This window comes from Haliotis rufescens, unplaced genomic scaffold, assembly GCF_023055435.1.
Source record: "Haliotis rufescens isolate VD_foot unplaced genomic scaffold, xgHalRufe1.0.p SCAF_6, whole genome shotgun sequence".
NCBI classification, from domain to species: Eukaryota; Metazoa; Mollusca; class Gastropoda; order Lepetellida; family Haliotidae; genus Haliotis; species Haliotis rufescens.
Genome location: NW_025964334.1, coordinates 46,081,901 through 46,340,064, shown reverse-complemented (window position 1 = coordinate 46,340,064; position 258,164 = coordinate 46,081,901). Strand labels below are relative to the sequence as shown.

The 258,164-nt window shown below is 42.0% G+C and overlaps 12 protein-coding genes across 17 annotated transcripts; 5 read left to right on the top strand and 7 right to left on the bottom strand.

The window, feature by feature from the left end:
- Window positions 1-27,748: 27,748 nt before the first annotated feature.
- Window positions 27,749-105,651, top strand: LOC124142912 (synaptojanin-1-like). 2 transcript variants are annotated; one of them, XM_046511628.2, is made up of 36 exons: window positions 27,749-27,891; window positions 31,885-31,971; window positions 32,616-32,883; window positions 33,778-34,003; window positions 38,993-39,076; window positions 39,534-39,692; window positions 45,784-45,950; window positions 46,112-46,193; window positions 46,472-46,627; window positions 47,237-47,393; window positions 48,000-48,179; window positions 48,832-48,937; window positions 49,920-50,060; window positions 51,264-51,456; window positions 55,086-55,097; window positions 59,636-59,794; window positions 60,969-61,122; window positions 62,106-62,184; window positions 63,404-63,607; window positions 64,062-64,312; window positions 66,868-66,954; window positions 67,634-67,854; window positions 68,412-68,523; window positions 70,667-70,770; window positions 92,716-94,302; window positions 97,642-97,749; window positions 98,858-98,974; window positions 99,087-99,304; window positions 100,620-100,715; window positions 101,259-101,458; window positions 101,622-101,729; window positions 102,234-102,311; window positions 102,438-102,533; window positions 103,073-103,226; window positions 103,424-103,670; window positions 104,285-105,651. In XM_046511628.2, exons 1-36 carry the CDS (start codon window positions 27,759-27,761, stop codon window positions 104,507-104,509), a joined length of 6,756 nt encoding a protein of 2,251 aa, XP_046367584.2. In that variant the 5' UTR covers window positions 27,749-27,758; the 3' UTR covers window positions 104,510-105,651. The 2 variants fall into 2 exon arrangements, with proteins under 2 accessions (XP_046367584.2, XP_046367585.2); XM_046511629.2 differs by lacking the exon at window positions 55,086-55,097.
- On the bottom strand, window positions 78,186-95,942 carry LOC124142916 (PIN2/TERF1-interacting telomerase inhibitor 1-like). 2 transcript variants are annotated; one of them, XM_046511633.2, is made up of 6 exons: window positions 95,790-95,942; window positions 92,447-92,569; window positions 91,457-91,628; window positions 90,983-91,106; window positions 89,637-90,208; window positions 78,186-78,796 (listed from the first exon to the last, which is right to left on the bottom strand). In XM_046511633.2, exons 1-6 carry the CDS (start codon window positions 95,860-95,862, stop codon window positions 78,538-78,540), a joined length of 1,323 nt encoding a protein of 440 aa, XP_046367589.1. In that variant the 5' UTR covers window positions 95,863-95,942; the 3' UTR covers window positions 78,186-78,537. The 2 variants fall into 2 exon arrangements, with proteins under 2 accessions (XP_046367589.1, XP_046367590.1); XM_046511634.2 differs by having other exon boundaries at window positions 78,663-78,796; window positions 89,626-90,208.
- Window positions 105,652-106,869: 1,218 nt separating the features above from the next.
- On the bottom strand, window positions 106,870-112,898 carry LOC124142914 (GPI mannosyltransferase 2-like). The gene is made up of 3 exons (XM_046511631.2): window positions 112,773-112,898; window positions 111,162-112,343; window positions 106,870-109,015 (listed from the first exon to the last, which is right to left on the bottom strand). The coding sequence occupies exons 1-3, from the start codon at window positions 112,848-112,850 to the stop codon at window positions 108,713-108,715; spliced, it is 1,563 nt and encodes a 520-aa protein (XP_046367587.2). The 5' UTR covers window positions 112,851-112,898; the 3' UTR covers window positions 106,870-108,712.
- Window positions 112,899-112,919: 21 nt separating this feature from the next.
- On the top strand, window positions 112,920-120,379 carry LOC124142915 (transcriptional adapter 3-B-like). The gene is made up of 10 exons (XM_046511632.2): window positions 112,920-113,131; window positions 114,201-114,329; window positions 115,032-115,207; window positions 115,935-116,075; window positions 116,323-116,575; window positions 116,969-117,071; window positions 117,662-117,777; window positions 117,893-118,003; window positions 118,383-118,576; window positions 119,735-120,379. Exons 2-10 carry the CDS (start codon window positions 114,218-114,220, stop codon window positions 119,861-119,863), a joined length of 1,335 nt encoding a protein of 444 aa, XP_046367588.1. The 5' UTR covers window positions 112,920-113,131; window positions 114,201-114,217; the 3' UTR covers window positions 119,864-120,379.
- Window positions 120,239-133,308, bottom strand: LOC124142917 (leucine-rich repeat-containing protein 72-like). The gene is made up of 8 exons (XM_046511636.2): window positions 133,056-133,308; window positions 132,587-132,660; window positions 126,196-126,265; window positions 125,376-125,571; window positions 124,269-124,358; window positions 122,695-122,844; window positions 122,139-122,175; window positions 120,239-121,846 (listed from the first exon to the last, which is right to left on the bottom strand). The coding sequence occupies exons 1-8, from the start codon at window positions 133,071-133,073 to the stop codon at window positions 121,681-121,683; spliced, it is 801 nt and encodes a 266-aa protein (XP_046367592.1). The 5' UTR covers window positions 133,074-133,308; the 3' UTR covers window positions 120,239-121,680.
- Window positions 133,309-133,343: 35 nt separating this feature from the next.
- Window positions 133,344-161,829, top strand: LOC124142919 (dual specificity protein phosphatase 3-like). The gene is made up of 4 exons (XM_046511638.2): window positions 133,344-133,413; window positions 150,761-150,952; window positions 160,004-160,227; window positions 161,514-161,829. Exons 2-4 carry the CDS (start codon window positions 150,804-150,806, stop codon window positions 161,726-161,728), a joined length of 588 nt encoding a protein of 195 aa, XP_046367594.2. The 5' UTR covers window positions 133,344-133,413; window positions 150,761-150,803; the 3' UTR covers window positions 161,729-161,829.
- LOC124142913 lies at window positions 133,396-147,825 on the top strand. The gene is made up of 4 exons (XM_046511630.2): window positions 133,396-138,049; window positions 138,613-138,766; window positions 140,773-140,891; window positions 144,203-147,825. Exons 1-4 carry the CDS (start codon window positions 134,104-134,106, stop codon window positions 145,513-145,515), a joined length of 5,532 nt encoding a protein of 1,843 aa, XP_046367586.2. The 5' UTR covers window positions 133,396-134,103; the 3' UTR covers window positions 145,516-147,825.
- Window positions 161,830-171,305: 9,476 nt separating the features above from the next.
- On the bottom strand, window positions 171,306-199,740 carry LOC124142918. 4 transcript variants are annotated; one of them, XM_048386216.1, is made up of 4 exons: window positions 199,658-199,740; window positions 199,231-199,323; window positions 179,311-179,491; window positions 171,306-174,274 (listed from the first exon to the last, which is right to left on the bottom strand). In XM_048386216.1, the coding sequence occupies exons 2-4, from the start codon at window positions 199,236-199,238 to the stop codon at window positions 173,801-173,803; spliced, it is 663 nt and encodes a 220-aa protein (XP_048242173.1). In that variant the 5' UTR covers window positions 199,239-199,323; window positions 199,658-199,740; the 3' UTR covers window positions 171,306-173,800. The 4 variants fall into 4 exon arrangements, with proteins under 4 accessions (XP_048242173.1, XP_048242171.1, XP_048242172.1 ...); XM_048386214.1 differs by having other exon boundaries at window positions 199,635-199,702; XM_048386215.1 differs by lacking the exon at window positions 199,658-199,740 and adding an exon at window positions 199,635-199,652 and having other exon boundaries at window positions 199,231-199,320.
- An 11,097-nt stretch (window positions 199,741-210,837) lies between these two features.
- On the top strand, window positions 210,838-226,271 carry LOC124142921 (inositol-3-phosphate synthase 1-B-like). Its single transcript, XM_046511639.2, has 4 exons — window positions 210,838-210,958; window positions 222,143-222,578; window positions 222,964-223,610; window positions 225,291-226,271. Exons 2-4 carry the CDS (start codon window positions 222,167-222,169, stop codon window positions 225,900-225,902), a joined length of 1,671 nt encoding a protein of 556 aa, XP_046367595.1. The 5' UTR covers window positions 210,838-210,958; window positions 222,143-222,166; the 3' UTR covers window positions 225,903-226,271.
- LOC125374852 (fibrinogen alpha-1 chain-like) lies at window positions 215,052-216,066 on the bottom strand. The gene is made up of 2 exons (XM_048386527.1): window positions 215,970-216,066; window positions 215,052-215,281 (listed from the first exon to the last, which is right to left on the bottom strand). Exons 1-2 carry the CDS (start codon window positions 216,064-216,066, stop codon window positions 215,052-215,054), a joined length of 327 nt encoding a protein of 108 aa, XP_048242484.1.
- An 8,695-nt stretch (window positions 226,272-234,966) lies between the features above and the next one.
- Window positions 234,967-235,461, bottom strand: LOC125374851 (early nodulin-75-like). The gene has a single exon (XM_048386526.1). The coding sequence runs from the start codon at window positions 235,459-235,461 to the stop codon at window positions 234,967-234,969; it is 495 nt and encodes a 164-aa protein (XP_048242483.1).
- Window positions 235,461-236,327, bottom strand: LOC125374850 (early nodulin-75-like). The gene has a single exon (XM_048386524.1). It carries the CDS (start codon window positions 236,325-236,327, stop codon window positions 235,461-235,463), a length of 867 nt encoding a protein of 288 aa, XP_048242481.1.
- Between the last annotated feature and the right edge of the window lie 21,837 nt (window positions 236,328-258,164).

Sequence of the window (258,164 nt, the reverse complement as noted above, 5' to 3'; positions counted from 1 at the left end):
AAATAATTGTCTAAGCAGACATTTCACCTTGTTCGGTAATCTGTGTAAGAAGCTTGGTTAAAAATCATATTTCGTCATTCCAGCATTTAAACCTTCATACGTGCAGACAACACTCTTGCGGATTGCGGCACACGATAATGCCTCTTTCGCGCATTCGCTTCCAGTAAAAAGTAAGATCATAAGTTACTTAGTGGGACTGTTTCGTTATTTATTCTTTATAGACCGCTATAAATTGAAAAGTGAATAAACTTACCCTCAGGATTTCTAATCGACGTCGGCGTGTAAACAAATAAATATAGTCCAGCCTACGTGACCTTTGGCACACCACAATTATTGTTTATATAATATTGCTCGGTCTGCTTGGCGTATAACATAAAGGCCTATCACAAGAAACACAAGACCTAGGCCTACTATCTAGTGTAAATGTATTTTCTCGTTGCATTTGACACTAAGGTAGAACTGGACAAAAGGTTGGTGTAACCCTGCTGCCGATACGCCGGGTTATAGCCTAATCTCAACACCGTAATAATTTCCCACTTGACCTGTACATCAGTAGTTTGTTTGCAGAAATGAAGTTTAAAATATTTGATTTTCTTTTCAAGACTATTCACAAGTCGAATACCTTTCCTAAAATATAAAAATGCTAAAGAAATGTACTTTCAAGTCAATATCTGTTTGTTTATAAGCAAATATTTTCCAGGATTTACCTAAAACATGGCTGTCCCTTGGCTGGAGGAGAATGAAAAATAATACCTAAACTATATCTAAATATTACAAAAATGTAACAAACTTTCTTTTTCAGACACTCAAATGAACATTAAATACATGTATTCTATTATTACTATCTGAAACCTAATTGAAAAAAACAACTAAATTAGGAAAAAAAGATGACACTCAAAAAGCTCTCAACTCTGTTAAAACGTACCGATACTCAAAAATTAACTGCGCTATGGGAGATAACTCCCATACGCTTCCTCTTTTGGCAACATGTGTACGAAGATCATCTGCTGGTGATAGATGCCACATTTATGTACAATGTTCAAGCCAATAACATCAAGATGTCTCTGGTAAGTACAGTATGTTTTCTAAGCCTCAACTCTGTTACACTGTCTATAGATCAATATCTCATTCTAATTTACCTCACTTTTCAAAGATAAATTGGTTTGCAAGACCATGTAAGCAATGAGTATTTTAATTTCCATAAAAAGCAAAGCATGGTGGGATATGATCAATACATAGTAAGTTTTCTCAAATCCGTTACAAGAAAGGACCGCCTCCGTGGTCTAGTGGTAGAGCGTCTGCCCGGAGAGCGGAAGGTCCGGGGTTCGATCCCCAACCGCGTCATACCAAAAGACATTAAAAGATGGTACTTGTTGTTACCCTGTCTGGCGCTCGGCATTAAGGGGCTTAAACAAGGACTGGTCGGCTCGGAGTCAGTATACTGTGTCTGAGTGGGGTATTCATGTTAAACTGCGGCACCGTATCTCAGTGAGCTAGCACTATAAATCGGCATCAGTCCGGACTAGTACAAGCAGCCACACAAACACACACACGTACATGCACGTCGCTATATAAGTGCAATAATAGCATTCAATTGTATAGTTTTCCAAAATTAATAAGAAATGTTTTTATCAATTTGTCTTCTGCCATCGTAAATCAATATCCCCAAAACTTGATTAACATGTTTATCCATAACACTATGTACCGGTTCAATGGATCTTGCATTACAGGTTTGCAAAAATATCTAAATTAGGTTTCAGAAATGTCTTTTTTTTATAAGAAATGACAGTCAGATGGTAAGCAATGATAGAACTAAATGTGCATCATCATGTTGGATTTCTGTTTACATGAGGAAGTCATGTGTCACCACCACATGTCTTTACTTAAGTTGTATCTGAGCAAGGTGCTAATATAGTGGTTTTTTTTCATATTTTCTAACAAGTGTCAGTTTTGTTTATCATATTTGGATAAATATTTATCTTTTCTAATTTAAATTAAAATGAGCAAAAGTAAAACGAGATGCAAGATTTAAACGCACACTATAAGGAGGGGTTGGCAATAATTTGTCCTCGGCAATTACTGGTCTCTAGCTGTATGTACTATGTATAGATTATATAGCTTAATGATATTACTACACAACCATGATTTGTTAATCCTGACATGTTATTCATTTGTCATTATCATGATTATCAACTCCTATTTACCAGACATTAATCAGCGATAGAAACTGACAGTTTCAGTCCACTAGCCCTTATAATGATAACACATAGTAAAATGGTGAAAGAGGTCACATTTCTACTAGTTGTTATGATACCTTAACTATCGGGCAGTTTGGATAGGACTATAGGACTAGTTCCAGTTTCTAACACTGCATGTTACATGTGTAACTATTTCACAAGTTATATGTGTACATTGCTAGTCGCTAAGTTTCCGTGTACAGGTCAGCCGGTATTTGTGAACAGGTAAAGTTGTACATGTACTTTAATGAGCTATCATTGAAATGGAATATGGCCTATATCATATATATATATATATATATATATGTTAATAATAATGATAATATGGGTACCTATCGAGCACAATTCCATACACATGGCACATGCTCTAGGCACTATAAATATATCCTTCATAATGAAGGCTCCAATGCTAAAATGCATTAACATGTTAAATGTACTCTGAAATTGAGATGTATTTATCATTAATAGAATTTTCTGAAGAGGATTGTCTTTAGTTGGGTTTTAAGACTGTCACGAGTTTTTGTGATGGAGGAGAGTTCCAGAGAAAAGGACCAGCAAAGTTGAAGGCCCTGTGACCAAAATATTTTAATCTTGGTTTTCGGACATTGTTCAGCTGGTAAAATTGCTTGTTATCCCAAAAGCTCTGCAAATAGTATTGTCGGATACTGCCTGGGTATTAAATTAAATGTTGTATGTTCAATACTTTCATATATTGAATATTTTTCAGTTGATGAGTTGAACTGTCTAAATCTTACAAAATGGCCAGCTCAAGTCTACGTCCACAGGTCATACAGTTGTACAAAAATGTACGTAAAACTTAATCATGATGAGAGTTGAAGAGCTGAAATTGTAAAAATATTCTTGTGTGTATTTACAAGCTTTTTTTTGTGAATACCAGTTTCATGTTAGAACGGTAGTAGCACACAATTCAATAGGCAGTGGATAGATTTTGAGTCACTTTGTCTTTAATTTATGTTCAATCCGTCCAGCTGGTCCATACACTGTTCAGTCAGCACATTGACCATCTATAGCAACAAGCAATTAAGTCTGTTCGCATTTTTATCAATAGCTAACATTTGCTAACCCAGCCTCACTAGTATAAATTGTATTTTGTTAAGATTTTTCCCTTGTTTAGTACTTTGTGTATGATTAAACTGAAGGCAACCTTGCAGTTATATGTCTGGAAGCTCATGTTTGTCCTTTTATATAACAGGATCTGTCTTGGCATGTTGAATTCAAATATATTTGTCACCTGTTTCAGTTGCTGCACCTAGGACGAGATTATCCCAAGGGTTATGATTATTTTCGAGGGAAACTTAAAAATGCTTTCTTTAAACATAAAGATGTTACTGACCCTAAGCAAATAGAGATGTTGTTGGCTCGAGGGAACTATGTAGTGAAAGAGCTTGAGGCTCTGTATATGCTGAGGAAGTACAGGACGCTCAAGAAGAGGTACTACAGCGACTGATGCCTGGAGTCTGTGTGTGTGTTACAATAAGATACTTAGAGGACATGGCTACAACCTACATCCTTGCCCTGGAATTATATGGCATCCATTGAAGGAGTCTCCTGTTGGCATACTCTACATCCCAGAGGTCAGCTTTAACAGCAGCTTCATGATAGAAATGATTGTAGAAATCAACTGATCATTGAAAATGCTGAATAATGTCTTCCAGACTACAACCCCATATATAGCTCTGTATTGGGCTTCTGATGAGGATGGGTCCTTGTACCCATGGTCACCTGTAGTATGTAGTGTATGCTCTTTCATGGCTTTATCCTTGAACGTGAGGTCATGTGAAGGTTTGTGATCAAGAAGCTGTATATTTTGTGTACCGGTAAAAGGTATCTAATTACCAATCATGGCATTAAAGAACAGGATATTTTACTGGTGGAATTCACCATTTGGCATGGTTCCTTTTCAGCTAGTCAACAATCCTTTATATTCTTTGTAAGTCCAGTAATGCTGCATCTTATGTTTCTGAATGGAGAATGCCTTTGTGTTTATCTGCACGTGAGTACATGGCAAGTGAGCAGATAAGTATATTTATCTATTCATTCACCACTGGGTCATTGAAGCCACAATAATGTATTTGTATGTTTGATTTGTTGATTTCCATGATATAACCACAATGAAGTATTTCTTATATAAAACTGAACATATTGACATCAATCATGTCATGTCTCATTTCTACTTCTAGTCAGCAAGGCTAGCCTTGGCTAAGTGCTATTTGAAACAAAGGCACCTGACACAAACCTGTCTTGTACCAACACTATTTGGTTATGCATCCTTTGGTGAGAGGTGATTTTTGCTCAGATCACATTCCCAAGCTTGATTCCAAAGTGTTGACCGAGTGCCTTTGTTGATGTACCAGTAAACAAGAGAAGAAAACGTTTTGTTGTTTGTCATTCTGTTGAAACAATACTTCATTGTGACATGACCATCCGTTTCTGATCTACTGATGTGTCAGTGAAGAGAAACCTTTACCTGCATATGCATTCGTACCTGTAGTATGATGTTTACACACATGGTATCATCTTGACCTTTCCATACCCCTGAGTCTGGCACACAGTGTGTGAATTGGTTTCCAAAGTTCACTGGCCAGGAGGGCTTGATAACAAGAAATGTTGCAAAACCTTATCATATCTCATATCTACGTAATGGAGGCTGCCATTTGCATCAGCTATAAAAATAGTTTTGAGATTATTATGCCAAACAACAACAAAGCTGATGTTTGTGGTGGTTCTTAGACTTTCAGGGCGGTGGGGTAGCCTAGTGGTTAAAGCATTGGCTCATCAGTCTATAGGCCCGGGTTGGATTCCCTGCATGGTGACAGTGTATAAAGCCCATTTCTGGTGTCCACAAGCGTGATATTGCTGGCATATTGCTAAAAGCTGCATGAAGTCCAACTCACTCCCACTTAGACTTTCACACACACGGCAAATAACACATGTACTTGCATATCTGCCACAATCAGTGTACAGCAACAACCCAGTTTTTGATAACGGAGAAAAGAAAAGAAAATAACAACAGACTTTGACATTAAATGACGTCATAACGGACAAGATGATTGATAGAAAATACTAGAACTAATTAAATATTGACTAGAATTTTAACTAGAAGGTCGGGCCAACTTTACAGAAATGTTACCAGGCCAATTTTAAAGTCACTGGCATTTGGCTAGCAGCCAGGCAGATATTTCGACCACTGGTACTTGGAGCTACTTTGATTTCTCATACTTGGTGTGTCTTGTGTGCTCATGTGCAAGACATTGATGCCCTGATGTCGGCAGGTCATTCAAAGAACCATTTTCTCTTCTAAGAAAAACAGTATTTCACGGTTTATTTGTTTATTTTAATTGATTAACCTGACTGCAATGGCATTAATAATATATACTGTCAATGCAAGAGAAATCCAAGACAGATTTCATTTAACGTAAAGGGCAAATAACCGCGAAAATTATATGAATGGACCAATGAGATCAGTGATGACCCCAGGTGTTCTCGAAAAGGGTAATCGTGACATTGTCCTGCACTACCTGTAGCACCTGCCGTCCACACAGTTTGCATAAACAAGTAAGTAGTTATTGCCTCACCCGCACAGCAGTACACCTGCCATGCAGTCTGAAAATAAACAAGACAAGCAAAACCAAGACCTTGCCTTACCACTGCATTGAATGTCTCACTACCAAAACGCCCTTCCTTATATTTGGTTGTCCCCAAGTACAAAGCAGCACACGTTCCTCTCTTGTAGTTGACCAAAGGCACCATATTCATGTGAATCACCAGTCCATAGTAAATTTACAGTAACAACATCAGTGCCAAGACAAGGGCTTTAAGCCTTTGACAAGAAGTGGCTATCGCTACATTGCAACGAATTATGTAACGTGACTAAACAACAGAATTCCATTTCCATAAATATCCATTGAAATTCAATATATTTGTGTACATATAATTCAAAATTAAACTGTTTCTGTTATTTTGTTTATGCAAAATCATGTCTCAAATTATAGCTAAATGTGACCCTTCTGTCAATCTGCATGATCCACATTCAAATTTGAACATTTACCCTTGTTTACTGTGTGAAAAATAATTCCTTTACGGATAAAAACTGAAAATGACCGTTCACTTTAAACTGTGCTCAAAATAATTCTTCTTTTGAACAGCTGGAACGAAAAAATGACCTTTCTATCAAAAAGGGTATGCACAACCTTTCGTCTTTCACAAATAAAAACGAAAATAGGCCCTTCTGTTAAACAATACACAAAACGCTTGCATTTTACTTGTTGAATCAAAATGTCGCGAAAACCTTCTTCTCCCAAACTATGTACGCAAATTTTGTTCTTTTGTGGATAAAAGAGAACATCAGTCTTCTTTCAAACTTTATACACGAAATATATCCAATTCTTTCAAGAATAAAACTGAAAATTTCGAAAAAGAAGGTGACATAATTCTTCTCTCAAAGTGTTTCTTCTTCCACAGGTTAAAACAAAACACGATGCTTCTTTCAAACTGTGTACGCGAAATAATAATGATAAAAATTACCTTCTGTCAAACTGTTTCCATAAATGTTTTTTTTCGCCGTTAAAAACGATATATAACCCTTCTTTTAAACTGTGTACATGAGAAAATATACGTGGATTTAAACAGTTTGTACATAGGATTTTCGACTCATACCCCAATGAATCGAAAAAATAAACAAGTAATCGAAAACGCTTGCATTTCACTTGTTGAATCAAAATGTGGCGAAAACTTTTGTTCTTCTTTTGTAAATAAAATGAAACATCAGTCTTCTTTCAAACTTTATAAACGAAATAAATCCAATTCTTTCAAGAATAAAACTGGAAATTGATCTTCCAAACTGCGTTTGAAGTATTTCTTCTTTCACTTGTAGAAACAACGAATGAGCTTGCACATCGGAGTTTCGATTCATACTCCAAGGAACCGAAAGAAATACACATTCAATCCATAATGCAAAATCAATTTTTTCCTGGTTGAAACGAAATATGACGTTTTTCTTGAGATATATATATACACACAAAATAATTCTTCCATGGGTAAAGCGGAACATATCTTTCAGGCAATCTGTAAATACCTTAAAATTCTTCTCTCTCAAATTAGAACACAACTTGGCACTTCTGTGTAACTTGTTGAAACGGAAAATGTCGCTTCTGTCAAACAGTGCATGCGAAACAATTTTTCTGTCTAACTGTATCGAAACGTATCTTCCTTCATGGTTAAACTGAAACAATTTGTCTTTCAGACTTTAAACACGACATTAGCAAAACATCCTTTCTCAGGTAAACAGGAAAATTGAGCCGACAAAAGGAAGTGAACTATTTCATCGTTCACATGTTAAAACGGCAATATAGAACCTATCTGGTTCTCAAAGTAAAACGAAAATGCCCCTTCAACAGTTCACAACATAATTATTAAAATTACTAATATCAAACAGTATATGCGAAGTAATTCTTCCATCAAACTGTGTACTCAAAATGTTTCATTTTTCACATTAAACCTATTACACAACTTTTACCCTGCCGTTACCAAACGATTGTCCGTATAACTTTTACTGGAACCATAACATAGTAGAGGATTCGTTGAAAATACTAGAACTAATTAAATATTGACTAGAATTTTAACTAGACAGTGGGGTCAGCTTTACGGAAATGTTACAAGGCCAATTTTAAAGTCACTGGCATTTGGCTAGCGGACAGGCAGATGTTTAGAACACTGGTACTTGGAGCTACTTTGATTTCTCATACATGCTGTGTCTTGTGTGCTCATGTGCAAGAAATTGATGCCCTGATGTCAGCAGGTCATTCAAAGAACCATTTTCTCTTCTTCTTTGTAGAAAAAACCCTGTATATCACGGTATAGTTGGCGTAAAGGGCAACATAGCGGCAAAAAAATATATGAACTGACCAACTGAAATCAGTGATGACACCGGGTGTTCACGAAACAAGCATGTACGTACAATATTCTTCCTTAACAATCTGAAACCAAAAATATGCAAAACTTTTCCTCTCCCACGAATAAAAACGAAATAATGCCCTTCTGTTTCACCATGCACAAAACAGTCTTGCATTTCACTTGTCGTACCAAAATGTTGCAAAAAATTCGAAAACATTCTTCTGTCAAACGGTACTCAATAGTTTTCTTCTTTTCTGGATAAAATGAAACATCAGTCTTCTTTCAAACTTTATAAACGAAATAAATCCAGTTCTTTCAAGAATAAAACTGAAAATTGATCTTCCAAACTGCGTTTGAAGTATTTCTTCTTTCACTTGTAGAAACAACAAATGAGCTTTCTGTCAAAGTGTGTACGAAAACGTTTCCTTCTTTCACAAATACAAACGAACTTGTTGAAATGTGAAATTTCGAAAAAGTAGGCGACATAATTCTTCTGTCGTAGTGTTTCTTCTTTCACAGGTTAAAACAAAACCCAAAGCTTCTTTCAAACTGTGTACGCGAAATAATAATAATAAAAAATACCTTCTGTCAAACTGTTTCCACAAATGTTTCCGATATATTACCCTTCTTTCAAACTGTGTACATGAGAAAATATACGAGGATTCAAACAGTTTGTACATCGGATTTTCGACTCATACCCCAATGAATCGAAAAAATAAACAGTTAATCCAAAACGCTTGCATTTCACTTGTTGAATCAAAATGTCGCGAAAACTTTCTTCTGTCAAACTGTGTACGCAAATTTTGTTCTTCTTTTGTGAATAAAAATACGATACTTCTTTAAAACTGTGTACGCGGTTAAAACGATATATAACCCTTATTTTAAACTGTTTACATGAGTTTCTGTCAAACTGTGTATGGAAGATGTTTCTTTCTTCATTTGCCGGTAACAGCGGGTATTCATTCTTCTCAAGGACAAGCCAGTACTTGTAGTTTATAAGGAATTATTCGATGGCGCATGATGCGTGGTATGTGGAGATCCCTATAGTGAGTGAGTGAGTGAGTTGGGTTTAACGCCGCTTTTAACAGTATTCCAGTTATATCACGGCGTGTCAGCTTCATGTGGGAGGAAAGCCCGAAGTGATGCAGGTCTCAGACGTTTACCACTTCGGTGAAACCCACGAGCACGGGTATGGTGCTGACAAACCTAGAAACATAATCGGGGCGAACCGGGATTCGAACCCACAATCATAGGTTTCTGGCGTGCCCAAAGGGACGCAACTCTGCACAGCGAATCGCGGCGCCTTAGACGACTGGGCCAGCCGTGCCCCCCAGATCCCTATAGTGTAGTTCGGCCCTATAACATGAATACTTTATTAATAAACACGATCAATATGAAAAGTCTAATGGCACTAGATAGTACCAATACCAGTAATACATATCAACAATGATACAATTAAAGCGAACAAACATTTCCATAATCATAAATAAAAAACGTCAACTTCTCGATTATCCGACGAAACAGATTCTTTTTGGCGTAAAAGGCAAAATAGCGGTGAAAACTATATGAATGGATCACTGAAAGCAGTGATGACACCGGGTGTTCGAGTAACTCACATAATTTGCATAAAGAAGTAAACGTTTGTTATCTTTCACCATATAATATTTCTTCCATGCGACGCTGAAATGTAAATAAAAGCGACAAATCTCTTTCCATATTCATAGGAAATGATACCAGGTTTTCGAGAACAGCCCCACCAGTGGCACCTGTCACAAACACATGAAAGTCAAGTCAATTTTTCATCTAAAAACATACGGAACAAGTCAAAATAGAGAAATGCATCGGACATCATTTTTGTCACCGATGCGTCAAATATGGAAATGTCTTCCACATCTCTACCATAAAACATTTTCAAACCTTTACTGAGGCCTTAAATGTTTTAACCTTGATGAAAAACAAAAACAAAACAACTTCTAAGTAAGGGTTGTATGACGCTCTTGAAATCTAGTAGAAAGAGCATGCTCGATATTATCTCAAAAGTGGTGAAATCTAGACACCAAGGGCTAGTTGGAGCGACAGACGATCAAGTGATGGACCAGAAATCAAATCACACGATAGCGCATTTACTGAAGAAACCTCGACTAAAATACCAGGTGCTCCTCAAACCTGAGCCACCCGTCAAAAACTCATTCTGTTGGCATACCTATTTGAGCAATCCCTCTAGATAAAACGTAATACAATTTATTTCGAGTTAATCCCGCACTATTAAAAACACATAAATATCCTCTCTTTCCATTTATAATTGCAGTGACTAGCCCTGAACAATATCAACACCTATACTAAAACAGTTACACTGGCATGTATGGAACACTAGCATATTAAAACCATGTTTCATGTTCATAAGATGGGTCTGCTAAAAGCAAAATCGATTGTACGATTCCGATTATTGTCATAAGCATGTGTTTATGAATCACTAAAAAGTGTTGATTATACCAGACCGTCTGGCAAAACCCTACTAACTCCACATATCTGTTTGTATAAAACACACGTTCGCCTTCATAACACACAGTGTTGGCTCAAAATAATCGTCTTCAAAACACACACCATAGGCTCCAAATGGTGGCGAGTAGCGCCAACTGGAAGCTCCAAATGATCGTCTTCATAACACACACTGTTGGCTCCAAATGATCGTCTTCAAAACACACTGTAGGCTCCAAAGAATTGTCTTCATAACACACACTGCAAGCTCCAAATGATCGTCTTCACAACACACGCTGTAAGCTCCAAATGGTAGTGAGTAGCGCCAACTGGAATCTCCAAATCATCGTCTCCACAACACACACTGTAGGCTCCAAAGAATTGTCTTCATAACACACACTGCAAGCTCCAAATGATCGTCTTCACAACACACGCTGTAAGCTCAAAATGGTAGTGAGTAGCGCCAACTGGAATCTCCAAATCATCGTCTTCAAAACACACTGTAGGCTCCAAAGAATTGTCTTCATAACACACACTGCAAGCTCCAAATGATCGTCTTCACAACACACGCTGTAAGCTCCAAATGGTAGTGAGTAGCGCCAACTGGAATCTCCAAATGATCGTCTCCACAACACACACTGTAGGCTCCAAAGAATTGTCTTCATAACACACACTGCAAGCTCCAAATGATCGTCTTCACAACACACGCTGTAAGCTCCAAATGGTAGTGAGTAGCGCCAACTGGAATCTCCAAATGATCGTCTCCACAACACACACTGTAGCCTCCATAAGATCGTCTTCATAACACACACTGCAAGCTCCAAATGATCGTCTTCATAACACACACTGCAAGCTCCAAATGGTAGTGAGTAGCGCCAACTTGAAGCTCCAAATCATCATCTGCATAAGACATACTGCAACTTTCGGATGCTATATTAGCAAAAAATTCTTTCTCAGGTAAACAGGAAAATCGACCCAACAAGCGGAAGTGAAATATTTCATCATTCACATGTAGAAACGAGAATATAGAACCTATCAGGTTCTAAAACTAAAACGAAAATGGCCCTTCAACAGTACACAACATAATTATTCAAATAACTCATATCAAATTGTATATGCGAAGTAATTCTTCTATCAAACTGTGTACTCAAAATGTTTTATCCTGACCGTTAAACCAACAACACAACTCTTCTTTCAAACTCTATATGCAAAGTAAGTGAAATGCTTTCACATGCAGGTAACAATGAAAATTGATCTTCTACAAAATTGTATCTGAAATGTTTCTTCTTTCACTTGCTGAAACGAAAATTGGCCTCTCTGTCAAACAGTAAATACAAAACGATTCTTCTGTCAAACTGTGTATGGAAGATGTTTCTTTCTTCATTTGTAACAGCGGTACTTCTGACAAGCCAGTACTTGTAGTTTATAAGTGATTTATTCGATGGAGCGTGATGAGTGATATGTGGAGATCCCTAAAGGGTAGTTCGGCCCTATAACATAAATACTTTAATAATATTTAAAAACACACTTTTAAGCTCCAAATAAACATCTGTATAACAGACACTGTAAGCTTGAAACGGTAGTCCGTAGCACAAACTGAAAGTTCAAAGTGCTGGAAGCATAATATAGTAGTTGGTAGCGCCAACTGCAACCTCCAAATGCACATCTGTATAACACACACTGCAAGCTCCAAATGATCGTCTTCACAACACACGCTGTAAGCTCCAAATGGTAGTGAGTAGCGCCAACTGGAATCTCCAAATCATCGTCTCCACAACACACACTGTAGGCTCCAAAGAATTGTCTTCATAACACACACTGCAAGCTCCAAATGATCGTCTTCACAACACACGCTGTAAGCTCCAAATGGTAGTGAGTAGCGCCAACTGGAATCTCCAAATGATCGTCTCCACAACACACACTGTAGGCTCCATAAGATCGTCTTCATAACACACACTGCAAGCTCCAAATGATCGTCTTCACAACACACACTGCAAGCTCCAAATGGTAGTGAGTAGCGCCAACTTGAAGCTCCAAATCATCATCTGCATAAGACATACTGCAACTTTCGGATGCTATATTAGCAAAAAATTCTTTCTCAGGTAAACAGGAAAATCGACCCAACAAGCGGAAGTGAAATATTTCATCATTCACATGTAGAAACGAGAATATAGAACTTATCAGGTTCTAAAACTAAAACGAAAATGGCCCTTCAACAGTACACAACATAATTATTCAAATAACTCATATCAAATTGTATATGCGAAGTAATTCTTCTATCAAACTGTGTACTCAAAATGTTTTATCCTGACCGTTAAACCAACAACACAACTCTTCTTTCAAACTCTATATGCAAAGTAAGTGAAATGCTTTCACATGCAGGTAACAATGAAAATTGATCTTCTACAAAATTGTATCTGAAATGTTTCTTCTTTCACTTGCTGAAACGAAAATTGGCCTCTCTGTCAAACAGTAAATACAAAACGATTCTTCTGTCAAACTGTGTATGGAAGATGTTTCTTTCTTCATTTGTAACAGCGGTACTTCTGACAAGCCAGTACTTGTAGTTTATAAGTGATTTATTCGATGGAGCGTGATGAGTGATATGTGGAGATCCCTAAAGGGTAGTTCGGCCCTATAACATAAATACTTTAATAATATTTAAAAACACACTTTTAAGCTCCAAATAAACATCTGTATAACAGACACTGTAAGCTTGAAACGGTAGTCCGTAGCACAAACTGAAAGTTCAAAGTGCTGGAAGCATAATATAGTAGTTGGTAGCGCCAACTGCAACCTCCAAATGCACATCTGTATAACACACACTGCAAGCTCCAAATGATCGTCTTCACAACACACGCTGTAAGCTCCAAATGGTAGTGAGTAGCGCCAACTGGAATCTCCAAATCATCGTCTCCACAACACACACTGTAGGCTCCAAAGAATTGTCTTCATAACACACACTGCAAGCTCCAAATGATCGTCTTCACAACACACGCTGTAAGCTCCAAATGGTAGTGAGTAGCGCCAACTGGAATCTCCAAATGATCGTCTCCACAACACACACTGTAGGCTCCATAAGATCGTCTTCATAACACACACTGCAAGCTCCAAATGATCGTCTTCACAACACACACTGCAAGCTCCAAATGGTAGTGAGTAGCGCCAACTTGAAGCTCCAAATCATCATCTGCATAAGACATACTGCAACTTTCGGATGCTATATTAGCAAAAAATTCTTTCTCAGGTAAACAGGAAAATCGACCCAACAAGCGGAAGTGAAATATTTCATCATTCACATGTAGAAACGAGAATATAGAACCTATCAGGTTCTAAAACTAAAACGAAAATGGCCCTTCAACAGTACACAACATAATTATTCAAATAACTCATATCAAATTGTATATGCGAAGTAATTCTTCTATCAAACTGTGTACTCAAAATGTTTTATCCTGACCGTTAAACCAACAACACAACTCTTCTTTCAAACTCTATATGCAAAGTAAGTGAAATGCTTTCACATGCAGGTAACAATGAAAATTGATCTTCTACAAAATTGTATCTGAAATGTTTCTTCTTTCACTTGCTGAAACGAAAATTGGCCTCTCTGTCAAACAGTAAATACAAAACGATTCTTCTGTCAAACTGTGTATGGAAGATGTTTCTTTCTTCATTTGTAACAGCGGTACTTCTGACAAGCCAGTACTTGTAGTTTATAAGTGATTTATTCGATGGAGCGTGATGAGTGATATGTGGAGATCCCTAAAGGGTAGTTCGGCCCTATAACATAAATACTTTAATAATATTTAAAAACACACTTTTAAGCTCCAAATAAACATCTGTATAACAGACACTGTAAGCTTGAAACGGTAGTCCGTAGCACAAACTGAAAGTTCAAAGTGCTGGAAGCATAATATAGTAGTTGGTAGCGCCAACTGCAACCTCCAAATGCACATCTGTATAACACAGACTGCAAGCTCCAAATGATTCTTCGTAACGCCAACTGGAAGCTCCAGATGATCATCTGCACATCACGCACTGTGAGTTTTGAATGGATATATTGAAAAACAGACACTGTAAGCTATTAATGAGCATCTTTAAAACACACGTTGCAAGCTCCAAATGGACCTGTATAACACACACTGCAAACTCCAAATGGACCTGTATAACACACACTGTAACCTCCAAGTGGACCTTTATAACACACACTGTAACCTCCAAGTGGATCTGTATAACACACATTGCAAGCTCCAAATGGACCTTTATAACACACACTGTAAGCTCCAAGTGGACCTGTATAACACACACTGTAAGCTCCAAATGGACCTGTATAACACACATTGCAAGCTCCAAGTGGTAGTGAGTGGCGCCAACTGGAAGCTCCAAAAGATCGTCTTCATAACACACAATGTAGGCTCCAAAAGATCGTCTTCACAACACACACTGTAAGCTCCAAATGGTAGTGAGTAGCGCCAACTGGAATCTCAAAATGATCGTCTTCACAACACACACTGTAGGCTTCATAAGGTCGTCTTCATAACACACACTGTAAGCTCCAAATGATCGTCTTCACAACACACACTCCAAGTTCCAAATGATCGTCTTCACAACACACACTGTAGGCTCCAAATGATCGTCTTCATAACACACACTGCAAGCTCCAAATGATCGTCTTCATAACACACACTGCAAGCTCCAAATGATCGTCTTCACAACACACACTGCAAGTTCCAAATGATCGTCTTCACAACACACACTGTAGGCTTCATAAGATCGTCTTCATAACACACACTGTAAGCTCCAAATGATCGTCTTCACAACACACACTCCAAGTTCCAAATGATCGTCTTCACAACACACACTGTAGGCTCCAAATGATCGTCTTCATAACACACACTGCAAGCTCCAAATGATCGTCTTCATAACACACACTGCAAGCTCCAAATGATCGTCTTCACAACACACACTCCAAGTTCCAAATGATCGTCTTCACAACACACACTCCAAGTTCCAAATGATTGTCTTCATAACACACACTGCAAGCTCCAAATGATCGTCTTCACAACACACACTGCAAGCTCCAAATGATTGTCTTCATAACACACACTGCAAGCTCCAAATGATCGTCTTCATAACACACACTGCAAGCTCCAAATGATCGTCTTCACAACACACACTCCAAGTTCCAAATGATCGTCTTCACAACACACACTCCAAGTTCCAAATGATTGTCTTCATAACACACACTGCAAGCTCCAAATGATCGTCTTCACAACACACACTGCAAGCTCCAAATGATCGTCTTCACAACACACACTCCAAGTTCCAAATGATCGTCTTCACAACACACACTCCAAGTTCCAAATGATTGTCTTCATAACACACACTGTAAGCTCCAAATGATCGTCTTCACAACACACACTGCAAGCTCCAAATGGTTGTGAGTAGCGTTAACTGGAAGCTCCAAATCATCATCTGTATAAGACATACTGCAACTTTCGGATGCTTCTTTCAAACTGTGCACACGGTTAAAAACGATATATAACCCTTATTGTAAACTATATAAGAAAATATACGCGGATTCATACATCAGGTTTTCGATTCATACCCCAATGAACCAACTAAAATAAATCCATAATGCAAAATCAATCTGTTTCCTAGTTGAAACGAATTTTGACGTTTTTCTTGAGATACATATATACAAACAAAATAATTTTTTCATGGCTAAAACGAAAAATATCTTCAAGGAATCTGTAAATACGATATAATTCTTCTTTCATAAATTTAAACACAACTTGGCCCTTCTGTTTAACCGTACACAAAATATCTCTTAAACTTGTTGAAACGGAAAATGTCGCTTCTGTCAAACTGTACATGCAAAACAGTTCTTCTCTCTAACTGTATCCGAAACGTTTCTTCCTTCATAGTTAAACTGAAACAACTCGTCTTTCAAACTTTATACACGACATTAGCTAAAAACTTCTTTCCAAGGTAAACAGGAAAATCGACCCGACAAACGGGAGTGAAATATTTCATCATTCACATGTAGAAACGAGAATATAGAACTTATCAGGTTCTAAAACTAAAACGAAAATGGCTCTTCAACAGTATACAACATAATTATTCAAATAACTCATATCAAATTGTATATGCGAAGTAATTCTTCTATCAAACTTTGTACTCAAAATGTTTCATCCTGACCGTTAAACCAACAACACAACTCTTCTTTCAAACTCTATATGCAAAGTAAGTGAAATGCTTTCACATGCAGGTAACAATGAAAATTGATCTTCTACAAAATTGTATCTGAAATGTTTCTTCTTTCACTTGCTGAAACGAAAATTGGCCTCTCTGTCAAACAGTAAATACAAAACGATTCTTCTGTCAAACTGTGTATGGAAGATGTTTCTTTCTTCATTTGTAACAGCGGTACTTCTGACAAGCCAGTACTTGTAGTTTATAAGTGATTTATTCGATGGAGCGTGATGAGTGATATGTGGAGATCCCTAAAGGGTAGTTCGGCCCTATAACATAAATACTTTAATAATATTTAAAAACATACTTTTAAGCTCCAAATAAACATCTGTATAACAGACACTGTAAGCTTGAAACGGTAGTCCGTAGCACAAACTGAAAGTTCAAAGTGCTGGAAGCATAATATAGTAGTTAGTAGCGCCAACTGCAACCCCCAAATCCACATCTGTATAACACACACTGCAAGCTCCAAATGATTCTTCGTAACGCCAACTGGAAGCTCCAGATGATCATCTGCACATCACGCACTGTGAGTTTCGAATTGATATATTGAAAAACAGACACTGTAAGCTATTAATGAGCATCTTTAAAACACACGTTGCAAGCTCCAAATGGACCTGTATAACACACACTGCAAACTCCAATTGGACCTGTATAACACACACTGTAACCTCCAAGTGGACCTTTATAACACACACTGTAACCTCCAAGTGGATCTGTATAACACACATTGCAAGCTCCAAATGGACCTTTATAACACACACTGTAAGCTCCAAGTGGACCTGTATAACACACACTGTAAGCTCCAAATGGACCTGTATAACACACACTGTAACCTCCAAATGGACCTTTATAACACACACTGTAAGCTCCAAATGGACCTGTATAACACACACTGTAAGCTCCAAATGGACCTTTATAACACACACTGTAACCTCCAAATGGACCTGTATAACACACACTGTAACCTCCAAATGGACCTTTATAACACACATTGCAAGCTCCAAGTGGTAGTGAGTGGCGCCAACTTGAAGCTCCAAAAGATCGTCTTCATAACACACAGTATAGGCTCCAAAAGATCGTCTTCATAACACACACTGCAAGCTCCAAATGACGGTCTTCACAACACACACTGTAAGCTCCAAATGGTAGTGAGTAGCGCCAACTGGAATCTCCAAATGATCGTCTTCACAACACACACTGTAGGCTTCATAAGATTGTCTTCATAACACACACTGTAAGCTCCAAATGATCGTCTTCATAACACACACTGCAAGCTCCAAATGATCGTCTTCATAACACACACTGTAGGCTTCATAAGATTGTCTTCATAACACACACTGTAGGCTCCAAATGATTGTCTTCATAACACACACTGCAAGCTCCAAATGGTAGTGAGTAGCGTTAACTGGAAGCTCCAAATCACCATCTGTATAAGACATACTGCAACTTTCGGATGCTTCTTTCAAACTGTGCACACGGTTAAAAATGATATATAACCCTTATTGTAAACTATTTAAGAAAATATACGCGGATTCATACATCAGGTTTTCGATTCATACCCCAATGAACCAACTAAAATAAATCCATAATGCAAAATCAATCTGTTTCCTAGTTGAAACGAAATATGACGTTTTTCTTGAGATATATATATATATATATAAACAAAACAATTCTTTCATGGCTAAAACGAAAAATATCTTCAAGGAATCTGTAAATACGATATAATTCTTCTTTCTCAAATTTAAACACAACTTGGCCCTTCTTTTTAACCGTACACAAAATATCTCTTTAACTCGTTGAAACGGAAAATGTCGCTTCTGACAAACTGTACATGCAAAACAGTTCTTCTCTCTAACTGTATCCGAAACGTTTCTTCCTTCATAGTTAAACTGAAACAACTCGTCTTTCAAACTTTATACACGACATTAGCAAAAAAAATTCTTTATCAGGTAAACAGGAAAATCGACCCGACAAACGGGAGTGAAATATTTCATCATTCACATGTAGAAACGAGAATATAGAACCTATCAGGTTCTAAAACTAAAACGAAAATGGCCCTTCAACAGTACACAACATAATTATTCAAATAACTCATATCAAATTGTATATGCGAAGTAATTCTTCTATCAAACTGTGTACTCAAAATGTTTCATCCTGACCATTAAACCAACAACACAACTCTTCTTTCAAACTCTATGCAAAGTAAGTGAAATGCTTTCACATGCAGGTAACAATGAAAATTGATCTTCTGACACACACTGCAAACTCCAAGTGGACCTGTATACCACACACTGTAAGCTCCAAGTGGACCTGTATAACACACACTGCTAGCTCCAAGTGGACCTGTATAACACACACTGTAAGCTCCAAATGGACCTGTATAACACACACTGCAAGCTCCAAATGGACCTGTATAACACACACTGCAAGCTCCAAATGGACATCTGTAGAATCCACACTGCAGGATCCAAATGGGCCTGTATAACGCACACCGCAAGCTCCGGCAAGCTCTAAATGATCTCCCAATATCCTCCCTTCTTCACGACTCTCTACTCTCCCAGATCCTCCCTTCTTCACGACTCTCTAACCTCCCAGATCCTCCCTTCTTCACGACTCTCTACTCTCCCAGATCCTCCCTTCTTCACGACTCTCTACTCTCCCAGATCCTCCCTTCTTCACGACTCTCTACTCTCCCAGATCCTCCCTTCTTCACGACGCTCTACTCTCCCAGATCCTCCCTTCTTCACGAATCTCTACCCTCCCAGATCCTCCCTTCTTCACGACGCTCTACTCTCCCAGATCCTCCCTTCTTCACGACGCTCTACTCTCCCAGATCCTCCCTTCTTCACGACTCTCTACTATCCCAGATCCTCCCTGCTTCACGACGCTCTACTCTCCCAGATCCTCTCTTCTTCACGAATCTCTACCCTCCCAGATCCTCCCTTCTTCACGACTCTCTACTCTCCCAGATCCTCCCTTCTTCACGAGGCTCTACTCTCCCAGATCCTCCCTCCTTCACGACTCTCTACTATCCCAGATCCTCCCTTCTTCACGACTCTCTACTCTCCCAGATACTCCCTTCTTCACGAATCTCTACCCTCCCAGATCCTCCCTTCTTCACGACTCTCTACTCTCCCAGATCCTCCCTTCTTCACGACTCTCTACTATCCCAGATCCTCCCTTCTTCACGACGCTCTACTCTACCAGATACTCCCTTCTTCACGAATCTCTACCCTCCCAGATCCTCCCTTCTTCACGACGCTCTACTCTCCCAGATCCTCCTTTCTTCACGACTCTCTAATCTCCCAGATCCTCCCTTCTTCACGACTCTCTACTATCCCAGATCCTCCCTTCTTCAAGACGCTCTACTCTCCCAGATCCTCCCTTCTTCACGACGCTCTACTCTACCAGATACTCCCTTCTTCACGAATCTCTACCCTCCCAGATCCTCCCTTCTTCACGACGCTCTACTCTCCCAGATCCTCCCTTCTTCACGAATCTCTACTCTCCCAGATCCTCCCTTCTTCACGACTCTCTACTCTCCCAGATCCTCCCTTCTTCAAGACGCTCTACTCTCCCAGATCCTCCCTTCTTCACGACGCTCTACTCTCCCAGATCCTCCCTTCTTCACGACTCTCTACTATCCCAGATCCTCCTTTCTTCACGACGCTCTACTCTCCCAGATCCTCCCTTCTTCACGAATCTCTACCCTGCAAGATGCTCCCTTCTTCACGACGCTATACTCTCCCAGATCCTCCCTTCTTCACGAGGCTCTACTCTCCCAGATCCTCCCTTCTTCACGACTCTCTTCTCTCCCAGATCCTCCCTTCTTCACGACGCTCTACTCTCCCAGATCCTCCCTTCTTCACGACGCTCTACTCTCCCAGATCCTCCCTTCTTCACGACGCTCTACTCTCCCAGATCCTCCCTTCTTCACGACGCTCTACTCTCCCAGATCCTCTCTTCTTCACGAATCTCTACCCTCCCAGATCCTCCCTTCTTCACGACGCTCTACTCTCCCAGATCCTCCCTTCTTCACGACGCTCTACTCTCCCAGATCCTCCTTTCTTCACGACTCTCTCTCTCTCTCCCAGATCCCCCCTTTTTCACGTCTCTCTACTCTCCCAGATCCTCCCTTCTTCACGACGCTCTTCTCTCCCAGATACTCCCTTCTTCACGACTCTCTACTATCCCAGATCCTCCCTTCTTCACGACGCTCTACTCTCCCAGATCCTCCCTTCTTCACGACGCTCTACTCTCCCAGATCCTCCCTTCTTCACGACGCTCTACTCTCCCAGATCCTCCCTTCTTCACGACGCTCTACTCTCCCAGATCCTCCCTTCTTCACGAATCTCTACCCTCCCAGATCCTCCCTTCTTCACGACGCTCTACTCTCCCAGATCCTCCCTTCTTCACGACGCTCTACTCTCCCAGATCCTCCCTTCTTCACGACGCTCTACTCTCCCAGATCCTCCCTTCTTCACGAATCTCTACCCTCCCAGATCCTCCCTTCTTCACGACGCTCTACTCTCCCAGATCCTCCCTTCTTCACGACGCTCTATTCTCCCAGATCCTCCTTTCTTCACGACGCTCTATTCTCCCAGATCCTCCCTTCTTCACGACGCTCTATTCTCCCAGATCCTCCCTTCTTCACGACGCTCTACTCTCCCAGATCCCCCCTTCTTCACGACTCTCTATTCTCCCAGATCCTCCTTTCTTCACGACGCTCTACTCTCCCAGATCCTCCCTTCTTCACGACGCTCTACTCTCCCAGATCCTCCCTTCTTCACGACGCTCTATTCTCCCAGATCCTCCCTTCTTCACGACGCTCTATTCTCCCAGATCCTCCCTTCTTCACGACTCTCTACTCTCCCAGATCCTCCCTTCTTCACGACGCTCTACTCTCCCTGATCCTCCCTTCTTCACGACGCTCTACTCTCCCAGATCCCCCCTTCTTCACGAGGCTCTACTCTCCCAGATCCTCCCTTCTTCACGACGCTCTACTCTCCCAGATCCTCCCTTCTTCACGACGCTCTACTCTCCCAGATCCTCCCTTCTTCACGAGGCTCTACTCTCCCAGATCCTCCCTTCTTCACGACTCTCTACTCTCCCTGATCCTCCCTTCTTCACGACGCTCTATTCTCCCAGATCCTCCCTTCTTCACGACGCTCTACTCTCCCTGATCCTCCCTTCTTCACGACGCTCTATTCTCCCAGATCCTCCCTTCTTCACGAGGCTCTACTCTCCCAGATCCTCCCTTCTTCACGACTCTCTACTCTCCCAGATACTCCCTTCTTCACGAATCTCTACTCTCCCAGATCCTCCCTTCTTCACGACGCTCTACTCTCCCAGATCCTCCCTTCTTCACGACGCTCTACTCTCCCAGATCCTCCCTTCTTCACGAGGCTCTACTATCCCAGATCCTCCCTTCTTCACGACGCTCTTCTCTCCCAGATCCTCCCTTCTTCACGACGCTCTACTCTCCCAGATCCTCCCTTCTTCACGACGCTCTTCTCTCCCAGATCCTCCCTTCTTCACGACTCTCTACTATCCCAGATCCTCCCTTCTTCACGAGGCTCTACTCTCCCAGATCCTCCCTTCTTCAAGTCTCTCTACTCTCCCAGATACTCCCTTCTTCACGAATCTCTACTCTCCCAGATCCTCCCTTCTTCACGACGCTCTACTCTCCCAGATCCTCCCTTCTTCACGACGCTCTACTCTCCCAGATCCTCCCTTCTTCACGAGGCTCTACTCTCCCAGATCCTCCCTTCTTCACGACTCTCTTCTCTCCCAGATCCTCCCTTCTTCACGACTCTCTACTCTCCCAGATCCTCCCTTCTTCACGAATCTCTACCCTCCCAGATCCTCCCTTCTTCACGACGCTCTACTCTCCCAGATCCTCCCTTCTTCACGACGCTCTACTCTCCCAGATCCTCCCTTCTTCACGACTCTCTCTCTCTCTCCCAGATCCCCCCTTCTTCACGTCTCTCTACTCTCCCAGATCCCCCCTTCTTCACGACGCTCTACTCTCCCAGATCCTCCCTTCTTCACGACTCTCTACTCTCCCAGATCCTCCCTTCTTCACGTCTCTCTACTCTCCCAGATCCCCCCTTCTTCACGACGCTCTACTCTCCCAGATCCTCCCTTCTTCACGTCTCTCTACTCTCCCAGATCCTCCCTTCTTCACGACGCTCTACTCTCCCAGATCCTCCCTTCTTCACGACTCTCTACTCTCCCAGATCCTCCCTTCTTCACGTCTCTTTACTCTTCCAGATCCTCCCTTCTTCACGACGCTCTACTCTCCCAGATCCTCCCTTCTTCACGAATCTCTACCCTCCCAGATCCTCCCTTCTTCACGACTCTCTACTATCCCAGATCCTCCCTTCTTCACGACGCTCTACTCTCCCAGATCCTCCCTTCTTCACGACGCTCTACTCTCCCAGATCCTCCCTTCTTCACGACTCTCTCTCTCTCTCCCAGATCCCCCCTTCTTCACGTCTCTCTATTCTCCCAGATCCTCCCTTCTTCACGACGCTCTTCTCTCCCAGATCCTCCCTTCTTCACGACTCTCTACTATCCCAGATTCTCCCTTCTTCAGGTCTCTCTACTCTCCCAGATCCTCCCTTCTTCACGTCTCTCTACTCTCCCAAAGGCTCCACCACTCTCTTTTCTCACAAACTTCCTTTTTCTCGAAACCCCTTTCTCCAGAACTTTTCACCATCAATTACCCTACCTTCTTTCTCCTGTAATCTGCTTTGTAGGAGTATTCCTTCTTCTCAGTGCATTGACGTATCGAAATAATTGTAATATGTCTGTTGATGAATTACATTTTGATAATTAGTACATTGACTATCGGTTGTTATATTCCAAGTGGGATATGTACTTCGTAAAGAGCTCCTGTCATAGTAGCCGTTTTAAGCCGCCTCGATAAAATAACAAGGAATTTGAAGGGTCTTGCCACCGACATTTAGGCTTTCAGTAAATTCTTTACTGTGTAGCTCCCAAAGTTAAGGAGAAATAATACCTATATTTGTTGAATGCGGTCCCTGTGGGTGTGACTGATGAGTTTGCCGCACGTCGTTATGAAATGAATGTTTATGCATGAATAATCATATTTTGTTGTGATATTCAATTCCAAGGTTTAAGCATACTAAAACACACAAATGCTTGCAGAATACCTGTTTAACTTATTCTAAGCTCTATCCCCATATTATCCAAATAGTCAAACTGCCATGTGCCGCTATATCAGTAGCATAAAACAAACATGGCGGACAGGCATCCGATAAAATGCATGTGTATAAATACAGGTACGACCTTAGAGCCCCTATAAAACCCTTGAACGTCCCTTAGACAAATTGTATTTTCAACTTGTTTTGGAACAATATTTCAATTACGAAATTAACCCTCAAAGTGCATTGCAGACAATCTGATATGTCTCTTTGAGTTAAATATTTAACATTTATTATGTGACACAAACATACGATAAAACAGACCTGGGAATAATAGCTATGATTTCAACATGCATTAAAACGAGGATGAACACGAACAAATTTGAAAACGATCATTTTTTGTTTTCTTTTCCTGTAAATGACACAGTCTATGACCATGACTTATGGAGTGCAATGTTTCTCTTATACAGCTAAATTCTTTACCTGAAGTCTCCAATTCTACAAGATCTACCCTTGCGTCGTGTCTCGATACGTGTTGCAGAGCCCATGTTGCCATATCGGAATGAGCTGCATGTATTTTTGTGACGTCATTTCATTGTGACGTAACAGTAAACAATCAGTCGGTCGCTTCCGTCGGTTTCCTCGGTAACAGGGCCCGTTGTACGAAATGATATTGGTGGAAGACTACCTTTAGTATTTTTAACCTAACACGCACGGGAGACGACGCAAACGGTGGAAATTCTATATTCAATCCAACTATGGATAGTATAACTGTATGATACCATATAATATGTTATATTAAATCCAAGCATCATAGGTCATAATATGTACCCAATCAGTAAATGGGTTTTTTTTAACAAAAAACCCACCCCATTGTTATAAATAGACAGCATCCGCGGTAGTTTTGAAGTAGTCCCTGTTTCCAATAATTACACACTTATGTATATCTGTGTAAGGCTCTGCCTAAATTCTTAAGTTAAATTTCATGATCTCACCAGTGGAAGTATCTGGCGGTCGCCAGAAAAGTATCTGGCGGCCGCCAGATAAAATATAGAGGCATACAGTGAAAAATGATCTCACCAGTGGCGGGTATGGGCCACCGTAGGCATACAGAACATGATGTGGGTCCACATATATCCCATGTACTCTTTTATCAAATGTTCTTATTATGAATTATGCGTATACAGGGAGAAGGAAGAGTATGCATGTGGTTTTATTCCGCTTTCCAGACTAACAAGGACATAGGAATGTGTTTCATACATTGTACCCATCTGGGGAATAGAACCCGGGTTTCCGGCGTGGTGAGCCAGCCACCAGATTTGTTTCTTTTAACACATGCAGATATCGGACTTAGATATCATCAAGGACAGAAACATCGACATAATGAGAAGACAGGCGTTATCCGAAAATAGCTAAACTGTGAGCAAGCGCGTGGCCCAATATCAACTTTTTACCAGTTGTTCTTAATGTATTTTACTTTCTTCCCCTTTTAAAATCATGAAAAATAACGAACCTCCTGAAGGCCTTTAAGTTATCGCATATGGTATTCCTCTACACACGTGTTACAGTTGTTGCGAGTTTGAAACATGATCGTATTGAGAAACAAAAAAGCAACAACACAAAGCCTCATTATCATTCAGAGTAGGACCATATCTGAATGTCTGAAATGTGCCCCTATTTCTTAAGTTATGCCGACCCTTTGTATGTAAAATGGGACTGTATCACTCCTCGTCTTATTTCGATTAGGACTCTATCAAATTTGTATTTTTGTAATAATTTAATTTCTCATGTGTTTATTAAACGCTTTGCTATCGTATCTCCGTGCTAAATAAACGGATTCCAAGATGTCAGTTCCCGAGCATATCACTCGTGCATATCTTTCCACATCACCTAACAGAACCGTCAAGATCCAAGTCAGCAACCCAGGCTTGTCTAAGAGGCGACTATGCTTGTCGTAAGAGGCGCATGGTCGCTGACTTGTTTGATGGATGTCATCGTATTTCCACTGCGTGGATCGATGCTCATGATGTCAGTCACTGGATTGACGATTATTTACAGACCGCCTTCATATAGCTGGAATATTGCTGAGTGTGGTGTTAAACAAACAAACACATAAAACAAAACATCATCAAACAGATATATATCGTATAACCTATTACAATTAGGACAAGTGGGTTGACCCCACCACAAGCAGCCAGACTGTATGTTTGTATCAACGTCTGAAATAGATCATTAAATTACTCATGCGTAAATTCAATGGACAGAGCACACAATCGGTTGGTGGGTGTGTACTAAACGTACAACTTAACGAACCGTGACCTAAACGTGTATCATACTGGCCTACAGAATATGTTCCTCACACGTCAATTACACAATGAAGACGTATGTAAAGAAATGCAAATACAACTTAAATACCTGTTACAACATTGAATTTAACATTATGTGTGAACTTTAAATTGTGTTGACCCTGAGAACCCGTGTAGCTCATACCACAACCCAAGGAAAATCTTTCACGACCGTCTCACTGTAGTGAGTGAGTTGGATTTAACGCCGCTTTTAACATTATTTCAGTTAAATCACGGCGTGTCAGCTTAATGTGGGAGGAAAGTCCGAAGTGGTGCAGGTCTCAGACGTTTACCACTTAGGTAAAACCCACGAGCACGGGTATGGTGCTGACAAACTTAGAAACATAATCGGGGCGAACCGGGATTCGAACCAACAATCATAGGTTTCTGGCGTGCCCAAGGGACGCAACTCTGCACAGCGAATCGCGGCGCCTTAGACGACTGGGCCACCCGTGCCCCACTCTCACTGTAAATACGTGTAAAATGTGTGACTATAAACACAAATCCGGGTAGGACTACACCATTGTCCCTAAAGAGACAAGAAACCATATCCATCCCCCCATACAACGTACATAAAACTTTCTGACAAAGATATTAGTATCATTTATTTATTCAACCAAATGTGGGTATTGACACACGGGAAACGCATCTCTCAATAGGTTTCTTTTAACATATATCTCTTTACAGAATAAAATTATTGTTTCATCAAGTAGACTGATAAAAGGCAACACTGAATGAAAGTTCAATTAGTCTGGGTAGATTCTAGGTTCTAGGGATTTCGATATAACTGTTACATATCTTAAAAAGTGTATGGTTTAGACGGGCAATAAAGGGACATAATCATTATCCTAGCTTAAAACCACTATGCTTGTCTCAACATCCAACAACCACGTATCTTGTGTATTAAAAGTACTTTATAATGAACGAAGAGTGCATTTTCATGTTTCATCTACTCTATTTCTCAGAGAAAGCTCCCTTCTCTAAATTTGTCTTATTTTTTTCATTTTGTCACATAATTGTTTTAATAAATATATCCGTTCGGCAGATATATTTTAATTTTAACACAACACATTCAAAACCCACTTTTCTTCTGCTAACTCAATTTGTGTTAAATATCATATCATGGACGTGATTACATTGACATTCTTATGCTAAACATATACCATTATAATCTTAACCATTACCGAATGGATTGCGGTATATATATTCCGAAAGGACCGAATCAAGTCTATTTCCTCACTAATGAACCCCTTTATACCAGTTGCACAAGATTATTTCATGCTGATCAGTATGGATAATCGAGAACGAGGGGCAGATCCAAGGGGAGGTAATCACTGGAGCTGTCATAGACCGGCAAGATGGCGATGGGGAAAGGCTACCGAATATTTCACAAGGTTCCACCGGACCGTGAAACTCCATATAGTGTTATAATGGAGAGCAAATCAAAGGATGAAAGTCTAATGTTCGAGTCCGATGCAGTGGTGGTCTTATGTAAGTTCAGAGATATCTTTTTCGCGATATTTTATGGAGGTAATCAATAAGAAAAATTGACGAATAGGCAATGACAGGTAGCCTTACTAAACATAGAGGTCACCCAGGTGGTTGAACTATGATATTTTTAGTTCCTTTGTCTCACGTGTTTACACCTATGTGTACTTATAGCATCTACGGTTTACAACAGCGTATATTACGGTGCAATGCGTCGAATTATTTCCAGAAATATAGACCTGAGCCGTGATTATAATCAAAAGGAGACCAACGTCCGATTATAAAAACGATGCCTTTATAAGGGTGTTAGATATCCGATACCATATAGTGATATAGCCCCCACATCGTCTAGACATGTGCACCTGTAACGCCATGACATACACACACTCTTCAAACAGGCCAAAATAGAAACAAAATAAACAGTGAGCTCGATTTGTTTCAATGGATTTAAATGGTTGCACACAAGTGGTTTTAGCATATTTAGTGTGCATGTATCATAGAAACAATGTTGATTTATCCCTGTGTTGTCCCAGTGCATATGGAGAGCATATTATGGATGGTAGACGGTACTCTCAGATTATTATATGAATTTCATTGTTATAATAATAAACATTGTCATGATTGATAAAGATGTTAAAAATAGAAAATAAAATAATAACATGTCTTTTAAGACAAGTCACGTTCTTCAGTATAGTAATCAAAGGCAATGGCTGACTGGTGGAATATAACATTGATTAGCAGGGTCAGGCCAGGCCAATTTAATGCCAATAAATGCATGTTTATGGATGAAACAGTCTTATGATACTTATTTGTTTAGAAAATTGCGAAAGAAGAAAAGAAATATCAGCAAATATTGATAGAATCCAAAGATCTTTTTTTTGTCAACAAATGCAATATGGCTTGTTAGATTATTTAGTCATGTTGGTTGGCATAATCATAACAGTTGGCTAATATCGTGAAATAACAACAAATCAGACAGTTTGTACTAAAAGTTGAAGCATGCATTAAACATTTCAAGGATTTCAAGGATGAAAGTATGAGAATCTGTACTTTACCGAGAAAGAGTTTTCCCAAATGTAACATTTGTTAGATAAGCAAGTTGTCATTGTCATTAGTGTCAAGTATGTTGGAACCTAATGCAGGCCTACCAAAGAAAACCAGCAGAGAGCAACCAAACACACTTTAAATAAGTAGCCAATCAAATTACAAACAAGATACAATCCCCATAAAGTTTGCATCGTAATGATTACAACCTGGCACATTTTCAATGGAACTAGTCATCATTGTGATGTAAACTTTATGGGGATTGTGTCTTGTTTGTTAGAAAGTGTACACATTCTTTGGTTTGGTTGTTTTTCTTTGGTAGGCATGTAATGCAGCACTAGAAATCTGCTCAGATCCGACAAGGTGCTGTGATGGGAGCACCTGGGGTGTTGTTGCATGAACAACATCACAATTTGAGACTTATGTAGTTTTGCAAAAGATTCAGCCATCAACTAGTTTAGGATGCAACAGTTTTGAAACTGAAGTACTGAAACAGAAAGCCACGTCACAAGGTTTACAGATCATCACATTTGAAACAATATGCACTACACTGGCAGTGCCACAGACCATTGCCCTCCACATCAGGGTTCTGAACTTGTGACTTTATCATCAGGAGGGAGGCTCAAATGGCCCAGAAGTTGTGTCCCATAAATGCCATCACTCACTATTCCTCAGGTCTTCACCAGCAGTTAATTGGTTAATTGTACTTTCAGGTTTAGCTTTCATCTCTTGCAGTTGATTGTGCGTTGTAACTTTTTCCTCACGGTGCCCTCATAACTGCAGTTCCTACACCCCTGCTTTGTGTCCACCTCGTAATATAGGTGAAATATTGGAAAAGGTGGCATAAAATCATACAACGGCATCAAAGGCAAATCATTTGTTTAGAGATGAATGAGCTGCAATGCTACATTGTCCATGTGTTTCAGTATCAGTACTGAGCTGCAGTGCTACATTGTCCATGTGTTTCAGCCTCAGTACTGAGCTGAATGAGCTGCAATGCTACATTGTCCATGTGTTTCAGCCCAAGTACTGAGCTGAATGAGCTGCAATGCTACATTGTCCATGTGTTTCAGCCCAAGTACTGAGCTGAATCAGCTGAAGTGCTACATTGTCTATGTGTTTCAGCCCCAGTACCGAGCTGAATGAGCTGCAGTACTACATTGTCCATGTGTTTCAGCCTCGGTACTGAGCTGAATGAGCTGCAATGCTACATTGTCCATGTGTTTGAGCCCCAGTACTGAGCTGAATGATCTGCAATGCTACCTTGTCCATGTGTTTCAGCCTCAGTACTGAGCTGAATGAGCTGCAATGTTACATTGTCCATGTGTTTCAGCCTCAGTACTGAGCTGAATGAGCTGCAATGTTACATTGTCCATGTGTTTCAGCCTCAGTACTGAGCTTAATGAGCTGCAATGCTACATTGTCCATGTGTTTCAGCCTCGGTACTGAGCTGAATGAGCTGCACTGCTACATTGTCTATGTGTTGCTACATTGTCCATGTGTTTCAGCCTCAGTTCTGAGCTGAATGAGCTGCAATGCTACATTGTCCATGTGTTTCAGCCTCAGTACTGAGCTGAATGGGCTGTAATGCTACATTGTCCATGTGTTTCAGCCTCAGTTCTGAGCTGAATGAGCTGCAATGCTACATTGTCTATGTGTTTCAGCCTCAGGACTGAGCTGAATGAGCTGCAATGCTACATTGTCCATGTGTTTCAGCCTCAGCACTGAGCTGAATGAGCTGTAGTGCTACATTGTCCATGTGTTTCAGCCACAGTACTGAGCTGAATGAGCTGTAGTGCTACATTGTCCATGTGTTTCAGCCTCAGTACTGAGCTAAATGAGCTGCAATGCTACATTGTCCATGTGTTTCAGCCTTGGTACTGAGCTAAATGAGCTGCAATGCTACTGTCCATGTGTTTCAGCCTCAGTTCTGAGCTGAATGAGCTGTAGTGCTACATTGTCCATGTGTTTCAGCCTCAGTTCTGAGATGAATGAGCTGTAGTGCTACATTGTCCATGTGTTTCAGCCTCAGTTCTGAGCTGAATGAGCTGCAATGCTACATTGTCCATGTGTTTCAGCCTTGGTACTGAGCTGAATGAGCTGCAATGCTACTGTCCATGTGTTTCAGCCTCAGTACTGAGCTGAATGAGCTGCAATGCTACATTGTCCATGTGTTTCAGCCTTGGTACTGAGCTGAATGAGCTGCAGTGCTACTGTCCATGTGTTTCAGCCTTAGTACTGAGCTGAATGAGCTGCAATGCTACCTTGTCCATGTGTTTCAGCCTCAGTACTGAGCTGAATGAGCTGCAGTGCTACTGTCCATGTGTTTCAGCCTCAGTACTGAGCTGAATGAGCTGCAATGCTTCATTGTCCATGTGTTTCAGCCTTGGTACTGAGCTGAATGAGCTGCAGTGCTACTGTCCATGTGTTTCAGCCTTAGTACTGAGCTGAATGAGCTGCAATGCTACCTTGTCCATGTGTTTCAGCCTCAGTACTGAGCTGAATGAGCTGCAGTGCTACTGTCCATGTGTTTCAGCCTCAGTACTGAGCTGAATGAGCTGCAATGCTTCATTGTCCATGTATTTCAGCCTTGGTACTGAGCTGAATGAGCTGCAATGCTACATTGACCATGTATTTCAGCCTTAGTACTGAGCTGAATGAGCTGCAATGCTACCTTGTCCATGTGTTTCAGCCTCAGTACTGAGCTGAATGAGCTGCAGTGCTACTGTCCATGTTTTTCAGCCTCAGTACTGAGCTGAATGAGCTGCAATGCTTCATTGTCCATGTGTTTCAGCCTTGGTACTGAGCTGAATGAGCTGCAATGCTACATTGTCTATGTGTTTAAGCCTTGGTACTGAGCTGAATGAGCTGCAGTGCTAAACTGTCAAAGTCTATTTCAGCCTCTAGTCTCAGCAGAATACGTTGCTATGCTACATTGTCTGTATGTTTCAGCCTCGGCGGAGATGGACACTATCAGGAAGCAGTATACCAAGGTGCTTGATGCCTACGGTTGTCTGGGGGTTCTAGGCGTCAACTTAGGTAAATATGGATATATCAACACCCTATCACCCATTGCTGGGATGTGCAGGGTATTACCATGGCCCATCAAAGTCATTTCAGGAAAAAGATACATGTCTTCTGCATGATCAGTATAAAGTTGCCAAAGTCTACACCATGTACACTGGTTGCTATTTGTGCTAGATTATGCTGTCCACGTTTGTGTCATTAGGTTTACAGTATGGTCACATTTTCATTTGTTGTCAGATCGTTTTCATAAAGAATACAAATACATTGTACATAGTAAATGGTAATAATGATGTTGATGAAGAAGAATTTCTTATTCAAATCTGAAAAAAATGCCTTGAAGTATCCAAAGGAAAAGTCTCTGATCTTCATGATTGAATCATTCAAGTCTCAATAAGAAAGCTGTGATATCCAATTTCTCAATGTTCTCAGGCCCCCATTCCACAAAGTGATCTTAGCACCAAGGTGATCGATCTCCAATCCTTAGCATTGACTTACGACAGTTGTAGTGCTAAGATAGCTTTGTGGAACAGGTCCCAGTTATGAACTTGTAAATATGGCAGACCAGACAAAGTCCCACAATGAGATCCTTTTACTTGTAAGACATGTTGCCATCCTGGTTCAACCTGTACTGACCCTAGTTCCATGGTTATTGGTAGGCCGAGAGAAGATCATGTACCTGGTGATGGTGTCGGGTTGTCTCTCTGTGGGCAAGATTACAGAATCAGAAGTATTCAAGGTGACCAGTGTTCAGTTTGTGTCGTTACGCAATGAGCCTACAGACGAGGATAGGATTGTGGAGCTTCGGAAACTGCTGTCATCTGGAACATTCTACTTCTCCTGGTCTCAGACAGGTGCGCCCTGGGACCTCAGTCTGTGTGCTCAGCGAAAACAGCAGGACACGGAGACTGACAACAGATTCTTCTGGTGAGTGGAGGAGTGGTGCTCAGGGAGACATCTTGGGGTGACTATTGGTCTGGAAATCACTATTGTGATAACTGTTGATGTTGAAAGAAACTATTGCGATAAATATTGATAGTTTTCAGTGTAACATTTTAGATGGATTTTAGAGTTGAATTAAACCTTGGAACTGAAGTTTCCTTTGGATGTGATAACCATAACAACAAATAAAAAGTAAAGTTTGAGATATGACCGATTTGTTTTTTCTTTACCCTAATAATTTAAGAAAATGAAACTTCCACATTACCACGTGTAAATTACTACCACTCATGATCAAAAGAAAAACAAATTTGAACAGCATTGTATGTGTTTTATTGATATGGTAAATACAATCAAAACTATCGATGTTCCTTGATCGGAGACTGAATTAACAATCAATTTATTGACTTTAAGTGCTTACCAATCTGCCAATAGCAACATATCGATATTTTGATTTATCGTGACACCCCTAGAGACATCATCCATTTCAATCTCCAAGGACTCATTTGGGGACTGAAGACAAATTGTTGACAGGTTCCAAGAACAGTTCACTTTGTTGGAATAATCATTCCAAGGCTTAGTTTGCTCATGATCATGTAATGATGATGATGATGATGATGATGATGATACACTTAAAATGATTGGTAGTCGTGGTAGTACAGGACTGTGAAGATCCGGGTTAGCATCAATCTTCACCAACCCATGCTTGTTGTAAAAGTCGACTAACTGGATTAGGTGGTCAGACTCGCTGACTTGGTTGATGCATGTCTTTGTATCCCAATTGCGTAGATTGATGCTCATGATGTCAATCACTGATCCAGACTCAATTAATAGTTCCACATTCATTTTCCCTCCGCTGACTCAGCTGTGGTTGTGTTCCAGGAACCGGATGCTGCACGTGCACCTACAGAGATACAGCATAGACTGTGGTCAGTGGCTGCTGAAGATCATGTGTGGCGGGGTTGAGATCCGCACCATCTACGCCGCTCACCGCCAGGCCAAGGCGTGTCTCATCACTCGTCTCAGCTGCGAGAGGGCAGGCACTCGCTTCAATGTTCGGGGCACCAATGATGACGGACATGTGGCCAACTTCTGTGAAACTGAACAGGTACAGCAATAGGTGTCCGAATGTTTATGTTAGTGTCAGGATGTTCAGCAGATGGTCAGGTGATCCCAGGTGGGGTAATTCTGGGTTAGAATTTGCCCCAAGCAACGTATGCTGGGTGCAAGAGGTGACTTAATTGATAGAGTGCTCAGACTCAGTGACTTGTTTGATTGCATGTCGTTGTACCCCTATGGTGTGGATCGAATTCCATGTGAGAATACTCCCTCAGTATGTCCCACCTTGGGGATTCCATGTGAGAATACTCCCTCAGTATGTCCTGCCTTGGGGATTCCGTAAGAGAATACTCCCTCAGTATGTCCTGCCTTGGGGGATTCCGTGTGAGAATACTTCCTCAGTATGTCCCACCTTGGGGGATTCCATGTGAGAATACTCCCTCAGTATGTCCTGCCTTGGGGGATTCTGTGTGAGAATTCTCCCTCAGTATGTCCCACCTTGGGGGATTCCATGTGAGAATACTCCCTCAGTACGTCCTGCCTTGGGGGATTCCGTGTGATAATACTCCCTCAGTATGTCCCACCTTAGGGGATTCTGTGTGATAATACTCCCTCAGTAATTCCTGCCTTGGGGGATTTCGTGTGAGAATACTCCCTCAGTATGTCCTACCTTGGGGGATTCCGTGTGAGAATACTCCCTCAGTATGTCCCACCTTGGGGGATTCTGTGTGATAATACTCCCTCAGTATGTCCTACCTTGGGGGATTCCGTGTGATAATACTCCCTCAGTATGTCCTACCTTGGGGGATTCCGTGTGATAATACTCCCTCAGTATGTCCTACCTTGGGGGATTCCGTGTGAGAATACTCCCTCAGTATGTCCCACCTTGGGGGATTTCATGTGAGAATACTCCCTCAGTATGTCCTACCTTGGGGGATTCCGTGTGATAATACTCCCTCAGTATGTCCTACCTTGGGGGATTCTGTGTGATAATACTCCCTCAGTATGTCCTACCTTGGGGGATTCCGTGTTATAATACTCCCTCAGTATGTCCCACCTTGGGGGATTCCGTGTGATTATACTCCCTCAGTATGTCCTGCCTTGGGGGATTCTGTGTGATAATACTCCCTCAGTATGTCCCACCTTGGGGATTCCATGTGAGAATACTCCCTCAGTATGTCCTGCCTTGGGGATTCCGTAAGAGAATACTCCCTCAGTATGTCCTGCCTTGGGGGATTCCGTGTGAGAATACTTCCTCAGTATGTCCCACCTTGGGGGATTCCATGTGAGAATACTCCCTCAGTATGTCCTGCCTTGGGGGATTCTGTGTGAGAATTCTCCCTCAGTATGTCCCACCTTGGGGGATTCCATGTGAGAATACTCCCTCAGTACGTCCTGCCTTGGGGGATTCCGTGTGATAATACTCCCTCAGTATGTCCCACCTTAGGGGATTCTGTGTGATAATACTCCCTCAGTAATTCCTGCCTTGGGGGATTTCGTGTGAGAATACTCCCTCAGTATGTCCTACCTTGGGGGATTCCGTGTGAGAATACTCCCTCAGTATGTCCCACCTTGGGGGATTCTGTGTGATAATACTCCCTCAGTATGTCCCACCTTGGGGGATTCCGTGTGATAATACTCCCTCAGTATGTCCTACCTTGGGGGATTCCGTGTGAGAATACTCCCTCAGTATGTCCCACCTTGGGGGATTTCATGTGAGAATACTCCCTCAGTATGTCCTACCTTGGGGGATTCCGTGTGATAATACTCCCTCAGTATGTCCTACCTTGGGGGATTCTGTGTGATAATACTCCCTCAGTATGTCCTACCTTGGGGGATTCCGAGTTATAATACTCCCTCAGTATGTCCCACCTTGGGGGATTCCGTGTGATAATACTCCCTCAGAATGTCCTGCCTTGGGGGATTCTGTGTGATAATACTCCCCTCAGTATGTCCCGCCTTGGGGATTCCGTAAGAGAATACTCCCTCAGTATGTCCCGCCTTGGGGATTCCGTAAGAGAATACTCCCTCAGTATGTCCTACCTTGGGGGATTCCGTGTGATAATACTCCCTCAGTACGTCCTGCCTTGGGGGATACCGTATGATAATACTCCCTCAGTATGTCCTACCTTGGGGGATTCCGTGTGATAATACTCCCTCAGTACGTCCTGCCTTGGGGGATTCTGTGTGAGAATTCTCCCTCAGTATGTCCCACCTTGGGGGATTCCATGTGAGAATACTCCCTCAGTACGTCCTGCCTTGGGGGATTCCGTGTGATAATACTCCCTCAGTATGTCCCACCTTAGGGGATTCTGTGTGATAATACTCCCTCAGTAATTCCTGCCTTGGGGGATTTCGTGTGAGAATACTCCCTCAGTATGTCCTACCTTGGGGGATTCCGTGTGAGAATACTCCCTCAGTATGTCCCACCTTGGGGGATTCTGTGTGATAATACTCCCTCAGTATGTCCCACCTTGGGGGATTCCGTGTGATAATACTCCCTCAGTATGTCCTACCTTGGGGGATTCCGTGTGATAATACTCCCTCAGTATGTCCTACCTTGGGGGATTCCGTGTGAGAATACTCCCTCAGTATGTCCCACCTTGGGGGATTTCATGTGAGAATACTCCCTCAGTATGTCCTACCTTGGGGGATTCCGTGTGATAATACTCCCTCAGTATGTCCTACCTTGGGGGATTCTGTGTGATAATACTCCCTCAGTATGTCCTACCTTGGGGGATTCCGTGTTATAATACTCCCTCAGTATGTCCCACCTTGGGGGATTCCGTGTGATAATACTCCCTCAGTATGTCCTGCCTTGGGGGATTCTGTGTGATAATACTCCCTCAGTATGTCCCACCTTGGGGATTCCATGTGAGAATACTCCCTCAGTATGTCCTGCCTTGGGGATTCCGTAAGAGAATACTCCCTCAGTATGTCCTGCCTTGGGGGATTCCGTGTGAGAATACTTCCTCAGTATGTCCCACCTTGGGGGATTCCATGTGAGAATACTCCCTCAGTATGTCCTGCCTTGGGGGATTCTGTGTGAGAATTCTCCCTCAGTATGTCCCACCTTGGGGGATTCCATGTGAGAATACTCCCTCAGTACGTCCTGCCTTGGGGGATTCCGTGTGATAATACTCCCTCAGTATGTCCCACCTTAGGGGATTCTGTGTGATAATACTCCCTCAGTAATTCCTGCCTTGGGGGATTTCGTGTGAGAATACTCCCTCAGTATGTCCTACCTTGGGGGATTCCGTGTGAGAATACTCCCTCAGTATGTCCTACCTTGGGGGATTCCGTGTGATAATACTCCCTCAGTATGTCCCACCTTGGGGGATTCCGTGTGAGAATACTCCCTCAGTATGTCCTGCCTTCGGGGATTCTGTGTGATAATACTCCCTCAGTATGTCCCACCTTGGGGATTCCATGTGAGAATACTCCCTCAGTATGTCCTGCCTTGGGGATTCCGTAAGAGAATACTCCCTCAGTATGTCCTGCCTTGGGGGATTCCGTGTGAGAATACTTCCTCAGTATGTCCCACCTTGGGGGATTCCATGTGAGAATACTCCCTCAGTATGTCCTGCCTTGGGGGATTCTGTGTGAGAATTCTCCCTCAGTATGTCCCACCTTGGGGGATTCCATGTGAGAATACTCCCTCAGTACGTCCTGCCTTGGGGGATTCCGTGTGATAATACTCCCTCAGTATGTCCCACCTTAGGGGATTCTGTGTGATAATACTCCCTCAGTAATTCCTGCCTTGGGGGATTTCGTGTGAGAATACTCCCTCAGTATGTCCTACCTTGGGGGATTCCGTGTGAGAATACTCCCTCAGTATGTCCCACCTTGGGGGATTCCGTGTGATAATACTCCCTCAGTATGTCCTACCTTGGGGGATTCCGTGTGATAATACTCCCTCAGTATGTCCTACCTTGGGGGATTCCGTGTGAGAATACTCCCTCAGTATGTCCTACCTTGGGGGATTCCGTGTGAGAATACTCCCTCAGTATGTCCCACCTTGGGGGATTTCATGTGAGAATACTCCCTCAGTATGTCCTACCTTGGGGGATTCCGTGTGATAATACTCCCTCAGAATGTCCTACCTTGGGGGATTCTGTGTGATAATACTCCCTCAGTATGTCCTACCTTGGGGGATTCCGTGTTATGATACTCCCTCAGTATGTCCCACCTTGGGGGATTCCGTGTGATAATACTCCCTCAGTATGTCCTGCCTTGGGGGATTCTGTGTGATAATACTCCCCTCAGTATGTCCCGCCTTGGGGATTCCGTAAGAGAATACTCCCTCAGTATGTCCCGCCTTGGGGATTCCGTAAGAGAATACTCCCTCAGTATGTCCTACCTTGGGGGATTCCGTGTGGTAATACTCCCTCAGTACGTCCTGCCTTGGGGGATACCGTATGATAATACTCCCTCAGTATGTCCTACCTTGGGGGATTCCGTGTGATAATACTCCCTCAGTACGTCCTGCCTTGGGGGATACCGTATGATAATACTCCCTCAGTATGTCCCACCTTGGGGGATTCCGTGTGATAATACTCCCTCAGTACGTCCTGCCTTGGGGGATTCCGTGTTATAATACTCCCTCAGTATATCCCACCTTGGGGGATTCCGTGTGAGAATACTCCCTCAGTATGTCCCACCTTGGGGGATTCCGTGTGAGAATACTTCCTCAGTATATCCCACCTTGGGGGATTCCGTGTGAGAATACTCCCTCAGTATGTCCCACCTTGGGGGATTCCGTGTGATAATACTCCCTCAGTATATCCCACCTTGGGGGATTCCGTGTGAGAATACTCCCTCAGTATGTCCTGCTCATTGTAAAAGTCGACTTAGATTATCTTGGTATCAATATGTATCCCATGTGGCGTTGTCTCATGGTGCCCATACAAGAGAGATTGTTGTTTGTCTGCTTTGTTTTGTCCAGATTCTACAATCTACAGGCTTCTGGGGTGTAGACTGCAGAACTGACTGTGGCATGAATATTTACTCTCTCTCTCTCTCTCTGTCTGTCTTTCAGGTGACATTTCTAGACGATCAAGTGAGCTCTTTCATCCAGACGCGAGGCTCAGTTCCGCTGTTCTGGGAACAAACAGGGATACAGGTGAGTCTGTGGGAAGTGTTACAGACCACTCCATCCCTCACAGGACACGCCTGTGGTGAATCTGGGGAAGTAGTACTGGTCCCAAGTAAACCAGCTGACTAATGAGGATTGGGAGACAACAATATGTGGCCTGACTAGTTGTGTGTCGTCATTACACAACTTTGGTTGTTGCTCATGCTATCAACCACTAGTTTGGCCTGTCCAGGATCTATTATGGGCCACCGTTATAAAGCTGGAACATTGCTGACTTTGGATAAAACAACATTCACTCTTTTCTGGACTCATTTCATCTTCAAACAAGATCAAAGTTTATGTAAATTCTGATACTGCTGTGCTTGTTACGGTTATTAATTTTGTTTGACATTTCATTTTAAAGCCATCAACATATCAATCTGAATTTGAGCAAGTCCATTTCTTGTTGTCACTGTACATAGACCTACAGTACCATTCTTTGTAGGTTGGCTCTCACAAAATCCACATGTCGCGTGGGTACGAGGCATCCGCCCCATCCTACGATCGCCACTTGCAGATGATCAAGAAGCAGTATGGAGACCAGGTCCTCGTCAATCTGCTGGGATGCAAGGAAGGAGAGAAGATGCTCAGTCAGGCTTATCAGGTAGAGTTAGCATTAAGCTAAATGGCAACAAATAGACATGAATGTCTGCATGACGTTTGACGTTTTATTATTTGGTGTCATAGATGAATCTGATAATTGGTACTATAAAAATCTCAAGTCTATGACAAATTGATTTGGATGGTTGTCTTTTCATTTACAACGCATGGTGAACAGTTTTTGTAAAATTCTTTAAACATGTTAAAAACAGAAAAGCTTACCTGATTTATTAGCCTCAGGTTTCAGTTTCAGTTAGTAGTAGGTAGGCTTTAGTTAGTGGTAGAAAGGTTTCAGTTAGTGGTAGGTAGGCTTCAGTTAGTGGTAGGTAGGCTTCAGTTAGTGGTAGATATGCTGCAGTTAGTGGTAGGTAGGCTTCAGTTAGTGGTAGATAGGCTTCAGTTAGTGGTAGATAGGCTTCAGTTAGTGGTAGGTAGGCTTCAGTTAGTGGTAGGTAGGCTTCAGTTAGTGGTAGATAGGCTTCAGTTAGTGGTAGGTAGGCTTCAGTTAGTGGTAGATATTCTTCAGTTAGTGGTAGATAGGCTTCGGTTAGTGGTAGATATTCTTCAGTTAGTGGTAGAAAGGTTTCAGTTAGTGGTAGATATTCTTCAGTTAGTGGTAGGTAGGCTTCAGTTAGTGGTAGGTAGGCTTCAGTTAGTGGTAGATAGGCTTCAGTTAGTGGTAGATAGGCTTCAGTTAGTTGTAGGTAGGCTTCAGTTAGTGGTAGGTAGGCTTCAATTAGTGGTAGATAGGCTTCAATTAGTGGTAGGTAGGCTTCGGTTAGTGGTAGATAGGCTTCAGTTAGTTGTAGGTAGGCTTCAGTTAGTGGTAGGTAGGCTTCAATTAGTGGTAGGTAGGCTTCAGTTAGTGGTAGGTAGGCTTCAGTTAGTGGTAGATAGGTTTCAGTTACTGGTACAAGAATGCTTCGGCTGATCCTCCTTGGGGCACTTATTGCATTTTCCTGGCTCAAGAAAATCTACATGACGTAGTTGTAACCATTTTCCTTAAAAAAAAATGTTACCACACAAAAAACTTCGTTTTTGTATGATATACGTCCACCCTTATGGTGCCTCACCCTACACGGCGCGTCACGCCAAGGGAAGCAACTCTCACCCAAATCACTTTCCTTGTATCATCTGACAAAGACAGACGTGCCTGTTTTTTTCAAGACTAACAAAAGTACAAGATAATCGTACGTACAAGAACCATGGCAGACCAAACTGTATGTATAAACTTGTATTGTAAAGTTAGACACCAGGGCCATTAAAAACGGCTTGGGGTTTTAAATGTTATATCATCGGGCTTTGGCCTACAATCTTTTCCTTTAATAAACCCAAGGTGGTGTGTTAATTATATTTAAATTAAACTTACCTTTCTTTTACGTTTTTTTTTACACCTTTGCGCGTAACATGCCCACTTTGGTGTTATAATTATACTACGACATTGGCTATTAGTATCGCGTTACCAATCGCATTCTAAATTAAGCCTTTGCTTCTAGTTTCACAATTTATGCACGTATCTTTCCGATCTTTCAATCGCACTGATACACTTTATTACCCTTCCCGCCCAACTCAGAAATTACAGTCTTTTTTACAGACCTTCAAACTGTGTACGGGGTGTTCGGCATCCATTCCCCCCCAAGACAGGCATGATACTTGCCTCAAGTGTTTGGCGGAAGATGGGCATGACGATTGGTCATGCCCGATCTGTATTGCTTTCACCCCCCGGGCTCAAGAGACAAGTGGATCTCTTGCACTTTAAGGGTCTCTTGAAGGCAAGGGTGGATATTAGATCGGCAAAGACTGTCTCCTCCGCTCCCTCCCCGGGGGCCAGGGGAGAAGGCTCTAGGGTCCCCGTAACAATCACTGCATCCTCTCCTGCACCGTCTTTGGCGGACATCTCTGCCTTGTTGAGGTCGCAGATGGCGTCGATGATGGAGGAGGTAAAGTCTCAGCTCCGAGAGGAGATGCGGACCGAGCTTTCCCCATTGTCGGCGCCGGACGCGGCTTCGAGACCTTGTGTTATGTCCTGCGTCAGCCGAGGCAGGCCACTTGGTCTCAGGGACGATCTCAGACCGGGCTTTGGCGCTGGTTCGAGGTCGCTCCCCAGCGGAGGGGTGGCGTTCACTACCGACGCACAGTTCTCCCTAGCGGAGCCAGACGCCTCTTCCGAGGCCGAGGCTTCCTCTAGCGGATTCCTAGCCAAGAGCCAGGTGGGTTCCTTTGAACCCCCAGCACCTCGGGACCAGGACTCGGCTTCGGGCCGGGTGCAGCCCGGGGATGCGAAGGCCCAGGCCTTCGGGCGTCCCCTTCCGACTTCGTCTGCCTCTTCTCTCGGGGAAGAGTCGATTAATTTTGGCTCGGAATCGAGAGAGGAGGAGTGGATGGAGGAGGGGTGAGACGACTCGGAGACCTCGGGAACATTTTCCTTTGCTTCCTCGTTGAGGCATGTACGGGACAAGATTGTCCAGGTACTGCCTCAGGTGGCTGCGCCCATGCCCCAGTCCGATCCAACTGAGCTCCGCCTTCCCGGGGACGCTTTTGCTCCGAGCTAGGTGCCCCAGGTGCGGCTCCGTATTCTGTCCTCACTGGTGCATGAAGTCATCAACCCTCTGTTGTCGGGTGCCCGCAGGAAGTTATTAAGCGGTACCCGTTAGCAGAGGATGGTGACTTTGAGGTACCGGCGGTGGACGAATGCATCTGGACCTCCGTTACCCTGGGGGGGTCTTCGACCCCCAACTTGGCTAAGGTCAAGCAGGGCCGGCGGTTGCCACCCTTTCCCCGCATGCAGTGCGGAGCTGAAGGCTGCTTACGTTTGCTTCTAAGGAGCAATATCGCAACGCATGTTAGCAGCTCCGTGTGTCCGTACACTCCACATATCTGTCGGCTGTACAGAGGGAGTTAGCGGGAGAGGGGCAGGCTGACTCTTCGGATTTGGCCGCGCAACTTACGGAGGTCCATAGTCATCTTGCGAGGGACGCTATTCGTAGCTGTGCCTCGCAGATGATGTGCGCAGTCATGGGCATGCGCAGGCTGTGGATGTCGGTATCCAAATACTCGGCTTCCACACGCCAGGATCTACTTGCTTTGCCATATAAGATGGGTGCCACCCTCTTCCCTGGGGCTCAGCAGGTGGTCCGAGAGGCCGCACAGTTGTATGCCTCCATCAAGGATTCTAAGGCCTTGTTGGAGGTACCATGCGTTAAACCGCGTAAGCGGACCTCTCCACTTGACTCCTCCTATGCTGACGCGCCGGGTCAGAAGTCGACACCTGCTTGGAAGCAGCCGCTTCCTTCAGGTACGGGCGCCGAGAGGAGCAAGAGAGGCTGGGGCCGGGGCAAGGCAGCTGGTCAATCCCTTTTCTGCAGATCTCGTAGCTGTGCTTGAGTTCCTCCAGTCGCGACTAGATGACGGCCTGGCCGCATCAACAGTCCGGGGGTACTCTAAAGCTATCGCAGCTTTTCACGTCCCTGTCGACGGGGCACTTCTGGGTGCGCACCCATTAGTGCAGGGCTTTTTAGCAGGTGTGGACAGGATCTGACCGCCTGTCCGGCGGATCAGTCCCCCTTTGGACTTGTCAATCGTTCTTGATTGGCTGTCCGGTCCTTCCTTTCGGGATCTGTCGTCTCTCTCTCTTCAGCTGTTGAGCTTGAAGACGGCGTTCCTTGTGGCGGTAATGTCCGGCAGACGGGTAGGTGACATTCACGCAATGTCAGCCAATCCCGAACTAACTGTCTTTCACCGGGACAGGGTCAGTATTCGCCTGCCGGACTCTTACCGTCCTAAGGTCGCACACGCCTTCCACGTGAAGGCTCCTATTGAGCTACCTGCTCTTTCACAGCCTTCCTCGTCGGGGACCACTACAAGACATGCTCATGTCTTGGATATCAGCAGGACCCTCAAGTCCTATATCAGCAGAACTAAGGGTATCCGTAAGGATAATCAACTATTTTGCTGTTATGGCGGTAGGAAGGCTGGCTCACCTGCGAGCAAACAGACTATCTCCAGGTGGATAGTGTCTACTATCTGTACTTCGTACACCCTTCAAGGCAGGGACCCCCCTACCAAGTTGAAGGCTCATTCGGTTAGAGCAGTGGCTACGACACAAGCGTACGCCGCAGCTCTGCCCATTGAGGAGATCTGCTCCGCGGCTATTTGGAGCCAGCCGAGCACGTTCATCAAACATTACCAACTCGACAAACACTCAAGCGAGCGTGCTTGGTTTGGTCAGTCAGTTCTCTGAACTGGGCAAAGTTCTGCATCTCTAGCCGATTGAGCCTTCCAGATTTTAGACCGCCCAGACCGGTTATAAAACTGCTCAGTAACAGTCCGGATTATATCTTATACGGTCGATAACAATACCAGCCATTACTACTCGATAATCATCGTATTTGCACATGCACTCCTTCGATTCACGGGGACCCTCTGGCCTAGCTCTGCGCGGGTTTATAGTCTCTCGTGATCTGTGCCCCCATATCACTTGTTCAAAAAAGTGTGTGTTGGGGGAGGGGGTGTGTGGGTGTCTCGAGTTCTCGATATGATAAGCCACGAAGAATGGCTCTTTTCATTGTGTATGGTCGACCATGCCCTGTCTCCAGCCCCCGCCTTTCGACGGTGGTGCCTCACGCTAAGGTTGGTTCCATTTATTGAAATCTTGTTATCCCCCGCCGCGCGAAAGCGCGAAGCGGGGGATATAGTATTCACGGCCGTCCGTACGTCCCACCTGTTTGTTGCCGCGATATCTCAAGAACTAAACACTGGATTGTCTTCATATTTGGAACTATGGTGTATATACAGACTCCGCAGACACCAGTCGGTTTTGGTGACCTTGATCCCATTTTCAAGGTCACAGCAGACAAATCTGCTTTTAGAGTTGGAAAACGGTGTTGCCGCGATATCTCAAGAACTAAACACTGGATTGTCTTCATATTTGGAACTATGGTGTATATACAGACTCCCCAGACACCAGTCGGTTTTGGTGACCTTGATCCCATTTTCAAGGTCACAGCAGACAAATCTGCTTTTAGAGTTGGAAAACGGTGTTGCCGCGATATCTCAAGAACTAAACACTGGATTGTCTTCATATTTGGAACTATGGTGTATATACAGACTCCGCAGACACCAGTCGGTTTTGGTGACCTTGATCCCATTTTCAAGGTCACAGCAGGCAAATCTGCTTTTAGAGTTGGAAAACGGTGTTGCCGCGATATCTCAAGAACTAAACCTCTCGATTGTCTTCATATTTGGAACTATGGTGTATATACAGACACCGCAGACACCAGTCGGTTTTGGTGACCTTGACCCCATTTTCAAGGTCACAGCAGGCAAATCTGCTTTTGGAGTTAGAAAACGGTGTTGCCGCGATATCTCAAGAACTAATCGCTGGATTGTCTTCATATTTGGAACTATAGTGTATATACAGACACCGCATACACCTGTCAGATTTGGTGACCTTGACCCCATTTTCAAGGTCACAGCAGGCAAATCTGTTTTTGGAGTTGGAAAACGGTGTTGCCACAATATCTCAAGAACTAATCGCTGGATTGTCTTCATATTTGGTACTATGGTGTATATGGCGGGGGATATTTCGTCACTCTGTGACAAATACTTGTTTATTCATTGAAATAATCAAAATACGATGTATTTATGCACGCTTGTTGCTGACGGATGCCACTTCCTAGATTATCTTTAGGAGTCTATCTTGATGCAATAAGTGCCCCAAGGAGGATTTAATCTGAAAGAGAATTTTACAAACCTGTAGAGGTTATGAATTCTCTGATGAAATCCTCCTTGGGGCACGGCCACCCACCTCCCCACATTCCGTCAGCATTAGACATATGGAAAGGCATTTGGGTGAGAGTTGCTTCCCTTGGGGTGACGCACCGTGGAGGGTGAGGCACCATAAGGGTGGACATATATCATACAAAAACGAAGTTTTTTGTGTGGTAACATTTTTTATTAAGGAAAATGGTTACAACTGTGTCATGTAGATTTTCTTGAGCTAGGAAAATGCAATAAGTGCCCTAAGGAGGATTTCATCAGAGAATTCATAACCTCTACAGGTTTGTAAAATTTTGTTTCCTTCCTTTTACCTTCAGAACCACCACAAAGCATCTGTACACAGTCAGGACACGCCCTACTATGAGTTTGACTACCACTCAGAAGTCCGAGGCAATCTTAAAAACTTGGAAAAGCTCAAGAGCAGAATAATCAAACATGTTCACAACTTTGAATTTTTCGACTCCGAGAAATCTGGAATCAAAAGGTATGTCTCCGGTCTGTTGTCAATTTGACCTTGAAAATCTTTCAAACAGAGAAAATTAGTCTTCCTTTCATTTGGGATTGACATATCATATTTTTTCATCATTATTGACAATGTTTCTATATGTCCAAGTGTGACACATGTATGTATTGTGTGTTCTACAGACAGCAGACGGGGACCATCCGGACCAACTGTGTGGACTGCCTGGACCGGACTAACTCTGTACAGAGCATGATAGGGATGGAGGTAAGCTGGCCACGTGGTGGGCAGGGATTGATCAGCTCCAAGATAGTGACATGGGTAGGGTCTCTGTTATAACTACATGTCCCTTGCTGTGTTGTGGGGTAGCCTAGGGCTTGAAGCAATCGCTCAGCAGGCGTGAGTTCAATTCCTCATATGGGTACAAGGCGTGATCCCCATTTCTTGTGTCCCCATCATGATATGGCTGGAATAGTGCTTCATGCAGTGTCAAATCCAACTCAATCACTCTTTTTCTGTGTTGGTAATGTTAAAATGTTCTACAGATCCTGCCGAAGCAGATTGAAAGTCTGGGACTAGCCAACAAGCCACAGATGTTGTCAAGGTTCCAGGAGGTGTACAAGCAGATCTGGGGGCTCAACGGCGACCATGTTAGCAAGATCTATGCTGGAACAGGTGCACTTGGTGGTGGGAGGTCAAAGGTATAGCATCAGCTTACTCTCAGGGGGTTGGGGGTAGTAGTGTTGTGTAGGTGTGACAGCTTTACTTCACAGGCACTAAGGAGACCTGGACTGTGTCATACTACATGTTATGTCTGGAGAACCACTTACACTAAGCACCCTTCAATGTGATAGCATCTCTGAAGATCAATCAAGTCAAATCCCAAATGGGACACTATCATTTCACTAACATAAGAGTAACTAACAGTTCATTTATAGCGATTGTGGAGTTCACTTAAAGTATCATTCTTTCTGGGTCTACCTATCTGCAACACCAGTCAAGTTGTGGCAAATTATTAGCCCCAAAATACATGAACATTGTTGGCTACATATGGTCAACATTATCTTTCATTATCATGATTATATCATCCAAAACATGTGCCCAACAGTAACAAGCATATTCCAGTTAATTTAGCAGGTTGTGTCAGGAATAAGGTTTATAAGGTGCTGTCGGATCAGATGATAAAGGATGTGTTTGCTGTGCACGACATCAAATTGAGATGAAGGGTCATGTTTGTTGTGTGTTTGTATTCACTGTGATGAAGGGGGAAAGGTTCCATGTTGCCACAGTCTGTCTTACTTCTTTCACAGTACTCAGACGCAGCTAGATCGGCAACTCGGACCATACAGAACAACTTCCTCGATAACAGTAAACAGGAAGCCATTGATATCCTGTTGCTAGGCAGCTCTTTATATGGAGAGCTGGCAGACAAGGCCAGGTCATTGCTGAGTCCCCGGTGTCTTCATGGTGTGTACAGAACTATTATCACCGTACAGTAGGATAGAGTTAATCTCATGACACGTGTACATTTGTACGTGTACCAGTTTAGGATTGATAGTGTATTCAACGGGATGCTTCCCTATACGTTTTAGCTCACCTGATTGAAAGTCAAGTGAGCTTACGTCATGACATGTTGTCCGTCCAGTGCCCACCGAATTCAAATCTAATTTTGAACATGGTCGCACTTATTTCTCTTTAAATGTGGTGAGCTTCAGAGTCTTGTTTCCATGGTTACTCTAGTTTTAGGTAGGAGATAGGAAGTAAGTTGAAACATGTTGATTATGACATGATGAATGTCCTCCATAGTTGTAAACAGGAGTGTTGTTAGTGTAAATTAGAGCAGTCTGTTTCATGATGCTGGACCCATTCTTGGTTTTGCATGTATTTATGAATACTGTTCATAAACACCAAGTTTAAGGAGAATATTTTGAGCCTAAACAGTTCAGGCATAACTATTTTGAATTAAAATAACAGCAGTGAGTTGATCGATTTAGATGGATTTGACTACAGAAAGTGCTCTTACTTTGATGTGTGATTACGAGGATGAAGCTGTAGACTGATGGTGTGTTGCAGCTGCCCCCAGCATCCTGTACGGCATGGTGCAGCGATATAAGGAGTACACCAAGCCCACACAACTCAGGGTCGGGGTCGGTACGTGGAACGTCAATGGCGGCAAACACTTTCGTAGTGTGGCGTTCAAACACCAGTCTGTCAGTGACTGGCTGCTGGATGCACACAAGAAGGCAAAACCAGGTAAGTTGTGCTTACGGAACTGTTGGATTCCACAGTTTGAAAATCTAGATTATGTATGATCCTTATTATATATGCAGAAGTTACTTGACATAACATTTGTATTTGATTAGAATAATAGTAGGTCCCAGAGATTGATTAATACCTTCATCATCTTTGTAGTGTCTGTAATTGAAATAGTTATGAACTATTATCATAAAATGGGTAGGTTTCTCGGCAGGATAAAGCCCACGGATAAAAACGATATCCGTTGGGGTCATATGCGGATAGAGATGTAAATATCAAAGGAGTCACCCTTGTCATTCGGCGATCGAGTCAGAATTAACCATTGGGAAACTGGATAAACTACAGGGATAATTGGTATCATTATCGAAAGAACAGTCTAATATACTGAAAATCAGTGTCTTGCATCAGTCTTGAATATACTGACAGTCAAGTGACAGGCTTGTCTCCCTACTCCTGTGTTATGTCGTTCCTCTCTCAGGGAGGGATCCAACAATGTTCATCAAATCTGTTCAGACAAAATCATCATGTCCTGTAAATCCTTATAAACACTGGTAGATTTAGAGTTCATTCCAACTATAGAATCTGAAGACATTTTTTTTTAATCTTCCAAAGTGTTGATTTGGCCACTGAACTGATTTTTTATTTGTAGGCACCTTGGAAGATGAGTCGGTTGACTATGAGAAGCCTGTGGACATTTATGCAATAGGGTTTGAGGAAATAGTGGACTTGAATGCAAGCAACATCATGAGTGCAAGGTAAGGAATTTATTGTTACATCACCTCAGCTATCTCAGATAAAACCCTTGTACTTTTGCCAGTGGCCACGATCCAAAAAAGTTCATTCTCAGTTGTAATTGCAACTTTGTCAACTGATATATTTATTGTAGTCACCATATGGCTCGTAAGATTGATATTTGAAGTGTAAATAATCTGAAAATGTAACTTGGCGCCCTTGGTAAAACATAACATGGAGCCCTGCAAGCGAACAAGATTGGAGGAATCATCACTTCCTGAATGATTCAAGCAATCAGAAATGTTTATCATTCCGTTCACTTTTTGAATATTCAACATGTTTCAACTTTAGATACAGTAAGTTACGTTTATAACAAACACGCTTATCACAAACTGACATATATAAGAAACTGGGTTTTTCCCCAGCCATTTGTTGTATATTTGATCATATAAAATTGATTGATATAACGAACACGTTTATAACAAAATAATAGATATAACAAACTCATTTTGTGGTCCCCTGTGTACTCTATGAATGACAATGTTTATGTTAATACGAACTGTTAATCTCTGAGCTGTTCATGTGTTACAATGCTCATCTCTTCAAAGCAGCAATAAACAATTGAAGGCAAGTGATTAACTGGATCAAGGACTGACACCTTGTCCTCAATTTGCACCCTCAACTAAGAATTGACTCCTATGTCTGTATGTTAATGAAACTATCAATAAGATATCTATAGCATGTATTTACTTATGTAATGCATTTTATGTCATTATGGGATGCCTGCAGTCAAAATACTTACAACTAACTACAGTTATAACAAACTAAAATAAGTGGTCCTTTGAGTTTGTTATAACCGTACTTCACTGTTTATATATGAACATGGTGAAGATATGATCAATTACACCATGCACAGTGAGTACGACTCAAGACAACTGTAAGGCTATTTCCATTTGTACATTTATCCTCTGTTTACAATTATTGGTGGTTAAAATTTGATTGCAGCACAGCAAATGCCCGTGAGTGGCAAAAGGATTTGTTGAAGACGATCTCGCGAGACAACAAATATGTGCAGCTGACTCACATTCAGTTGGTGGGCGTCGTCCTCTACGTCTTCATCAGGCCACACCTTGCGCCATTCATTAGGTCAGTACCAGGCACTACACATGGCTGCTGTTAGTTCAGGCTTGAAGAAATAAGATTAGAACATGTTTTAAGTCATTTATTCAAATCACCAACTAAATATGTTTCAATTTTACCAGGCTTTGTTTCAGTGTGTTGAGTCAACAATCTCCGATATATGCCTTCTCCAACACTTGCTAATAGCTGTAACTAACAAGGGAATTAATTTCAGATTAACCAGTTAAATGTCATATGTTAGATGAGAACAACTGTTCAGGGACAACTCATGATAAGAATATGTAATTTTGTTATTGGTTACATTTTTGTCGACTTTGCAGTAATTAGACAGACATTAAGGAAACAATGGATGTACAGTGATGATTTACATGTAATATATAAAAAGTAACTGTTGTATCATGCTTATTTCTTATTTCTTATTTATGCTCATGCTTGGCAATCTAGATCCAGGCGACACTCATTTAAAGTTAGAAAATATATACCATGGATAAAGAAATCAGATACAACTTGTGTTTTCATACAAAAATCATTCTAGTAATAATTATTTCGGAAGAAATGCCAAGTATTGCTGTCAAGCAACATCAGTTCCGGGCTGGCTTCCAAACACTGGTGACATCTCCAGTGGAACCTGAAACAGCTAGAAAAAAATCTTGAGATCTTCTACTCCCGTGCACAGGTTAACCCTTTCATACCCCGCGCATTATAGGTACGAAAAGCTTGCGTTTTGGCGATATATGTTACATTAAAATTCTTCATCCTTTATCCAAACACACAATTAGTTGACAGAACACATTTGACCAGGATGTCACAGCATTGTCATTGTGATATGTAAGTACAGGGATTTATCTAGACCTGCTTAGAGCCCCAAGTCTGCAGCAGATGTCTCTAAAAAATTCCCAAATTGAATCACAAAGTTCCGAATTTGTGTTATATGGTAATAACTAATACAATGGTTTTGCAGTGGTGACTTGTACTTCACTGACCAATGTGGGCAAAATAATTATTTTTTCCCATATTAAATGCCAAGGTCACCTAGTTTGGAGTCCAGGGCCCCGTTCCACAAAGTGATTGTAGTGCTACGACTGTCGAAATTCTATGTATTGTATAGAAGTTTCGAAAGTCGTAGCGGTACGATTGCTTTGTGGAAAAGGGCCCAGGATAAATCCCTGAAATGTTTGCTATGTAGTGATGACATTCTTGTCCGTGCAGAGATGTGGCTATAGAGAAGGTGAAGACTGGCCTGGGGGGTGCTGCCGGGAACAAGGGTGGCGTGGCAATACGTATGTTGGTTCACAGCACGTCAGTGTGCTTTGTGTGTGCTCATCTGGCAGCAGGCCAATCTCAGGTCAATGAGAGGAACGCTGACTATGTGGAGATTACGCGCAAAATGATGTTCCCAATGGTAAGTGTTTCACCATTGTCCTTCACTGCGGGGTGGGGGGTCTGAAGTGGCGGGGATTGGTTTGATGTGCTACTTGTATGTATGCTACTTATACTTGGTACTGTACATCTGGAATATACTGTGTCATGAAAGCGTAGACCCCCTCCGTGGTCTAGTGGTAGAGTGTCCCCCTGGATAGTGGAAGGTCCGGGGTTCGATCCCCAACCGCGTCATACCAAAAGATGTTAAAAGACTGTACTTGTTGTTACCATGCCTGGCGCTTGCCATTAAGGGGTCAAAATAAAGACTGGTTGGATCGGAGTCTGTATACTGTGCCTGAGTGAGGTATTCATGTTAAACTGCAGCATGGTATCTCAGCACTATGAAATCAGCATTAGTCTGGACTAGTAAAAGCAGACACAGACACAGACACACAGAGAATTTTTTTATGTTTCATTAAAACTTAATTACTGGGATCACCGCCAGTGGAACATTACTTGTTCCCATGACTCCCTAATCCAGAATGTTTTTAATGAGAACAATTTCACTGGGAAGAGTGCATCTAGATTGCCAATGATTATAAGAGGTTTAACTGTACTTATTAGAGCCTCTGTGGTCTAGTTGATAGAGCCTCTGCCAGGAGAGCAGAAGGTCAGTGGTTTGATGCCCGGCCATGTTACCCCGTCTGACTTTCGGCATTAAGGGAATAAGACAGGACTGGTTGGCTCTTAGTATAACTGGTCTGAGTTGGGTATCCATGTTAAGCTGTGGCATGGTATCTCAGCGGACTAGCCCTATTCAACAGGCTTAGTCTGGACGAGCACAAGCAGCCACACACATTTGCACATGACTTAGCTATATATAAGTGCAATAATTTTGAACCCTATGTAAAAACCCATTTTACCCACCTTAACTATACTTACCAGATTTTCAGTACATGCCAGTTAGATGTGTTGGATATTATGTATCAGAATTGGGGCTACACTTTACTTCATGGGATTTCTTCCACAAAACTTATTTTGAATCAAGATGTAGATAAACCATTGTTCATGTCCTATTAACTTCTTCCACTGCCTGCCCAGCAGAGCCTCGGCTAAAGTGGGTTCTTTGTGGCTGCCATGTTAGTAATCGCATCAACACATGAGATTATTAAGAGTTTCGACACATATGATTACTCTGACTGTGTCTTGTACACATGATATACATACCTGATGTGAAGCATGTACAGATTACTGCTGGACTAAACATCAATATCATTATCAACCATCAGTTACAATACTTGTATTTCACTGGCATCAATTAAACAAGTCTTACTCTTAAATCCCCAATATACTTATGGCATACCCTCTCTGGCCAACCTTGCCCCTTTCCGCTACTTTCCGTAATCGCAAGGAAGACCCAGCTGTGAGTGTGGGAAATGGGGCAACTTCTGCCCCAACCGTAAACAGGCTTCTGCCTAAACACGATCTAGATGCACATTTTTGCGTCTTAACATTTGATCTGTGTTTAATTTTCGTTGGTCTTATATATGCTTAGCTACTTATTTAGAAGAACTGATACTAAATATATTCCAAATATATAAAACAACATATGGGTCTGGACTGGGCCTGGCTGGGTATACTGATATGAAATAACTACAAAAAAAAGTACGTCAACTGAAAGATTAGTTAAAACATAAAAATGAGAGGTGACATATAAATATATATGAAATGGTTTTCCTTACCTAAATTTTATAAATACAAAATCTTAATAATAAATAAGGAAATTGTATGAATAGAGAGGCTCAACATAAGAGAACTACAGAAAATATGGTCAGAAAACCCCTGAACACTGTAGTGGCACCTACTTGGCCATAAACCATGCAACCATCAACCTTTGCCCCATCAGTTCCAGGTGTCAGATATCCCAAATCTACTTCCTAATCAACAGGTGAGGCAATCAGACGGCACTGTTTGCAGTTGGTGTTTGACCTCTCTCCGCCCTCAGTTTCAATATTTACTCATTATGTCGGATGTACATTTCTATCATTTTTTGTTGAAAGTAAGGGTATTTTCAGATTTAATGTTTTCTTGCTTAATTGGAATATTTCAAGAACCCTATGTGACACAAGACTTGCCTTGTCAGACATGTATGTTCATGTAAATCCATGTGATACACATCCAACAATTATGTCTAAATATATCTTCAATGAGAGCACAGTGAAAGTTTATCTGACCCCAAATAATTAATAATAATGTAACTGCAGTATCATATGCATATGTTTTTTTGCTCATGTTTTAAGGGGTGTGTAAACTACTTGGACATGGATGGGAAAATGGAACAGTTTTTATCTGAATAGGCAGGTTTTCTTGGAAGCCTTTCCTTGTTTCTGTCTATGTCCTTGAAGATAAAGACTGCCACTATTGACCGGACTTGTGACAGTTATTATAATATGGAATTTATATATTTCCCTGTCAGCACAAAAATATAGGAAATTGTACAAATGTCCCCCATTTCCCGATATTTGCTACATGTCAAATTAGGTTTAGATAATCTTGGAAACTCTACGAGGGGCGTTCAATAAGTTTTGCAACTTCAATATAAGACCAAGTCGCAGAATATCTTTTGCACATTTATTTTTCAATATAATCTTCATTCACCTCAATACACATATTCCATTTGTCCTTCAAGCTTTTAATACCACTTTTATAGAAATCTGCAGATTTGCCCTCTAACCACGCCTCTGTGGCAGCCTTTATGTCCTCGTCATCCTGGAAGCGTCTTCCACGTAGGGCAGATTTCATTTGCCTAAAACAGGAAATAGTCACTGGGGGCTAAGTCTGGGCTGTACAGTTACATCACCCACCCTAAAGCCCAGACTTATATTATATGGAAAAATAAATTTTCAAAAGATATGCTGCTACTTGGTCTTATATTGAAGTTGTAAAACTTATTGAACGCCCCTCGTATTCTGCTGTTCTGCAGTGCAATTGACCACTCAGATATAACATGATATAATGCACATATTCCTTGTCATGGTAGATATACTTCCGCTTGGCTAGATGTGAGATCCTACATACATGTAGTGACACTTTAACATGAGATGAGATATCACAAGGAAATCTTGAACATATGACAAGGAAGAATACAGTTATTTACAAAGTTTCAAGGATGAAATGGAGTTCAGTGATTAAAGATGTGAGGGGGAAGGATAGACAATAAAATAAAAGATTGTCATGTTCAAAACAAGTTGTCAGCTGTTCAGGAAAGTCAAGGAAACATGATCAATTCCATGATAGGGTGGTATGGTTTTATATTTGTGACAAAACAGCAGGTTTTGCACATGCACACCACTGAGGTAATAATCAAGATGGTTAGCTGATAAGAATCTCAAAACTGATCAAACAGCCCTAGCTAAGAGAAATTATATTTCTGGACGATATGAGCCTTGGGGACCATGGACACAGCTCCTAGTCAGAGACAACGTATCGGGACAAGTTGTTGGCTCCCCTGTTGTTAAAGTTCTTCTGCTCTCATGTGAGTGGCGGCCAGATGGATGTAGCTGTCTAGCCCAAGTTGTACCTGTTGAGTGTAGAAAACTACATAATGCCATGCTTCCAGCTGTGCTGCTGTTCCCCCATCTATATGTATATATATATTTCTCTCTACAGGATGTGTGTATGGTATGTATAGCCACAGCATGTGTAGCATGCATGCATGTTATGTACATAGGCCCTCCTAGCAGGCTAGCTCAGTCTTGTCTCTACACATGATGTGTTCAGTAGCCAGGCCTCCTAATGCTTTCACTGTGGAAGGTATGTTTACGTGTGTAGACTCGAGTGTGTGTCGCCTTGTTGAATGTGTAGCCTGCACATCAGATGCTGGCTATTGACTCAGCTGCAAAATGCTGAGTTTACTTGGGTTGGCAGTGGCTGAATCGATGTATGTTTTGGAAGTTTATTACCTATCTCCTTGATTATCCAGTGTATTATATATCTCCATGTTATGTGAATCATCTCCTGCATCCATTTGTTGCCATGGTTTCGTTTGGGAAGCAGTGACACAATCTCCCTTTCTCATCAGTAACTTTTCACAGTTTCTTTTGCACGTGAAAATAATTTGATTGCACAGATACTTTTTAGGTTTAGGAATCAATATAAACCTATGTCAGCCAATGGGTCCGGGGTATTATATGATAATAGAATGGAAATATGATACACTGGATAATAGGAGATGCTTGACTACATCAGAGACCAGATACCGATGGTCTGACTAGATGTACCTGGGGCACATACATATTGGCCTTTGGTATGCTTCCAATACAGTACTAAGCCAACCCTGCTAAACTGCCAGCCAGACAAGGTGTACATCTATTCTAGTGACTTTGTTGTGTCTATACTTGTGACTTTAGTTTGTTTGACCTTGTAATGATTGTAACATAATGTGGCGTTCTCAGGGAAGTGTTTAACATGGTGACATACCGTGTGAGAGTGAAGGTTGTAGGTGCTTGTCTGTATGAGCCTGGAGTGTTTGCCGTCATGTGTTGTTGCTCACACAGTGTCACAACTAACATGCATGCTTCTAATCTCAAAGTCCAAATCAGAATTCAGTTTTTTAATGCTGATCACCAGTGCAAACTAATGCAAATTCTAACCCATTCCATGTACAACTGTTATGTCATTGCATCTGCAAGCCCCCTCCAGCTCCACACCAGGACATGTGTGCCTGGAGCCACTCACATATCCAACTAACTACACCACACAGATGCTCGTCAATGTAATGCAGAGATCATATGTTCTGACTGGCATGAAGCTAAGATATATCGAGGTCCATGCTTGCATAAATATGAAATGATCACTTCATGTTGATTATGATGTCACATAAGGGTGTTGAGAAGTTTTCTTCGAGGAATTGGATTCTTTTATATTAGTTCCAAATGTTCAAGTATTGTTTGTCTGTTTTTGTTTGCATGGTTTCTAGATTTCTAGAGTTCTAGAGTTGTGATATGTATAATTATGTCTCTTCCCCCTCACCCCCAAGGCAGGGGAGACATATTGTTTTCAGTTCGGTTCCTGTTGGTGTTGGCGTCTGTGTTCCCATCCTGTTCCAATTCATAAATTGGAAACTGTTCAGCGGAAAATGCATTGCATCAGTTGAACGGGTGTCTTTTGTTATTTTAAACTTTTTCAAAATTTTACTTTGTGTCAAATGAGGGTAGGGTTTGTTTCCGGGCCATAACTGGAAATTTTGTAGAAATTTTCAACATGAAGATGCCATATGCATTGCTCATAAGCAAATCTGGTGCCTTTGGCTAGTTTGTAGTTTTTCTCAATTTTATTTTGTTACAGGCTTTGTTTCAATTATTGACTTTTCATACTTTTCAATTTTTTAGTTTATTGTGTTGCCATGGAAACAATTTGGACTAAGTCTCAAACAAGGAGCATTTTGTTTTCTGCCAAAACTCATTAGCTAATGAACATTTCTGCATGAAACCAATATCTTTCCTATATTTTGCTATTATTGTTTTTCGTATTTGCCAACACATTTACAGTAACAACTTGAACTAATGTATCCAAAAAAAAGGAATTGGGAGACATGTTTTTGAGTTTATTCCTGTGTAGGTGATAAGTCTCCTATAGCCTGGACACCTTCAGCGCATTCATCAATTATATTTTGACCCTCCATGGCTGGGCAGAGAGTAGAACAGTCATACAATCCTTATGACAAAACTAATGTATTTCTAGCAGCAGTAAGTATTGTTTTGTCAACTATTCATGCCATGTTCTCGTTTACCTTTGTATTTGTTATGAAACACATTGTAACATAGTAACACCATGGTAACACGACGAACATCCTAGTTACACAACTGACATCCTGGTTACACGACGGACATCCTGGTTACACGACGGGCATCCTGGTTACATGACATACATCCTGGTTACACAACGGACATCCTGTCTACATGACATACATCCTGGTTACATGACGGACATCCTGGTTACACAACTGACATCCTGGTTACACGACGGACATCCTGGTTACATGACGGACATCCTGGTTACACAACTGACATCCTGGTTACACGACGGACATCCTGGTTACACGACGGGCATCCTGGTTACACAACGGGCATCCTGGTTACATGACGGACATCCTGGTTACACGACGGACATCCTGGTTACACAACTGACATCCTGGTTACACAACTGACATCCTGGTTACACGACGGACATCCTGGTTACACGACGGACATCCTGGTTACACGACGGGCATCCTGGTTACATGACATACATCCTGGTTACACAACGGACATCCTGGCTACATGACGGACATCCTGGTTACATGACGGACATCCTGGTTACACAACTGACATCCTGTTTACACGACGGGCATCCTGGTTACACGACGGGCATCCTGGTTACATGAGGGACATCCTGGTTACACAACTGACATCCTGGTTACACGACGGACATCCTGGTTACACGAGGGGCATCCTGGTTACATGACGGACATCCTGGTTACACAACTGACATCCTGGTTACACGACGGACATCCTGGTTAAATGACGGACATCCTGGTTACACAACTGACATCCTGGTTACATGACATACATCCTGGTTACACAACTGACATCCTGGTTACTTGACAGACATACTGGTTACATGACGGGCATCCTGGTTACACAACTGACATCCTGGTTACACAACGGGCATCTTGGTTACACGACAGGATATCCTGGTTACATGACATACATCCTGGTTACACAACTGACATCCTGGTTACACGACAGACATCCTGGTTAAATGACGGACATCCTGGTTACACAACTGACATCCTGGTTCTACGACAGACATCCTGGTTAAATGACGGACATCCTGGTTACACGACTGACATCATGGTTACATGACATACATCCTGGTTACACAACTGACATCCTGGTTACTTGACAGACATCCTGGTTACATGATGTGCATCCTGGTTACACAGCTGACATCCTGGTTACACAACTGGCATCCTGGTTACATGACATACATCCTGGTTACACAACTGACATCCTGGTTACACAACGGGCATCCTGGTTACATGACATACATCCTGGTTACATGACGGACATCCTGGTTACACGACGGGCATCCTGGTTAAACAACTGACATCCTGGTTATATGACAGACATCCTGGTTATATGACGGACATCCTGGTTAAATGACGGACATCCTGGTTACACAACTGACATCCTGGTTACATAACATACATCCTGGTTAAATGACGGACATCCTGGTTACACAACTGACATCCTGGTTACTTGACAGACATCCTGGTTACATGACAGGCATCCTGGTTACACAACTGACATCCTGGTTACACAATTGACATCCTGGTTACACAACGGGCATCCTGGTTACATGACATACATCCTGGTTACATGACGGGCATCCTGGTTACACAACTGACATCCTGGTTACATGACAGACATCCTGGTTACACAACGGGCATCCTGGTTACATGACGTACATCCTGGTTACACGACGGGCATCCTGGTTACACAACTGACATCCTGGTTACACAACTGACATCCTGGTTACACAACTGACATCCTGGTTATACGACGGGCATCCTGGTTACATGACGGACATCCTGGTTACACGACGGACAACATGGTTACACAACTGATATCCTGGTTATACAACGGGCATCCTGGTTACATGACTGACATCCTGGTTACACGACGGACATCCTGGCTACATGACATACATCCTTGCTACATGACGAACATCCTGGTTACACAACTGACATCCTGGTTACACAACGGGCATCATGGCTACACGACTGACATCCTGGTTACACAACTGACATCCTGGTTACCCAACGCTCATCATGGTTACACAACTGACATCCTGGTTACATGACAGACATCCTGGTTACATGACGGACATCCTGGTTACACAACTGACATCCTGGTTACATGACAGACATCCTGGTTACATGACGGACATCCTGGTTACACAACTGACATCCTGGTTACACAACTGACATCCTGGTTACACAGCTGACATCCTGGTTACACAACGGGCATCATTGTTACACGACTGACATCCTGGTTACATGACAGACTTCCTGTAAGTCTAGTGTGTATTGAAGGTACGAACCATACAAGTGTGTTATTTGTCTGGTGTAAGATTTGTGTGTGTTGGGTATGGTATAAGAATCGTGTGTATTGCAGGGCCGGACTATCTCTAGTCACGACTACGTGTTCTGGTGCGGAGACTTCAACTACCGCATCGACATGGACATAGACCAGGTGAAGGACCTGGTCCGCAGTGAGAACTGGGCAGCACTGCAGCACTATGACCAGCTCAATGTACAAAGGGCGGAGGGCAAGGTAGGTCCTTTGTCTTCGGGATCACTGGTTATACTTCCTTGAGTCACTCACCCCCAATGCAACATTCTTGGACGTGACATTAAACCCCATTTCATCTCATCACCCAATGTTACAGGAATTGTCATCTGTTTATGGGCTTCCTTGAGATTCACATACTGTTTCACACATGTTGATCTTAATTACAATTTTGAGTACATTTTTCTTCTTCCCATCGTATCCTAGTTGTTTTCAGCTATGAAAAATCTTCAAAGTAGGTCAAGGAAGGGGAGTAACCCTTTGTATTCTTATCCCCCTAATTGTATTTTACTTTATTTCGCTGATGTCACCCAAATGATAATACCAGTACTTGTGATAAGGGACCACTTTGCAAAACAACACGTTTTTTAAAAGCTTTTCGACCACTGAAAATGTGATCTTCAGGCCTCAAAGTTGCAACTAAAATGGGAGCCAATGCGACCTAAAATTCAGTTTGTCTACTGTCTAAAACTCAGAGGTAGCCAAATGACTACCTTGAAAAATATCTAGTAGCGACTAAATTCTATTGCTACACATCTGTAGACACAAAAATAAATAACAGCTGATATTGGAAAACACGTCTGCTGATAATTGTACTCACAAATAATTCCTTCTAAAGTCGACAATGAACCAAAATACATAAATATAAATGTAATTAGTACTTTATTTCAGTTGACAATGCTCATTGGATAAGCAAGGATATACCGATATAATCAAGTAACATAAACTGCATCATTGTTCGAGTCAAAAAAAAAAAAAAATCAAGTACAGTTTCCACTAATATACAAAACTACTGCTATAACTTGTACATATTTTAAAAGTTATTTGATAAAGATCATTTCAAATGCTTTTGGCTACCTACAATATTGGCTTGACTTTTAGATTTAACCACTGGCTACCTGGAAAAAAATACTTGTAGCCATATGGCTACTTGGTAACAATTTAAACTTTGAGGCCTGATCTGGCAAAAGAAATTGATTTGACCAATGATTTAAACAAAAGCTTCTATCTACCTCTCATGAATTAAATCATCACAGTTGCATTGTATGAAGTTTCATGAAAACACTTGTATTTCAATTGCCTTCATTAGAATTGCCAAGAATGATGTGTCTCTAGAATTGCCAAGAATGATGTGTCGGTATGTGTGCTTGTTGTGTAGTCGTTTGCTGGATTCAACGAGGGGAAGACCAACTTTCCACCAACCTACAAGTACGATCTGTTCAGTGATGACTACGACACCAGCGAGAAGTCCCGCACACCAGCGTGGACAGACCGGGTGCTGTGGAGGCGCAAACACCTCCTGCCCAGAGAACGTAAGTGTAGACGTAGAGCTGGTGATGTGTGAGAGTGTAGATGGTAGAACCATAGCTGAGTGTGTAGACGTGTGTGTGTGTAGATTGTAGATGTGTGAGTGTGTAGATTGTAGATGTGTGAGTGTGTAGATTGTAGACGTGTGTGTGTGTAGATTGTAGATGTGTGAGTGTGTAGATTGTAGATGTGTGAGTGTGTAGATTGTAGACGTGTGTGTGTGTAGATTGTCGATGTGTGAGTGTGTAGATTGTAGATGTGTGAGGGTGTAGATTATAGATGTGTGTGTGTAGATTGTAGACGTGTGTGTGTAGATTGTAGATGTGTGAGTGTGTAGATTATAGATGTGTGAGTGTGTAGATGTGTGTGTGTGTAGATTGTCGATGTGTGAGTGTGTAGATTGTAGACGTGTGTGTGTGTAGATTGTCGATGTGTGAGTGTGTAGATTGTCGATGTGTGAGTGTGTAGATTATAGATGTGTGTGTGTAGATTGTAGACGTGTGTGTGTAGATTGTAGACGTGTGTGTGTAGATTGTAGATGTGTGAGTGTGTAGATTATAGATGTGTGAGTGTGTAGATTGTAGACGTGTGTGTGTGTAGATTGTCGATGTGTGAGTGTGTAGATTGTCGATGTGTGAGTGTGTAGATTATAGATGTGTGTGTGTAGATTGTAGACGTGTGTGTGTAGATTGTAGACGTGTGTGTGTAGATTGTAGATGTGTGAGTGTGTAGATTATAGATGTGTGAGTGTGTAGATTGTAGACGTGTGTGTGTGTAGATTGTCGATGTGTGAGTGTGAGTGGGAGCCAGTGTTTGAGGCTTCACAGACTACAATAGAAAAGAACAGTTAGTGTTTTAACATGGAACCCAGCTGCTTACATGACCCATTCAATATTATCAAGAAAGACCTACTGGTGCCAAATAATCTCTTTGTTGTGTATAAGAAGAGACGGAGGAGGAGTGTCATGTGAGGAGTGTTGTGTTACAGAGGAGGAAGATGACCCCAGCTGGAGTGAGGGGAAGCTGATACTGTATGACCGGGCGGACCTGAAGACATCAGATCACAGGTAGCTAGCCAACACCCACACCAATCACTGTCTTCTCCCTTGTGTGCAGGCTCTTGGGTGACAATAGGTCATGCCAGATAACTGGACTGAAACAACACCTACTGATGATCCTACTTTCTAGTGTTATTTTTAGTGTTATTTCTAGATCATGTGTTCCCATTCTACATCTTCATAAATGTCTTAGGTCCTGGAAAATGTTTTATCAATAGTGTCTCATTTCCAGGAGCCCATGTATGTTTTGTTTTTGACTATGACAAGAACCCCTTGACTTTTAACAGGTGCCCCTTGTGCACATTGACCCCCTTATTTCTTTATTGGGACAGTTAGATTAAATAAGAAATATTTTAAAAAGATGTATTTTGGACAAAGTTAATTATCATACCTCCATTGCAGAAAGAGATCTAATTGGTTCACGTGATCCTGACAAAATACTGTGTATCCCACCTTGGAGGGGAATACATTTATCTGCAGAGGAATAAATCTCTTATGTCCCTGCACAAGAAAGAGGCAGAATAAATCCTTAATACCCGCTTCAAAGCTAAAAGCTACACGCTATGTCAATGGAAGTCACTTGACATAGCACAAGCTAACCTCAGCTCAATCGAACAGCTGTTTTCTATCAATTGAATTTTTTTTCAATGTCATATTAAAACATGTCGGTAAGATAAATTCCTTGTGGCGAGTATTACAAAACCTAATGCAGGACGCATAAAACTCAGTGTACCCCTCGTGCTCCTGCTACAACTTAAAATGTATCCCGCCTTGGAGGGAAATACATTTCTCAGCAGGAGAATAAATCCCTTATACCCTGCCACAAACAAGACAGATTATACATGGATTTCTAAGGGGGAGAAAATTCATAATATCCTGCTTGGTGCAAAAAGCAACACGCTTTTTCCAAGTCAATGAGAGTCAGATGACAGAGCACAAGTTAACCTCAGCTCAATCGAACAGCTATTTTCAATCAGTTTGGTATTGTTTTAGTTCTTTGACATTGTCAAAACTGTCTGTAAGATAAATTTGTTTTACCAGTATCACTCGGTGTACATGTGGTGTTATGCATCCCTCAACCACATGTACCCTGAGTGATACTGAGCTACAACTTTTAATACTCTTATTACAGCAGAAATCCTTATTCAGACTCAGGGTACTGCCTGAGTCCTCTGTTGGACACACAAGTATCACCCTGTGCCAGTGCTATGTCTGCTTTCTGATTCAGGCCTGTGCTGGCCCTGCTGGACATTGATGTGCTGGCTGTTGACGAGGCTTGCAAGGAGAGAGCGATGCACGAGGTTGTAGCTCACCAGGGACCACCAGATGGCACTGTCATCGTGTCACTGGCCTCAGGGGCGGAGTTTGACGATGATACTATCGACCAGGTGGTCAGCACTTTCACTGAGGTGGGGGACGTCACAGTGGTCAGGTGGGTCGCACAACAGCATCAACACACGACACACCCACCCTCATTGTGGCCATTCCTTGGGGAATTCTGTGGTTGAATTAGTCCACAGTATTTGTTTGTTTGTTGTTTAACGCTGCACCCAGCAATATTCCAGTTTTATGACGGTCCATGGTCCAGACTTGATTATCTCCAGGCTGCCATGATTATCTCCAGGCTGCCATGATATTACTGGATTGCTGACTGTAGTGTTTGACAACATTCACATATTGTTTAGGTCCAATATTCTTTCTTAAAAATGAATCCTAGCTACCAGCAGTGTTGAACTAAGATGAACTAACATCATGTTCTTTATGTTTGGTTATTGTGGTATTTTCTTTCGTACAACTGAAGGTTATAACTAACAAGATGTCAGCATGAATCGAGGCAGTTTCTGTACCAGTTGTTTAAACAGAATATATGATCTCCATTCACACAGATTTGTGGGCAGTGACATGTGGGTCATCTACAAGAGTGGTGACAGTGCTCTCGACGCCCAGGCTCTCGACCAGCAGCAGGTCAACGGGGAGACTATCCGGGTGAGACTATGCACTCCAGACTGGCGTAATGTCATCGAGAAAGAGCTGAAAATGTGTGCCCTCAACACAACAGCTTTGTACAATCAGTTCTCCAACAGTCTACTGGGAGACGACTTCAGCATGCCCGCCATGGACTATGTCATGGATGATGGTGAGTACCAAGTGGCCCCTGAAGACTGTTCTTGTCGTCTTTCTTGCTTTTAAAGGGACTCCATGAAGCCAGATTAGACTGGATCTGAAGATGATTATAAACAAGGCTGTGGTCTTCTGGCAGCAACCATGGCTTTGCACCAGAGGTTTCTCCTCCAACGAGGATAGTTTCCTTGTATGTTATCATTGACAGGCCTCCTGTTAGCTGTCACACAGGCCTTCTGTCAGTGTGTCTGTTAGCTGTGACACAGGCATTCTGTCAGTATGTCTGTTAGCTGTGACCAAAGCCTTCTGTCAGTATGTCTGTTAGCTGTGACACAGGCCTTCTGTCAGTATGACTGTTAGCTGTGACAAAGGCCTTCTGTCAGTATGTCTGTTAGCTGTGACACATGCATTCTGTCAGTATGTCTGTTAGCTGTGACACAGGCCTTCTGTCAGTGTGTCTGTTAGCTGCGACACAGGCCTTCTGTCAGTATGTCTGTTAGCTGTGACACATGCATTCAGTCAGTATGTCTGTTAGCTGTCAAACAGGCCTTCTGTCAGTGTGTCTGTTAGCTGTGACAAAGGCCTTCTGTCAGTATGTCTGTTAGCTGTGACACATGCATTATGTCAGTATGTCTGTTAGCTGTGACACATGCATTCTGTCAGTATGTCTGTTAGCTGTGACAAAGGCCTTCTGTCAGAATGTCTTTTAGCTGTGACACATGCCTCCTGTCAGTATGTCTGTTAGCTGTCACACATGCATTCTGTCAGTGTGTCTGTTAGCTGTGACAAAGGCCTTCTGTCAGTATGTCTGTTAGCTGTCACACAGGCCTTCTGTCAGTATGTCTGTTAGCTGTCACACATGCCTCCTGTCAGTATGTCTGTTAGCTGTGACACATGCATTCAGTCAGTATGTCTGTTAGCTGTCAAACAGGCCTTCTGTCAGTGTGTCTGTTAGCTGTGACAAAGGCCTTCTGTCAGTATGTCTGTTAGCTGTGACACATGCATTATGTCAGTGTGTCTGTTAGCTGTCACACATGCCTCCTGTAAGTATGTCTGTTAGCTGCGACACAGGCCTTCTGTCAGTGTGTCTGTTAGCTGTGACACATGCATTCTGTCAGTGTGTCTGTTAGCTGTGACACATGCATTCTGTCAGTGTGTCTGTTAGCTGTGACACATGCATTCTGTCAGTGTGTCTGTTAGCTGTGACACAGGCCTTCTGTCGGTATGTCTGTTAGCTGCGACAAATGCCTCCTGTCAGTATGTCTGTTAGCTGTGACAAAGGCCTTCTGTCAGTATGTCTGTTAGCTGTGACACATGCATTCTGTCAGTATGTCTGTTAGCTGTGACACATGCATTCTGTCAGTATGTCTGTTAGCTATCACACATGCCTCCTGTCAGTGTGTCTGTTACCTGTGACACATGCATTCTGCCAGTATGTCTGTTAGCTGTGACAAAGGCCTTCTGTCAGAATGTCTGTTAGCTGTGACACAGGCCTTCTGTCAGTATGTCTATTAGCTGTCACACAGGCCTTCTGTCAGTATGTCTGTTAGCTGTGACAAAGGCCTTCTGTCAGAATGTCTGTTAACTGTAACACAGGACTTCTGTCAGTATGCCTGTTAGCTGTGACACAGGCCTTTTGTCAGTGTGACTGTTAGCTGTGACACATGCATTCTGTCAGTATGTCTGTTAGCTGTGACACATGCCTCCTGTCAGTGTGACTGTTAGCTGTGACACATGCATTCTGTCAGTATGTCTGTTAGCTGTGACAAAGGCCTTCTGTCAGTATGTCTGTTAGCTGTGACACATGCCTCCTGTCTGTGTGACTGTTAGCTGTGACACATGCATTCTGTCAGTGTGACTGTTAGCTGTGACACATGCATTCTGTCAGTATGTCTGTTAGCTGTGACAAAGGCCTTCTGTCAGTATGTCTGTTAGCTGTGACACATGCATTCTGTCAGTGTGACTGTTAGCTGTGACACATGCATTCTGTCAGTATGTCTGTTAGCTGTGACAAAGGCCTTCTGTCAGTATGTCTGTTAGCTGTGACACATGCCTCCTGTCAGTGTGACTGTTAGCTGTGACACATGCATTCTGTCAGTATGTCTGTTAGCTGTGACAAAGGCCTTCTGTCAGTATGTCTGTTAGCTGTGACACATGCCTCCTGTCAGTGTGACTGTTAGCTGTGACACATGCATTCTGTCAGTATGTCTGTTAGCTGCGACACAGGCCTTCTGTCAGTATGTCTTTTAGCTGTGACAAAGGCCTTCTGTCAGATTGACAACATATGATGAAGAAACAGTTAATGTTTTTAGTCATTCAGACTTTTTCATCACTACATGTTTAAATGAGCTATTTCTCATGACCCACGGCATGGTCCATATATAAACGTAATTTGAAAAGTGATGGTAGACATGATGAAATGAAAATGTTCAAGGGATGTTAAACTGAGTATCAAGGGCCAGTATACTGAAGTGTCATTATTTCTGATATGGAACATGAAGTATGAAGTGATATGATTCCGTCTGAGTCTAGTTCACCGTGAGTCCTATTCACCATGTTGTCATGCTCCAGACGAGGGGGACCTTCTCGCTGGGGACGACGCCATGCTGCCCGCTCCCCTGGCTCCACTGTCCAGGAACAGCAGTCCATCATCCTCAGGTCAGTCCCCATTTTCCCCCTCAACCGGGTAACAGTGTGCTCCAGCATGCATCTTCATGCATTGTTCACCAGGATCTGATATGGCACATAACCTAGGCTATATATTCATATCCTTTTTATTACAATATGATAAAATAAATGTGAAGCTGAATAAGATGTATACAGCGGTAGTAATGAGCCTCTACCAGTAAGGAAGCTCCCCCACCCACAGATTCTTCTTGTGGGATCAGTGGGGGATCAGCCCTTGTCATTACTTCTATATTCAAAGTTAAAGATGCAGGGGATCCCTAGATTCAGGTACCATGGAAAATAGCTCATGGACCCCAGGACCCACCCTCTCCTTTTTAGTTACTTAATGCTGGGATACTTCACAGGGTTTCACTTACATCGTCAGTCTTCCATACTCTGCATACACTGCATTTCTCCATAACAGTTTTAATGAAAATATATTAAATGGTGTCGTCATGTGCCCTTTACTGTTGATCATCATGATGTCCATCTGTGTCATGCATGTATTGTTGTAATTAAGCTGTATTTCATTACAAACCATATGCAATGTGATGTTAAACCAAATTCAAACACCACCCAACCATCCACCAACTCCCTCACTCACCCGACCACACCCCCACCCACCCACAGAATCACTCAGGTGTATGTGACATATTGTTGTTCCCCACAGGCCGCAACAGTCCAGCTGTACAGGAGGAAACACTGACTGACATCCCTGGGGGACCCCCAGGAGGACCCCCGAGTCGACCCCCAGCAGCCCCCTCCCGCCCTGACAAACCTCCGCCACGCCCTGCAGCTGGCCCTGGTGCTGGTGTTGTGCCTCCGGGTGGGGCTGAGGGCCTCATTGTTCCAGAGCCTGGGGCCAGACTTCGGAGCGCACCTTCGCCTGAGGTAGTTTGAATGTGAACATCTCACTATCTGTCTTTATTTTTCAAATCTCAGGATAACCTAATACTAACTCTACTGTTTAGATGCCAGATGCATTTACACAGGAGTCTCCAGGGATGTTCTGTAGAGATCCCTGTACACTTCACTTTTAGCACCAAGCATGTGGAGGCATGTTCTATCCTTCACTTCCAACATTGGTCCAACTTGGGGCTGTTGGTTTCAAATTTGCATACCACATTTTGTGACACTTCTGTACATGCTACTCTCTCAACCACTGGGGCCATATAAATACTGTGGAGAGTCATGTTTTGGAAATCTTAAAATTGGGAAATATTTAAAAAAATTAAAATTATCTGTTGCCGTGCCCTATTGAATCTATATCATTTCAAAGTATGCAAATTGACTTAGATGTTGTTGACACTATTAGCTGTTGGCCCGAAACTTGATAATCCTCCATTCCAGCACATGCAAAGCATGATGACACAGCTTTTACTGAGGCATGTGTGATTTGACTCCTTTCATTTATCGTAAACAAACATATATTTTTGTATTTGTCACAGATGCCCCGCAAACAGCCTCCACAGAGGCCCGGTGCCCCTCCTGCTAAGCCTCCACCCCCACAGCGTCCCCCCGGGGGGCCACCTAAAGCATCATCTAGTCAAGGCCCCCCAGGTGAGATGTAACAATGTGAAGACTTTATTCCAGTTGTGTCATCAGACATCTTGGACACACACACCCTTGGATGGTTGTCATACATTCTACCGTAACACAACACTGAAGAATGCTTGCTTCTCATTGGTCAAAATCAGGTGTCTATGTCCATTTGATACCTCAAAGTCACCATGTTTTATCACCCCAAAACATTGCGTATGAAAACATTGATCTATCGACAGTGCGTATAACAATGGCTGCTGTAAGCTGTTTTCAAAGCCTTCTTGACGTCATGGTGTAACCAGAGTGGCTTGTTGAAGGAATCGGGGGACGCAGAGTGATCTTGCTAACACAAATTTGTCTTACCGACATGTTTTAATGGGACATTGAAAAAGAATTAAAACAAATTCAAATTTATAGAAACAAGCTGTTCGATTGAGCAGAGGTTAGCTTGTGCTATGTCACTGACTTTCATTGCCTTTTGAAAAAAGTTTTTCAGATTGTAACATGACATAATTATGGTAACATTCTTATGTATATACAACAACTCTAAACTACCTAAATTCACACATAAACCTCCCTGTGATAAACGGACATCTATCCAGCGATGGTAACACTGACTTGCACTCTCTAAGAGAGGTGACGAGTCACATGAAGCACCCTATCACTGAATATCGGCAGCTGGGGCAAAACAATGGAGACCCAGAGAAACAACACAGCCAGCGAGCGCAATGGTGACTACTATTGTGATATTGCAGCAGGTTAGATTGAGTGCTTGAACTAGAACTAAGACTCAGGAATTGAAATAGAAGCTGAAATTAAAATACACTTGATAAACATAAGTACATACTACTAAAATGGTAGAATGGAGAGAAACATACTGTGATTTTAAATTTCAGGCCATCGCACTGTAGATTTGATACCTTTAAACATATGCATTTGAAATTTACATAGAAAAATAAGAGGTATCAGATCTACAGTCAAATTTCAAATCACAGTTTGTTTATCTCCTAACTTTCTTTTTGGTAGCTCATCTGAACTCTTTTGCCACCTCATATGATGTCAAAAGCCATAACAATCCCATAATTTTGACATCTTTGAATACACAAGGCCTATGTAGAAACTGTATATGGATGGTCTTAGCAACAGTGCACGCAGGATTCTGATCCGACTTTAGACATGATAACCATTTTGTCATTCTCATGTTTTGTCATTTATGTAAGAAATATGTAGTATGCACAATAACATGATTATTGGTGTGAAATGGCCTTTGACCTATAATACAAACTGTGTACAGAAATACCACTTTATTTTGACCCTTCATGACCTTTCATTAAGCCGTTGTTTGTTGTTCTTTGTTATGATGAATGAAAGCTTGCTGAAATCATCATTTTGAAATATGTTAAGTTTGACCTTAAAAATTGTAAATAACATATTGATAATATTCAGATTAGCTACAGAGCCACATAGCTGTAATTATTTGAGTGTAAGCTTGGGCAGTATTCCAATCTGTTTGGTGTTGGTAAGCTTGAATCAGGTTGTAAGAAATGTGTCTGCTGCCTTGTGACCTGGATGAGTCAAGCACTGGGAATGGCACTCTCTTGCAACCTGTGGGGACGGAAGAAGCCATGGAGCCAGACACCTCAGCAACAGAATTTGCACATTGTCATGATATAATATAATGTCAGAGATAATCAGATGATTAGGTTTGATATTATTTTTGATCCCTATGCCAATAAAAAAGTTGTTTAAAGTAGAATGTCTTGGCAAGTAGATTGTTGTGTGCACAGACAAAAGATCAACTAGTGACCCACACAGTCATAATAAGTATTAATTTTTAGTTTGCCACATTTAAATTTTGTTTTTGTTTGTTTGTTTGTCTTTCGTTGCCCAACTCAGCAATATTCCAGCTCTATGACAGCAGTCTGTAAATAATCAAGTCTGGACCAGACAATTCTTTGATTGACATCATGAGCATCGATCTACACAATTGGGATACAATGACATGCATCAATCAAGCCACCAAATCCTGTTAGTCGCCTCTTGCGACAAGCATTGGTTGCTGAAGACCAATTCTAACCTGGATCTTCATCGTTCTATATTTAGTAACTACAGTTACTTTAAAGTATAGTATGACCGTAGTATTGGTGTCTCTTCCCGCCAGGTTCTCCCGGGAGGAATGTGGGGAGAGAGGCCCCCAAGATCCGCCAGCCCCTCCGCCCCCCACCCTCAGCCAACGTGAAGGCCAGGAAGGGAGGTCCCCGCGTGGTGAGTTAAACAGGATCTCCTCCTTCTGTTGTGGCTTAGATCTGACCTGACCACAGTGTGGGGTGCACTTCTGAATTTAGTGTGGCTAGAATCAAAGAATGCTGTGTGATTTATGTCTTTGTTCATCCGTGTTGTCACCATCTTAACTATCATTTCAAACAGTTTCATGCAGAATGTGAGATGTTGATATCCAATGTTAACCAAACCATGAAACAGTTTCTGATCTGAGTGTCACTGTGTGACTTCTACCTTTAGCAGCCCCTACATGTGTTCACAGTTGCAGCAACTTAACTTTGGGGCATGGAAATAAAGTATTTGATTTCTGATCTTCATCTGATGATCAATAACCCAGTGTGTGTTTCTATTAACCTCGCATGACCTCCCTCCTTTTGTAGATCTCTTCTATTGGTCTCCCCACCAACGTAACACATCACACACATGCTAGCAGTATTGAAGAGGCACAGAAATTGATAGGTAACCTGATGGGTGGTAACCAAGGAAACGCGGATGTTAATTTACCACCTCCCATGATGCCAAGCAACACTCCTGCACCTGTTGGAGGTATGTATGATACACCTTTCAAACAGCCAGTTTCTGTAGGTCAACATCAGAATTATGTCATTGGTACATCATTATGTTATTCAGATATTTAATTTTGCTAAGGAATGATACTGGAAATCAAATTATTTTTTGTACAGTGCAAATGAATCATTATTTTCTGAGAACAGAAGCAAATACTGAAGGACATAGTTTTCTAAAGTGGAAAGAAGATAACACTGATTGCACAGTTTCACTAGTTCAGTGACTGCTATTATTTTCGTTCTCTTCCAGCCATGTCTTCCTCCACTTCATCTTTGGCTGCACCCACACCAATCCCCCGAAGTCGGACTGCCCAGGACATGGCAGGTCCTGACGCCTCCTCCATCAACCAGGTCCCTCCCAAGCCGATGCCGAGGTTCCGCAGTATGGAGAACTTGGCGTCGGTCAAGTCCGATGGGGAGGTTGCTGGAGCCCCTGCCCCTGTAGCCCGACCCCGGCCAGCTCCCAGAAAGGATGTGCAGAGTGCTGTGATATCTCCAGTCTCAGACCCGGATGATCCCTTCGTAGTGAAACCACCACATCGACCACTGTCTGCAGTGGGCAGACCACCTCCCCCTGTACCCAGTGGTCCACCTCTTGGATCTCGATCAGAAGAAACATCTAGTCAAAGTTCTCATAATATTTTAGATGCTCCTTTGTTTGGGGACACCAGCAGTGAGCCCGACCCATTTGATACAAGTGCAATACCCAAGTTTCTCAGTCATGACCCACCCCCTGTCCCCATACGACCGCCAGATGGGACATCGAGATCGCCCATGTCCGATCCTCCATGTCCGGACGTCAGTCCTCCACCAACACCTCCAGCGCTGGAGACATGTCCGTCGGAGCCTGTTGGAGGCCCTGAGCGAAGTGAACCCTTCCAATCCCCCTCCCCAACACACTTTGGAGACTGCCCCCAGGAGTCCCCTCCTGCTCCACCCAGCTGCCCCACTGAACCACCCCCACCTCCACCCAGGCTAGATTCATTTCCACCAGAAGTTGAAGCCCAGGATTCAGATAGGTCCCAAAGCTCAAATATGCCCCCTTCTATACCCCCACCCAATCTACCCCCTCCCCCTATCCCTGTCCGCCCTGGCCCACCGGATGTTGCCCCTCCCCCAATGACGGGTCCTCCCCCTGTACCCAGTCGCCCAGCTGCAGTACCCCCTGTCCCACCAAGACAGTAGGAGGCATCATGGCAGGGTGGGTGAACAGCGCTGGCTACACACTGTACATGGAGGAGCCACTTCAAGTAGATCTAGACAAACTAGGCATGTCAGGTGCTCTAGCTGTAGATATCACAGATCGCTGTGTATAGTGTAAGGAGATAGGGTATTTATTTCATCAAAAAGTCCTGTACTTGTTAATCTAGAAAGTCACCTGTGTGAGAATTTAGAATGTTGTGAAGACATTCATTGTAAATAACACATGGTATTTATTTTACACACCAAATGGTAGGCAACAATTTTCTGGTTAGTGTAAATGGATCTTTGAGTAGATGCGTCCCTAGTCTTGCCAGAGTGAGAATTCCCCCGTCCCCCAGCATAATACCACCTGTGTAATAGAAGCTGTTTGTTACACTTTTTTTTGCAAGATTTGTTATAGAGACTTTGTAGATATCTTTTTGTACATTGTCTTTTTATACAGCCATTATTGGTTTACATTGTTAATGTGGACTTTTTAAGATGTGTATGGTATACTTGTTTTACATATATGCAACTCTGAGTTATCCCCCTTTACGTGTAAGGAAATTAACATTATACCAAGGACGAAGTAGGATAAAGGGCCTATTAGGTCCACTGGAAAACTTTTAAATAATAGCATAAAAATGGCTGAAATGGATTGTTTTTCTTCTTTAAACTTTCAAGTTTTGGACTCCTGGCTAGCTAATTTCATAAAGTTCATAAGTATGGTTAATATGGCCCCAAAAATGTTTGAACCTCATGAGAATAAGACAAAGTCTGTGTAGTCTCTGTGAGATCTTTTTGCAACATGTTTGTATTGCCTTCATCTAGATCTAAGTCAAACAACTTGGGTCCAAGAATTCAAACTTACACATTAGCATTAATTAAGCACCACCCACTTTCTTGGATATGTAGTACATTAAAAAATTGACTGGTGTGATTCATTGTTGGAAACATGACAAAAGAGTTGTAAATTGACAAACAGAACGCCTGGTACTCTGCCATTCCCGCTGCAGTGCCAGGGACAGTTCATTCGGGGTCTCTAGCTCTCACTTGGTGGCCAAGATAATGCCAAAGGTGTTCAATTGAGTTCACATCAGGGTTTGTCATTACTTTTTGGAATTGGATTTTGAAATAGGTGGTGCTTATATAATGTACATGTGTATATTCGAATAAAATTCTTGACACCTTGAGATCAGACTTTTAAATACATTATAGCCCAACTGTTACATTTACTGTTGTCACAAGTCCAAAGGAAACAGGACAAGGTCTGATGCTCATCCACATAAACACACATGCTTACTTTCAAATTCTTTCTTAGAGTTTTGCTCATTTCTCAACTAATGCAAATTCTGTGGTCCTAAAAAGGTGTTGTTATTCCCCGTCCAAAGGTAGATAATTTTAAACAATCACATTTTTGCAGTAACGCTCGGTAATTAATGGCTCCTACATATTGCTACTGCACAATCTCCTCTCATGCCAGTGTACCAAGACTATCAGTGTCCTCTCCCGGATACATGTATATACAGCGCAGTAACTTAACCTGGTCACATAAGGCTAAACGAATCCTATTACCTTGACCAGAACCCCCTTTAACACAACTGGTACAGCCTAGTGAACATCATTGTCCAGATGTTTTTGGTTTGGTTTGTTGTTTTACGCCACACTCAGCAATGTTCCAGCTATATGACGGCGGTCTGTAAATAATTGAGTCTGGACCAGACAATCCAGTGATTGATGTCATGAGCATCGATCCACACAACTGGGATCGATGACATGCATCAACAAAGTCAGTGAGCTGACCACCCGATCCCATTAGTCACCTCTTACGACAAGCATAGTCGCCTTTTATGTCAAGAATGGGTTGCTGAAGACCTATTTTACCCCGGATCTTCTCGGGTCTTGTCTAGATGTGACCAATGATTTACAGTATTCTATTCAGTGCTATGCTGTATACAGCTTCTCACAGCAGACAGCCTGTGATATTCTTGTTTGTTTGCAGCAGTTGTTTGATCCATGTGAATCTCATCTGTGTAGTCAGCACCCCATCCGCACAATGCTGAAGGCTGTATTCTGTCTATACGTAGACACAAAGAACTTCCATGTCCAGCTCACATTCCACAGGGTCATGGAATATTGGCCAACTTGCTCATTACTATGTGGATATATTAAGCAAATGAAGTGTTGAAGCAAAAGAAAAAGTAATAATTTAGATCATGTTCTATTAAATCAATTCAATTCTTCTGAACTTACAAAAGACTACTTAAACATTTCCCTGTCTGATTTGGCTGGTCTGACCTGCTCAGTGGTCCAGTCATTGTAGGTGCAGCAAGTCTCTGTAGAGTTGTGTCCCTTTTGAATGCCAGAACCCTACGATCATGATGCGTGGTAAACATCCATGACCTACTTTAATTTGGGTTTCCCACTATGTTAAACTGAAACTATGATAAAACTAAAGAACTATTCAAATTGGTGTTCAAACCCAATTCAATCACTCAATTCTGCATTGTCCATCTTGCTCCTTCATTGAAATGTGTTGTGACCAACTGGGGCTAACTCAGTCGACTTTGGTGCTTTTCAAGTTTGGATCTCCATACACAGGGAGTTGTAGTGCCCCCTCCCCATCACGTCTGTGCCCACCCTCATCAAACTGCATCTCTATACAGAGCTATGGTTCAGTGTCTGGGGTACACCCACTTCTCACAGATCACACGGATCTCTATACACAGGGAGTTGTAGTGCCCCCTCCCCATCACGTCTGTGCATCTCTATACAGAGCTATGGTTCAGTGTCTGGGGTACACCCACTTCTCACAGATCACACGGATCTCCATACACAGGGAGTTGTAGTGCCCCCTCCCCATCACGTCTGTGCCCACCCTCATCAAACTGCATCTCTATACAGAGCTATGGTTCAGTGTCTGGGGTACAACCACTTCTCACAGATCACATGGATCTCTATACACAGGGAGTTGTAGTGCCCCCTCCCCATCACGTCTGTGCATCTCTATACAGAGCTATGGTTCAGTGTCTGGGGTACACCCACTTCTCACAGATCACATGGATCTCTATACACAGGGAGTTGTAGTGCCCCCTCCCCATCACGTCCGTGCCCACCCTCATCAAACTGCATCTCTATACAGAGCTATGGTTCAGTGTCTGGGGTACACCCACTTCTCACAGATCACATGGATCTCCATACACAGGGAGTTGTAGTGCCCCCTCCCCATCACGTCTGTGCCCACCCTCATCAAACTGCATCTCTATACAGAGCTATGGTTCAGTGTCTAGGGTACAACCACTTCTCACAGATCACATGGATCTCCATACACAGGGAGTTGTAGTGCCCCCTCCCCATCACGTCTGTGCCCACCCTCATCAAACTGCATCTCTATACAGAGCTATGGTTCAGTGTCTGGGGTACAACCACTTCTCACAGATCACACGGATCTCTATACACAGGGAGTTGTAGTGCCCCCTCCCAATCACGTCTGTGCATCGCTATACAGAGCTATGGTTCAGTGTCTGGGGTACACCCACTTCTCACAGATCACATGGATCTCTACACAGTCGTAGTGTGCCCCACTCATCATTGTTCATCTACAGCTACTGCTTCCCTCGAGGTGTCAGTGACTGCAAGCATAATCAGTAGGGACCACAACAGTGGCATACTTTCCCTTCGGATAATTTTTATGAATGTAATTGGCTTATTTTCTTGATTTATGGCCAAAGAAATCACATACTGACATGGTTATGTTGGTTTTCATTTATCCTTATTCAGAGATGTACATTTTCTTCAAAACACACAACACACTTAATCAATGCCAAAAGTTGAATGTTTCATCTGCTGATGTGTAGGTAGAGAAACATGTCGTCCTTTCAGTGTGGCAGCCATCTTGGTTGGCATGTAATGGTGGCAGTGGCCTGTTGACGTTATAACTGTAGTAATAGAAGTGAGCATCTTGGTGCAGGCGTACCTGTAAACTACATCACATACAAGTAGTACATGCCATAGTTCTACCACATAGGCTGATAAAACGGGCAAAATAATGACTTACAGAAAACTGATGAGCCCTTTTATTTTCATGTGGAAAAATGGCAGGAAATGATTGCTTCTGGATATATGAATTTTGACTTAGTGAAAAACATTGTCCCGCATGTTTGTTGGTGAGGACAGATTCAGAGAAGCAACCATCAATGTTTTTGTTGGCATTATCTAGTCTTTCACGTTGTATGGAGAAACATTCCATGACTCATGACAGTATTGTTGTTTGTTGACTGTGTTGATGTACATAGCCTTCTAGGAACCACACTGTAGACACATAATAAAACATATCAAACATTCACCTGGCTTCACTCGTCTGTCACTGAAGGGTTCACATAAACGGATGATGATGATGATGCGATCGGTCATCACAGACTGACTTGTTAATCTCCCTATCTTGGTGCATATGTCCTTCCCATATTATTGAAACCTATGACATTTATGTAAGCCCATGACAAAGGTGTTAGTCAAAATCATGCCTTCCTATCATGTTTCATTTCTAAAACTAAGCTGACCAGGACAGTTTGGTCAATTTGGAATAATAACCAAAACGCAATTTTCCCATAATTTCACTTTACATAAAATATCTTGACTGGACATATTGATAATCTGATCATAGCTGAAACCAGACCCCGAGTCAGATCAGAGCACGGCTTAGCACCAACCCATTGAATTAAAATAGGTCTTTGACCTCAAAACTATCCACCCACAAGGCATGGACGACAAGATCTTGTCCTGAAGTTCCCAACCCCTCACACTATCCATGGACATATTCATGTATAAACAGTAGGTATTTATTTAAAATCTCGTCTTTCTCAAACCCAACCAGCTTCAAATATTAACCTAGCACTGTGAAATGGTGCAATATGACAATTAATTTTGGACAGACTCTGACACTGTGTCTACTGCATCGTAATGCTCAGATCTCCAGCTGTAAATTGTAACTAGACAGGTGTTTGCATGACATGTGAAAACAGAAGCAGACATCCCCACCATTTCCTGAATGCCCTAAAAATGTCCCTATCAGAAACATGTATCATGAACCATTTGACTTCCCCGCATCAGACAATGGACCTCACACATGCCCAATCAATGCAGTACAACAGGGAGCTACTTAATGATGTGAGAAAAAATAGTTGATACTTTTGAAATAAACTAAGCCAATTGAACTTCATGTTCCTCAATGTCGATCAAATAACGTGCTTGTATGCGATCTTCCGCTCTATTCCACTAGACCATGAAGGCAGTCCCTAAAACAAGATATTGTGGTTGGTAGGTAGGTAGGTAGTTTGTGTTTTATCAGACCTCAAAAATAAGTCGTGAAACTATAAACTCCTAAATCCTATACATCATCTTGTGGTAAGCACTGACTGAACCAGACATAATGCGTCAATGATGTGGAGTTTAAAATAGTTCACATGACGCTACTTTTTGAGAACCACATTAATAAAAGTATTATTCTAGGGATTGATGTCTGCAATTGATTGAAGATACTCACATGTGTTTCAAGTTTCAGGAGCACAATAATATGTGATTTCGCTTGCATTCATGTGTGACCAATCCATTTACTGGATGTATTCCATGGATGATAGAGAAATAGGACACTGGTGTAAATACATTTTTAATCAACAATCCATCAACAGCATAATATCACATCTTTCTGACACCTGTTTTGTCATAATAGTTATATTTCTATGTCACATACAGCACGTACAGTAAGAAAGGGGAAGAGTTTCGCTACTTGATGTCTTCTTGTGGAGATGCTGTCATCCTCAGAATTGTGGCCTCATTGTAGTTTCCTTGAAAGCCCTTCAGTCAGCTCTGCCTAGCAACACAGTGATGGTACATCAATATTACCTTCACAACACTGTTGTCATGACAATACAGAAAGTGTCCTTAATGCCCATTCTTCATTGTCAGTGTTCAAACTGGTCATGGCCATGTTCATCATTTGTTGCATTCAGAGTTGTTTATCTTGTTTCTTTGCCTTCATTTGCCACAATACCAAGTTATGTTTACTTTCAATTCTCTTCAGCAACTCTGAAACTGAGTGTGATGATTTATTATATCCGTCAATAGATGCCACATTGGCACCTCTGAAGGAGGCACAAGCACTCTGCACTAGATGAGGGAGTTTCTGTGGCCGCAGCCCGGGTCTCCTGTTTGACAACTTGCTTCCATTCTTCCTCCTGTGTCCTCCAAGCTCACTGCTCTCTACACTGCAGATAAATAATATTTCACTCAGTTCCATTTTGAAATGAACAATATTGCCCGCAACAACACTTGTTCAAATGCATTATGAAATCATGTGATATTGTCAAAATTAAAGACTGTAGGGTAATCGCTGCTTTTTCTAGCTATTTGTGGGGTTAATCTGATGCGGGATTTAAAACAAATAATAAAATTTTACACTGCATTGAGTAATATGGCGCCTATATTAAAGCTATATCACAGCTATCTCTACATAATGAAGTCGGTACCAGGGTCCACTTGCACAAAGCGATCTTAGTGCTACAATTATTGTATATCCTTAAGATCGCGATCTTAGGCTTTGGCTACAATCGCCATCCACTTGCACAAAGCGATTGTAGGCTAAGATCATTGTAAGCTACAATCGAAACTTACAATTGGTCCGGACCAATCTTAAGTAGCTAAGATCATTGTAGTCCCTGAATAAACATGACAAAATGGCATGCAAGGCTTGGTCTGTTTCACATAAATAATCTGCTTTACGTTCAAACATTGCCTCTTTATTTTGTTAGTGAGTGAGTGAGTATTGTTTTACGCCGCTTTTAGCGATATCACGAAGAAATGGGCTTCACACAATGTACCCATGTCGGGAATCGAACCCGGGTCTTCGGCGTGACGAGCGAATGCTTTAACCACCAGGCTACCCGACCGCCCCCTTTATTTTGTTAAACTTTATAATTTGAATCGACACTTAAACAACATGAAGAACGCACCACAGATTTAACGTCAGAAATATCGTTAATTACCATAGTTAAACACATAACTATCGAGTCGATAGCTGAAAGGAATATTCCCATCCGACTCAATACTGAATGAAATGCGAAACAACATACCTTTTCGCTAAACAAGGGAAGGATAAAAACCTAAGTCGCCCCGCAAGGGATTTGTAACATCCGTGACCTTTTCAATAAATCAAGGGCAGCTAATCTTAGTTTATACTTTAGATGGGAGTGGTTTCCCTTTGTGTAAGCCCGTAGAGTACAATCTACCTTACCCAGTGTATCAATGGTGTTGAATCGCTGAGTTCTCCCTATATTTCTTTTGGGTCACATTCGTGTCAGTTATTTTGTCTTTAGTTTATCATTAAATTAATCTACAAATAAATACAAGCTGAAGAGAAAATCATACATGTTTAAATCTAAAATCAAATGGGACAGGTACGAGAGGTTAAATATCAGAGTTTAAAAGAAAAACAATACATGTATTCATCAAACAAGCAAATATACATGATGAAAAATTTGATTTTTTTGCAAAATATCCCATTAATAGCAAAAATAAAATTCACACTTTTAAAAAAAAAAATATAAAATAATACCCAGTGAATATATATAAACAATTGCTTTCTCGAAACATTATTCATTATTCTTATTTCCCGTCTATGCGTTTTTGAAAGTTCCCGTCTTTCTGTTTTGAAGTGGTAGTCATAACATCCTTTGTTGTAGCAACGAAACGAAAACATGGTGGATATATTTAGGATTTTACGAAAAGCTCCCCCAAATAGATGACGATCATGCATTTACGTGTTATGGTTTTAGGAAATATTATTATTATTATTTATTTTAATTTTCATAATAATTGTGTTACTAAATAATGCCTATTTCCTTCAAATAATTGGGACCTTTCTTGAAACTGTGCAAAGTGCGATGGAGGGAGGTACGTGTTGCGTGTCGTTACCGGTTCCACTTATTGTAGGCGGGGGACTGACCACAAGCTAGGTGGGGGACAACACTAGATAGGCGGGGGACTGACCACAAGCTAGGTGGGGGACAACACTAGATGGGCGGGGGACTGACAACAAGCTAGGTGGGGGACAACACTAGATGGGTGGGGGACGACTGTGGCCACTAGATGGGTGGGGGACAACACTAGCTGGGTGGGGGACTGACAACAAGCTAGGTGGGGGACAACACTAGATGGGTGGGGGACAACACTAGATGGGTGGGGGACTGACCACAAGCTAGGTGGGGGACAACACTAGATGGGCGGGGGACTGACCACAAGCTAGGTGGGGGACAACACTAGATGGGTTGGGGACCACTAGATGGGTGGGGGACTGACCACAAGCTAGGTGGGGGACAACACTAGATAGGTTGGGGACCACTAGATGGGCGGGGGACTGACAACAAGCTAGGTGGGGGACAACACTAGATGGGTGGGGGACTGACAACAAGCTAGGTGGGGGACAACACTAGATAGGCTGGGGACTGACCACAAGCTAGGTGGGGACAACACTAGATGGGTGGGGGACGACTAAGGCCACTAGATAGGCTGGGGACTGACCACAAGCTAGGTGGGGGACAACACTAGATAGGCTGGGGACTGACCACAAGCTAGGTGAGGGACAACACTAGATGGGTGGGGGACAACACTAGATAGGCGGGGGACAACACTAGATGGGTGGGGGACAACACTAGATGGGTGGGGGACAACACTAGATAGGTGGGGGACAACACTAGATAGGCGGGGGACAACACTAGATAGGTGGGGGACAACACTAGATGGGTGGGGGACAACACTAGATAGGTGGGGGACAACACTAGATAGGTGGGGGACAACACTAGATAGGTGGGGGACAACACTAGATAGGTGGGGGACAACACTAGATAGGCGGGGGACAACACTAGATAGGTGGGGGACAACACTAGATGGGTGGGGGACAACACTAGATAGGTGGGGGACAACACTAGATAGGTGGGGGACAACACTAGATAGGTGGGGGACAACACTAGATAGGTGGGGGACAACACTAGATGGGTGGGGGACAACACTAGATAGGCGGGGGACAACACTAGATGGGTGGGGGACTGACCACAAGCTAGGTGGGGGACAACACTAGATGGGTGGGGGACTGACCACAAGCTAGGTGGGGGACAACACTAGATAGGCGGGGGACTGACCACAAGCTAGGTGGGGGACAACACTAGATGGGTGGGGGACAACACTAGATAGGCGGGGGACAACACTAGATAGGTGGGGGACAACACTAGATAGGCGGGGGACAACACTAGATGGGTGGGGGACAACACTAGATAGGTGGGGGACAACACTAGATAGGTGGGGGACAACACTAGATAGGTGGGGGACAACACTAGATGGGTGGGGGACAACACTAGATGGGTGGGGGACAACACTAGATAGGCGGGGGACAACACTAGATGGGTGGGGGACTGACCACAAGCTAGGTGGGGGACAACACTAGATGGGTGGGGGACTGACCACAAGCTAGGTGGGGGACAACACTAGATGGGTGGGGGACAACACTAGATAGGCGGGGGACAACACTAGATGGGTGGGGGACAACACTAGATGGGTGGGGGACTGACAACAAGCTAGGTGGGGGACAACACTAGATGGGTGGGGGACAACACTAGATAGGCGGGGGACTGACAACAAGCTAGGTGGGGGACAACACTAGATGGGTGGGGGACAACACTAGATAGGCGGGGGACAACACTAGATGGGTGGGGGACTGACCACAAGCTAGGTGGGGGACAACACTAGATGGGTGGGGGACTGACCACAAGCTAGGTGGGGGACAACACTAGATGGGTGGGGGACTGACCACAAGCTAGGTGGGGGACAACACTAGATAGGCGGGGGACTGACCACAAGCTAGGTGGGGGACAACACTAGATGGGTGGGGGACAACACTAGATAGGCGGGGGACTGACCACAAGCTAGGTGAGGGACAACACTAGATGGGCGGGGGACTGACAACAAGCTAGGTGGGGGACAACACTAGATAGGCGGGGGACAACACTAGATAGGCGGGGGACAACACTAGATGGGTGGGGGACAACACTAGATGGGTGGGGGACTGACAACAAGCTAGGTGGGGGACAACACTAGATGGGTGGGGGACAACACTAGATAGGCGGGGGACTGACCACAAGCTAGGTGAGGGACAACACTAGATGGGCGGGGGACTGACAACAAGCTAGGTGGGGGACAACACTAGACGGGCGGGGGACGACTAAGGCCACTAGATGGGTGGGGGACAACACTAGATGGGCGGGGGACTGACAACAAGCTAGGTGGGGGACAACACTAGATGGGTGGGGGACTGACCACAAGCTAGGTGGGGGACAACACTAGATGGGTGGGGGACTGACAACAAGCTAGGTGGGGGACAACACTAGATGGGTGGGGGACTGACCACAAGCTAGGTGGGGGACAACACTAGATGGGTGGGGGACTGACCACAAGCTAGGTGGGGGACAACACTAGATGGGTGGGGGACTGACAACAAGCTAGGTGGGGGACAACACTAGATGGGTGGGGGACTGACCACAAGCTAGGTGGGGGACAACACTAGATAGGCGGGGGACTGACCACAAGCTAGGTGGGGGACAACACTAGCTGGGTGGGGGACTGACAACAAGCTAGGTGGGGGACAACACTAGATGGGTGGGGGACAACACTAGATAGGCGGGGGACTGACCACAAGCTAGGTGGGGACAACACTAGACGGGCGGGGGACGACTAAGGCCACTAGATGGGTGGGGGACAACACTAGATGGGCGGGGGACTGACAACAAGCTAGGTGGGGGACAACACTAGATGGGTGGGGGACTGACCACAAGCTAGGTGGGGGACAACACTAGATGGGTGGGGGACTGACAACAAGCTAGGTGGGGGACAACACTAGATGGGTGGGGGACTGACCACAAGCTAGGTGGGGGACAACACTAGATGGGTGGGGGACTGACCACAAGCTAGGTGGGGGACAACACTAGATGGGTGGGGGACTGACAACAAGCTAGGTGGGGGACAACACTAGATGGGTGGGGGACTGACCACAAGCTAGGTGGGGGACAACACTAGATGGGTGGGGGACTGACCACAAGCTAGGTGGGGGACAACACTAGATGGGTGGGGGACTGACAACAAGCTAGGTGGGGGACAACACTAGATGGGTGGGGGACTGACCACAAGCTAGGTGGGGGACAACACTAGATAGGCGGGGGACGACTAAGGCCACTAGATGGGTGGGGGACAACACTAGATGGGCGGGGGACTGACAACAAGCTAGGTGGGGGACAACACTAGATGGGTGGGGGACTGACCACAAGCTAGGTGGGGGACAACACTAGATGGGTGGGGGACTGACAACAAGCTAGGTGGGGGACAACACTAGACGGGCGGGGGACGACTAAGGCCACTAGATGGGTGGGGGACAACACTAGATGGGCGGGGGACTGACAACAAGCTAGGTGGGGGACAACACTAGATGGGTGGGGGACTGACCACAAGCTAGGTGGGGGACAACACTAGATGGGTGGGGGACTGACAACAAGCTAGGTGGGGGACAACACTAGATGGGTGGGGGACTGACCACAAGCTAGGTGGGGGACAACACTAGATAGGCGGGGGACTGACCACAAGCTAGGTGGGGGACAACACTAGATAGGCGGGGGACGACTAAGGCCACTAGATGGGTGGGGGACAACACTAGATGGGCGGGGGACTGACAACAAGCTAGGTGGGGGACAACACTAGATGGGTGGGGGACTGACCACAAGCTAGGTGGGGGACAACACTAGATAGGCGGGGGACGACTAAGGCCACTAGATGGGTGGGGGACAACACTAGATGGGCGGGGGACAACACTAGATGGGTGGGGGACAACACTAGATAGGCGGGGGACGACTAAGGCCACTAGATGGGTGGGGGACAACACTAGATGGGCGGGGGACTGACAACAAGCTAGGTGGGGGACAACACTAGATAGGCGGGGGACGACTAAGGCCACTAGATGGGTGGGGGACAACACTAGATGGGTGGGGGACTGACCACAAGCTAGGTGGGGGACAACACTAGATAGGCGGGGGACAACACTAGATGGGCGGGGGACTGACAACAAGCTAGGTGGGGGACAACACTAGATGGGTGGGGGACTGACCACAAGCTAGGTGGGGGACAACACTAGATGGGTGGGGGACTGACAACAAGCTAGGTGGGGGACAACACTAGATGGCTGGGGGACTGACCACAAGCTAGGTGGGGGACAACACTAGATGGGTGGGGGACTGACCACAAGCTAGGTGGGGGACAACACTAGATGGGTGGGGGACTGACAACAAGCTAGGTGGGGGACAACACTAGATGGGTGGGGGACTGACCACAAGCTAGGTGGGGGACAACACTAGATGGGTGGGGGACTGACCACAAGCTAGGTGGGGGACAACACTAGATGGGTGGGGGACTGACAACAAGCTAGGTGGGGGACAACACTAGATGGGTGGGGGACTGACCACAAGCTAGGTGGGGGACAACACTAGATAGGCGGGGGACGACTAAGGCCACTAGATGGGTGGGGGACAACACTAGATGGGCGGGGGACTGACAACAAGCTAGGTGGGGGACAACACTAGATGGGTGGGGGACTGACCACAAGCTAGGTGGGGGACAACACTAGATGGGTGGGGGACTGACAACAAGCTAGGTGGGGGACAACACTAGACGGGCGGGGGACGACTAAGGCCACTAGATGGGTGGGGGACAACACTAGATGGGCGGGGGACTGACAACAAGCTAGGTGGGGGACAACACTAGATGGGTGGGGGACTGACCACAAGCTAGGTGGGGGACAACACTAGATGGGTGGGGGACTGACAACAAGCTAGGTGGGGGACAACACTAGATGGGTGGGGGACTGACCACAAGCTAGGTGGGGGACAACACTAGATGGGTGGGGGACTGACCACAAGCTAGGTGGGGGACAACACTAGATGGGTGGGGGACTGACAACAAGCTAGGTGGGGGACAACACTAGATGGGTGGGGGACTGACCACAAGCTAGGTGGGGGACAACACTAGATAGGCGGGGGACTGACCACAAGCTAGGTGGGGGACAACACTAGATAGGCGGGGGACTGACCACAAGCTAGGTGGGGGACAACACTAGATGGGTGGGGGACAACACTAGATGGGTGGGGGACAACACTAGATGGGCGGGGGACGACTAAGGCCACTAGATGGGTGGGGGACAACACTAGATAGGCGGGGGACTGACCACAAGCTAGGTGGGGGACAACACTAGATGGGTGGGGGACTGACAACAAGCTAGGTGGGGGACAACACTAGATGGGCGGGGGACGACTGTGGCCACTAGATGGGTGGGGGACAACACTAGATGGGCGGGGGCCTGACCACAAGCTAGGTGGGGGACAACACTAGATGGGTGGGGGACTGACAACAAGCTAGGTGGGGGACAACACTAGATGGGCGGGGGACGACTGTGGCCACTAGATGGGTGGGGGACAACACTAGATGGGCGGGGGACTGACCACAAGCTAGGTGGGGGACAACACTAGATGGGTGGGGGACTGACAACAAGCTAGGTGGGGGACAACACTAGATGGGCGGGGGACGACTGTGGCCACTAGATGGGTGGGGGACAACACTAGATGGGCGGGGGACAACACTAGATAGGCCGGGGACAACACTAGATGGGTGGGGGACTGACCACAAGCTAGGTGGGGGACAACACTAGATGGGTGGGGGACTGACCACAAGCTAGGCGGGGGACAACACTAGATGGGTGGGGGACTGACCACAAGCTAGGTGGGGGACAACACTAGATGGGCGGGGGACGACTGTGGCCACTAGATGGGTGGGGGACAACACTAGATGGGTGGGGGACTGACCACAAGCTAGGTGGGGGACAACACTAGATGGGCGGGGGACTGACCACAAGCTAGGTGGGGGACAACACTAGATGGGCGGGGGACGTCTGTGGCCACTAGATGGGTAGGGGACAACACTAGATAGGTTGGGGACCACTAGATGGGTGGGGGACTGACCACAAGATAGGTTGGGGACAACACTAGATGGGTGGGGGACTGACAACAAGCTAGGTGGGGGACAACACTAGATGGGCGGGGGACTGACCACAAGCTAGGTGGGGGACAACACTAGATAGGCGGGGGACTGACCACAAGATAGGTTGGGGACAACACTAGATGGGTGGGGGACTGACAACAAGCTAGGTGGGGGACAACACTAGATAGGCGGGGGAGTGACCACAAGCTAGGTGAGGGACAACACTAGATGGGCGGGGGACTGACAACAAGCTAGGTGGGGGACACAAGATGGGCGGGGGACTGACAACAAGCTAGGTGGGGGACAACACTAGATGGGCGGGGGACGACTGTGGCCACTAGATGGGTGGGGGACAACACTAGATGGGCGGGGGCCTGACCACAAGCTAGGTGGGGGACAACACTAGATGGGTGGGGGACTGACAACAAGCTAGGTGGGGGACAACACTAGATGGGCGGGGGACGACTGTGGCCACTAGATGGGTGGGGGACAACACTAGATGGGCGGGGGACTGACCACAAGCTAGGTGGGGGACAACACTAGATGGGTGGGGGACTGACAACAAGCTAGGTGGGGGACAACACTAGATGGGTGGGGGACAACACTAGATGGGCGGGGGACGACTGTGGCCACTAGATGGGTGGGGGACAACACTAGATGGGCGGGGGACTGACCACAAGCTAGGTGGGGGACAACACTAGATGGGTGGGGGACTGACAACAAGCTAGGTGGGGGACAACACTAGATGGGTGGGGGACAACACTAGATGGGCGGGGGACGACTGTGGCCACTAGATGGGTGGGGGACAACACTAGATGGGTGGGGGACTGACAACAAGCTAGGTGGGGGACAACACTAGATGGGCGGGGGACGACTGTGGCCACTAGATGGGTGGGGGACAACACTAGATGGGTGGGGGACTGACAACAAGCTAGGTGGGGGACAACACTAGATGGGTGGGGGACTGACCACAAGCTAGGTGGGGGACAACACTAGATAGGCGGGGGACTGACCACAAGCTAGGTGGGGGACAACACTAGCTGGGTGGGGGACGACACTAGATGGGTGGGGGACTGACCACAAGCTAGGTGGGGGACAACACTAGATGGGTGGGGGACTGACAACAAGCTAGGCGGGGGACAACACTAGATGGGCGGGGGACTGACAACAAGCTAGGCGGGGGACAACACTAGATGGGTGGGGGACTGACAACAAGCTAGGTGGGGGACAACACTAGATGGGTGGGGGACAACACTAGATGGGTGGGGGACTGACAACAAGCTAGGTGGGGGACAACACTAGATGGGTGGGGGACAACACTAGATGGGCGGGGGACTGACAACAAGCTAGGTGGGGGACAACAAGGTGGGGGACAACACTAGATGGGTGGGGGACTGACAACAAGCTAGGTGGGGGACAACACTAGATAGGCGGGGGACTGACCACAAGCTAGGTGGGGGACAACACTAGATGGGTGGGGGACTGACAACAAGCTAGGTGGGGGACAACACTAGATGGGCGGGGGACTGACAACAAGCTAGGTGGGGGACAACACTAGATGGGCGGGGGACTGACAACAAGCTAGGTGGGGGACAACACTAGATGGGTGGGGGACTGACAACAAGCTAGGTGGGGGACAACACTAGATGGGTGGGGGACTGACAACAAGCTAGGTGGGGGACAACACTAGATGGGTGGGGGACTGACCACAAGCTAGGTGGGGGACAACACTAGATGGGTGGGGGACTGACCACAAGCTAGGTGGGGGACAACACTAGATGGGCGGGGGACTGACCACAAGCTAGGTGGGGGACAACACTAGATGGGTGGGGGACTGACCACAAGCTAGGTGGGGGACAACACTAGATGGGTGGGGGACTGACAACAAGCTAGGTGGGGGACAACACTAGATGGGTGGGGGACTGACAACAAGCTAGGTGGGGGACAACACTAGATGGGTGGGGGACAACACTAGATGGGTGGGGGACTGACAACAAGCTAGGTGGGGGACAACACTAGATGGGTGGGGGACAACACTAGATAGGCGGGGGACTGACAACAAGCTAGGTGGGGGACAACACTAGATGGGTGGGGGACAACACTAGATGGGTGGGGGACAACACTAGATGGGTGGGGGACAACACTAGATGGGTGGGGGACAACACTAGATAGGCGGGGGACTGACAACAAGCTAGGTGGGGGACAACACTAGATGGGTGGGGGACAACACTAGATGGGTGGCGGACAACACTAGATAGGTGGGGGACAACACTAGATGGGTGGGGGACAACACTAGATGGGCGGGGGACAACACTAGATAGGCGGGGGACTGACAACAAGCTAGGTGGGGGACAACACTAGATAGGCGGGGGACTGACAACAAGCTAGGTGGGGGACAACACTAGATGGGCGGGGGACTGACAACAAGCTAGGTGGGGGACAACACTAGATGGGTGGCGGACAACACTAGATGGGTGGGGGACAACACTAGATGGGTGGGGGACTGACAACAAGCTAGGTGGGGGACAACACTAGATGGGTGGGGGACAACACTAGATGGGCGGGGGACTGACAACAAGCTAGGTGGGGGACAACACTAGATGGGTGGGGGACAACACTAGATGGGCGGGGGACTGACAACAAGCTAGGTGGGGGACAACACTAGATGGGTGGGGGACAACACTAGATAGGCGGGGGACTGACAACAAGCTAGGTGGGGGACAACACTAGATGGGTGGGGGACAACACTAGATGGGTGGCGGACAACACTAGATAGGTGGGGGACAACACTAGATGGGTGGGGGACAACACTAGATGGGCGGGGGACTGACAACAAGCTAGGTGGGGGACAACACTAGATAGGCGGGGGACAACACTAGATGGGTGGCGGACTGGCCACAAGATTGGTGAGGAAGTGAATGTTTCATTCACACACTTGGCAACACAATACCACCTCCATAACTACAAATTTCACCTTCAACTTGCCTAGCTGCTGACTTCTTCTTTTTCTTCTTCTTCTTCTTGCTTTTCTGAGTCACCTGTTCCTTTACTTCTTTCTCATTCTCTTCGTCCTCCCTTTTCCTCTTCTTGGCCTTCTTCTTCTGTGTTTGCTCCTCCTCACCACCATCTGTGTTGTCCACAACTTGCTCCTCATCACCAGCCAAGTCTGCAGTCTCTGAGTGTTTCCTTTTACACTTTTTACTTTTCTTCTTCTGAGGCTCAACGTCACAACTGCCTATATTATCTGGTTCTATATGCATGTCTGTATTATTTTTCTCAGTTTCTTCTATGTCCTTATTTTTTCGTTTTGACTTTTTCTTATTTTTCTTCCTACTGTGAGTGTCAGCTGCTGACTCTGATGGCTGTTCTATATTATCTGATGGCTGTTCTATATTATCTGATACTAGTACAGAGTTATTTTCCCTTGATGGTGATGACCTCTGACCCTTCAGGGCAGCCATCTTTTTAGCAAAGTATTCTTGCATGGTAGAGGTGCTATTTATGGTATTGAAGCCATGTGACGTGTCAGCCTTGGAGTCTTCGGACCCTGAGGATTCCTACAAAAGATCGATAGTATTCACTTACTGTAAGACCACTAAGTCTAAAAGTTTTTTTAATCATAATCATTAGTACATGAATTTCCATTGAAAAACATGACTGATAAGAAATCATGATTTCCTCCACCACACCTACTGTGAGTGTTGATGAATTTACTAAATATAGTCATCTCATCTTCAGACAGCATACACATGAAGTATTTTATGCACTAATCTCAAAGTTAATAAGGCATTACCATCATCGGATCATAGGTTTTCGGATGGCCATGTTTATCGCGATTATTCGCGCAATAACCATAATGTTCAGATGATGGCCTGTTTTTTAAGATAAAGTTGTCTGTGATAAGTGAGTGAGATGTTTTACAGCTGTACTTGTGATTAGCAAGAAACATATGAATGTTTCTTAAGCGTCCGAAAACACATAACATTGGGATACTTAGCATTAAATATTTTTTAGTTCTGCTAAAAATCATAACACATTATCCCCTCTCAATTTCAAGTCAAAGTTGTTTTCATGTAAATCAAGTTTATGACGTCTTTGGTTCAACTTGTTCTCCTAATAATGTGAATGAAAATGTGAAACATACCAAATTGCAAATGGCGTGACTTCACCACTTGGCAAATGCTTGGAGTTCACAAAGATTCCTGAAGAAATATTAAATGCTTTCTCATACTCAGAACATAAAGCCTGTCAGACAGGCCAACAGAGCGTGTTTCCATATTCTATGTAACTTGTTTGTGTAACAAGTGTTTTATGCATTGGTAGTAACTCACTGCTGATTCCAGTGCTGGAGAGTCCTTTCCAGAGGTAGGTTTGACTGCCCGTTTACCAAATATACATTTGAGATCTTCATGTGATCTTGAAGATAAGTCTTTGCCTTTAGTGAACTTGCCATAACTGCAAAGTATATTCATGACAACCCTGTACCAACATCCTAACATCAAAAACATGAGTAGCAGACATTGCTTACAGATCCGTTACCCTTAAAATAATAAAATATAAGGATTGGAGGAGGGGGAGAGGGAGAAAAAAGAGAGATAGAGATGGGGAGAAAGAAATAAGCTGAGCAGCTTTTTAATTTTTGTCTCAAAAACAAGGTTGTATTAACTGTTACATATTAAATTCAAACCATGAGACATTCATCCACTTGTGTCAGGAGTCAGTCTGAAGTACAACAATATCGCTGCATCTGAGTGATCCCTAACAGAAGCACCCAGAAGGGTGCTGGAGATACCCTGATTACATACTGCACTCTGCTTCGTGACGACTGGGACTTCTTCTCCAGGTTGGCCACCTGGTGAGTGGTGGGGGAGTCGACCTCCCCTCCTCCGTGACCCTCATTCAGTGTTTCTAGCAAGCTGTTGAAGTCATCCTGGTGAGCTATCCAGTTATCTGCCTGGTTCTTGGTAGCCCCAACTCCTGCAACACAAACAAAGACCCAAGCACTGTAGCCCCAATGTCTATTACCATTCCTCAATGTCAGAATGTCAAGATCTGATTGGTTCATGTGATCTTGATAAATTATGATGTATCCCACCTGTAAGGGGAATAAATGTCTGAGCGTGAGAGTGAGTGAGTTGGGTTTAACGACGCTTTTAACATTATTCCAGTTATATCGCAGCGTGTCAGCTTAATGAGGGAGGAAAGCCCGAAGTGATGCATGTCTCTGATGTTTACCACTTCGGTGAAACCCACGAGTACGGGTATGGTGCGGACAAACCTAGAAACATAATCGGGGTGAACCAGGATTCGAATCCACAATCGTAGGTTTCTGGCGTGCCCAAGGGACGCAACTCCCTTAAACCCCACTAGCAAAAAACTGCATGCTTTTTCCGGGATAACGAAAGTCACGTGATGTAGCCTCGACACCGCAATCAAGCTGTTTTCTATCAATATGGAATTGCATCCCTCCGGCTCGTGGTATAAAACCTAACGTTGGATGCATAAAACCTAATTTACTCCTCGTGATCCTACTACAACTTATATTGCATTATCACTAGAAAAAAGCTAAACAATTGCTGATGCAATGTCGAAAAACCTCAACTGAACTCGCAAAGCAAACAAAGCTCATTTTATAAGTGAGTGAGTTAGGTTGTTATGTTGCTCTTAGAAATATTCCAGCAATATCACGGTTGGGGGGGGGGGGGGGCTTCACAACCCATTTTATGATTTTTTTTTACCATGATTACTTTTACCATGCTAATATTCAGATGTTTACATCAATCATTTTCACATACCCTTCTGGTCATTTTTAAAGCTGACTTTCACATTTTCAACTCTGCCATCTTCATTAGCTCCCAGGCCCTTTCCCTTTGACCAACCCATTCTCTCCAACATTTTCTGGCCAAACTTGCTGCCATCTGCAAAATAAAATAAAAACTAAAATACACAGCTTCATGCTGCCATGTCGACCTTTATGTTTCTCCTAGTGTGACCATTAACCTCACAGATACCCACAAGTTTCTTTATCAGAGGTACTCTGTAACTCTATTGTTTGTGTTGACAGGTTGAGTCCCTGTGGCGGTCACTGAGCAGTGTGTCCATGAAGGCTGTGGGCAGCGCGGTGTCCTCCTGGTGGCACACTATCACACCTCTCATCACCTTCTCCCAGCCCCTAGCCAGTGCTGAAGAAACTCCAATCACCTTCACGCTTCCTGTGTCTACAGAGGACCGAGCCTGCAGCCAGACCTTCATCACAGAGGACACACTGTGCAGCTACACACGGCCACCGTGTGGAGGTGTGACAACCTATACACAGCCCCTAGAGTGGCAGGGAAAGTCGGCCTCATACACAAAGCCATCTACTGATGATGCAGTCGAGACCTACAGTGATCCCCTAGAATATCCCATCAATAACATCACTCACATCTCGCCACTCCCTCAAGTTGAAACACACAGCTCGTCTGCCAGAGAAGGCTTCACGAGTTCTGTTCAGCCTTTGCTCAGTACCGAGATTCAGATATCCACTGCACATTCCCTCAAGAGCAGGGATGATGATGATGATGATGATGATGATGATGATGACTTTCAAGCAACATTCAATAGTTCAAGTGATGACACTCAAATGTCATGCATGGCCAAGCAATACACAAGCAACAAAACTGACCAAGCTTCTCAAATAGTACCAATAAATGGCATCAGATCTCCCTTGGAAACAGAGGTCCAACAGAAAGTACCCTCTACAGAATGTACCAATATTTCCCCAAGTCCTGAGGTCCAACCAATATGTAATACTGGGATCAAACGCTGTTGTTGCTCTACAGAGAGTACCAAAGAAAGCCAACAACAGCATATAGTCTGCCTTGATGGTCAGTTCCAGCACACTACATGTATTGCCAAACAAGGAAGACAAGTCTTGGTTCTGTCTCAACACCTTCCTGAGGTGACCACCATTATGCAACTATCACACAGCACACAGGCCATGCTCAGAGCAGAGCAACAACTCCTCCCCAAGCCAGCAACAGCTTCTCCCTACACGCTGGTCTCCCTCACTGCACCATTGGCTCACCCACATCAACCCCTGACTGCCTGCTCTGGAGCCTGGCAACTGGAGGCCATACTGCCTAGCATATCTCATCCAGATGCTCCATTATCACTTACAGGATTCACCGAATGCATTCAATTCAAATCTTCTCTTACTCAACTTTCAAAAGACATACCACATCCTCCTCTGCTACAGGGGAAAGTAGGTCTGTTCATGACACACATTCAAGCAATGCTTGAAGCTCAAACAATTGGTCATCTTGATGAGGGTACAATCACACTTATCAAGAGCCTTGTTCAATTTACACCATGGATTGAACAACTGGTAAAACCAGGAAGACAGGAAACAAAAGCTGTGTTACCTTTTATACAACTTCAACCATATGCTGAAAAGAAACTTAAATCATTTGGCTACACCAAGTCAGAACAAGGAAAATCACCTTGTAGAGCTGTATGGTCAGTAGATAGCATGAAAATAATGGACTGTGAAAAGAAAAGCTTCAATCTGGCAACACTGATCCAAGCAGCTTCCAACAATAGTGACACAACAGCTACACAGGGGCCTGAGGAGGCATCAGAGAAGAAAGAGGGACGGTTTGTGTTGGGCAAGGTAAGATCAAGTGTGTGAGAGAATGTTATTACCGGTATATGTCACATTCATCTATATTCCAGCTACATAATGAGAGTCTGCAAATAATCAAATCCAAACAGGCAATTCCATGGTTGATACCATGACTACAGTATTTGGGCACAACAAAACACAATCAAGCAGGTTACACATTGTGCAACCACTGAATTGGCGAAAAAAGCACTTTGACTGATGTAAAAACGGCTACTATTGCCAGGCTAAAATGGCACCTATTTTCTTTTTAACCTTAAGACTTGGTTTTCAGTACTAATAAATAAATAAAACAAAACACACATGTTCACATGCAGTTGCAAATAATTCTGAAATGTTAGTCGCCTTACAACATTAGAAATTAGTCTCTACTCCAATTTACTTGCAGACTCTACAAGGGATTCGCAACTTACTTTATTTTGAAAACAGCACATGCTTTGAAGTTTTAAGTACCTTTACTCAAGTTAACTCAATGTCAAGCTGAAACTGAGTTTAAGATTCATGACAGAGTGCTATGCTACATGGAACACTGCCATCACTAAATACCCTAAGTAAACCACCCTCAAGCCAGCACCAAATAAGCAGCATCGAAGAAGACTTCCCCCTCCTTTGTGTAAGATGTTATAGAAGAGGTGATTGATTTCATGAACTCTGACATTGGGTTACAATAGAATATAAAAAAACCCAGACTGATGAACTAACTTAGTATAAACAAGTGACATATTTATTATGTGTATTTATATACTACTAAATAAATCACCCTTATCGTTATTCAAAATATTAGGTGCCGTTTTCCCTCAACAATTAGTAAATTTGATCAGATGACGTTTTGCTGAGGTAACGTCTTAGCCTGCACCCAACAACTCAAAATATGACCAAAACAGCCTATCGTTTTTTAGCCTGAATTTTCATAAAACTATTATTTTTTAGTAATATTCATTTCTGATGAGAGGAAATTGTCTCTAATAATATGTAAGTGATATTTTTATATTTTTATGTTACACTCAAATGACATGTTGAACAGGTTGTGAACGAATCGTAAACGAAGTAATAAATGAAGTAAATACCGAAAATTAGTTGTATTTATATTTATGATACGATTCGAGTATTATAGATACATAACCCGATCTTCGGTTATCCCCACCCTCTGTTGTTGATTGCACTTGCTGGGACACAGCTGATAATAAACAATGAGAAGCTGTATCAATCAGACATTGTATTAATCAGACATACATTCGTAGACGTCACGTTATTTCAGCATTTTCAATTTATTACCCTAATGATGTCATATATCACAAAAACACACACTTCTCGAAGCACCTTTACTTTGCACAACATAGGCCTAACGATATCCTTATGATTTGGGCCACGTGGTCAAATGCCTTTGGCAGTTTTCTCGATCTGTGTTTTGTGGTAGTGGCATCAGACATGATACAAGTAACAGTTCTCAAAAACAGTATTTGATCGTAGTTACACACCATTACTCCAATTTGTCCCTTGAGGATTTATCGATATTTTTTGTTTACGTCGAGGTTCAGCCAACATCGCCATTTTGAACGGAAGTAGTTTCCCGTGCTTCAAAAGTAACGATTAAATGGATTGGTCCGCCGCTTGTGTGTTTTCCAATCAAATCGAATGTTACAATTACAAAGTTCAAAGTTGAGGTCAAAGTTCGAAACGTGCTTGCTCTTGTCCTTTCTAATGGCGGTTATCACAGCCAATCAAAACCATTTTGTCAAGAATCAACCAATCAGCTACGACGCACTCACAACAACCGAGAACAGGCAAATTTGAAATGACGATGACCAGAGAGTGACAAGGGGAAGATTGAGGCGATTATTTCTTATTTTTGAGAGGTAGAAAATTATTTGAAGAGCAAAAAGTTTGGTGCCATAAGTCCAGAATGAGTAGTGCAGCAAGAAAAGACGATGGGCGCCCCAAAGACGTAATACCAGAAATTTTAGTAGACCCAAGTGGAAAGCGGTACATGAAAGGAAGGTTTCTAGGCAAGGTATGGATCTGTTCAGACACGTCTCTGAGCTAATGTTATTGCTCGAACGGCTGACAATGTATTCAATAATAAACGTTGAAAGTATGATCACTTTGAATGTGTGTTGACATATCGGACACCCTATTTCATTTTTGTAGTCCAATGATGTCAAAAGTGATAATTATTTGAATTCAACAATCGTTAGCCATAGTCACAAACATGAATTTTATTTTAAATGCCTTTACAAAAAAGTCTGTATTTCTAGTTGCCTTTGTAAACTTACTTTGTGAGTTATTATAGATTTTAAGGTCACTGATTTCGATAATGTTAAACGATGTAAATATGAAGGATCATGGGTCACTGAACATCGTCCCATGATTCAAATTTTTATCAATGAATATTTGATAGGCCCTGGACAAATCTAAATGTCTATGGTATCTTGGTTATATGAGTAACATATGTAAAGATTTTATTATGCTAACTGCAGTTCCTTTGGTTTTTCTTCCAAATTTGGATTTTATAAATCATTAATCGGCATCAGTTAATATGCATCCTAGTATTAAACCATGGTAACTTTTGAGACTAATTCATAAGCCCAAGACAGTCAGTAAGACTTTTGCCCATATCTCACCCCACCAAAACAAAATTATATATGATTAAAAGGACCAAGTGGCAATGCATGTATAACTTTTGGAAAAGGGATACATACAGAAATCATTTGAGACTGTCTTCATAATGTTTTAACAATAAAAAAAACCCACCCAAGTATATCTATATGTTATACAGGTATAGGACGTGTTCGGCTTCCATGAACTTGCAGAATGCAGGGCAGTGGTGACCTTTCACATACAACAAGTTTTTGTAAACTTTTACTAGCTAAAGCTGCAGCAAAGCCAAGGTCTTCTATTCTAATGCTGTCCATATCCAGTATAAAACAATACCAGGAGACAAAGTGATCATAGAGAAAGTAGTTACCTTTCCTTAATTTCAAATATACTTATATACAAATAACAGGGTCCCCCGTAAATTAAGCTTGTTGAAAGATCTGACTAGTCATGAGAATTGGGTGTTAGCAGCTAAATGTTGTAACCTGGTTGATGGTGTGTGATTGCGTCTCCCCTCACCCCCACCCTCTCCCTATTGATGTGGATTGTTGCTTATGTGATCGACAACTGGTTTGTCTGTTTACTGGCTGCCATTTTGTAGTTGCAATATTGTTGTCTGTAGCATAAGCAACATTCATAAAACTTTCCCTCATACCTCCAATTCTATAAAGTGTTATTTTTGTTATTTTTAATATGGTTTGAAACAAAATTCATCATGTTATTTTTTTCTTTTAGGGTGGATTTGCAAAATGTTACGAATTAACAGACTTGGACTCAAAGGAGGTGTTTGCTGGGAAGATTGTGTCCAAATCTCTACTTGTGAAACAACATCAAAAAGACAAGGTTTGTTGACTTTTATCCTTGTATATGAAACAATGGCAACTGACATGAGTGAACTTTGAAGAGTCTGACTGCAACAACTAATCTAAAACTGAAATCTAGTTGCAATTCTTTTTACTAGACACATACCTTATATACTATTCAATATGGAGAAAATCACAATCTGTTACAGGGATTTATCTAGACCAGATTAGAGGCCAATATTCAATATGTTGTTGTGTTCATGACTACCGGGTAATCATCTAATCTTATGGTTTTGTATGGCTGACTTGTAGTTTATCTGATTACAGGACCAATATGGGGAAAGGGTTTTCAATGCTCAGTTTAACATTATTGCATTGAACCCAATATTAAAATACCTCTAGATTTAGGAAAATTAGAACTTGAAAAACAATCCCAATTTTGAACAAATTAACGCTATTTCCTAATATGCATGCCAATGCCACTTAACTTGGAATCCCAGATAAATCCCTGTGTTGGGGAAAAGCTGCTGAAAGTACATTATAGGCTAGCAGTCTTTGCTAGTGCAGGGCTTTGTGTAAGGAACTTGATTTAACTTTCACCAGGTGCATGTTGACATGAAAATCAAGTTGCAACAAACAAAACCAGGGTGCATCCTGGTCCCATAAATATACAAATTTGAAACATAGACCTGTCTGCTGTCGTCGCGTAAGTTAACAGCATATTGCTGTAAAATGTAATAGGGACATATACACAATATTAAATAAACAAATACCCACAGTTTGATGTCAAGACTAAAGTGGTATGACAAATTGCAGGTAACACAGAGATTAGTGTTGTAGTGTTTAAAGTTAACTTTAGAGGTACTGAGTGAGTTCAAAGAAAAGGTTGTGTGGACAAGCCTTGTTAGCCAGGCACAAATTTGAAGTGTTTTGATATTTTGTAATTTGTTTTGTAGACATAAATATTCGGTTGCATTTTTCAATGATAGGTTGTACTTATGCATGTTTCATATAGTTAAGTCGAGCTGTGTAATGTGATCAGTGGCTGACTTGATTGTCATTTTCATGTAGTGTCATGTAGATAGGTTTGTTATATTTGTGGTTAATGTGGCCTTTTTAAAACTTTGTTTTCAACTGTTATTTTCCAGATGGCACAGGAGATAGCAATTCACAGAGAACTGAACCATCGTCATGTTGTACAGTTTCGATCATTCTTTGAAGATTCTGATAATGTCTACATAGTACTGGAACTTTGTCGAAGAAGGGTAAGTCATTTACTTCCATAGAATTGTAAAGGAGATATATGTGCCTGTTAGTTACTGAATAAAACTACCACACAATACAAATCTATGTATTGATTGTATTGTCTGTTTGCAGTCACTGATGGAATTGCACAAGAGGAGGAAAGCCATCACAGAGCCAGAGGCTCGGTACTTTGTGAAGCAGGTGGTCACTGCTTGTCAGTACCTCCATCACAATAAGGTTATACACAGGGATCTCAAGTTAGGCAACCTCTTCATCAATGACGAGATGGAGATCAAGATCGGTGATTTTGGTCTGGCCACTAAAGTAGGCTATGATGGAGAGAGGAAAAGGTGAGTTTGTGCAGCTGGGACCTCAGAGAATAATCTTTCAGATGCAAGGACATATCTTTCCAGCGTTTCAATATTTTCTAAGTTCAAAGCCTTGATCACAAATGGAGACATCATACCTTTCAGTCTATGGTTGGAACACAAACTTGTTGGCAACGTCATGAACAATGGATGACATTTTCAATTCAGTGTGACAGTGCATTCATATGACATAACGCTCTAATGCAAACAAACAAAATTAGAAAAGATCTTGTGAGAATTACCTGGGATAATTTCCCTTGTATCTGTGCTTTAATGGGTAATATAAGGACCTTCACATCACAGTCAAGAAATATATTGTCAGCAGTGTTCAAAATTCAGCATGAAGGTTTAGGGGTCCTTGTCATAAGCCTAATGTTAAGTTATTGAGTTAAACATTTTGGGTCCCTGTATTCAAATACTATACTGGCAAGGAACCCATGGCCCTCTCTTTATTTCAAACACGACTCAGCATTTTCATCAGTATCATTCACAGGCTGGCAACCAGTGATTTCATTAGGACATGTCCGTGATTTCATGTACATTTGAAAGGACAGTTCAGGGATTTATCTAGGATTCCTAAGTGCCTGTGGAATTACGTCATCTTAAAATAATGAAGCAATTAGTGCATTCTGGTCAATCAGCATGAAATTTACTGAAAATAATTTCACATAAATTTCAATATCTATTTCAAAAGTCAAGGGTTCTTGTATGAGTCATTGTTTACGATTACACCTAAGCTTGTTCTTCTGTGAAGTGAGAGGTAATCACTTCACACTGAGACGGATCAGTTGTTTTTGAGTAATTTCAGATTGGTTTTCATCTGATATAAAAAGACAGTGAACAATAACTTGTATGCAAATCTGTGCTCATATTTGTAATGTATGTGCTGATTTGGAGTGTCCTTATATTTATCAGAGATAAACACCCGAAGATGCCTGGTGCTACCCATAATATCTAGCACAACACCAGTAGTTGTTTCATTTCCTGTTGATGGGTGTAATTTTTCTTCTTCTGTCTCTTCAAACACATTTTTTACAAGATCTTCATGTCCCATGAAGATTCACAGTTAGAATTGGTCTTCAAGAGATGACTAACGGGATCGGGTGGTCAGACTCGCTGACTTAGTTGGTGAATGTCGTTTCCAAATCGTGTAGATCAATGCTTGTGGTGTCAATTACTGGATTGTCTGGTCCAGCCTCGATAATTTACAGACCACCGTTATATATTGTGACTATTGCTGACTGGCATTAAACAACAAACAAACATGATGTTCACAAATGTGACTTGTGTATTTCAGAACACTGTGTGGAACACCTAACTACATTGCACCAGAGGTTCTGTGTAAGAAAGGCCACAGTTTTGAGGTGGACATCTGGTCACTGGGCTGTATTCTGTGAGTATTTCTACTGCCACAAGGTTACATGACCTATGGATAATTTTGATTCAAGTTGATGTTTTGGACCTTTCAGGTAACAGAGCTGTCACCAGATAAATTGTTCTTGTCATGCAATCAAATTTGCTGTCCCTCAGTAGCTTAACAGGTGCCCATCCATTTTCATGACGATGTGGCTGTATATTTTCTGTGAATCATGTTTCATTCAAGAAATAGCAATAGTGATATCTTTTAGAGGGGGGTCAGAAATCCATGTCAACGTAGTCACATTTATGTCATTTTAAAGAAATGGCAATGATTTTAGACAATTGTTTAATGCCATTACCAATTCCCTTTTGCACAGACTCAATACATCAAATTTTGATTTGGAGGCTGCTCTATTGCTCAAATTACGTTGTGGTTGCTTATACCCAGCACAAAAAGTGTACTTGACAGCTGATAGTTGGGAAAATGTTTTACTGACAACAATTGTATTCACACCTACCACTATGAATTCTTTTTGGAACATTTTTCGGATTATAACTTGGCTCACATTATTCCTAGATACACATTGCTGGTAGGCAAGCCCCCATTTGAGACCTCGTGTCTCAGAGATACATACATGAAAATCAAGAAGAATGAGTACAACATCCCGTCCCGTGTGAGTCTCCCGGCGCGGAACCTGATCGGCAAGATGCTGAAGGCCGACCCCACAGACAGACCCACGATTGACCAGATCATGGAGGAAGAGTTCTTCTCCTCGGGTATGTCTTGCAGCATGCACAAGTTGGGATCTTTTTGCAAATTCGCTGTTATATCATACAATTATTTCAGAGAGTGGTCATTTTTGGCTAAGAACAAAGAAGGTATGCAATAGACATGCTTTGTGTAATCTGTACAAGTTATCCATGCTGCTCTGTTTTCCAGGCTACCTCCCCAACAATCTGCCCACCAGTTGCCTCACTATGGCTCCTCGGTTTGATACGCTCTACAAGTCAGAAGGTCTTCATCGTAAACCTCTCCTGGAGATTAATGGTGAGACTTTTTTCCTTACTAATTTGTCCATAGAATGAACTTACTGCCATGTGTCCGTCTCCTTATGGTGTGTTAATTCTCCATACATGACCATGATGAGTGTCATATCGCACTGCTGATCATTAAACAGTAGATAGGGGATACTGTGAATGGTGCAGGTGTAGAAAGATGGCTGTGTGACAATATTGAAAGGAAATTGGTCCATTGTTAATATTACATGTAAGTGGTCACCGGATGCAGGGTCCTGTTGCACAAAGCTATCTTATGACTATTGTATGCCTAGGTTAAAGTATGGATGTTACAATCACCTTAGAGGTAAAATCGCTCTGTGCAGTGGGGCCCTGATCATGGATGTCTTCATTACTTGAGTGTTGATGGATATTCACAATCCTGTTGCTGTGAATCCTGTTGTAGCCCAGTGTTCTACATTAGAAGTTTAATCTCATCACCTCCACAACACTTACAAAACCCAATTGTTATGCTGACCCATTGTGTTGTTTCCAGATATGCGTGCTCAGTCAGCAGACCCTACAAAGAGGGAAATGGAGAAGAAAGAGAGTGACAAGGCACAAGCAAGATGTGGTAAGGACATCTAGTCTTGATGTCAGTAAGATAAGGGGACCTCAGTCCCTACAATACTGCTATACGAGTGATTCTCACTCAGCTTTGGTCTATTCATGTTGACATATGAGTATTATTGTGTTGCAGGCAGTGAGTCTCAGGACAACTGGTTGACTGACTTGTGTGGACAGTTGTCAGCTGTCGTGGCAGCTAAACCAGGGGAGAAGATCTGTATACAGGACGGTAAGCCAACATACCTTCTGTTTATATTTGAGTAAATCGTGACGATTAACATGATTAATGAACCCTTCATGTACATAAGGCTAAAAAAAATAATAAGTCTTGGTTCTCAGGCACCGCCCGCATCATCTTAAAGTTTGCTGCACGTTTCGTTTATATTTCCATTTTTAAAAAACCCAAAAAACAAATCCTTAAATATTACAAGTCCAGTGGTAGTCAACTGTATTCCAGTATTTTACTCATCAAGGAATACATTTATGCAGGGAGGCCCTTTCCCAGGTTGATTGTACACAACTGTTTATTTGGTTGCATACTAGTTAGAACAGCCAAAAAAAATCACACTGCCCGCCCGCACTATATTTTCAAAAGCCATTGCCTGAGAACCAATTCTTTTATTTTTTTAAGCCTAATGTATTTAACAATTGTAGTTTATCATTAATCGCTATAACTGTAGATCAAGTAAAACATGTATACTGTGTACTGTTAATGCAGCTGAAACTCCTGTAAGAATATATTTGAAACAATGTTTGATTCCTCCTTAGATGATGCTATTGATCCTGCATGCATCCCTATCTACTGGGTGAGCAAGTGGGTGGACTACTCAGACAAGTATGGCCTCGGCTACCAGCTTTGTGATAACAGTGTAGGAGTACTCTTCAATGACTCAACTCGACTTATACTACTGGCTAATGGAGAGTGAGTACCTTCTGCTAACATCAATCAATTGGAATATTTCACAATTAAATAGAGTACATTTCCAGAAAAAATCATAAATTTACAATGTGTCTGTGCAAGACAACCAATTTTATATATATCAAAGATTGAGAACGGATCCTTATTCAAAGAAGAGCATTTTGGTAATGAAGTACATGTATCTGTATTTGCATTTGAAGGAACACACAGTACATTGAGAGAGATGGCACAGAACACTACCACACTCTGAGGGCATTCCCCGAGAATCTCACCAAGAAAGTGACACTGCTGAAGTACTTCAGGAACTACATGAATGAACACCTCCTCAAGGCTGGAGCCAACATGACTCCCCGAGAGTCGGACCAGATTGCTCGCCTGCCATTCTTGCGAACATGGTTCAGGACAAGGAGTGCCATGGTTTTGCAGCTGAGCAATGGAACTGTACAGGTATGGCAATTTCTCTTTCTTTGGATTCACTGGCACAATAACACCAATAACTGTTTCATGTCCTGAAAGTCCTAAAATGAGGACTGGGTGGTTACAATACAAGAACAGGCTGATCACCATGCCCCGATGGTATGGACCCTTGTGTATCATTGTGCCCCGATGGTATGGATCCTTGTGCCCCCTTGGTATGGATCCATGTGTATCATTGACGATTGTGCCTCGATGGTATGGATCCTTGTGTATCCTTATGCCTCATTGGTACGGATCCATGTTTATCATCGTGCTCCGATGGTATGGATCCATGTGTATCATTGTGCCCCTATGGTATGGATCCTTGTGTATCATTGTGCCCCTATGGTATGGATCCTTGTGTATCATCGTGCTCCGATGGTATGGGTCCTTGTGTATCATCGTGCTCCGATGGTATGGGTCCTTGTGTATCATTGTGCCCCCCGATGGTATGGATCCTTGTGTATCATCGTGCTCCGATGGTATGGGTCCTTGTGTATCATTGTGTCCCCCCGATGGTATGGATCCTTGTGTACATTTATGTACTTCATCAAGACCTGAGGAAAAGCTTCATGGAATAAATGCTTTTCTTCTTTCTTTTGCAGATCAATTTTTTCTCTGACCACACCAAGATCATTCTGTGCCCTCTGATGGCAGCTGTGACATACATTGATGAAAAGAGAGACACTACCACATTCAGACTAAATCTAATTGAGAAGTTTGGATGCTCAAAAGAACTAAGTGGGCGCTTGCGTTATGCTCGCTCTATGGTGGAAAGGCTACTCACAACCAAATCAGGCTCAGTTCGAGGCAGATCAGCAGCATCTTAGACATGAGACAGTGTTCAGTCCTTGACTGAGTGACTCGATATCGTCGTGACCAAGCTCCAGTCCCACCATGCAATGCAGCATTCCTGCAGCAGTGAAGCACATTGATATTGTTGCTCTGCACAGGGTACGAGTTGACATCGCATGTACTACACCAGGAGATCAACTTTGCTTGCTTATCAAATAGGAGTCTCAATGTGGATCTGGGTTACTGTTATTGCAGAGTAATGTCATATGTCAGTTTAAGTGCTTTAGTCACATGTGCATTACAGAAAGTGCTGGAATATTTGGTCGATTCGTAGACATCTCCTTATGGATTCTTATCAACATGTGAGAAAAGAGAAAAAATATTTTTGATGGTTTTTGTTTTGGGTATTTTTTCTTTTACATAGGTTTTGTGTAATACTTTGTGCTTTCTTATAGAAACCTATTTCTGTCGCTGAAGGTCGTATGTGAAAAAGTAACTGGTCAATACATCTGTACATTGTCTTCCATGAAGAAGGGGCATTATTTCTGTCTGTCCCAGTCAACATTTGTGTCCAAATATTACATATTCTATGACATGCATCCACTACATTGCATACAAACATGACATAAATAGGCCCCTTGCAGTCAAGGTGTACAGAGCACCTGTAGGTAGCCCTTTTAGCTATGTAAGCACATAGATATCTCTAACATCTTGTTTTTTTGCATGGGACTGTGATAAGCCAATAGGATTTGTGATGCCCTAACCAATCAATCACTTCATAACATGCCGTTTTTGGTAATCTTTTGTAAATAGTATTCCCGACACCTGGGCAAGTGATATCTAGCTGCCTTGTGTCACCAGTCTGTACAAACCATTTATCATCATGATAACTTATCAAGTAAATTGCCGCAGTGGTGAAATGTTTTGTGTTCTTTGCCCGTGATGTGGTCTCAGGGTCAGCCATGCTTGTGGTAGCCGTGAAGATGGTGTGTAAGAACTGGTGACCATGTTTATTGTAAAATGAATTTTCAGGACAAATGCCAGGAAAACTTGTATTGGATTGTAACATAGTTCAGATTTTCATCACTGTGGTGTTACGACGTGTGGTTGTGCTATTCCTGAAGAAAATAAATCATTGCACATGACCTCATGTTCAGAATAAATCTGTTACAATGTTCAGCTTTGTTTTGTTGTTTCAAACATGTTATATTTTATTATCAACTATGAATTCAAAATATTTGGAGTGTTGGTGGCTGATTTTCAGTGGTGAAATAATACTTTCTAATTATTACCAACCTCATTTTCAGTAATTGACAATACAATACTTTTGAGGTGTGACATTCCCCTTCCAAATGAGAGCTCTATCCAGAGTTCCAAGATCTTATGGTACAAGATTGTTTCTGTGACCATGTGTCCAAGCTCAACCCAGACATGGTACACTGAATTTAATTCTACAAATTGTTTGATAGGCATTACTTAGAAGTTGACAGATTACAAGGTAGACACAGTTTTATGGATAACAACTTCTTTAATACTGTAAAAAGCGACTTTTTGGTATAGATCCTTATACCGTTGTCAAGCAGGACTGAATGAGGGACTTAGTACAGAATATATATAGTAGGTACAGGATTAACAGTAACAACAATTGCATATATGAGTGGGATAACATAGGTAAGGTGTTGACAACAAGGGGATAATACTGTCACAACACGATGGACAGAAAACATAGGTGGAAGCCAATTAAACAGGATAAGTGATTATTGCTTGATGAGTTCAGAGTAGGCGGATGGGATGAAATAGCCTTGATCTCTGTTGATTGATGACTTGTTGCGGTGGATTGCTTCTGTTAGTTTTTCTTATAATGAAATAAAAAAAACGTCGCTTTTTACAGTATTCAAGAAGTTATCCATAAAATTGTGCCTACCTCGTTAAGTCTACACGCAGATCACTCTCTCTTGTGTGCCTTCTTGCAGGATAAAGGTGTTTACCATGTTTCCATGGTGTGGACGAGTGAAATTAACAGATCAGGTGCCTCTATAGTGACGTGTGAACCACCAAATCAATTTTGCACCAATACCATAGTCTGTCAACCCGCTTTTACACAATTATTTTCCATTACACACGATCATGCAATGAAAATGGGTTATTATTGAATTATAATCATTGATCTAACTAGAAATACCAGCTTTGTAATTTCATGTCTAAAAACATAATTTCTTCATTAGAATTTTGTGATCATTGACATGATCCTCTAGTAAGGGTAAGAACAGACGGTATAATTTCTCACATTTGAATTTTCTCCCATATTCAACTAATACCCTTGATATAACTACTATTCAAAAGCTGTCAAATTATAAAATCTCTGCTTTTGTGACAAAAAACAAATATCTTGGAGAACTGTTCATGGAACTCTTTATTTGTATTCTATAAAATATATTGATGGCACCTTAAAAGTAGGCCAATTATTCATGGCATTTTAAAAGGATTGTATACTTGCCCTTTTTGATACTGATCACTAATAGCATGATCATATAACTAAATATGGCGGCATGACAATCGTGATTATCATCACACAACTGCCCATCTAAAAACTCACTACATGAGTGGCCAGCAGATACACAACAGCACACATAAACATAAAAAAGCTACAGGTAATTAAAAAAACATGGTAATGTTAGAATGATGACAATCTCAAAATTAAAATGTTTGAAACACTCCAGTATTCCACTTGACAGCGTGAGACACACAGTGAGGTAGTGTGTGGCCGCTGCCCTGCCTTGAGTACAGGGCTGCTTTTCATACATCACACAGCTTGTCATGCATGTAGATTGATGAGTGAGTAAATCTGAGCAGGTCATGTTGTCTGCTGTGTGAATAAACACTTGTATATGTTCTTGTTGGAAATACATATCTTTATGCATAAAATTATGTAAATCTAGACCTAATAATGGACCACCTAATAGAGTGTGTGTGTGTGGTGTGGGGGTGGGGGGGATTTCTTATTTTCCCTGGGTCATTTTTTGGACATAACCACCTAAAAGTGTTATAATGGTTAAATAAAACACATCTGTTTGCCAATATTAGACATGAAACAATATTAATTTTTTCAAAATCTAAACTTGTGAAAAATTCCAACATTTTTCCTGATATCACCAACAAAGTTTCCCTGATCAAACCAGCAAGAAATAATGCAGATGGACACACAATGAGGAATATGGTACTATTCATATCTAAAAGTGAAACAATCATGATAATAGCTGCCTTTCGAACAATGACCATTGACTCATAAAATGTCATAGTACCAATACACTGAATATCAGAAGACTTCTTTTGTCTCCAGGTATTACTAGTACCAGGGATAGAAACTATCTGTTTTAGTCCACTAGTCCTTATAATGATAACATATAGAATAAACCCTTAATAATGGCTAATTTCTACTAGTCCTTATGATACCTTAACTGTTTGGCAGTTTGGCAAGGACTATAGGACCAGTGCTAATTTCTAATGTTGCTAGTACATCGTGGATAAAAGCCCATATCTGCAATGAACACCTTATTGCTGTGCATAATTCTAGCAAGTTGTGCCTCACAGATTGGCACTGTCACTATCAGTACCTCAAAACACTAGGGATGAAACAGATTCATTGTTGGAATACTTGTCTGGAAGTACTAATAAGAGTAGTCTGAATTACACAAAGATGTCTTGCCATCATCGGTGTGGTTGACACACATTTTGTCACACTATCTCAATCATATAATTTCAGAGTATAAAAAATATTAAGAACCTTACGCTTGATAAACACCATTTACAAATACTTTCATGTGAGATCATACTTATAACCCTCAGATCAATGCTTAACACTTCTTTGGTAATTGACTTTCATTTACAACTGGATAAATTGATAATCTGTCTTAAGTCTACAGCTGACCATTTCATACTTACAATCAGGAAGTAGTCCTATGGCTGAATGATATTATTATATGACGATACAGTATCAATATTGCGTAAACTACCGGTATTTCATTTTGGAAGGTTTTCCTGTACAGATATTATAATTAGTTCCTACTACTGCATACTTGTGCTAAGATCACATGTAGGTCAAGACCTCGGGACAAACCATCCCACCCAAAGCATGTTCATACTAAGACAAGACATAGCACCCTCTCTAGCAGTACAGATGAGTGTTTGTGATGCAGCCATAACATGGCAGATAACATGGCAGCGCAGTAATTGGGTAATTATGTCCAGGGGAGGAAGTTGGCAAAAGCTGCTGTCCCAACTACAAAGTAAAACATGAAGTAGAACAGCACAAGTTTAGTGTTGGTGCTCTGCTTCCAGAAGTCGGAGATCTGGTCAATGAGCAGGTTCCCCTTCTGAGCCTGCTGCAGGTTGGCCCCTTTCTCAATGCGCTGGACTCTCTGTGGGGAGAAGATGTTGTACTGGTTGGAGGAGAAGTTGTCATGGTAGGTCCTCTCCGTGATGAGTCGAGCAGCAAACCAGTAGATCACAGGGGAGGTGGACGCAAGGAGACGGGTCATTATCTAAGAGACAAATATACATAAAATTAATGTCCAAAGAATAGCTGAGAAAAATAATAATCAATAAATGTAAGTTGGTTATGATCGATAATAATATTTGCTGACATCAATAACCCAACAGCAAAGTGCAATGTCAGGGATTTACCTAGGCACTCTCAGAGTCAGAGGTCAATATTCGGCCTTAAGTCTGCAATGAAGATATTCCAATAAAAGTTATAATAAATTTTAATGAAATAAGTGTGATATAAATTTTCATATGTGACTAAGTTTGATACGAGGGGTGGCTGAAAAGTTCTGAGCCTAACTATGATGGACTGCATTGATGGAGTTAGCGGCTAATTATTTTTCAACATTATCCCCATCTTCAAGGCTCTTTCTTCGCCTCTTGAACTCTGCTGCCCACCTCACAAGTATCAAAGGAAGGAGCATTATTCCCAAATGGGGACACTATGTCTGTATGGATTGATGTTTGGAGTTAGCACTTTCAGTGGGAGATGCTTAATGACAGTACAGAAGCCAATTTTGTACATTTTCATCAACAATAGTCACTTTGATACCTGCAGATAAATGCAGCCTGTAAGCATGGAAAGTATTTTACTTAATACATGCAAAATATTAAGTGTGTACTATACATAATTGTAGTTAGACTCAGCACTTTTCAGACACCCCTTGTGTAATTGCATTTTATTACCTACGAGGGCAAACATATCGAGGTTCATCAAAATCATATGTGCCCTAGGGTCATATCACGTCACGAGACAACAGTGTATTATTTCATTCATCTGGACAGCATTGTTGACATCATTTGAATCTTATTGTGAAGTTGGAATGACGTCACACTAGAAACAACGTGATAGATGGAGATTGTTGACGTCATTTGACAAATTGTGTTTCCACTGCTGTTGCGACTTGCTGTCCTTATAGGTAAACACTATAATTTGTCTCTGTATGTAGACATCTTCTTTGGTAATAAATAGAAAATTATATTCGAGTTCATGTCATACTATGTTTACGACACTCGTGCTTAATTTCCGGTATTCAGACACTTGTGTCTTAAACATAGTATGATATGAACACTCATATAATATCCTCTATTTATTACTTGCCCGTGAAGAGATCACCCGTTTAATAAACATACAGATGTATTACACATTGTGTAATACCAAAACGTGTGCTTATGTACTCTCGGAACACGTTTCACGAACAAATATTAAAAGCTCTCAACATCCCTTCGCTTATTCAACGACATTGCGTGTGGAGATGATAGATCACTGAGAGGAGCTTATGCACACTGAATGACCCCAGCAACCTTGTTGCTAGGTTGACGTCACATGGCATTGTTTCACCGAAGGATCTTGCAACAAAATTCCACAAATTACGTCATCGGGTATTGTGACGTGATTGTAAACTTTGAGGTGCAAGGCCCCGTTCCACAAAGCGATCGTACGGTAGCGCGACGACAGTCGTTGGTCTAAGTTAAAGTATATGATTTGCGATAACCTTAACGCTACGATAATTTTGTGGAACGGACGCCTGAATTCTAAAGGTGGACCGTTGGATGGTATTAAATTCATACGTTTCAACTTTTGACGTATTTGAAGTATACCTGTGTTAAACTCAGTTGGATTATGCCGTGGATCGTGTAGGTGTTAGCCTATTCACACTCAACAGTATAATTCTAAATACGTTATAAATGGCCAGTAATAAATAAAATACTAAACTCGCTCCCGTGTAAATCCAATTTTATGAAACTCGTGAATAGTTATGGTATCTGACTCGCTTTCGCTCGTCAGATACCAGAACTATTCACTCGTTTCATGAAATTGGTATTACACGGGGGCTCATTTAGTATTCTAGATTTATGTAATGTCAGAATACCCCATTATAAGAATATAAGAACTGACAAAAATTCTTTTACACATTTCCTTTCCATAGGCAGTTAGCTTGAAATCTTAATAAAATCTTTTGGTGGTAATATTTTAATTTGCTTCATGCTTGTACATGTTGTAGATACAACAAACAGGTATGAACAACGCCACAGAGATAATAATCCATGGACACCGATTTTGATGGGAATGATCATATTTCTTGGTGCAAAGATGTATGTATACTATGCAAGGAGCATTAATAGATTCCTAAAAAACCTCACCTGAATGTGTACAAAGAAAATTCCAAAGACAGTCATGAACACTAGATGACCAACATAGATGAAAAGTCTGGTGTTCTTGAAGCCAAAGTTTCCTTTCTGTAAGTCTGTCTTCTTGTCGGTCTGTCCCTCCTGTACCATGCCGAGTCTGTGGCAGCAGTCTGTGTTGAGCCTGTAGTAGTACACGCATGCACACACACTCAGCACCAGCATGGGGGTGGCAAGCAAGAAGTTGGGGACCTGCTTCAGCTCATAGTACTGGAGAAAGCCCACACCCCAGTGGTGCTTCTGGATGTAGCTGTAGGACAAGGGAAGTAACTGTGAACACCATGGGGATGGAGCATCACTCACAAGCTTGTAGTTCTGGGAGCGGCCATAGCGAACAAGGTGATTTGGTAAATCTGCATCATTTGACAAACAGAATATTCTGTAAATGTAATATTGATACAAACAGAACGGGCCAGCACATAACACAACCGCAACAATGGCTGGTGTCAGATACAGATGTGTCATTGACGCCATCATCATCCCCTTTTCGATCATGGTTTCAAATCTCGCTTTTGTCGCTTGTTGCATACTGGACATAAACCCCTTAGCTCTCCTGAACAAGATGAACCCGATTGCTACAAGGCCATTTGACCGTGTAGTTCCACTTAGTCCAAACCAAAATGCTGCCTTCATTGTGTCACCACTGGCAAAAGCCAGGAGTCCGGAGAAGAAGAGGTAGGTAAAAAGACATTCGGAGTAGGGAGCTGTCATGAAGATGCTGGCTGGGGTGATGCAGAACAACAAAGCTGCCTTGTATGCTAATCTCTCATCTTTGAGAACCTGGACTCCCAAGTGAAACAGCGTTGATGCTGCCTTTGTGAAGAAGTAGACATTCAGCGCCACGCCAATGATTAAGCAGAGGTTTAACTTGGACATGATCTGACCTGCAAATGAGAAGCAGTAGAAAACATCGGCGATTTTTCCCACCATGACTGGGTATAGGGGGAAGAATGCTACAGCATTCTCATAGATGTAACCATGCTCCGCAACATGGATGAAGTACACTGCATCCCATCTTCGGAGTCCACCCACTCCGATGTCCAAGATACTGTCCACTGCTGTCTGGTTGTGGGTTGGGGATGTTGGAGGGTTGAACACTTCAGCATCATGGTCAGGAATAACAGCATTGAAGATCACCTGAAAGATAGAATACATTTCTTGTCTGCGAGTTTGTTGGCATAGAATATTAGTTACATGGTCCAGTGACTGAACCAACCAAAGATGTACATCTTTGAACCATCCTAAAAAAGGTTACAAAAATAATCATTATTCTAGAATGAATACACTTATTGTTTCAAAAGACACATACATATTTATTGATATCAAAGTACTGTTTTGATATTTAGTTTCTGTGAAGGTCCAACAGTTCATGGTCAACTATATCGAAATGTTACACATAGTGCATGGTCAGTCCCGGCAGGACAACTTCTACAGGTAGTTCATGTTCAGGATTGTACTGGGGCTTCATTCACCGGTCAAAGTGAGCACCTGCTATCCAACAAAACACAACTAAATATGGGTAATATCCTTTAGGAAAGTGCATGCGGATGAAAGAAATCTACTCACCTGAAAAAATAAGATGATCAGTCGTGTTTGCAATGCAAAACTTTCGACTTTTTGCTCCAACCTTACAAGATAAACCATTGTCGGTGTTTTCTTTGCATCCACAACGCTGATTGGTGGAATAACTAAAGAAGCTTCACTGTCATTGGTTATATGCAGGAAATGGCCGACAGTTCACCTGCGGCTTTGTTCGTGATATGAACCCGTACATGAGAATGTCTCCTGTTATTATTTCTCGTGAAAGTGGAAATCGACGCTGTAGATATATTTCCATTCATAAACAAATTGTTAATTTTGCCTGATACATATACAATTTAACGCAATGGAGTAGATCTAACTGTAAAGTGAACAGTGAAACTCCGGTAAGTGATGTAGGCAAGCCCAATGGAGTTGATAACAAATAAACATTTGTATATCGTGTTGCAAATGGAATTACACCATTGTTTTTCCTAAATACTTTCCCTAGACAGTAGACACATGCGGTACGATAAAGTGTTAGTTATTAAAACAGTTTTTTATGCATTAGCTTGGACGCACAATTAAATAGTATAGCAGAGACTATATACCGATATGTTCTCTGAGTATGGTGACTGTCATCATTAGGAGAAGACATGAGTTAGGCCTATATGATATAAGCATACCATATATGCAGTGTATGTGGTGAATGGTTATGGCCAGCATATGCTTATGAAACAAAGGAACAGGTCGTTTGTAATGCACAATTAAGTGGACGATCATGAAATATTAAAGTGTAATCTCTGTACTATTAATAGAGGGGCTATGCTATGTGGTCTAGAGCCTAGGACTAGATTTTGTAATTTGTACTATTTGTGCTAGTACTCCTTTGTCTCTATGAAAATAGTTTACTCATTCACAGATGGATATTCTCATCATAAACATTGTGTTAGAAGACAAAGAGTCGAACACATTAGACACAAATTGGCAGGATTGTCTATTTGCCCGAGTCTAATGCCCCTTTAATTAAGTCACATTAGAAACTTCACCCACATCTTTAATGTTAACATTATCCAGTGTATCTTTAACATGTGAAGCGAGGGATGTGAAGTTGTTTGTTTGTTTGTTGTTTAACGCCACACTCAGCAATATTCCAGCTATATCATGGCAGTCTGTAAATATTAATAGAGTCTGGACAAGACAATCCAGTGATTGACATCATGAACATCAATCTATGCAATTGGGGTACAATGAAATGCATCAACTAAGTCAGTGAGCCTGACCACCAATCCTGTTAGTCGCCCCTTCTGACAAACATGGGTTGTAGAAGACAAATTCTAACCTGTAATGTTGATGTAGTTTCATTGTTACCTGTACCAGGTGTGCCATAGGGATCATTTAAGGTTAAATGGTGCTTCAGAAAATATTTTAGTATGTAAAGTTATTATGTACACCAATAATATTTTCATATTTCAGTGTTTCAATAGAATATAATGAAAGGTAAAGGCAAAGGCATGCAGGAATCAAAGGGAGATTGCTGTCCTCTACAATTCCCAGACCTTCAGCCTGTTGACCATACTAAAGACTGTCCAAAGCTTACTAATGGTACAGTATTGATAGTGAGAAGCTGCATTATTAGAGCAGTGTTAAGAGATGATAGATCACCCAAAGACTCCTAAAGTATTGGCTGTAGTCTTTTAATCAAAGGACCCCACAACATCTTCAAGTCCAGAGTTTGTGTTTTGCATAGCATAAAAATAAAGATCTGTTTTCAAATTCATTATTCATTCCAAACTCATGCCTCAAATGTGAACACTCACCTCTAATAACATTAACACATGTCAATCCATTCTGAAAATAACCTTTCAAGACACTCTCTCAATACAGGAATTGTTATTACCATATTTGACATAATAAGCACCTAGGGTGCTCTCAAAATTAGAAATAGGGAGCTCTTAAAAGAATATTATTTTGGTGAAAAACAACAGAGTTGAAAGATCGTAAATTTCGTGGTTTATGGTGACAGCCTGAAATGTTTATATATTCGACAGATATATTTTTCCAGAATTTAATTTCCCATAATTAAGGATGCATATAACACGTATTATGCACGAATAAATAAGTCTTGTGTACATTGATCAATCAGAAGGTTTGCTAATTGGGATTGTTCACTAACCAATATATTAGCAAATATTGCTGTGCACGCTTATTAGAGAGGGCGCTTATTACGTCAAATACGGTAATCCCCTTCAGTTTTTCCAGAGGCATGACAACACCTCACCATGCCCTATTTGTATCCATGTACAGTTCTAGAGAGGAGTGAGGAGGATGGGGTGAATATTGATGAGATGAGCAGTATCCAGACTGACCTGGAAACACTGCTGGCGGCTGCAGGCAAGAGGCTGAAGCTATTGGAGAGTGAGATACAGACCCTGGTTAACTGGCAGGATAAGAAGGATAAGAAGCCCACACCAGGCAAACAGGTAATGGCCATTGTTTCTGTCAGAGGCTAAGTCTGTGGATTTGTTTCATTACACTAGCAACACTGCAATAAGTACCCTCTTTGAAATTCAGACATTGATTCTGCATAATTAAGGTTAGTGTTTCCTATATTGAACAAGATAAAAAAATCTAGACGTGTGAATCACTGTTTCAGTAACATGAATCAGGCTTCCAGAGATTTTAGATGAGTTGTGACCCAGCAACTCTCAAGACTTTGATGCTTACAAGAATGTGAAGATTATGACAAATATGTGATACCTGTTAGTATTTTCTTTTATGGTTGTTACCCTTGGATGAGATGTGTTGTTTTGTGGACACATTATTCTCCCCATGTATCTTTTAAAGTAGCTCATTCCAAGCACTTCTTTATCCCAAAACAGGCCTACATGGTTGTGCTAATCATGAACTGGCTGACTATGATGTGTTTGTGTGTAGTCTGTAAGGAATAGCAAGAATGTTTATTTGAACATGTGGGTTTCAATGCAAGTTTAAGTCAAAGTGCTGTACATATTGTTTTAAAAAGGGTGTTGTGAGCTGTAAGGGAGTTTCATTGACGTAACTTTGGGGCTTCCAATCTTAATATATCAAAATGTCTTTCTTTAAGTTTTGAATCATACTTGCAATTGTAATAGCACATGTTTATGAAATGATAACAATGACAGACGATGGTGGCTGGTTTCAAATGTAGATGTTTGTCCTCTCCACCAGCAACCAGAGACTCCCACATCTGGCAAGCGGGGAAAGGGCGGTGGCGAGGACAAGCCCAGCAAAAAGTTCAAAGACAGTAATGGCAAAGGTTCAAGTGTTACCCCACCCCCACCGAGCAGACCCAAGAGCAAGGTCGCACAGGTATGAGGATGCAAGACTAGGCGGAATTGTTTAATCATGGTATTGTGTATGTTTGTTTTAAGCAACAACAGTTGTACTTCCAAAAACTCAAAGTTCAAGAAATCTGTTGATGAAAAGATTCTGATGTAACAATATCTACTCATTTTGGGATGCGTATAAGCAACAAGTCCTATTAAATGAACTGTCATAGTATTATTGCCAGAACATACTGTCAGTGTGATGCAATGTACATTTGATACTGCTTCAGTCCAAGAATCAGGAATTTGATTTTGTGGACTCTCCAGCCGATTTGCCCAAACTGCCAAAGAATGATGCTGTGAACCGCTTCTGGGTGTCGGTTGAGCCTTACTGTGCAGAGATCTCAAATGAGGATTTGAAATTACTGGAGGAAATACTGAAGTCACATGAGGACGAGTGTGAATACTACAAGATCCCCGCCCTGGGCAAACACTACGCCGAGAAGTGGGCGGAGGAGGACCTCAAGGAGGAGCAGCGAGATGGTGAGCAGAATGGGGGGAATTCCCAGGGTGTAGCTATATCACAGCAGCTTGGGGATGGGTGGGGGATGGGTCCCAGGAGGATGTTTAGCCTGCTCTGATATGCTTAGGGAGTTATTCTATCCTGTCCGGGAATCACTTCAGTGTTATAGAAAGTAAGCTGGACAAGACTCATCCTATGACACTAGGACTCCCATCTTGAACATCATTCTTGCAGTTTGGAAGGTGTATAATGCTCGCATAATTGGCTAATTGTTAGGTTACAGGAAGGTTACCATAGTTAGAGATGTACGTTATCTGACCACATAAAGAAGATGAAGTCACTCTGTGGTGTCTCTGTTCTTGTGTGTGTTGTTGAATATTTCCCCTGTTACTGTCAGTGGGTTTGTGTTGCAGGTGCTAAGATCAATGACAAGAAGCGAAACTCCAACTCCAATCACAACAACTCTGTCATGAGTCCCACTGAAACAGCCACATTGCTCAAGAAGGCAGAAGCAAAGTAAGCAGCTTTGAAATATGCGCGTGCCGGTAGGCAGGTAGATCTTGTGTGGGGCCCGCAGTTCAGATTTGTATGGGTCCTTATGTCCTGTGGTAAATTTACCTGGCGATTTATGTCACACAATAAGCTGCAGTTTATTTAAAGGAATGATTGTAAATGTATCCAAATGAATTTGATACGTTGTAACATGTGCTTGTGGTTGTTGAGATTTTGATACGTTGTAACATGTGCTTGTGGTTGTTGAGATTTTGATACGTTGTAACATGTGCTTGTGGTTGTTGAGATTTTGATACGTTGTAACATGTGCTTGTGGTTGTTGAGATTTTGATACGTTGTAACATGAGCTTGTGATTGTTGAGATTTTGATACGTTGTAACATGTGCTTGTGGTTGTTGAGATTTTGATACGTTGTAACATGTGCTTGTGGTTGTTGAGATTTTGATACATTGTAACATGAGCTTGTGATTGTTGAGATTTTGATACGTTGTAACATGTGCTTGTGATTGTTGAGATTTTGATACGTTGTAACATGTGCTTGTGATTGTTGAGATTTTAAGGCATTGTAACATGTGCTTGTGGTTGTTGACCAGTAACCTGGATGAGTCCCCGTTCGGACACCTGACCCAGCGCCTGGTGGCTGCGCTGATTGAGGAGAACATCATGACCCCTATAGATGACTCCCTGGCGGACATTGCAGGGGGCAAAGGTCAGTGCTGCTCTGTTGCTGTTGTTGTCAGGTGAATTCGGTCACTTCTTTGATGTGAATCAACTGCTGTGACTCTAGAAATTAAACAGTGATCGTTTGCAACTCCTCTGTTTAGAGTCGGCTGAGGAGGCGCCCGCCATCTCCCCACGCATGCTGGCCAAACAGCTGAACATTGTCAACCCAGCCCACTTAGAGAGGAGGATTAAACGAGAACTAGAGGAACAAGGTGGGTGGACTTCTCATCATATTTAATATTTCCAACTGCTTATAAAGACGGCAATGATAACGCAGGAACATTGTTGAATGCTGGGCAAGAACACATTCACTCAAGTGAGTGAGATAGCGTGAGCAATGATTCACACCTATTCAGTATGACGACAATGAATTAGATCATACAGTCATGTTATCTACTTTGAATATTTATCTACAACAAAACCTCAGATATTGACAGGTTTGGTGTGAAATTATGTTATTCTTGAGTCCAGTTAAAGCCTTCTGTCTTAAGTGTCTGGGTGCGCTGATGGTGTGTTGTGTCATCATCATAGTCATGTGTTTGTTTGTAATGATGTACAAAGGGCTTGCCAGTACGGATGTCTCGTTTCCAGGTTTAATAGAGATAGATGACAAAGTGGAAGACAACCCAGATGATGAGATACTTGCGGAGCTGCGTCGCAAGCAACAGGAACTGAAGGCATTGAGCCAGCGAAATGTAACTATCACCAAAACACTGTACAAGCTTGCCAAGGAAGAGATGGCAAGACAGGAGATGAGAAAGAAGCTGTCAGCAGCTGATGCAGAGGTCAGTACAAGTCTTTCCCCTCCTTGGTCCCTTAGTGTTGTGTGCCGAGATAACTTACATTGGGAGCCGACATAACTTGCATTGAGAGCCGACATAACTTACATTGAGAGCTGAGATAACGTGTTGAGATCAGCTGGCCACTACAGATTCAGAGTTTGGATCGTCTTTGGACAAGTGACCATCACTGAAAACATCATTCATCTGTGATCTTTCTTACAACATGAAATGATACATATATATTAGTGGAACGACGTTTCTTCAGAAACAATATATTATTTTCTATACACAAAAGATTATTGGAGATTATTGAGAATGGAGGCAAATATTATTCAGCGTGAGTCCCTTGGGATGCAGCTGTTTGAATCCTTAAAACAAATATAACTGTGTCATCCATGTTACTTTCAACTGACATTCCTATTGTGAAAAGAAAAGTTCAGAGTGAATGAAAAAAGCATTCATGGACAATAATCAAACTTCATTCAAAGGAATCCAATATCAATCAATGATTAGTAAAACATGATAAGGCTTCAGAACCTGGTCTGATGTCATTAAATTATTGCGAGTCAAGTGAAGTGTGCCACATATCGCGAGAAATGTTAAGGTCATGCCCATGAATCATGTTTTAATGTTGGGACCCCCCAAACCTATAAGTCCCCAGAACTCAAAAACATGCCCAGGTGTATCCCTGGCCATGTTGTGTTGCCTAGGTATCAATCTTCTGCACTCACTCACCCTGTATGACCTGACGGATTGTGAGTCTTCGGCTCCTGGTTTGCTATTTTTTATAGGCCACTTTCAGTCTGTGCCAAAACATCGGAGTGTACTAGCCCAAACTTTTAGTGTTATCATATTAGTAAAATCTAAATATTTTATATATTTGTATACTTATCCTACATTATGATGTCTAAGGAGCAATGCAGGATAATTTAAAAAAAATTGTATTTTATGAGCTTCGGACAAGTGGCTAAAGTCACAGACTGCACTTTTATGTAGCTGGAATATTGCTGACTTGAGAATAACTACATTCACTCTCACTGAATGTGTTTGTGTGTACTTGACACTAAGTTATCAGAGTTGATCTCGTAGTATTTTCTGGGAGGGTTTTGGTTGGATATTACGTAGAGACTTGACTAAAAATCTCAGATGGCATTTGTCTAGGTGATGGAAGCCTACCGAAAGATTCAGGCAGCTAAACAGAAGAAGAAAACACCAACAAAAAAGGAAAAAGATGGAGCACAGAAAGCTTTGAAGGAGAGGGATGCAATATTGAAAGCCCTTGAAGTGTGAACATGGACATTGTGTTACTCAACTTTACAGCAAGGATGAGGAATGATTCCTCTGCTTTCCGATTGCATCGCAATGGATCAACTTGACTGCCATAAATGAATATTACATGAGGGATGATTCAGCTGCGTCAGGACTTACCCATGGTGTTGGCGAGTTGTTTCAACATAGTGTCTGTGACATCAAGGAAGTACTCTGGCTGTATATGCCTCTCAGAGAAAGTGATGCATTAGCATAACCATGAAACCTGATGATGGGAATCAGTCCTATTACAGTGAAAATGTGTACATACATTTTACCGCAGTACTTGCAGGTGCAGCTCAGTTTGGTTGGTAGATTATTTGTTTTCATTACCTACCAGTCAGGTGTTTTTTTTTAGCTCATAAGGGTGTTTGTGTGTGTACAATGTCTTGTATTAATCATGCTATGTTCTACTGTAAGGAGTGGATGGCTTGTATGAGGACTAATTGTGTTTGTATGACTGGAATTGTGTAAATAAATGGACTATCATACACATGACACTACATATGTTCTTGTGTCTATACTGAGACAAACAGTAAAAAGGGTGAGAGGCTTGGGTAATTGTGATCGACAATCTCTTTCTTTTCTTTTTTCTTAACATGTTGAAATATGTAACTGGAAACCTTTTCAAAAGATTCAGAAGACGTGTTGCAATGCATATTTTATTACAGAAATGCCATGTGTAAAATAATTGGACAAGAGCCATGTAGAAATGGTAGAAACAAAATGCATTTGTAGAAGCAGTCATTCTAAACATGCTAAATATATAAATGTTTATGTGTTAATTATATTGCAAATTCTGTATTTCTGTATACATGTATATACAATTTATAAGAAATGTTTGTATAAAAGGATAAATAACATATAATTGGTCAGTAGATTATAGATGTTACGTAACTGAATTATCAATAAGTACTACAAAATACTGTAAGTAGGGAACAGATTTGTTACAGCATCAAATCACATCAATGTTAATACTGGATATGTAGACTTTTGTACATATTAGAATAATCATACAAATATCAAATATACATATGTTAAAAATATATCACATGAAATGGCTAGAGTATTCCAATACTGACATTCTTTGATTCTTTGAATAATACTGAGAAACAGACTGGAAAACTGTGTGTAATACTGGCTAGTACTGTATTTAAATTTGGTGAAGTAGCTCATGTTATGTAATGTTCAATGAAGACATAAATGTGAAAGTTCACTTGTAACAAACTCAAAATACCAACACTTCAAAACAAACATATAACCTAGTGTTGATTTGTTCAGTAACAGAGACAATAACCGTGGTGGATACTAAAACAATGAATCAGAAAAGGAAATAACCAATTAATCACTGTATCAAATGCACAAAATCAGGTAGGATCATACTGGAATCAGACATTCATGATTATGTTCAGTGACGGTAAAAAATAACTTTGTTGATTTCTAAGACATTATTGATTTTGTAAAGAGAAATCACCCTACTGGCCATTGTATACAAATGAACAATATCATAGTAAGATCTACCAATAAGAACCAAACTGAAGAGAAGTAAGACCATGATTATCAAATCTGAGATGGAGTTGTCTCCCTTTGATCATTGTAATTGAATGTGCAAATCTAAAAAGTTACATTCAATTGGAACTGTTTGAAGAGACAACATCTGAATACTGAGGTCTGTGGCAGGCTTGAGTGCACTGTTTGAATACAGCTGGTTATCTTGCAGGTGAGTGAATGCATAAACCACAGCAGTGTCGCAATATTTACTAGTAGCCTGTATCTCCAGACATAATCACCATCTTATTTCATCTATACACATGTGTGATGATTTCTGGAGAGTCAAACATCTCTTCAGCTGTTCTTCGAGCTTTTATTCGGGGAACCTTTGACCAGTCAAAGCTAGTGTAAACTGTGATTGATTTGTTCAGGCGACGTGCATTTACTGCTTCTTCTGGGTCTTCATTAGGCGGGCTGCCAATAGAAAATAGGATATTTATATTTTGACAAGTCTAGCAAAGATTCTGTTTACATTCTTATTATTTCTTTAATGAGGATTAAAGCTGTATCACTTCAATAACATCCTGTCTGAAAGCCCTTTAATTCTGCTGTCTCGCAAAATACAGAAATGTCTGATTCATTGCTGTTACCATACTTTTCAGGCAAGGACACGTTTTTCAAAAGTAATTACCATTTGCCACATTTATATTATAACATAGGGTTATGAGAACCATATTAACATGTCCTATTTTCCAAATACACCTACCAGTCTCTCAAGTAGCTGTTGCCAATATCTCCAGGATCTGCAAGGTAGACAATTCATCATGATATGAAATCCTGTACGCTCCGCTAGTGTTACATTACTTCACAAACAGAGAGTCCATACTCATTTTCTGTTACATTTGTGTGTGACAATTAGATCTATCTTGTCAGCAGACTCTCAGTGTGTAAGTCAAAGTGTGAATAGGGTCAAGCAAGTGATTTCCCAACCACCAAGCTGGCCTGATGGCTTCTATGTCTAATCAGATAGCTAGATTCTGTAACAAGTAATACTGAAAACTAGACACATCAACACAACTAGTCATTCTGGTGCTTTTCGTTCATACTTTTTTTTATATCATGATTGCATATCATCCTCCAACACACTGACATGAGCAAACTATACAAAACAGCTGTTACTGTCAATATGAGAATATATTGTATGAACATGACAAATGCCACATACTTTTCAGAGTATCCTGTTCTGTGGTGAACTACTTGTCCAGCTATAAGTTCTGAGTATGGGTCAGACTATCTCTGTTTGTGATAGTGCTGGGACTCACCTGCTCTGACTGGGATGTGAATGTGAAGGGGATTATAGCTCGGCAATGGGGGACCACCTGATCTACGACCAAAGGCAACAGTGTCGCTGATCTTCTCTTGTTCTTGATTATATATCTTCCTCGCCTTATCACGCTCAGACTTTAAGACCTCTGTGAAAATTAGTTTGTAAGACAATTACTTAGCTGGGTTAGTATCAACAACATAAAAACCCCAACCTAACTACATTCATATGGTATTGTACACATCTCGGTACACAAAGATAAACTTGAATTCACAAATTTATGTCTGCGTACTAGAAATTACAAGTCATAAAAATTAGTCATAAGACGTGATTTTTTACCTATAAAGTCCCTTATCTCATGGTTGGTCTCATAAATTATTTACTTGCTCTGAATATATTATGTCACCTCTCATTAAATTAATTTTGGCTAAAGGCTTCAAACAACACAATCAAAGAATACAAATAAAGATTTTTATCATATAATGGGTAGGTTTCTCGGCAGGATAAAGCCAACGGATAAAAACGATATCCGTTGGGATCATATGCGGATAGAGATGCAAATATCAAAGGTCAAGTAGGACTACTTTCACTGTTTATAAACAAACATGGCGTCGCCCTCGTCATTCGGCGATCGAGTCAGAATTAACCATCGGGAATCTGGATAAACTACAGGGATAATTGCTATCATTATCAAAAGAACAGTCTAATATACTGAAAATCAGTGTCTAACTGTGACGTAGCTAAGGCAATTTATAAGTTTTGGCAACTTTGGAGATATAAATTTCGAAACAATTTTGCGAGGGCACGAGGCCTAGCCAAGCGGGATCAGTAGCCATATCTGTGCTTGTAGACCTCTGCGGCTCGAAACCTTCTCCACAAATTAAAATAGTTGGATTTGGCCGAAATAAGTCTGAATTGTTACCTTGTTTCGATTTGACGCTGTGTGTACATCTGACTACACTTCTTAACGTTATAACAGGACAGACCGACTGTCAACAACGTCTGGCCGTGACGTCTCATAGACTAGGGTAAGAGTAGCTTCCCTTTGACAAAGGGCAGTTACTATAGCGGACAGAACGATGGAATGCCGCGAAAGGCAATTAAAAACAACTGTTGTTTTGCGTATATGTTGCTTCGCCACTGTATAAAAAACAGATTTCAGTTGGAACTATATCGGCTACTGTCACTGTCCGACTGACACATCACCTACCCTGTGACGTAATAAATATTAATGCACGCATTCCAGGAAAAGTCACAATGTTTCGGTAATGTTTGTGAGAGAGGGAAAGCGATTTTAAAGCACAGAATTAAAGAATGACATTATATGATAAAGAGGTTATCAGGCTTGTGTGTTTGGGGATGGGAAATATCCTGTATTAGGAATAAACACTATGTATTTAGCTCGCCAAGGCTCGCTAAATACAATGTTTATTCCTAATGCAGGATATTTACCATCCCCAAACACACTCGCGTGATAACCTCTATGAACCTGGTGGTAGTCTCATGGTAGTCTCATTGTGTGGCCAGTTTATGTTAATGGCAACAAATGCAGCATGTTGTCACACTCATTACCTTTTCTATCCAAGAGATCCACAGATGGAACAGACTGCACCACAAAGAGCCTGTAACCACTTTCTTGAGCCACTGGATTGTTGAATAAGTCTGAAGAACAAATGAAAAGAAAGTGAAAGAGTGTTGTGATATAAAAAGACATTACAAACATAAAGTGTTATATACATAGTAAAGATAACACTGTATAAAACAATAGTGTTTGATAAAACAACTTTACTATATATGAGGATGAGTGTCAGGACTTTATCAGGATATAAAGGGACAGTTGTGAGAATAAATGCTGAGGTGAAGCCCATCTTCCTGAGGCAAGGGAGTTAACTGACAGTACAAGTCCAGTTTCCACACTGCCAAACTAGGCTGGAATTTTGAGGTCTGATGGAAGCGCCACCTGTGGCTATTATAAGTTATGTCCCTTCCATGTCCCTGCTATTGACCGATCAGATTCCACCTCTCCTATCACTTACATGTTCTTATAACAAAATGGCAGCATCCAGTCAAGACAAAGTGATTGATAATCAAGGTAACCAGGTTTACCTCGCGAAGTGCATCAAACCACTTGAGGACCTTGATTAAAAACATGAAAAGATTTGGAAAATATCAGGTGACGCCCAGTTGACGGTACACATGCTCTTAATACCCTGCAATCGACTGAAATCTGCACAGCAGTCGTCATGTTTTTCATAAACTGGATGTCGATTTCGATGTGTGATTTTGACTGAACTACGCATAGACTTGTTAGTCCAGCCAAAACATAACTCCATAATTCCATCCTAGTTCAGCAAGAGTGGAAACTGGACTTGCCTCGGGAAAATGGGGGAAGAAGCCAAGACCTGTTGTTCTCGCAACCGTTCCTTTTAATCCTCATGAAGTAATGTCACAAGTCCTTTATCTGAGAGCCAAATACTCACTGAATAGAATATCTATGTGCGTATATATAGGGAACAGTGCTTTTCACTTTCCACTAAAAGCCCACAAACCCACGTCTTGAGGTACATGAGGGTCAAGCGGCACTATTGCATGAAGCGAGTGTTGGAGTATAATATCGGGATACTATTGTACTGTGACATAAATGATTAATGCCCAGGTTAAGTCAGCTTTAGCACTCACTAAGTGTCTTCAAGCTCTGCATCTTCTTAATCTCGGTGAGGATCCGGTCAAGCTTTGTGAGCTGGTTGTTGTGCAGCATAAGGACTTGCAGACACGTCAAGTGATGGAGAGCCCCGGTGATATCAACCAGCTCATTGTTGTGAAGGTACAGCTCTGACAGCTGGTAGTTCTCACTCAAACAATTTAGCTGCCGTAGCTGTAAAAGGAATCTTCAGAAATCATAATTGATGACATAACGTACATACATAAATAAATATTTTAGAAAATAATTTAATCTAACTATTCAAATGAAATACAAGAAATTGGGTCAGGGTGCTTTCTGCTCGTTTAGAATGCACACAAATCAACAGTTCACTATGGTGGACTAGAGGTACATAAGGAAATCCCACACCGTGTCCACATTTGTGCAAACAAGTATCATTAACAGTATCTAATTTCAATGTGTTTTTCACATAGGTATAAAGTCTTACTCTTTAAGAAACATAATTTCCATATAAAGTGCTATTAATTTAACAAAAAGACACACACTTTCTCATTTAGACATTTCCTTCAATTTTTAACATGCAGCAATAATGATGTCACAATAGTACTTTAAAGACCCAGACCAGACAATCCAACACGAGCATCGATCACGAGCATCGATCTACACAAATGGGATACAATGAAATGCATCAACCAAGTTAACCAAGTCAGTTAAAATTACAAAGGGCTTGCTGAAATGTAAAGTAGATGGCCCGCCTGTCGAGTCAAAATTTCACCCCTTCTCTGTGTATGTTTGAGTTTTATAACTGGATCTCAACAACCAGCCGCCATGGCTTACCTTATTACCATTCAGCCATAAGCATCTTAAATAACGGAAACGCTGCAGATCACATACTTCTGTGAGACTTCTGAAACAAACATCATCACAATTGCAATCTGAGATACACATACAGTATCTTTATGAAACAGAAACAGTCCATAACCTGATCAAAGGGAACTCATTCTCAAATCTCTACAGGGTTTTACCAGATACAAAACATCAGGTCATATAAATGAAAATGTTTTTATTCTGTTCAGAAATAATCAAAGTTAAGTCAGTCCATCGCTGATTTTCCACCTAAATCAGAAAGTATGGTTTCAAACCAGAAAAGCTATGATTAGATTATGGCTTCATGTCATGTGCAGTGCTATACGTATTACGTAGATCGCCCTATGTAAATTAAAGGTGTAATGATATGATGGGGTAGCGACATGATACATATCCGGATACTATGGGTGTGATATGATTCATATCCCAATACAGTACTTATATTTCCCAAGTTGATATTCTTCCAACCCTGAATCAATTGTTATAACATTTCAGTGATCAAAGATGGGATATTGCAGGGCAGAAACATATTGGCTAGAGCTCACAGTGAATGTTATGCTATTTCTGTGGAAACCATGAAATACTGGCGAATCTGCATGAGCTGGTGGTTGAACAGTTTCTGTTATTACTAACATGTTTTTAAACCAGTATATAACTTGTAATGACATGTATTGTATGTATCACGACAAAGGGGTAGAAAATTAATGTATTTTGCCCCATATCGCGATGTAATACTGTATCGCCATATCATTATACGACAAATGTAAATCCCTGCATTACCTTGCCATATGATGTATATGGCTGCTTATCAGTCAGTACTAATGCATGCCAATGATACCATTGAATATCATGAAAGGTCCACTCAATTTTATGGAATCATATAAGTTCGTCATAAAGATGACATTTGTAACAAAGATGTTACCATTAGCACAATTAAAGGAGAAAACACCTGAGGTTTGAGTATATTCATTTCTTGTTCAGTATTGGAAGATAAATTCCTTGCAAAAACATTAATGTATGTTTTTTATTAGATAATGACGTTCCTATCTTTATGTACTATATAGTAAGTTATATATACCTTGCAACTGATCAATTATTTGTGTTACAGCTGCGTCAGCAAAGTCTGCAAGGACCCTATATCTGCTCATGTTTACATGTCATAATTTCTGCAGATGTGAAGATCCGGGATAGAATAGGTCTTCAGAAACCCTTGCTTACCATAAAAGGCGGCTATACTTGTCGTAAGAGGCGACTAATGGGATTGGTTGGTCAGGCTCGCGGACTTGGTTGATGCATATCATTGTATCCCAATTGCATGGATCGATGCTCATGTCAGTCACTGGATTGTCGGGTCCAGGCTTGATTATTTACAGACTGCAGTCATATTGCTGGAATATTGCTGAGTGCGGCGTTTAACAAACAAACAAAATCTGCAGACAAGCGCTAACTGATGTTTGCAAATAAAACAAAACAACTACATTGTCATTGATAATAAGTTCAAAATTTTATCCTTCATTATCATAGAGGTATGTAACTAAAACTTGAGAAAACTTTCAAATATTTAGTTATTTGTAGTAAGCACCAAGTCAATATCCGCAGAAGGCAGAAGGATACATACAGTAGTATTGAAGCAAAAACTTGTTTCTAATTTCTGAGAGTTTTGGACATTCTAATAAAAAGTGCATTTCATCACATATCAAATTTTTACACAATGTACATTTTCTTTCCTCTCTTACAATATTATACCATCTTCCTGTTTCAATGGGTAATCTATGATTTGCTGTTCTAAAACGAGCAAGAGATGCGTAAGGTGATTGGTAGTTCTAGTAAATAAGGTTCTAGGGATGGTAACTCCTTAAACATGTTTTAATAGTAACCTTTAGATTAATTTTCCTTTGATTCTCGCCATCTTTGCAGAAAATTATCACATTTCACATTTTGTTTCAACCATGCGGCACTAATAAAGGTTTGAGACAACCAAATGTAATTAAAGCCTATATTTTGAAGAATGCATTTTACTTCTTTTAATAGTGGGAAATGGTAATCTGGATTTGCAATGGACATTTGAAACATAAGTTTATATACTATACTAGAAAGGCTAGTTTGTGATGATGTTAGCTTGCACCAATATTAAATCATTCTTATCTTGATGAAAATGCTGAGAGGATACCTCCCTAGTTCACCATATACCATGTAATCGGGTGTTGACTGTTTTAACTTGAGAATATATTTACAAAATTTAAGATGTACACGTTCAATGACAACAGCATTTTCAAAACCCCACACCTCGGATCCATATAACAATACTGGCTGAACAAGTTGATCAAATAATTTCAATTGAGAGTCAATAGGAATTTCTAATATTCTAATTTTATGAAATACAGCGTACATTGCTCTAGATGCTTGATCTGTCAGTCTTTTTAGGGCCTTACAAAATCTACCAGTGTTTGTAAATAAAATACCAAGGTAAACATATTCTTTAACAACATGAAGAATCGAGGCATTTAACATAAAATTGAAGACTCTATTTGTGGAGCGCTTGGCAAAAATAACAACTTTCGTTTTGTCAAGATTGACTTTAAGTTTCCAGATAGTGCAATATTCTTCAAATATAGTGAGACACTTTCTTAAATCTTCTGGGCTTTCGGCCATTAAAACAGTATCATCGGCATACAAAAGGAGAAAAAGTTTTATGTACAGTTCAAGTGAATCTATTAAAAGGTTATTACATTATGCAGTCCTTCAAAATCATTGTTCAAGGTCATTAAGGTACAAAGCAAACAGGAAAGGTGACAAATTTTCACCTTGTCTTACACCAATTTGACATGGGAAGAAACCTGACACCTTGTTATTATGTGAAACACAAGATTTGATATTTTGATACATATTATATATGACATTAAAACATTTTGCTTTGATATTAGACTTTATCATTTTTGTCCACAGACCACACCTCCATACTGTATCGAAAGCTTACTCCTGCTTGCGCTTCGCTTATTAGATTAGTCTGAACTGAGTAAGCTTGTAAACGATTATTCAATAGTGTAGTGAACAATTTACCTAAACAGCTTAGGATAGAATGCCTCTGTAATTGTCTGGGTCAGCTTGGTTTCCTTTGTTTTTGTAGATTGGTTTTATTTTGCCAACAAGCCAAGCTTCAGGTTAAACTCCTTTGTCAAAACGAGGTTAAAAAGCCTTACGTAAACCGGCATGACATGAATTGAGCTTTTAATGCTCATCGTAAATACCATCCAACCCACAAGCCTTATTGTTCTTCAATGCACGGACCGCTGACATAATTTCTTCTTCTGTAATCCTACAATCTAAAATATCATCATGATTATCATAATTGTCCCCCGCCGCGCGAAAGCGCGAAGCGGGGATATAGTATTCACGACCATCCGTACGTACGTCCATACGTCCGTACGTCCCACCTGTTTGTTGCCGCGATATCTCAAGAACTAAACACTGGATTGTCTTCATATTTGGAACTATGGTGTATATACAAATTCCGCAGACACCAGTCGGTTTTGGTGACCTTGACCCCATTTTCAAGGTCACAGCAGGCAAATCTGCTTTTGGAGTTGTAAAACGATGTTGCCGCGATATCTCAAGAACTAAACACTGGATTGTCTTCATATTTGGAACTATGGTGTATATACAGACTCCGCAGACACCAGTCGGTTTTGGTGACCTTGACCCCATTTTCAAGGTCACAGCAGGCAAATCTGCTTTTGGAGTTGGAAAACGTTGTTGCCGCGATATCTCAAGAACTAAACACTGGATTGTCTTCATATTTGGAACTATGGTGTATATACAGACATCGCATACACCAGTCGGTTTTGGTGACCTTGACCCCATTTTCAAGGTCACAGCAGGCAAATCTGTTTTTGGAGTTGGAAAACGGTGTTGCCGCAATATCTCAAGAACTAATCGCTGGATTGTCTTCATATTTGGTACTATGGTGTATATACAGGCGGGGGACATTTCGTCACTTTGTGACAAATACTTGTTTATGTTATTGGCAAAAACATTGTCATTATCATCAGAACTTTGATTAAGATCTTTAAAAAATTCTAAAAATTTGTCCATACTGATTTTTTCTGCTGTTTTCTTTGGTTCAAATGATTTTAAAATTTCCCAAATATTCTTACTTGCTGAAATGTACATAGCTTTGATATTACTGTCTTTAGTCCTTCCTTATATACGTTTACGCTTGTGGTAAAATCTACGTGATGATTTACATTTTTCATCAAACCAGGGTTTATGCTTGTGCTTATGTACAGAGTGTCTAGAATTTTTTACAGTACCTAGAGTTTTTTCAGCCGCAGTAACCAGCGTCTGAGAGAGTTTATTTACAATTTGGTTAATGTCATCTGGCTCTATTTGGTCTTTACATGCATCTAATTCTGTAAACTGATGGGTAATGGCAACCTTATCGATATTACATAAAAATGTTTCACTTTTATCAGGAACCCATCTTTTTACAACTTTATGTACAAGTACATCTTTGTCATCATCTACAACTGGAGACAGTTGTTATGCTGTACAATCTAACGTTAACGATAAGCCACAGTGTACATCGGACGAGATCGGGTCAAACTCCTGCACCTCAAAATCTATTAATAATGGGAATGTTTCTGCTGATACAATACAATAATCGACAACACTGGCATTTCTGCATGTCAGTTTACCAATACCCTTGTCTTTGCCTAATTTCCCATTTACAATATACAATCCGTTATTTTTACATAAATCCAGGAGTTTATACCCGTTACAGTTTGTTTCAGTATACATTGATATTCTATATAACTTTACACTAGAAGTTGTACATTTGAAAACAATAATTCCTCGTCAATAATATCATTGTCACATAAATATTCGTCCAAAATGATAAAATCCGGTAGATTTTTAGTATGACAATTCATATCACCAACAATACACATGTACTGTTAGCAGTTTGACATACGAATGATATAATTTTCTAGTGTTGTAAAAATTTCCGGTGAATGAAATCTACTTTGCTCTGGTGGTATATACACAGTTCCTTGGATAAGATCATCGTTAACATGCAGGAAATCACTTGGTATCTTACACCATAAAACAATATCATGTATGGACTAAAGGACGCTCTACACTAGACCACAGAGACAGTCCAATGTCATCTGAGTCCCTTCTTACAAGTTTGTTTTGCCAATTGCACAAATGGAAGATCAGTTTAATCATGTTTAAGGATGTCCTCACAGATTAAGTTGCCACTATGCAGGTCCATCAGGCCAGAGAGGCAGAGATTTGCAACACAATATATAAATATTTCAGATTGAAATTACTTTCATATTCATAAATAAAGATATAGTTTTGTAAAGACTTAAGCCTGTATCCCCCTCCAAAAGTAATATATGTATGCATTGCCACTAATTCCTTTTAATCATATATATTTTTTAGGGGGGGGATACGCGTGGAAGTCTTACCAGGTAACTTTGTTTAATTTAATTACATTATTATTCATATTTTGACACTGTTATTTATCAGCCATGCACAAACATGCTAGGTTGCAGACAGTATAATACAGTGATGCATAAGCCGAGTTGTATATTGGGTCATTCCCCCCTTTCACTATGACCACGAATATCCCGAATAACCCTGAATCGGAAACTTTTGAAATTCGTGATGAATTGGCTAATAATGCAAACTTTCTGGCTAATCGGGTTGAAAAATATGAAGAATGCCAGGAATGGGTTAAGAAACATGTATGAATTACAAGATTCATGTACGGATCATGCACGAATTGTAAGAATCACCTACGACTAAGTTACAAATATGCCGAATGTTGTTCTTACTTAATTCTTGCATGATTTGTAGTTGACTCGGGACATTCATGGCTGTTTCGGGATGTTTTCGGTTTGAGGACAAGACATTTTGGGAGCCATGAATAGCTAAGAATAGCCAAGAATGCAAAAGAATCAATTACAAAGCTGTTACGGAACATAAGAATTAATTACGAATGGATTACGATACAGCCACGAAATTGCAATTTGGGGACCCGATTCGACAAACTCCCGCAAACTGTACAAATGTTTGGGAAAAAAATAAGATTCATTTAAGAACTTCAAGAAATGATTGAGGTTTATCTACGAACATAAAACTTTTCCTGTTCAGGTTGTTTTGGGATATTCGTGGTCGAAGTGAAATGGAGGCATAAGGGTATTTAAGACTCTTTTAATTCTTATGTTGGATAATAGATACTAAGGGTAATTATAAAGGGCAGGGGCAGACAAAGTAAAGAAAAAAACAGGGTCATATACAAAATACATTCTCAGTGCAAATCCCATTCTGCATCTTTGAAAATAATTAATCTCACTTGTCAGAAAGGTAGAGCTCTTCTACATCTTTATCTTTTCTGATCCTTCTATTGCTTAAGAGCTGTTTCAAAACCTGTTGAAAAAAGTGGATCATCTAGTCAGCAACATATATTCTACATGCACAATCAACAATCAATAAACAAGATGTAATGAATGCTAGAGCCATTAGGTTCGGATGATCAAGACTAATAGCCAACAGGTCTACAGAATGACAGAACGGTAAATACACATTTGTTTGATAAACTATGCTATCACCAAGCTTACCTTTTCATTCATTTCAATATTTTGTTTATGGATATTAGGCCTAATGATGTACTGCCATCTAAACTGTCCCAATGATATTACTATGATAAAGAGGAATTTCTTATAAAATGTTGGGTCCAAAAGTTGCTGACATAAATGAAAATGTCAAAATATCGTGTGTCTCCAGCAAAATATCTGCATTTCACACATATGCTCCGCTCTTACCTTTTCACTGGCGGCCATGTTTTTGGTTGCTAAAATAACAGACGTAAAGCGATTTTGCGAAACTTTCGCATTTATACAAAATGATCAAACCCTGCTGATTTTTACCAGTTTATGAAACAAAAACCCAGGCTGGTATTGGTATCAATACTATGAAAACCCCTATCTATACATTGATAGCTTCACAAATTGTAATCATGATTGAATCATTCAGAATATTCGAAACCAAAGCCCTTGTTAACATATTTTTTCTAAACTGGTTCCCTTGTTGGTACGCGACGCAAGTTTAGCGCGATTTATACTGGTTTACGTAGACAGGAACCCAGTCCAAATATTTTTCATAAGGGAGGTAACCATTTCTGTAAGTATTTTAAAACTATTTTGGAAACAAACATCGTGTGATAAATTGACGCAGATCATCCTTACGCAGATATAGTCATATCATAGCACAAATTTTCATCAGCAGTGTTTCATTGTTCAAGAGCCGAGTTTCGGTCCAGTTCGACCTTTGTTGATTGCACTGAGGACAGCAATGAAAATAGTGATAGGTATTATGCAATGAATTATCTGTATATGCCGTGCATGTTTCTCAATCCTTATGACGAAGTTACGTAAAAAAACTGACGAGGCAAGACCCGAGGAAGGTTTGGCCTGTGCCTCTCTTCTGATGCGGCCACGTGATCAGTTTGTGATTTACCGCGATATGACGTCATGCTAGGGGAATCCCCTATTCAAGTTTCACATCGTTTTGTCCGTGTTGCCAGGAATAGGCCTTGTACACATGTCACGCATTGACTATCATCACCTGACAAAAATACCCCCTTTGAATATTGTCTCACACGAACGTCGAAAGAAAGTAAGTTGGTATTCCCGGTGATGCTAAAATTAGAAATGTGATTTCCTGGAAATCGTGGCGTGATTAACGACGCAACGAACAACTGTGTGCAACATATTGCTTTTGGACTATACACCCAAAGGATAATCACTTTCAACAGGAATTGTACTAAACTGAATATCTTTTCTAGATGATTTAGCTATCTGTTGAGCAGAGATGAGCAGCCAACAAGTTGTTCCACTTTACTGTGTTATTTGTTCAAAGCAATTTAGTGGTGCTTTACCAGCTCAGCAGCATTTCATCAGTGAAGCGCACAGGAAAAAAGAAGACCAGATTAAAAATTCCGTGTTTCAGGGAAACACAAGACCATACTGGTGTGAGCCATGCAATGTCCAATGTAACACAGCTGAACAGTTTCAACAACACATTGTCAGCCCTAGACACACAGAGACTGTAAGAAGAAGTTTAGGTTTCGCATACCAAGCTGCAACACCAGTTCAAAACCTTCTCCTTTCTGGGAGGGTACAGCATGTTGGTAGCAGTCCCACACAGGGGCTTAACCAGACAGTACCTTTCAAGATGTCCAGTGAAACCGCGAGAAAGGAATATGACTTTAATGGTTCTAGAGGTTATTGCCATCTCTGTGACATTGACTTGACCTCTCCACAACATGCCCGGCAACATCTCAGTGGATCCAAACATCAGAAGAAACAAAAACAGATGGAGGCTGGAGAGGACAACACCAATGTGTTGAAGTGTCAGATTTGCAATGTACCATTTACCAGTCTTGGCAATGCTCAGGAACATCTTGCAAGTGCAAAGCACTTGAAGAAGAAGAGAGAGATGGAGGGACAGGACAATGTTTTCAACAGTAGCTCTCCCCTGTATGGTGTTTCAAACATCTCACAGCCAAGTAACGCCCCTACAAGGTTGGGAATACCCCCCTCAGAGACAGGTACTGGACTGTTTGCTGATGTCCCAGTTTACAGCAACAGTAGTTCTATGCCTGAAACTAGACCAAGTCAAACAATGGCACCATTACTGACAACTAGTTCTACTCTAGTTGGAAACATGTTAGTATCTGATACTGTGAAAACTAGTTCTGGTGATGGTAATGAATACAATGTTCCTTATACTTTCAGTGGAAAGGAGGGTTACTGCAATGTCTGTCATGTGGATTTTACATCTCCTCAAAATGCCCAGCAACATCTTGATGGATCCCGACATAAGAAAGCAGAGAAGCAATGGAAATTTGGACAATCTGCCAGTGAGGTGCTCAAATGTGACTTGTGTAATGTTGTATTCTCCGGCCCTGAGAGTGCCCAACAACACTTTGACAGTGATAGACACAAGAAGAGGTCACAGCTGCCCACAACAAATTTCACACTTCAGGAGCAGGAGAAACCGCAGCTTTCCCAGAAAATGACCTTGGTAAATAACCCACTTGCAGCTCCAGGTGCTACCGTTCAGACCTGCCTGCCAATGAACATCCAGCTGGAGTCTAATTCTTTGACAGAACCCAAAGTGAGTCAGTTTCCAAAAGCTCCAAGTTTAGCTCAAATTATGCTTCCCACCGAAAACAAACTGACATATTCAGCTGGGCCAACAGGCTATTTGCCACAGACTGTAAGTAATCAGAATGAAGGTAGTCTGTGTTTATCTGTTCATGGAGGAACTTTGACAGATGTTCCAATTCTGGGTAGCTATTCATGTCTACAAAATCTAAACATGGTCAATCAACATGTCCCCGACATTACTGATCGTAATAATTCTAACAATTCATCAGAGAATACACAAATGCAAAGAACTCCTTTGTCTCAAGAAAACGTAACAGAAGAACAGGAATATATTTTTTATGAGAGCACTGGACGATGTAACATCTGCAAAATTGAACTGACGTCTCGTGAACATGCGAACCAACACCTCAGTGGTAAGAAGCATGCAAAAGCTAAAGGCTTGCATTCAGCAGGTACTGGTGATGTTTTGGTCAACAATGGTCCTGATGTCAGTGAGAGAACAGCTGGTGTCAAACCATCTACCAGTCCTCATCCACCATATCGGTTTGATGGCAACAGAGGATGGTGTAACGTCTGCAGCATCGAACTAACGTCTTCTCAACATGCACAACAGCATCTCAACGGTAAGAATCACACAAATGCTTTAGCACGATGGCAAGCAACAAACAGACATGAGGAATCAAAGGAGTCTGCAGAACGAAGGCTTTACGAGTTCAATGGAATGAGAGGCTTCTGCAATGTGTGTAACATTGAACTTACCTCTAAGGCACATGCTAGTCAACACTTAGCCGGGAAACCACATGAAAAGGCTGTACAGAGATTGAATTTGGTTGATGCAGTTGATGCACATAGAGACCCTTCTTCTGGAGTGTCCCAGCCTGGTGATGCGATGGAGGAGCCAGCGTATGTGTTTACTGGTGGAAGAGGGCGATGCTTTGTTTGTAACATAGAGCTCACATCTCCACAGCACGCCACCCAGCACCTTCAGGGTCGGAGTCACGCCAGGGCTGAGGAAAAGAGGAAGATGATCAACCAGAATGGAATACTGTCACTCCAGTGTAAGGTGTGTCTCAAGTCATTCAGTGGACAAGAAAGTGCTGCGCAGCATTATGCCTCTGCCAAACATATAAGCAAGGCAGGGCTGACCAAGGGTTCCTTGGATCAGGTCGGGATAGAAGCTGGGGGCCTGTACTCACCAGGCAGACAGAACTCGGTAGGCCATTCCCCACAAAACATCTATGTGTGTGAGGTATGCCAGTGCCAAGTGAACTCATTTGAACAGTTGTCAATCCATAAGAAAAGTCCCAAGCATCTACAGACTGTGGAAAAGAAGCAGCGATATGTCGCTGTGGCTCTATCGGCTTATGGTGATGAAAATAGCAGAGAGTCTAGTGTTGAAGATAGTCAGGAAAAGACAGAATCCAAGCAGGGGAGCTACAAGGATGTCTGGGAAGCTCTTCGTACAGGAGAAGTCACTGCAGTCCAAGGCGTAACTCCAAATACTGAAGTGAAGGAAATAATCTCTTCAGTTTCCAGGAGAGTTCCTATCACTACAGCATCAAATGTCAGTTCCGATCTAGTCGGACCCTGGGAACATCTTAATACTGATGGGAGACAGTCTACAAGAGTGAGTGAAGCTGGTTTGGGTGTGAGAAAGTTATCAAGTACAAATAGTGCCAGCAAAACACTTAGCACGGAGCGAGAACGAAGCCCAGGAATGTCGGCTGCAGCCGAGGAAACGTATTCCAAGGACAACAGAATTAACACAGAAATAACTCCTTTAAGAAATGTTATCCCCAAAAGCACTACATTAGCTAAACTAGGCATGGGCAGGGGATCCACCATTGTCAACCCAACCATTACCACAACAGATGCGATGCCTCTGAGGATGAGAACAGCAGCGATCACTCAACCGACATGTACCGACGTTGGAGACACTGATGACTTCCAAGATAATGTCAAGGGATCAGGTGGAAGTAGGCGACCCAACACTCACAACCCGCTAAAAAACCAGACCACTGTCCGAAACAGAGGAAATAAAGTTCCTCTTGATGTGTTTGAAAACCTGGATTCAGATGAAGAAGAATCTACTCGAAGTAAGACATTGCCATTGGATGATGACCTGCCTGGTGGTGAGGCTGACAGTTTAATCAGTTACAACACAAATGCTAGCAGTATTCTCAATGATGGACCACATGTTTCTATGGGCTCCAGTACCACTGATCACAACCATTCCATAGCTCCAAGACAAGATAGAAACATGTCTCTCCTGACAGATGCTGAGTCAAGTATCTGTCCATCCTCTAATTTTGAGCTGCTCAGTGGCCATGTTGGTATAGGTGCAATACCAAAGGTGCCACCAAAGAACCCTTTTAGTGGATATTACAAATTTTACTGTGACATCTGTAATCGGCCGATGAACACAGATAAAGACTACCAGGCTCACCTGGAGAGTCGAGCTCATCGACAGCGGGCAGCGGAAGTGGAGGCTCCCCGGGTGAACCTGGGACAGATACAGAGGGTGCTCAGTATCGATGATGCGGAGGAAGCAGCCTATCATGTGACCAACACCATGCCTCGCAGCTACCAGGTGGATCTGTTCTGCAAAACCATGGAAGGCGACAAGGTCATCTTCTTGCCAACAGGTGAGTCAGTGGTTTTCTCGTTCAACGCTTCAGCATTAGAAATTGGTACTATTAGTCCTGTACTCCTTGCCATACTGCCCATACTGCCCAATAATTAAGGCATCATAAGGATAAATAGAAATTTGCCATTTTAAAGGGTTTTGCTATATGTTATCATTATAAGGACTAGTGGACTAAAAATGTAAGTTTCTAACACTGCTGTTTTCTTTAAATCTCATACTGCAAAACTGTTTAATTCCCATTTTCCAGTATCTGTATCAAATGCATTGGAAACAAATATTTGACTATGCTAATTTAAACATGTTAAAGATAGACCTGCACTACCATGCTGGCCTAATCAGCTGTCCAGTGTGTTATATCTCCCGGCCGTTGTGTGCCGCCAAGCCTTCTTGAAAGATGTTTGCCTGATCATTAACAGACATGGGGAGGGAATTTATTGGTGATATCGACGATTGTTTCAATCAGGAGAAGACTGTCATTCTTTAGTTTTAGTATTAATCGTGCTATAAGATATTGGATACTCTCGGATGTCACGATGCAACATGACATGTTTGCTGCTGCAGGGACTGGGAAGACGCTGGTGTCGGTGATGACGCTGAGCTGTATGCTGCAACGGAACCCACGGCGCCCAGTTTTGTTCCTGGTGGACAAGGTGTTGTTGGTGCTGCAGCAGTCAAAGTATATCACCAATGAACTTGGGAATCGGAAGTACAAGCGGTAAGTAGTCTCTGTATATTTCTGTGTACAAAAGTCACAGTATGCACTGACACTTATATCTTCTTATATGATATTTTGCCAGAATGTTGATGCCGTAAGATACCCTCAATAGTTGTGTCCCCTAGCCATACAAGGACCAGCTATTTGTTGGCTGTTGTCAATAATTTGTCCTAATTAATGTCTTTGGTGTGTAACCAAAGCTTGAGGGTAAACGTCTACTACCTGCTTCATATGGAGCTTTCTTCCCACTTGAAATAATGCACTTTGAAATATAGAAATGCAGAATTACGCCCAACAGAGTTAATGTATACATTGTAAAGGTACTTCAGACATTGATGTATTATCGGTTATCATCCATATTCCGGTCAGTGAAATCTCCCGCTATTGTACCTGTTGCTATCATGTGACACAGGATATGCTATCCTTACAAAATGGCCTCCATTCTGTAGTAGAAGGAAGATGCGCTGGAGATAGTGCAGTTTGTCTGCACCCTGCTTGAGTCCCATTGTGTCAGTAACCTGCTGGCCCACGGAGGACGTTGACTTCGCATACTTATCAAGAAGTCAACATGATATACTTGACAATGATGCTTTACAGTAGCTTTTTTGTTCTTTTGCATGCCCATTGTCACATGATCAGTGAACTGAGGAGAAAATCCAGTATTGCCACACAAGAATTCTGTTACCGATTTTGTTTACATCTCCAGAAACAGAATACAGACCTGCTTGAAGTGCTGAAGTCATGTTAAGGGTTAGAAAGTACACATGTACCAGCATGTCAATGCAATAGAATTTGTTAGCATAAATCCGCCTGTGCGTTAGCCACTCGTCAAATGCCTGAGTTCAGTAAAACATCTTTAGCTTAGCTATTTTAACATTACAATGTACTGAAAATGATGTTGACAGAAAAGTTTGGGACAGTAGACTCTAAAACACAGACAGTTAACTAAACTGAAATGCTTTTCCTACTGAGAGTTGTTAGTTTGCTGGTTGCTATGGCTACATAAAAGGTATAGACTTGTTTCTCTTTACCACAAAACTTTTAATAACAAATGCCAACTTTTCAACTTGATGTAAAAAAATGTAACTACAGAAAAGAAAATATTTGATGTTTGAGGTAACAGATACCAGCTTTACAGGGTTAGAACCGAACTCCAAAGCATTACTAGCCCAGGTAAGGATAATATGCCCTTGTAAGGGTAAAACGAGGTGGAAATTTGGAAATTTGTTCTGGCCCACAGCACTTTGTACTAGCCCCAGGCTAGCAGGCTAGTGTTAAGTTCTAACCCTGCTTTAAACAAATATTAGTACTTAATGTTCTTCAACATTATTATTTTACCAAAAAGGATTTGCATATACGAAAGGCATCAAAAGGGTGTAGCACAGTTATTACATAAGTTAGCATGAAGTGGGCACCTTTAAAGAAGAGTACTCAAGTCTTGCAAGGTTTTGTTCTACAGTCCATGTCGCTATTACGACGTCACACTCATTGTGATGCAGAAAATATGTCACAGTCAGCTATAGAAAAGCTCAAATTTCAAGCTGAACGATACTCTCTCAATTTCTATCGAGTTTTCTGCACAAAATGTATTGCTACACATACTTTGAATGTTGTGGTTACCACAAATCTGCATTTTATAAGTGAGTGAGTGAGTATGGTTTTACGCTGCTTTTAGCAATATTCGAGCAATATCACGGCAAGGCACACCAGAAATGTGCTTCACACATTGTACCCATGTCGGTTATCGAACCCGGGTCTTCGGCGTGACGAGCGAATGCTTTAACCACAAGGCTACCCGACGGCCCCTGCATTTTATAAGCTATAGTTGTACAAATAATTATTTTAAATCCCTGCTGACATTGACTGAGAAAGAAGTACTTAACTATTTGTGGTCGATAAAATCAGCCGTTTCAATCAGAGGTGGTAATTGTCATTTGATACCTCTGATTGACCAATCAGAATTGAGTATTTCCCAAATTCATGGTAGAATACCATGTTACTTCCAGCATGACAAGTGATGGGGAGGAGCAGGAGCGTGAGCTGAAGATAGCCACACTGTGTGGGAACATACTGCCTCCAGACACCACGCCCCTCTACAAGCATGACGTCATCGTCAGCACGGCAGGTACATGCTGCACACTTGTTAAGTGGAAACACTTTACTATAACTCTTTGATGTATGGAGTGTTAGAAATTATTTTGTAGTTTGACTAGTCTCCTTCTACTTACTAGTCGACTATTGTTAATTTTGAACTTTTAAAAACCCCTATTTCTTCACACTTATCAACCTATGCTAACTGTGATATATCTGTGCTGTAGGCTATCTGTGATATATCTGTGTTGTAGCCTAACTGTGATATATCTGTGTTGTAGGCTAACTGTGATATATCTGTGTTGTAGCCTAACTGTGATATATCTGTGTTGTAGCCTAACTATGATATATCTGTGTTGTAGCCTAACTGTGATATATCTGTGTTGTAGCCTAACTGTGATATATCTGTGTTGTAGCCTAACTGTGATATATCTGTGTTGTAGCCTAACTGTAATATATCTGTGTTGTAGCCTAACTATGATATATCTGTGTTGTAGCCTAACTGTGATATATCTGTGTTGTAGCCTAACTGTGATATATCTGTGTTGTAGCCTAACTGTGATATATCTGTGTTGTAGCCTAACTGTAATATATCTGTGTTGTAGCCTAACTGTGATATATCTGTGTTGTAGGGTAACTGTGACATATCTGTGTTTTGGGGTAACTGATATATCTGTGTTGTGGGCTAACTGTGATATATATCTGTGTTGTAGGCTAACTGTGATATATCTGTGTTGTAGACTGTGATATATACGTGTTGTAGACTAACTGTGTTATATCTGTGTTGTAACCTAACAGTGTTATATATCCTTGTTGTAGCCTAACTGTGATATATCTGTGTTGTGGGCTAACTGTGATATATCTGTGTTGTGGGCTAACTGTGATATATCTGTGTTGTAGGGTAACTGTGACATATCTGTGTTGTGGGGTAACTGATATATCTGTGTTGTGGGCTAACTGTGATATATCTGTGCTGTAGGCTATCTGTGATATATATATCTGTGTTGTAACCTAACAGTGTTATATATCCTTGTTGTAGCCTAACTATGATATATCTGTGTTGTAGCCTAACTGTGATATATCTGTGTTGTAGCCTAACTGTGATATATCTGTGTTGTAGCCTAACTGTGATATATCTGTGTTGTAGCCTAACTGTAATATATCTGTGTTGTAGCCTAACTATGATATATCTGTGTTGTAGCCTAACTGTGATATATCTGTGTTGTAGCCTAACTGTGATATATCTGTGTTGTAGCCTAACTATGATATATCTGTGTTGTAGCCTAACTGTGATATATCTGTGTTGTAGCCTAACTGTGATATATCTGTGTTGTAGCCTAACTATGATATATCTGTGTTGTAGCCTAACAGTGTTATATATCCTTGTTGTAGCCTAACTGTGATATATCTGTGTTGTAGCCTAACTGTGATATATCTGTGTTGTAGCCTAACTGTAATATATCTGTGTTGTAGCCTAACTGTGATATATCTGTGTTGTAGCCTAACTGTGATATATCTGTGTTGTAGCCTAACTGTGATATATCTGTGTTGTAGCCTAACTGTGATATATCTGTGTTGTAGCCTAACTGTGATATATCTGTGTTGTAGCCTAACTATGATATATCTGTGTTGTAGCCTAACAGTGTTATATATCCTTGTTGTAGCCTAACTGTGATATATCTGTGTTGTAGCCTAACTGTGATATATCTGTGTTGTAGCCTAACTATGATATATCTGTGTTGTAGCCTAACTGTGATATATCTGTGTTGTAGCCTAACTGTGATATATCTGTGTTGTAGCCTAACTGTGATATACATGTATCTGTGTTGTGGGCTAACTGTGATATATCTGTGTTGTAGGGTAACTGTGATATATCTGTGTTGTAGGGTAACTGTGATATATCTGTGTTGTGGGCTAACTGTGATATATCTGTGTTGTAGGGTAACTGTGACATATCTGTGTTGTAGCCTAACTGTGATATATCTGTGTTGTAGCCTAACTGTGATATATCTGTGTTGTAGCCTAACTGTGATATACATGTATCTGTGTTGTGGGCTAACTGTGATATATCTGTGTTGTAGGGTAACTGTGATATATCTGTGTTGTAGGGTAACTGTGATATATCTGTGTTGTGGGCTAACTGTGATATACATGTATCTGTGTTGTGGGCTAACTGTGATATATCTGTGTTGTAGGGTAACTGTGATATATCTGTGTTGTAGGGTAACTGTGATATATCTGTGTTGTGGGCTAACTGTGATATATCTGTGTTGTAGGGTAACTGTGACATATCTGTGTTGTAGCCTAACTGTGATATATCTGTGTTGTAGCCTAACTGTGATATATCTGTGTTGTAGCCTAACTGTGATATACATGTATCTGTGTTGTGGGCTAACTGTGATATATCTGTGTTGTAGGGTAACTGTGATATATCTGTGTTGTAGGGTAACTGTGATATATCTGTGTTGTGGGCTAACTGTGATATACATGTATCTGTGTTGTGGGGTAACTGATATATCTGTGCTGTAGGCTAACTGTGATATATCTGTGTTGTAGCCTAACTGTGATATATCTGTGTTGTAGCCTAACTGTGATATATCTGTGTTGTGGGCTAACTGTGATATACATGTATCTGTGTTGTGGGCTAACTGTGATATATCTGTGTTGTAGGGTAACTGTGATATATCTGTGTTGTAGGGTAACTGTGATATATCTGTGTTGTGGGCTAACTGTGATATATCTGTGTTGTAGGGTAACTGTGACATATCTGTGTTGTGGGGTAACTGATATATCTGTGTTGTGGGCTAACTGTGATATATCTGTGCTGTAGGCTATCTGTGATATATATATCTGTGTTGTAGCCTAACTGTGATATATCTGTGTTGTAGCCTAACTGTGATATATCTGTGTTGTGGGCTAACTGTGATATATATCTGTGTTGTAGGCTAACTGTGATATATCTGTGTTGTAGACTGTGATATATACGTGTTGTAGACTAACTGTGTTATATCTGTGTTGTAACCTAACAGTGTTATATATACTTGTTGTAGCCTAACTGTGATATATCTGTGTTCTGGGCTAACTGTGATATATCTGTGTTGTGGGCTAACTGTGATATATCTGTGTTGTAGGGTAACTGTGACATATCTGTGTTGTGGGGTAACTGATATATCTGTGTTGTGGGCTAACTGTGATATATATCTGTGTTGCAGGCTAACTGTGATATATCTGTGTTGTAGACTGTGATATATACGTGTTGTAGACTAACTGTGTTATATCTGTGTTGTAACCTAACAGTGTTATATATCCTTGTTGTAGTCTATCTGTTGTATATCTGTGTTGTAGCCTATGCTGACAATCTACTACTGAAGCAGCAGCTGCGCTGGGAAGACTTCTCACTGGTTGTGTTTGATGAAGCTCATCACTGTGCCAAGAATCACCCCTTCAATCGCCTCCTGGAGGCGTACCACCGCCCATGCCAGCCAGAACACAGACCCAAAGTGCTAGGTCTGACCGCCTCCCCTGCGGGGCGCGACAGTGTAGAGAGCACGGTCAGCATGCTGCACGAGTTATTCCATAACCTTGGGGGAGCCAGCATTGCCATCGTCCAGGGAGATTGTGTGGGAGAACTGAAGCGCTATCAGTCAAGTGCTAAGCTGAAGATCAACTATGAGCCGTTTTCGGATGAAGAAAGAGCTTTCCGGAAGACACTGTTGGTGTACATTTACCAGTGTTACTTGAAGCTGTCGGAGTTGTGCACTATTGACACTGACTGTCAGTGGGGAGTGGAGAGGATGCAGGGAGAAGACTTGGAAGACTTGGTAGAGCGATTGGACAATGCTGCTACTGAAAGGTTTGTCCGAGCTCTTGGGAACTGCCAGGCCAAATCCCAGCAACCACAAGTCAAAATGAATATGGACTTCCTTGTCAATCATTGCAAGATACTTTTAATTGCGCTGTCTGATTTGGATGTTGTTGGGATACCCACAGCTGTAGCTGACCTGAAGACGTTCGACCAGACTCCAGCACAGAGTGGCTTCCAGCACGCTCAGGGGATGGGGATACAGTGTGAAGAGCTGCAAGATGCCATGAGAAGAGCTGCTCACTCAGCTCATGTCCAGCAGGAGTTTGATGACAACCCTCTTCATATCACTCTGTACACACAGTTACTCACTACTCTCACCAATGATAAATACATCAACTGGAAAGCTGGCAGAAATGCAATGGCCTTGATTCTCGTCCGGGAGCGAGCACATGCACACAGACTGAGCAATTTCCTGAAGCAGACACAATTTGCATCAGCCAACAGTCTGAAGATCACATCGGTGGTTGGCCATGGATCTGGTCAGGCTGATGGTGGCATGAAGGTGAAGCAGCAGAAGAAGGTGCTTGATGGAGTGAAGAGCAAGAAGTATAACATCATCGTAGCCACATCTGTAGCAGAGGAAGGCGTGGATATCCCCGAGTGTGAGCTGGTGGTCTGCATGAACCCGCCCAACACAGTCACCACGCTTGTACAGATGCGGGGACGGGCCAGGAAGAAGGACAGCCACTTTGTCATCCTGTGTAAGAGCAGTGATGAGAAAGACAAGATCCAGAATATTCTTCGGCGGGAACAGTTCATGATGAAAGCTGCTGAGCATTGTGTGCAGGAGTGATGTCCATGTACAACAGTCTAGCCTGGAGGCAGGGATTGTCCATGTACGACAGTCTAGCCCGGAGGCAGGGATTGTCCATGTACGACAGTCTAGCCCGGAGGCAGGGATTGTCCATGTACGACAGTCTAGCCCGGAGGCAGGGATTGTCCATGTACGACAGTCTAGCCCGGAGGCAGGGATTGTCCATGTACGACAGTCTAGCCCGGAGGCAGGGATTGTCCATGTACGACAGTCTAGCCTGGAGGCAGGGATTGTCCATGTACGACAGTCTAGCCTGGAGGCAGGGATTGTCCATGTACGACAGTCTAGCCTGGAGGCAGGGATTGTCCATGACAAGAACATTTTGTTATTTTGTTGTGTTATATATATATGCCTCAATTAGAGAATATAAAACTTTCCTACTTATTTGAGAATGAATTTTTGAGCAGATTTTGCTATTTAACATGTGGAACAGGGGTAGACACCATTGTTCATATCCAACTGGTCCACACATCATTTTGCACAAATGAGTAACGTGGAGTAACTAGATTTTAGGATAAAACCACTGGTCCCTCTAGAGTTTCATTTGTCTTGGACTAATGGCCTAGTGTCCGTGTCTCTCCCTGTGGGATAGAATTGCTGGTCCTTCAAAGACAGACATTATGCTGGGCTCAGTTTGGGGCCAGTATTTCAGGCACAAACTAGAGGGATTTTTTCCAGTTGTCATTCTTATGCCAGAATGCTGTTTCTCATGTCAGCATTGCTTGTAACCATATTTGTTTTATCAAGTTCACTTGGAACGCATACTTTGCTTGTTTTGTTATTGTTCACAGAGTGAAAACCCTGGCATGGCATTGTCATGGACACAGTTTCATGTTAAGACTAATTATTTGTTTCATATTAAATGGTGTAAAAAAATATTTTTGTCTGATTTTATTTCCTCCTAACTTGACAACACTTGTTCATACCACACACTTTCTGTGAAACGTGACTAGTATTAGTTTAGCCTGAATTTGACCTCCACCCCCCGGTTGTTGTATCTCGTGTCAACTGTCATGTCGAATGTTATTGACTTTAGGGAATATGTTCCAATGTTAGGGACTTGTGGCTCATGGCATGTCAAGGTCTCTAGATTAAGACATGAATGGGTTCCTGTGTTGAAAATGTTTTGGTGAAGATAAGTCTATCAGGGCTCCAGATAACTTTTTGAGCAGTGTTGAGTTTTTACTTGAAGGTTTCTATTTTAATTGGGTTACATGTATTACATTTCTCATTATTTCTTCACTCATCTATTCATCACTCTATTGGGTTTTAAAATAAATAAAATAATGTTTTAGATATATATAAGGGTTCTAACTAAAGGCTTGACTTGGAAAGTAACTTAGCTCATAATTGTGCTTCAGAAATTAGCTCCATTGTACACATGCTGAAAAAGCTTCATTGAGTATTTACGCATGCTGTTTTTATACATCATGTTTTTCATTTAATGCATCGGTTTCTGTACACAAGTTAATGAAAGTAATTGGGTTTTTAATATTTTATTTGGGGGGGGGGGGGGTATTTTATGCAAATATGCTGCTTATCTGAAGCTCTGGTCGATGGTCATGGTGAGCTTTAAAGGTTTGTAAAACCTGTTTATGTCATTGTCAGGTTTTGAGACATGGTTACTTCTACAGGCATGAGACTTTATGTTTGCTTTTCTACAGCCTCAAATGTTAATGGCATATCTATCAAAATCTTTTTACGGTTGATGTGATTTGTTGTTTAATGCCACACTCAGCAATATTCCAGCTATATGCCTGCGGTCGTGAAATAATCTAATCTGGACCAGACAATCCAGTGATTTACCTAATGAGCATCGATTTACACAATTGGGACCACCCGATCCTGTTAGACGCCTCTTACGAAAAGCATTGGTTGCTGAAGACCAATTCTAACCCAGATCTTCACGGGACACAGTTGATGTGGACAGTGCCTTTAATATTCATTGCCAGCTACTCCTGCAATTTTACAACACAATCTTTAGACTTTTGATAGTTTGTGCATCTTAAAAAGTGGTCCAGAAGAAGTGGTGAAGATTTGCTTCAGATGTATGACCGTGACTACCGGTATATCTGTGTTTATGCCATGTGTGTGGTACATTATTGTGTTGGAATGATTACTGCAGTGGGCTGACGTTGTTCCACACCAGTGGGTTCATTGCTTGATTACTTATGTTTGTTTGTCTGCCTGTCAGGTTATGTCACAGGATGGAGAATATTTATTTTTTTGCTTTTGATCTGGAAAAGATACATCCAACCTATGATCAATAAAATAACATTTTGTTTGAAATGACTTCTGTTGGTATTTTATATGAAATTATTTGGAAAATATGTGTGTTATGATTTACAGAAAGTTATGTTTTTCGCATTAAAGACAATAATGGTACATTTATATAACACAACTATCCTTCGTTGTCACCAGATCAGAGTCTAGCCACATTGCAGTCTCTACTGGAGTATTCACAGTAAGCTGTGCATATTTGTGTTCTTGTTCATGCAATTTATCTACTGTTCGCCCCTTGGCTACCTATCAATAAACTTGTAGCACGGGTTGCGAGCGGTACCTTTGATCTTACTGTGCTGTATCATGGTAGTAAGAGCACGGTTTGTTAAAGATTATTACCATTGGCTGGTGCCAAGATCAGCAAGCCCCGCCTACTATCTTGAGAAATTTCAAACTTACAACAATGTTTCTTTAGTGTTGTACACAGTGTTCAAGAGTAATAACATAAATAAACAACAAAAAACAATAGAAATGTTTATAACTTTATTAAAAGATTACTATGTAATTGTCAAACATAAAAACAACTGGACACAGAACGCATAAATTTCTAATGTGCCTTTGAAAATTCCAAAGTTTACACTTGATTTCACAATTAGATTAAAAGTTAAAAAGGGTTCGAAGGCAGAAAGCATATGACGTCTTATTTAACGTCATATTATAAGTCACTATATTTTACACAAACTCGCACAATTTTGGAATGACCGTCGCAACCCGTGCTACAAGTCACTTACAATACCCACCTACTCGTTGTTTGGGCAGTAAGAGCACGGTTTGGCTCCGCCCCTCGGTCCTTTTGTCTGTCAATCAAATGCCAAGCCAAACCGTGCTCTTACTGCCCAAACAACTCGTCTTGGTGTGTTGTAACTATAACATAAATTGCGACAATATTTGTTTAAGATCTAAACAGATAGTAATTGAAAATCTAGTTTACCAAGTTGTGTTTGGCCAATGCTGAATAAATAATTAAAAACAATGTTTCATTGATATCTGGGGTATTTTGTAACCCTGTTGTATTTGCATGAACAAAAGTGATATTGTACCAAAGGGAAATATTTACATTATTATTTAAAGTATCTGTCTATTACGATTGAATACCCATCTTCACACCGTGAAGCCCCTCCATGACACGTGTCCTGTCTCCAATGAAACCTCTGGAAATATGTGTCCTATCTCAGATTCTCAGCCTTGCTCCTTGGAAAAAAAGGTTGGCTCCTAAAAACTTAGTCTTGGCTCCTACATTATCAATGTCAGGAGCTGCTTATCTCTCTAACAAAAAAAACAACTTTGATCGCTTGTTCATGTCAGCATGCTCGTCATGAAGTGATCCCACTCTCTGTGGACAGTGTTCACATGGTATGGAGGCTCCATTTACAGAAGTTTAGTCTGGTTTGGTGAACTTCTTCTTCACAGATGCCATTTTGCTCTTCTTGGTGAAAATTCAAACCGAAAAAGATGTTGACTTGTCCGGTATTGGGTGAGAAATAGAATTAAACAATGAAAAGGAGAAATATTTTGTTTGGAATATTGTCTACAATGAGTGCCGATCATGAACAAATTTTGAAAAAACTTCAATAATCCTCATTTACAAGAACATTTTGGTAGCAGTAAATATTTCACATTTTGGATGCTAGAACCACTGAATGGATTGAGATGGAACATGTTGTCAACAAGGCCATTAGTTCAAGACGATGAGTGACAGTGATGGGGTTGCCTTGAACAGAGTCAGCACAATGTGTGAGGACAGGCTGGACTGACATGTAGATATTTGCCACTTCCATGAAACCCTCAAGCATGGGTCAGGTGCTGACAAACCCATCTTCCCGAGGCAAGGGAGTTAACCGACTATAAAAGTCTGGTTTCCACCCTTGCTGAAGTAGGCTGGAATTTTGTTGTTTGATCGTAGGGCAAACTGAGATATATTTTGGCTGGACTAACAAGTCTATGCATTGTCCAATCAAAATCGCTTAACGAAATCAACATCTGGTTTGTAAATTACAGTGCAGATTTTGTTGAATTGCAGATTTGCAAAGCATGTGTACCGTCAGCTCAGTGTCAACAGATATTTCCCAAATGTTTTCATGTTTTTATTGTCTTGACTGGGCATGACCATTTTGTTGGAAGCAAATGCAAGTGATATGAGAGGTGAAATCTGATTGGTCAGTAGGATGGACATAGTAGGGACATACGGTAACTCGTAATAGTCACTCGGGCGCTACAATCGAGCCTAGAAATTCCAAGAGTGGAAACTGGACATTCATAGTCAGTTAACTCCCTTGCCTCAGGAAGCAAGACAAATAATGTTGTTGAATTCAAACCCATGAACAGAGGATCCTGGTGTTTTGTTTTCATTTTACTGCCTCTGTGTCCTAGACGCCACTCAACGCTAATGAGAATACAACAAGGACTGATCGGCTTTGAGTCAGTACATACTGTGTCTGAGTGGGGTACTTATGTTAAATGAAGCATAATATCTCAGTGGGTTAATTAGCACTATGAAACTGACACAACTCCAGACTAGTACAAGCAGCCACGGTAGGCAGAGCCATATAATAATTATATATAATCATATAATCAATAATTACATTTTCGTTGTGTTCATTGAATTTCCTGCATTCTGATTAGCTGAATTGGTCACGTGTTATTGCATTCATTTCCCAATGAATGTCAAAAATTTAATTCCTGGGGGCATGGGTCCAATATATGGCGTGACTGACTGACTTATTATTATGTGTTTCTCATTAAAAAATTAAGAACTTGACATCCATCAATTCTCTCTCTCTCTCTCTCTCTCTCTTTCTCTTCTCTCTCTCTCTCTCTCTCTCTCTCTCTCTCTCTCTCTCTCTCTCTCTCTCAGACATGATATTGCTAAAAGCTGTGTAAAACATGTTCACTAACACAATCATGAGGAACAACGTCAGACCCGTTTCCTTCTCTTACCTAGAGGAAGTGGAGGTGTGTACTCTGTGGTACACCTGCAGCCACCCATGGAGTCTGCTGCTGCTGCCGCTCCAGCTGCTGCTGCATGCACTGTGGAAGAGCTTGATGACATCATCACCCAGCCTGCTGGCGGACTGACCATGCTGCCCAACACAGCATATGACGAGGTGTATGACAATCTCCTTGTTGGGGAAGAGTAAGTGCACTCTTCAATACAGTCTAGTCACAAACAAACAGAAATATTCATTTGGCCCAGCTGAAGGTTTCAGCCATCCTGTGCCAAGGCCTGTTCATTGTTCTCTATGTTCCTCGACCCTGTCTGTACTTTAGTCATTCTTAGATTGTAATGAAGTATTCAGAAGCTGGACTTCATGAAAAAATAGTAATATACATAGGTAGCCTCCAATAATCTTTATGTGGCCCTGTTGCTGACATCAATATGGTCGAGGGTTGAAATCTACTTCTTCGTTACTTCTTTCTGTTTGAGTATTTCATTGTAACTTATAAAATCATTACTATGTTTCGTTATTAATATTAGGAGGTATGGGTATCAAAGTCCAACTAGATGCTTTTAACGTGGGACAAATGCCAAAAGAGACTCAGGTGTGACACATTTACCTCAAACCTGGAAACATAATATATATTGTTAGTTAAACTAGTCCATAAGCTATGAGGTGAGGTGAAATTGGGTTTAACGTCGTGTCCAAGATTATTGCACTTATATAGTGACGTGCATGCACGTGTATGTGTGTGTGTGGCTGCTTGTACTAGTCCGGACTGATGCTGATTTATAGTGCTAGCTCACTGAGATACCATGCCGCAGTTTAACATGAATACCCCACTCAGACACAGTATACTGACTCCGAGCCGACCAGTCCTTGTTTTAGCCCCTTAATGCCGAGCGCCAGACAGGGTAACAACAAGTACAATCTTTTAACGTCTTTTTGTATGACGCGGCCCGGGATCGAACCCTGGACCTTCCGCTCTCCGGGCGGACGCTCTACCACAAGACCACGGAGGCGGTCCCATAAGCTATGAATAAAATACAGTGAAATCTGAATGACAAGTTGGGTTTGACGGTTGTTTTTGTATGTTTTCTTCAGAAATATTATGACTTACACTTGCTCACATTATTGTTATTCACCCTCTAATTGCTCCCACTGCGGCCATTTTGTGTTCAAGTATTGTGAAGGCTTAATGTGAGCATTGTATATGGGAAATAGAGTATGTACCGGTAATGTTTTTCTGAGTATCTATATATTTTTATCTTAACATCTATACTTTAATCAGGTAAAGATGTACAACTGGATTTGTGAAACTAAGATGTGATTATCATTCCAGCAAAAGTGATTCTGAAAAAGGTGCTGACTGAATTCTGATGGACTCAGTTGGGTGTGTGGTTTGTTTTTTTAACAGAACTCAACAAAATCTGTTTGTTCTTGAACAGGATTCAACAAAATCTGTTCACTACTCCTTCATGACACTTTGCATGCATATCAGACAGGTAGTGAACATGTGCCAGTTACTATATTATGATTTTGTTATTCAGCATTTCAGAAGTTCAATTTGGCCCTCTATGTTGTATTTGTGTCCCGCATACCACAGTGCATACCACAGTGCTGTGTGCAAAAGGCAGCCTCCAATATAGCCAGTTATGTATGGATGTGAAATATATTGAACATGAGGCAATGATGTCTGTGTGCAAAAGGCAGCCTCCAATATAGCCAGTTATGTATGGATGTGAAATATATTGAACATGAGGCAATGATGTCTGTGTGCAAAAGGCAGCCTCCAATATAGCCAGTTATGTATGGATGTGAAATATATTGAACATGAGGCAATGATGTCAGTGTGCAAAAGGCAGCCTCCAATATAGCCAGTTATGTATGGATGTGAAATATATTGAACATGAGGCAATGATGTCTGTGTGCAAAAGGCAGCCTCCAATATAGCCAGTTATGTATGGATGTGAAATATATTGAACATGAGGCAATGATGTCTGTGTGCAAAAGGCAGCCTCCAATATAGCCAGTTATGTATGGATGTGAAATATATTGAACATGAGGCAATGATGTCTGTTGTATGGAGACCTCTGTTATTTCATTTGTTTGTTCTTCTTGCCTAGCTTGTATGTCCACAGCTCTAAAGATTCAAATTTCCGAAACATTCAGGTGAGCTACACTATGTTTGGCTCTATGTTTATTCATGTTCTTTCTCAGTAGGCAGAAAACAAATTCAAACTTGTTTGCAATAATGGCATACTTCTTTGCACAAGGAACGATGCCACTTTTATGATGTGATGATGTGTACAACCATGAAAGTTCATACTCCGTGATGATGTGTACAACCATGAAAGTTCATACTCCAATGAAGTTATACAGTTGTCTTTATGTCCCTGTTTTAAATATTGATGTGTAGATTTGGACAATGTAGGATATTGATAAGGACCCTTTTGGCCCACAAGATATCTATATATTTAAAAAAATGAGCAAAACATTTAGGAGTCATTATCAAAGTTCATTCAAATACAAATAAGACTTTTCCCATTTTCCCTGTTTAGGGCTGACAACACTAAGTGTAAAGACAAGGCTAATATATGTCATGAAGGATGAGTAAGAAGTTTTAAGGAAACCTTTTTCTAAAGTTTGGACCCAAGCTGATTTGCTTAGGTGAAGAAACAGATCTTGGGCCATGGGCATGCTCAAACATCATATGTGACCCAGCAGGAGAAGAGGGACCTTATGGGTGCTAGGATCATATGTGACCCAGCAGGAGAAGAGGGACCTTATGAGTGCTAGGATCATATGTGACCCAGCAGGAGAAGAGGGACCCTATGGGTGCTAGGATCATATGTGACCCAGCAGGAGAAGAGGGACCTTATGAGTGCTAGGATCATATGTGACCCAGCAGGAGAAGAGGGACCTTACGGGTGCTAGGATCATATGTGACCCAGCAGGAGAAGAGGGACCTTATGGGTGCTAGGATCATATGTGACCCAGCAGTAGTAGAGGGACCTTATGGGTGCTAGGATCATATGTGACCCAGCAGGAGAAGAGGGACCTTATGGGTGCTAGGATCATATGTGACCCAGCAGGAGAAGAGGGACCTTATGGGTGCTAGGATCATATGTGACCCAGCAGGAGAAGAGGGACCTTATGGGTGCTAGGATCATATGTGACCCAGCAGTAGAAGAGGGACCTTATGGGTTCTAGGATCATATGTGACCCAGCAGGAGAAGAGAGACCTTATGGGTGCTAGGATCATATGTGACCCAGCAGGAGAAGAGGGACCTTATGGGTGCTAGGATCATATGTGACCCAGCAGGAGAAGAGGGACCTTATAGGTGCTAGGATCATATGTGACCCAGCAGGAGAAGAGGGACCTTATGGGTGCTATGATCATATGTGACCCAGCAGGAGAAGAGGGACCTTATGGGTGCTAGGATCATATGTGACCCAGCAGGAGAAGAGGGACCTTGTGGGTGCTAGGATCATATGTGACCCAGCAGGAGAAGAGGGACCTTGTGGGTGCTAGGATCATATGTGACCCAGCAGGAGAAGAGGGACCTTGTGGGTGCTAGGATCATATGTGACCCAGCAGGAGAAGAGGGACCTTGTGGGTGCTAGGATCATATGTGACCCAGCAGGAGAAGAGGGACCTTGTGGGTGCTAGGATCATATGTGACCCAGCAGGAGAAGAGGGACATTATGGGTGTTAGGATCATATGTGACCCAGCAGGAGAAGAGGGACATTATGGATGCTAGGATCATATGTGACCCAGCAGGAGAAGAGGGACCTTATGGGTGCTAGGATCATATGTGACCCAGCAGGAGAAGAGGGACCTTATGGGTGCTAGGATCATATGTGACCCAGCAGTAGAAGAGGGACCTTATGGGTGCTAGGATCATATGTGACCCAGCAGGAGAAGAGGGACCTTATGGGTGCTAGGATCATATGTGACCCAGCAGGAGAAGAGGGACCTTATGGGTGCTAGGATCATATGTGACCCAGCAGTAGAAGAGGGACCTTATTGGTGCTAGGATCATATGTGACCCAGCAGGAGAAGAGGGACCCTATGGGTGCTAGGATCATATGTGACCCAGCAGGAGAAGAGGGACCTTGTGGGTGCTAGGATCATATGTGACCCAGCAGAAGAAGAGGGACCTTATGGGTGCTAGGATCATATGTGACCCAGCAGGAGAAGAGGGACATTATGGGTGCTAGGATCATATGTGACCCAGCAGGAGAAGAGGGACCTTATGGGTGCTAGGATCATATGTGACCCAGCAGGAGAAGGGGGACCTTATTGGTGCTAGGATCATATGTGACCCAGCAGTAGAAGAGGGACCTTATGGGTGCTAGGATCATATGTGACCCAGCAGGAGAAGAGGGACCTTATGGGTGCTAGGATCATATGTGACCCAGCAGGAGAAGAGGGACCTTATGGGTGCTAGGATCATATGTGACCCAGCAGGAGAAGAGGGACCCTATGGGTGCTAGGATCATATGTGACCCAGCAGGAGAAGAGGGACCTTATGGGTGCTAGGATCATATGTGACCCAGCAGTAGAAGAGGGACCCTATGGGTGCTAGGATCATATGTGACCCAGCAGGAGAAGAGGGACCTTATGGTGCTAGGATCATATGTGACCCAGCAGGAGAAGAGGGACCTTATGGGTGCTAGGATCATATGTGACCCAGCAGGAGAAGAGGGACCTTATGGGTGCTAGGATCATATGTGACCCAGCAGGAGAAGAGGGACCTTATGGGTGCTAGGATCATATGTGACCCAGCAGGAGAAGAGGGACCCTATGGGTGCTAGGATCATATGTGACCCAGCAGGAGAAGAGGGACCTTATGGGTGCTATGATCATATGTGACCCAGCAGGAGAAGAGGGACCTTATGGGTGCTAGGATCATATGTGACCCAGCAGGAGAAGAGGGACCCTATGGGTGCTAGGATCATATGTGACCCAGCAGGAGAAGAGGGACCTTATGGGTGCTAGGATCATATGTGACCCAGCAGGAGAAGAGGGACCTTATGGGTGCTAGGATCATATGTGACCCAGCAGGAGAAGAGGGACCCTATGGGTTCTAGGATCATATGTGACCCAGCAGGAGAAGAGGGACCCTATGGGTGCTAGGATCATATGTGACCCAGCAGGAGAAGAGGGACCTTATGGGTGCTAGGATCATATGTGACCCAGCAGTAGAAGAGGGACCCTATGGGTGCTAGGATCATATGTGACCCAGCAGGAGAAGAGGGACCTTATGGGTGCTAGGATCATATGTGACCCAGCAGTAGAAGAGGGACCTTATTGGTGCTGGGATACATTTGTGCTGGGACATCATAAGGAAAGACGTTTGACGCCAACTTCTGTATAAATCGCAATGTGTGTGGACTGTACAAAAATATCTTATTTTCTCTCTCTTTAGTTTGTTATGTAATAAAAACATTGTTTCCAAACATTTCAGCATACATGTCTAATTTCAATTAATCAGACATTATATCTGAAAACTGCAGTCATCACATAAACAGTTATAATTCTGAAAAAAGGACTTTGCAGAAAATAAGTCCATATGTTTGATGTCATGTATCTTTTTAATAAATATGAATTTAAGGTTATGAATTGTATTTTTGTGGTCCTAAGATACTGTAGTTTTAAAAAATAATGAGGAGTCAAAACATGATTTTTCCCCACAAGGTCTTTTATCTTGTGGTTGGTGACATATGTTCAATCTGCTTCACTAAACAGTATGGGGTCATGTGGACAGATGAAGGCCATGATGTGTATTACATCCCAGCGAGATTGTCGGATAAAGTACATCAAATAATCAAGTTATCAAAGAACTTTCATATATATACAGTTATCCCCAGTCACGAAGGTGTGCCTGTACATTGTGGATATCTTGGTGTTGAAGGGTTGAAAATAAGGAGGGCGTCATGTGGCACTATGTCAACATTCCTCCTCAAATTTATCATCATATATCTGGGGAACGCCTCAATTTGTTAAAGATGTTTTTGAGTATTTAAAATATTTAGCAATTACGCTGACATCTTTTTTATATAAATAAATGCAATATGATATGTGTAATTTGTAGTGGTGTTTTACAAACCAATATACCTTTATATACAGAGGGTCCATATATGGTCATGTTGGAGGAAATTACCTCCAAAATTACACGCTTGATTGCACTCCAGCAGCCCAGCCTCCATTCACGGTCATGGTCTGCTGCACACGTTCTCAGCAGAACTACCCTGTTCTTCACCCTTTTTAACCCTTAGACATTCTCCTTTCCACAATTAGCAATGACCACTTGTACACTGTACTTTCCTTCGTATGAGTGGGATTTAAGGATTAAAATATACTACTCTTTCTTTCAACAACCGAAATGTGACAAGGGCATTTATATACTGAGGTCAATATTCGGTGAAAAACAATGGATTGAACATTCACACCTAAAATTGAAAAGGAAAATATTTTACAATGTTAGAATTATATAATCCATGTTAAATCAAGGTTACTTGACACATCCCCACTAGCCATACTCTTGACAAACATAGAATCCATACCAGTATTAAATACTGAGCAAAAAAAATTCCTGTGACATTGAATAAGATTTAATGCAAAGTTAAGTTTTTTACCAAATCTGAAACAATTTCGGTTTGCAACAGATAAAAGACTCCTGTAAGTGTTCATATGGTTTAATTTGCCATACTGACTTCAAAAAATGCGTGATTTAATAAAAAACAAGAACATGCCAAAATGTCAATTTACAAATCAATAGCGTGTGGCCACCTCTGGTTGCGATGCAAGTAACACATCTTCGTCTCATGGAATGGACCAGGCGTCGAACAAAGTCCTGTGGGATATCTGTCCATATCTGCTGGAGCATGTTTCTAAGTTCCTGGAGTGTCTGTCCATCTCATCCCACAGGTGCTCGATTGGTGAGAGATCAGGGGAGCATGCTGGCCAGGGGATAACATTCACGTTGTTTTGTTGAAGAGAATCCTGAACAAGTTGAGCAATATGAGGCCGGGCATTGTCATGTTGAAAGGTAATGCCTGGGCCATGACGACGCAAAAACGGTAGAACAACAGGGCTGATGATCTTGTTGCGGTAGCGCTGTCCATTGAGATTTCCCTCTACCACTATCAAACGGGTTCTCTGTCTTGCTGTAATCCCACCCCATACCATAACTCTGCCACCCCCGAACCGATCTTCTTCCATGACACAATGATTGACGTAACGTTCACCTCGACGTCGGTACACTCGAATCCGTGGCTGAGGTGAGAACGAGACTCGTCAGTGAATAGAACTTGTCCCCACTGCATGGCCGTCCAGCGTAGACGCTGTCTGCACCACTTGACGGTGGTTTCCTGTCAAAATGGGACGTCTGGCGACAATCCCTGCACATCTGAGGCGACGAAGTACGGTTTGGTAAGATATACGTCGAAGGCCAGGGATGCTTCTTGCAGTCACTTTTGCTGGCTGGAATCGATTACATAGGTGTGTTGTTCAAATCCAGTTGTCTTGTTGATTATTGGTTACGTGTGGCCTGCCACTCCGAGGATGGTCTGTGACTGCATTCGTATGTTGCCAACGTTGCCATAAACACCAAATGGTGTTTCTGTGGACGTTAAATTGTCTTGCAACATCACGTTGACTCGATCCTGCTTCAAGCATACCAATGGCTCGCAGACGCTCATTTTCAGACAGGCGTGGCATTTCGTAATGTTGAATAATTGCGTAATTTTATTGTTTTTCTGAGTGGTTGTTGTCAGCACGATGCTAAACAATGCATATTGAATTCCGTTAACGCACATGTTTTTATACCCATTCTTGGGTAGTGAAATGCATGAGGCTTGCATAAAAGTCAACTTTTGCATGGAATGCATGCTTTTCTGTTGCAGTTGCGTTTTTGTGACTTGATTCCATACATGTACTACAATATTGAAAGCCAAACTTTACTTTTACTTTGAAAAATACTCTAAAATATTGGTGTCACAGGAACTTTTGTTGTTGAGTATATATACATGTCTCCCCACAACTAATGAAACGATCGCATGTATTCTGTACCCGGCTGGTGGTAATACCCAATCAGCTTGCAGATCCAGGGTAGAATACCGGAAGGTCTTCAGCAACCAACGCTTAGACAACTATGCTTATTGTAAGAGGAGACTAAAGAGATCGGGTAGTCGGGCTCACTGACTTGGTGGAAGCATGTCATCGATCACAATTGCGTGGATCGATGCTCATGATATCAATCACTGGATTGTCTGGACCAGACTCGATTATTTACAGACCGCCGTCATGTAGCTGGAATATTGCTTAGTGAGGCGTTAAACAACAAACAAACAAACAAACAAATAAAAAAGCCTAGCCAGTCGTGCTAATTAAGCCCCACCTCCTTCTTTGCACTTTTAAGATTTGTTTGGATTGTTACAAATAAAGACCTCAAAATACATACTTTTAATGGAGTTTACGTTTTCATGCCTTTTTTTTCTTGGCCATCGTATTGTAAATTATATAAGAAAATCTATTACTATTTTCATGACACTTTCACTTTAATTCCAAATATATTAAAAAATTCTTTTCTGAAAGCTATCAAACAAAATGCTTTGCCAGGTAATTTAATTAGGAATCTCCAATGTGCCAAAGGTCAAAGTCACTGGATAATGTATCAATCTTAAAAAGTGGGATTATATTTTAGCAAAAGAAATATTGGAATATTGTTTTCATCGCTATTTTACTTAAACCCGATACCTTAGTAGTTCTTGGACCATTTGAAGTTCTCTTGAGTAAGGTGAATGTCCATGAAGATAGAATAGGTCTTCAGCAACCATTGCTTGCCGTAAAAGGCGACTATGCTTGTCGTAAGAGGCGACTAACGGGATCGGGTGGTCAGGCTCACTGACTTGGTTGAAGCATGTCATCGATCACAATTGCGTGGATCGATGCTCATGATATCAATCACTGGATTGTCTGGTCCAGACTCGATTATTTACAGACCGCCGTCATATAGCTGGACTATTGCTGAGTGCGGCGTTAAGCAACAAACCCAACCAACCAGGGTGTAGGTCTCAACAAAGAGTCAAGGTCAAGAGTCAATCAAATGTTTATGTAGGATAGAGTAATACTATTATTACTAATAGGTCACCTTATGAGTAGCTTCAACCAACATGATTTGGTTAGGCAGTCTCATTGACCTCCATGTGAATCATCAAGTACCCTTTCTTATTGAAGGTCGATCGCCCGTGATCTGGTGCAGCTCCGAAGGCTCGGAGTCACTCACATCCTGAATGCTGCCCATGGCGTTGATATCTACCATGTAAACACCAATGAGGACATGTATATGAAGATCAAGGTTACTTTCAAGGGCATTGAAGCCATCGATCATATGAGTTTTAACCTTTACCCTTTCTTCCAAGAGTCAGCTGACTTCATAGAGAAGGCATTGGACAACGGGGGTAAGTTTCCACCCACACGGCGGAGTGCATGAAGTTAGTGAACATAGTACCATTCTGCTCTCATACAGTATCCAAGTTTGGTGTCAAGAAAAGAATAGGTACCCGGTACCCCAGGATTTTGAGAGCTGACTACTGAAGATTGGAAGGTTGTGTTGTGTTACTGCTGATTGCTTGCATTGCTCATGCTATCAACCATTGCTTTTTGATAGCCAAGGATCCATTGTTAACAGTTAGCAGTGAGAATACTAAATATCTGAAGGTTTTGTTTGTTTCTCATCTCCCAATGGTCCTAAATTATTGTCCCACTCAAAAAGAGAGAGGCTTTTTAATGTATCTGCCCATTTGCCTGACTGAATACAGTCAAACCTTGTTGTGTCGAGCTTGGATGTGTCAAATTCCCGGTGGTCTCGAACTCATTTGGCAGTCCAAAGTATTCATATTAGGCATAAATTTCCCCTGACGTCTTGATCCCCAGAGAACTCGAACTTTTTTCCAGGTCCCAACGAGTTTGTCACAATGAGGTTCAACTGTTTATATATTATCCTGTTTGGAAACTGTTTTTAACAAATTTCTCCATTTCATTATTTAAAAACCTTCTTAATTTCAACCTCTGCAGCTTGCAATATGAGACGTTTATAATAGACTAATGATGCAATCTTTTCCGTTATCATTATTTTGTCCCCCTTGAATCGTGAAATTAATGTAAATCATTGAGTTAATTGAGCCTGGGATTTGTATCAAGAATAGATATTTTTGAAGCTACAGTTTTTATTTTTTTATCTTAAACTATGAGCCTAATTTTTTTTAAAGAAACCTTGCAACAATGTAATTTTTGTGGCATTCAATTATTTTTTTCAACAGTCTGAAGTATAATTAGTATTTTCAAGAATTTTCAGGGACAATTTCAAGAGACTTTTATCAAATGGTGGGTCCCTACTATGTAATTTAGCAGTAGACTTAGTGTCTCTCCCCGCGTTTGTTTACACAAGTTAATGAAGCACCTATGACATTCGCCAAGGCCTGTTATAGCATATCTGTTATCTTCTTGGAAATGTCATTTTACAAATGTGCACTAAACAAAACTGAGTATTTGAAAAGCAGTTTTAATACATATCCTTATCCAAATTTCAGGTTTTGGGATTAAGAATGTGTTGTGCACTTAGAAACCTAATATAATCAGGGGTGATTATAGTGATGATTTGAATCTTCAGATTGACCAATCAGAATGGAATAGTTTCAAAAGATCATCGTAGTATTTTGTTTAAATGCATACAATTGACTTGCAGGTAAAATCTTGGTCCACTGTATACAAGGAGTAAGTCGATCTGCCACACTGGCTGTGGCATTCCTGATGCTCAAACGTCACATGACAGTCAAAGATGCTCTCCGATTGGTCAGGAGCCATCGAGAGGTGTGCCCAAATACAGGTTTCCTACAACAGCTAATTAAACTGGACTCACAGCTAGGGCAGCAAAGATGTAACAAAATACAAACAGAGTGATGCAGTGCCAAGTTCTGGAGCCATCCAGCTGATCTTGGATAGGTTTGTTCTTGGCTACAGCTCAGATTCAAATGTAAATAAACATAACATTCAGGACATCATTAATCTTTAGCCTGCTGAATCGTTGTCACACTTCTTTGCCCTGCCTGCTGGATTAGTTTTACTCCTATGTCAATGTTACCTGGCAACTTCAGGGGCCCGTTCCACAAAGCGATCGTCGCGCTAAGATGATCGTAACTCCCATACTTTTACACAGACTTACGTCAGTCGTAGTGCTAAGATGGCTTTGTGGAACTGGCCCCAGGTCATCAGGGCTGTAGACAGGTCAATGTTACCTGGCAACTTCATGTCATCAGGGCTGTAGACAGGTCAATGTTACCTGGCAACTCCATGTCATCAGGGCTGTAGACAGGTCAATGTTACCTGGCAACTCCATGTCATCAGGGCTGTAGACAGGTCAATGTTACCTGGCAACTCCATCTCATCAGGGCTGTAGACAGGTCAATGTTACCTGGCAACTCCATGTCATCAGGGCTGTAGACAGGTCAATGTTACCTGGCAACTCCATGTCATCAGGGCTGTAGACAGGTCAATGTTACCTGGCAACTCCATCTCATCAGGGCTGTAGACAGGTCAATGTTACCTGGCAACTCCATCTCATCAGGGCTGTAGACAGGTCAATGTTACCTTGCTGTAGACAGGTAAATGTTACCTGGCTGTAGACAGGTGACTTTTGCAGTTCAGTTTCTCAACAATGTACACATAAAAATATTTCCCATGTGGGGAACTCCTTGTGGTCAAGCTTGGCGACAGTTAGTTGCATGTTTGGCTACAGTTAGTTGCATGTCATCCTAGCTTGGTGATTTCAGATGGTGGTCATAATATCAACCACTGCATTGTTCGGTTTAATCCCTACTATTGCCTATTTAGCCTTTTTGCAATGTAATCTGAGTGGTCCTTGGTCTGAGCACTGGCATGATGTTGTCCTCTCGCTGTAACCAGACAGAGGTTAAAATACCTATTCGACTGCAAAGCCATTTGTATTAATGGGTGATAAGATATAAATACAAAGTTTTACAAAGCTATGAACTATTGACAATGGTTTATCGGGTCCAGACTTGAATATTTACTGGTTACCTAGACTGACCTTTAGTCCAAGAAATAAAGTTATCTTCCGCAAAATTATATAGGTATCTACAAAATTAAAATAAATAAAAACCCAAATGGAGCCCAGGGCACTCTATAATTTCAGGTAGAGCTGATGAAATCTAGACTTGCCAAATCATTCTAAACTTTCTTAATCTATCAGGTCACCGTGATATTGTACGAATACTACTGACGGTAGTGTAAACAACATTCAGTGTCTGAGCCAAAACCTTTTTTCATTACTAGCCCAAATTTATTTTGAGAAGAATTATGTCTTAACGTTACCACTATTGTTATTAAAATTGGCATTTTGAACAAGTGACTAAATTGCATACTCACTCATTCCCGAAACTGTTTCCAGTATGAAGCCATCCAAGGGAATCTAGCACATAACTTTCCTTAGTACCCCATACGACCCCAAGGACAGCCTGGGTCCCTTGTACCCAATGCCTTTTCAAGGAACAAACTACTGGTATTCGCCATAATAAGTGCCCTGGGCACTTTGAGAATTAACAAAGTGGGGGGCTATTAAAACCATACACAAGTTGAATTTGTCGCCAGAGATTGAGCAGAAAAAAGTAAACTTGATTCAAAAGACATGAAACATAACTCTTCTATATCATGTGTTTTCTGTAAGTCTGTGTTTGAAATAATCGGGACCCAAAAACTTTAGAAGCTGCAGGCCATATCAGACCGAGGCCTGGGCCATATCAGACTGAGGCTGTTAGGCCATATCAGACCGAGGCTGAGACCACGGTCCACACACAGACTGGTGATGTAGTGTACCCATGGTCCATACACGGACAAGTGAGGTAGTGTACGCACCGGTCCACACACAGACTGGTAAGGTAGTGTCATTTCATTAATATAATAGTAACATTTGTTCTTGTTTGTTGTTTAATGCCACGTTCAGCAATTATCCAGCTATATGAAGGCGGTCTGTAAATAATCGAGTCTTGACCAGACAATCCTGTGATTTACATTATGAGCTTTGATGCATGTGATTGGGATACGATGAAATGCATCAGCCAAATCAGCTTGCCTGACCACCTGATCCGTTAGTCACCTCTTATGACAAGCATGGGTTTGCTGAAGACCTATTCTAACCCGGATCTCCATGTGTACATATAATAGTGACAACTGATATGGGTACATTATCATAACAACATCATAATGACCCACGGAAGAAGTTCATTTATAGAACTGCATAACATTCAGGGTTTCATGTCATGAGCTCATCAAGTCTGAGTGTTACCATGGTTACCATAGTGCACATCTCACTGCTAGGTCACAGACTGGAATCTGTGAAGCATAAAATTCGATAATGATAAAAATATATATGTATGTGTATTGTAGTGACATTTTGCTTGATTACATGCCATATCAGACCGAGGCTGTTAGGCCATATCAGACCAAGGTTGTTAGGCCATATCAGACCTAGGCTGTTAGGCCATATCAGACCGAGGCCAGGGCCATATCAGACCAAGGTTGTTAGGCCATATCAGACCTAGGCTGTTAGGCCATATCAGACCTAGGCTGTTAGGCCATATCAGACCGAGGCCAGGGCCATATCAGACTGAGGCTGTTAGGCCATATCAGACCAAGGTTGTTAGGCCATATCAGACCTAGGCTGTTAGGCCATATCAGACCTAGGCTGTTAGGCCATATCAGACCGAGGCCAGGGCCATATCAGACTGAGGCTGTTAGGCCATATCAGACCAAGGTTGTTAGGCCATATCAGACCTAGGCTGTTAGGCCATATCAGACCTAGGCTGTTAGGCCATATCAGACCGAGGCCAGGGCCATATCAGACTGAGGCTGTTAGGCCATATCAGACCGAGGCTGTTAGGCCATATCAGACCGAGGCTGTTAGGCCATATCAGACCGAGGCCAGGGCCATATCAGACTGAGGCTGTTAGGCCATATCAGACCGAGTCTGTTAGACCATATCAGACTGAGGTTGTTAGGCCATATCAGACTGAGGCTGTTAGGCCATATCAGACCGAGGCCAGGGCCATATCAGACTGAGGCTGTTAGGCCATATCAGACCAAGGTTGTTAGGCCATATCAGACCTAGGCTGTTAGGCCATATCAGACCTAGGCTGTTAGGCCATATCAGACCGAGGCCAGGGCCATATCAGACTGAGGCTGTTAGGCCATATCAGACCAAGGTTGTTAGGCCATATCAGACCTAGGCTGTTAGGCCATATCAGACCTAGGCTGTTAGGCCATATCAGACCGAGGCCAGGGCCATATCAGACTAAGGCTGTTAGGCCATATCAGACCGAGGCTGTTAGGCCATATCAGACCGAGGCCAGGGCCATATCAGACTGAGGCTGTTAGGCCATATCAGACCGAGGCTGTTAGACCATATCAGACTGAGGTTGTTAGGCCATATCAGACCGAGGCTGTTAGGCCATATCAGACCAAGGCCATTAGGCCATATCAGACCGCGGCTGTTAGGCAATATCAGACCGAGGACACCAGGCCATATCAGACCAAGGCTGTTAGGCCATATCAGACCGAGGCCATTATATCAGAACAAGGCTGTTAGGCCATATCAGACTGAGGCCAGGGCCATATCATAGCAATAATTCGCCTTCTCTTGAGAGTAAGACCTATACATGATCACACACTGGAAGTTATATGGTCATCAAATGCTGTAAAACAAACAACTGTAAGATAACAAGGGAAAAAGGGTTTATTTCTTAAAATAATAAAATGATCAATCCTTCAAAAGACAAAATGAGAAAGTAAGCATTTGAAGGGTTCAGAAAATCATGGTGAGGTAGTGTACCCAAGGTCCACACACAGACTGGTGAGGTAGTGTACCCACCGGTCCACACACAGACTGGTGATGTAGTGTACCCACGGTCCACACACAGACTGGTGAGGTAGTGTACCCACCGGTCCACACACAGACTGGTGATGTAGAGTACACACTGTCCACACACAGACTGGTGATGTAGTGTACCCACCGGTCCACACACAGACTGGTGATGTAGAGTACACACTGTCCACACACAGACTGGTGAGGTAGTGTACACACCGTCCACACACAGACTGGTGAGGTAGTGTACACACTGTCCACACACAGACTGGTGATGTAGAGTACACACTGTCCACACACAGACTGGTGAGGTAGTGTACCCACCGGTCCACACACAGACTGGTGATGTAGTGTACACACTGTCCACACACAGACTGGTGATGTAGAGTACACACTGTCCACACACAGACTGGTGAGGTAGTGTACCCACCGGTCCACACACAGACTGGTGATGTAGTGTACACACTGTCCACACACAGACTGGTGATGTAGTGTACCCATCGGTCCACACACAGACTGGTGATGTAGTGTACACACCGTCCACACACAGACTGGTGATGTAGAGTACACACTGTCCACACACAGACTGGTGATGTAGTGTACCCATCGGTCCACACACAGACTGGTGAGGTAGTGTACACACTGTCCACACACAGACTGGTGATGTAGAGTACACACCGTCCACACACAGACTGGTGATGTAGAGTACACACCGTCCACACACAGACTGGTGATGTAGTGTACCCATGGTCCACACACAGACTGGTGATGTAGTGTACCCATGGTCCACACACAGACTGGTGATGTAGTGTACCCACCGGTCCACACACAGACTGGTGATGTAGAGTACACACCGTCCACACACAGACTGGTGATGTAGTGTACCCATGGTCCACACACAGACTGGTGATGTAGTGTACCCATGGTCCACACACAGACTGGTGATGTAGTGTACCCACCGGTCCACACACAGACTGGTGATGTAGTGTACACATGGTCCACACACAGACTGGTGATGTAGTGTACACACTGTCCACACACAGACTGGTGATGTAGTGTACCCACGGTCCACACACAGACTGGTGATGTAGAGTACACACTGTCCACACACAGACTGGTGATGTAGTGTACCCACCGGTCCACACACAGACTGGTGAGGTAGTGTACCCACCGGTCCACACACAGACTGGTGATGTAGAGTACACACTGTCCACACACAGACTGGTGATGTAAAGTACCCATCGGTCCACACACAGACTGGTGAGGTAGTGTACACACTGTCCACACACAGACTGGTGATGTAGAGTACCCACCGTCCACACACAGACTGGTGATGTAGTGTACACACTGTCCACACACAGACTGGTGATGTAGAGTACCCACCAGTCCACACACAGACTGGTGATGTAGTGTACCCATGGTCCACACACAGACTGGTGATGTAGAGTACACACGGTCCACACACAGACTGGTGAGGTAGAGTACCCACCGTCCACACACAGACTGGTGAGGTAGTGTACCCACCGGTCCACACACAGACTGGTGATGTAGTGTACACATGGTCCACACACAGACTGGTGATGTAGTGTACCCACCGTCCACACACAGACTGGTGATGTAGTGTACACACTGTCCACACACAGACTGGTGATGTAGTGTACACACGGTCCACACACAGACTGGTGAGGTAGAGTACCCACCGTCCACACACAGACTGGTGAGGTAGAGTACACACTGTCCACACACAGACTGGTGATGTAGAGTACCCACCGTCCACACACAGACTGGTGATGTAGTGTACACACTGTCCACACACAGACTGGTGATGTAGTGTACCCATGGTCCACACACAGACTGGTGATGTAGAGTACCCATGGTCCACACACAGACTGGTGAGGTAGTGTACCCACTGTCCACACACAGACTGGTGAGGTAGTGTACCCACTGTCCACACACAGACTGGTGAGGTAGTGTACACACTGTCCACACACAGACTGGTGAGGTAGTGTACCCACTGTCCACACACAGACTGGTGATGTAGTGTACACACCGTCCACACACAGACTGGTGATGTAGTGTACCCATGGTCCACACACAGACTGGTGATGTAGAGTACCCACCGTCCACACACAGACTGGTGATGTAGTGTACACACTGTCCACACACAGACTGGTGATGTAGAGTACACACCGTCCACACACAGACTGGTGATGTAGAGTACCCATGGTCCACACACAGACTGGTGATGTAGTGTACCCATGGTCCACACACAGACTGGTGATGTAGTGTACCCATGGTCCACACACAGACTGGTGATGTAGTGTACCCATGGTCCACACACAGACTGGTGATGTAGTGTACACACGGTCCACACACAGACTGGTGAGGTAGTGTACCCATGGTCCACACACAGACTGGTGATGTAGTGTACCCATGGTCCACACACAGACTGGTGATGTAGTGTACACACTGTCCACACACAGACTGGTGATGTAGTGTACCCACGGTCCACACACAGACTGGTGAGGTAGTGTACCCATGGTCCACACACAGACTGGTGATGTAGAGTACACACTGTCCACACACAGACTGGTGATGTAGTGTACCCATGGTCCACACACAGACTGGTGATGTAGTGTACACACGGTCCACACACAGACTGGTGAGGTAGTGTACCCATGGTCCACACACAGACTGGTGATGTAGTGTACCCATGGTCCACACACAGACTGGTGAGGTAGTGTACACACTGTCCACACACAGACTGGTGATGTAGTGTACCCATGGTCCACACACAGACTGGTGATGTAGTGTACACACCGTCCACACACAGACTGGTGAGGTAGTGTACCCACTGTCCACACACAGACTGGTGAGGTAGTGTACACACTGTCCACACACAGACTGGTGATGTAGAGTACACACTGTCCACACACAGACTGGTGATGTAGTGTACCCATCGGTCCACACACAGACTGGTGAGGTAGTGTACCCATGGTCCACACACAGACTGGTGATGTAGAGTACACACCGTCCACACACAGACTGGTGAGGTAGTGTACCCATGGTCCACACACAGACTGGTGATGTAGAGTACACACTGTCCACACACAGACTGGTGATGTAGTGTACCCATGGTCCACACACAGACTGGTGATGTAGAGTACACACCGTCCACACACAGACTGGTGAGGTAGTGTACCCATGGTCCACACACAGACTGGTGATGTAGAGTACACACTGTCCACACACAGACTGGTGATGTAGTGTACCCATGGTCCACACACAGACTGGTGATGTAGTGTACACACGGTCCACACACAGACTGGTGATGTAGAGTACCCATGGTCCACACACAGACTGGTGAGGTAGTGTACACACTGTCCACACACAGACTGGTGATGTAGAGTACACACTGTCCACACACAGACTGGTGATGTAGAGTACACACTGTCCACACACAGACTGGTGATGTAGTGTACCCACTGTCCACACACAGACTGGTGATGTAGAGTACACACTGTCCACACACAGACTGGTGATGTAGAGTACACACTGTCCACACACAGACTGGTGATGTAGTGTACACACTGTCCACACACAGACTGGTGATGTAGAGTACACACTGTCCACACACAGACTGGTGATGTAGTGTACCCATGGTCCACACACAGACTGGTGATGTAGAGTACACACTGTCCACACACAGACTGGTGATGTAGAGTACACACTGTCCACACACAGACTGGTGATGTAGTGTACCCACCGGTCCACACACAGACTGGTGAGGTAGTGTACACACTGTCCACACACAGACTGGTGATGTAGAGTACACACTGTCCACACACAGACTGGTGATGTAGTGTACCCATGGTCCACACACAGACTGGTGATGTAGAGTACACACTGTCCACACACAGACTGGTGATGTAGTGTACCCATGGTCCACACACAGACTGGTGATGTAGTGTACACACTGTCCACACACAGACTGGTGATGTAGAGTACCCATGGTCCACACACAGACTGGTGAGGTAGTGTACCCATCGGTCCACACACAGGCTGGTGATGTAGTGTACCCATCGGTCCACACACAGGCTGGTGAGGTAGTGTACCCACCGGTCCACACACAGACTGGTGATGTAGAGTACACACTGTCCACACACAGACTGGTGATGTAGTGTACCCATGGTCCACACACAGACTGGTGATGTAGTGTACCCATGGTCCACACACAGACTGGTGATGTAGTGTACCCATCGGTCCACACACAGACTGGTGAGGTAGTGTACCCATGGTCCACACACAGACTGGTGAGGTAGAGTACACACCGTCCACACACAGACTGGTGAGGTAGTGTACCCACCGGTCCACACACAGACTGGTGATGTAGAGTACACACCGTCCACACACAGACTGGTGAGGTAGTGTACACACTGTCCACACACAGACTGGTGATGTAGTGTACCCATGGTCCACACACAGACTGGTGATGTAGTGTACACACTGTCCACACACAGACTGGTGATGTAGTGTACCCATGGTCCACACACAGGCTGGTGATGTAGTGTACCCATCGGTCCACACACAGACTGGTGATGTAGTGTACCCATGGTCCACACACAGACTGGTGAGGTAGTGTACACACTGTCCACACACAGACTGGTGATGTAGTGTACCCATCGGTCCACACACAGACTGGTGATGTAGAGTACCCATGGTCCACACACAGACTGGTGAGGTAGTGTACACACTGTCCACACACAGACTGGTGATGTAGTGTACCCATGGTCCACACACAGACTGGTGATGTAGTGTACACACTGTCCACACACAGACTGGTGATGTAGTGTACCCATGGTCCACACACAGGCTGGTGATGTAGTGTACCCATCGGTCCACACACAGACTGGTGATGTAGTGTACCCATGGTCCACACACAGACTGGTGATGTAGAGTACACACTGTCCACACACAGACTGGTGAGGTAGTGTACACACTGTCCACACACAGACTGGTGATGTAGAGTACACACGGTCCACACACAGACTGGTGAGGTAGAGTACCCACTGTCCACACACAGACTGGTGAGGTAGTGTACACACTGTCCACACACAGACTGGTGAGGTAGTGTCATTTCATTAATATAATAGTTACATTTGTTTGTTTGTTTGTTGTTTAACGCCACGTTCAGCAATAATCCAGCTATATGAAGGCAGTCTGTAAATAATCGATTCTTGACCAGACAATCCAGTGATTTACATTATGAGTGAGTGAGTATGGTTTTACGCCGCTTTTAGCAATATTCCAGCAATATCACGGCGGGGGACACCAGAAATGGGCTTCACACATTGTACCCATGGGGGGAATCGAACCCGGGTCTTCGGCGTGACGAGCGAACGATTTACATTATGAGCTTTGATGCATGTGATTGGGATACGATGACATGCATCAGCCAAATCAGCTAGCCTGACCACCTGATCCGTTAGTCACCTCTTATGACAAGCATGGGTTTGCTGAAGACCTATTCTAACCCGGATCTCCATGTGTACATATAATAGTGACAACTGATATGGGTACATTATCATAACAACATCATAATGACCCACGGAAGAAGTTCATTTATAGAACTGCATAACATTCAGGGTTTCATGTCATGAGCTCATCAAGTCTGAGTGTTACCATGGTTACCATAGTGCACATCTCACTGCTAGGTCACAGACTGGAATCTGTGAAGCATAAAATTCGATAATGATAAAAATATATATGTATGTGTATTGTAGTGACATTTTGCTTGATTACATGTGAGAAAGTAAGAGAGTGATGAAATAAATGCCAAATTGGTTCAAAATCGGAGAACGGTGTGGGATTATTACATATTGAATGACAAATTATTGTCCTCCCCCCCCCCCTTTCTTTATTAACTCATGATTCTAATATAAAGAAATATGGCACTGCCACATGTTGTCTATGAAATCTTATTATACAATAGGCCCTACATTTCTCTCCTCTAAAAAAACTATTTTCCTGATGCTGATGGTTAAACTTGCTTTTGTATAATCTAGATAGGATCTGGATTTAACCTACAATACATATATACCAACACAACTACTGTATCATACTGCAGTTTTAGCCGTATTCCCCTCAGGTGCAGATGATTGCATGATATTAAATTCGCTGTCCAATCAGTGACCCTTCGACTGACTGTAAAATTACAGTACTTCTATAATAAACTGTTATATTTTACATTAACACTGTTCAACAATATCACTAAAATTGGTCTGTGACACCATTTTGAAAAAAACTGTGGCCTGTGCTGTCAGAAGTTGACAGATTGTTTGGTATGTCTCCAACATCAGTGCTCCAGGATTCTGAACTCAGGCCGAATATTGAAGGACTTGTTTCGATATAAAGATCGAGTTTCAATACCCATGAAGGTAACAGTGTCTGAACAAGACCAATTAAATGAAAAAATTAAAAACATTCATTCAAAATTTCAAACAAGCAAATTCACTAAGAGTATGAAAAATATAAATACTAACAGGAAGCCTGAATGCGACGAGAATGCAAAAAAACTGACAAACTGGCTTCTTGAAATTGAAAATACTTCAGAAGGGACTACAAGTGATACTCATTGATATAGTGGCCAACTGAAATACATTGACATAAAGAAGATAAACATGAAAATGTCAAAGGCTCAGTCAGTATTAAGTGATAAACACTTTATATCATTATTCATTTACATATCACGCTGGCATCAACCCTCGACCAATATCAGAAACCTGTGTAACAGCCTCGGTCTGATATGGCCTGACCATATCAGGGCCATATCAGACCATAGCCAGGGCCATATTAGACTGAGGCTGTTAGTCCATATCAGACCGAGGACATTAGGCCATATCAGACCGAGGCCATTAGGCCATATCAGACTGAGGACAGTAGGCCATATCAGACCGAGGCCAGGGCAATATCAGACTGAGGCTGTTAGGCCATATCAGACCGAGGCCATTAGGCCATATTAGACCGAGGCTGTTAGGCCATATCAGACTGGGGCTGTTACACCATATCAGACTGGGGCTGTTACGCCATATCAGACTGGGGCTGTTAGGCCATATCAGACCGAGGCCAGGGCCATACCAGACTGGGGCTGTTAGGCCATATCAGAATGAGGACAGTAGGCCATATCAGACCGAGGCCAGGGCCATATCAGACTAGGGCTGTTAGGCCATATCAGACTGGGGCCATTAGGCCATAACAGACCGAGGCTGTTAGGCCATGTCAGACTGGGGCTGTTAGGCCATATCAGACCGAGGCCAGGGCCATATCAGACTGGGGCCGTTAGGCCATATCAGACCGAGGAAAGGGCCATATCAGACTGGGCCTGTTAGGCCATATCAGACCGAGGCTGTTACGTCATATCAGACTGAGGCCAGGGCCATATCATGGCCTCGGTCTGATATGGGCTGATGGCCTCTTTGGATGATACCGGCATGATATAGAAAACCATAGGGTGATAAATCTCTACGTATCGTTGTTCAATGATAACCTGAATGGTGACATTGACCAAAGCCTTTTCATAGCAGGTTGAATTTAGGGGCAATAGATACTGAGATAAAAGAAGAAATAGTAACACTGCCACATTGACAACGGCGCCAAAACTTAATGTCGTTGATGATGTCTTGAACAAACTTCCAATCCAGTTATGGTCATTATCATTAACAGACTGTTGCAGCTTTCTACACCTTCTGGTTCTTGAGAATATGATGGTTAAACTGTCCATTATGTCAGTCAACAAGTACAGTGGCCGAATAGCTTTCTGGACTGATACATTCAATTGGTTTGGAATTTTGTTCCATAGATATATATATAAATCTGAATATAGTGAATAATGATTTTCCTATTATGTCTGTGTGACAAACAAGCAGGTCAAGGTCATCATGGCACATGAACACATCACTCACAACAGATACATACATTTATACAGTGGTCAAGATTTGAGCAGAAGTTACATGCAAAAACAACCATACATTCACCAAAACATTAACAGCAGTACTGGGAAATTGCACTTGTGTGAAATACTTTAATAACATGTTACATCATTCATAATGCTCAGTCTTAATTCTATTTTCAAAAACCCGAGAAAATAAAGCAAATCCAGTAACAGCAGTGAGACTGTCCAGCAACATCCGGGCCTGGTTCCAGAAGTGGACACCACGACGTGTCCAGTAGTCAAAGTCAAGGTCCATCACTATGGTAACGGTGATCAACATGAGCGCTGCACAGACGCTCATATCACGGACAAAGTAACTGGACAGGAAGCACAACGCACATGCAACTATTGCCAGGGTGATGAAGTATCTCAACCAATCGCTGTCCAGGAAGTGATGCAGGAAGCCACGCTTGTACTCGCTGCTGCTGTTAAGTATATAGGCGTACGCGAACAGATAGATCCCCATAATGATCTCACCGACCCGCCGAAGTTGCTCTGATCGATTCTCTTTCTTGGTGTGGATGAAGGCCGTTAGGACATACACACCCACACAGCCCCCTTGCCGCACTGCCATCTGAAGCTGTAATACAGACACAATCTTGTGATTCACAATCAAACAGTACAAATAATCAAAAACAAATATGACTTTTAACGAGTCAAAGTATGTCATTTATGATATATGTATCCATTCTCTGTCAAGTAAAGTTCGTTTCAAGGCATCAATAGCGATATTCTGACCGTGGTTGCTGTTAATAACGGTGAGTTGTGCGATCTTCCGATCGCTTCACACACGATTTCGCCGAAATTAATAAAAATAATATTAAAAGGAATTTTGAATAAAATTAATGAAATAAGTTACAAACATAAGTCCAGATATACAAAGAACACTTTTTATAGCCAGACAGTGTAATTACATGATTATTTTGCGTACTTCAGTATGGATTTGTTGACACGGTATTTCCGGTGTTTTTGTGCTCACGGTAATGTCTTTCCATGGGGGAAAAAAACATCCAAACTCATAATTCGTGTATAATGCGCACCCCCTTCTACACAGCTGTGTTTTTTCGAAAAAAAGTGCGCACTATACTCAAGAAAATACGGTATTTGTAGGACGACTAATGAGTAAGGGGCTGACCATTTGATACTCTTGGGGGTTGTGATTTTATTGAAAAAAACAAGTGGTCTCCAAAAATTCTTGAAAAAAATAATTATGCTTCTTATTTGTTGAAAAACAAGAAATTATCTGCCACAAAAAATACATTGATGTAGAAAAATATTTAGGCTCATAGTTAAATTAAAATGATATCTGGTTTTGTAACTGTAGCTTAAAACATATCTGGTCTCAATACAAAATTCAAGCTGAAATTCTTCTGAAATGTTCCTGGCCTTATAACAAAAATGATTCATGACTTTTGTCACTCAGTTTGATTTCCTTGGCCGCACAGAAGCCTAGATTACAGGTCATACTGACCTTTATGAACACTGTTTTAGAGATTACCAGAGATATATATACACTGTTTTAGAGATTACCAGAGATATATACACTGTTTTAGAGATTACCAGAGATATATACACTGTTTTAGAGATTACCAGACATATATACACTGTTTTAGAGATTACCAGACATATATACACTGTTTTAGAGATTACCAGACATATATACACTGTTTTTTGTAGAGATTACCAGACATATATACACTGTTTTAGAGATTACCAGACATATATACACTGTTTTAGAGATTACCAGAGATCTATACACTGTTTTAGAGATTACCAGAGATATATACGCTGTTTTAGAGATTACCAGAGACATATACACTGTTTTAGAGATTACCAGACATATATACACTGTCACTGTCCTGACCCCCGTGTGATTGTGATGCATGTGAGACAAGTGACAGTTACCATGGTTACTGCTACGTGTGGAACCAAGACAGAGCAGCTTGCTTTATTTAGAGACTTGTTACTGTAGTATAAACTTGATATTATGTCACATGAGGTACATCAAAGGTAAACAGGTGTTGGTGAGATATATATAAGAGTGAATGTTTATACAAATCGTTTGCTCACAGAGAAGAAAAGATGTACAGAATCAATGATATTAAGAAGTATTTCTTTGTCTAGATGACGTTGCCAAACAACACGGTTCGAAGGTCATATCCATTAACATAATGACAGCTTTCAGATCTAATCTCAGTTTAATTTGGACAAGTAAATAGGTAGTGTAAAGCACTTCCATTGAAAAAACATATCTTTCAATTTGTGACCATTTAATCACTGGATCCTAGTCTTAAAGGGGCACTGATCTAACGGACTGGTTGTTGCCTTTGTTATTGTTTTTCCCCCGTGAGTACCCGGATGATACGCAACGCAACTGAGCGTGACCAGAGACTGGGGTACCGTCTGCAAGGACAGCTTAATAAACTTGGAGGCTGGAGGCAATACTTGTTTTACGCATTTTTGAACACTGATTGGTTAACTGTGATCTATAAAGATTTCGACAAAGGGCGCATGTTAATTCATTTCTTCAGCCTAAACAAACAGACAAAAAGAACAAGAGAGCTCATCGGATGTCGTCATTTGGAAATACCCCAGATGGTTATAGTTTAATACTAAAAACAGTATCCATGCAGTGAAAGCATTTTCGGATTTCGGCTTGCGTCGATAATACGATTACTACTCCCTTGTTGTCATCCACGTTTTCTCGTATAACCCTACACTTGTGTATTTGTCGTCATTCACTTGATGCTCAGTTAATGAATTTATTACAGGTACAATTAGTGGTAGCACCACTTAGATTACCTGACAAAGGTTCCCATTTGGCATTTATTGTGTCTGGGGTAATTATTCAATCAAAATCCAGGTTTGAAGTGAGGTGAAATGTGTGTTATGTAATATGCACGTGGCAGCCCAGCAAGAGATGAATGATCAGTTGATTTATTTTTTTGTAAATCAACGGAACGTTCCTAGTCATCAAAGGATTAACAGAAAATACGTTGATTGATTAATCACTGTTATCTTGCACAGTGGATATGTCAAAAGTGAGTGTTTACATGTCTAGGTTTACTTAAACAAAGGGAATACACTCATATCATGGCGCAAAGTGCCGATGTAAAAACAACATACTTTGTTCAAAGGGTTAACTGATAATACGTTGATTGATTGATCATTGTTATCTATCACTCAATGGAATTATTAGGAACCGTGGACGCTATGAAAATAGTTGTCACGTGGGCTTTCTCAGCCGACCATTGAGACTTGACACCTATGTAAAACACCTGAAACAATCCAAGTGATCAGTTGAGAAACGAACACGGGTTATAATATCCCGAAACGATATATATCTTTTAAAATATTTGATTGTTACTGAGACACGTGACATCGAATAAGTTTCTTTGTACAGCTGCAGACGAGTGGGATATTGTTCCTTTGTATGGATATTCACGGATACATTCCTCGAACAAGGAAGCTGCCTAAAACGTATACACATAAATTTGGTAGGTTGTAATTATGATATCTGCATTTTGTTTTCCTTCATTTGAACCGATTCGTTCTTGTTTCTCTACGTCTTGGTTGGGAAATTCGTCAATGCGCGATAGACGTTGTTGTCACAGGTCTTTCCCTTTGTAAGCGTGTATATATAACGGTCAATTTGTAAAATGTGATTCTCTCAGGCAATTTATAAAATGTGTAAATATTTCAGTCATTTTGACTAAAAAATCTGTCCAGATTGATCAAGACGATCAAAAGGGCCTACAAACATCACAACAGATTATTATGTAGGATTAAAAGCCAAACAACTTAGAAATGTACTTTTCAACGTTACATTTTCAGTCTCTTGGTGATGACATTAAACATCAAAATGTTTGGAATTCGTTGTCATAATAATACAGATGGAAATGTTTTTCAGTCACTTTGTAAAAAAACTGAATATTTAGACGTTTAATAAATTTGTTACACATTTGACAGTAAAAAAATATACACACTATAAAAAAAGCATATGCTCAGGTGAAATATATACTTTGTGTTGCAAGTCAAAATAGTGTAAACGAAAATCGCAATATTACCAAGCAAGTGACTTATCAAAACTTCGTCACCATTACCGATGCTACTCACAAAGATACCTACATTTCCTTATTATCTCGAAAACTGTATTTCATTTTGTTGATCAATGTGACCATACGCCCTTATTACTATCCATAAAAGTGACTAACGCGCTTACGAATGGCGCAGCAGAGGTCGCGAACTAGTCTAGATTTCTGCTATACATCCGGGTATTTACTGGGAAAAAACAATAACAAAGGCAAAAACCAGTCCCGGGGAATTGCGTTAGATCAGTGCCCCTTTAACTCGCAGTGGATTATCTGATTTACAAGTGAACCAATATTTTAAAATATGTCAGGCACTTCCGAATTACCATAATTATAAAGTTTTTTTAAACTGAGATACTGAAGTGGCTTCTCTCAAAGTGGAATCTAGTACATTCCTGGTGGAATGTGTATTAGACATGTTAGAAGTTAAGTTGATGTTTTCAGTAGTTGTATTATTTTTGCATCGTGTGTATCATCGACAGAAGCTGGGGTCGAGGTAGCACATGTGGAACCGATCTTGGCACAATTTGTTTACAATATGGCATCGACTCAAGTTTAGATGTCATAAACACTTTTGAAATCCTCTTTTGTGACAAAATGTGAAATGGCTAGGGTTATTCATTCGCACGGTCAGTTAGTTTGATCAATCACACCGGACTCTCAGTCATTTCATATAGAACAAGAGTCATCAGAAGATGATATGTGGCGGACAAACACACCACTATGAACACTCAACTTGTTGCCACTTCAGCCTTTGATTAATACATCTATCAAGTTTGGATGAAAAATGTTGAATACCCGGTAGTTATTTCTGCTCCGGAAAGACACCTTTCTCCATTTCAGCTAAGTCTAGCTTGTTTCCATGGAAACGGGGATAAATTCCTCAATAGCAAAAGGCACTTCAACCCATGGTTATTACATGTACCAGGTTTGGATTAAAAGTCTTTCACAGTTTTCAAGTTGTGCTCCGGAAATGACACCTACCCCTCCCTTTTGAGACTAAGTCCAAATTGTTTCCATGGAAATCGAGAAAATAAGATATGCCCTAAACGGCAAATAGCAATAGGCACCACTTCAGACCTGTTTAATATTTCTGACAATTTTTGTTCAGTTACACTCCGGAAACAAATGATAATGGACGGATGGACAGACAGCGGATGGACAAACAGACAGAGGAAGCATTGACTATATCCCCCGTATAATATGCCGGGGGCATGAAAAGCAACAGTTATTGTCGTAACAGGTGAGCATGTAGGACAACTGGTAGACAAGAAACTGCGGCACAGCTATAATGGGAACGTGCAATTGTGATAACTTCAGGCTTGGTCATTCAATGTCAACGTGTTGAGTTGATCTTCCTGCCTCTGAAAGTAACTTGCACCACCTTAATATCAACATTCACAGCAGTCTTTCCATAGCTTAGATTGGAATATTTTCTGTCAATAAGCATCATTTATTTATAATTCTCTGAGAAATCTCGACAAAACGGCTTGCAAAAAGAAAGCATTAAGCCCAACTGTCTTACCCTCTGCCACTGGCCGTAGTTGAGCTTCTTGTTGTGGTAGAAGTTATAGGAGAAGAAGATCAGCTGACCTGCGTATACCAGTGACGCCTCCTTCTTGGCCATGCGGGCAGACATGAGGAAACCACAGATGAGGAACCCTCCCATATGAGCATAGATCAGCTGAGGGGGTAAGGGTGGCATGCTGCAACAGTAAGAGAGATTTCAAAACTTCCATGCTGGTATAGAATACATCCTCTATTATTCCTTGTGGAAGATCTCCATTCTACTATTAATACCCTGAGCTTCACTATCATTGCTTTGTTTGGGAAATGATGTCACCATCCCCATCTCTTCCATCAATAACTTTCCACAGGATTTGTCTTGTGGTACATAAGCATAATTTCCTTGGTTGGTTGGTTTCGTTGGTTTGGTTTGTTGTTTTATGCCGCACTCAGCAATATTCCAGCTACATGACGGCGGTCTGTAAATAATCGAGTCTGGACCAGACAATCCAGTGATTGATATCATGAGCATTGATCCACGCAATTGGGATCAATGACATGCATCAACCAAGTCAGCGAGCCTGACCACCCAATACTGTTAGTCGCCTCTTACGACAAGCATAGCCGCCTCTTACGGCAAGCATGGGTTGCTGAAGGCCTATTCTACCCCGGATCTTCACGGGTCGTAATTTCCTTGGACAGCATTTTAGTGTTTTAATGGGTTCACAGCATATACTAATAGCAAGGAGATATAATACACAGGGTACACAAGGATGCTTCAAACATACATGAGAGAAAATGCAACTGACAATAATACTGACTGTTTGAAATGGTTGAATAAGGAATTACTTTTATACACATAGAGATGGTTCTGATGGGTTTGTGTATGTTATCCAAGATGGCCGCGATGGAGATTGATGGGGTGTTGTTTTGATTGGTGAAATATCATATTCAAATGAGTTATAACATGATTCTTGCAAAACAGAAAATCATATTTAATTTTCATAACCATTGCTTAGAACAAGCTAACTACAGCCCTTCAGTAATATCATATTATCATTATATCATTTGCTTTTAACAAAAACATGTCCCTAACTTATTTCTCTTAAACAATTTCAACAGGTGCCCTAGATTGGATCATGTACATAAAATCATTAATTTATTGTTGCATTATCCAAAATGAACTGAAGAAAGTAAGCCTGATAAATAAGAATGACTTATGTGAAGATCTGTATCAAACATTGGTCATTTTCATTTCCTCTGACAGATCTCTAAAATAGGTAACCCTTGCAAATGAGGGTGTCTTTAAAATTAGTTTGCATAATATTAAATAATTCATAAATCATATTGTGGAAAAGAGTCCACAAACACAATATTAATTCTGCCTCATATCTTCATATCTAAAGAAATATTTACATACATGTTCATTAGGTAAATATTTTATGAAAATTATATGACGTACTTTAAAGCTTAGGAAATTAGGGAACAACTGAAAAACAGGATCAGCGGAAATACAGGCTGGTATAGGAGGATCAGGTCACTCCCCAGGATCAAATCTCTCCCCAGAAGATCATAACACTCCCTCTTTGCAGGATGAAAACTCCCTGGGGTGAAACCTCCACTTCTACTTTCTGCCTTCTGTATTGGCCATAAGCAGCGCCTTGTCCTAAATAATAGACTAACATTTAGTCTCTGAAATCTTATATTACACAATATCCTTGTTGACTCTAAAAATAAATAAAAATTCCCTATGCTGATTTCAGATAGAGCTAGCTTGAGCTGGCTAGACTTGCTTTTGTATGCATTTCTAAATTATTATTTTTTTCATAAAATAAATATATTCCATGGTCATGATGCAGGACTACCTAAATAATTACGTCTCCAAACCCTTAAATTGGCTGTATATACAGTTCAGTTACTTCATTTATACACCCCCACCCCACCCACCTACACACACACGATACAATGGTAACGCCCCTGTTGATAATTGCTGTGGTATGTTGTGTCCCCTTTCAGTTGCATTATTTCCAAATATATATTATGTATTTTGCATTCTTTCCGGGGAAAGTGATTTCATCCTAACGTGGATTGGTCATTATGTCATGAAGGGAGTGTTCTGATCCCGAGACGACAGTGATTTGATCCTGAGATAATTTCACTTGAGAGTGTGTCAGGTCTTGGAGCAGATCACACTAAGTGGAGTGATGCCACACCAGTATGTCTGTGGACAGGTGGAGGGTTGTGACGTAGAACTCGTACGGGACATTTAGTCATTGACGCTTCATTTATGCGACTCAATCGCTAACATTCTAAATACCTTTCACTTTTTGATCTTTCAGCAAGAAGCATCAGAAATGAAAGAGCATTAATGAAGGGAAACTTCCCCAACAAAAAATCTGCCACCCTCGCGACCCAAGTGTTGACAGTGGCCATGTTGGATGTTCCAGCAATGAGAGTTATCTACCCCTGAACTTTTGAACCTGGTCGTAACAAAAGTTGTAGAGCTGTTTAACCAATCTAATAAATGAGTGTTTGTCATTTTTTCATGACCCCACCCTCTTAATGATCCTTAATCTGTTTGCAAATCATTATGAAAGTTAATAGATATGTTAATTGAATGGGAAATAGACTATCATAACAATTTAATACTTGCACAGCTGGGAGTTAAAACGACACTATGTGGATAAGTCTGATCTTAGGGGTTGTTGGTTGCTTCCATATTTGAACATACACATCTTTGACCCAAGCCGATTTGCTTACCAGATATTAATTAAAAAAACCTATAGAAACATACTATGATTTCCAATATTGGCCTTAATATAAACCCAAACAATATTTTTTTTTATCAAAACGTTTTTTCATATGGGGACTTTTTTTAGGATTGTTCGTTTGTACTTCTTTGGTAATTTGACCTCTGCAAATAACATTGAATTCTTTATTCGTAATATTTGATTATTATTGTGTTCAGCCGGTGCATGGTGACCCATTTTCAAACACTGGTGTATTTTTTTTACCAAATGGCTGTCCATGCAAATGCTTTGGTCAAGCAGCTCACGAGAAACATTGTAATATATATTTAATATATAAGTTATTACGAAAATATACTGGGTCGGGCATAGGTAAGCCTTCACACAAGCTAATCAAGTGAATAGAAATATGATCTGGATACTCGCGGATGCCCAGCTGTCTCCTATCGGGAAACGAACAGATTCTTCATAGGTAGTTCTCTTAATGTCATTTCCGTCATTAACTAAGGACTTATATGCCTTTCGTCCACAAGAGATAGGTATCTCCTCACTCTGAAGTTACAGTTACTTATCGAACCAAAGTGATAATAAACATCTGCTCGTAAAAGATTCCTTGGCTTAAAACACTGTACATCGAGTGTCATGGTATATGGTGAATGTGGACGTGTACAGACGAGTGCCACTTTACATATTTCAATATGTTAGAATTCTTAAAATGCCTATTGACAGATTACCAAGAAAATGCAATAATATGATGTTATCGTATGAAAAACATGGAATTCGCAATTGGGTATATGATGTAAAGTCGTTATTAAATGAATGCAGCTATGGGCATGTTTGGCACAATCAATGTGTACTATCAATCAAGATTCGTTTTAGTATCTGTACGCCAAAGACTTAAATGATATATTCTTACGAAAATGGTCATCGCATGTTTTAAGTTCAGATAAATGCAATTATTACATGCTTTTTAAGACAAATATCTCCCCAGAATACTATTTGTTTGATATCAATTTTAAAAGATCACTTTAGCACAATTTAGATGCAGCTCTCATATTCTTAGGATCGAAGTAGGCAGACACAGAAATATAGCTACAGAATTGACAATATGTAAGCAATGTGATTTACATGTGATTGAAGACGAGTTTCTTTTCCTTTTTAGTCCGTCCAAAATACAACTATTTAAGAAGTAAATATATAGAACAGCCTTTTCATGTACATCCCATTCAACAACAAAAAGTATCGATCATGTCAACAACTGATAAAAGATACTCTAAAAACTATCAATGGTAATTTATCATGCTATGTTAATTAGTATATGACCTGTTAAACATATCTGCAACCACTCCCGAAAACAGAATTGTACTATATAGACCTGTGGCCTTTCAGTACGGAATAAAACTTATCCTATCTGCATCTATATTACGGCGAGGGTTACCAGAAATTGTCTTCACACTTTATGTAATAATGATTTCACTTGCCTAAAGAAAGTAGTTCAAAAGTTGATGTCGGATTAAAAACAAAACCCATTTTGGGGTTTGAGACATACCCTATCACGGCAATACTTATCGTAAGTGTGCATGGGCGGTCATTGTTGTTGACAAACTATTCTGCGGTCATCATGTCTCATTATTGATATAATAGAGGTCAGTCTGTCCTGATTTCAAATTCCACCTGATAGTGATAACCCACTCTGCAGTAGTAGTCAAATAACACCAATATTAGGTTACATGTACATTAAGCCAGCTTGGTTCATGGCAAAAAATCTTTCTTAACGTCAGATAGTGTTTATCTCAGCTCAGGTCGCTACAGGCGTCGACCTTTAAGTGCATCTAGAAAACATATCCCCAGTTACAAGCTTGCGGGCTCCCGGCCTTCACCAGGCACACTCTGCTGGTTTCCTGCTGCATCACTCGAGGTCGAGACTGTGCATATTTATGTAATAATTTGAACTCCCCTACTGGAATGAACACAAATGAACACACATCTAAATAGATGTAAGAAATTAACCAAACTCATATCATGTTGATTTAATTTATCTTAGTGCTACATATTAAGAATGTAACATCATTAACAAATTTTAAAAAAGCATTAAATTGTAATGCACTCAAATACGTTCTTCAAACAAAAAGAAACGCACAAGTAGTATGTAGTTCTTGGAACCTGACTGTATATACATTGGATATATGTTGTTGGAAAATGTTGGTGGCCTGATATTCGACAAACGGTGCGTCAAAACGCAGCCATTGTCGATTTGCAATGTCTTTAAACGGCATTGTTTTCACACTTGTTCAAAAATGTCATGGAGGAAAACAGTAAAGCAAAATGCACCTGCAAGTTATGGCATTCGTAACTCTTGGTAGTGGCTATAAAATGGCAAGCATAAGCCAATAATTTGTCATTCAATTGTCAACATTTTTCAAGTTCGAAAATGCACTACAAGATCTGACTTGGTTATGGTTCAGGGAACTGTGACAGCAAATCGCTACATGAGTCAAATTCTTCAACCTCACGTTCTTCCAATCATTGACCGCCAGAGGGAGCTGTTTCAACGGGTCAACGCTCCATCGGACACAGCTTGTGTCACGATAGACTGCCTGCATAATGCCAACATCAACGACTTGCCCTGGCCGTCGAGATCTCCAAATCTCAACCCAATCAAACACCTCTGGGATGAACTCGATCGACGTGTACGTCAGCGTCAGAACACGCCACAGACACTGCTACAACTGACCAACGCGTTACAAGCAGAATGGCGCAGAATTCCGCAGGACAGAATTCGTACACTTATCCAGCCAGTACCGAGGAGATGCAGAGCCGTGATTGCTGCCCGGGGCGGTCACGCGAGATACTGAATTCAGCGCAACGTTGTGGGCTTAAGTGACATGTCAATGAACAGTTTTCAATGCCTTTTTACTACGACAACATGTGACAATCGAGCTCCAAAATGTCAATTCTTATCTATGATCTTAACTTAAATATATAGACTTTATTAGGTACAATAAATTTACCAAGAATCTACCTGCGCGTTTCTTTTTTTTTTGTATATGAAAAACTATACATGAGATTCTTGATCTAGGTGATTCTTTTCTATCATTATTTCATTATAGTGTTATGTGTTGACAACAATACAAAAAGCCAAACTCCATACAACATGGTTTAATAACACGGTGCACTGCACTGCTAAATCTAATCGTATCTCGCACATCATTGCGTATGTTGACACGTACAGTATATTCATCACTGCAGTTTATTATATATTCTTCAAAAAAAGAAACTTGATGTAAAACCACTTTTTGCCAAATATCTAAAATAATTACATTAAATGAGAACCAAATAAGTCAAACAGAAAGATGATGTGTCTATAATTCGCGAAAACACATGCAAAGCACATCAACGTAACGTTTGGGGATCAATTTTACAGCTTCGTCCAAATGCAACCGCCTGTAAAAAAACGTGCAGCACAGGATCCTGCATTTAGGCATGCAGGCCCCCCTGCTGAATGGGTATAAAAATCCACATCAACGGCTGTTCATACAGTCCATATAACGGCAGTAGAGGCGGTGACAGAATACCAAGACTGAATGCAGCTCAACGGAACAACGCCATTGGGAGATTACAAGCTGGAGCAACTCAGCAAGAAGTGGCCAGGCACTTTGGCGTATCCAGACAGACAATCTCCGCTATGTGGACCCGATACAACAACACCAACAGAGTTGACGACAGACCAAGGTCAGCAAGACCAAGGGTGACAACCCAAGCACAAGATCGATACATCCGGCTGCGACACCTCCGAGACCGCACTACCACAGCCACGTCTACAACCACACAGATCCCTGGGGTACGCAGAATAGCAGATCAAACGGTACGCAACAGACTGAGGGAGGCTGGACTTTTTGCACGAAGACCTGTTCGACGTCATGAATTGACCCCACGTCATCTGGCGGACCGTCTGCTTTGGTGCCAACAGAGGATTAGATGGGCAAGTGCAAGGTGGAGAAATGTACTGTTTACTGACGAGTCCCGTTTCCTACTCACACGTGCTGGTGGGCGCGCACGTGTCTACAGACGTCGGGGTGAACGATACGCACAACAACATCCAGACATTACCTTGGCCAGCCCGGTCACCAGATTTGTCCCCGATTGAGCATCTGTGGGACGAGTTGGATCGACGCGTTCGCAGAAGAAATCCACCGCCCCAAACACTTCCGGCGCTTCTTGATGCACTTCGGCATGAATGGCAGCACATCCATCAGCGTGTTATTGACAACTTAATTGCATCTATGGGACGTCGGTGTCAAGCGGTGATTGATGCACGTGGTGGGCACAACCGATACCGACATTTTCTGTACCCCTGTGACATTAACTGTATTGTGTACGTATGTCTGTCTAGGTGACACGATTAATGTTTTGAACATTGTGTACATTGATCTTTAAAAAGTGTTTCAATTATGGTTTCTGTGTCCTATTTTGAAAGTATCGCATTATATTACATTTTGAAAGTCAGTGTCAAGTTTCTTTTTTTGAAGAGTATAGTTGCGCCAAGGTTCCGTCCGTCCGAAAACTTTGTCCGCGCGATTTCTCTTAAACTATTCAGTGGATTCATCTCAAACTTAGTACATATAATCTGTGTCATATAGAGGGGTGCAGTCAAAAGAAAGAAAAAATCTTTTTATTAATTTTACATTTTTTTTATGAATTTTTCAAACCCCAACGTCCGTCCGAAAACTTTGTCAGCGCGATTTCTCTTAAACTATTCAGTGGATTCATCTCAAACTTAGTACATATAATCTGTGTCATATGGAGGGGTGCAGTCAAAAGAAAAAAATGTTTTTATTAATTTTCCATTTTTTTAATGAAAATTTTTCAAACCCTAACCCTAACCCTATCCTAGCTATTTAATTTGAAACTACTGACACACTAGGCGGGTCGGGGGTATTAGTGAGCCACGCTCACTTTTGCTCTTGTTTCATTTAGTCTGTCTGCTAATGAATATGCTGACATGAGTCGAAAGTGGAACAGCCCGACACAAATGACAGAGAACCTATATATGAGATACTTGGAGGATATGATTATTATATATTTATATTACATATTCGTACATATTCTTAATCATTTCTTAAGAATCTTAAATATATCTTATTTGATTCCCAAACATTCTTGTAGTTCGTGGGATTCGTGAGAAAATATTTGTTTATCAAAGAATTTCTAGGAATCGTCTACGAATTTCAGGTTCGTGCTTTGTAGTACATGTCGTAATCGGATCTTGTCCACTTTGTGCAATTCTTGGCTCAGAATTTGATTCTCTTTCACCCGAAACAGCCCCGAAAGTCTCGAATCATCTACGAAAATATTAAAATATTTTCTTCGAAACCATAAAGCAATGATTTGTCTAAATGAATAATTACGTATGATATAATTCCTAATAACGTGATGTATGAAATATAATAATGTGTCAAGGAATGATACATTCAAGTCAATAACACTGACCTGAAAAATAATGCAATAATAATTGGATAAATATTATTAAATAACTGCTTGAGACGCCCAACGCTAACACCGTATTCGTACGTGCGTGATTCCCGTGCAACCTTTCGAGTTGAGTTGATTGGTTCAACTGTGTCATATGGCCCTGTGACGCAGGGGTAGCATTATGCAGATGAATGTTACAACGAATGCTCGTTCCACCCGTGACGAACAGGTCTGGTTGTTGATGAAATATAGTGATAGCTAAATAGACAGATTTTTTATTCATGCACCGATTGTCTTTAAATGTAATATCCAGTTATGTATGACTGTTTAATAATCTCATACCAACTTTGACTGGAGTAGGTCCAATAGTTTTTCAGATATTGTAGTAAACGTCGGTACCTTAAATTAACTTCCAGACTTATAAAAAAAGTCACGATTATGTTCGCACGTGGGGCGAATTCGAGGCTGTCGGGCGGAGAACGTGCCTCACGTGTAAATGTAATTGTGACTTTGAGGACCATATTCAACTTAAAACAAAGTCCGATACAAAATACATGTTAAACTAATGTCCACCTGATATTCAAGTACATTACAATGGAGGGTCGTTCTTGTTTACGCTGAATAGATAGGAACTGCCCGTATGGACGCGCTACTGTTCGAGCAAAACTATTGGAGTTCTCGCCAAATAAGAACGCGCAAAGCACGTGCGATTTCCCATTTAGTTTTGAGTCTTTGTTAGTGATGGACATGGGATATTCCGATTCCGATTTCATCACATTGTCATTTGACGAGCTCAGACAAGGCAGAATGTAACTCAGATTTTGAAAGACTGATTAATACTGATCTTGAAACACTCGGTATGGTTGTACCAGATTTTGATCTGGGTAAAAGTGATATCTTGGAATCGGATGTAGAGTTCTCTGGAAATGATACAGATTTAGTGGAACTCTCTCAACAAGTGGAAGCAGGTATTCCCCGGGCCATACCTATTACCATTACTACTCATACCATTGAGGACGCAGAAAGTGTTCCCGGAAATAACGCAGGTCCTATTCCTAGCCGTTTTAGCAATCCTGTGTCAGAGCAGGATCTTCAAAGTCTTTGTAGTTCGGCCTTTTCTCAGAACACAGAAAATAAGAGTAGGTGGTCCGTGAACGTCTTCCATGCGATGGTCAAGGAAAAACAGTCACGTAGGTTACGTGATCACGTCGTGTTAAACCCTGACATTATGGCTGTGTCGCAACGTGAAGCAGATCTGAATAAAACTCCCATGCGTTTCTTGGTGGAAGTACGAAACAAAAAGGGTGGGAAATATCGGGCAAATAGGTTATATAAACTGATTGCGTCACTGCAATATTATCTCCGAATGCATGATACTGAGATAACGTTGACGAGTCTCCTTATTTCAAGGGAATGGGAAACGACTTGAATGCTCGCATGACGTCATTTGCTAAGCAGGGATTTGGCGTTGAGAAAACACAGGCAAATGTTGCTTCTGTTGATCAAGAGGATAGACTGAAGGAGAGGGGGTTCTCGGCGAGACTACGCCTCAAACGTTGCTAGACACCATAGAACTATCTGGGTACGAGCACAGGAATATACGTGTGGGCCTCAACTCTCAATTTCAAATAACAGATGATTCAAGTGGCGTCACGTGTTTTTAAATACACCGCGGACATTTCTAAGACAAACAAAGGCTGCTTAAAAAGTCGAAAATGTTCAAGGAAGACCATTCAAGTGTCAGAAAACGTTGAACTACTACAGAGATGTCTAGTTCGACTATACCGCAAATACATGTCTCCAAGGTTGGTTGGTTGGTTGTTTAACGCCGCACTCAGCAATATTCAAGCTATATGACGGCGATCTGTAGATAATCGAGTCTGGACCAGCCAATCCAGTGATTAATATCATGAGCATCGATCCACGCAATTGGGATCGATGACATGCATCAAGCAAGTCAGCGAGCCTGACCACGCGATCCCGTTAGTCGCCCCTAACGATAAAGCCACCCTGACACTTGCACGATGTTTGTTCTCGCAATGGCTCGCACTTCGGCGTGCCAATGATTAAAGTCTTCGGGAACGAGCGTGAGGAGAGTGTGAAGGGTGCGGGGATGCGTGCCATGTCGTAGAGAGAATTTCAAAATGTTCAAAAATTTGGCACGCATCAATTTTCATGCAATGTGCGTGCCACTTGCGTGAACCATGCGTGAACACTGTACGAACTCGGTGCGAACACTGCCGACGGTGCGTGTCAATGCGTGCCATGGAAATCCACTATACGCTCTGACACGCCATGCCACGCATTGGTCACGAACTGTCCACGTTGTGGGCGCATCTGTTCGCGCCGCGTTCACGCATTCGAGCGTGTCGCGGAGTGATCGTGCGGTCGTTAGGGTGTTGTAACGAGTTGTTCACGTAATCATGGAACGCCCAGCTCAGGCATATGTCGCGCACGTCACGAACCATTCGCGCAATGCACGAACTGCTCACGAAGTGTTTACGCATTGTTCGCGCGTAGTTCCCGACCAAGGAGCGACGACGGCGCTCGCGTCAGTGCGTATGTAAGCGGGTCCTGGTCATTCTGCAACTTGCCAGCAAACGGACAACATGCCTTACAAGGAGAAAGTCCGTAGAAGAAGGGGAAGACCGGTGCAAAAAAGACAGGAAGAGGACAGGCCAGAGACAGAGAAAGAGACACAGATTGCAGACAGGGAGAGGGATCGTTCTCCTCCTTCCTCCTGCTCAAGTGTTGATGATGTTCCACAGACACAACTTGAAGTTTTTACAGAGACTTAAATAGAACTGTCAAGTGAAGAAAAGCCCACAGTAAAACAGAAGAAGAGAATCAGAGTGTCCAAGGAAGAAATTCCTGAGTATAAGTGGACAGATGAGGGTACCATGAAATTAGCAGAATATGTAAAAGACTACCCACAGTTGTATGACAAGAGACAGAAGGACTGGCTCAATGGGGCACCACCCTCTGCCCCAACATCAACATACAAGAACTTATACCTAGCATCTGCAACTGCCATGAGTACAATGCTGTGGAAGCCCTTGTAATTATAATAGAGGGAGCCTGCTTTGGGTGGCTTCTTCGTAGCAACGTGCTTGCCGTCCAGGACCCCCAGACAGTTGTGGTAGTTCCATCTGGAGCTGAACATCTCAGCAACCTCCTTTCACCCTTCCTGTGTTTGGGGGCAGCTGAGCATTTCGTCCTTGTAGACCTCAATGATGGCTTTGAACACCTCTGGTAAGAACTTGCAGATTGTACTTGCTTCAACTCTGAAGCTGTACTGTGGACTTGGATAGGAATTTCCAGTGGCGAGGAAGCGGAGGGTGGCAGCCAGCTTCAGTCCAACTTCAAGCGGTTCTTTCATGAATGTAGTCTCTTTCTTAAGGTGAGGGGTTAACTTCTCCACCATCTCTTGGAACAGGTCAGGTGTCATTCTCAGGTAATTCCTGTAGCCTCTGGGATCTTTCTTATGGAGTTCTGTCAATATCTGATCATAATGTCTGAACTCACGTCTTCTCGCCAACCATTCCCTCACCCACACTGTCCTTGCTTTCCTTGTTCTAGTTAGGGTTGTCTCTTCTTCTTTCTCATGCTCTTCCTCTTGCTCTTGCTGCCTTTTCTCCTGCTCTTCAAGAAGTAATAGTTCTGCAGCTGCCAGATAGAGACACCTTCTCTGTTCTGCAATAGCAGTGCCTCTGGTATTCAGCATGCTATATCGCCCACAGCGAGTCGAGAAATGAAGCGTCTCTTCTATTTGGAGTTTATATACATACGCCAATAGCGAGATTTGAAGCGTGCCGCCAAGCGGGACAGAGCGTGACCAAAACTTGCCACGACGACTTCACGCATGCGCGAAGTCGTCGGGGCAATGCGGGAAAACAGCGGGAACTATGCATGTCGTATGTGACATGCTCCGCTGCGTACCACCGAAATGGCACGCCTTGCCACGACGCATTGCGCGGCATTGCAGGGACAAAAATCGTGCAAGTGTCAGGGTGGCTTAAAGGGGAAGTGTACACGCAAAAATCACTTTCTTTCTTTTTCTAAACAAAACGCAATTTTAGAATTAGATTGTATCTGTGTTTGAAAATATAAACTCATTTTTTTCACAGTGAAAGTAGGAAGCTCACAATAGTGTGAAAATGCTATGCCGTTATGAGGCCTTCGTTTTTCGAGCTAAACAGGCCAGAGTTATCCCCCTTAGATTATGACGTAATTGGTGCCAATTCAACTGGGTCCCTGTCTATTCTCAACGCAAAAGATATCAAGTACCAGTTTGCGGTAAAACAACATGGCCTACGACACACTCCGGCACAGTGGTGACTCAGCATAACACTATGCTGGCTGGCATCTGAGACGCTAGAATCACACACCTGTACCTACACCACGTGAAGCGGCTCTAACAAAGCATGATGACGTCATAATGTTTATCAATTGGCACCAATGACGTCATATTGCAAGGGGCATAACCCTGGGTGTTTTTGTTCTGGAAATAGAACACTTGGTAAATGTGAAAAATATAAATCGTTTTAATGCAAAAAATATGTTAATTAATTGTGATATTTTTATATTTTTGTCTATGACACTACTAGGTTAACACTTTTAATGTGGAAAAAGTACACGAAAAATAGGTTCATTTCCTTGTGAACTTGCCCTTTAAGCATAGCCACCGTAGCATGGGTTGCTGAAGACCTATTCACGTCTCTGATGTAAGTCTTTCCGTAATAAAAGTAGCTTGTTGTAGTAAACTGGCTTTTATTTATTATCTGATTTGCAATTGGTCTGCTTGTCAACAATTTACAACATCTTTTCTTAAATAACAACAACAATCGTGCTTAAAGTATATATAAATTCATTTAATTGAAAAAAATCCATGTTCAAAATCAAAAGGTATTGAAGGATTTGTTACCAATTATTCACTGCGAGCAACAGCAGCTACTAGACTGTACGATTCCGGCCTGGACGAGCAATTGATAGCCGAACGCACTGGACACAGATCTCTGGCTATCAGTAGCCACAAGGTATTTGTTTTCATTGCCGTTTTTAGATGTATGAAATATATCTAATGTCCTGTCGGAAATACTAAAAGTTGAATTTTCGTCTTTTAAATGTCAATATCAACTATTTAAAAGTTTTATTGAAATACCTAATCACAAATGTTCTGTCTAGGGTTTTTATATGCTTTATGTTTCTTATTCGCAAGTTCTAGTTGTAAATTTACAGGAGGAATAATTATCCAAAATATTCCACTTTTGTTGGGAGTGTTGAAAATCTTCAAATTTTGGAGGAAATAAAGAAATTAAGGAGATCTGAAACAGACTTTAGATTTATGCAACTATATAATGTAGCACATACTTTTAACTGGTTCAAATAATGCTATACCATTGCTGCTTGTATCGATTTTGCGATAGATGGTTAACTTATATTTCATTTTTTATCACATCACGTATAGTTTAAGGCCACTCCCATGATGCATACACCATGTCACGTGCATAGCCCAACTGCCTGAGGCAAGAGAGTTAACTAGCTGTGAAAGTCCAGTTTCCACCTTTACCGAACAAGGCTGGAATTTCTGGGCTGGATCGTAGCGTCACCAGTGGCTATTTCCAGTTGTGTCCCTTCTATGTCTCTCCTACTGACCAGATTCCACCTCTCATTTCACTTGCAATGCCCAGTCAAGACGGTCGGATCGATGATAAAGATTTGTATTATAATAAAACGGGTCGTATCTCTCAAAGCGCATCACGTGAAACATGAAACGATTTGGAAAATATCTGTCGACGCCCAGTTGACGGTACACATGCTCTGCAAATCCTGCAATCGACCGAAACCTGCACGGCAGTCGCCATGTTGTTTATCAACCGGATGTCGATTTCGTCAAGCGATTTTGATTGGCCTATGACTCGTTAGTCCAGCCAAAATATATCTCCATAATTCTAGCCTAGTTCGGCAAAGGTAGAAACTGGATTGTATAGTCAGTTAACTCCCTTGGCTTAGAAGATGACCGTAATCTACAAAGTTCGTTCTCTCATCCTATTGACATAAAGATAACTTTAATAAAGATTTAACGTGTTATTCTCCTGGGCAGCAGTCTTGACACTTTCAAATACTAACGTTATGATCCCTACCTTCAGTCCAATTCTCACTACACAACCCTGCTTTAGAATTGTGCCTTTATACTTTTGATAGTCTCCCCAATACATGGACTGTGACCTGGTCATCTTTGCACCTGTCAGGTGACAGGTCACTGGCGTTATGGTGTCACCTGTGATTGTAATCTACGTCACATGCTGTGGTACACTAATCAGTGTTTATCTCACGTTAAGCTGTAAACATGCATTTCTAAACATTGTCACATAAACAAGATGATAACTGATGTTATTGGGTGTGATGTTTGTTACAATCTTTACTGTATGAACTTTATCTATAAAAAGAAGTGGACAAATCGTTTTTCTAGCATGTTCGAAAGGACTCATTACAAGTTGGGATTATATTTACAAACTGTTCATCTGTAACGGTATCATCATTTGTTTTATCACATTTGTAGTTCCAACTTATCGATATAACTAAAATCACATATTTTTTTATGTGCAACAAAGTACGTTTAATTATTTGACATCTGCCTATACATGCATTACTGTGACAAGGTGTTATCGAGCGGAAACTCTCACTACACTTTGGGTTCGGATCTTGGACGCGACCGTAAATAGGAATATCCTGTTATCTATTGTACTTTTTCTTGAAACAAAACACTGTTAAGACATGCCTTGTTTACCGTCCTGTCGAGTTTTCATCTCAGCCCCTAAAGCCCGAACATCTGTCAAGTTTCAGTCTGTTATAAATTTGTTTACGTCACTGTCCCACTCATTAGAATCAATTGGCATGTTTTAAACGACCACAACAATCATTTACTCATTGCTGACATTTCAGATAACATATCAAATAAGAGTTGAAGACTTGCAATAGATTACAACACGTTAATCGAGAGTACAGTGTACATCAATAATTTGTAAATCTAATATTAATTAGATCTAATATCCATGGAAGAATGTTGGAAATACGAGCTGTCGCGTTATGATAATATATTCAATTTTCTGAGGAGATTAGTAACGTGTATTTTATGATAAATATGCATACACATTTGATTATCAATTATCTTTTACAACCACAGCATGTACCATGTACATTAGACTATACTAATCAGCAAACCAATCACAGCGCCATCATCACAGTTTCAATGAAGGGAAAAACAAAATTTAATCCAAATCGAACCCAATCTCATTAAAATCAGATCTTAATTCTCGCTACCGCTAAACAAAGATCTGAGGACATCCCATTACGTGTCACGTCAGACCGACCTTGCGCGAACTTTGACCGACCAATGGAATGACCAATCAGAAGGCAGCTTTCTCGTGTTTTACGGCACTAATTTCAAATTGGCGACTACGTACGCTTCGAAACATATTTTGACAAATTCTCGATTACAAATTATCTATCGTTCGGAGTTAAAGTTTTCGAGGTTGCATGATTAGAAATCCCAATCCGACTGTCACTTTCATAATCTGGTAAGCGATGCTCTGATTAGTCGGATGAAAGATTGTTCTGATGTCCTCAGATCTTTGTTTAGCGGTAGCGAGAACTGAGATTTTAATGAGATTGAATCGAACCTTACAGCACATCGTATCCATAAGCGGTTAACCCAAATGCAAAAAAAGGTATTGCTGTCATCATTGTAGAAGTTATGTAAATGTTTTCAGTAGTTGTATTATGTTTGTATCGCGTGTACCATCGACAGAAACGGGGGCCGAGCTACCACATTTGAAACCGGCCTTGACACAATTTGTTTACAATATAGCGTTGACTCACGTTAGATGTCGTTGCAACACTTATGAAATCTCCTTTTGCGACAAAATGTGAAACAGTTTGGGCAAGTCACTCACACGGTCAGGTAGTTTGATCAATCACACATGACTCTCTGTCATTTCAAAAGTAGCAGTTATTTGTCTAAACGGGGCAACCAGTAGACAAGAAATCGTGGCACAGATATGATGGCCTTGCCCGGCATAGCGATCGTTTTTCGAACAAACATTTACCGGTTAGATCTTACTTTTTGTTCATCTGTTCTTACTTGTTCATTGGTCATAATGTTATCTAGTCTTTGTGCAAACATAATTAACAGTCTACAGCCATTCACTATGGTTCTTTTTATTTTCAGATACTGAGACGGAGAACGTCAACGTGCCGCTGACCCTGCACATGACGCATGTTTGTATTCTATGTCTGTAGGCCTAGAATGAGTGTAGGATTAATAGATATATCATTGGGGAAGCATCTAATTTCATCTATATTATTAGTGTTAATTAACTTGTTTTTGCTGAAAGGTCTGTGTTCTGGGTTCAAAGTGAGGTCCATTTCTAGCGTTCGCTCCATTGTGAGATATGGCCCTCGCACTAATTCACTACATGCCGTCTTTTTTTGTTTCTTGTTGTTGTTGTTGTTGTTGTTGTTGTGATTAACATTGAGGGAATATGTAGACATGAGATTAATAAAGGATCACAAAGATTATTGTGCATCCGGCAAATCTTTGCAACCCTGTAATATGTCAAAATATCAGTACCAATTTACAGATTACTTTATTACTACGGTATCCAGGAGGGCTGTGTCCTGCCACATTCAGGACATTTGAGGTGCAACCCTTGTTAGCCAATCAGGTATGTTGTATTTTAACCCTATACATGTTGGGAATTACATTAATTTATGCTGGCGTCATTGTTATACAAAGGCTAATTGTTGTATAGATTTAGCACAAGCTAAGCACATGTGCTGTGAACATTTATCTTTATGCAGTGTCATCCTGATAAAGTCACTGATAACAAAAGAGGAATCATCATACATCAAATTAAATCATGGATGTCATGATATGAAATACCACATTTGTAGTATTATCGGTACCTCATTATATCAGTCTTTCCTCACTGGATTATCAGCTGACACACTGTGATATTACTGAAACACTGTTCTCAGTTGCATTAAGCCAACTCAACCATTCACTATGCAAACTCGCTGACCTGATTATGGCAATTGTGAAAGTATTACTTTCCTTCATACCTTAGGCCATTTATTAAGTTATGAGGTGTAAGTTGGTATACTGTAATCAAACTACAGGCTATCATGAATACAGAAATATCCAATTTGAAATCAAATGAGCCTATGTCATGGTGCATTATCTGTCATCTGTCCATTGCTAACTTGTACACTTTCAAAACCTCCTCTGAATCTACAAGGCCTATGAAACTGAAATTTCAGCAATGATATTTCTAAAACTTGAGGCCATTTACAAAATATCACTTTTGCGTATTACACAGCCATTTCTGATGTGACATTATGAAACTTGATACGTGTTAGGGGGTTTACATTTTTGGTGCATGTTTTGCTTGATCTGGAAGGAACATCTTAGATATTTACCACTTGGTGAAACCCACCAGTGGGGAAATGGTGCTGACAAACCAAAGAAAATAATCAGGGCAATTCTGTGATTTGAACCCATTGTCATAGATGCAGCTTAGTCTGTATAAATGTATAATATTGATAGAAACAAATAAGTACATTTTAATGTAAAAGTAGACCCAGTGAGATGGGCTGGGCGGAAAGGAAAATAATATGGTTCAAGGACGGTGAGACAGACAGGGATGCAACTCTGCCCAGAAAATTGAGGTGGCTTCTTGGATGCCTGTATCCCCTGTGCCGTCTAAGGCCTTATACTTTCACGTACCTCATTTTATGAAGTTTGTTTGTGTTTTCAATATCTTCTCTGAAAGTCATATTTTCAATAAGCTGAGATTTTGTGTATTTGATCCCACTAACATGATGCCAATACAACTTCCAGCTGTCTAGACATGGCAACCATATTGAATATATACTTTTCACCCTTTAGAAAGCCACTTTACATTTACATTATGAAATTTGATATACAGTAATTATTTGGTAAACCCAACAACAGGGTCATATTTTGCAAGTTACTCTTATATTTGGAACTGTAACATTTTGTCTTCATGTGCTACTGCAGCAGTCATGATGACTTTGTTCTTTTGACTCATTTCATTACCACTTATTATCCCCCATTACAGTGCAGAGTCTGGTGAGTCCCATCATCATGTAAAGAGTCAGAATATAATATAGCAGTTGCCCTTATTAGTCTATAGCAATTTGTTATCTGCAAATAAAATAAAAAATATTGGACATTACTATTTAACTGGATTAGGAATTCCACAGAGATTACATCAGTACGTAAAACATGATTTTAACAGAATGATTAGAGAAACAAGATGATATTTTTTAGATTAGAAATTGAATTTGTCCCCAGTTTTAAGAGGCTTGGGTTAACCCTGTAGTGACCAGGCTCCATGGTCCAGTGCACAACATTTACAATGTAGGTCTAAACTAAACAGGGGGCCCTAGCACTTAACTGTACATCTTCCACAAACAGCCTGTCAGCTGAAAAGGAACATAGCAATTTTCTTTATAATGTTCAATTCTTCCAATCCAGGGGCGAAGAGTTTTAATATTTATAATATTAATAAAACACATATACTTAAAATTTATGCTGACATCCCTAGCACCGGTTAAAATGATGGTGACTCACTCGTATTATTTTTCCCATTTCTATTAGACTGGAGACAGTTGTTTCAGAATATGATGAGCAAACTTGACTCTTTTAGGTAATATTATCAATACACCAGGTAGGCACCTTTCACAAACATAACTTGAGATAGACAGAGATGAGTTCAACAAAAAATACCACAACAAGGTAGTGCACATTTAGCTCAGTTGTGAGGAAGATACTGATTTTACAACAAAAGTGGACACTTTCTAACACTTTTTACAAACATACATATCCTGAAGATACCATATTAATTGTATGACAAAGCATGTGCAGATAGTTGTGGGAATCTTGGTTTGTGTCTCTTACAAACTGATACAATGATACAAACAGTCTGTATTCATAATAATCAATACAAATAGCATGTTATAATAGTATAAGATTATTTAAAAAATTGTACTGTATAACTTTGTTTGTTGTTTAATGCTGTACTCAGCAATATTCGTGCTTTGACAGCTGCCTGTAAATAATCAAATCTGGACCTGACGATTCAGTAATTGACATCATGATCATCAATCCATGCAAATGGAATACAATGATATGCATCAACAAAGTCTGTGAGCCTGACCACACAATCACGTTAGTAGCCTCTTATGACAAGGATAGTCACCTCTTAAAACAAGCATGGGTTGCTGAAGACCTATTCTAACCCTGATCTTCACTGGTAAATTTGTATAACTAAACATGCTGAAGAGGTGCCCATGATCATGTGGCACTTGCCGCACTTGCCGCCAAGACAATGCCAAGAACTACAGTAACAATATTCCCTCTATTTGGGTACAACACAAATTGACTAAAACACTGAGAAATATGCACACTTGCTCTTAGTCCTAATTAAACTGTGCTGTTACTGTACAGACAAATCTTATTTTGGAATAATCTGAAATAACAGGAAAATGACAAGGATTAATGCAGGCCAGTAGACAAAGTGAAAAGAAAAAAAAGAAAGATTTTACACTGCCATTCAGATCACTATTTAAAAACTACACTATGTTGTTTTTTGTGTGTATAATGACATTATAATTGGGGATTCAATTATACTTACTAAAACATGATGTTGCCAGCAGTGCACACTACTGTTCATGATAAGGTATTCTAAGTTCTGTCCATTGCTCATAGACAGATGTAGTGTCTGCTACTGTCAACAAAAACATTCAAACATTACACCCTACACTAAACGAGTTAAATGGAGATATATTCATAAATAAAATGGTTTTTTTTCAGACATTCAGTTACCAGTGGATTACATGCTGTAGGCCTAGTCATAATCTTATGACAACGCAATTATTCAGGTATAAATGGATAAATTTGATTTTGTTGACAGAAGTTGCAAACACACAATACAGATTATACCAGTGAAATTAACTAACAGTAGGAAATTGGTGATCATGACTTGTTATAAAGTTTATCAGCCTCTCTACTATCAACAAGCATTTACAAAACAATCACTTTCACCAGCACTTTGAGAATACCAGGGTCACGTGCTGGTGTTTTAGAGCATTTTCAGCTGTTTGGGACTTTAGAGCTTGAATAACTTTTCTGCCTCCGATGCATACTGCTGAAATGTAAACAAAATATGATATATCTGTAATAGTATATATATGTAAGCACTAATTACTAGTAATTACTACTAGTTGGACTAAAAAAAACGAGCGAGTATGAAAAGGAACGTGACCCAATCGTCTTTGGACGCAAGTGATTCACCTCAAAACATGGGCGCTTGATACCAGGCAACAACTCCAATACAATAAACGATAGGTAGTAGACCATACTGTAGCGGTAAAGCACTCTTTTGTTTAGAATAAACGGCATTTAAGATGCGTGACCTTGCTTGTGCACGTCGACGTTGTTTCTAGGGACGCAAAGAATGCAAGGCTGCCAGAAGAAAACACGCACGACATTACGTTCCCATTTGTGGCAATGGCAGGGATATTAAAGAGTATTTATTGTTATGAAAAAACTCACGTTTGTTGTGCTCTATTTAGAGAACAGACGTGTCCTTACACAACATGGCGGCGGATGATGATGCATGACGAGGTCATGTGACCAGCTGGTGATGTAATGGTCAATGGCTACCTTATAATTTTTGTCATGATAATGTATTCTATTTGTAATTATTTAACAACCACAGTATATTTCAGGTGCTACTTCTACATCTTGAAAGCTAGCTGGTTACAGGCTGAAGTTGCTCTGCGGTAATCTTTTTATTTTTCTGTTGAGACAGAGCCCGGCTTGCATACCGTCTACGTAGACTCGTTGACCTATGAAAATCAAAGACATGCTCCTTTGCTGTTAGCTAGTAGTAGCAGTAAATGTTAGTCTCCAGAGACGTAGAGACCGTCGTTGTACCTACTAGCAGCAGCTCACAGTTGCTTAAAAATCTGTGCTAGTAGTAGGTAATATTTCCTGGATCGGGTGGACAAGCATAGTCACCTTTTAAGGCAAGTATGGGTTGGTGAAGACCTGTTCTACCCCGGATCTTCACGGGTCTCAATATCAACTGCTTTTTATCAAAATGGCAAAACAGATTGATCCAGATCACACCTTTTTTTCAGACACTTCATGAGAATAGAAGACTAGTTATGAATAAGTAAAAATACTTTCATTGTTTTTCATAGACGTTAATAGTCATGAAACAGAGTTAGTTTTTACACTAAAACTGATCGAAACCTAGAATGACTTTCGGGGAATAAGCCACGGGGTCAACACACATCAAAGACAAACAGAGAGAGGATCTCAGGCAAAACAGTAATTCTTTATTAAATGTTTTCATCATCATCATCAAACACAAAGACATAATCAGACAAATAATTAAGCAGTAATACAAAAACTGTTGAGATATTCGTTGTTATTACTTGCCCGTGTGTAATACCAAAACGCGTGCTTATGTACTCTCGGAACACGTTTCACGAACAAAAATTGAAAGCTCTCAACATCCCTTGGCGTATTCAACGACATTGCGTGTGGAGTTGATAGATCACTGAGAGGAGCTTATGCACACTCGATGATCCCAGCAACCTTGTTGCTAGGCTGACGTCACATGGCATTGTTTCGCCGAAGGATCTTGCAACAAAATTCCACAAATTACGTCATCGGGTATTGTGAAGTGATTATAAACTTTGAGGTGCAAGGCCACATTCCACAAGGCGATCTCCCTGTAGCGCAACGACAGCCGTTGGTCTAGGTAAAAGTATGTGAGTTGCGATAACCTTAACGTTACGATCATTTTGTGGAACGGACGCCTGAATTCTAAAGGTGGGCCGTTGTATGGTATTAAATTCATACGTTTCAACTTTTGCCGTGTTTGAAGTATTATTCTGTTAAACTCAATTGGATTATGCCGTGGATCGTGTAGGTGTCAGCCTATTCACACACAACAGTATAATTCTAAAAACATTATAAATGGCAAGTAATAAATAAAATACTAAACTCGCTCCCGTGTAAAACCAATTTTATGAAACGAGTGAATAGTTGTGGTATCTGACGAGCGAAAGCGAGTCAGATACCACAACTATTCACTCGTTTCATAAAATTGGTATTACACGGGAGCTCGTTTAGTATTCTATATTTATATAATATAGGCATGAGTTAATAAACAATTGCTTGTTATGTAATTTCACTTTGAGAACAATGCATTAACTTCAGAGACGTCTCAGTACCTATTCAAGTTACTGCCAAATATAACATTGCATAAGATTACGTAAAACATTTATAATTAAAAATACCAATAATAAAAAATTGTAAAGTGTAAGCTCAATTCATTGGATATTCATTTATAACATAACAGTAAACATTTGCTATAATGCAGACGCATTGATAATTACTCATAATGTTTGGTATACATTTAAGGTACTCATAAATAATATCTGAACACCTTTCTTGAACAATGACATCTCTAATAACTTATTGTATGTTAAATACGGTACATGTGACGTCATGAACTACAGCTGATTCAGATGTACACTTCAGAGTTAATAGCGAATACAAGATTTAATACGGTAAATAATAATTGGACCCGCATTCAATGACTGAATACGCTATACTAAATTCAGATAACAGCTATGCGCAAAAATGGTTAAGTACGGTACGTGACGTCACTGGCGAGCCCTGGTGAGTGCGCCGTTACGTTTCAATGAGAGGTGCCGCCTGTGCATGCCGCTATGCGGGCCGAGCTTATACAAATCACACATGACTGAATATCGTATTTGAAACTTGAAATATATATGAATTAAAACTGATTATTAGTGAACATATATTCTATTGTGATTGTTTATGAACCTTATTGGAGATTTCGCCAAAACATAGAAATTGCTTGTGAACTGTAATTTAGAAATGGATATAAATGGATAGCAATTTTAGCACTGTTACAGTCACACAAATAATTCAACAACTCTGTTGATTTAGAAATAGTAAATAGCTATGTCTATCTTGTTATTTTGTTCCATCGAAAACGTCGTTTTGCATGTGCAATTAAAAATCTCGCTGATAGAGCTACAAAAGCCATGTTTTGTTCATTAAAAAAGCACGGAATTTATATTTACCTGTTGATTGTCTTCTCAAAGCCTTTGAAGTACTAATCTGGCCTATTTTAACCTATGTTTGTGAAACTTGGGGATACGAAAATCATTCAGTATTGGAAAGAGTACATATAAAGTTCATTAAAATTGCCTTCAATCTTAGAAACTAAACGCCAGATTATATGTTAAATGGGGAATTTGGGAGATTTCCAATAAGTATAAACATATATACGAGAATGATTTCGTTTTGGCACAAACGTATAAGTAATAATCGACCTGTTATAAAAAATTAAACTCTTATATTGACATACGTAAATTCTATGAATAATACTATTAACAAAGGAAAAAAATAGATTGAGTTTATTAGGAGCTTATTAAACAGGTGTGGTCTTTCTGTAGTATTTAATCAACCGGATTCTGTAAGTCAAGGCTGGTTAGTCTAAAAAATTGAAAACATTTTAAACGATCAATTTATTCAAAAATAGAATAACGATTTAACTACAAGCTCCAAAGCTTGCAATTATAGAATTAACAATACTAATAATTATTTCAAACTTGAACAATATCTTTTCTTATCATCAGAAATCTTTACTCCAATTTTAAAATTCAGATCCTAAAATAACAATTTGCCGATTGAGATATCCCACAAATGGGGTTAGACCACATTGACACAGACACAGTTTTTATTTGAAAGGAGGGATACATTGAGAGATAAAATGTTAAAAGCAATTTCGGCCTGGTAGTATTTTATTCTTGTTGGAAGTATGTCACCAAACATGCCAAATGAGTTAATTACCATGTTGTAATTATAATACCATTCCACTTACTAAATCTAATCGCTTAGAAAAATCCAAGATTTAAAGTCATGTATGCTTCAAAAGCGGCTGTTGTGTTATGAGACGACCATGCACTTGAAAACATACTATGCACTGTTTTCTTCGTTTTTCCGTGGAGGGCACGGGTGGCCCAGACGTCTAAGGCGCCGCGATTTGCTGTGCAGAGTTGCGTCCCTTGGGCACGCCAGAAACCTATGATTGTGGGTTCGAATTCCGGTTCGCCCAGATAATGTTTCTAGATTTGTCAGCACCATACCCGTGCTCGTGGGTTTCACCAAAGTGGTTAACGTCTGAGACCTGCATCACTTCGGGCTTTCCTCCCAAATAAAGCTGACACGCCGCGATATAACTGGAATACTGTGAAAAGCGGCGTTAAATCAAACTCACTCACTCGTTTTTCCGTTGTCCCCATCACACCCTATTTGATTATTTCAAAACTTATATACATGATATATTGGCATTGTTCTCAATGGTAATGCTTTATCCTTATGATACAGGGAGTGCAGTTCGTAATCACCTGCAATTTTATAAAACAGAGTTAACAGTTTGTAGCCCAGTTTCGAAAAATGGCAGAAAAAAGAGACAATGATATAAATCACAATAGTATGACTCAAGTGACATGCTGTGCATTTCCCGTATGACATTCTGTCGTACACAATCCAAGTCCAAGGTGGTGAGATTTAGATTCACATGCAGCGCTAAAATTTATATATTTGTTTAAACCCAAGCGCAAGTTCAAGCAAAGGTCACCGTCTCTCGCTCGTGATATACTCTGCCAAAAAAACAAAACGCAAAAAGTGACGCTCTCTCTCTAAAAAAAAACCCAAAACCAAAACCAAACGCACAGGTGAAATGTATGTGTTGAATTTAGTTCATGTTAATTGAAACCATGAAATAATTGTTTTCCACCGCAAATCATGCTGAATCTAAGTTCATAATCGTAACCAATCACCAAAACACACCACCTGATGAAACTCTAAACACGTCATTTTTCCAAATGCCGGAAATTTCACGTGGAAAAGGATTACAATGCGCGATGCACGTGCATATTGGGGACGTTGTGCTCCAAGATGAGGGGTATGAAGGGATGACACCAGGGTACATATCATTCGCCTGTTTGTGTTTTTTCCGAGACATTCGATATGCCAAGATTGCGTGCAGAAGACCGAAATATCGCCATTAGATGTCTGGAGACCAGAGAATCACAATCATCCGTTGCACGTCATTTTAATGTTCACCACAGCACCTTTTTACGTCTATGGAGGTGTTACCAACAACTTGGATCCACCCGCGACCGTCCTCGAACTGGTAGGCAAAGGATCACAACTGCAGCGCAGGATCGTTACACCCAGTTCTTCCATCTTCGCAACAGGTCGGTCCCAGCAACTGAAACCACAGGAAATGTCCCAGGTCTACGGAGAGTGTCTGCACAGACAATACGAAATCGCGACAATCTAAATCGAGAAAGTGTACTTTGTGCAAGAAGACCTTATGTTGGCCCTGTGCTGCAACGCCATCATCGCCTGTCACGTTGTTCGTTGGTGTAGAAACGCCCAAAGATGGAATTGGAGAAACTGACAAAGAATTTGATTCAGAAATGAATCACGTTTCCTGTTGCAACGTCATGACGGTAGAATCCGAGTATACAGATGTCGAAATGGGCGCTACGTCCGTTTCCTACAACCACAGAACCGACCTGGTGCACGTGCAAGGTAATCTTACCGCCGTTCGTTACAGAGATGAGATCCTACAACGTAACCTTCTTCCAGTTATCCTTCAACAGAGACAGATTTTTCAACAGGACAACGACAGGCCCCGCACAGCACGCACCGCCATGGACTTTCTCGCCACTGAGAACTTTACAATGCTTCCACGGCCTTCTAAATCCCCGGATTTAAACCCCATAGGGGACTTATGGGAAGAAATTGTTTAAAATTGGCACACACAATTGTCATTGACGCAGGTTCCATATGGCACACATGGAACAGTAGATTTTCAAGGGTAAGATCATCTGTTCTCAATATCTTGTATGGCCACCATTCGAGTCCAAAACTGACTGGCATCGTCGTCTCACTGAAGCACTCAGATCCCGAATTGTGGCTTGGGGAATGTTCACCAACTCTGCCTGCAGTACTTCTGCCAACTGTCGGATGTTCTGTGGTTGTTGCTGACGCGCTCGCAGTCGTTGATCCAGTGCATCCCATAAGTGTTTAATTGTTAAAATCTGGAGATCAGGAGGGCCGTGGCAGGAGCTGGATGTTATGTTTCCTGAAGAAGGCTGTTATCAGTCTTGCCGTGTGAGGTGGGGCGTTGTCTTGTTGGAAAATGACGTTCGCTTGTTGCATAATGGGAAGGACGTGTGGCCGAAGCATCTCATCCGTGTAACGTAGTGCCGTTAATTCCCCCAGAACTTGCACCAAGTCAATTCTACCTGAGTAGGAGATTTCAGCCCACATCATCACACTACCACCACCACCAAATCTGTCCACTTCCTAGATGCAGTTTCGTGCATAACCTTCCTGAGACGCCTGTAAACACGACATCTACCATCCGCACGGAGAAGCATAAAACGTGACTCGTCACTAAACCAAACTTGTCTACATCGCACTTGTGGCCATACCCTGTAACCTTGACATCATTTACGTCGCTGCCGACAGTGCAGGTCAGTCAAACTGACACCTCGACCTTGTCGTGTAGCGCGAATACCTTCAGCGCGTAAACGGTTCCTCACTCTCTGGACTGATCCTACGCAATCCTGATATTGCCATAGGTGGATCTGTCCTGTGCTCTAGCGCTGATACTAGGTAGACCGGATCTAGGAAGGTCCCGTGTTTACCAATGTGTCCGATAACGGTTTCACAGTCTTGTAATGGTGCTTGGTGCTACGTGGAAAAACCTGGCTACAGCTGACGATGATTTTACTGTTTGCAGTCAGCCGTGGCATGTTTTCGCTGTTCACTTGCTGCAAGATGGTGATGGCATGCAAATGAAAACCCAGAGCCTTTGTAGCCAAACAAGTGATGTTGCACATGCATGTCACGTTGGTGTGTTTCGGCGCCAGGCTCTCACGTGGTTGTGTGAATGTGACTGTTCCATCCTTTCACAAAATTTCTGAAGTACCTTATCCTTTCCACACAAGTCAATACCAGTCCATGCTGAAATGACCAATTCATTTTTGGTATTAATTTTGCATGGATGTCGGTATTCACGATTTAACTAATTTGTGCATTTCCTTTTTTGCAGAGTATATATTCGTTTCTAAAGAAACGTTACCTATTTACACATGATGTGCATGTCCAACTCGACTATAAGACGGGTTATGTCCCTAAAGATCCTCCACAATCCGATGGTTGTTAGTTCACATGACAGATTCACCCTGGTTATCATTCTTGGTTCTCTCTTTAAATCTTTAAAATCAAATTGATTTAAGATAGTCTCTCTCTCTCTCTCTCTCTCTCTCTCTCTTTCTCTCTCTCTCTCCCCGCTCTCTCTCTAAAGTGAGACAATATGTCTCGTGATAATCTGCCCCTGATTGAAGCTGATCCATAAAGTCTCGTGCAACGATTTTTGACTATGATCTAAGCCTGAGTTCACCACTTCTAGTCTGAGTCCACTCCATTGTGTACTGCCATAGTAATTGCTGTGCAGTAATTTGTATTAATTTGTAAAGTTAGTTACTTTTGTAATACATTTGTTAATTGTATACTATTTGTTGGCTATTTGTTGGTTTCTTTTACTTACAGATTTCTGGGTTAACAGTTTGTTTCAATTTGGGAATCGACACGTAACAACTGCATGACAAACCGGTATTTGGGGTTTATAGTTAGTACTTGTGGCGTCTATAGATGTGGGAGTTCATGTGCACTAATACTTACAGGCATAAGTCGTTTCTGTGCCCTGACATAAACATGATGTGGCGTAATTCAACGGAGGCGTCACTCAACGCTTGAATAGCAGTAGCCCTGGCACTGTGGGGTGTATAGATGCGGCTCAACCCAGCTTCTTTGGAAATTGTACGGATTATGTTCCCGTATTGGCGTTGGGAGAGCAGTTATTATCACCAATAACTGCATTTGATTTTGGAATACAGAACAGACTGACTGCATCAGGGTGGGATTCTCAATGAGCAATTTTAGAGACTTTACAGGACAATTATGTGTGCCTAAAAGAAGAACGTCTGTCTTCATACAAACGTCATGATAGTCTCCGATTGTTTGGACACCAAATGTGGACCAGGCCTCTTGTGCATGTGAATATTCACTGTCCAAAATATGACTCTGTCAATATATTATAAAATTCCTGCCCTTCTGGAAGATCACTTAAATCAACGTTCAACTCATCGTCCATGAAATCATAAGGGTAAATCCCCTTTCGTAAGAACAACAAAACATTATGCTCATCTGAAAACACATGCTTCAGATTAATGAATTTTAAGGTACCCCCAGCATTTAAATTGTCTACCAGCGTCTCTAAAGATGCATTCAGAAACTGGAGTGAGTCAATGAACCTCAAGCCACCAACAGAGGACATATACTTTCCCATAGTGTTGGCCAAACATTGTAAATTTCGTTTTACTTTTTTGTCTGAATGTTTCATGATGAGATGGTTGTCACATCCCCGAAGATTGTGAAAAATGATCAACAGAAAATATTCGTTTTGTCCCTTTTGTTTTTACTGACATTTTTTAAACTTGAAATTGAGTTTACAGTTTTGATGGGGGCACACTAAAGCGACTGGGAACATGGCTGTGATCTCTTGTTTTGATAGAATCTAAGAGTCGAAGGTTTTAGGACACATGTGACAAGTAGTACGCGCTTGAAACGTCCTTTCCTGATCTTGTGTCATGTTCATGGGTACTCCATGAAGCTGTTTGGATGCGGAATTAAACCTGAAACGAGCAGTTCTATTCGCTTCATGTTAACTTCGGGGTCATCTGTACAACTGTTAACTGCAACCCATGCATCAAGTTCTTGAACTGACCTCAACATGTTTAGAGATTCATGTCGCTTATCCATCCTGAAGATGTGATTACGACAGACAATGTTGTAGTAATATTTGTATGACGTACTACTTACTTCCTACATGAAAGACAAAACTAGTGCGATGGAAAAAATTGATTTCATTATTTTTGTTGTTTTTCTCCCTTGGAAAATCTTATATTTTTAAACTAAACATAGTCACATAAGATATTGATATTGAATTTTAGACAATTCTTGTAGTTAGTTTTATCGTGGATGTATGATTAATTAAACATCCATGTTTTCACAGATACAACATATTTTCATGAAGTCTTCTTAAAAATATACATTCAACAACGTATGATTTCATTTGGAAACAGCAGAGAATCAAAAACAGAAAGTCGATAGACTGGTGACCTGCATTTTTAGCGTGAAGTCATCCGAGGGGGTCTTTCCTTAACTAATCACATAATCGTCCATTATCGTCGATCAATTAGAATGTCGTCTGTTCGATGCAGAACTCTCCTTTTATTTCCTCTTCGTCGACGAACACTATACTATACTAAGTTACAAGTTAGAGTGGGGCGGTCGGGTAGCCTAGTGGTTACAGCGTTCGCGCGTCACGCCGAAGACCCGGGTTCGGTTCCCGACATGGGTACAATGTGTGGAGCCCATTTCTGGTGTTCCCCGTCCTGATATTGCTGGAATATTGCTAAAAGCGGCGTAAAAACCAGACTCTCTCACGACAAGTTTGATTTAATAGCAAGTCTAAATAGCCAATTATATTTCTCGGTTATATACAGTAAAGTACGGTTATAACGAACTCAAAGGGACTATTTATTTTAGTTCGTTATAACCGTAGTTCGTTATAAGCATATACACAGTATAACTACAGCAAATAGTCGGGACCAAAAAGTAAGTTCGTTATATCCGTCAGTTCGTTATAAGCGTGTTCGTTATAACCGTAGTTTACTGTAACTGCATGTGGCTTACAGTATACGTCTTTATAAATATATCGGTGACGTGAAATGGGTTTTTAGGAAGCGTTCAAGATCATTGCACTTACATAGTGTGCGTGCATGCACGTGTGTGGCTGTTTGTACCAGTCCGGACTAATGTCGGTTTTATAGCGATAGCACACTGAGATACCATGCCGCAGTGAACATGAACACCCCTTTCAGACACAGTATACGTACTCCGAGCCTACCATGCAGTCCTTGCATTACGCCCCTAGTGCGGTCTTTAGTGCTGATCGCCAGGCATGGTAACATCAAGTACGATCTTTGACGCGGTCGAGGATCGAACCATGAACTTTCCGCTCTTCGGGAAGACGGTCTATCCTCTAAACACCGCAGGCAATCTTTTGAATGCATATTTGTTTGTTGTTTAACGCCGCACTCAGCAATATTCCAGCTATATGACGGCGGTTTGTAAATAATCGAGTCTTGACCTGACAATCCAGTAATTGACATTATGAGCATTGATCCACGCAATTGGGATACGGTGACATGCATTAACCAAGTCAACGAGCCTGACCACCCGATCCAATTAGTCGCTTCTTACAGCAAGCATAGTCGCTTCTTACGGCAAGCATGGGTTGCTGAAGACCAATTCTCTCCTCGGATCTTCGGAGGTCTTTAAATACATGAATAACATGGGTATGTAAGTGATAGTCTTTAACACTGACGTTCACCCTATTTCTAAAAGTATTCATTAAAGGGGAAACTTTAATTAATAAAACCTGCGCGCGTATGGTACTGGCAAACCAAGAGTCACAGTCGGGGTTAATTATGGCATTCGAACCAAACGTGTGCAGCAAATTGTGTCACCTTAGACCGCATGATCAACCATGCCCCAAAAATGAATATGTCTTATGACAATGCTTACTTCTGAAAAGAACCGATTAAATACAATATATGATAACGGAAAAAGTATGTCTCAACAAGTTAAAATATTTTAAATTAATTACATTTTGTAGTTAAATGAGTACTTAAAACGCAAGGCGAGATTCACTGGATTTTCTGGTCTAGTCCAATTGTGCGAAGTATAGTAATAAATGTTAAAACACAACTGCCCTGGAAAAATAAATCAAATTTTTAACTGTTCTCAACAAATATTAAATTTTACTCCCACTTTAGGAGTGCAAGCGATCAAGTATTATTATTAATTGTAATTGTAGCTTTCGATGTCACGATACAACCGACCGTGACCTCACTTCAATTATTGACAATCGCATGATTTCGAATTTTCTCGATCAGGCTTGTCACTGACACTGACGTGTTCACCAGAGGCAATGTTGATACCAGCTGCCGACCAATCAAATTCCACCATTTCGGGTCACGCTATATATAAAAGCCTTGCAAGCTGGAAGAAGAAAATTCATTGAGTTCATTGAGTCTGTGGCGTCTGTTCGTTTAATAACTTGTGTTAAAGCGGAAACAAACACGAGAAGTAATTCTTAGGTAAGTATTGAGTGATCGATTGCAAACTGACATGTCATCGAAGAGAAAGCTTATAGTTGCTGGCGATTGGTACTGGTAATGCCTCTCGAAAAAATAGATCTATTACAGATAAGCTTATATCGCCGTCAGTGTATTTTCGACAGATTAGGCTTGGGTATCGTAGGCAGATATGTATATTGCTTGGCTGTTTTTCGATCCGTGGTATAGTTTATCACATATGATGCGCATCACAGACTAAGGTCTGTATTTCTCTTACACACCGGTAACGTGTCAATTCCCCGCACGTGTATGCTATGAAGGTCATAAGAGTTACTTCCCTTCTCAATAAATAAATGTATGTTACAGATGTCTATATACCGGGTATTCATGGCTTGTGTTACCTGACTTGCCAAGTTCTCCTCGATGGGTAACTTATAAAATGTGCGAAGGCAAGTGCTTGTGATAGATAATAACACAGGCACAGGTGAATTTCACCCAAATATATAGCAATATTTCATAAAAATACATTGTAGCCTACATGAAGAAGCTAGATAATGTAATTATTATCTCTCCCCCCTACCCGCCAATCAAAAGTGTGCCTCGCCTAGAACCTGCTGGCACAGACAATTCTCTCAGCTGTCAGACGAGAGCAGCAGATGAAGCCTCATCTGAGGCAATAAGGATAAAAACATGAATCAGGACAAACTAGTAATGATGACCACACATGCCAGATTATAACATGTTAACTGATATCAACAGCACCATCTGTACCAGCTCCTGAAGATAGTACACATGCTATGGTCTTGTATCCATTTCTTATATGTTCCTTGTAGATGTCATACTTCAATAGTACGTTTTTGCCACCCCTGATAAGCTTGGAGTGACATAAGATATATTGCTACTCCCTTCTACAAATATATCTTTTAAGCAGGCCAACTCCAACACTACATGTGTTTGTAGACTCCTCCCTACATGGGTGGCGTGCACATCTACATTGTCTATTTTTAGTGCAGGGAATTAACATTTCGCTTTTCTTTGAGGTTAAATATCCATATTTAAAGGGGCACTGATCTAACGCAATTCCCGGGACTGGTTGTTGCCTTTGTTATTGTTTTTTCCCAGTGAGTACCCGGATGTATAGCAGAAATCTAGACTAGTTCGCGACCTCTGCTGCGCCATTCGTAAGCGCATTAGTCACTTGTATGGGTAGTAATAAGGGCGTATGGTCACATTGATCAACAAAATGATATACAGTTTTCGAGATAATAAGGAAATGTAGGTATCTTTGTGGGTAGCATCGGTAATGGTGACGAAGTTTTGATAAAACACTTGCTTGGTAATTTTGCGATTTTCGTTTACACTATTTTGACTTGCAATACAAAGTAAATGTTTCAAGTGAGCATTGCTTTTATATAGTGTGTATATTTTTTTACTGTCAAAATGTGTAACATTTTCAAATTTATTAAACGCCTAAATATTCAGTTATTTTACAAAGTGACTGAAAAACATTTCCATCTGTATTATTATGCTAACAAATTCCAAACCTTTTGATGTTTAATGTCATCACCAAGAGACTGAAAATGTTACGTTGAAAAGTACATTTCTATGTTGTTTGGCTTCTAATCCTACATAATAATCAGTTGTGATGTTTGTAGGCCCTTTTGATCGTCTTAATCAATCTGGAGAGATTTTTTAGTCAAAATGACTGAAATATTTACACATTTTATAAATTGCCTGAGAGAATTACATTTTACAAATTGAAGGTAATATATACATGCTTACAAAGGAAAAGGCCTGTGAAAACAACGTCTATCGCGCATTGAAGAATTTCCCAACCAAGACGTAGAGGAACAAGGACGAATCGGTTCAATGCTACAGCAAATGAAGGAAAACAAAATGCAAATACCATAATTACAACCTACCAAATTTATGTGTATAAATTTTAGGCAGCTTCCTTGTTCGAGGAATATATCCATGAATATCCACACAAAGGAACAATATCCCACACATCTGCAACTATACAAAGAAACTTATTCGATGTCACGTGTCTCTGTAACAATCACATATTTTAAAAGCTATATATCGTTTTGGGATATTTTAACCTGTGTTCGTTTCTCAACTGATCACTTGGATTGTTTCAGGTGTTTCACATAGGTGTCAAGTCTCAAGGGTCAGCTGAGAAAGCCCAAGTGACAACTATTTTCATAACGTCCACAGTTCCTAAAAAATCCATTGAGTGATAGATAACAATGATCAATCAATCAACGTATAATCAGTTAACCCTTTGAACAAAGTATGTTGTTTTTACATCGGCACTTCACGCCATGATATGAGTGTATTCCCTTTGTTTTAGTAAACCTAGACATGTAAACACTCACTTTTGACATATCCACTGTGCAAGATAACAGTGATTAAACAATCAACGTATTTTCTGTTAATCCTTTGATGACTAGGAACGATCCGTTGATTTACACAAAAAAAGTAAATCAACTGATCATTCACCTCTTGCTGGTCTGCCACGTGCATATTACATAACACACATTTCAACTCACTTCAAACCTGGATTTAGATTGAATAATTACCCCAGACACAATAAATGCCGAATGGGAACCTTTGTCAGGTAATCTAAGTGGTTCTACCACTAATTGTACCTGTAATAAATTCATTAACTGAGCATCAAGTGAATGACGACAAATACACAAGTGTAGGGTTATACGAGAAAACGTGGATGACAACAAGGGAGTAGATATCGTATTATCGACGCAATCCGAAATCCGAAAATGCTTTCACTGCATGGATACTTTTTTTAGTATTAAACTATGACCATCTGGGGTATTTCCAAATGACGACATCCGATGAGCTCCGCCGTTCTTTTTGTCTGTTTGTTTAGGTTGAATAAATTAATTAACATGCGCCCTTTGTCGAAATCTTTATAGATCACGGTTAACCAATCAGTGTTTATGCAAAAATGCGTAAAACAAATATTGCCTTCAGCCTCCAAGTTTATTTAGCTGTCCTTGCAGACGGTAGCCCAGTCTCTGGTCACGCTCAGTTGCGTTGCGTATCATCCGGGTACTCACGGGGAAAAAAACAATAACAAAGGCAACAACCAGTCCAGGGAATTCCGTTAGATCAGTGCCCCTTTAAAGAAAAAGAGAAAATTGTGACTTATATGATGATAAGTGGCAGTCATTTGAAACCTTTCGTAAGGAGAAATACGTCGGAGGTATTTCTCCTTACAAAAGGTTTCAAATGACTGCCACATATTATCATATTCGCGTATAAACCAACGCTTGAAGGGCAGCACCATTACAACATACTTGGTGGCTCTTCATTCAGTGTTTGTCATTCGGAAAGATTGTGAGATGACCAAAGTCCCGGAAGTACAGGCCCTCCTACGCTCATTCATGCTTGAGGGTCAAAAGGCCAAATTTCCCCCTCTACTAGGGATTTGAATGTAGCACCTCAGGGTTTGTGTGGGCCTTCGTTCGAGCCTCTACACGCAATCCTGTTTAACCTCACCAAGAAGACAATTTTTGTCTTGGCACTAGCCACTGGGGCAAGGGTTATCGAATTACATGCAGGGAGCGGTTGATCTCGAGCTGTGTTCCGATGTTATAGCTAAGAATCAGCTACCAGAAAAGGCAACCCGGTCCAGCACCATTCCAATCTCCAGGCAGGATGAACTCTTATTGTGCCCCGTTCGTGCACTACAAGTTCAGTGGGAACCCAGAAAAGGGTTTTTTATCCCCAGCTCCCAGGATGTTTTTGGAGGTCCGACACTGTCTTCGCTAGACATTATCTGAGATAATAATCTGGATCAAAGCCTTGACTTGGCAATTAAAGTTTTAGAATTAAGCACACGCTAATTTCTTCTTACTGTTTTTTACCTGGCATTTTCCTTTACTCATTTTCTTTCCGTGGACGTGATTGAGCCAGTCATTCCTCCAGGTCTGCATCTCGGTGTTACCTTTACCTGGCCCCCGGGTCTGCATCTCGGTTTTACCTTTACTGGGCCCCAGGTCTGCATCTCGGTGTTACCTTTACTGGGCCCCAGGTCTGCATCTCGGTGTTACCTTTACCGGGCCCCCAGGTCTGCATCTCGGTGTTACCTTTACGGGCCCCGGGTCTGCATCTCGGTGTTACCTTTATCGGACCCCCAGGTCTGCATCTCGGTGTTACCTTTACCTGGCCCCCAGGTCTGCATCTCGGTGTTACCTTTACCGGACCCCCAGGTCTGCATATCGGTGTTACCTTTACCGGACCCCCAGGTCTGTATCTCGGTGTTACCTTTACCGGACCCCCAGGTCTGCATCTCGGTGTTACCTTTACTGGGCCCCAGGTCTGCATCTCGGTGTTACCTTTACTGGGCCCCAGGTCTGCATCTCGGTGTTACCTTTACTGGGCCCCAGGTCTGCCTCTCGGTGTTACCTTTACTAGGCCCCAGGTCTGCATCTCAGTGTTACCTTTACCTGGCCCCCAGGTCTGCATCTCGGTGTTACCTTTACTGGGCCCCAGGTCTGCATCTCGGTGTTACCTTTACTGGGCCCCAGGTCTGCACCTCGGTGTAACCTTTACCTGGCCCCCAGGTCTGCATCTCGGTGTTACCTTTACCGGACCCCCAGGTCTGCATCTCGGTGTTACCTTTACTGGGCCCCAGGTCTGCATCTCGGTGTTACCTTTACTGGGCCCCAGGTCTGCATCTCGGTGTTACCTTTACTGGGCCCCAGGTCTGCCTCTCGGTGTTACCTTTACTAGGCCCCAGGTCTGCATCTCAGTGTTACCTTTACCTGGCCCCCAGGTCTGCATCTCGGTGTTACCTTTACTGGGCCCCAGGTCTGCATCTCGGTGTTACCTTTACTGGGCCCCAGGTCTGCACCTCGGTGTAACCTTTACCTGGCCCCCAGGTCTGCATCTCGGTGTTACCTTTACCGGACCCCCAGGTCTGCATCTCGGTGTTACCTTTACTGGGCCCCAGGTCTGCATCTCGGTGTTACCTTTACTGGCCCCCAGGTCTGCATCTCGGTGTTACCTTTACCGGACCCCCAGGTCTGCATCTCGGTGTTACCTTTACCTGGCCCCCAGGTCTGCATCTCGGTGTTACCTTTACCTGGCCCCCAGGTCTGCATCTCGGTGTTACCTTTACTGGGCCCCAGGTCTGCATCTCGGTGTTACCTTTACTGGGCCCCAGGTCTGCATCTCGGTGTTACCTTTACCGGACCCCCAGGTCTGCATCTCGGTGTTACCTTTACCGGACCCCCAGGTCTGCATCTCGGTGTTACCTTTACTGGGCCCCCAGGTCTGCATCTCGGTGTTACCTTTACTGGGCCCCAGGTCTGCATCTCAGTGTTACCTTTACCGGACCCCAGGTCTGCATCTCGGTGTTACCTTTACTGGGCCCCCAGGTCTGCATCTCGGTGTTACCTTTACCGGGCCCCCAGGTCTGCATCTTGGTGTTACCTTTATCGGACCCCCAGGTCTGCATCTCGGTGTTACCTTTACCTGGCCCCTAGGTCTGCATCTCGGTGTTACCTTTACTGGGCCCCCAGGTCTGCATCTCGGTGTTACCTTTACCGGGCCCCCAGGTCTGCATCTCGGTGTTACCTTTATCGGACCCCCAGGTCTGCATCTCGGTGTTACCTTTACCTGGCCCCCAGGTCTGCATCTCGGTGTTACCTTTACTGGGCCCCCAGGTCTGCATCTTGGTGTTACCATTACCTGGCCCCCAGGTCTGCATCTCAGCGAAAGTAGCAGCAAACATCCAAATACACGCAGAGGATGAAAAATAATTCCCAAAAGAAAGCAACGGAATACAATGACAAAACAAAATAAAGTCCAAAGTCCTCCAATCAGTGTTAACATTTTTCGAGAGGGGTGAGGTGTCAATTCCTAATATGAACACATTGAATTGTGCATAGGGTACTCCATATGAAAACAGAACCGATAATCACTGATGTAAAGAATTTTGCCATGGTCAAGCCTAAATGCAAAACTTTAAACAGTTTAAGCTTATACACCAAGCAGACAACATTTTTGAGAGTGAGAAGCTGTCATGTTGTCAAAACAGATTTCACCTTCTGGTTTTCAAACATTTATGTTATCTAATAAAAACAAATTATCAATAAGTTTAGAAATATTTATCTATCAATAACTTATGGGGGAGTATCTGGAACTTGTGATAAGAAGGACAAACGTTATTGTTACTGCCCGAGATAAATGGAACCAGTGTTTATAAACCACCCCTCTCACCCCATACCATCCCCTTTTGGTAAAACGAGGGTCGACTAAACGAGAAAAAAAGAAGGTTTACTTCGTGTTCATGGCTCGATTTGGGGATTAGGAAAGACAATAGGATTACGATGTGTTTCCTATGTTAATCTGGGTTAAACGGTTGGAAGCATAGACAGGAAATAAGATCGGCTACATTCAATATTTTGTTTCACATGTATATATGGTCAGTTCTATATTTTACATGTATATATGGTCAGTTCTATATTTTACATATACATTTGATCAATCCTTTAGTTTACATGTATATATACATACACAAGTGGTTGAGCGGGTGGCGATTTGCTGTGCAGAGTTGCATCCCTTGGGCAAGCCAGAAACCTATGATTGTGGGTTCGAATCCCGGTTTGCCGCAATTATGTTTCTTGGTTTGTCAGCACCATACCCGTTCTCGTGGGTTTCACTGAAGTGGTAAATGTCTGAAATGAGACCTGCATCACATTGGGTTTTCCTCCCACATTAAGCTGACACGCCGTGATATAACTGGAATACTGTTAAAAGCAGCATTAAACCCAACTCACTCACTCACTCGTTTTTCCGTTGTCCCATCACACCCTATTTGATTATTTCCAAACTTATATACATGATATATTGGCATTGTTCTCAATGGTAATGCTTTATCCTTATGATACAGGGAGTGCAGTTCGTAAATACCTGGAATTTTATAAAACGGTGGTGATTGAGTCTTTCACCGAAAAAGTATATGACTGTAACTTAATTTTTCAAATCAAATCAAATTAAAATTCAGTTTTCAGTCCCAATTCAATTAAATGTTACCATTAAATTCCATAAGCATTAATGTATGTTTTTGTTTAGATAAGAATAAGAATATTACATTCATGTTTTTCCTTAATGCCAACTTGGACAGGAGGATGGGTGTGTATGTTCTTCACCATGGTGACCATTTCGCTTGTAGTAGAAGCAGTAGAACTGCATTTCCACGATATCCGATCTTGCTTTCTCTATTAACTCTACAAGTACCTGCCACTACAAAATGAAGGGAGAAGCTTCTGGTCAGACTGAAAATTTGCCATTTTGAAAGTGAATGACGTTCTTTACCTTTAAATACTTCATGACTGAAAAGAGTTTAGTTATATTAAATGGTTGATTATCAAAACACCTAAAGACTAAGTTTACCATTTCTTATGAATGATATGTGTTCACTGAGGGGTTTGTCCTTGAATCAGGAAAGTATATCCAAGCTACCTGATGTTACGAAGTCTGTTATGAATGGAAGTCTTGGGTCACTGTACAGTGTTTTAGGTTATGGAAGTCTTGGGTCACTGTACAGTGTTTTAGGTTATGAATGGAAGTCTTGGGTCACTGTTCAGTGTTTTAGGTTATGGAAGTCTTGGGTCACTGTTCAGTGTTTTAGGTTATGGCATGGAAGTCTTGGGTCACTGTTCAGTGTTTTAGGTTAAGGAATGGAAGTCTTGGGTCACTGTTCAGTGTTTTAGGTTATGAATGGAAGTCTTGGGTCACTGTTCAGTGTTTTAGGTTATGGAATGGAAGTCTTGGGTCACTGTTCAGTGTTTTAGGTTATGGAATGGAAGTCTTGGGTCACTGTACAGTGTTTTAGGTTATGGAATGGAATTCTTGGGTCACTGTTCAGTGTTTTAGGTTATGAATGGAAGTCTTGGGTCACTGTACAGTGTTTTAGGTTATGGAAGTCTTGGGTCACTGTACAGTGTTTTAGGTTATGAATGGAAGTCTTGGGTCACTGTTCAGTGTTTTAGGTTATGGAAGTCTTGGGTCACTGTTCAGTGTTTTAGGTTATGGAATGGAAGTCTTGGGTCACTGTTCAGTGTTTTAGGTTAAGGAATGGAAGTCTTGGGTCACTGTTCAGTGTTTTAGGTTATGAATGGAAGTCTTGGGTCACTGTTCAGTGTTTTAGGTTATGGAATGGAAGTCTTGGGTCACTGTTCAGTGTTTTAGGTTATGGAATGGAAGTCTTGGGTCACTGTACAGTGTTTTAGGTTATGAATGGAATTCTTGGGTCACTGTTCAGTGTTTTAGGTTATGAATGGAAGTCTTGGGTCACTGTACAGTGTTTTAGGTTATGGAAGTCTTGGGTCACTGTACAGTGTTTTAAGTTATGAATGGAAGTCTTGGGTCACTGTTCAGTGTTTTAGGTTATGGAAGTCTTGGGTCACTGTTCAGTGTTTTAGGTTATGGAATGGAAGTCTTGGGTCACTGTTCAGTGTTTTAGGTTATGGAATGGAAGTCTTGGGTCACTGTTCAGTGTTTTAGGTTATGAATGGAAGTCTTGGGTCACTGTTCAGTGTTTTAGGTTATGGAATGGAAGTCTTGGGTCACTGTTCAGTGTTTTAGGTTATGGAATGGAAGTCTTGGGTCACTGTACAGTGTTTTAGGTTATGAATGGAATTCTTGGGTCACTGTTCAGTGTTTTAGGTTATGAATGGAAGTCTTGGGTCACTGTACAGTGTTTTAGGTTATGGAAGTCTTGGGTCACTGTACAGTGTTTTAGGTTATGAATGGAAGTCTTGGGTCACTGTACAGTGTTTTAGGTTATGAATGGAAGTCTTGGGTCACTGTTCAGTGTTTTAGGTTATGGAATGGAAGTCTTGGGTCACTGTACAGTGTTTTAGGTTATGAATGGAAGTCTTGGGTCACTGTTCAGTGTTTTAGGTTATGAATGGAAGTCTTGGGTCACTGTTCAGTGTTTTAGGTTATGGAATGGAAGTCTTGGGTCACTGTACAGTGTTTTAGGTTATGGAATGGAAGTCTTGGGTCACTGTTCAGTGTTTTAGGTTATGGAAGTCTTGGGTCACTGTACAGTGTTTTAGGTTATGGATGGAAGTCTTGGGTCACTGTACAGTGTTTTAGGTTATGGAATGGAAGTCTTGGGTCACTGTTCAGTGTTTTAGGTTATGGAAGTCTTGGGTCACTGTACAGTGTTTTAGGTTATGGAATGGAAGTCTTGGGTCACTGTTCAGTGTTTTAGGTTATGGAAGTCTTGGGTCACTGTTCAGTGTTTTAGGTTATGAATGGAATTCTTGGGTCACTGTACAGTGTTTTAGGTTATGAATGGAAGTCTTGGGTCACTGTTCAGTGTTTTAGGTTATGGAATGGAAGTCTTGGGTCACTGTTCAGTGTTTTAGGTTATGAATGGAAGTCTTGGGTCACTGTACAGTGTTTTAGGTTATGGAAGTCTTGGGTCACTGTACAGTGTTTTAGGTTATGAATGGAAGTCTTGGGTCACTGTTCAGTGTTTTAGGTTATGAATGGAAGTCTTGGGTCACTGTACAGTGTTTTAGGTTATGGAATGGAAGTCTTGGGTCACTGTTCAGTGTTTTAGGTTATGGAAGTCTTGGGTCACTGTACAGTGTTTTAGGTTATGGATGGAAGTCTTGGGTCACTGTACAGTGTTTTAGGTTATGGAATGGAAGTCTTGGGTCACTGTTCAGTGTTTTAGGTTATGGAAGTCTTGGGTCACTGTACAGTGTTTTAGGTTATGGAATGGAAGTCTTGGGTCACTATTCAGTGTTTTAGGTTATGCAAGTCTTGGGTCACTGTTCAGTGTTTTAGGTTATGAATGGAATTCTTGGGTCACTGTACAGTGTTTTAGGTTATGAATGGAAGTCTTGGGTCACTGTTCAGTGTTTTAGGTTATGGAATGGAAGTCTTGGGTCACTGTTCAGTGTTTTAGGTTATGGAATGGAAGTCTTGGGTCACTGTACAGTGTTTTAGGTTATGGAATGGAAGTCTTGGGTCACTGTACAGTGTTTTAGGTTATGAATGGAAGTCTTGGGTCACTGTTCAGTGTTTTAGGTTATGGAATGGAAGTCTTGGGTCACTGTTCAGTGTTTTAGGTTATGAATGGAAGTCTTGGGTCACTGTTCAGTGTTTTAGGTTATGGAATGGAAGTCTTGGGTCACTGTATAGTGTTTTAGGTTATGGAAGTCTTGGGTCACTGTTCAGTGTTTTAGGTTATGGAATGGAAGTCTTGGGTCACTGTTCAGTGTTTTAGGTTATGGAAGTCTTGGGTCACTGTACAGTGTTTTAGGTTATGGAATGGAAGTCTTGGGTCACTGTACAGTGTTTTAGGTTATGAATGGAAGTCTTGGGTCACTGTACAGTGTTTTAGGTTATGGAAGTCTTGGGTCACTGTTCAGTGTTTTAGGTTATGGAAGGTCATTGTGACCTGCTGCTGTAGTGTTGGAGCCCTGAGACACCCATGGGCCATAATAAATATATTATTACAATTTCACTTCAATATCCAGGTCTGTAATAGATAAAACCAGATTGCACACTGTACCCCAGCGTATCAAACAAGGCAGGATTTGTTAGATTGGTTGGACTCTAGTTAACACATCAGTCATAGGAGGGATTTGTTGGATTTGTTGGACTCTAGTCAACACATCAGTCATAGGAGGGATTTGTTGGATTGGTTGGACTCTAGTCAACACATCAGTCATAGGAGGGATTTGTTGGATTGGTTGGACTCTAGTTAACACATCAGTCATAGGAGGGATTTGTTGGATTGGTTGGACTCTAGTCAACACATCAGTCATAGGAGGGATTGGTTGGACTCTAGTTAACACATCCGTCATAGGAGGGATTTGTTGGATTGGTTGGACTCTAGTCAACACATCAGTCATAGGAGGGATTGGTTGGACTCTAGTCAACACATCCGTCATAGGAGGGATTGGTTGGATTGGTTTACAGATATCATGACCCCCCAAAAATGTGAAAAATGTAAAGAATTTCTGAAAATCTGAAACCAAGCTTGAATGTTTTATAACAACAAAATTGTGCCAGTTACAACTGCAAAACAAGAGGTGACAATAGCACAGAAACCATGGCAACAAGTGAGGCAGCCACCAGGACTGCTGCAGTAGCTAAAGTAGCATCTTTCTCCAACAGTGACATGATGACTCTGTTTTCTCACCACAGGCACTGGACGTCTGACTCTACAAGATGGCTGCTACAACAGTGCAGGTTGACAGCCCGCGCGTGACGTACTCGGACAAGTACATCGAGAGTCAGTACAGCTACGCCACAACCAGTGTGGAGCTGAAGGGGGGCCAGTATGTGGCCACACCCGTCTCCACCCAGTACACCTTCCGCACCAAGAGACAGGTGCCCAAAGTTGGGGTCATGCTGGTGGGGATAGGGGGGAACAATGGCAGCACCGTGATTGCTGCTACCATCGCCAACAGGCTGGGGCTGAGCTGGCACACGAAGGAGGGCTTGAGAATGGCCAACTACTTTGGGTCCCTCACCCAGGCCAGTACAGTCTGCCTTGGTACAGGATCACAAGGGGAGGAAGTCTATGTGCCTCTCAACCAGCTCATGCCCATGCTAAATCCTAATGACATTATATTCGATGGTAGGTGTACTATTTTAGTAATGTACCTTCTGGTCTGTGCATAATTCAAAACCCGGCTTTCTGATTGGTTTGTTTCTAGTACATTGACTGATTGTCAGTGTCACCAAATTGTCCTAAATATTTCTTTCTAACTTGGTAATGATATTGAGGAAAGTCCTGTCAAAAGTTAGCAAATTCACGGAAATGGCCTAATGTCATTTGTCTCTAGCACAATCACTGCGAAATATGGGAATTATTTGAAAACAATCTATATCTTCTATTGATAAAGAAAAGTGCTGAAAATTTGCCTTTTCTTAGATAAAAAATAAATTTAATTTGAAAAATAATTCCTGTTGACACGTATGTTTGAGTGAATGCAAGTGTTTGTTTTCTTTTTGTCATACAGGTTGGGACATATCTTCTATGAACTTAGGGGATGCCATGGCACGAGCCAAGGTCCTTGATTACAACCTTCAGACACAGCTTCGCCCACATATGGAGAAGTACAAGCCCCGCCCCTCCATCTATATCCCAGACTTCATTGCCGCCAACCAGGAGGGCCGTGCAGACAATGTCCTTTCAGGTACCAAACAGGAACTCGTCGACCAGATCCGTCAGGACATTCGAAGCTTCAAAGACAGTAGCGGAGTTGATAAGGTGATCATATTGTGGACAGCCAACACAGAGCGTTTTTGTGACGTCTGCCCAGGTCTTAATGACACGACAGAGAATCTCCTCAACAGCATTAGGAACGACGTCAGTGAAATCTCCCCATCCACTCTCTTTGCTGTGGCATCCATCTTAGAAGGTGTGACCTACATCAATGGCTCCCCACAGAACACTTTTGTCCCGGGGGTGCTAGAGCTGGCGGAGAAGAAGAGGGTTTATATTGCAGGAGATGACTTTAAGTCTGGTCAGACAAAGCTCAAGTCAGTGTTGGTTGACTTCTTGGTGAGTGCAGGGATTAAACCTGTCTCGATCGTCAGCTACAACCATCTGGGAAACAACGACGGCAAGAACCTGTCAGCTCCAGAGACATTCAGGTCTAAAGAGGTAATAGTTCATGCTTATCCTGACATTCGGGTCTAAAGAGGTAATAGTTCATGCTTACCCTGACATCCAGGTCTCAAGAGGTAATAGTTCATGCTTACCCTGACATCCAGGTCTCAAGAGGTAATAGTTCATGCTTACCCTGACATCCAGGTCTCAAGAGGTAATAGTTCATGCTTACCCTGACATTCAGGTCTAAAGAGGTAATAGTTCATGCTTACCCTGATATTCGGGTCTAAAGAGGTAATAGTTCATGCTTACCCTGACATTCAGGGACTGACAATGTGGGAAGGAAGAAACTGGGGTTGTTGATAGAAAAAGAAATAAATTGTCACATTTATTTACCCCAAACAATTATTTTTTTGGATAAACTGGAGGCCAAATTATTTAGTTTGTAACATTTTCTGGAATTAATAATGTTTTTCACATAAGCCCCAGTCCCTGAATATCAAATGGTCGACCCCATAGATGATGTACACTGACAGACATTGTCATGTTGGGAGACCACGAGATCACATTTCCTGTTTTTGTATTGACTTGGGAAATGTCTTTATTGATTTAATGATTTGGGTATCAGACTTGTATATATATTATGACCAGAAAGTTTTGTATGCCGGTCAGAATGGCCTTGATTTTAATAGGAGGTCATGTAAGGGCAGAGATGTAATGATTCATCTTGTGACCATGTGATTACATTCTGACAGTAAATTCATGAAGGAAAAACCTACCATATTGTATATCTACCGATGCATGACACAATATTTGCATCCTGCCACGAAAATTTGTTACACTCTATTTAACTGACATGTTTAGGTGGACATCCGTGGGAGTTGAATGGCTGTTCTGGACCACACATGTGATGCTTGTGTTGATTCAGGTGGGGTAGCCCCAGGGTTGAAGCATTGCCTCGTCGCACTGAAAACCCTGGTTTGGCACCTGGACCATGGATAGTGTGTGTCTCCTGCGTCCATATAGCTTGAATCCTGCTAAACCTCATTCAGTTTCATGGCAAATATATTCCTCATGGGATGTTCCTCTATGGATAATAAACCCTCATATTAGATTTGGGCATAGCCTAATATAAGGATAACGCTATTTTTCAGGGCATTATCATCTGCAGAAGCCTGAGGTGTTCATTAACTGCCCGACGAAGGAGGGCGGTTGAAAAGACCCAGGGTTTCTGCAAATGATAACGCCCTGAAAAATAGCGTTACCCTTATTATAGCTAAAATGGATGGAATTTGTTATAAGATAAAAAGAAGCAACAATATCGGTTTGGAAACATTTACTGCAATCAACACGAATATCACTGACCCACTTTTACAAATATGGAAATGTCAGAGAACAAACCAGATGACGTCAATATTGAACTTGACGTCACCTATCCCTATCCTGTGACGTCACCTAACAAGGGCGGGATAATGGCCCTATTACAGTGGCCCGCTCATTTCTGATAACGTGTGCGGTTTAGTGTCAATTCTATTTAGTTAGGCTATAATGCAACATAACAGCTTCCTTCTTGCATGGGCTGCATGTATGGGGGATGCTGGAGGTGCCGAGATGAAGGGGACTGACTGGAGGGTGCAGTAGTGTTAGGAAGCGCATTATGATGTATGATAGAAAAACAGAATTGGGCAGCTCTGCCTCGGTCACTCACTCTCCCATTTTATCCATATGTTCCAGATCTCCAAGAGCAACGTTGTTGACGACATGGTGCAGTCCAACCATCTTCTGTATGACGAACAGGAGAAGCCGGACCACACCGTCGTCATCAAGTATGTGCCCTACGTGGGAGACAGCAAGCGGGCAATGGATGAATACACCTCCGAAATCATGATGGGCGGCACCAACACCATTGTCATCCACAATACCTGCGAAGACTCGCTGCTTGCCTCGCCTCTCATCATTGACCTCATTGTTATGGCAGAAATATGTGAACGTATCCAATTCAAAGTAGAAGGACAGATGGAATTCCAGAACTTCAATGCAGTTCTTTCCATCCTCAGTTTTCTATGCAAGGCCCCGCTTGTGCCTCGAGGAACGCCCGTGGTGAACGCATTGTTCCGACAGAGAGCTTGTATTGAGAACATCTTTCGAGCTTGTATAGGACTGTCCCCAGTCAACAACATGTTGCTGGAATGCAAACATGAACACATCCCTGCGCCACCCATAGTTGCCTCCCCTTATTCAAACTTGGCGTCCATGAAACTGAAGGCTCGAGATCAACTGAACGGATTCTCACATACCACTGTTACAAACGGGGAGAAAGCTAGCAGTGACGAGGGAGAAAAATAATCATAAGCATTTTACAAAAGAAAACTATTGTTAACACCATGTTTTTTAGAACACTGTAACCAACATTTGTATCACTTTACTTTTCGTGTTGATAATAGATGCTGTATGCATGCACAACATCTCATGAAGTACATAACCAGGAGCAGGATAGCAGTGTTCAACCATGCCATCATTGCAGTATTTATGTTTACAATTATACAAAAAGCGTATCCTTTTTAATGAGTACAGAGCTTCAGATGAGCAGCATATTTGCGTAAAATACCCCCCCAAAATATTCAAATCCCAATTACTTTCAATTAACTTGTGTACAGAAACTAATGCATTAAATGAAAAACTCAAATGTATAAAGACAAATTCCCAATGAAGCTTTTTCAGCATGCATAGAAAGGAGCTAATTTCCAAAACACAATTACGAGCTAATTTACTTTCCGAGTCAAGCCTTTATCTTTAGAACAGTTATCATGGTTATATACATCTAAAACATTTCATTTTTTTTTAATCTTAAAATGTTCACTCTTTGGGGGAAAATCCCAATAGAGTTATGAATAGATGAGTGAAAAATATTGTTTACCCAATGAAAAAGGTAATAACCCAATTAAAATAGAAACCCTAGAGTAAAAACTCAATAGCTCAAAAAGTTATCTGGAGCTCTGGAGTAGCATTTGGGTGCATGTTTTTCTGCACAAGATATGTATTTCAAATGTTTGCATCTGCACATTGTACTTGCCCTTTATTGTCAGTGGCAGCGATCTGTATACTTTATCTGGAATATTTGTGTTGTCTATGACAATATTACTAACAAGGAAATCACAGGCAGTCAAACTCACAAGTGAAATTTCAAGTCAGATTTTTGTGTTGATGACAAAACATTCATTGAGATGAAGGATGTTCTGTTCTGCTTCAGGGGTGGTCGGGTAGCCTAGTGGTTAAAACGTTCGCTTGTCAAGCTGAAGACACAGCTTTAAATACCAGTAGTCTTCATGCTATTTTCTCCCCAAGAGGTATATATCCGACATTGTAGAAGTATTGATGTAATGTTCTCTGATCTGTACATGTCTTGGACATCATATAACATTGTATAAACATTTGTAAAATGTCGACATACGTCCAAACATTTTATGTCCACCTTGTTTTCAAAATGTTACATACAATAATGTACAATATTTGTTGTTAATTCATGGTGTGCACCCCCGAAGATGTAGACAGTTTGTGTGTGTTTGTTTTAATGCTGACTCACAGTGTGATCCCAATTGGTTTATCGACTTAGTCCGTGACCAATCATCAGTCATGCCTTAATATGCAGGGCTGAAAATGAAAGGAAGATAGTTATGACAGTTGTAATGTTGTGATCACTTAGAAAAACTAGTCTGCCCTGAGGTGACCAGTGGCATCTCCCATTAGCCTGCCAATATAGCCATATTTGATTTCCTGAGATAAGAACATGCCTAGCTGAATAAAACTTATGTTTAACAACAATTGTGCTCTCAGGGGCATTCTGGTAGCCTAGTTGTCAAAGCGTTTGCTCGTCATGCCGAAGACCCGGGTTCGATTCCCGACATTGGTACAATGTGTGAAGCCCATTTGCAGTATATTTGCATATGTTCAACTGGGAATGCTTGTTAGGTTATAGAGGCATTCATACCTGTGTGCCATGGTATGTCCTGTTTTTGTTTCAATATAACATGTTTATATTGTTAGTGATATACATGTTTATATTGTTAGTGTTATGTTATTTCTATGTGTTACAAACATCTAGAGGTGTATCGATATGGTGGGGTCCCAATACGATATGTATCCCGATACTATGGGTGCAATACGATTCATGTCCCGATACAGTACTTGTGTTTCATAAGTTGATATTCTGTCATTTTGCAGGTGAATCACAACCCTTAATCATTTGTTATTAAACTTCAGAGATCAAAGATGGATATTGTAGGGCAGAATCTTATTGGTAGAGGGCACTGTGAATGTTATGCTATTTATGTCCAGCCATGAAATACTAGAGACTGCGACAGCTGGTGGTTGAACAGGTTCTGTTATTATTAACATGTTTTTATTCCAATATAATTTGTAATAAAATGTATCGTATGTATCGCAATACAGGGGTGGTAAATCGCTGTATTGTATCATGGGTCTCGTATCGCTGTATCGTTACACCACTACAAACATCACCTAAGGATATCTAGTCAGGGTCACACGAGGACACTGGTGTCATGGCCAATGATATTGGTATACTTTTATCACTATAAAAGATGTATTAAGAATGTTTGAATTATAAGTCAGAGTTATTATAGCGAGAGTTGGAGATAGTACCAGAGCGTCTTGCCAAAACTATACAAAACAGTATAAGCTAGCATGGTCCTGTCCCACAAAGCTACTTGAGGGCTCCTAACAGTTGCAACTCCCTGTTGGTATCAGACTTAGTGCTAAGATGGCTTTGTAAAGCCTGACCCTGATGTATCAGGTGTTCACTAAAGTCTCTATACGTCTGTAGAAGGAAGATGACAGATGAAGCACTTCCTGAATCTGGTTACTCAAAATTCATGTAAACATGTTTAAAAATATCATGTGGGTATATGGTTTGGTCTTGTAGGTTAATATTGTGACATGTATTGAGGGAGTGTATTGCACTACTGCCTAGTGAGCAGGTGACGTGTTCGCGATGGTGTTCCATGGTGTTGTGACCTGCAGTGTATCAGGATTTCACAGGATGCAGGAATCCTCATGCTTAAAGGGTTTTCATAAAGAATACTCCTTATGCTATTTTCTCAGCCATATAGCTGGAATATTTCTCTGAATCATGTTAATGATAGTGTTGATGTTTTATGTTCACTGTTTCATGTAAGATGTTTATGTAATTGATCACGCGTAGCGATAAAAGCACGCAACTTTTATTTATTTGTTGAATGATGCACTGGTGAGAATGTTTCATAGTTTCACTGTTGATTTTTTGTTTATTTGATTTGTTTTGTGTGTAGAAAGATGTTGAGGTATTCCTTGATAGTGATGAAGAGTGGCTTTTGAAAAAGATTCTTGCAAATGTGTCGGAGGCAGGGCCTGCTGTGAACTGCCCCAACTTCAGTCAGCAGGACATGCAGCTTACTCTAATGTTTAGCTCCTGTAACAACTTTTTTGTTATGTGGTTTTACCAATTTTATGCTTACATTTTTAGACTAAAAATATAATATAAATACATTTGTGAAACTAAATATGTTTTTTTTTGTATTTTGTACTCTGATAGGCATATCACTAAGGTCAGTCTGTTGCTAAAAGCGGCGGAAAACCTCACTCACTCACTCACTCACTCACCCCTTGTGTCCCCCACTTTGTCTGTTGAAAGTTGAAAGTAGGTAATTGTTTATTCTTTGGCAGTAAATGTACACATGGTTACTTCTGTTAGGGACTGGTCATTTATTATTGGAATGGGGGTGTCATGGTTACATGTATATTGGAGGGGGGTGGGGGGCATGTTACATAAACTTTTGGGGGTCAGCAATATATGATAGTCCTAAGACCAATCTCAATGCAACCCCTCGCCCTCACCCACCTTTCCCATTATCAGGCTGATAAATTCACTGTGCAGAGTTAAATCCCTTATTTATTCCCGGATCTGCTGAAAGCGGATTTGAAAGGCAAGTCCTTCCAAGTAAAGATCCTTACTTTGTGAGCATACCAGCTGGTGGGTTCCCCACCCCCCCCACACACTCCCTCTGCCACCTCTCTCATATGTTGGAGGTCACAAAACATCAGTGTCAGGGGAAATCTTCATTGTCTTCATGTCACAAGTTTAAACAACAGAATCAAAATCCTCAAAATCAGATCTTTTTGTCCTATAACAATTCATGTGACCCCTCAGCAAACTTAGACATGCCAATTTGATTGAAGAATTCATGGGTTTTTGAACAAATCGGATGACAGCTTTCTAAGGCGATTTTGAATTTAACAAAAGATACCCCATACATAAGACCCATTCTTCCCATGTTACAGGCCATTGTGGCAGTGGAGATACAGATATCAGATATGCTAGTCTGATTTTTTATTTTTTTTGCTTTCTCTTACCAGGAACTTTTCTTGTAGAAACCTTGACACAGACTGGCAGATTCGACCGTTTACCCCACACCACATCCTATTCTCAAATGTTCACACAGTGAGATATTGTATGGTAGTAAAAGATCTGATTCCATGAGATTGAAACAGCAGGGAAGCACATGCACTGTTTATATTATTGTTTACTGTACCAGTATTGTTTTTTATATATGTGTTTTTCTTGATATTTATTTTTTCACTCTGATTTCACTTAGACCATGTTCCTAAATTCTCTCAGACTGTATTTCCACACATTGTAAACATCACCTCCCAGGAAACCAGGGGTCCAGGGCAGCTGGAACTTCTCATGCTTGCTCCAACCATTGATTACACCTTCATTCTTTCAAGATGTTTGAAACGACATCCATATTGTAAAATATGAAAACATAGCTATCAATGATGACAGCAACTTTTGTTACGTGTATTTCTTTGTTGACTTTTTAAACTGTTGACAAAATATCCAGGTGAGCTACAATTTGTGTAGCACTTTTTTTTAAGCTGACCGGGGAGGGAGGATTTTATTTTTTTTAAGAAGCCTACAAATCACTAAAAAAATCTTCTTCTGTGACAGCTGAACTCTGAAGTTGAGTTGAAAGCAGTATTTTAAAAAATAAATTGCAAACAGGAGGGAGTGACAATTTTAGGGTCTGGTGGGTTTTGGGGAAACAAATATCTTTTAGAAAGCCTTAATTACAGGTATAGGCCCTTGGACTATGGTTCTGCATGTTGTGAGGAAAACTGTCCTACTCTTTTATCACTGATCTGAGAGATTTTTTTACCGAGATCAGAACAAAATGCATCTCACTATTTTATGAAGAAATTAAAATATTTTAATAAAGTTTGTGTAATAGTTTGGGGATACATTTGTTATTTTGTGGGCCCCATGTAATGAATTGTGTGTACATTTTGTCTGAATAAACACTTGTTTCCTTATAAACAACAGAATGATCCCTGTGTTGGAGTCTTGACTGAATAGGTTGTTAACATCCCATTTGTAGCTCAATGAACCCAGAGCCTGAACAGCATCCCTCTACTACAGAGAATAGGCTTCAGTGCGTTAATAGGTGATGACGGACTCCCATTCTTTTCGGAAGTTCAAATATGACTGCACTCCTTTGGAGTCCACAATACCACGTCTTACATCATACAATCCATGCTTGTAAGAGGGGACAAACCAGTGGTCAGACTCGCTGACTTAGTAGATGCACGTCATCGTACCCAAACTGTGTAAATTGATGTTCATGATGTCAATCACTGGGTCTAGACTCGATTATTTACAGACCGCTGTCATATAGCAGGAATATTGCCCAGTGCGGCGTTAAACAAACACTATAACATAAAATGCGCGTACTTTGTTTCGATTTCCTCTGGAAACCGGAGTAATGAAGCTTGATGCGACAAATTGTCTCTCTAATCTTTATTCAACTGGTATCCACCCGAAACATTCCAAATTAATGAAAATGCGATTCGACACATTTGTATTGTAGCATTGTTTCAAAACGGTGTTAAAACCAGTTCACCCAACAACCAGAGTCCGTAATAAGTTGATGGTCTGAAGGAATAGTTTTTCATGCAGTCACCGCTTCAAAGCAAACATTTTCCTCTCCCCAACCTTGGCGTCTTAGATGAAAACCTTATTACCAGTATGCTGGATTCTTATTCTGGTTTGTTTAATTAAGACGTGTGTGCCCTACAAGTCTTTCCCTGTGGAGAAGCCCTTCCTACAGGTCGAAATGAGCAGTGACGTTTCCCTTGACTTGACACAAAAATAATGATATTTTACGAACGCATCAGTTTGTCTTTTGGGCCGGGTATGTGGTAGTTGTAATTATAATTGACGTGCAGACATGGCTGGTTTAAATGCAACTAAACACTTACCAGCCATGGCAAATTGAGGCACATGTGCCATTTAAGTCAGAAGACTATGGATTTATAGGTCATATGAACCTAGTGTTCACGTGAGCTCAAGGTATAGCGGGTTGTCCTCTGACCAAGGCCAGCACTCAGTGTCTTTCATCAATAAATGCAGCATCTAGAGCTGTATCTTGGGCTGTCAATGGCAGCACCCATGTTTTATTGGCGTCAGCGTCTTCCATCAATGAATGCAGCATCTAGAGCTGTTTCCTGGGCTGTCAATGGCAGCACCCGTGTTCTATTGGCGTCAGTGTCTTCCATCAATGAATGCAGCATCTAGAGCTGTTTGTTGGGCTGTCAATGGCAGCACCCATGTTTTATTGGCGTCAGTGTCTTCCATCAATGAATGCAGCATCTAGAGCTGTTTGTTGGGCTGTCAATGGCAGCACCCATGTTTTATTGGCGTCAGCGTCTTCCATCAATGAATGCAGCATCTAGAGCTGTTTCCTGGGCTGTCAATGGCAGCACTTGTGTTTTATTGGCCTCAGTGTCTTCCATCAATGAGTGCAGCATCTAGAGTTGTTTCCTGGGCTGTCAATGGCAGCACTTGTGTTTTATTGGCCTCAGTGTCTTCCATCAATGAATGCAGCATCTAGAGTTGTTTCCTGGGCTGTCAATGGCAGCACTTGTGTTTTATTGGCCTCAGCGTCTTCCATCAATGAATGCAGCATCTAGAGCTGTTTCCTGGGCTGTCAATGGCAGCACCCGTGTTTTATTGGCGTTAGTGTCTTCCATCAATGAGTGCAGCATCTAGAGCTGTTCCTGGGCTGTCAATGGCAGCACCCATGTTTTATTGGCGTCAGTGTCTTCCACCAAAGAATGCAGCATCTAGAATTGCATCATAGGCTGTCAATGGCAGCACCCATGTTTTATTGGCGTCAGTGTCTTCCATCAATGAATGCAGCATCTAGAATTGCATCATAGGCTGTCAATGGCAGCACCCGTGTTTTATTGGCGTCAGTGTCTTCCACCAACGAATGCAGCATCTAGAATTGCATCATAGGCTGTCAATGGCAGCACCCATGTTTTATTGGCGTCAGTGTCTTCCATCAATGAATGCAGCATCTAGAGCTGTTTGTTAGGGTGTCAATGGCAGCACTTGTGTTTTATTGTCGTCAGTGTCTTCCATCAATGAATGCAGCATCTAGAGCTGTTTGTTGGGCCGTCAATGGCAGCACCAATGTTTTATTGGCGTCAGCGTCTTCCATCAATGAGTGCAGCATCTAGAGCTGTTTCCTGGGCTGTCAATGGCAGCACTTGTGTTTTATTGGCCTCAGTGTCTTCCATCAATGAGTGCAGCATCTAGAGCTGTTTCCTGGGCTGTCAATGGCAGCACTTGTGTTTTATTGGCGTCAGTGTCACCCACCAACGAATGCAGCATCTAGAATTGCATCATAGGCTGTCAATGGCAGCATCCGTGTTTTATTGGCGTCAGTGTCTTCCATCAACGAATGCAGCATCTAGAATTGCATCATAGGCTGTCAATGGCAGCACCCGTGTTTTATTGGCGTCAGTGTCTTCCACCAACGAATGCAGCATCTAGAATTGCATCATAGGCTGTCAATGGCAGCACCCATGTTTTATTGGCGTCAGTGTCTTCCACCAACGAATGCAGCATCTAGAATTGCATCATAGGCTGTCAATGGCAGCACCCATGTTTTATTGGCGTCAGTGTCTTCCATCAATGAGTGCAGCATCTAGAGCTGTTCCTGGGCTGTCAATGGCAGCACCCATGTTTTATTGGCGTCAGTGTCTTCCACCAACGAATGCAGCATCTAGAATTGCATCATAGGCTGTCAATGGCAGCACCCGTGTTCTATTGGCGTCAGTGTCTTCCATCAATGAGTGCAGCATCTAGAGCTGTTCCTGGGCTGTCAATGGCAGCACCCATGTTTTATTGGCGTCAGTGTCTTCCATCAATGAATGCAGCATCTAGAATTGCATCATAGGCTATCAATGGCAGCACCCGTGTTCTATTGGCGTCAGTGTCTTCCATCAACGAATGCAGCATCTAGAATTGCATCATAGGCTGTCAATGGCAGCACCCATGTTTTATTGGCGTCAGTGTCTTCCATCAATAAATGCAGCATTTAGAGCTGTTTCCTGGGCTGTCAATGGCAGCACCCGTGTTTTATTGGCGTCAGTGTCTTCCATCAATGAGTGCAGCATCTAGAGCTGTTCCTGGGCTGTCAATGGCAGCACCCATGTTTTATTGGCGTCAGTGTCTTCCATCAACGAATGCAGCATCTGTAGTTGTTTGTTGGGGTATCAGTGGCAGCACTTGTGTTTTTTTGGCGTCAGTGTCTTCCATCAACGAATGTGTTACCTTGTGAGGTCTGTAGAAATGTAGGGTTAATTAAGTGAGCTGTCGTGTCTCTCATCGACTTTATCGCAGCCCGTACAAACAAACCCCGTGTGTCCATCAAACGTTTGTGTCAGTCCCAGGTGCCATCTTGTACAGCACCCGGGTAACCCCAGCACTTACCCTCACAACCGACTCCACTCCACCTTACCCTCCCACCCCTCCTACAGGTAAGTGGTTGCCCGTTAGGTGTCAGGTACCTCATCGACCCACGACAGTAATCGCAATAAACTACCTGTGTGGCGATTTACAGCCAGTGAGACGCGATAACCTGATGAGGGGTGGCGAGGGGGGCGGGATAAGAGACGGTCTTCAAGAAGCGAGGGGCAGGGTGAGAGGTGTCTTCAAGAAGCGAGGGGCAGGGTGAGAGGTGTCTTCAAGAAGCGAGGGGCAGGGTGAGAGGTGTCTTCAAGAAGCGAGGGGGAGGATGACGGGTGTCATCAAGAAGCGAGGGGCAGGGTGAGAGGTGTCTTCAAGAAGCGAGGGGCAGGATGACGGGTGTCTTCAAGAAGCGAGGGGCAGGGTGAGAGGTGTCTTCAAGAAGCGAGGGGCAGGATGACGGGTGTCTTCAAAAAGCGAGGGGGAATGGTGAGAGGTGTCTTCAAGAAGCGTGGGGCAGGGTGAGAGGTGTCTTCATTTGGCGAGGGGGCAGGGTGAGAGGTGTCTTCATGAAGCGAGGGGGCAAGGTGAGAGGTGTCTTCATTAAGCGAGAGGCAGGGTGACAGGTGTCTTCATGAAGCGAGGGGACAGGGTGACAGGTTTCTTCATTAGGCGGGTGGGCAGGGTGACAGGTGTCTTCATTAGGCGGGCGGGCAGGGTGACAGGTGTCTTCATTAGGCGGGCGGGGAGGGTGACAGGTGTCTTCATTATGCGGGCGGGGAGGGTGACAGGTGTCTTCATTAGGCGGGCGGGCAGGGTGAGAGGTGTTTTCATGAAGCGAGGGGGCAGGGTGAGAGGTGTCTTCATCAGGCGGGCGGGCAGGGTGACAGGTGTCTTCATTAGGCGGGCGGGCAGGGTGAGAGGTGTTTTCATGAAGCGAGGGGGCAGGGTGAGAGGTGTCTTCATGAATCGAGAGGGCAGGGTGAGAGGTGTTTTCATGAAGCGAGGGGGCAGGGTGAGAGGTGTCTTCATGAAGCGAGGGGGCAGGGTGACAGGTGTCTTCATGAAGCGAGGGGGCAAGGTGAGAGGTGTCTTCATTAAGCGAGTGGCAGGGTGACAGGTGTCTTCATGAACCGAGGGGGCAGGAAGAGAGGTATCTTCATTAAGCGAGGGGACAGGGTGAGAGGTGTCTTCATTAAGAAAGGGGGCAGGGTGACGGGTGTCTTCATTAGGCGGGCGGGCAGGGTGACGGGTGTCTTCATTAGGCGGGCGGGCAGGGTGACAGGTGTCTTCATTAGGCGGGCGGGGAGGGTGACAGGTGTCTTCATTAGGCGGGCGGGCAGGGTGACAGGTGTCTTCATTAGGCGGGCGGGCAGGGTGATAGGTATCTTCATGAAGCGAGGGGGCAGGGTGACAGGTGTCTTCATGAAGCGAGGGGGCAGGGTGACAGGTGTCTTCATGAAGCGAGGGGTCAGGGTGACAGGTGTCTTCAATAGGCGGGCGGGCAGGGTGACAGGTGTCTTCATTAGGCGGGCGGGCAGGGTGACAGGTGTCTTCATTAGGCGGGCGGGCAGGGTGACAGGTGTCTTCATTAGGCGGGCGGGCAGGGTGACAGGTTTCTTCATTAGGCGTGCGGGCAGGGTGATAGGTATCTTCATGAAGCGAGGGGGCAGGGTGACAGGTGTCTTTATGAAGCGAGGGGGCAGGGTGACAGGTGTCTTCATTAGGCGAGGGGGTAGGGTGAGAGGTGTCTTCATTAGGCGAGGGGACAGGGTGAGAGGTGTCTTCATGAAGCGAGGGGGCAGGGTGACAGGTTTCTTCATGAAGCGAGGGGGCAGGGTGACAGGTGTCTTCATTAAGCGAGTGGCAGGGTGAGAGGTGTCTTCATGAAGCGAGGGGGCAGGAAGAGAGGTGTCTTCATCAAGCGAGGGGGAGCTGGTCTGCAGCCAGGTTACACTGTACATGCAGTCCCGTCGTCTGCAGCCAGGTTTCACAGTGCATACAGTCACGTGGTCTACGGCCAGATTTCACAGTGCATACAGTGACGTGGTCTACGGCCAGATTTCACAATGCATAAAGACTTGTGACCCACAGCCAAGTTCAGTGTACATGCAGTCACGTGGTCTGCATGCAGCCAGGTTTCACAGTGCATGCAGTCACGTGGCCTACGGCCAGACGGCATACAGTCACGTGGTCAGGGGCGAATTACCAGTCGCTATATAGACGAAAGATGGCTATGCATTACAATAATTTCTATATTTAAGTCAGAGCTATACAAAGTTTTATACATTTGGTATCACTTCGGATTTTAACAATAATATGACACGCCGCGGTATAACTGACATATTTAGAAGCGTTAAACCCAAATGACTGACACAATGATTACTTAAGGAAAGTCGTATGTTAATCACTGAGCTTCTTATACTTCTATATATATATGTTTCTGAAATATGTAAATTCCGCTGTTTTTACCCTACTCCTATACATTACATATGTTGGACATAGTTTATTAAAAGTACAGACAGCACAGAATCCTGGTTGAATGTTCATGCTGTCATTGAAGGATATTGCCGAATTCCTGTCAACAGCATTTACTTGGAAACACGCCGGTTGGGACGTACTTGTCCTAATAGCGTGTAAGGATCGGGGTCAAGCGGACTCCTGCACCAAATGGCACCCTCCCCAACTTACATCCTCCATCCTCTCCCAACTAAAATATAGATGCCGCTTTTAAGCCATGATTACATTGGTTTTAGTTTTTGTTAGTTAATATACAACTAGCAGTGCCATGGATTCTTTGATTTCTGCAATACAACCAATAATTGTGTTTTATGTTACATTCTTCGAAGTTGTTTATCAAGGTGATATGAGGTGAGGTGAAATGGGGTTTAAACGTCGCGTTAGAGATAATTGCATTTATATAGCGACGTGCGTGCGTGCGTGCGTGCGTGCGTGCGAGCGTGCGTGCGAGCGTGCGTGCGTGCGTGTGTTGGGGGGGGGGGGGGGGGGGGGGGGGCGGTGTAACTGTTGTGTGTGTGTATGTGTGTCTGTCTGTCTGTCTGTCTGTCTGTCTGGTGTGTGTGTGTGTGTGTGTGTGTGTGTGTGTGTGTGTGTGTGTGTGTGTGTGTGTGTGTGTGTGTGTGTGTGTGTGTGTGTGTGTGTGTGTGTGTGTGTGTGTGTGTGTGTGTGTGTGTGTGTGTGTGTGTGTCTTTTAACGTCTTTTTATACGACGCGGCCGGGGATCGAACCCGGACCTTCCGCTCTCCGGGCGGACGCACTACCACCAGACCACTGAGGCGGTTCAAGGTGATATGAGTATGGCTGTGCAGAATGTTGAAATATATGATGATCCCGGTTATGCGGAACGCAGTTCGAGGGCACGCACACCGGAAACACCAATATACGATGGCTGTGGCGTTATAAACATAAACTAGATACAGATGGCTCCTGAACATAGTGACAGTGTTAAATGTGAAGAATAGATTTGCAAAAAATATACCATATGGCATGTGCTGTTTTTCTAATCTTCATTCAGATTATATAAACTTATGTCCAAAAGTAGTTCCTGCTGGGCGAACTAATTTGCATATTTATCGGATCAAGATGCCAAGTTTCTCCGATTTGTTATCCGCATTAATAATACAAGCCTGACAGTGATAACTATCATTTTCCCTTAACATCAACACTTTTTTAACACAAATGTACTGCAGTTGACTTACATGTTGTGTATACATTACTATCACCGATCTTCCATCTATCTGCCAGACATTCCTTCCCTATTCTTTAGCATCCCACGGGTATATATTTCAGGATCCTCAATCCCAAACCGACATGCACACCCAGGATCCCGTGTCACCCTCTGTGCTACTTTCAATCCCGTGTCCCCCTCTGTGATATTCTCAATCCTGTGTCCCCCTCTGTGATACTCTCAATCCCGTGTCACCCTCTGTGGTGCTCTCAATCCCGTGTCCCCCTCTGTGATACTCTCAATCCCGTGTCCCCCTCTGTGATACTCTCAATCCCGTGTCCCCCTCTGTGATATTCTCAATCCCGTGTCCCCCTCTGTGATATTCTCAATCCCGTGTCCCCTCTGTGATGCACTCAATCCCGTGTCCCCCTCTGTGATATTCTCAATCCCGTGTCCCCTCTGGGATACTCTCAATCCCGTGTCCCCCTCTGTGATATTCTCAATCCCGTGTCCCCCTCTGTGCTATTCTCAATCCCGTGTCCCCCTCTGTGATACTCTCAATCCCGTGTCACCCTCTGTGATGCTCTCAATCCCGTGTCCCCTTCTGTGATGCTCTCAATCCCGTGTCACCCTCTGTGATGCTCTCAATCCCGTGTCACCCTCTATGATACTCTCAATCCCGTGTCCCCCTCTGTGATACTCTCAATCCCGTGTCACCCTCTGTGCTATTCTCAATCCCGTGTCCCCCTCTGTGATACTCTCAATCTCGTGTCCCCCTCTGTGATATTCTCAATCTCGTGTCCCCCTCTGTGATACTCTCAATCTCGTGTCCCCCTCTGTGATACTCTCAATCTCGTGTCCCCCTCTGTGATATTCTCAATCTCGTGTCCCCCTCTGTGATACTCTCAATCCCGTGTCCCCCTCTGTGATACTCTCAATCCCGTGTCAACCTCTGTGATACTCTATATCCCGTGTCACCCTCTGTGATACTCTATATCCCGTGTCACCCTCTGTGATGCTCTCAATCCCGTGTCACCCTCTGTGATACTCTATATCCCGTGTCACCCTCTGTGATGCTCTCAATCCCGTGTCACCCTCTGTGATACTCTCAATCCCGTGTCCCCCTCTGTGATACTCTCAATCCCGTGTCCCCCTCTGTGATACTCTCAATCCCGTGTCACCCTCTGTGATACTCTCAATCCCGTGTCCCCCTCTGTGATACTCTCAATCCCGTGTCACCCTCTGTGATACTCTCAATCCCGTGTCCCCTCTGTGATGCTCTCAATCCCGTGTCACCCTCTGTGATACTCTCAATCCCGTGTCCCCCTCTGTGCTATTCTCAATCCCGTGTCCCCCTCTGTGCTATTCTCAATCCCGTGTCACCCTCTGTGATATTCTCAATCCCGTGTCACCCTCTGTGCTATTCTCAATCCCGTGTCACCCTCTGTGATGCTCTCAATCCCGTGTCCCCTTCTGTGATGCTCTCAATCCCGTGTCACCCTCTGTGATGCTCTCAATCCCGTGTCACCCTCTATGATACTCTCAATCCCGTGTCCCCCTCTGTGATACTCTCAATCCCGTGTCACCCTCTGTGCTATTCTCAATCCCGTGTCCCCCTCTGTGATACTCTCAATCTCGTGTCCCCCTCTGTGATATTCTCAATCTCGTGTCCCCCTCTGTGATACTCTCAATCTCGTGTCCCCCTCTGTGATACTCTCAATCTCGTGTCCCCCTCTGTGATATTCTCAATCTCGTGTCCCCCTCTGTGATACTCTCAATCCCGTGTCCCCCTCTGTGATACTCTCAATCCCGTGTCAACCTCTGTGATACTCTATATCCCGTGTCACCCTCTGTGATACTCTATATCCCGTGTCACCCTCTGTGATGCTCTCAATCCCGTGTCACCCTCTGTGATACTCTATATCCCGTGTCACCCTCTGTGATGCTCTCAATCCCGTGTCACCCTCTGTGATACTCTCAATCCCGTGTCACCCTCTGTGATACTCTCAATCCCGTGTCCCCCTCTGTGATACTCTCAATCCCGTGTCACCCTCTGTGATACTCTCAATCCCGTGTCCCCCTCTGTGATACTCTCAATCCCGTGTCACCCTCTGTGATACTCTCAATCCCGTGTCCCCTCTGTGATGCTCTCAATCCCGTGTCACCCTCTGTGATACTCTCAATCCCGTGTCCCCCTCTGTGCTATTCTCAATCCCGTGTCCCCCTCTGTGCTATTCTCAATCCCGTGTCACCCTCTGTGATATTCTCAATCCCGTGTCACCCTCTGTGCTATTCTCAATCCCGTGTCACCCTCTGTGATATTCTCAATCCCGTGTCACCCTCTGTGCTATTCTCAATCCCGTGTCACCCTCTGTGATATTCTCAATCCCGTGTCACCCTCTGTGATATTCTCAATCCCGTGTCACCCTCTGTGCTATTCTCAATCCCGTGTCACCCTCTGTGATATTCTCAATCCCGTGTCCCCCTCTGTGCTATTCTCAATCCCGTGTCACCCTCTGTGATACTCTCAATCCCGTGTCAGCCTCTGTGATATTCTCAATCCCGTGTCCCCCTTTGTGATACTCTCAATCCCGTATCCCCTCTGTGATATTCTCAATCCCGTGTCCCCCTCTGTGATACTCTCAATCCCGTGTCACCCTCTGTGATACTCTCAATCCCGTGTCCCCCTCTGTGATACTCTCAATCCCGTGTCCCCCTTTGTGATACTCTCAATCCCGTGTCACCCTCTGTGCTATTGTCAATCCCGTGTCACCCTCTGTGATACTCTCAATCCCGTGTCACCCTCTGTGCTATTGTCAATCCCGTGTCACCCTCTGTGATACTCTCAATCCCGTGTCACCCTCTGTGATACTCTCAATCCCGTGTCCCCCTCTGTGATATTCTCAATCCCGTGTCCCCCTCTGTGATACTCTCAATCCCGTGTCCCCCTCTGTGATACTCTCAATCCCGTGTCCCCCTTTGTGATACTCTCAATCCCGTGTCACCCTCTGTGCTATTGTCAATCCCGTGTCACCCTCTGTGATACTCTCAATCCCGTGTCACCCTCTGTGATACTCTCAATCCCGTGTCCCCCTCTGTGATACTCTCAATCTCGTGTCCCCCTCTGTGATATTCTCAATCCCGTGTCCCCCTTTGTGATACTCTCAATCCCGTGTCCCCCTCTGTGATACTCTCAATCCCGTGTCCCCCTTTGTGATACTCTCAATCCCGTGTCACCCTCTGTGCTATTGTCAATCCCGTGTCCCCTTCTGTGATACTCTCAATCCCGTGTCACCCTCTGTGATACTCTCAATCTCGTGTCCCCCTCTGTGATATTCTCAATTCCGTGTCACCCTCTGTGCTATTGTCAATCCCGTGTCCCCCTCTGTGATATTCTCAATCCCGTGTCACCCTCTGTGCTATTGTCAATCTCGTGTCCCCCTCTGTGATATTCTCAATCCCGTGTCCCCCTCTGTGATATTCTCAATCCCGTGTCACCCTCTGTGCTATTGTCAATCCCGTGTCCCCCTCTGTGATATTCTCAATCCCGTGTCACCCTCTGTGCTATTGTCAATCCCGTGTCCCCTTCTGTGATACTCTCAATCCCGTGTCACCCTTTGTGATACTCTCAATCTCGTGTCCCCCTCTGTGCTATTGTCAATCCCGTGTCACCCTCTGTGCTATTGTCAATCTCGTGTCCCCCTCTGTGCTATTGTCAATCCCGTGTCACCCTCTGTGCTATTGTCAATCCCGTGTCCCCCTCTGTGATATTCTCAATCCCGTGTCCTCCTTTGTGATACTCTCAATCCCGTGTCCCCTCTGTGATACTCTCAATCTCGTGTCCCCCTCTGTGATATTCTCAATCCCGTGTCCCCCTTTGTGATACTCTCAATCCCGTGTCCCCCTCTGTGATACTCTCCATCACTGATAGTGGAGAGTGGACATAATTCAATCAGGACAGTTAGCACAACAACCAAGTTGCTTTGAAAAAAACCCAACCAAAATCAACGTTGGTGAAATGTGTTTTTACTTTCTCTGTATAGTTTGATGAATACTGCATAGATATGAATACAACATAATACTCATAATAACTCATGTGAATAAGTTGTTCAGCTGGTAGTGTTTGCTTTCACAGCAACATACAGGATGGAGGATGTGTCAACAACAGACGTTTGCTGGCGGCATTTATGAACAAAATCAGAGTCGCTGAAGCAACATAGCATCGACAGAGCAGACTTTCTTCTTACCTACCATAAGACCATTCTTTAAAACATCTCAAACACGCCCAAATGATAGAAATGGACATTGGTGGTTTTGAAAACAGTAACATTATCTTGGAGAGGATTTTGATATTTTGGACCCCTCCTTTTTAAAAATGCTGGATCCACCCTTGTCATGTCATCCTTCAAGCAGCACCCGTCTTGCATGTCAACACTCGTGCTTAGCATTGGTCTCTTCATTCACCATTCTACTCGCTCACGGATCCATTTTAATGTCCTTTCAACTTTGAAAAGTGAGTGAGTGAGTATGTTTTTACGCCGCTTTTAGCAATATTCCAGCAATATCATGGCGGGGCACACCATGTACCCATGTGGGGAATCGAACCCGGGCCTTCGATGGGGCGAGCGCACGCTTTAACCACTAGGCTACCCCACCGCCTTGACTTTGAATAGACTGCCGTTAGTCAGAAGTTCTACAATTTACCTCAACAGTAAGACTAGACTCGGTGGTACATTCGGCATTCAACAGTGTTTGTGTAAGAGACGAGTGAGATCCACCTCACCGAGGTACTCAGGCGTTCCTAGACTCGGTGGTACATTCGGCATTCAACAGTGTTTTGTGTACATCCAAGAGACGTGTGAGATCCACCTCACCGAGGTATTCAGGTGTTCCTAGACTCGGTGGTACATTCGGCATTCAACAGTGTTTTGTGTACATCCAAGAGACGTGTGAGATCCACCTCACCGAGGTATTCAGGTGTTCCTAGACTCGGTGGTACATTCGGCATTCAACAGTGTTTTGTGTACATCCAAGAGACGTGTGAGATCCACCTCACCGAGGTATTCAGGTGTTCCTAGACTCGGTGGTACATTCGGCATTCAACAGTGTTTTGTGTACATCCAAGAGACGAGTGAGATCCACCTCACCGAGGTACTCAGGTGTTCCTAGACTCGGTGGTACATTCGGCATTCAACAGTGTTTTGTGTACATCTCAGAGACGAGTGAGATCCACCTCACCGAGGTATTCAGGTGTTCCTAGACTCGGTGGTACATTCGGCATTCAACAGTGTTTTGTGTACATCTCAGAGACGAGTGAGATCCACCTCACCGAGGTATTCAGGTGTTCCCGGACTCGGTGGTACATTCGGCATTCAACAGTGTTTGTGTAAGAGACGAGTGAGATCTACCGCACCGAGGTATTCAGGTGTTCCCGGACTCGGTGGTACATTCGGCATTCAACAGTGTTTGTGTAAGAGACGAGTGAGATCTACCGCACCGAGGTATTCAGGTGTTCCTTACTTACTTACTTACTTACTTTGGAGATTTAACGTGCGCTTTCCGACTGATGCGTATTTCGCACACGGGCCCGGCCAGGCCATTTAATGTGTTTCCGAAAGGGGCGAAGGTGGTCTGTGCAACCCAAGAGGGGGGTTTTAGGGGTTGCTTATATAGAATTTGGGAATTTTGAGATTTGGAATAGATGCCGATGGGATTGGGGAGGAGAACTAAGGGAGCTGGGTATGGTGGATGTTTGTTTGGTTATGTGATTTTGATTTGGTAGGTTATTGTGTTTTTAGATGCGTTTTATTAGTTCCGTTTTTATTAAGAATACGCCTAAGGCCTTGAAGTTTTCTAGTTTATTTTGTGGGTTTAGTATTGCTTCTAGAGTTAGAGCCTTGTTTAGATTGAGGGTGGTTTGTAATGCGGTTCGATGTGTTAGGTAGTGTGTGCAGTGGATGAGTGCGTGTTCTGGGGTTTCTGGTTGTTTGCAGTGTGGGCAGTTACCTGAAGTGTGTTTTTTAATTTTTTTTAGGTGGTTATTTAGGTTGGTGTGTCCTGTTTGGAGTTTAGTGATTACTCTGTCGATTTTTTTGGATGGATGGAGAATTTTTGGTTTGGTTAGTGGTTTGCTGAGCACTTTTTTGATTTGGCTATTTGATTTTAGATATAGGTTATGCCATTTTTTTGTGATTTTTTGCTTGTTTACACTTTTAATTTCTGATTTTGAGATAGGTAAGTTTAAGCTTATTTCTGGGATTTTGAGGGATAGTTTAGCTGCTTTATCGGCGTTTTCATTACCGTATATTCCTACGTGGGCGGGTATCCACAAGAAGGTTATTTGTTTGCCTGCCTTAGTTAGGTCGTTGGAGCTTTTAAGTATTTGATTTATTAATTTAGGTCGGTTTTTGGTATTTTTGTTTTGGAGGGCTTGCAGTCCACTTAGGGAGTCGGTAAGTATTAGGATTTTTTTGTGGTTTTTGGATTCTTGATTATGGAGGGCTGAGGCCATGCCCATTAGTTCTGCCGTGAATATTGATTGGTTGTTTGGGAGTCGGAAGGATTGTGTGGTTTTAGTTGGTTGTGTGGTATGGACTCCGAAACCTGTGTGTTTGGAGGTCGGATCTGAGGATCCGTCCGTGTAAATGTGACACCAATTTGGCCAATTTTCGTGTATGTATGCTAGTGTGGTAGTTTTAGCTATGTTTGGGTCGGTTTGTTTATTTATTTGGCTAGCTAGTGTTGTGTCTATTTTGGGTATTTTAAGTTTAGGGGTGAAGATATTTGATTGTTTGCAGTTTTGTTTAAGATTTTTAATTTGGTGTTCATTTAGGTAGTTTGTTATTCTTTGGGATATTGGGGTAAGTAAGGGGTGTTTACGAGCTAGAGCTTGGTTTTTGGGGCTGATGTTTTGGTTTATTAAGTTTTGGATGAGAGGGTTTGATTGGGACGCGGCCCAGAAATTTAAGCTTAGCTGTTCCCTGCGTAGATTTAGTGGCATTTCTCCTGTTAAGGCCTGAAGTGAGGTGTAGGAGGTGCCATGTTGGGTGCGTGTAATTAGTTTGAGAGCCTGATATTGTATTGAGTCAAGTTTTTTAGATAGAGAGTTGTTTAGGGTGTTGTATATGGCGCAGCCGTAGTCTAGTTTTGATCTAATTAGTGATATGTAGAGAGAGAGGAGGGTATCTTTGGATGCTCCCCAGTTAGAGCCAGTTAGGCATCTTAGGGTGTTTAGGTCTTTACTGCATTTAGTTGTTAGGTTTTGGATGTGAGCATCCCAGGTGAGATGTTCATCGAAAATAAGTCCTAAGAATTTGGTTTGTTTTTGAAATTTGATTGTTTGGTTGTTTAGCTGGAGGCTTGGGGAGGCGGGTTTCATGTTTTTATGTTTGAATACTATTCCTGTTGTTTTTTCTGAGTTAAGGGAGAAGCCCCATTTGTCAGCCCATTGTTGTATTTTATTAAGAGATTTTTGGAGTAAATTTTGGACCATGTTCATGCTTTTAGTGCGGATCCAGATGGCTCCATCATCCGCGAATTTTGATGTGTTTACTTTAGGGGATAGGCCCTCGAATAGATCGTTTATCATTATATTGAAGAGGGTGGGGCTGAGGATACTGCCCTGTGGAGTACCATTTTCTAGGGGACATTGGTCCGATAGAGTTTGGTCTATACCCACGGTTATTTTACGATTGTTTAGGAAGTCCTGGATGTAGTTTATTATCTGACCTTTGAGTCCTATTTTTTTAAGTTTTTGTATTAGCCCATCGTGCCATACCATGTCGAAGGCTTTAGAGAAGTCTAAGAAGATGCCTGTGGTATATTGTTTATTTAGTTGTCCTGTCTTAATATCTTGTTCTAGTCGGGCGAGGTTATCTAGGGTTGAGCGGCCAGGAGTGAAACCGCTTTGATCTGGGTTTATGATGTTATTTTGGGTTAAGTAATGTTGTAATCTATTTTTAGCCATTGATTCCATTACTTTACATAAGTTTGAAGTTAGGGATATTGGTCTATATGAGTTAGCTTGATTAGCTGGTTTATTAGGTTTAGGGATTGGTATGACTAGGGCCTGTTTCCAGGGAGTAGGAACCTGTCCGTTTAGGTAGATGAGATTGTATAGTTTGAGTAGTGCCTGGAGTAGTTTTAGGGGGAGTTTTTTAATTATTTGGTAAGAAGTTAGGTCTAATCCTGGGGCTGTGCCCTTTTTCCTGTTTTGGATTACGTAGAGGAGCTCCTCCATTGTGTAGGGTTGATTTATTTCTAGATTGTTATTGTTTGGTTCTTTTGTGGGTTTGTTTTCTGTTTTAAGTTTATCTTGGAATTTTTGACTGAAGTTGGTGTTACTGCTAACGGCCGAAAAGTGGTTGGCGAGATTATTTGCTTTTTGGGCGGGGTTGGTTGAGTTGTCAATGTTAGGGGTTTTCTTATGTCGTTTTAAGCCTCTAATGGCGTGGATTTTGCGCCAGACCATTCTGGCATCTGTACGGTTATTTATACCTTCGCAGAATTTTTTCCAGTCTCTTCTTTTGGCTATTTGGACTAGTTTTTGAACCTGGTGGTTTAGTTCGTGGGCTATGTTTAAATATTTGTAGTCGCGTTTTGCTTTATTGAAGGCTGATTTACGTTTTCGTCTAGTCTGTTCTATTTCCTCATTCCACCATGGTACCGTCGGTTTGCCTGTCTTAGATGTTTTGAAGGGGATGGAGGTTTTGGCTGCGTTTATTATATAGTCTGTTAGGTTTTTACAATAGGTTTCTGGATCATTATTTTCTATTTCGTTTAAGTTAGCTTCGTTGCAGATATCTTGGAATTGGTCCCAGTTAGCTTCATTGTAATGGAATTTTGGTTCTTGGTTTTCTGTTTGGATTGGTACGTTTGTATTTCCTATAGTTATGTTTATGGGGAAGTGGTCACTACCTAGCGGGACGTCGTGCACTTCCCATTGAGTACTTTGGGCTAGATCTGCGGTGCATATGGTTAGGTCGATAGCCGACATTTTTTGGTTTATCTGATCGTACCTCGTGGGTTGGTTGCTATTAAGGAGTACTAGGTCGTTTGTTTCTATCCATTCGGAGATTAATTTGCCATGACTATCTATTTTATCACCTATGCTCCATGTAGGATGGTGAGCGTTAAAGTCTCCTAGGAATATAGTAGATTTATCGCTTATTTGGAGTAGTTTGTTTAGATCCTCAGGTTGGACTTTTTGTTCCGCCCAGTGGTAAATATTTATGATGTTTATGTTTCGGTTATTTAATGTGATTTTAATGCCGTTGGCTTCTAGGTTTGGCGTGTCTATTTTTATTTCTTCGTAATTTATATCTTCCCTGATAAATATGATTAGTCCTCCTGCGGCTCTTCTTGTTTTCGGTTTAGCTCTGTCAGTTCTAACTGAGTTGTAGTTAGGTAGTGTGAATTTGGATTTTTTTGAGAATTTGGTTTCCTGTATACAAGCAATGTGAGGGCCTTTATTTAGTTTAAATTTAGTTTTTAGTTCATGGCCGTGGGAGGTGAGTCCGTTGGCGTTCCACTGAAAAATATTTAGTCCTTCGAATATTGGGTTCGGGTGATTGGTGATTTATTTTTTATTTTTTATTTTATTCGGTGAGTTCTTTTAGATGGAGGTTAAAGAGGAAGAAGGGAAGATCGGTTAATTTTAGATTGAATGCTACTTTGTAGAAGGATTTCATGCTAGCTTTTGGTGAGTTTTGACTATACATGTATGCTAGGAGTAAGGTGAGGTTATTTAGGTTTTGGGTGTTGGCTGGTTGGGGAGTTTGGTTTGTTTTAGTTGGAGTAGTGTCTATTGTTTCCTCAGTAGTGGAGAAATCTTCGTCATCGGTTAGATTAGGTTTAGCTGATTGAGTTTCCATGGGGGAGGCATGTGATGTGGAGGATTGTGAAGGTGTTTGTGGGATGGGTGTAGCTGATGATTTCTTAGTGTTTGTGTTTTGTTGTTGTGCTTGCTTGTGGGAGAGCGTTGTTACCATATGGGCTGTAGGGTGCTTGGATGAGGGTCGTGTTGTGGTGGTCATTTTGAGGTTTGTTTTGCATGCGGGGGTTGATGTTTTGGCTATGTGAGATGTGGGAGGGTTCGTGGTTGGTTGAGTGGCTGCTTGTATGTGTGAGGTGGGTGCGGTTTCTCGGTAGGGGCCCCAGACAGAGCTGTCGGTTATGGGTGTGGTGTTTGTTTGTGGGATGGTGTTTGGGTGTGGTGTAGGGAGGAGTGGTTTAGATGCAGGTGTAGCAAATTTTCGTGTTTGGATTTTAGCCGTGTCTATGTTTATGTGTTTGTTGGCCTGCTGGGTGAGTGTGTGTCTGTATGGGCATTGGTTTGAGAGTGAAGTGTGTTGGGTGGATTTGCAGTGGATGCACCAGGGTGTGCATGTGCCTGGGCAGTCTGTTTGTGCGCATTTTTTACATTTAGTTTTACGGTATGTGCATTGGGAGGCAGTGTGGTTGTATTTGAGGCACTTTGTACATTGCTTAACCTGCTTTATATAGGGTTTGACTTCTAAGTTGGTGTGGGCTCCGAAGGATATGTGTTTGGGGGCTTCAGGGAATTTAGCGGTCTTTTTGAAGTTGATTATGACAATGGAGGTTGGGACCGTTTTTCCGTTTCTAGTTGAGGTTATTCTACGCGTGCTGGTGATTAGGGGTTGAGGGTTTTGGTCTTGGTTTATGTTAGCTTCTAGAGAGTATAATTGTAAGTCCTCAGTTGTTTCCCTTGGGTTAACCCTAATTACGCCTCGTGTATATTGTTGCCAATTAGGTGTTTGTTTGATTACTGTGACGTGGAATATTTGAGTTATTTTATTTGCTGCGTTGTAAGATTCTCGGTTAGGGAAGATTATCTGGTATCCTTTGTTGGCTTTTTTAATATTGTTGTAATTTATTTTTTCTCTTTTAAACCAAAGTCCTATTTTATCTGCCGAAAGTTCTAGTGAGAGAGTGGTGCCTGAGCCTGCTGAGAAGAAGTAGAGGGCGAAGGTGGTGAGGAAGGCGGCCGGGGAGGGTGTGGGCGATGGAGGTGGAGTGGATGTGTCGAGTTTGCGTTTTTTGGTGTTTTGAGGTGGCGAGTTAGCTGGTTTGGTGGGGGTGGTGTGTGTCGTGTTTTCGCCATACTCGGTCGGGACGATGTTTTCGAGTGACCTCCCGGAAGTGTTGTGCGCTTCCGCAGGCGTGGGTGAGTTAGGAGCTGGCATGTCTGCGAGTGTGGCGTTGCGGGTGTCAGTCATGTTGTTTGGAGAGTTGGAGAGCGTGTGTTGTGGTGAGTGTTGGTGGAGTGGGAGTGGTGTTTTGGGGAGGTGAGTTGGTTTGTTGTTTTTACTTGGTGAGTTGTGTTTAGGAGGCGGAGGAGGTTGCGGTGGTTATTTGTTGTTGGTTTTAGTAGGAAGGTTTGTGAAATGGATTAATTATTAAAGATTTATTTTGTTGCTGGAAGGCTGGGATTAGGTGAGACAAGTGGAAAGCGGGGATTAGGAGATATTTAGTCGAAGGAGTGGAGGTATGTGAGTGGTGGGCGTGGGTGGTGAGTAGGAAAGAGCGTGCGTTGTGTTAAGGAGAAGGGGGGATTAGGTGTTTTTTTGTTTTTAGGAGTTGGGTCAAAGGGTGTGTTTGAGTGGTGGGCGTGGGTAGCGAGTAGAAATGAGTGCGAGCTGTGTTAGGGAGATGGGGGAGGATAAGGTGTTGGTTATTTATAAGAGTTGAGTGTTGTTGATGGTTTTAAGGATTTAGGGGTTTTGTGATTAATTCGGTGAGAGTGATGTATGTGAATAAGGATGAAAGGATAACGTGATAATTACCTGGACTCGGTGGTACATTCGGCATTCAACAGTGTTTGTGTAAGAGACGAGTGAGATCCACCTCACCGAGGTATTCAGGTGTTCCTAGACTCGGTGGTACATTCGGCATTCAACAGTGTTTGTGTAAGAGACGAGTGAGATCCACCTCACCGAGGTATTCAGGTGTTCCTAGACTCGGTGGTACATTCGGCATTCAACAGTGTTTGTGTAAGAGACGAGTGAGATCCACCTCACCGAGGTATTCAGGTGTTCCTAGACTCGGTGGTACATTCGGCATTCAACAGTGTTTGTGTAAGAGACGAGTGAGATCCACCTCACCGAGGTACTCACTCTGTCATGTGGACATGATTGCTGCTGTTCATAGCAGATATTCACGGAGTACACGAGCATATGCATGACCTGTCATCATATCGAGTACACTGTATGGGGCATAGACAGTTGCCCACAGATCTTCTAAGCCACTTCCGCCCCTGATATATCCAATCGATCCCATATACGACATGTGTAAGTGAAACCCTCCAAGTCGAATTACTATCTTGCTCAGTTCTGGGTAAGGGTATTTCACAATTTCGGTTGCTTTGATGTAGAGAGGCTGGTCAAATGTGACAGGGCAAACACCAAGAGAATACCACTCAGCCAACTTTTGTGCAAAACACAAAGCCGAATGATGGTATCAGGCTGGGATGAGTCCTGGTTTACAATAGTAGAATCTGACTTTTACTTTTTTATGATTGTCTCCCCTTACAGCACACTGAATAAAGCCACTCCGTGATGGACGTCGTGACACAGGTATATGAAGTGAGAAACTTACTAACCAGAAACTATCCAAGCATTTTGCTAACTTCTGGAGGGGTGCATTTGGCTTTGAAAGTTCAAGAGGCCCAATCTTGACAGACTTGAATCTTCGTGTGGTGTTTTTGTATACTTTCACTGGAACTATCATGACCCTTTGGGTAGACCGTGGGAGAGAGCCTGGACTGCCTCAGGACCTGGAGTGATGACACATGTAATTCCACCCACAACATGCACAGTACCATGACCTGGGAGGGTTCGTACTCAAGATCACACAATTACTCATCTGTGAGTAGTGCATCATAGAGACGCTGAAACTCCTTATATTCATCCGCAAATGCCAAACTACTGGCGGACAGTTTGAAAATGGCACAAGGGGGAACTTGGGGACATGAATATGACTTTCTCAAGATCTCCCGAAACATTCATACTATTTCTTGCAAGGTTTTTTGTCTAATGCTCTTTGCTATACTGGGTGGTCGCGCAAAACTCAGGTTTAGTTGGTAAGTGAGTACCGGACAATTTCGATCTAGTACTGACTTACCCTGGTTCTATTGAGCTAAACTTAGTAACTTAGTAACTAGTGTTTAAATTACAGTTTTACTAGTAATCCGTGGATAACCAACCTTCCCGTAATTGTCTAGCTTTTTGGGGAGTTTTAGAATTGCCTTACTCAGTCAAAGTGCCTGAATCTTTAGTCGATTATACTTGTTTGATATTCATACATTCTCATATATTACATGGTCCAGATGTCCCTTTGTGCTTACGGAGTGCTGAGTGAAGTAACTTAGGTGTTAACTGGTCGCAGTCGACTGTCTGTGCATACAAATTCTATGTCTGTGACCACTTTCGGGGAATGCATTTTCAACTCCTACTGATTTTGTTTGTCTTGTGTACAATATTTAACCACAAAATGTCAAGTTTGAGTTGTTCAATACTTTGTGGAATTGTTGATTTATTAAATATACTTTACCTCAAACTGTTGTTATTTTTAGTTTATTAATTACAGTCACTTCAATCTGGTGCAAAGTTATTTTTGTCGTTCAGTTTAGTACAATTGCAAGTCAGAATAGGGAATTGTATTAGGCATCATTTTTGACACTAATGCGCAAAATGTAGAAATGTGCTCCACATGTCTACCATAAAATCTTTTGAAGGTTTTGGTGAGGTCTTGAATACTGTAACTCTCATAAAACAAATCTTCGTAGAAACAGAAAGAGATTGTACCTCAAACGTTGTCAAATGTAGACACAAAGGCTGCAGCTGCTGATATAATTATTGTCACGACACAAAGGTAAGTTGACACCTGGAACGTTGAAGTCACCAAAGCAATCGACAGGTAGAGGGTGATCCGGTACTTTGGTATATAAGCAGAGGTTTTGAAAGTCGACATATGAATATATTCTTTTAGATACAGACAATGTGAAGGCAGCTCAAGGTATATATTTATGTAGGTATTGTTTTTACTTCCTATTTCCTCGTGTACCAGTTCATGTTGCAACAATCTGATTAAAATCAAATCTGGTTACCACTACACAAAGACCTGAGGGCAGGTCATTACAGGTCTTGTTAGAACAATCCTTTGTGAACAATGACAAACAGGAAGTCAACATAAGCCAATCATGAAACTGCTTTCTCGAGTTTTCTGCACACTCCGGCGCACTGATGACACCACTGCAACAGGCTAATTTGCATACAACATGACCGGAAGTTGATCTTGTTTGTAAAATGCAAAAGCCTAATGCAAGTACTTTGGGGCGCTTTACATATTGTTTTTCATAATTATATAGATATGCTGCTACAACTGCGACAGTGAGGTGCATGACAACATATATATTTATACATAAAAGTGACCATATCGCTAGCTCTACGTTCGATGACAGCACGTGGAGCCATACAACCAATGTAAACAAAGGATAACTACGAATATAGAATTAGTTTTATTTTCACACGTTTGAGGATCTTTTCTCAATGAAAGTTAACCATTCTATTACCTACGTTTATATAAATCTGTACGCTTGCCAAGAATGAAATAGACAAAAACATATGCAATACCTTGAATGGACTGTGTAAAATGTGACGAATCGTCACACGGCGCTGGCCTGTGGCAGAGGTAATATGTTGGCCGCATGGAACTCTGGGTAGGAGAGTGAGTTTTATGGTGCTAGTTTCAAAATGGCGACTTACATTCTAGACTACACTTTGAACACAATTCTCGATTCAAAATTTGAAAACTTAACAAAAGAAAATTCCAGTATGACTAAAAATCGCAGATATTGTACGGCAGTACTTCCATTGTAAATGTTTATCCCACTGAAGCGAGAGACGGGCGATGCTTAGATCGGAATGCCCGGGGTTTACATTTTCGAGTTTAGATGACACATTCGTACTTTGACTTTCGCGGTCCCATAAGAGACGCTCTGACTGGTCGTTCTGACGCAACCTGTAATGGTCCTGAAAGATGATCTCTCGTGATTAGGGTGTACAGACGTTATCATACGAGTGTGTTGTGGATATTTACCACCTCCAAACATTCAACCGCGATAACTTCTTTATCATTAAACATGGAATGTGCGCATTAATATATTACGCCAACTTGTTTTTAGACACTGATTTTGATAAAACCCAGCTCTTAATTGTGTTTAAATAAAAAAACTCAGCCTACATCTGCTTGAAAAAAAAAATCAGCCTCAATAAAAAGTTTCGTCCGCAATATGGCCATCCTCATTAATACAGAGTATTTGGTGAGCAAAGCCATAATCTTTGACAGAGAGACAGGACCATGAGAGACAGTATGCCTGTAACTCTTGTTTATTAATAATCATTTCAAATCTTACATTTCAAGAGGCCATAACAGTTGTTTGCTGTGATGTTTACCCTTACTTGGGAATAAAATGCAAAATAAAGCAAATGCATTACTGCAATAACCTAAACAGGGTAGCATAAGAAACGTTACCAGCCAACATTGTTTGTTCCCCAAAACAGCACAGGACCAATGTCAAGGAAAATACGTACATTGTCAAAAGGCATCTGAAATGGTTTGTTGAAATGAGCATTTTGAGGTCATTTCCATTCAAAAACATCGTAGGATGTAATGAAGGCTGACTTGTGTTTTGTGTCTGGATGGAGTGGTATTTGCCAAAAGCCACTAGCACAATCAAGAACACTAAAGTTTTTGGTTTGGTTGTCGCCTACAACATCAACGACATCTTCAAAACGCTGTAGAGGGGAAAACTCAAGTTCCACTGATCTGGTAATTGAAAAGTACATTCACCCAGTAGTTGTGAGTACAAACAAGTCGAACTGACCAGTTTTCTGTCAATTTGAAGAAAAACATACACTGAGTTTTGCTACACATTTTAACATTCTAACCATAGGTTGAATTTGAAATGTGTCGTAAAAACCATCTCATCTTTTAAGAAGAACAAACAACTCAGCCACTAAATTTGAAGAAGAAAAAGCATGACTCTACCCCAATTCGGCTTGTCCCACAATAACAATAATATCATGTCATGGAAATGAATATCAATAGTGAACTTAACAGAAATCTCTAAACATAATTCTTTGTGCCTATTCCATAAAATAGTAAGCGGAACATTTTTAAATTTAAGATACATGTAGTTCTTTCCAAGTACTGTTCGAGAAAACGTGAAAAATGTAATGTGTTTGTAAAACTCATAATAATTGTAATTTTCTTTCTGCATTGGATAATGATCTCACTCGGTAGTCACGTTTTATTTTCATTTGTTCTTTATGAAGAAGACAATCTCAAGGATTAACTTACGATTTTGAGTTTTTAGATAATTATGTTTCCTTAAAATATGGTTTAAATATCTATTAGGAAGTCAGATTCTCCCCTTCCTCCGCGTTGTGAAATATAGATTGATCTCGTAAAGGGAAACCTCGGCTCCGACAAATTGCAGATCTCACAATTACGCTTCCTTTCAGTCATTTTGTTTGTTTGTTTGATATCCGGCCTTCCGTGTATGTATCAACAACCAATGAGATGAATAAAATGTCACAGTTTCACACCTCATAACTAAAAGGTATACTATAGATTGGATACTTACACCAGACTGGGGAGCATAGTCTCTGATAAGAGCTGCATGTTTTGAAGGTTTCTGGTTAATGCACTATTTCACTGACACAATTACTCATCAACCTCATACGACCATACATGTATTTTCTAAGTCCGATCTTTAAAAAGTTTCATGTACAATATTATCTGTAAGGACTTGTCTCCATGGTTTCCGTGTCAGGTATCAGGGATACATTAGGGAGACGGTTTGCACTCTTATAATTTTGGAGTAAACTTTAGATACCTGCTGATTCCCCTAAGAGCCCTACAACGTCAGTAAAAATCCATCATGGTTGTTGCTGACCTAATATGAGACCGTATACCGTCAGTAACAGCCATCTTGGATTTTCCCAAACCCGCCTCACATATTTCACATAAACGTGGAACGCCCCTTGACAACCAAATGTAGTATGTTGTAGACAAAAGGGGGCTGCTATCAAAATACACTAGATTTCTGATTACTTGCGGACATTTTTATGATAATTCTATCCATTTGAGCTACAAGTGTTTAAACCTTCACACTTCGTGCATTATATATTCCACTGTAAACGTTTGTGTTTACATTAAAGCGGAAACACATGTACTGGTCCTGTCGTGTATACCATGTGAGTGTCGTGTATACCATGTGAGTGTCGTGTATACCATGTGAGTGTCGTGTATACCATGTGAGTGTCGTGTATACCATGTGAGTGTCGTGTATACCTGTGAGTGTCAAGTTTTTATTTCGACATCACCTGCGATAAAGATACCCGATCGTGTAAACTTTTCGGCAAAATAAATTCGTTATGGTGTCTTTAGCTGCCCAATATATTTCTGCCAACCTAATATGACACTGTACACGGAACTTAAGACATCATAACTAATATTGCTACCCACGATGGAGAATACAGGGGGTGATATACTAAATCACTACGTCACATGTGTATCATACAAGGTTGACCTCGTTTTATTCCTTCTGATTGGATAACCGTGACCTTGTTAAGGTCACACATAAAAGGTCCCACTGGCACATTTTTCATTCCTAAAAAAATAACCAGACTAACTCTTTACAGATAGCTCGGTCTCCTGGTCATTGTGATGCACCCGACCACTTTCTACTTGTTTAACTTAATACAAACAGATATCTAGGCTTAGTTGGATGCTGAGGCTGTGCCACCGGTGCCCCCTTCGTAGCATATTTTGTGGCTCTGGCAATGTGAACAAAAACAATCTGTACTGATGTCTTGCGTAAACGCTTGTCACTTTTGTCATGCATGGTGACCTTGCCCTTCATTTAAGGTGTCACTACCTGATTACGGGCTACATGTCGCTATGAATATTGTAGCGGCCATGCAAAAGTTGTCACTCTGTTTATAAGTTCGAACCTTACTGGTTCTTTTTCATGCAACATTTACAGTTTCTGATGCAAAGGGGTCAGACCGGTTCTTTTTAAACGCCCAGGATCCCAAAGCTTGGCGGACATAGCAACAGTCTCCAAGGTCGCGTTACTTCAGGACAAATGACCGTCTTAACTATACCTACCCAGGCAGACTCGGGTTTGTTGATTTCGTTTATCCAGTATCGAGTCGTCCAGCTAACACGAACTTCTTTGGCAACAGGACTGATTTCCCTTTTCCAAATTGGTACGGACATGATGTAAAGTCAGCTGTAAGATCACCGAACAATATTGATTGCACAGCTGGATACTGGCAGGGCGAGTGACCGACCGATTGGCTCGGTCCGACATTGAAAGAACGGTGCTGTGTGACGTCTACAGATTTCTTACGGGTGTTCTGCGTATTAACGACTATGCGCTTGAATTACCACGGTTTGAAACAAATTCTCAAATAAAGATTTTGAGCATTGCCGTTGTCATTAATGCCACATCATAGCAGGAATACGTTATTAATGCATATGCATCGAAATGTCAAAAATTCTCACATTTGGGCATATATCAATATCCATGCATAACTGGATTTGTAACCGGTTTCGGTTTGGTCTGTTGGACGAACGAAAATTCTTATGTATTTGCAGTTAAATATATAGTAGTATTTCACGTAGGTAATAAGTAAGATACGTATACCACCACACTTACTACTTATTATCGTTAGATACCATTGTTACAGAACGTGTGAAATTCTGTGGTACGTAACTGGAATGATAATTCTCTCTATGTATATACCCGGTGCCTTTCCGTGGCAATTGTATCAGACTTTAGCTATTCCTCTTCCTATATCAATATAAGTTCACGATACGTACAACGATGTACATTGAGCCGCGTTTGGTGGGAGAATACCATAACGCGGCAAAGTAAAGTTGACTTGCTTTAATCAGGGCGGGGAACTGTAACACAAACGATAAAATGACTTTTCTTCACTTTTTATATGGGCTTTAAAAACAAAAGTGCATTAAAAACTAGGGGAAAACTCAAAGTAATAATATTTTGATTTACTAACCAAGTCGAAGACTTGTTTATGTTTTGAGGTAAAATCTTATTAATGCCGTAACGAGTTTGTTGACAAAAGGAAACACAAAAATCACTACTGAACACCAATTAGAATTAGAAATATAAATGTAAATAGATAAATAGAAAACAATTTCAAAGAAGGTTCATATAAGTCGGTAAGTAAGAATGCAAACCGATGATGTGAATGTTGTATAAATAAAGTTAACATATTGTTTCATTTCCTTTTCGACCACAGACCACACGTTTAAAAGGCAAACAAAACAATCTATAAAACATTTGGTCAGAAAGAGAGTCCTTACAGTATGTGTCGATCTGATATCAGTGCTACAAATCTTCTTATATCAAACACTCTCCCTATACATAGCTAGAATCCCAGTGAAAGTTAAGTTTAATATATTTAAAAGCTAACAATCCTATAAACCACCGCGACAGCCAGAGATAACCTAAATCTTCACCAGCTGACCCCCCTGTTATCGTGAGGCCAAATTCACAAATCGTGATTCAACGAATTACAGTTCGTGGTCAATATTTCTCTTGAATTGCTTAATTCTATAAAGACTAAAACGAAGGTCTCGGGGTATGAAATTATGAATTATAATATGACAGGTGTGGGTTCAAGGGACGGACGGGGTCTCGCTGGCGCCTCTCGGCTGGGGGTCTGTGGACAAACGCACTCCGGTAAACAAGCACATACAGTTTAGTTCATAAATCAAACAGGAGACAAATATTGAAATGACTTTAGACCTTCGTACATTAAAATTAACTTTTGTCAATAAGCATAAACCCTGCAGTGAACGATTTAAAAGATTCGATTTCTTTTGAGTTTTCCTCGACTAAAGGGATTGTGTGTTCTCTACAATAGCTATCTTTTTAAAAAACAACAACCCAAAACCCAATTTATTCATTGTTGTTTGTTACTTAAAGGTTTAGGAGAATATAGCAGATGTTGCAATGAATATGGTCATAAACGGAGTATATATAAACTGCCAGGCA

What these genes read in the sequence shown, in the direction of transcription:
- LOC124142912 (XM_046511628.2), top strand. Translation starts at nt 27,759, where the DNA reads ATGGCGATGGGGAAAGGCTACCGAATATTTCACAAGGTTCCACCGGAC. An exon ending in AGCAACATCATGAGTGCAAG is followed by an intron (nt 48,938 to 49,919) that starts GTAAGGAATTTA and finishes ATTTGATTGCAG; the next exon opens with CACAGCAAATGCCCGTGAGT. An exon ending in ATACTACTGGCTAATGGAGA is followed by an intron (nt 103,227 to 103,423) that starts GTGAGTACCTTC and finishes TTGCATTTGAAG; the next exon opens with GAACACACAGTACATTGAGA.
- LOC124142916 (XM_046511633.2), bottom strand. Translation starts at nt 95,862, where the DNA reads ATGGCGATGTTGGCTGAACCTCGACGTAAACAAAAAATATCGATAAAT. An exon ending in TCGTCACGAAGCAGAGTGCA is followed by an intron (nt 91,107 to 91,456) that starts GTATGTAATCAG and finishes TATACTTTGCAG; the next exon opens with TTATGGCAAGTTCACTAAAG. An exon ending in AAGAAGAAGTCAGCAGCTAG is followed by an intron (nt 78,797 to 89,636) that starts GCAAGTTGAAGG and finishes ATTTATCTGCAG; the next exon opens with TGTAGAGAGCAGTGAGCTTG.
- LOC124142914 (XM_046511631.2), bottom strand. Translation starts at nt 112,850, where the DNA reads ATGGTTTATCTTGTAAGGTTGGAGCAAAAAGTCGAAAGTTTTGCATTG. An exon ending in TGATCATCTTATTTTTTCAG is followed by an intron (nt 112,344 to 112,772) that starts GTGAGTAGATTT and finishes TCTATCTTTCAG; the next exon opens with GTGATCTTCAATGCTGTTAT. An exon ending in TTTTCTTTGTACACATTCAG is followed by an intron (nt 109,016 to 111,161) that starts GTGAGGTTTTTT and finishes TTTGTCTCTTAG; the next exon opens with ATAATGACCCGTCTCCTTGC.
- LOC124142915 (XM_046511632.2), top strand. Translation starts at nt 114,218, where the DNA reads ATGAAAGGTAAAGGCAAAGGCATGCAGGAATCAAAGGGAGATTGCTGT. An exon ending in CAAGGAGGAGCAGCGAGATG is followed by an intron (nt 116,576 to 116,968) that starts GTGAGCAGAATG and finishes TTTGTGTTGCAG; the next exon opens with GTGCTAAGATCAATGACAAG. An exon ending in GGACATTGCAGGGGGCAAAG is followed by an intron (nt 117,778 to 117,892) that starts GTCAGTGCTGCT and finishes TCCTCTGTTTAG; the next exon opens with AGTCGGCTGAGGAGGCGCCC.
- LOC124142917 (XM_046511636.2), bottom strand. An exon ending in TATGGCTGAATGGTAATAAG is followed by an intron (nt 125,572 to 126,195) that starts GTAAGCCATGGC and finishes TTCCTTTTACAG; the next exon opens with CTACGGCAGCTAAATTGTTT. An exon ending in TCACATCCCAGTCAGAGCAG is followed by an intron (nt 122,176 to 122,694) that starts GTGAGTCCCAGC and finishes TCTACCTTGCAG; the next exon opens with ATCCTGGAGATATTGGCAAC.
- LOC124142913 (XM_046511630.2), top strand. Translation starts at nt 134,104, where the DNA reads ATGAGCAGCCAACAAGTTGTTCCACTTTACTGTGTTATTTGTTCAAAG. An exon ending in GGGAATCGGAAGTACAAGCG is followed by an intron (nt 138,767 to 140,772) that starts GTAAGTAGTCTC and finishes TGTTACTTCCAG; the next exon opens with CATGACAAGTGATGGGGAGG. An exon ending in CGTCATCGTCAGCACGGCAG is followed by an intron (nt 140,892 to 144,202) that starts GTACATGCTGCA and finishes TCTGTGTTGTAG; the next exon opens with CCTATGCTGACAATCTACTA.
- LOC124142919 (XM_046511638.2), top strand. Translation starts at nt 150,804, where the DNA reads ATGGAGTCTGCTGCTGCTGCCGCTCCAGCTGCTGCTGCATGCACTGTG. An exon ending in AATCTCCTTGTTGGGGAAGA is followed by an intron (nt 150,953 to 160,003) that starts GTAAGTGCACTC and finishes TTCTTATTGAAG; the next exon opens with GTCGATCGCCCGTGATCTGG. An exon ending in GAAGGCATTGGACAACGGGG is followed by an intron (nt 160,228 to 161,513) that starts GTAAGTTTCCAC and finishes ATTGACTTGCAG; the next exon opens with GTAAAATCTTGGTCCACTGT.
- LOC124142918 (XM_046511637.2), bottom strand. Translation starts at nt 181,724, where the DNA reads ATGGCCACTGTCAACACTTGGGTCGCGAGGGTGGCAGATTTTTTGTTG. An exon ending in GAAAGATCAAAAAGTGAAAG is followed by an intron (nt 179,492 to 181,608) that starts GTATTTAGAATG and finishes TTACTGTTGCAG; the next exon opens with CATGCCACCCTTACCCCCTC. An exon ending in ACTACGGCCAGTGGCAGAGG is followed by an intron (nt 174,275 to 179,310) that starts GTAAGACAGTTG and finishes TCTGTATTACAG; the next exon opens with CTTCAGATGGCAGTGCGGCA.
- LOC125374852 (XM_048386527.1), bottom strand. Translation starts at nt 216,066, where the DNA reads ATGCAGACCTGGGGGCCAGGTAAAGGTAACACCGAGATGCAGACCTGG. An exon ending in GACCTGGGGGTCCGGTAAAG is followed by an intron (nt 215,282 to 215,969) that starts GTAACACCGAGA and finishes ACCGAGATGCAG; the next exon opens with ACCTGGGGCCCAGTAAAGGT.
- LOC124142921 (XM_046511639.2), top strand. Translation starts at nt 222,167, where the DNA reads ATGGCTGCTACAACAGTGCAGGTTGACAGCCCGCGCGTGACGTACTCG. An exon ending in TAATGACATTATATTCGATG is followed by an intron (nt 222,579 to 222,963) that starts GTAGGTGTACTA and finishes TTTGTCATACAG; the next exon opens with GTTGGGACATATCTTCTATG. An exon ending in AGACATTCAGGTCTAAAGAG is followed by an intron (nt 223,611 to 225,290) that starts GTAATAGTTCAT and finishes CATATGTTCCAG; the next exon opens with ATCTCCAAGAGCAACGTTGT.
- LOC125374851 (XM_048386526.1), bottom strand. Translation starts at nt 235,461, where the DNA reads ATGAAGACACCTCTCACCTTGCCCCCTCGCTTCATGAAGACACCTGTC.
- LOC125374850 (XM_048386524.1), bottom strand. Translation starts at nt 236,327, where the DNA reads ATGTACAGTGTAACCTGGCTGCAGACCAGCTCCCCCTCGCTTGATGAA.